The sequence below is a fragment of the Aulonocara sp. 'chitande type north' Nkhata Bay genome, linkage group LG6 (genome assembly GCF_057382095.1).
Source record: "Aulonocara sp. 'chitande type north' Nkhata Bay isolate Kocher_YH1m ecotype deep benthic linkage group LG6, A_spYH_male_GT1.1, whole genome shotgun sequence".
In the NCBI taxonomy this organism is placed as follows: domain Eukaryota; kingdom Metazoa; phylum Chordata; class Actinopteri; order Cichliformes; family Cichlidae; genus Aulonocara; species Aulonocara sp. 'chitande type north' Nkhata Bay.
Window position 1 is genome coordinate 6,075,172 of NC_141349.1, and position 272,010 is coordinate 6,347,181.

The window sequence follows — 272,010 nt, forward strand, 5'->3', positions numbered from 1 at the left end:
GGTTGTGAACATCAGTGGACAATGCAATATACATCACCTTCTACTAGCGGTGCCCCTCTGGAAGCTGACCATGGTGTTGGAAATAGTCTTATTTCAAATGGAAATAATTTGGTTACTGCAGATTGAGTCATTCTAATCTCACACAGGACTTGAGTAAGTAATTTGACCCAGGTCATTAAAGTTTTAGCACACTTTTGAATTACTTCTAATGTGAATGAAGATCCTCTATCACTGTTAATCTGGTGAGGTATTCCGAATCTGGGTATTATTTCATTGCTCAACTTTTGACAGACTACTTCTGCAGTTTCTTTTGATGTTGGATAAGCTTCTACTCATTTACTAAATTGATCCACTATTACCAGTAAGTACTTGATGCTTCCTTGCGCTGGCATATGTGTAAAATCAATTTGTAATGTATGAAATGGAAAATCTGGTTGTGGTAAATGCTGATGTTTTGCTTTTGATTTTCCTACATTAGTTCGTGCACATGTTAGACAGGTTGCTAATATGCTTTTACTGCATGTGATGTTTTCTCAATTACAAATCTTGATTTTATTGCCCCTATTACCCCTCTTTGTCCGACATGACTCACACAGTGAAAATGTCGGGCAAGGACTGGCATCAGGGAATATGGGAGGGCAATCAAACCCTTAAGATTTTGTATAGGCCATCTCTGTCATCTAAGGTACAGTCATTATTCTCCCAATAGGTGTAATCACATGCAGAGGCTTGCTCTTGTATGAATTTTAAATCAACATTTGTGTCTAAATAGTCTGGGAGTGTAACAAGTGGCAGCTGTAGGGGCACAGATAATACTTCCTGCGGAGGTGGGAGCTGTGATGCAGCTGCAGCTTTGGCTGTCACGTCTGCTAAGGCATTACCTGTTGCTTCGTCTGTGTCAGCTGTACTGTGTCCATTCGTTTTTACAACTGCAACGGCCGATGGCAGCTGTATAGCCTGAAAAAGTCTTTGAACAAAATCACAATTTAGCAATTTATTTTCCATCAGCAGATCTAAATCCTCTCTGTCTCCACAATGTGCCAAAGTCATGCACAACGCCAAATGTATAGCGGCTGTCTGCGCAAATTGTCACATGCTTATCCAAATGGAGCTCACAGGTGCGTATTAAAGCCATGAGCTCTGCTTTTTGTGCTGAGTGAAATGGTAATGAGTGAGCCTCTAGTATGATGTCAGGCACTGTTACCACTGAATAGCCACAAAGAAATGAGTTGTCACTCGGCCTTGAACAGGACCCGTCCACATAAACCGTGGCTGAGTCTGGGATAGGTGTTTGCTCCAAATCTGGACGTGGTGCTGTGGATTCCTGTATACGTGTCATGCAGTCATGAACGTCAAGCCTGTCCGAGCCATCCTGTCGGTCAGAAGAACACAGAATAGTATCAATAAATGTCATGGCGAATCAGGTGTGCTGCTCGCTTTTATAGTGAGATTTGCATATGTTGTTTAGTTATGTTTGCTACAATGGTCGTGACCTTGTGATAGGTGTGTAGAATAGTGTCATGTGAGAGTGTGAGCTTCTCGCAGTCCCTTATCATGATAGAGCAAGCTGCTACTGCCCACAGGCAGGCCGGCATTCCTGAACAACCACGGACAGCACCTTTGAGTGGCGGAGATCAGCACTCCCTTTAATGCATTGAAAGAGGCAGTCATTTCTGTGGACCACAGTATTCGAGGAGGCTTGTCTTTTTTACAACAGTCACGCAGAATGTGGTCATGAAAAGAACAGTCTGGTATCCACTGTCTGCAATAGTTCACCATGCCTAGGAAGGACAACATTTCCTTCTGTGTAGTGGGCCGAGGGACAGAGGTCACAGCTTTGACCCTGTCTGCAGTCATGGAACGTTTTCCGTGAGACAGTGTGAATCCCAAATATTGAACACAAGTCTGACAGTACTGCATTTTCTTTGCTGATGCTTTGTGGCCAGTCTTTTGGAGGTGCTGGAGAAGCATGTGTGTAGCAGTTTGACATAGTTTTTCACTTTCAGCACAGAGGAGGAGGTCATCCACATGTGGATCAGGGTGCAGCCCTGGAGGAGTGAAGCACCATTGAGAAAGCAGCAGAGCTGTCTATCATGCCTTGGGGCAAACGAGTCCAAGTGTACTGCTTATTTCTATGTGTGAATGCAAATAACGGCTGTGTGTCACAGGTACTGAGAAAAAGGAGCGGAGCATAAATCCACCACGGTAAAATGTGTATGCAATGCATGTCAATATGCTGTGAACATCTGAAACGAGAGGTGGCAGAGGAATGTTGACTGCATTAATTTGCCTTAAGTCTTGTATGAAACGCCATACGCCAGGTTTGTTAGGCTTTGGCACAGGATTGACAGGAGTGTGGGCTTTATTACTCCTGTAGTCAATAAATCTCCTATCATGACATCTAGGGCTGCGGCTTTTTCCGTGGAAATGGGATGCTGCTTGACATATACTGCTTGTTGTGTTTTAATAGGTGTACGTGATAAAGTGTACAGTCAATAAATCCTATATCATTCTCACTTTTAGACCACAATGTCATATTCTGGTATTCAGCTGGCAACGTAAGTGCAGAAATAGTACAGTCGATAGGGTAGGTTAGATCTATGTGACGACATGGTGTAGTTATGTCATAAACTATGTCTGAGTTATGTGACAAAATCACTGTTTGACCTTAGAGAAACAAAAGTGTGGCTCCCAGTCATGGGATTACCTGGTAGTGGCGTCTGTACACGTTTTTTTTTGGCACAGTGTGTGACATAGAGTACCGGACAAAAAGGATGTTGAGTTCATTCTCTGCTGAGGGTCCAGCTGACACAGAGGATGTTCCTTCTCCATCATGTCGGTACATAGGGCAGAGAAAACATAAGCTGTTATCAGTGTCAGCAAACATTTCACCCTTTATGTTAAATGAAATACACAAATTCATTTTTGCTCTGGGTGTCTGCGGCTGCTGGAAAACTGAGCTAAATTTGCACCTCTAGCTTGTCCAACAGTGCATAAAGCGTTTTATGAATACTAGGATAGATTCATCAGGCTTCTGTTTACACATAGTTACTGCATTTAAGTCAATTTTGTCTCTGGACATTGTTAGCAGGGATTTCTTTAGATTCTTAAAGAAATCGGTGATTTTGTCATTATTTACCCACAAAAACTCTGCAGTTGTGGATGCTTTATCATGCTTTGGGTCTAATTCACCTATCTCTCTTATGAGTTGTGACTCGGTTACTCCAGGAATGCATTGACACAATATGTACCTGTAATCCGGACCACCCAAATGGTGATATCTGGTACTTCTCTGTAGTGCAGAGACAAAGGCTATATGATTTTTAAGAGGATCGGGAAGCTCTTTAATAGTTGTCACTAATTCTGAGATTTTAGGGGGCTGAATACAACACTGATCTCCTATTATCATAAAGGGGTAAGTGTCATTGACGTCACTAGATTTTGGTTCTGTTTGTTTACTACCGCGAGTGTTGGCGTAAGGACCTTTGTCATTCCGGTGTTGTTTTTCCTTTTTTCCTTTTAGATAAGTCTTTATTAAAGTTCGGGTAACAGGTATTTCTTTAGCTACCTCTAAACCTCTAGCTACGATATCGTGGCGTTTCATGTGGGTGTCTATTGTGGACACTGCCTGATGCAAAAGTTTTTCTTCATAGTCGTCTAAATTGTTTTTCATAAGTTCCTCACATTCTTCTTTCAAAAGTTTTTCTCTTTTTCTATGTTCTGCTAATTCTTCCTTGCGGCGTATATATTGTTTTTCCTGATCCTGTTTAAAGAGATGGCTAAGATCCAGATTTTTCGTCGCTTTCTTTTGAGCTGGTTTATATCAGAATGCTGACATTGTTTGCGTGCAGCTGCTACAGCTACTATTAATTCGGTCTCATCTTCGTAAGGCGGCGGGGCTGTAGGCTGAATGGCTGAGCATGCAAGACTAGCTTTTCCTGCGGTAGGTTTATTTTCTATGCTGGAGCCTGCACTAGTTTTATTTGATGTAAAAGTATCTACGCCTGGTTCCGGTCCTTTTGTCCATAGCGGTAACATTTGATGCATCACGTCGCGGCATTCTATCATATTTTCTACAGGACTTTTTAAGCAGACTACTTTTCTTATCACAAATGATATTCAACATTTCTACTGACCTGGTTTCTGGCGATAATCGTTCGGGATAAGGCTCCGGAAATAAATTAGAATGCATTGTACTCACAGTCCGTAAGTTGTAAACAAAGTCAGTCACATAAGCACTTCCGCATGTTCTGGATACGTGATCATGGACGTCTTCACCGATTCGCGGACGTGGGTTACACGTAACCGGAAATGGGAGTTGTACTGAGCCGTTATTTGAGACTTTATTTTGTATTTTATTAATTTTTGGTTTTACAGGTACTTTAGATTTTTTATCGGACCTGTCTGTGGTCTTTGAATTATTCTGACCCATGTTCAGTGATTTCCAGAGGGGTTTACACGCTAGGAGGATTTAGGTTAGTATTTTCGCTGCGGCACAGCTGAGGTCACTTTAAATTTATTGCTAGCAATTTTTTGTTTGTGTGAGCAACTCTCACTTAGCGAGCAACTTCTCGCTTAACGAGCAACTTCTCGTAAAACAACAGGCAACTTCCTGTGTCTTTCTGCTTTTAATTTACTGCTTTTAACCCTTGTATGGTAATCGGGTCTGTGAGACCCGTTTTCAGTTTTCTTTCGTTTTTTTTTTTTTTTTTTTTTTTTTTTTTTAACAAAATTAAATTAAATTATTTACTAGCTTTCTCTGAGTGAGCAACTTCTCACTTTTTAACGTGCGTTTCAAGACAACAGGCAACTTCCTGTGTCACTTTTTGGTGAGCAACTTCTCACTTAACGAGAAATATTCAAGACAACAGGCAACTTCCTGTGTCACTTTTTCTGAGTGAGCAACTTCTCACTTTTTAACGTACGTTTCAAGACAACAGGCAACTTCCTGTGTCCACCAACACCACACAAGGGTTAATTTACTTTATTCGGGGACTGAGGAAGTCGTCAGTGTATCTCTCTGGATCACTAAGTGAAACTTCGTCAGCATATCCCGTTTTTTTTTTATGGATCGATCACTGAGAGAGGTATAATACGGTCTTTATATAAATATGAAAGACGTGTATTTACCTTCTGTCAGCTATCCCACTTCTGACACCAAAATTGAAGGAAATTGCCGTCCCGGGTTTCCTCCGTGGCGTGAGCGATAAGCAGAGTTTTGTCCTTTCCTTCTAAGATTCCTAATTATTTAAAGTAACACTCAGGTATGCCATTCAGCTGGGTTAGTTACGACGTCGGGAGCAGCTTGGGAGAACAAGGAAACACAGACTGCTTCAGGTTGTCTTCCCAAATCGACTCAAAGGTTTATTTGATACACAGCAGTTTATATAGAGAAAAAAAAGGTTCGTGTGTCAGCTTTCCCAGTTCAAACCGGTACAGACTAAATAAGGAAACGTCTTCCTGCCTTCTGAGCAAAGTATCCCTTGTGTAGTTTATCAGTTCAGCTATAATTTATGATCATCCCAGCAAAATACACTCCTAGACATAAAATACAGAGTTCTTTCATTAGTGAATTCTGAAACGAACCACCTAGCCTTTAACGAGCCTTTTCCAGGAGATAAAGAAAAAGGGAGGATGGGAGTAAGGAAGTGGTCTCATCTCTGTGGTGTTTTCGACCTTGGGGGACCAGCTTGTGAGTCTTACACCTTAATTCTTGGGTCACAGAGAAAGAGAAAAACAACTAGTAGATGGGCCTTATTGAGTATAAAACAATCTCCTGTAAATGCTAACCGTGGTATCAAAATATCACAACACCCTTACTTACTTCTTGTTACCCTTACTCATTTCTCTTTTTTAAATTGCATTTTTAGAAAAAAATTCTCATATAATTTTTTTAAGTAAGAATTTTTTTTTGCCTTTTATTTTTGTTAATCCCTTCACCATTTGAATTATTTATTGATTAATCAATCATTATTTATTATTCCTCTTTTACTGTTCATTAAATTTTCTAAATTCACAGCCTCCCACATAACTCTTAACCCTTTCCACTCTGATAGACAACTTTGTTTCTTTAGCTCTGTCTTTATTGTGGCATGATGTGTTGCATTTCGTGCTCTTCACTTAATCAGATAAGTTCTGTTTAAGTGATTTCTTCATTCAGTGGGTCCTGCAGCAATCAGGCCTATGTGTAGCAAACTAAATTTAACTAGCTTTCCAATAAATAGAAAAAAGCCAGTTATTTCAAAATTTAACGGGGTAATATTTCTCATAATATAAAAAATATCTGTCATATTGTAGCAAATATACAAAAAGAAAGAAAGCATATGCAAAGACATCAGGAAGGGGTAAATACTTTTTCAGTGCACTGTATGTGACCTCACATGTACATGCAAGAATCCTTGATCAAAGCTGTCAGATAAAATGCTTGTAGTGGTGGACGCTAAAGTAACATAGTATAAGTATATTTTCTAAAATTTGGTTTCAGTCCAAAACAGCCGTTTCTTCATCCCGCTCATTACACAAACACAGCTTTACAGTATCATATGATGTGCAGCGCTTCAGATGCTTGAGGTGTGAACACAAACATAACATAAATGGAGATTTATATTTTGTACCATATCAGCACAGAGAGAAGGAAGACTTCACTCGTTACTGCAGTTGCATTTATAGCTGCTCCTCTCATTTCTTTAAACACTTCTTGCTTAAACTGCATCAGGTCGATCACATATGAAAAATTGTGTATTTCATCAAAGATGTTTGAAGATGGTTTCTTCTGTGGTTGGAAAATTAAAGCGAGATCGATATCCGGCTGTCTTCCTTCCTCCGCACACGCCTAATGTGCATGAACAGATTAAATCTCCTCTGGTGCGATCACTGACGACAGCTTTAAGAAAACACATTTAAAATGGTTGTTTTAAAACACACAACAATTTATTAATGAGATCATTCCTTGTGATAGCTGAGCTATTTTCTTTCCCATACGGAAAAGAAATAGTAAAAACTTATATGTGATTACTCATGAAAGTGGCCACTTTCATGTGTAAATCATATAAGGCTTACATGATTTACTCATGAAAGTGGCCACTTTCGCATTACTTTCATACATTGTTTTAGTAAGTATCCAAAACATACAAGTTTCATTATATAATTTTTCAAGGGATCTTATATCTGTTTTCACTCTTATATGCTTTTCATACAAGTTTCACACAAGACAGATACAAACTTTATAAGATTTATATATATCTTTTCCATATGGGTTACCTTCAGCTTTAAATTAAGTTTATTGTGTGAACTTGCAGTAAAAGGGAAACTCAATGTCTCATATCACCCAACTTGAAGTAGATAACAGGAAGTTGGTGAAGTGCAGCTGAATTTAGCCGTTCTGCTAGCAGAAAGCAGCTCAGCTCAAACCCTCTATTTAAGATGTTTGGGACAAAAGCAACCTGCAATTATTTAAATATGTAAATGCTCAGCACTGTTACTAGCTTGCTCAAAAGCAGCAACATGAAGTGGAGAAAGACACCAGAATTTGTAGAAACAATGTTTTTTTATTATTTTGTTTTATTTTATTTAATCTCAGTGAAACATTTCTAATTTTACTCAAATTACAAGAACGACTTGAATGATGGACAAAATCATGCTCCCTCTGATTCACTATAAAGGAAATAAGTTTAAAGATAACAAGAAACTGCTAAACACAGCTGTAATCACAAAACACATGAGCGCAGTTCAGCAGGGCACTGAAAATAACAGTAAATGGTCAAAGCACCAGGACTTTAAGATTAATCAGACCTACCTCCTGCTGTTCTGCAAAGACTCCTATATCCCATATCCACACAAATAAAAAATAATTCTACTCACAATTATGTTAAGTACATTAAAATGGGTTTCAGCAGGACAAATAAAAGGCTTTACACTTGTTTTAGTGTACTACAAACTTAAAGTACCCTTAAAAAAACAAAGAAAAGTAAACGAACATACACAAAATACAGTACAATTCCCTGAAGAGTGCATAGTGCCCAGAGAGATAGCTGCCTTGGGCTTCCTGTTAGCTGTAGTAAGATTTTATTTCAGTAAAGTTAGACTGATTTTTTACTTACAGCTGTACTGTCTGGCAGCTGTTGCCATCAGAATTAAGATCAGTCTGCACTTGTTGTCTTCCTAAAAAACATTAAATATGTACACTGAGGACACACATTCATGTTCATACTCTACTTTTTCCTGACTGTGCTATACAGTGCTGATGAATACTCTGCAGCCTGTTGATCTCTTAATCTGTAAAGGTAAAAACACACTCTCAGAAATATAAAGATAATATGATTTTTTTTAAACAGCTCATAATGCCAGTACCATTCATTAAGAAAAGAAAAAAGCTTAGTGTAATGCCAAAAATAAACAAAAGACACAAATATAACAAAAAAAATGCTGGAAATATTTCCCCAGCGTTTCACAAACTAAGTGTCCTCACCTTTGGGTGCTGTTTAATCTGACCACAGTGTAGTCCACATCTGTTACTTCTTCGTCCTTTTCTTTTCTTCTTTTGGTCTTAATGGGAAGAATGTTGTAGTAGTCGTGCTCTTCTGGCTTCTTTATGAAAGTTACACTGGAATAGCAAAGATCATCCTGCTGCTCCTCTGCTGCTCTACTCTGTGCTGGAGCTGAAGGGCCGCCACGCTCTGGTCGTCCATTTGGTGCAGGGTCAAACATGTAATAATATGCATTTTCCTGAAAAAAAAATAACCATAAAACGTGAAAGGTTATGGTTGGACATCCCTCTCTCCCCTGCCATCTGAGCAAAAGCCTTAATCACTGTCTCCAGGAAAACAGCAGACTTTACTTTTTATGAACTGTTCATGTACATTTTCATATATAAGAGAACTTAAGGTACCCACACACTGTGCAGTGTGGATCTCATAAACCTTGGGTGGATCATGAAGTTTGAAGCATGTAAACTATACAAGGCCGCATCATCAAACGTCCGTACTATAGCAGCCAAATTTAAACTTCCCACTGTGCAGTGTATGACAGCAGTTGAGAACCAGTTCCCACTGTTTCAATTCTTTGGAATTTGCCATTTTTGCAAATGATTCCCTTATCGATTCCAGTTTCCCCGAATGACGTCACCACGTTGCGGAGCGTCATTTACCTGGCAGGAAACATGGCGGCTCAAACGCTCAAAAGTTTGGTCATACTTCACGAGAACGGATGACAATATATAAATATCTACTTTGCAAGTATTGCAAGTTGCCCGCAATACTTGCAAAGTAGATATTTCATTTAAGGGTGGAAACACTACAAATATGCAAAAGCATTTGCTCACAAAAAACGCGATGACCTTAAATCAATGTCGTGTTTTTAATTCTGCTCCGGACTCGTGAATCTCAACCCAGCAGCAGCGGTAACGTTTGCACGTCCTCTCCCGTTAATGCAGCAGGTAAATAATCAACTAACAGTGCATATTATGTTAGCACGATCTGCCTTATTACAAAACCTGCCATCACTGTGCATTTAGGTGACCACAATGAGAGAGACAGACAGAGTCTGGCTCAGATGCTGGCAGTTCTCGCAGCAGTCTACCGGTAGCGTCTCCTTTCGGGCCAGGATAGACGAATGTCACCGAGCAGTGACTGAGTTTGTGGTAAAAGGCTGCCGCAGCAGGTGCCCCCGATTTTCGGTAAGTGAATGTGTTTAATTGTAGGCAGGGACATTACTGGATATTCTTGTGTAATTGCTACAGAATAATTTATGTTATACTTTGTTATTGCTACAGAGGAATATTTATTTTATTATTTTACATTTACAATTTTTTTTTCCTGGGGACCCTGTGACACCCCATTGAAGAGCCATAGGCTGTGGATCTCTTAAGATCTCACTGTTGGGTTTGTAAGGCCATGTTACTCCTAAATTTCTATCTTGTTCAAAGAGAAGATATAAAATAAAGTTCTAAGCTAATCGACCTTAGTGTTCTCCTTTTTAAAAAGAATCGTTAAACAGAATCGAAAATGGAATCGGAATCGTGAAAATCTTATCAATACTCATCCCTAGACAGCAGTATGCGACATATACAAAGAGATTCAGTTACATTAAAATTCAGGTACCTGATACCTGACCTCTTCTTCCTTACCTCTGGTTCGTTGTCTGGCCTCTCTCTGGAAGAATTTGTTTTGAAGCACCCTTTTCTTCTGTACAGAAGAATGAATGAACATTTTAATTAATTATTAATTCAATTCAATTTTATTTATATAGCACCAAATCACAGCAAAAGTCACCTCAAGGAGCTTTATTATTATTATTATTATTATTATTATTATTATTATAACTTGAAATCAATAAAGACACATTGATTTTAACAATATAACTGAACTGCTCACCTAATGAATATGATTCCACAGATGATTATAACAGCCAGAAATAGAACAGTGATTGATGCAATTGCAGTTGATTTTTTCCATGAGTCTAGGAAACAGTGACCAAACTGAAAACTTGTTACTGGATTACAAGATTAATGGTCTCATAAGAATGGACATAGAAGATAAAACATATCAGACCAAAGTCTTAATTAATGACACACTTTGAGTATAGTTCTTGCCTAACGGCATACAGCAGTTACAAACTAAAAATACTATAAACTACACTTGGGCCAATTTTAACAACTCCATTGTGTCACTACCTTGATTGTTCCCAATGTCAGGAGAAAAACTGACTGTGCTACGGGTCAGAGTCACTGGACTGTCGTCACCAATCTCACCAGATGGAGTGACTGAATTACCCTCCATTATCTCAGCAGAGGGACTCACTGACATAGAGGGAAGCTTTGGAGCATCTGGAAGGGATGTGGAAATAATTATGACAAAAATTGCAGCAAATTTACATTTGAATTTGGTGTTCAAACAAGTCAATGTGAAGAAATTGTACAAAATCCTATTCTTTAACTTTAAATATCTATACCCATTATAGCAGATTGTAAAGACAGTTTTAATCTTACAAACCTTCTTTTCTCCCCCTGTGACAATGTCAGAGTTTAAACCCCTGTTTCCTGTGTGGTATTATAGGAAAACTGTCTTGACTCACATTTCACTCTGATAAAGATGACTTCAGATGACATTCGGCCCACCTCATGCTCAGCAGTACAGTAATACGCTCCAGAATCAGAGGACCGGATGGACCTGAAGATGATTTGCTTTTTTTGGCTGATTGGTTGTTGTTCCTTGTACCAGGTATATTTAGCTGCTGGGTTAGCATCACTGCTACAGGTCAGAGTCACTGAACTGCCCTCCACTATCTCAGCAGAAGGACTCACTGACACAGTGGGAACCTCTGGAATGTCTAGAACAGAAAATATTAACAGGACATTTAGAAATTAAGAAATTTCCATCACTTTAATTTTAGTCTCTCAAAACCTCAAGTATGGGGAAAGACAAGCCTGTAATTATTGGTCACATTTGTTATTTTCAATATATTAGATTCATGCTTTGCATGAACAGACCATGTTTGCTGGATTTGTCAGTTGTTCCATAAATTGGATGTACACATGACAGTCCATGGACAGACCTTTGTAGACAGTCAGAAGCAGATTCCTGTGCATCTCTGACTATTACACTGCTAATCAGTTCCTCAAAAGTAAAATAAGCAGGATTAACTTCCAAAATGAAAAGAACTTTGATGTTCTCTGATCAGGATCAAACCACTCTTCAGCACAATGACTGTTCTTTTCTGACTTTAACTGAGTGCTTACCTCTAATTCATGAAACTGACTCCACTCACCTTTAAACTGTATGTACAGTATTGTGAATTTTACTGAACATCTTAAACAAAATTTCAGGGAACAAAGAAAGCTGAGGAGCTGAAAATCGTGATCATCGCATAACACAGTGAAGTAAACTTACACACAGGATCTGAGCGATAATCTTCATGTCCTTTGAAAGCACAGGAGATGATGTCTCCAGGATTGAACAGATCTTGATAAGAACTTTGTTCAACCTTAAAATGATTGTTTTTGAACCAGACAAAAGAAAGACGACCAGCTGGACTGCAGCTGCTTTCACACTTCAGCTCTGCCTCAGTCTGAGACTCATGGACTGATATTATTCTGCTCACCTTCACCTGCAGAGCTGAATATGACAACACAGCAGACACAAGACATTAAATACTCAAAACAATAAATACAGCCATTAACACAACAGAGCAACTGAGCTGATTAAATATCCATCAGTGTGTGTTGATCAGTACCTGTGACAGTCAGAGTTGTTCCAGGTAAACTACTCTTCCATTCAAATCTTTGTGTTTTGAATTTGAAGTGATACTCGGCTGAATCACTCTCTGTCAGGTCTCTGATTCTCAGAGTGGAGAGTCCTCTCTGTCTTTCAGTCACCTGAACACGATCTGCATACTGGGAGTCTTCTGTGAGGTCCTCAGATCCACGACCAGAACGGAACCAGGACTTTGATTGGATTGGACTTTCATAACTGTTGTAAGTACAAGAAATGTCCACTGATGATCCTTTGAATGCACAGATTCTTCTGTTACTGTAATTCACTCGTTTGCACCGTTCACCATTGACACCTAAAGAAAAAGATGTATCATTGACAGGAAGAACATGATATTAATAATAACCCAGATTAAAAGTTTTTATTTCGATAAAATCTCAAAGTAAACTTACAAACTAATGGAGAGTGAAAATCCTCAAATCCTTTTAAAGCACATGAGTAGCTGTTTGAAGTGTCATATGGCACGTCATAAGAAGAAGAGCTGGCTCCATTCACTTGTTGTCCATTTTTGTACCAGACATAAGATGAAACATAAGGATTACAGCTGGTGACACAATCCAACTGCCGTCCAGTCGACATACTGACCTGAACATCTTGACCAGTGGACAAGAAACAATAAATAAGATGTCAGTCACTCTCACACTGAGGGAGACAGAATAGGGAATGCATTTCACAGATCTATCAATGTGTGGAAAAATAATAACTTCCTCAATGTCTAAACATGAAATAATTTAAAGTTTGTTTTTGTTGTAATTAATTTAAAACCCCCAATAATACTAAAAATTATAGCACTTATATTAAATATAAGTGTGTTGATCAGTACCTGTGACAGTCAGAGTTGTTCCAGGTAAACTACTCCTCCATTCAAAGCTTTGTGTTTTGAATTTGAAGTGATACTCGGCTGAATCACTCTCTGTCAGGTCTCTGATTCTCAGAGTGGAGCGTCCTCTCTCTCTTTCAGTCACCTCAGCACGACCTGCATACTGGGAGTCTTCTCTGAGGTCCTCAGATCCACGACCAGAACGGAACCAGGACTTTGATTGGATTGGACTTTGATAACTGTTGTAAGTAGAAGAAATGTCCACTGATGAGCCTTTGAATGCACAGATGCTTCTGTTACTGTAATTCACTCTGTTGCATGAATCACCTCGGACACCTGAAACATAAAATGATATTTAAGTCAGATTTAGAAAGTAGTTACTGTGAGTTTGACTGTTTTTATTCAGATGTATGTAATGACTCTATGAGATGGTTTTATGTAACTGAAATAAACTCACACACTGAAGGAGAGGAGAAATCTCTTACAGCACAGGAGTAGCTATCTGAAGGCTTTAGATAGTCTCTAAACCAGTACAGGCCTCTAGTAGAAATTTTCTGACCATTTTTGTACCAGATGTAGGATGGACTATCATGTATTTTACAACTGCTCTGACAAGTCAGCGTTGCCCAGTTGGAATTTGATGATCCGTTCACGTGTACCTGAAGAGCTGAATATGTGAAGACAGAGCAAAAATCAGAGTGGAGACTCTGCTCTGCTGTTCTGTTTATCCATTTGCAAACACATACAGTTATATTCATAACAAGTTTGGACAGATGTGTAAACGAAAATTTTACCTGTGGCAGTCAGAGAGACTCCAGGTGAAACAGTAAGATCACCTTTGTTTGTTATGTATCTGAACTTGTACACAGCTGAGTCGCTGTCTCTCAGGTCTCTGATTGTCAGAGTGCAGCTCTTCCATTGAGAACTGTACGACACTCGACCTGAGCCTTTTTTTAGATCATCAGGGTTATATTCAATACGTTCAGTGAGCCAAATTTTTTTTGACAATTTTAATGGCTGGTTGAAGGAGCAGCCTATGTCCACTGTTGATCCTTTAAAGGCACAGATCTGAGTAGAAGTGTAAGTCACTCCATTATTACTCTGAACCACTGTAACACAGAACACATCAGAATCAAAATCAAATCCTCTAAAGTAATTTACATTTGTTTGCACCTTCCAAAATAAAAATAAATCACTTTAATGCTGTGATAAGGTTCTGGTTAAAGGATTATTATGCACTGGGAAGAGGCAAAAGGAACAATTACTGATGAACTGATCTTCCTCTTCTTCTTCTAAATGGTAACTCTATGCTCTAAAAAGGTTGCAAAGCTGCAAAGCTGTGTAGGTCCATTAGTACAAATAACACAATTTGAAAAATTTGGATTTATTGCGAACCTTAACATTTTCAATTTGTGACAACCGGAAACAGCTCTGGTATCAGGGTGTAACCGTTGATATAAGTCAAAAATAGAGATACACAATACCTGATAAAGAGAGAAGAAAGAGAACACATCTGCTCGCTGCTGCACTTAAACTCATAGCTGCTCCTCTCATTTCTTAAATCACATCAACATGACAAATACTGTTCACTAGTTAGTCTTCATGAGACGCTGAGGTGAGATGAGATCTCTTCTGTGGTTGGAAAATATAAAAGTCATATTAAACTGTCTTCCTTCCTGGTGTACACGCTCAGTATGGGTAAATAGATGAAAACCTGTAAACTCCCACACTGAAATGAAGAAGTGGTTCTTATACAGTGCAGCACGCAGAATGAACTTCTTAAAAACAAACACAACATATTTGAATCACTTTTTAATTTTACGTTTCTGGTCCAGTTTATTAATGAGATCATATGATCACAAGACCATAAAAATTTTCTATACATCATTAGCTTTAATGTAGGTTTACTTTATGCAAAACTCATCTCGCAGAGAGCTGAGAGCAAATCTTTAACACAAAATGTCTCCTAGATAAAAACAACATAGGGTGAGTCAGCTACAACTACTTGAATGACAGTTAGCAGTCTTTCTGTTAACATGCTGGCTTTAGCTTATCAGGCTTCTGATGATAATACCAGCTTACCTGCATCATGTAATTATCTCTCTAAAAGTCCAAAAACAAAAGCCACCTGCAGTAGATTATATATTTAAATTCTTAGTGCGCTTCATGAATGTTCATTTCTTGCCTTATTGCCACAGTGTTACATTAAAATAAGTATCCATAATGTAACTGAAATTTTAACATGGATGTCAAAATAAATATATCCTGTGTGGGGCCTGAGTGATTCACATACTTGTTAAGAACCCCGCTGTATGTGATTCAGGAATTTATTTTTCAAGACAATAAGAAACCATTAGGTGTAGATTTCAGAGGGGGCAAATATGACATGCCACCACCTAACATTTTGAATACAGAATACGTCCAACATGAAATTCATGTACATGTTAAAATAACCACAGAACCAGCCTTTTCAATCTAAAACAGTGTCACAAACCACCACTATGCACACAATATCAGAATGCAGGGTGGTCTTGTACTTGCTCTTCTACTCTCAGTAGGCAGCCAAGCAATTGTGTATTATCACAAGTTTATGGACCACAAGCAATTACCACACTTTTATCAGATAAAAGAGCCTTAAATATTAGTCCCCGCAAATCTGCCCTTTATTTTGCACTTTCGGATTCTTCGCTGTTTCCACCAGGTCATCCCTGTTTCTGTTTCGCTAGAGTCTGAGGAAAACCATTTTTTAATTTGGATGGATTACATTTATTTTAATCACATGGCCAAAATAATGCATAATAATTCTAAACAATATGGCTGATCAAGTAATAATGTGAGCTTAGAATGTTTTATTATATTAATCAGGTTTTGTTGACTGAGGAGTACAGTGCAGATGATTTCTCTACTCTTCCTTTACTTCTGGTGTAGACAGAAAAAGAGAGAAGATGATATTATTGCCATTAATACAGATTCACATAGTAGAAAAGCTAAAAAGCATTACATAGAAAACACCAGCAGTTTGGATCAGGATATTTAACAGGGTTTCTTCACACTTAATGCTAAGCTCATTTGTCTAAACAGAAGAGAAAAAGGGGGTTTCAACACATGTTCATGTTTTACCACCAAGCAGTGTGGAAACTGAGTTTAAAACAACATGTCGAGTTCTTTTCCTTAACATTAAGTTTTAAGATTGCTTGTTTTTCTTTTCTAGTGAATTAAAAACTAATTTATTGTGAACATATTATAGCATAAGTTGTATCCGTAGGACCTGTTACTTTAACAATATTTATTATTATATAATATAGATTAATTTGTCCACTTTCAAAAACCTACAAGTCTTTTCCTTGTGGATTTAATCCAACAACAAGAAACTGGTTGTTTAATTAAAAAGAATTCATTTATTGGACTACCCAATCATGTCGCTGTGATGTCTGATGTTTTCTTTATTCATTTGTACAAAATAATAAATAAATTATTGTATCACTCATTGTTACTGTGGGACCCAACATACAGACACTGGGTCTCTCAATGATAGAACACACAGACTTTATTCTTGCAGTGATTAACACACACTGCACACCACAGTCATCACTCACACACCCCTGGTCCCAGCGACCTACTGAGGTAGCCTCAGTAGGTCTCAGTTTTCAAAAATACCCGTGTACGTGTGGACGTAGCGTAGCAACAGGTGGCGCTATATTCCTAACCATGTAGAAATGTTGGCTAGTCTAGAAGCCTCGGTGGGAAATAGTAAACAAGGATGGGGCATAGAAGCGGAACAGAGTCGTATGTGTGGCGGGACAGTAACTGTGTATGTAAGAATTTAAACACTGCAGAGAGTACAACTAACAGTAATAGTATTGTAGAAATTCATTTCACCGAAACAATACCGTGGCGCACAGTGTGACGTCAAAAAAGGCGCACACCTTTGATGCTGCGTTTTCTCCGTTTTTCTCGTCCACACGTAAATGCAAAAACGAGTTTTCAAAAATATCCACCCTGGCCGGAGTTTTTAAAAATCTCCGTTTTCAGTGACCGAAAACGCCGTTTACGTGTGGACGAAAGGTGCAAACGCATAGAAAAATCTGCGTTTTCAAAAATACCCGGGTACGTGTGGACGTAGCCTGAGACAAAATAGAGGAATCACAATTAGCTGATGACTGGCAGCTGTGTCTCCAAAACCTCTGCTTCACCCATTCACCACACCCACCCACTCTAATTATCAAGTTAAGTTTGCTGTTAGCCAAATTTAGGTTACAAATTTGGTGTGATAGTCATAATTTTAAAAGCATTAACTAACTTTTTGGTCAGTTGGAAGGTTGATCCTAGAACATTTATGACGAAACAGGAACCTTACATGACTGGAACAAAATTTGTTTTTGTTGAACCACACAAAAGAAAACCAGCTGGACTGCAGCTGCTTTCACACTTCAGCTAAAAATAGTTACCCCCAAATCCTTGGGTGGATCGTAAAACTAGTGAATAAATGTTTGGTTTTGATTTAAAGAAAATAATTCTTTGTAAAGAAAATCCTTAGTTAAAGTCTATTAAAATGTTTGTGAACTCTAAAATGTATACTTTAAAATACAATTGTTTATAAAAAAGTGTTAAATGCAAAGAAGACACATTTTGTATATTTAAGAACCACAGTTAAATTAACACAGTTAACCACATAGTAAATGGCTTTACTGAAGTGTATTTTGTTATTGTGTGGATGCATCCACACTATTGAGTTCCTGTTTCTCTTTATTCTTTATTATTATTATTTTTTGTTCCTGTTTCTCTTTATTCTTTATTGTGTGGATGCTTTAAGCATCCACACAAAAAATAATAATAATAAAGAATAAAGAGAAACAGGAACTCAATAGTGTGGATCCACACAATAAGCAAAATTTTTGTGCTATTTTCACCGTTCAAATTTTAAACTATTCTGCTATTTCTGCTAATGTGTGCTATGACTTTTGGTATTTTCTGCTATTATACTTTTTAAAATATTAAGCTTTTTTCCTTTAATTTGTCCCATTGAAATGAATGGGAAACTTCTGCAAACTTCTGCAATTCTGCTAAATTTTGCTTGTTTTTGAAACTTAACTACTTCCTGATACTTTCACCTAGAACAACCATTCAAACTTTAAAATGTTCACAAATTATTGGGCTATTCAGCTATGATTCAGCTTTTTCAAATCTTTTACCGTTTTACTTTTATGCCTCTTAAAGTTTTGAGTTGCAAAATTGTGATTTTTCACAAAATACATGCGTTGTTATGGTTGCTATGCTCTTGGCTTCCAGTGTGACACTGAAGCTTTTGCAGTCTTCTCTTCATGTCCGAAAAACTGTTTGCTACTTGCTCAATTTTCACTCAACTTCCACAAATTATACATCAAAACGTAGGTATTTTTGCTGGCTTTCAGAAAATGGCACTATCATTGTTGTGGGATTTATAGAAATTTCGCAAATCTCCTCAGACCAACACAAGGTCTCAAAACTCTCCATATAAAATCAATGGACAGCTTGTTCTGTAATGAGAGGCATATTCGAATCGTCATATCTCCTTAACGAAGCAAAGTTAAGACATGAGGCTTGTCCCGGTATATCTTCAGACACTCCTGACGCTCACAATTCAAGAATTTCTTTCTCACCTATTACCGTTTTGAAATGAGTTGGACTTGTTTGAGGGTAGGAAATTTGTCCTTCGCTCAGATTTCTTCAGATTTCAAACTGTGGAAATGAACCACTTTTTTCTCTCGTCATAAGTTTTTGTTGGATTTCCACAGAGACCTGAAAATTTCCATGACTGTTCACCAAAGCCTGCTGTCTCTTACGGTGAAAGAATTATATCGATACTCCAAACAGATTTAGAGTTACAAAGCGTTGTTTGAGGGCAAGTCAAGGCAGTTTTTGCTTCGCTCTACTCAGTTATGGTGCATTAGAAGTCAAATATCTTTAATAATTCATATTTTAATGATAAATTGTCAACACTGGAAGATTCCCCCATCTCTTCTGAACAAAACGGTGTAAGAATGACCACTCTAGCCCCTACGGTTAGGAAATTATGGTCATTTGTTTCAGGGAAGTCGTCACTATGAGAAATAGACTGCAATAATCCTGTGCCTCTCTGTGCCGCGTGTGTAAAAAGATGCACCTTTTTTGGCGGGAAAACGTAAACAGCCACTCTGATTGGTGGATTCAAATTTAGCAGCTCCAAGGCTGACCTAGAAACTTGCTTCTCTCTCCCTGTGTGTGTGTGTGTGTGTGTGTGTGTGTGTGTGTGTGTGTTTAGTGGGAGAGAGAGAACCCTACCCATATTTGGCAGCATGTCATTGTAGGATTTAAATTGAACATAGTTAGACTGGTTAACTGGATTAGAGCCTGTGTTTGTGTGTCCCTCTGTGCATTTGTGTTTCAATAAGTTATTACTATTCTGCTAAATCATAGTATTTCTGGTACTTTTCGGTACTTGTGCTAAATACAGTATTTCTGCTAAATCATACTATTTCTGCTTTTCATAAGATTTGTGCCTAACATAGTATTTCTGCTAAATTATACTATTTTTGCTTTTTATACTATTTGTGCCTAATATAGTATTTCTGCTTTTTATAGGATTTGTGCTTAATATAGTATTTCTGCTAAATTATAGTATTTCTGCTTTTTATAGTATTTGTGCTAAAACATAGTATTTCTACTAAATGTAGTATTTATGCTTAATCATAGTATTTCTATTTATTTCTGTCAGGTCCCCAGGCAGCCAATCCTCTGTGAGGACTGAGACATTCAAATTTTCAAATCAGGGCCTGCACGGCTTCCCAGCCAATCATATATGTGTCCTGAGGCATTCAAATTTGCATATTGGGGCCTTCATGGCTTCTAAGCCAGCCAATCATATCAGGGCTGAGGAATTCAAATCTACAAATCAGGGCCTGCACGGCTTCCCAGCCAGCCAATCATATATGTGGCCTCAGGCATTCAAATTTGCATATTGGGGAATTCGTGGCTTCTAAGTCAATAAGTCATCCATGTCATATATCTCTAAAAATTCATATTTTAATGATAAATTGTCAACACTTGAAGATTCCCCAATCACTTCTGAACAAAACGGTGTAAGAATGACCGCTCTAGCCCCTACAGTTAGGAAATTATGGTCATTTGTTTGAGGGGAGTTGTCACTATGAGAAATAGGGCCTGTTCTTCGTACCGCGCTAAGTGAGTTAGCTGGATTAGATTGTTGACGATTTCGCGTGATCCTGGATCGTTCGGTTCCCCGAAGCCCATCCGGGACTTGCTGTCATAGCAACAGAGCCGTAAGCGTAAACCTGCTGGGGAGCAGGTTTACTTTATGTAAACAGGATTAGATCGCGGCCACGAAGGTATGTCCGCGTCATTCATACGAAAGCAACAGCGATATTCCACCACTGTTTCACCATAAATAAATAACATCAATGTAACTAAAGATAATGCAGCACTTGATCCTTTTATTGATTTCACACAGATACATACAGGTCATTTCCTAAAAAAGGGAAATGTACTATTAACATTCTATTACATGTATGTGATTATTACAGATGTAATTCATATTTCAGAGTAGCAATTGTAAATTACTTCGTGTAATCAAGATGAGAGACCACGGCTATAAAAGCGAAGGTGGATTTGGGAAGCCTGTCGCAGTCATATCCTGTCCGTTTATGCGAGCAACCCATTGCGGAAGGTGCAAGATTGATAAGGAGAGTCCTCAGAATTCAGCGCATATTGCGGGACAGACAGGATCCTTTAGCTCAGCGCGACAGTGTGCTCATAGAGAGATATCGATTTTCCCGTGAGGGTATTATTCACTTAACCAACTTGTTGACGAGGGGGTGCAGGACCACCACCTGTCTTTTTTTGCTCTGCCCTTTTCTTGGTTGCTGTTATGAACAAACAAACAGAGTATTCCAGGGTCTCTTTCCAAGAGACGACAAGCAATATAAGTGATAAATATTACCATTCTGTAGAATATTCTTATATTTCACTTTTACTTGTTCCCATGTTCTAGTGGGTCCTGTTGTGGCTCTAATGTGAAAGGGGATATAATATAACATATTATTATATAATATAATGTAATATAATATTGGATAATATGGTGTGATATGATAAATCTACCCTACCGCCTACTGGTGTTGGCCAGAGGGGCCGATGGCGCAATATGGCAGCCTGGCTTCTGTCAGTCTGCCCCAGGGCAGCTGTGGCTACAACCGTAGCTGCCTCCACCAGTGTGTGAATGTGAGAGTGAATGAATAGTGGCATTGTAAAGCGCTTTGGGTGCCTTGAAAAGCGCTATATAAATCCAATCCATTATTATTATTATTATTGAATTACTTACGAGTTTGATTTGTCAGCAACTTTCTGCCAGCCCTCTCTCCTTGCTTTTGCAGCCTTTGCAGTGTTCCCTTGCGTTTTAATTAAACTCTGAAACTCCTGAAATCCCTCACTCAAGAGTTCTTTCTCTGCTGCCGAAAAATACCGAGCGCGCTCCTTCGACATTTTCGCCGACCAATCAAAGGGTTGCCGATCAATGTTTCTACTATCGATGCGTAGCCCCTGTTGGGCCATCCAGTGATCTCACATTACTTCATCCAGCTATACTAATCGTCAACAACAGGTGTGTTCGGGGAACCGGAATAGCGAGCTCAGAGTTAGCGCGATGATTTGGTCTTGGATGTTTCATTTGATCTTGGATGTAGTAAGCGACGTACGAAGCACAGGGCCATAGACTGCAATAATCCTGTGTCTCTCTGTGCTGCGTGTGTAAACAGAAGCACCTGTTTTGGCGGGAAAAAGTACACAGCCACTCTGATTGGTGGATTCAAATTCAGCAGCTCTCTCCCTCTGTGTGTGTGTGTGTGTGTGTGTGTGTGTGTGTGTGTGTGTGTGAGACAGAGAGAGAGAGAGAGAGAGAGAGAAAGCCTTTTAATGGGATGATCTCATTGTAAGATTCAAATTCAATATATTTAGACTGGGTGACTGAATTGGATCTTGTGTGTGTGTCTCTCTGTGCATGTGTGTTTCCTCATGTGTACATATTTGTAATTTTGTGGCTTTCATAAATTTTTTTGCAGATTTTTGTCGTTTAACAAGTATATTTGAGGGACCCTCAGCATGTTCAGCATTTTTTCAGCTGTCCATTTTGCTTTTCCAATTTTTCTGTTTAACTTATTACTATTGTGCTAAATCATACTATTTCTGCTATTTTATAAGATTTGTGCTTAATATACTATTTCTGCTTTTATAGGATTTGTGCTTAATATAGTATTTCTGCTTTTTATAAGATTTGTGCTTAATATAGTATTTCTGCTAAATGTAGTATTTATGCTTAATCATACTATTTCTGCTTTTCATAGGATTTGTGCTTAATATAGTATTTCTGCTAAATTTAGTATTTCTGATTAATTATAGTTTTTCTACTAAATCATAGTATAGTATTTCTGCTTTTTATGGGATTTGTGCTAAAACAAAGTATTTCTACTAAATGTAGTATTTATGCTTAATCATACCATTTCTGCTTTTTATAGGATTTGTGCTTAATATAGTATTTCTGCTAAATTTAGTATTTCTGATTAATTATAGTTTTTCTACTAAATCATAGTACAGTATTTCTGCTTTTTATAGGATTTGTGCTAAAACAAAGTATTTCTACTAAATGTAGTATTTATGCTTAATCATACCATTTCTGCTTTTTATAGGATTTGTGCTTAATATAGTATTTCTGCTAAATTATAGTATTTCTGCCAAATTATAATATTTGTGCTAAAACATAGTCTTAATTTAAAATTACAATATTCATAGTTCATCACAGTGTCTCTGGTAAATCACAATATTTCTGCTCTGTTGTACTATTTTTCTAAATCATAGTGTTTCTGTAATGTTTAAGTATTTTTGGCTAAATATATTCTTTCTGTTATCTTATACTATTTCTCCTAAATTCTTGTATTTTTGAGAAGTTATCATGTTTCTGGTAAGTTACAATATTTCTGCTAAATTCTGCTATGCTATTGTATTTCTGCCAAGTATTATGTTTCCTCTAAGATATTGCAGTTCTGCTAAGTTATTCCATTTTAGCAAACTTCTTTTGCTTCTGCAAAGTTTTTACAATTTCTGCAACTTTTCAGCTTTTTCAGCTACTTTTTGCATACAGCTTCAGCTTTAAGCATCCACACTGCATTTTCGCAGGAAATGCAAATTTTTCTAGTTATTCTTAGGACTTCCGTACACTTTTCGCCGTAGAACTACTTCCACAATTTTCAGCCGATTTTCACCGTTCAAATTTTAAACTATTCTGCTATTTTTGCTCTTTCCGGCTATGACTTTTGCTATTTTTTGCTATTATACTTTTTAAAATATTAAGCTTTTTTCCTTTAATTTGTCCCATTGAAATGAATGGGAAACTTCAGCAATTCTGCTAAAATTTGCTTGTTTTTGAAACTTAACTACTTCCTCATACTTTCACCTAGAACAACCATTCAAATTTTAAAATGTCCACAAATTATTGGGCTATTCAGGTATGATTCAGCTTTTTCAAATCTTTTACTGTTTTACTTTTATGCCTCTTAAAGTTTTGAGTTGCAAAATTGTGATTTTTCACAAAATACATGTGTTGTTATGGTTGCTATGCTCTTGGCTTCCAGTGTGCCACTGAAGGTTTTGCAATTTTCACTTCATGTCCGAACAACTTCCTGCTACTTGCTCAATTTTCACTCAACTTCCACAAATTATACATCAAAACGTAGGTATTTTTGCTGGCTTTCAGAAAATGTCACCATCATTGTTGTGGGATTTATAGAATTTTGGCAAATCTCCTCAGACTAACACAAGGTCAGAAAACTCTCCATATAAAGTCAATGGAGAGTTTGTTCAAAATCACCGCTGCATTTCTGTAATGAGAGGCATATTCGAATCGTCATATCTCCTTAACGAAGCAAAGTTAAGACATGAGGCTTGTCCCGGTATATCTTCAGACACTCGTGACGCTCACAATTCAAGAATTTCTTTCTCACCTATTACCGTTCTGAAATGAGTTGGACTTGTTTGAGGGTAGGAAATTTGTCCTTCGCTCAGATTTCTTCAGATTTCAAACTGTGGAAATGAACCACTTTTTTCTCTCATCATAACTTTTTGTTGGATTTCCACAGAGACCTGAAAATTTCCATGATCGTTCACCAAAGCCTGCTGTCTCTTACGGTGAAAGAATGATATCGATACTCCAAATAGATTTAGAGTTAGAAAGCGTTGTTTGAGGGCAAGTCAAGGCAGTTTTTGCTTCGCTCTACTCAGTTATGATGCATTACAAGTCAAATATCTTTAATAATTCATATTTTAATGATAAATTGTTAACACTGGAAGATTCCCCCATCTCTTCTGAACAAAACGGTGTAAGAATGACCGCTCTAGCCCCTACGGTTAGGAAATTATGGTCATTTGTTTGAGGGGAGTCCTCACTATGAGAAATAGGCTGCAATAATCCTGTGCCTCTCTGTGCTGCGTGTGTAAAAAGATGCACCTGTTTTGGCGGGAAAACGTAAACAGCCACTCTGATTGGTGGATTTAAATTCGGCAGATCTCTCCCTCTGTGTGTGTGTGTGTGTGTGTGTGTGTGTGTGTGTGTGTGTGTGTGTGTGTGTGTTTAGTGGGAGAGAGAGGACCCTGCCCTTATTTGGCAGCATGTCATTGTAGGATTTAAATTGAATATAGTTAGACTGGTTGACTGGATTAGAGCCTGTGTTTGTGTGTCCCTCTGTGCATTTGTGTTTCAATATGCCTCCATATTTGTCATTTTGTAAGTTATTACTATTCTGCTAAATCATAGTATTTCTGCTTTTCATAGGATTTGTGCCTAATATAGTATTTCTGCTAAATTATAGTATTTCTGCTTTTTATACTATTTGTGCTAAAACATAGTATTTCTACTAAATGTAGTATTTATGCTTAATCATACTATTTCTGCTTTTTATAGGATTTGTGCCTAATATAGTATTTCTGCTTTTTATAGGATTTGTGCTTAATATAGTATTTCTGCTAAATTATAGTATTTCTGCTTTTTATACTATTTGTGCTAAAACATAGTATTTCTACTAAATGTAGTACTTATGCTTAATCATACGATTTCTGCTTTTTATAGGATTTGTGCCTAATATAGTATTTCTGCTTTTTATAGGATTTGTGCTTAATATAGTATTTCTGCTAAATTATAGTATTTCTGCTTTTTATACTATTTGTGCTAAAACATAGTATTTCTACTAAATGTAGTACTTATGCTTAATCATACGATTTCTGCTTTTTATAGGATTTGTGCCTAATATAGTATTTCTGCTTTTTATAGGATTTGTGCTTAATATAGTATTTCTGCTAAATTATAGTATTTCTGCTTTTTATAGTATTTGTGCTAAAACATAGTATTTCTACTAAATGTAGTATTTATGCTTAATCATAGTATTTCTATATATTTCTGCCAGGTCCCCAGGCAGCCAATCCTCTGTGAGGACTGAGGCATTCAAATTTTCAAATCAGGGCCTGCACGGCTTCCCAGCCAATCATATATGTGTCCTGAGGCATTCAAATTTGCATATTGGGGCCTTCATGGCTTCTAAGCCAGCCAATCATATCAGGGCTGAGGAATTCAAATCCACAAATCAGGGCCTGCACGGCTTCCCAGCCAGCCAATCATATATGTGGCCTCAGGCATTCAAATTTGCATATTGGGGAATTCGTGGCTTCTAAGTCAATAAGTCATCCATGTCATATATCTCTAAAAATTCATATTTTAATGATAAATTGTCAACACTTGAAGATTCCCCAATCACTTCTGAACAAAACGGTGTAAGAATGACTGCTCTAGCCCCTACAGTTAGGAAATTATGGTCATTTGTTTGAGGGGAGTCCTCACTATGAGAAATAGACTGCAATAATCCTGTGTCGCTCTGTGCTGCGTGTGTAAACAGAAGCACCTGTTTTGGCGGGAAAAAGTACACAGCCACTCTGATTGGTGGATTCAAATTCAGCAGCTCCCAGGCTGACCTAGAAACTTACTTCTCTCTCCCTGTGTGTGTGTGTGTGTGTGTGTGTGTGTGTGTGTTTAGTGGGAGAGAGAGGACCCTGCCCTTATTTGGCAGCATGTCATTGTAGGATTTAAATTGAATATAGTTAGACTGGTTGACTGGATTAGAGCCTGTGTTTGTGTGTCCCTCTGTGCATTTGTGTTTCAATATGCATCCATATTTGTAATTTTGTAAGTTATTACTATTCTAATAAATCATAGTATTTCTGGTACTTTTCGGTACTTGTGCTAAATACAGTATTTCTGCTAAATCATACTATTTCTGCTTTTCATAAGATTTGTGCCTAATATAGTATTTCTGCTAAATTATAGTATTTATTCTTTTTATAGGATTTGTGCCTAACATAGTATTTCTGCTAAATTATAGTATTTCTGCTTTTTATACTATTTGTGCCTAATATAGTATTTCTGCTTTTTATAGGATTTGTGCCTAATATAGTATTTCTGCTTTTTATAGGATTTGTACCTAATATAGTATTTCTGCTTTTTATAGGATTTGTGCTTAATATAGTATTTCTGCTAAATTATTGTATTTCTGCTTTTTATAGGATTTGTGCTAAAACATAGTATTTCTACTAAATGTAGTATTTATGCTTAATCATAGTATTTCTATATATTTCTGCCAGGTCCCCAGGCAGCCAATCCTCTGTGAGGACTGAGACATTCAAATTTTCAAATCAGGGCCTGCACGGCTTCCCAGCCAATCATATATGTGTCCTGAGGCATTCAAATTTGCATATTGGGGCCTTCATGGCTTCTAAGCCAGCCAATCATATCAGGGCTGAGGAATTCAAATCCACAAATCAGGGCCTGCACGGCTTCCCAGCCAGCCAATCATATATGTGGCCTCAGCCATTCAAATTTGCATATTGGGGAATTCGTGGCTTCTAAGTCAATAAGTCATCCATGTCATATATCTCTAAAAATTCATATTTTAATGATAAATTGTCAACACTTGAAGATTCCCCAATCACTTCTGAACAAAACGGTGTAAGAATGACCGCTCTAGCCCCTACAGTTAGGAAATTATGGTCATTTGTTTGAGGGGAGTCCTCACTATGAGAAATAGGCTGCAATAATCCTGTGCCTCTCTGTGCTGCGTGTGTAAAAAGATGCACCTGTTTTGGCGGGAAAACGTAAACAGCCACTCTGATTGGTGGATTTAAATTCAGCAGCTCCCAGGCTGACCTAGAAACTTACTTCTCTCTCCCTGTGTGTGTGTGTGTGTGTGTGTGTGTGTGTGTGTGTGTGTGTGTGTGTGTGTGTGTGAGACAGAGAGAGAGAGAGAAAGCCTTTTAATGGGATGATCTCATTGTAAGATTCAAATTCAATATATTTAGACTGGTTGACTGAATTGGATCTTGTGTGTGTGTCTCTCTGTGCATGTGTTTCTCCTCATGTGTACATATTTGTAATTGTGTGGCTGTCATAAATTTTTTTGCAGATTTTTGTCATTTAACAAGTATATTTGAGGGACCCTCAGCATGTTCAGCATTTTTTCAGCTGTCCATTTTGCTTTTCCAATTTTTCTGTTTAACTTATTACTATTGTGCTCAATCATACTATTTCTGCTATTTTATAAGATTTGTGCTTAATATACTATTTCTGCTTTTATAGGATTTGTGCTTAATATAGTATTTCTGCTTTTTATAAGATTTGTGCTTAATATAGTATTTCTGCTAAATGTAGTATTTATGCTTAATCATACTATTTCTGCTTTTCATAGGATTTGTGCTTAATATAGTATTTCTGCTAAATTTAGTATTTCTGATTAATTATAGTTTTTCTACTAAATCATAGTATAGTATTTCTGCTTTTTATGGGATTTGTGCTAAAACAAAGTATTTCTACTAAATGTAGTATTTATGCTTAATCATACCATTTCTGCTTTTTATAGGATTTGTGCTTAATATAGTATTTCTGCTAAATTATAGTATTTTTGCCAAATTATAATATTTGTGCTAAAACATAGTCTTAATTTAAAATTACAATATTCATAGTTCATCACAGTGTCTCTGGTAAATCACAATATTTCTGCTCTGTTGTACTATTTTTCTAAATCATAGTGTTTCTGTAATGTTTAAGTATTTTTGGCTAAATATATTCTTTCTGTTATCTTATACTATTTCTCCTAAATTCTTGTATTTTTGAGAAGTTATCATGTTTCTGGTAAGTTACAATATTTCTGCTAAATTCTGCTATGCTATTGTATTTCTGCCAAGTATTATGTTTCCTCTAAGATATTGCAGTTCTGCTAAGTTATTCCATTTTAGCAAACTTCTTTTGCTTCTGCAAAGTTTTTACAATTTCTGCAACTTTTCAGCTTTTTCAGCTACTTTTTGCATACAGCTTCAGCTTTAAGCATCCACACTGCATTTTCGCAGGAAATGCAAATTTTTCTAGTTTCATCTGTCTTCTGTGTAATGCATGTAATTTATCTGAATGGTTACTGGTTAATGAAATGTTCTTTATTTTTGTGTTGAAAGGTTTTTTACCTGCTGCTACCTACCTATCTACCTACCAGTTATCTAACTAGCTGGTCTAAATAAAGTTGAGTGAAATTCAAAGTCTGGTCTTTTTCAAGTGTGGACACCTCACAGTCAGAGAACACTTGACACTGCCTCAGTCTGAGACTCATGGACTGATATTATTCTGCTCCGGGGGTTGTGCAGAGATCTTTAAAGGGGCGGGTACTCAAAGTTAAAAAGGGACACATAGAACCATGCTGAAGAACAACAACACACATTCATCAAGAACCTAATATGGAATCATATCATACTATACCACTGTCATCAGGTGGGGACAATGCAAAGCAAATGTAGCCTATTATTATTCACCTAATGGTTTCTTATTCACACTCCCGCACAGAGAGACAGAGCAGGAAATGCAATTCTCAGAAGTAAAAATGGATGGAGATGAAGATGTGATCTGAAGATGATTTCTTCTGTGGTTGGAAAATTTTAGAGAGATAGACATCTGGCTACCTGACTTCCTCTGTACACGCTTAATGTGCATGAACAGACAAAGGCCTGTAAATCCCCTTTAAAATGAGAAGAAAGAAATTACTGCATAAAAATTTAAAATTTCATGTCACATTTGACTTCTGACTTCATCTTTAAGGCCAATAGATTAGTCTACAGGTGAAATTAATAATAATGCTTTACAGAGCTTTTTAAAATGGCAATATGATTTCAGATTCATTTCAGTATGCCTTTGTTGTGTACATTAGATTAACATCTTATAACAGTTGATTCAGTTCATCTGGACGTAGCATTTTGAGACTGAAGAAGTCACTTGGCTCAGTGATGAAATGTTTCTTCCCACTGAAAACACCACGTCCAGATGAACTGAATCAACTTTTTGGGATTTACTTACCTGGATGACTGAGAATGCATCAAAACATTTTGAATGTACAATATAAACCGAATCAAATCTTTATTCACTTAATGCTTATTACCAAAGATTTAAACAAATTGTGTTAAACAATGAAGTGAATGTTTACACATTTACAATATCCACACGAATAAAAAATATATATATATATTATACTCAAATTACGTCAAGTATATTAAAATGCTTGCACATTGCACATTGCATTTTTTTTTACTGCATTACAAACTTCTTAAAGCAAGTTTAAAAATAATAAAGAATACAAAATACATATGCAAAATGTAATAATCTTCCCTTAAAAATAAAACTGCCCAGAGAGTGGTTTGTGCTTTCAGAGTGCTTCTTGTTTGCTGTATTAAGTTTGTATTCCAGTACAAGCTAGATTAACATCTAATAAACTAGTAATGATTGTTACATGTGTTACACATATACACAGCTCTAACGTTTATAATAGTCCACTGTCCAAGGACACATTTTGTTATATCTGTTGCATCATTCTTTATCAAAATGCAAACACAGCCATAAAAAGCAGTATCTTCCTAAAAACATTAAATATGTACACTGAGGACTAGGGATGGGTACCGGTGTCGGTTCTGACATAAACGGTAGTAACCAGACCGAAAAGCAGCGCACATTTCGGTGCTTTATTTCGGTGCTTTTTTTTCCTGAGCTGTGATACACTTCTAGCCAATCATTTTACGTTTCCAAGGATGGTAGGCGGGGCCTTATGCAGAGCTACAGATTAAAAATGCCCAAGGCGAAGCGGTCAAAGTCTGGCTGTACTTCACAGCAAAAGATGCAAACTCAGCAGCAACAAGTGCTTTAAGCTGATACTGTGATACTGTCAAAGGAGGTAACACCTCAAATCCGATGAAACACCTGGCAACGCATAGCGTTTTTTTTAAAAGCCCAGAAATGCGCCGTATTTGATAGCTTGCTGCGAGACCTCACACCGAGCACATCTACTGCGGGTGGGTTGCCTGTTATGCAACATCCCCCAAAAACACGAAGAGGAGCGTCCTGGCCCCTAGCCCTGCCAGTGTAGCAGAAATGATGAGGATGATGATGCAGCAGCAGCCGTTCTACTCTGCGTGAGTAGCTTAATGTTGTTCGTGTGTAATTTACGTTGAGTAGGCTAACCACGTTATTACATTAATGCATGTAAGGTGAACTAGCAAACATCATCATAGCTACATGCGGCTGTCTTCTTGTTTGATGGCAGATACTCCCTTCACCCTGGCCAAAAAGGCTAAAATGACCAAAGAAAAAGAGGGAAACAGCTAAACATGAGAGGTTTTTGGACAAAGTTTGTATTTTTTCCATTGTTTAAGCACTGCTTCCAGCCAAGAGTGATACCATATATGCCCCATAGCTGCAGAAAAGGCTAACATTGTTATCTTTTTACAAAAAACCAGCTGAATATGAGAGGTTTTTGGACCAATTTTGTGTTCTCCATTCTTTAAGCACCGGTTTGAGCACCGTTTGAGCACCGGCACCGTTTCAAAAGTACCGATTTGGCACCGGTATCAGATAAAACCTAAACGATACCCATCCCTACTGAGGACAAACATTCATGTTCATACTCTACTTTTTCCTGACTGTGCTGTACAGTGCTGATGAATACTCTGCAGCCTGTTGATCTCTTAATCTGTAAAGGTAAACATGATGTCAATAAAAATCACAATATCAGTAACATTAAGTGTTTTCTTTTCTTAAGTTAGACCAAAGTTACACCAAAACTAAATAAATAATGCATTTACAAAATCAAAACAAAGAAATTATGGAAACATTCCCACAGAAAATAAGTGTCCTCACCTTTGGGTGCTGTTAAATCTGACCACAGTGTAGTCCACATCTGTTACTTCTTCATCCTTTTCTTTTCTTCTTTTGGTCTTAATGGGGAGAATGTTGTAGTAGTCGTGCTCTTCTGGCTTCTTTATGAAAGTTACACTGGAATAGCAAAGATCATCCTGCTGCTCCTCTGCTGCTCTACTCTGTGCTGGAGCTGAAGGGCCGCCATGCTCTGGACGCCCACTTGGTGCAGGGTCAAACATGTAATAATATGAATTTTCCTGAAATTCAAGATAACTATTAAAGGTGAAAGGTTATGGTTGGACCCCCCCCGCCCTCCCCTGCCAACTGAGCCACAGCCTCCCAAACCTTGTATCTGTATTCCTGGAGAGGTTTATATCCCGAGCAAAGGAAGAGCAATGCCATCAACAACAGCATTAAACAAATAAGTGTCATTTTCTCAACACATGAAAACTGATTACAATTAGTCACTGTCTTAACTAAAGGTACCCACACACTGTGCAGTATTATAAATCAATCATTACAAGCCACACTGTGCAGTGTGGATCTCATAAACCTGGGTGGGACATGAAGTTTGAAGCATGTGAATCGTACAATGATAATGATCAGCTTTTATTCCTCTGCTGTTGGTGTCCATACCGAATCATCAGACTGGATTCAGACTTGATAACAGCTGGCAGCTGTCATATAACAACCTGCTGCAAGAGCTCTACTAGATCTTCCTCTTTATTGGAACTCCTAAAAGCCAGATACTTCCATCATTTCTCTTTGTTTTGTCGCTTTCATGAGTGTTGGTGCTCAGTTGATCAGCACAGCTGATCATCATGCTCCGTTTCTGATGGTTGGTTAATAGATGTTGATTGCAGCAGCAGGCACACTGTGAGAGGATCACCCTAAATTTCTGGCATTGTAATGATTTTATCTCAGACCGTCTTTGTTTACAAGATTACTACAGCCAACCTTTTAAGTTCTTCCACTGTTTAAGATAGGACAACCACATTAAACACAATCAAAGCTATCACCACCATTTTTTCTTTATCTTAAATGGCCCACAGTCAAAAAATGTATACGCAGCTTAATATCTGGTTGGGTTAATACCCACTTTTCTGTACTACAACAGCTAACTTTATCTTTCAACTGTGCAGTGTATGACAGCAGTATACAGACATGTACAAGGATATTAAGTTACATTAACATGGTCTTTTTCAGGTTCATATATGTATACCTGATACCTGACCTCTTCTTCCTTACCTCTGCTTTGTTGTCTGGCCTCTCTCTGGATGAATTTGTTTTGAAGCACCCTTTTCTTCTGTACAGAAGGACGAATGACCATATCAGTGAATTATTACATGAAAACACTAAAGACTTTTTTAATAACAACAATAAAACTGAACTGCTCACATAATGAATATGATCCCACAGATGATTATGACAGCCAGAATTAGAACAGCGATTAATGCAGCTGCAGCGATTTTTTTCCATGAGTCTAGGAAACAGTGACAAAACCGAACATTTGTCACTGGATTGCAAGATTTGGGATCACATAGAAATGGAGATAAAACATTTAACCGATCAGACTAAAATCTTCAAATTAACGACTCGATTCTGAATCTAATTCTAACTCTAAACTTTAACAATACTAAAACAAACATTAGGACATTGTAACAACTCCATTGTACTACTATTTTGATTGTACCTAATGCCAGGACAACAACTGTTTGTGTGTTAAAACATGCAGATCTTGATTTTTACTGAAGTCGACCTCAACCGACTCAACACTAAATACAGAGAAAACAGGACAGTAAGACTTGTGGTTAGCATTAGCTAACGGGACTAATGGGAGGCCACTTAATTTCATCTAAAAAGCTCCACAGCTGCAAGTAGCAATGAAACTCTATCTGACATATTTAGGACAACGACCGTGTCTGTAGACTGGCAAACAGTGAAACTGCTACACACTGATTGCCAAACCTGAGAGTTTGCTCATATCACGCTGGTCACCATCCTACAAGATTTCATTTACTCTCTTTCAGTTTGTATTTGGAAAATGTCAAACACATAGACACAAAGCACCACAAGATTTCTTTTTAAGAAAAACAGAGCTGGATATACAGCAGCATTGACTATGACAGCATGATGAAATAGATCATCAAAAATCAGCCTGGAGAACAGATGAAATATTACAACCCACACTTGGTATTTTTACTTGTAAAGAGCTCTTGTAATTATCATTATTCAAGTGTTTTGTATGGAATGTAAGAATGTCTCTCGGGTTGTTTTGTGGGTGTGATACAGTAATATATGGTCTAACAAAACAAAACCGATAAAAAGGCATTGTTCATGAAGCAGACTATGATGATGTCTTTGTATGGGGCGCCGTTTGTAAAGTGAAACATGCTGAAATTAACGGCAACATTTTTCCACATTTAGCTCAAAACCTTACAAAAACATATTTTTTCGAGTAATTTTTTACAACATTTAGTAAAATATTTGTAACTTTTCATCAAATGTTAAATATTAAATCTAAATGTTAAATGTTAAATCTAAATGTTAAATCTAAATGTTAAATGTTAAATCTAAATGTTAAAAGTTAAATCTAAATGTTAAATCTAAATGTTAAATGTTAAATCTAAATATTATATTTAAATCTAAATGTTAAATGTTAAATCTAAATGCTAAATGTTAAATGTTAAACCTAAATGTTTAGGCTAATATGCAAATTTATTGTACGGATCAACGGAAATACCAAAATAAAAGCTTCCTGAAAACCTCTGGTGCAAAATTGTGTCTGTTCTCTTCCTCGCTTCTGCCCGCCATGTGCTGCTTCACTTCTTGCCTACGAGCATGTCCAGCGATTTTGCTGGACATGTGCTGCAGCGATTGTGAAGTGGAGACTGCAGCTGCTAAGAGTGCACTACTGCTAAACCTTTGGATCGCCGACAAAACAGATCTTCCGATGTTTTCAGCTAAATCGCCGGACGTGCTTTCTCATGGTCGGGTTATGGCTGAATTCCAGTGGAATGACAGTCCCGCCATAATAGATGTTCCAGCCATGTGTTCCAGCCCTAAACCTAACCTTATCTAACTATAACCTTATTCCTGACCTTTACTAGCAGTTAAATGACGTAAAATAGTGTTTTCCAAAGCGATTTTTAGAAAATGAACGAACGTGTAGATTGAGTCCAAACGGTTCTCATGTGCTCTCCTTTTTTCCGATGCCGTAATTTAGGAACGTGTTGGGTACCCGAAAGCATAAAATGTTGACAATTTGTCACCTAGCGAAAATTATTACGCTTTGGGAGTGAGAACGTGTCTGACCACTACCGGCACACTTTTGCACCGGAGGTTTTCGGAAAGCTTTTATTTTGGTATTTCCGCTGATCCGTGCAATAAATTTGCATGTTAGCCTAAACATTTAGATTTAACATTTAACATTTAGCATTTAGATTTAACATTTAGATTCAGATTTAAATATAATATTTAGATTTAACATTTAACATTTAGATTTAAATATAATATTTAGATTTAACATTTAGATTTAAATATAATATTTAGATTTAACATTTAGATTTAGATTTAAATATAATATTTAGATTTAACATTTAACATTTAATTTAAATATAACATTTAGATTTAACATTTAACATTTAGCATTTAGATTTAACATTTAGATTCAGATTTAAATATAATATTTAGATTTAACATTTAACATTTAGATTTAGATTTAGATTTAAATATAATATTTAGATTTAACATTTAACATTTAGATTTAAATATAACATTTAGATTTAACAGTTATCATTTAGATTGAATATTTAACATTTAGATTTAACATTTAAAATTCTGTTTTAAATATGAAAAGTTACAAATATTTTACTAAATGTTGTAAAAAATGACTTGTTTTGAGCTAAATGTGGAAAAATGTGTTGCCGTTAATTTCAGCATGTTTCACTTTACAAATGGCGCCCCATATCTTTGGCAGCCAACTTGAGCCAACTGAAAATCTCGAGGACATGATGAAAGCTGAGACTGAAAGCACTGTCAACACCATTTGGTAACAGGTTATGGGTGTATTATCTGATTCATAAATGTATACATACTGTAATCTTATTTTATTTCCCTACATAACTGACACTGGTAAACCAATAATAAACTAAATAAATTGTTCTGTAACTGTAAGATTAACTGCTGTTTTCTACTGATCTGTTTTGTTCCTTGTACCAGGTGTAACTAGCTGCTAGGTTAGCATCACTGCTACAGGTCAGAGTCACTGAACTGCCCTCCACTATCTCAGCAGAGGGAAATTATGTTTTCAAAAAGTTTTTTCACTCACATTTCACATTGATAGAGATGACTTTAGATATTGTTTTGCCCAGCTCATTCTCAGCGGTACAGCAATACTTTCCAGAGTCAGAAAACCAGATGGACCTGAAGATGATCTGCTTTTCTTGGCTGATCGGTTGTTGTTCCTTGTACCAGGTGTAATTAGCTGCTGGGTTAGCATCACTGCTACAAGTCAGAGTCACTGAACTTCCCTCCACTATCTCAGCAGAGGGACTCACTGACACAGAGGGAAGCTTTGGAATGTCTAGAACAGAAAATATTAACATTAGAATTAACGTCATAATACATTGTGTATTTTTCTGTTAATAATTACAGCAAGCAAAACACAAGAATACAAACTTTAATCTTTATTCTTCTGGCATTAATGTTTATTCAAAATATCCGTATTTCTTCTTTAAAGTTATGGTCAAGACATTTCCCTCACTTTCATTTCAGTCTGTCACACCCTCAAGTATGGGGAAACAGTCAGCCTTTAAATATTTGAAGGATCTGTTATCCTCAATATATTAGGTTCATGCTTTGCATGAACATACCATGTTTGCTGGATTTGTCAGTTGTTCCATAAATTGGATGTACACATGACAGTCCATGGACAGACCTTTGTAGACAGTCAAAAACAGATCCCTGCACAACCCTGTCAGAAGCACATCCCTGTTTATTAAACTAGTAATCAAATCCTCTAAATAAGCTAAATAAGCAGGATTACATCTACATTTGTATTTCAAAATAAAATTAAACCACTTACAGTCAGGGGAAACATTATTTGAACCGCTGCTTATTTTGCAAGTTTGGCCGCTAACAAAGATGAGTCTTTAATTTCAATGGTGGGTTTATTTGAACAGTGTGAGATCAATAACGGAAATAAAATGCAGAAAAATGCATTTCAAAAAAGTTATAAATGAACTTGCACTTTCATGAAGGAAATAATTATTTGATCCCCCACCAGTCAGCAAGATTTCTGGCTCCCAAGTGTATTTTATACAGCTGATGTTGGGAGCCTTCTCAACTCATTACCTGTATAAAATACAGATGTCCATAGAAGCCATCAGTGCATCCAGATTCCAAACTCTGTACCATGGCCAAGATGAAAGAGCTTTCCAAGTATATCAGGCAAATCAAAATTCTGGCCCTACACAAGGCTGGAATCAGCTATAAGACCATCACCAAGCAGCTGGGTGAGAAGGTGACAACATTATTATTCACAAATGGAAGAACTATAAAATAACTGCCATTCTCCCTCGGTCTGGAGTTCTATGCAAGATCTCACCTCATGTAGTTTCAGTAATAATGAGAACAATGTGGAACCAGCCCAGAAATACTCGGAAGGAACATCAGTGATCTCAAGGCAGCTGGACCAAGAAAACACTACGCCATGAAGGACTGAAATCCTGCAATCCCCTGTTTGAAGTTTGCCACTGAACCTCTCAATAATTCAGAGGGGGACCGGGTGAAAGTGTTGTGGTTAGATGAGGCAAAAATTGAGATATTTGACATCAACTCAACTCGCTGTGTTTGGAGGAGGAAGAATGGTGCCTATGACTCCAGGAACACCGTCCCCACCATCAAACATGCAGGGTGTTTTTTCTGCCAAGGGGACAGGACAACTGGACCGGATTTTTAGAAATACATTTTTCTGGGTTTGGTGGTTATTGTTCTGTCACTCACTGTTCAAATAAACCTACCTTTGAAATTATAGACTGACCATTTCTTTGTAAGGGGCAAACTTACAAAATCAGCAGGGGTTCAAACAATTTTTCCCTGACTATAAATGGTGAGACAAGGCGGTGGTTAAGATTGCTTTGTTATGCATGGGGAAAAAGCAATGATTGCTCAACTCATCTTCTCCTACCTCTTCTCCACAGCAACTTTATAATGAAGTCACCTTATTTCCTTAAGTAGATGTTCCTCTTTAATCTTAATTATTTGTTGTTCAGAATACTACTGTCTTTCATGTAATTATTTGCTTTCTTCACAACAACAATACGAGTCCTTCCGGTATGATGGCGCCTGTGTTCGGCTCTGCCGCTGCCGGTTGTAGTTTGTCGCGCTCTACTACTGTTGTGTTGTTTTTTTCTGCTCTACTGTTCTCACTCAGTTTTAAGGATGTATTTGCGGCCCTGGCTTTGCTATCCATCCGATCCTCTATGATGCCACACGATGTCTCGTCGTCCTCTGGCATTTTCCACCCTCCTCCATTAGCTGGATCCTCATCAGGCGATTTCAGTGGTCCCTCTAGACCACGGAGAAGGAGAGGGAGAAGAGGAGGTATTCAGGTAAAGCTCAGGATGTACTGGCGGCGTGGTTTGTCTGGTAAGCGATGTCGAGCGTGCGTTGTCTCCTGTGTCCAGAAAAGCTCCATGGAGGGGGACTTGTTTTCCACGGCCTTGTTTGGATACGCTGGGCCCGGCTCTTTGAGACCGTGCCACCTCAGGAGGGTTTATCCAGACTCTTCTGCGGGCTGGCTTTTTCTTCCCTCGGTGAGTGGATTCTACGAGCGTGACGGCTCGAACCCTGTGTATTTACGTCCCTTAACTCGAGCCTCTGCAAATAATGAGGCTTCTAGCTCACTGAATATGGCACTTTTTAACGCTCGATCTCTCTCTAATAAATCATTCTTGTTGAATGATTTTATATTATCTAAAAAACTAGATTTTTTATTCCTGACTGAGACCTGGCAGCGGGATGTAGACTACTCGTCACTTATTGAACTCTGCCCGGATGGCTATACTTGTCTGGTCGGGGTGGTGGGCTTGCCGTGGCTTTCCAGGACCGTTTCTCCTGCCGCTCCGTGAAAACTGGACTTTTTCACTCGTTTGAGCTGCAGCTGCTTAAAATTGGTAACAAGGATCCTTTCTACTGTGCTGTGGTGTATCGTCCACCTGGATATAACAGGTTATTTTTATCGGAGCTCAGTGACTTCTTATCCGCTACTATGAGGCTGTCTAGGGTGCTTATAGTTGGGGACTTTAACATACACGTTGATAATGACTCCGACCCATTCGCCAGAGACTTTATGAACATTATGGATTCTTTTCATTTGACTCAGCATGTGTCCGGTCCTACACACAGCAAAGGTCACACACTGGACCTTGTTTTTACTTTGGGTTTAAATATTGATTTTATTTGCTCTGAGGACATTTTTATTTCTGATCACTATGTTATTGTTTTTAACTTGTCTTTTAATGAGCCTTTGTCCCCCGTCAGACGGATGGTTAGCTCTCGCATCTTAAACTCCTCCACAGCAGAGAAATTTCAAATTCAAATTCCAAATTCAAATTTTATTTGTCACACACACACAACCATACACAGTATGACATGGGGATGAAATGCTTGTAGCTGTACAATGCCCGACCATTAAATGACAGAAGAAAAGTTTTACAATATTTACAAATTTGTGGATGCTTTTAACTTACAGCTATCTTCTCAAAATGGTGTTGATTTCTCAACCAGTCTTTTTAATAATTATTGCCTTTCTATTTTAGATGAAATTTGTCCGGTTAAGATGAGGAGTGTTTCTGCCTCTAAATCTCCTCCTTGGCTAAATGACAGTATTCGTTGTCTAAAACGTGATTGTCGTAAACCGGAGCGTAGGTGGAGGAAAACTCATCTAAATGTTCACCTCCTCTATCTTAAGGACCTTTTAGCTTCTTTTAATAATGCGATCAGAGATGCGAGGGCTGCCCATTTCTCACACTTGGTTACAAAGAGCAGAGGCAATCCTAAGGTGCTTTTCAACACCATTAGTGACATTGTTACTCCTGCTCTGCCTGCGGCCCCTATATTTTCTAACGAGGACTGTGAAAATTTTCTGTCTTTTCTGCTTGCAAAAATTCATAACGTGAGAATGATTTTTACACACTCACCTGTTATCTCAATCTCTACCCCATCCCGGCCCATTATCTTGGATACTTTCTCTCCGGTTTCACTACTTGAGCTAGTGAAATTAGTGGCCTGGCCTGGTAAATGGCCTGTATTTATATAGCGCTTTTCTAGTCCCTAAGGACCCCAAAGCGCTATTTACATATCCAGTCATCCACCCATTCACGCACACATTCACACACTGTGAATTCAGTGAATCCTCCTGTTCACTTGACATTATACCTGCATCATTATTCAAAAATGTCTTCCAGTCTATTGGCCCATGTGTGCTCACTTTAATCAACTCTTCACTGGCATCTGGTATAGTTCCGGTTTATTTTAAAAACACTGCTATTCTCCCACTTTTAAAAAACTCTCAGCTTGACTCCTCTCTTTGGAACAGCTACAGACCTATCTCTAAGTTACCGTTAATCGCTAAACTTCTAGATAAGGTTGTGGCTAAGCAGCTTATGGCAGCTCTGGACAAACATGGCATTTACGATAAGTTTCAGTCCGGTTTTCGTCAATTTCACTCCACGGAGACAGCTCTTCTTAGGGTCTCAAGGGATATCTTGATGAATAATGATGCAGGAAAATGCTCTGTTCTACTCATGTTGGACCTCACATCAGCTTTCGACACAGTTGACCATCACATCCTCATTGAAAGGCTGAAGAAATGGGTTGGTGTATCTGGAACTGCATTAGAGTGGTTCTCCTCTTATCTCCATCACCGATCCTTTTCTGTGGCAGTCTCCGATTTTAGGTCATCCTCTACCTCCCTTACTTATGGTGTCCCTCAAGGGTCAGTTTTGGGGCCTTTATTGTTTTGAATTTATCTTCTCCCCCTCCAGCATATAATGGGCTCTTTTGAGGACATTTCTTATCACTATTTTGCTGATGATATTCAGTTGTACGTTTCTTTTATGCCCGAGGATTTATCTAAGCTTCAGCGTCTGAATGATTGCTTAGATTTGATCAAACGTTGGATGGCTGCAAATTTCCTCCAACTCAACGAGGGGAAAACCGAAGTCCTCGTATGCGCCCCTGATAGGTTTCTATCGCAGATAGTGAAAGCCCTTGGTCCTCTCTCACTTTATGTTAAATCCTCTATCAGGAATTTAGGTGTCACCTTTGACTCGAGTCTCACATTGGATGGGCATGTGAAATCTCTGGTTCAGTCTTGTTTTTATCATTTGAGAAATGTGGCTAGGCTAAGCCCGGTTTTATCTCGCTCTGAACTCGAGATTGCTATACATGCATTTATTTCGTCACGCTTGGATTATTGTAATTCGCTGTTTATGCGTCTAAGCAAAGGTTCTCTGGATCGTCTGCAGGTTGTGCAAAACACTGCAGCGAGGCTTTTGACAAAATCCTCTGTGACCAGGAGATATTTCTTATGATCACAGTTATAATCAGAAGTATCAATCATTAATCATTTACCATTGTTGAACCAGTTGACAGAATAATCTTTGAACCATATCTATGTTAACATTAATCTACACAGATTATCAGTACTTTAATCAGTCTATTGTTGTTCTGTACTATTCATGTTATTTGCTTAAAGCTGTTTCACAGTTCTGTAATCACTCAGAAGCCTGTGGGGCCTGCTGGACCCTGCCTTGGTTCTATGTTCAGTTCTGCACGTACACAGGCCTTTAGTAAGAATAGGAGGGTCGTCTGAGGACAGATATACTTTCACAAAAGGCACGAATGTAATACACACTTGTTTTCTCTAACAACTAACAGTTGATGTCCATATTAGGTAAACTCTCTGAACAGGCCCAAAACTGTTATCATTTCCAGTAAGGTCTGACTGTGTTACGTCATCATGGGATCATGGGTTATATAAGGATGGGGAGCTGTCCACTCTTTGGAGATCTGAGGCTGTACGCTTGTCTTCCCATGCTTCTGTCTTAGAAGTGTGCAATAAAATCACTATGTTTGTCACCTACACGGACTCGGCTGTTTTTCCTTCTTACCCAAACTGAACCAGACGTAACAACTTGGTGCCGAAACTCCGGTTGGAGAGGAGGGGAGCTTGCAGCTATCGTGTGGGTGACAAACAGGGGCGGAGGCCAGCAGCCTGTCTGAGTGACGCCAGGCGTCATAAGAAAAGGTGAGTGCCACCTGTTGATTTTATCCAAAGGCGCTATATTGGAAGTTAAAACTAAATTTAATTAAATAATATTCACTCAGTCTGGGCTTCTGGCGTTGGTCCATAGTGATCTTGACTAATTAGTTTTAAAATAGGGCATAGTAGTCTGACTAAATTCATTGTTGTTCATTTTGGGGGTAAATTTTGAGTTAAGAAGTTATGTGTTTAAGTTAATACGGTTTAAGGTGTGTGGAAACAAATAGATACGGTTTAAGAGGTTAAATGTGGGTTGACTGGGAATGCCAGCCAGTCAATCGGTAGTGTAGGGTTAATTTGGTTTTAATTGGGTAGCAGAGACGGTCTCGGGCTTCAGATAATTAAACGGGGGGGCTGAGAGCTCACCGTGAGGCTTTTTAAACAAGTAAATTCGTTTAGGACTGAGAAGCTAGGCTCTCTAGGAATGCAGTTGTTCAGCGTTTTGGCAGACGCCACATGCAACGGACGCGTTGTTATGTTTAAGCTCGGTTGGCCTACCGGGGGAATGTTGGGACGCCCTTAATGGCCAGGTAATCTATGAGTGATTGCCTTCTACTGCATTGATTGATTAAGAAGGTTAGACCTGGCTGCATCCTATCTAAACGTTGGGCACACTGAGCTTTAAGTAAAGCCAAAAGCGTGAACTGGGATGTGTCACGTGGCTGGTGGAGCTCCGTGTTTTCCTGGCGGGGAAGTAGTTTTAAAAGTAATTAGAATTTAGTAATTTGACCGTTTTTCAAGGCGGCGTACTTGAAACGGTAATTGATCAGCAAGAGCCGGGCTCTGGGCTGAAAGATGCTTTTAAATTAGTCAAAAATTTAGCAACACCAGCAGAGAAATAGAGAAGTGAGATAAAGTTGTTCTGGCATATGGTGTTTTCTTAGGAATTCGAGCGCTATCGGGAGGGCGTTCCCGAGGTGTGTATTGACCAGCAAGGCTAGGCCTGGGCTATAGGTGCTTTTAAATTAGTCAAAAAAGTTAGGAGTAACCTCTTCTGGGATATGACGTCTATGCGGGCCCGTGTATACTGTATATAAATTACCCGTGTGTCTGTGCATTTAAAAGTGTAAATTGTATAAACTGTCTTGTGTTGTTGAATTTTTTCTGTGTGGATTCAGAGTGTGAAAAAACGAAAACGCCTTTCTCTTCTGTGTAAATAGAACATAAATTACCGGTGTGTGTAAATAAAGGGTAAAATAGTGGTATAAACTGTCTGTTGAATTTCTCCTGAGTGTTGAAAAAAGGAAAAACTCTTTTCTGCTCTCTCTGAGAGAGGGGCTGTGTGTGTGTGAGACAGGAAGTGTGCATGCCCATAGAAGGAAAGAGATGAGGTAAACTCTGTGCAGATAGACCGAAGTAAAAAAAAAAGAAAAAGGAAAAGGGTCTCTCTCTGTCTCTGTGAGAGAAAAAAGGTGGGGGCCGAGTGAGCCCGCGGGGCCGAGTGGGTCCGCGGGAGCGAGCGTGTATGCTGTATGAGGAAGAAGGGAGTGGGAAGGAGCGAGTGAAAAGAGTAACCGAGTATTTGGTGATTTTTTATTATTTCAGAGGCTCTGGGTAAGAGTTTTGACTTTAGCTGTGAGAGTTGTGAAAAGAGCAGGTTTTTCTTTTGTTGTAGACTGTGAGTGATTGGTGTTTTTCTGCCTAGTGCTGCGTGGAAGACACCGAAGTGTAGAAATGTTTGTGGTTTATCTTTGTTTGACGTTTTATATAGAGTTGGTTGATTCAGGGTGATTTCTCCCGTTTAAGGGAGGAGTTGCAGTGTGGTTATGTTAAAGCTTTGCTGTAGGGGTATGTGTGTGATTTTGTGCTGGCTTCGCATGTTTAAATGGATGCACAGAAGTTTGTGAGTGAGAAATTGTTATGGTGGGGTTTAAAGTTAGTAAAGAGTCAAACAACGCCCACTGTTTTAAAAAGGCCCGAAACATCATAAAAGACACCTCACATCCTGGCCACTCCCTGTTCGAACTGTTGCCCTAAGGCAGACGGTACAGGGCAAGCAGAGTAAGGACTAATAGACTCATACACAGCTGTTATCCAACTGCAATAACACATCTGAATACTACAAAAATGTCCACCATGCCACTCTTGTGTTAATCTATGCACGGTCTGAAGCATGACTGTGGGAATACTTAGTATGTTAAGTATTCTATCTATTTTATTTATTGAATTTTAGTGTTTTTTTTTTATATTTGATATTGCTGGGGATGATGCAATGATCGGGGACCATTCATAATTTCGTTGGTCTCATGACAATGACTATAAAGATTCTGATTCTGATTCTGATTCTGAAATCCACCCTCCTCAAGAGTTCAATAATTTAGGCAGTTATGTTTATACAAATACTAAATGTATGTTTAGTGTCTTCATACAGGTGTTTTTTCTTAACCTGGAAACCTGAGTACGGCAGCAGAAGACAGGCCAAGCTTTGGCTAAAATTCACGGCTGGACACCAGAGTTGTCCTCACCCCTCCCGGAAAAACAAAAAAGAGAGAATGTAGTTTGAGGCAGGTTTTTCTCGCTGAACTGCTCTGGGTGCTGTGTCCCTGAATCTCACCAGTGTTAACCTCTGGCGGAAGACATGGGGAAAAGGAAGAGATGTTCCTGGTAAATCACTGAAACAAATAAAACCACACACAACCAGAGGAAGGTATGAGAAGTGTGAGGAACAGACACATGTGCGTGTTAGAGAAATGCCTCGTTTGAGAAAAAGTTAAATTAACCCATATACAGACGCACCCATACATGCAATGAAGAAACAGCTTACATACATGTGCACGTACATGCAAGGTTAAAGTAGCGACACTTAACATACACCTGTTTTTAAATGATATAGTTTATCCACTACTGACAAATAGACTCTCTGGGTTGCAGGACGACAACTTAACGTGAAAAGACAAAGACACTGGTCTGATGATTAAGTGAGGATACGACAAATTTAGTGGTTAAATTGGGACATGTTTTTGTTGATTGTTTAAGACAAATGACTACTGAATGATAGAAAATTCCTTTTTAGGTTTCTAAGCAGGATCTTAAGAATTTTAACACGTATCTGTGTTGTCCTGTCAACTTGGGGGGTTATGAGTTGATTATGTGGTGTTGTTTGTGGTGAGAAAAAACAAAAAAGGGGGGGAAAGGAGGCCCAGTTGTTGTTTCTCCCCTCTCAGGATAACACAGCCAACACAACACAGCCAACACAACACAACATCATTTTCCTGTTCGCCTGCTTTGTTTTGTTTTTGTTTTTTCTGAAAGCCGAAGCTGACCTGGACTCCTACCCTCCCCTCTACCATCGTTGCCCTCTCCGCGACCATCTTTGACCCTTTGACCCCTGAAGGCCACAGCAGCTGGACTCACAACAACAACTTGAGGATGTCAACAGCGCTGCAAAAAAGCGATCTCATGCAGTAGAGACGGAGAGCACTAAACCTAAAGCCCGTTTCACTACACGGGGGAAATTCCCAGACTGCGTCAGCTGACAGAGCTGTGACGAGACGCGCATGGAGCCCGGAGGAAAAGGGAGGGTGAGCAAAAGAATGCTGACCTCTGAGAAGAGCCGAACGGAAGAGCTGCAGAAGGCCGTGGAGCAAAGGAAAGACAACATAAATAGACTCTGATCTGACGTGGAAGGAAAAGACTCTGAGGTTTTTGCCCTCAGTAAGAGCTTAAGGCATCAGAGCAGAAACTGAGCATGGCTCCGGAGGAGCTGGCTGCTAATGGAACTCATCAGTCAGATGTGGAGTTTCACGTACAGGACTTGAAATCAGGCGGAAGCTTGCTGGAGCAGGAGGTCGTCAGACTTGACGCAAAGCTCCAACAGCAGGAGTAAACCCTGAAAGAGCTACAGAAGCAAAAGGGTCAAGTTACAAGGAGAAGATGTAGGCAGCTGCAACAACGGATGGAAACAGACCCAAAGAGGAGGGGAGGACCCTAGGGCATGCTTCAGGCCGCTGGTTTACCTAAACTACAGAACAGGAAGGTGATGAACACAAACATACACCAACACACGAACACACACTTCTGCATGCGCCGACTTAGAATGAAGAGAAACACACACATGAACACTTATGCACTCGTTGAGGGAGTGAAAACTGATACATACCCATGCACTAAAATCAAAATGTTGACTTAATTTACTAAGAAGTGACACACAATGCTCCAGCTGCTGCAATGAAGAATGCTTTACTGACAAAGGCTCAATGCTGCACACAACAAAGTCAAATATAGAATATGCTATAATAATAAGCCCAGAGGGCATTTGTGTGGTCTGGGGAGCAGAGTCCGGAGCGGTTTGGTTATGAAAACGATGCCTGTGCGAGATATCTGGGGCTTAAGGCCTCGACTCAATTGTTTACTGTACACTAAAAAGAAAAGAAAACACTCTGAGCAGTGGTGCAGAGTGAAAACGAGGAATTAACAGTGTGAGTTTTATTTCAGAGCGCCATGTCATTGTGATGGAGATTTAATAAAGGAGGAACACACGGACAAAGAAGAAGAGAAGGGGGGACAGCCCTTGAGCACGATTGCCTGAGGCATTAAAGTTCTGTACTAAATTCTGGTTTCCAGTGTGAGAAAAGTCGCGCAGTGCCAGTAGTAGAGCTAGGTTGAGTGATGATTCTAAATTACTGTAAGTAAATCATCGTACACCGTTCAAGTTTCATGATAACGGGGATCTAGACTTTGTTGAACCCTAGGCAATTTGAACAGGTAAAATTCGAGTCACCAAGTAGCAGTTGAATAAAAGTCATTGAATAAGTGTTGAAATAAACTGGCAGAATTAAGAGAATTAAAACATTTCAAGAGCTCAAATTACTTAATGGTTCAATTTTGTTTCACGAACGCAAAACATATAGGTTTAGGAATATGAAAAGGTTGAGGTGGTGTTGATTTGACTCTGTGTAGGTTTAGGTTGGTATTTTTATTGATGGGAAGAATATTCAGTGACAAGTCCTAAGACCCGGGCGTCTGCATTTTGTTTTTGTTATTTTTCATTTTATTTTGTTTTATATTTTGAACAGTGCAGTGTTTTGTTTCTGAATCTTTTCTTTACGCAGATCTGCACATCGGAAATTACAAGCATTACACGTCGGCGAGAAAATTGTTGTAAGTGAGTTTCTCCGCATTGAAATGGGTTCTGGAGGAAACACTTGTGGGGACAATTAGAAACGAGAGTCCCTGTCTAAAAAAGGATTCAGCGAGGTAATCCAAACTCAAGTTCTTGTTTTCTTTTTGAGATGACGTCATTTTGCTGAGTGTGGAAACTAAATGCGACGACAGGTTTCACTATCAGCAAAGAATGGATGAATGGATGAAAGACTGGGAATAAAAACAAACGGACTGACTGGTAAAAGATGACAAGACTTGACCATGACTCAAGGTTAACCACCTCCACCTAGATAGGATAAAAGGGTGGATGAATTTATGTGTGTTTCTTTTTACAGGAGTAGAAGGATGACAAAATATTCGAGGATGAGTGAACCTGTAAATGCCATTTTTGTGTCTTGTGTTGCTTACAGAGGTAACTGCGCAGCGTTACCATTTACATTTTCTTCCCTACAGGGTTACAGTTTTAATGTTTTTCTATTACAGGATTTCTGGGCGGATGTGTGAAGAAACGGTGTTTATGGGTTAGGAGTTGGGGATGCTATTACACTGTATTCTGGTGAGAGTGTTGGGGGAGACACACCCTGTCTTGAAAACTGTGATTCTTTTACAGGAAATGTTTTTATAGCACCTATGGGATGTGGATGCCTGACTACGGTCAATGTGCTGCTAATGTTTGCTTTGCTTTGGTGAGAAGGGTGCAGTAGAAAACAGACAAGTGACATGAAAACAAGTAATAATAACAAATAACTAATTTGGGGACAGTTTAACCTAGAGCCCACTAACTGGCCATTAGGGGCTCTCTCTCTCTCTCTCTCTCTCTCTCTCTCTCTCTCTCTCTCTCTCTTGGAATAACATTGCCCAAAGGGTGAATAAAGCAAATTGTGGCAATATTAGTGATTTAATGATTGGAGAAATCCTGAACATGATACTTGTCTGTTGTGCTGAATCTTTTATTACTCTTATGATTTGCAGGTGGTTGTAAATAAGCTGTTTACTGTAACAGGTTTGCTTTTTAGCTGAATTGCAAAATACAACTAGAACGATTAATTGAGACTAATCGCTACTAACCTGAAACTGAGGAGGTTCTATATAAGGAGGAATTAAAACAGGTATAAAATGCATCTGATCTTTAATTGCAGGTGGGACCATGAAGATTTTTTGGTACAGATTGCAGGTTGTTGCTCATTATTGAAGTGTGCTCATAAAGGTAAAAGCTATATAGGGGGTCTATCATTTGGTCTGTGTTTTAATAATTTAGGTATGGCAAAATTAAAGGTTTCTAGACAATTTAGGGAACGAGTGAGAAGCATAATTAGATGATCAGAAACTGAGTACTACACTCAAGTTAGAATTAAGAATGCCCAATTTGTTTGAGGTCTGTTGTTCATTTTTATACACACATTGCAAATGTGCTTATAAGGAGCTGGCACTTAGTCTGTGAAGGTCAAAAGCTTCATCCGACAACGGATCGGATTGATATATTGGAGCTATTGACTTCACGTGCAGAGGGTTAAATGCATGCACGCTTACACACATAAGCATGGCATAGGATTGGAATAAACAAAGTCAACAACATTAGGTTAGGAGAGCCAGCGCAGGAGAGGTGTTGGCTTTCTGTCTCTTGCAGAGAAGGGAACAGACACCAGACGGGGACACGGAGATATGGGGATCCTTCACAGCAACTGGGGTCAAGTGTCATGGCCTTGGGGCTCCTTGAGAAGATGGATCCCATAACCACAGCGATAACCAGGAAGGGGTTGGCGAAAACTAGGAACACCAGAGACCAACGAGATCTGTGTGACGACTGAAGGGTGGTATAACCCCGGAAGTCGAAGAAAGAAGAATCTGAGGGCGTTTCTTCACTCCAAGAGGAGGTGGTAAAGGGGCCTGAAGCGTGTCAGGCTGAAACTCGAGTCCGAAGCTAAAAGAACAGCTGGGTTGTGGGAAAATTGGAAAACAACGGAGGCGTTGGGATTGATAAGTGTCATAACGTGTTTGTTTGGTTTGGAAATAAATCCTGGTGTGAGTTGGGCTGGCAAGCCAGCCCAAAGAGGAGGAATGTGACCAGGAGATATTTCTTATGATCACAGTTATAATCAGAAGTATCAATCATTAATCATTTACCATTGTTGAACCAGTTGACAGAATAATCTTTGAACCATATCTATGTTAACATTAATCTACACAGATTATCAGTACTTTAATCAGTCTATTGTTGTTCTGTACTATTCATGTTATTTGCTTAAAGCTGTTTCACAGTTCTGTAATCACTCAGAAGCCTGTGGGGCCTGCTGGACCCTGCCTTGGTTCTATGTTCAGTTCTGCACGTACACAGGCCTTTAGTAAGAATAGGAGGGTCGTCTGAGGACAGATATACTTTCACAAAAGGCACGAATGTAATACACACTTGTTTTCTCTAACAACTAACAGTTGATGTCCATATTAGGTAAACTCTCTGAACAGGCCCAAAACTGTTATCATTTCCAGTAAGGTCTGACTGTGTTACGTCATCATGGGATCATGGGTTATATAAGGATGGGGAGCTGTCCACTCTTTGGAGATCTGAGGCTGTACGCTTGTCTTCCCATGCTTCTGTCTTAGAAGTGTGCAATAAAATCACTATGTTTGTCACCTACACGGACTCGGCTGTTTTTCCTTCTTACCCAAACTGAACCAGACGTAACAACTTGGTGCCGAAACTCCGGTTGGAGAGGAGGGGAGCTTGCAGCTATCGTGTGGGTGACAAACAGGGGCGGAGGCCAGCAGCCTGTCTGAGTGACGCCAGGCGTCATAAGAAAAGGTGAGTGCCACCTGTTGATTTTATCCAAAGGCGCTATATTGGAAGTTAAAACTAAATTTAATTAAATAATATTCACTCAGTCTGGGCTTCTGGCGTTGGTCCATAGTGATCTTGACTAATTAGTTTTAAAATAGGGCATAGTAGTCTGACTAAATTCATTGTTGTTCATTTTGGGGGTAAATTTTGAGTTAAGAAGTTATGTGTTTAAGTTAATACGGTTTAAGGTGTGTGGAAACAAATAGATACGGTTTAAGAGGTTAAATGTGGGTTGACTGGGAATGCCAGCCAGTCAATCGGTAGTGTAGACGTAACACCTCCAAGTACTCACATGTGACACCGTTATTATCTCAGTTACACTGGCTTCCTGTTAAATTTAGAGTTGATTTTAAGATCCTGGTCTTGACCTACAGAGCTGTGCACGGACTGGCACCTGCCTACATCTTTGATCTGCTACAGCCCGATGTCCCTAGCAGGTCTTTGAGGTCATCTGATCAGGGCTTACTTGCTATAAAAAATACTAAGAGGAGGACTAAGGGTGATAGAGCTTTTGCCACTGTGGCCCCTAGACTGTGGAACTCTCTCCCCCAAGCATTAAGAACTGTGGACTCAGTAGCTGTTTTTAAAAAACAACTCAAAACTTACCTTTTTAAAACTGCTTTTGGTTAATTTTTTGCCTGTTTTATTTTCTCTTTTTAAATCTTTTTATGTGTGCAGCACTTTGTGATTCTGTCTTGAAAGGTGCTATATAAATAAACATTTATTTATTTATTTATTTATTTACATGGTCAAACCATTGTTCATCACATTGACTGTTCTTTTTGAACTTACTCTAAGTCAATAAATGTTTCTGATTCATGAACCTGGCTGCACTCACCTTTAAACTCTTTGTACTGTAACACACTCACACAATTTAAATTATTGTATAGTATTGTAAGTTATGCTGAATATCTGAACCAACAGTTTGGTGAAAAAAAAGGGTGTAGATGTTATTTGGGACATCATCCCAACTTATTTGGGATGATGACCACATAACGCAATGAAGTAAACTTACACACAGGATCTGAGTGATAACCTTCGTGTCCTTTGAAAGCACAGGAGATGATGTCTCCAGGACTGAACAGATCTTGATAAGAACGTCGTTCAACCATAAACTGATTGTTTTTGAACCAGACAAAAGAAAGACGACCAGCTGGACTGCAGCTGCTTTCACACTTCAGCTCTGCCTCAGTCTGAGACTCATGGACTGATATTATTCTGCTCACCTTCACCTGCAGAGCTGTGTGAAATAACAAAAATAGTCACATTATTAATTAAATGACTTAACTGAATGAAATATCCATCAGTGTGTATTCATCAGTACCTGTGACAGTCAGAGTTGTTCCAGGTAAACTACTCTTCCATTCAAATCTTTGTGTTTTGAATTTGAAGTGATACTCGGCTGAATCACTCTCTGTCAGGTCTCTGATTCTCAGAGTGGAGCGTCCTCTCTCTGTTTCAATCACCTCAACACGACCTGCATACTGGGAGTCTTCTGTGAGGTCCTCAGATCCACGACCAGAACGGAACCAGGACTTTGATTGGATTGAACTTTCATAACTGTTGTAAGTACATGAAATGTCCACTGATGATCCTTTGAATGCACAGATTCTTCTGTTACTGTAATTCACTCTGTTGCACCGTTCAACATATATACCTGAAAAATTACAATTACAATTTTTTTTAAAACCAAATTTATTGACAGAACATGACATTAATTATCACCTAGATTAAGTTTTTATTCAGGTAAAACCTCAAAGTGAACTCACAAACTAATGGAGAGTGAAAATCCTCAAATCCTTTTAAAGCACATGAGTAGCTGTTTTTATTGCCATATGACCTTTGATATGGGTAGCTGTATGAAGTGTCATATTGAGCTTCATAAGAAGAAGAGCTGGCTCCAATCACTTGTTGTCCATTTTTGTACCAGACATAAGATGAAACATAAGGATCACATCTGGTGACACAATTCAACTGTCGTCCATTGAACCCTCTGACCTGAACATCTTGAACAGTGGACAAGAAACAATAAATAAGATGTCAGTCACTCTCACACTGAGGGAGACATTAGTAAAATTCACAGAAGTGATAAAATTAATTAGAAACAAAGTATTAATTCTCTCCATCTCTAGACCCGAAACCATTCAAACTATTATTAAAAGGTATGGGAGAACATGCAAATAAAAATTGATTAAATATCCATCAGTGTGTGTTGATCAGTACCTGTGACAGTCAGAGTTGTTCCAGGTAAACTACTCCCCCATTCAAAGCTTTGTGTTTTGAATTTGAAGTGATACTCGGCTGAATCACTCTCTGTCAGGTCTCTGATTCTCAGAGTGGAGCGTCCTCGCTCTGTTTCAGTCACCTCAACACGACCTGCATGCTGGGAGTCTTCTCTGAGGTCCTCAGATCCACGACCAGAACGGAACCAGGATGTTGACTGGATTGAACTTTCATAACTGTTGTAAGTAGAAGAAATGTCCACTGATGAGCCTTTGACTGCACAGATTCTTCTGTTGCTGTAATTCACTCTGTTGCATGAATCATCTTGGACACCTGAAACATAAAATGATTTTTAAGTCAGATTTAGAAAGTAGTTACTGTGAGTTTGACTGTTTTTATTCAGATGTATGTAGTGACTCTACAAGATGATTTTATGTTACTGAAATAAACTCACACACTGAAGGAGAGGAGAAATCTTCATGACCTGTTACAGCACAGGAGTAGCTATCTGAAGGATTCAGATTGTCTGTATACCAGTACTGGTCTGACTGATTAGAAATTTTCTGACCATTTTTGTACCAGGCATAGAAGAGATGATTATTTAGTCGACAACTGCCCCGACAAGTCAGTGTTGCTGAGTCAGGATATGATGATGTGTCCACGTGTACCTGAAGAACTGATTATGTGAAGAAATAAAATCAGAGCAGAAACGTAGACATCCATTATCAATAATGCAAATGCACACAGTCATGGTAATAATAGGTTTTGACTGATGTGTAAATAAAAATGTTACCTGTGACAGTCAGAGTGACTCCAGGTAAACCAATAAAACTTTTCTGGTTTGTTTCAAACCTGAACTTGTACACAGCTGAGTCGCTCTCTCTCAGGTCTCTGATTGTCAGAGTGCAGCTCTTCCAGTCAGAACTGTACGACACTCGACCTGCATATACTGGGTCGGTTTTCAGATCATCGGGGTTATTATCATTTCCTTTGGTGAACCAAACTGTGTTCCATAAATACGTATATCTTGAAGGGTGTTTGAAGGAGCAGCCTATGTCCACTGTTGATCCTTTAAAGGCACAGATCTGAGTAGAAGTGTAAGTCACTCCATAATTATCCTGGCTTTCAACCACTGTAACACAGAACACATCAAAATGGGTCAGATTTATAATAACAAACAACAGTAAAATTATGAAGTCGAGTAATTACAGCAGGTAAAATAAATATGGAAAACTAAACCACATTTCTAAGTAAATATATTTTTAAAGGCGCTATTGACATGAAATTCTCACCCAATGTAAGTAACAAACCATCCAATCCACACATGCAAAGAAATCAAACCATAGATGTCCATAAATCAAGTTATGTGTAATAATGGGAAATGACAAAAGGAAAAAGTATTGAACACAAAAAAGTGGAGTTGCAAAAAAGGCACGGAAAATAATGCCACCAGCTGAAATCTGTCAGAAATTAGAAACCAATCCTGTCACGAAGTGCAAATTAATATCATCTGGTTCAGACAGGCCATCCACACAAGAAACATCTCATGATGGGTGAAGCCACTATGCTCTCATAAGGCTGTCACGACCTTATTGTTGGAAAACATTGTGATGGCATTGGTCACAGGGGAATTTCTAAAGTACTGAAAATTGCAGTGAGCACTGCTGGGGCCATAATGTGGAAGTGGAAAGAACATCGTTTTACCACAAACCGGCCATGATCAGATCCTCCCTGCAAGATTTCAGACAGAGGAGTAAAAAGAATTCGGAAGAGTTTCTAAGAGCCAAGGAGCACTTGTGGAGACCTATAGAAAGATCTGGAATCAGCAGGTAAGATTTTTTTTAAAGAAAATAATAAGTAATGCTCAACCAACATCGCCTATTTGAACGCTCACCACGCAAAACTCAATTTCTGAAGAAAAAGCATGTTGATTTTAAAGTCTGCTGAACAACATTTAGACAAGCCTGTGAAATACTGGGAGAATATAGTCTGATCAGATGAGACCAAAATTGAACTCTTTTGATACCATAATACAAACAATGTTATGAGGTCAAAGGGCACTGCATATAAAGTAGGGGTGGGTTTTGATAATCGATTTATCGATTCATTAAAATCCTGAATTGATTTTTTTAATGAATCGATTTTTTTAATGTAAATTTATTTAGCCCGAAATGCCAGAATCTCAGGTTAAACCTCACAAAAGTTTGACAACCACCAAACAGCTAAAACAGTAAATGAGAGCAGGAACACGGATTCTGCACAAAGACGTAAAAACAAAGCGCGGACCCGCGGATCAGAATCAGTGAGATGTCGCCTTTCTCACCCGACGGCACGGACACGGTCGGGGCTGAAAGCCGACAGCTCACTGATTCTGATGTTTCGGCAGGTCCGCACTTTATGTTTACGCCCTTTTTGCGCTGATTCTAAAGCTGTTAGTTTGATCTCTCTCCAAACAATATTGACCGAACCAGCAGCAAAAGAAGATCCAAACTATGCTTCACATAAACATCGTCATGAATTCACTCTGACTTTTGCTGTTTTGCTTCCACCACGAGAAAATCACACGTCATGCACAGCTCTCTCTCTCTCTCACACACACACACACACACACAGTACACTTCAAGAACAGTTTCCCGTCTAAAAATCTGTTTTCTGCATTATTCGCTTGCTTGTTACGCACAAGTCCACTGTTGTTTACAGCGCCGTTGGCCGCTGTTTTTTTCCCTTTAATTACTTCCGAAAAGAAAACCTCATTTCTGCTGTTCAATAGGCTACTGAACAAATTTAAACTTTTTTAAATTATGCAAAATGCAAAACGCTTAGCCGTGTCTCTAATAAAACCGCTGTAACTTCAGAGGTAATGTTCATAAGTTGATTAATGGTTTTCTTTTGTTTTTGATGTACTGCAGAATATTTTTATAAAATCCCAGGCCAGGAAAATCACCTTCATATTTTTCTGTTTTATCTTCAGCTGCTTTGACAAAAAGGCATCTGCTGTGATGCTCACACCTTTGATAAAGTCTTGCGAGTGTCAGCTTCCTTTTTATAGATACAAAATATGTAAATGTGAATTATAATATTTCTGACTGTCTGAGGCTAAATTTCCCAGATTCACATTGAATTGAATTGAATCGGAATCGAATCGATTCTAGAAATCAGTGATGATACCCAGCCCTAGTTCTGATCATTTATCAGTGTGTGTGTATATATATATATATATACACATGTATTATTTAGTTGACATGTATAAAAACAAAGCTGACAATTGTGAGACTGCATCAGAGGTGGAAGCATCACAGCAGCGATGCAGTCAAAGTAACTGAGGGTAAAACAGAAAAATATGAAGGAGATTTTCCTCACCTGGCTTCTTCCTGGTTATGGCTTTATAGCACATAACCTTTAATACAGTGGATTAAAAAATGAAGAAAATCATGAACCAACATAGAGTGGCTTGCAAAAGTATTCGGCCCCCTTGAACTTTTCCACATTTTGTCACATTACAGCCACAAACATGAATCAATTTTATTGGAATTCCACGTGAAAGACCAACACAAAGTGGTGTATATGTGAGAAGTGGAACGAAAATCATACATGATTCCAAACATGTTTTACAAATAAATAACTGAAAAGTGTATGAACTGTATGAACATTACCTGATGCTGCTGAAGTGAAGCAGAGCAAAGTTACAGAGGTTTTATTAGAGACACAGCTAAGCATTTTGCAATTTGGCATCATTTATAAAAGCTTAAATTTCTTTGGTATTGAACAGCAGAAATCGGGCTTTCTTACCGACGGTCATTTTTGGAAAAAACAAATAAATAAAATTTAAAAACAGCGGCCGACAGCACTGTAAACAAGGGCAGACTGGCGTATAATAAGCAAGCGAATAATGCTGATACTTGAGATGGGAAACTGGTCTTTAAGTACACTGAGAGAGAGAGAGAGAGAGAGAGAGATGTGCAGGAAGTGTGATTTTTATCGTGCTGGGAGCAAAACAGCAAAGGTAAGAGGGAATTAATGACGATGTTTCTCTAATGTGATACGTAGTTTGGATCTTCTTTTGCTGCCAGTGAATTTTGGTGTGACGAAACCTGCAGCTTCACAGTCTGTGAGATATCGGCTTTCAGCACCCGATGACATGCACAGGTACATACTGTCGAGTGACCGATCTGCGCTCTGTGTTTACATCTTTCTGTGGAATCAGTTTACCTGCTTTTTAACAGTTTGGTGTTAACAGTTAACAGTTCTGGCATTTCTGGCAAAATACATTTATATTTAAAAATTTATTCAAGATTTAATAAATCGATATCGTGTTATTCAAAGTAAAATCATGAGAATTGTCTTCGAGGCATTAAATATGTCAGTAAGCATGTTTAATAATTTTTCCCAGTGTTATTTCTCCTTATTACACATAATTTCTGAACATCTGTGGTTTAATTTCTTTGCATGTTTTGATTGAATGGGTTGTTGCCGAATTTGATCTCAATAGCACCTTTAGAAATATATTTATTTAGAAAATTTGTGTCGTGTTCAATACTTATTTTACCCGCTGCATATAGGGAGAACTTCACACAATTGAAAAAACGTTGTGCTTCATTTCTATTATAAAAAATATTTAACAACTGTTTTTCTCAGCCAAATGTGTGAAACGATTATCTTAGAATATAAATAGATTTACACATTTTAAATTATCTGTTATCTAAATGATCCATTTATACTACTTGACAACAAAGTATAACAGAAAATTCTGTTAATCTTTAGAATTTTTCTCCCTGTAATTCAATGATATATAATGTAACACTAAAGTAACTACAGTATGTCAAAAAACATTACTATACTTAAATAAATATTATAAAAAGTAAATTATAACAATTAATGCATCAGTTGTTTCTTCTTTTTATCCTGTATAATAGAGACATACTGTAGCTTTATAATGTTAAGTGTCATGGTGAAGTTGCTGAGAATGTGAAAAGTGGAAACCACTCTGTCTTTTTCTAAATGCATGTATATATAATATCTGCGGTGTTTGTACACATCAGACAGCATCTGTATTTATTTACAAAAAATATTTAAATATATGAAAACTGTAAGTACAAATCAAATGCAAACATGTATACGTAATTCCTGCAGATGGTGGATGTGTGACAGCCAGAAACAGCTCTGGTGTCGAGGTGTAACTGCAGATATAAATCAAATATAAGGGTACACAATACCTGTTAGTGAGAGAAGGAAGAGAACAAATCCACTGGCTGCTGCACTTAAACTCATAGCTGCTCATCTCATTTCTTAATTCACACCAACATGACAAATACTGTGTGCCAGCTAGTCTTCATCAGACGCTGAGGATGTAGTCTTTGATGGCAGCGTCTTCTGTGGTTGGAAAATATAAAAGTGATATTAAACTGTCTTCCTTCCGCAGTACATGCTCAACATGCGTAAACAGATGAAATCTGGTAAACCTCCACTCGAACCCTAATGAAGTGAAGAAGTGCTCCTTATACAGTGGTTTACATGTAAGATTAACTTCTTAACAGACAAATTTGGCATATAGTGCCTTGAAAAAGTATTCATACCCCTTCAACTTTAACATTTTGCCACCTTGCAACCAAAAACTTCAATGTTTTTATTGAGAGTTTCTGTGACAAACTAACACAAAGTAGCACATAATTGTGAACTGGTATGAAAACGATACATAGTTTTCCAAATTTTAAGTAAATAGAAATCTGAAAAGTGTGGCGTGTATTTGTATTCATGCTCTTGAATTCTGATACACCTTAAGTAAAATCCAGTGGAATCAAGATCTGAACATCTGAAGGAGTACTGTTCCATCATCCAAAAATGGATAAAGTACGCTACAACTGCAAACCTACCAAGACATGGCCGTCCACCTAAACTGACAGACCGAGCAAGGACAGCACTGGTCAGAGAGGCTCATGGTCACTCTGAAGGAGAAATCCACAGCTCAGGTGGGAGAATGTGTCCACATGTCAACTGTAAGTCGTGTCCTCCACAAATCTGGACTATATGGAAGAGCGGCAGGAACAAAGCCATTGTTGACAGACAGGCATATAAAGTCCTGTTTGCAGTTTGCCAGCAGCCATGTAGGGGACACAGCAAACATGTGGAAGAAGGTGCTGTGTTAAGACGAGCCTAAGTTGAACTTTTGGCCCTAAATGCAAAACGCTATGTGTGGCAGAAAAGTAACACTGCTCATCACCCTGAACACACCATCCCACTGTGAAACATGGTGGTGGCAGCATCATGCTGTGGGGACGCTTTTCTTCAGCAGCGACAGGGAAGCTGGTCAGAGTTGATGGAATGATGGATGGGGCTAAATACTGGGCAATCCTGGAAGAAAACCCGCTGGAGGCTGTAAAGCACTTGAGACTGGGAGGAAGATTCACCCTCCAGCAAGACAATGTCATACCACTTCACATGTATGTGCTACTTTGTGTTGGTCTATCACACAAAGTCTAAATAAATAAAAAAACACAAGTTTTTGGTTATGAGGTGAAAAACTTTACTTTTCAGTGCCTTAAAAAAGGCACTGTATTTCAATCACTCTTTGCTCCTACAATTACCGCAAAATGTGTTAACAACACCATGAACAGATTTACTGTAAAGCTGCAGATTTAATGCGGGTTTAAAGAGAGCTGAGAGGAAATCTTTACCACAAAATATCTCTTAGATAAAAAGAACAGGTGAGGGAAATACAGCTGAAGAGGTCTGGTAGCCTTTCTGTTAAAATGATAGCTGTAGCTTAACAGTGCTGAGTGAGCTTTCCTGTAATCACCTCTAAGAGTCCGACGACAAAAGCAACCTGCAGTAGTTCACATACTGAAATACACAATGTATTTAATGAAAGCAATTTGAATTTCCAGCTCTTGTCTCATGTCCAGAGTGTTTACATTGAAACTAGTATCACATTTCTAATATTACAAAATACCATGGATGTCAAAATAAATATATATGGTGTGCGGCCTGAAAGATTCAAATACTTCGAGACTAAGAAGGGTTCTATTTCTTCACATCTTGACAAGATAACTGAAGATACTAATTTTGGAGCAGATGGGCTGATAAAAACATTGTATCTACAGTAGTTTTAAAATCATGATCTGATTCAAAAACTGGAAAAGAAATCCATATTTAATCCTGTTTTTTACACTATGCCATCTAAGACAGATATTTTTGCACTATCATACATGTGGCTACATTTCTGAGTGTACAACTGTATGCAACCCATTATGCATATAACTGCATGCCGGTTTTGCAAAGGTGGCCCAGGTTTTAAAGGATTGTCTTGTGATGTACTGTTTTTAAGTTACAAATTACTCTTATTTATTTTCCTTTTTTAATTTTTAACCCATATATTTTCCAGAAAAATGGCAAAGAAAGAATGTAAGTAAGGGTGTGATTTTTGGGCTGCAGCCCTGTTCTATTACAGATTTATTATGTGACAAGTGGGGCTGAACAAGACTTTAAATATAATTTTGTATTAGATAATTACTAAGTATTTATCTAAAAACATTTAGACTTATTAATGCATCTTTTGTAATTAATGGAAATATGTAGTCATATCTACCCGTGCTTTGTCGATCAGGCACTGATACCGATCAGTGTTAAACAGTTGAATTTTTTGTAACTTCCTGGTTTTAAATGTGGTACATTTCAAGTTTTTTCAGTCTTGGTATAATATGTCATATTTTATACTACACACCAACCTATTATGATCTTTGGTATGTAATTGCTACATATAGAGCACGAAATGCTGGTTTGGCTGCAGTGGTGTAAGCACAGATTTGGTGTCCCATGCAAAAATAAATATATATAAAACTTTAGGCCCCACCACATTAATACTGTAAACCATGCCAGCTCTGAAAATATAACACTGTGCAGACCTGGATCAATATTCTCATAAATAGATTAAATAGATAATATAAATAGATTTTATAATGTTGTGCAAGACTGATGAGATATGTAGAAACCACTTTTTACATTTTAATATTTTCTAAAATTCTAGTATTTTAAGTATTTTTTACTGCTTGAACATTTGTATTTATAATACTACATATTGGCAAATGTGAATAATCCTTTGAATATCAGCTTTCAAGCAAAGTATAGCAAACTAATATGTCTGTCCTGAGACCTATAAAGCAAAGGTTTTAATCTGATTTAGCTCACTGAAAACTCTGATCACCTGTAACAGTACTTCTCTCTTTATGTAGGCTATGATGATAAAAATTCCTAAGGTGCCCCCTTAGAGACACATTTTGGCATAAAAGAACTCACCTGCTTATGTACAAAGGTTCTGCCTCCAATTACAAGTTGGCTAAAACAACCAACACATTATTTTCTGTCAGAAATGAAGCAAGCTGACTAAAACTAGGAAAGTCCATCAAGTTAATTTCTGCCTGTCTCTTTTTTTCTTTTTCGAAACTCAGACTTTACTGATAACAGAGACATCCTACTGCAGCGCTATCTCTGTATCACTAAGAGCGCGTGCACATGGACCAAACCAAATCATGAAATAAGGAGGGGGAGGCGGGGTCAGAGGCTGACTGAATTATAGTCTTTGGTGTCAGAAACAAACAAAACTAATGCTAGAAAACGAACACGTTTATAAGTACCTTGTGAAGCAAACCGTATTTTATGGTGATAAAGTTAATGATTTCATAACAAAAACAAATAAATGAAATAATATGTATGGACTATTTGACTATTCCCTTCATAGAATCGTCATAACTTCTCTCCTCTAAGGAAATCCTCTCTTAATTGATTTCACTTGCAGACTTAAAAAAGACGTACAACCGACCTGGTGACATCATCACTGGGAACGTGCTCCTGGTTTTGATATGACTGTGACAATTTTTAATTTCTTGTTATTTTATTGTTGTAATTGTAACATGTTTGTCTGAAGCGGGTCTCCCTTGTAAATGAGTTATTGAGTCTCGATTGAGCTAGTAAGTAAAAATAAATAAATAAAAAAGTAATTGAGTTAACTAATGAGGTTGCTTTGTCTGCTTTGGCCAATAGTGGTCACTGCATGACATGTGCATTACATGTGCAATGCATCTTTTGTCAGTCATCTTTTGCTGACTTTTGAAGACAGGCATATCCTATTTAATACGTGCGTGGTTTTCTTGATTGATTGATTGATTGATTGATTGATTAGGAAAGCTTTTAGAAAACTTTGTTGGCTGCAGTTCTTCTTTGCTCTTTCAATGTTGGGATAAATTCTCTTTCCACATTCGAGTGAATCCAGGCTGCAAATATATAATCAAAAATGGACAGGTCAGCAGGGTGTTTTGCTTTTGTTCTGCAGATCTATATGACTGAGTTTTGTGCGATACCTGTGATTCACTGGGCAGGTTTAAATACTCACTGTAATGATTTCTTATCTGCAGTGCCACGCTGAGATACAACACAGGAGGTCTTGGTGCATTATCCTCCACACCTGCAGGTGGTGGTGGTCCAAGTTTATTCTCCTCAGCAAGAGAAGTGAGTAGATTTGTAAACAGTAGACTGTAGGATATGCACAGCATGACAGTACGGCAGATTCAAGTAATAATATGAGCCAGGTTTTGTTGACTTTGGAGTGCAGTGCAGATGAATTATGAACTTTTTATTTTTGTAGACAGAAAAAGAGAGGAGATGACATCATTGCCATTAATACACAGACACATGTTATAAGAAAATCAGAAAATGTCAAAAAGAATTTGTAATATTTCTATGTGAGATGCTCCTGAACTGAGGGCTGTGCTGCATCTGTTAAATTTAACAGCAGAGTACTCATTGACGGGTGGCTGGCCTCTCCTTTAGAGATACAGTGATGAATTTATTCCTCCGAGAGAGGCTCCGAGTAGAGCCGCTGCTCCTCCACCTTGAAAGGAGGCAGTTTAGGTACTTTAGGCATCTGACAAGGATGCCTCATGGGTCAGGTGTTTTGGCCATTTCCCACTGTAAGGACAGAACGACAGATGGATACACTGAAGGAGGTGGCTGGGAAGAGGAGAAGGGTTTGGTCAAGGTCACGTGTTTCCGCTTGCTGTGGAGCTCCACAGTGGCTGCAGCCAGGTGCTCTTGGGGAAGGAGGAGGTCTGTGTGTCCTTTAGCTGTTGTTCCTTTAGCTCTTCCTAAACAAGGCTCATGCAGGATGGAAACATTTGTCTTGACAAATAATAAAATGTATTTACATTAATACCAAAGACAGACCACAAACAATTTCTCAGTCAGCTCATCCCTTTACATAATTATTCTCAGGAATGAAAACACCAGCAGTATACGTCAGCAGTATTTATCTGAATGAAAAAATAAAGCAGGAATCAACACGTGTTCATATTTTACCACCAAGCAGTGTGGAAACTGCTGAGTTACAGTGCTTCACACCAAAACTAGTTCAGGATATTAAATAATTTCACTAAATCAAAAAATTTAAATTAAAAAGTTTTCAGGAAGTTTCAGAAATAAAGCTGATGTTTAAGTTTAGCCTCATCTATGAATACTGCATTTGATCCTCAGCCAAACAGCACAGTCCATGAAAACATCCTCCACAGAGGCAGAGACCGTGCTCCTTAACTTTTCTCTTTCTGTCATCATTCTAACGTCTGATTAAACACCATCTAAACAACATGAGTTTCAGTCTGTTTCTTTTATACGCAAGTCTCTAACATGACTGGACTTCACTGCAGCTCTTCCTGCTCTTCAGTGTCGTCTGCAGTGACGCCCTGTGAGGCTGAGACGTTCTCATAATCAGCACGAGTGTTTACCTGATGGAGAGAGAGCGAGAGAGCTTTCTGTATGTTTTTGATAACATTCAAAACTAAATACTTTAGTAATACTTAAAGAACTTCACATTATCCTACCTAATTTTATTTACATTTATTTTTGGATCACTTATTTTTCTATTCTAGTGCAATAGAAACTATCATACATCTATCATAACACATGTTGTATCAGTAGAACCTCTTACTTTGATGACATTTACAGATTCATTTGGTCCAGTTTCTAAGGCCACATGTGTCTTCTTTCTGGATTTAATCCAACAAAAAGAAAACGGTATTAAACTAAAAAGAATTCATGACTTTAAAACTGAAGGTTTTAAGATGGACATAAAAGAGCAATTATGACACTGTTGTTACTGTTTTTCTTTCTTTTTAAAAAGAAATGTGTTACCTCATCCACAGACCCAACACGAAGAGAGCAATCAGCATCAGGACCACCAGAGTCAATCTGATGATATTCAATATTATTACAGATTTTCCTATAAATTGAGAAAAGCACAAAGGAGATATGTCTTAGTCGATAGATTAGATTTATAGGGTCATGTTATTTGTCATTGGGTATCATCAGTAACTGCTGTCACTAAGTTTACTCTCTTAACACAACTGCAGAAAGTTAAACATTTTTATATTTTCTTTGCACTGGTTAGAATATACACTACCAGTCAAAAGTTTGGAGACACCTTCTCATTTAATGTTTTTTCTTTCTTTTCATGACTATTTAATTGTAGATTCTCACTGAAAGAATCAAAACTATGAACGAACACATATGGAATTATGTAGTAAACGAAAAGTGTGAAATAACTCAAAACATGTTCATGTTATAGATTCCTCAAAATTGCCACCCTTTGCTTTGATTACTGCTTTGCACACTCAGTTCACAGTAACAAAACTCCCACTGTGTTCAGGTCTGAAGTCAGTGATGGTGAAGTTGTGTCCTGATGCTTTTTCTGAGTCTTCATCCTCCTTGTACCAGGTGTAATTAGCTGTTGGGTTAGCAACACTGCTATAGGTGACTGAACCGCCCTCCACTATTTCACCAGAGGGACTCACTGACACAGAGGGAAGCATTGGAGCATCTAGAACAGAGAATATTAAGATTAGATGATTAATAAGAGATCACATTTGATCATAATATACTGTCTATTTTTCATAGGGGGCAGGGGTAGCTCAGTAGGTAGAGTGGTGGCCTCATGATCGGAAGGTCGGGGGTTCGACTCCACTGAACGGCTACCCTGAGGTACCCCTGAGCAAGGTACCGTCCCTACACACTGCTCCCCGGGCGCTGCACTGGTGGCTGCCCACTGCTTCACTGGGTGAATGGGTTAAATGCAGAGGAACTATTTCCCTATGGGGACTAACACGCACACTTTAGATAGCATCATGCTCCCTGTGTCCTCACTGGTCTGACCTGTGATGTCTACTTATCCCTCCACTCCTGGAGTTGATTCTTTGTGCAGTGTCAGACTTTAAGGAGAGTTCCTGCTTCTTGGCTTCACACACCTGCCTTTAATGATCTTGTCAAGAGCCAATATTTATAAGAGTGATGAGCTGTATCATTGAATGAAAAACGGAAACCATCTGAGTCCCGCGTTTCGCCTATGGTGGCCAACCTGACATAGACTTTTATCCTTACTGTTCAAATTATTTCTATTTCTTATCTAAAGCTGTTGTCAACACATTTCCCTCAGTATCTTTTCAGTCCGTCACACCCTCAGTTGTGGGGACTGACAAGCTTTTAATTACTGCTCAGATCTGTTATCCTCATTATATTAAGTTCATGCTTTTTTTCATGGACAGACCTTTGTAGACAGTCAGAAACAGCTGATGTACACCTGTTCTTCACAATTCACACATCTCTGCTTATTACATCTCTAAGGTAAGTCTTTAAGTAGATATTCTTGTTAAATCTTACACATGTTGTTCAGGGTACTGCTGTCTTTCATTAAATTATTTGCTTCCGTCGCCACACGGCAGTCTACAGGTGATGATAGGAACTGATCTTTCATGTTCTCTGATCAGGATCAAACCACTCTTCAGCACAAAGACTGTTATTTTGGACTTTACCTCAGTATCTGACTCAGATTCATGAACCTGGCTCCACTCACCTTTAAACTGGTTGTACAGTAAAACACTAAAAGAATTTAAAATACATTATAGTATTTTGAATTCCACTGCACATCTTAAACAACATTTTGGTGAAAAAAGAAAGCTGAAGATCTGAAAACACAAAATTGTTCATGATCATCGCATAACACAGTGAAGTAAACTTACACACAGGATCTGAGCGATAATCTTCATGTCCTTTGAAAGCACAGGAGATGATGTCTCCAGGATTGAACAGATCTTGATAAGAACTTTGTTCAACCTTAAAATGATTGTTTTTGAACCAGACAAAAGAAAGACGACCAGCTGGACTGCAGCTGCTTTCACACTTCAGCTCTGCCTCAGTCTGAGACTCATGGACTGATATTATTCTGCTCACCTTCACCTGCAGAGCTGAATATGACAACACAGCAGACACAAGACATTAAATACTCAAAACAATAAATACAGCCATTAACACAACAGAGCAACTGAGCTGATTAAATATCCATCAGTGTGTGTTGATCAGTACCTGTGACAGTCAGAGTTGTTCCAGGTAAACTACTCTTCCATTCAAAGCTTTGTGTTTTGAATTTGAAGTGATACTCGGCTGAATCACTCTCTGTCAGGTCTCTGATTCTCAGAGTGGAGCGTCCTCGCTCTGTTTCAGTCACCTCAACACGACCTGCATACTGGGAGTCTTCTGTGAGGTCCTCAGATCCACGACCAGAATGGAACCAGGACTTTGATTGGATTGGACTTTCATAACTGTTGTAAGTAGAAGAAATGTCCACTGATGATCCTTTGAATGCACAGATTCTTCTGTTGCTGTAATTCACTCTGTTGCATGAATCATCTCGGACACCTGAAACATAAAATGATATTGAAGTCAGATTTAGAAAGTAGTTACTGTGAGTTTGACTGTTTTTATTCAGATGTATGTAATGACTCTATGAGATGGTTTTATGTAACTGAAATAAACTCACACACTGAAGGAGAGGAGAAATCTTCATGACCTCTTACAGCACAGGAGTAGCTATCTGAAGGATTCAGATTGGCTGAATACCGATACTGGTTTCTACTAGAAATCTTGTGTCCATTTTTGTACCAGATGTAGGAGGGACGATAATTTAGTCGACAACTGCTCTGACAAGTCAGTGTTGCCCAGTTGGAATATGATGATGTGTCCACATGTACCTGAAGAGCTGAATATGTGAAGAAATAAAATCAGAGCAGAAACTTAGACATCTATTATCCATATCCAAACACACACAGTCATGTTCATAACAATTTCTGACTGATGTGTAATTAAAAATGTTACCTGTGACATTCAGAGTGACTCCAGGTAAAACAGTAAAATTTTTCCGGTCTGTTTCAAACCTGAACTTGTACACAGCTGAGTCGCTCTCTCTCAGGTCTCTGATTGTCAGAGTGCAGCTCTTCCAGTCAGAACTGTACGACACTCGACCTGCATACGCTGGGTCTGTTTTCAGATCTTCAGGATTATAATTGTTCCCTTTAGTGAACCAAACTCTTTTTAACACATTTACTCTTGAAGGGTGTTTGAAGGAGCAGCCTATGTCCACTGTTGATCCTTTTACAGCACAGATCTGAGTAGAAGTGTAAGTCACTGCATAATCATTCTGACTCTGTACCACTGTAACACAGAACACAGTCAGACTCATTATAGCAACAGTAAACAGTTTTACTTGTAGTTGAACTACATGCAGAGAGAAATTCGGATTCTGACATTCGGACCAAGCGCACTTCATCACAATAGAAAAAATGAAGTTGTGCTTCATTTCTGTTTTACAAAATATTTAACAACTGTTGTTCTCAGCCAAATGTCTGAAATGTCTGTCTTCAGAACATTAATAGTTAAAGATCAGCTTTCCACATATTAAATTATTATAGAAATTGTCCAGTTAGGTACAACCTATTTATATCTACCGATAGATGTAGATATATAGATGTATATAGAGATATAGAGAGAGATGTACACTCTTAGAAAGGATGTGTTAAAAAATGACACAAAAAATGTGTTGTTACACTATTAACACATTTTGTGTAAATTTTAACATAACATGTGTAAGAAAATGTGTAAACATTGAAAAAATGTGTAAAACGCTTAACACACTTGATGTGTTGCACAGTTTAACACATTTTGTGTGTTATTTTCAGAATCTAACAACAGGACCTAAAATTAGCAGCTCAGTAATTTGATGCTAGCCCTGTGTTTAGTGAAATAAATTGTAGATTAACAATGTATTATAACTATATTAACTGAATAAATAAAATGTTTAGTTATTGTTTGTTTTCCTTAATCCTTTCCTCATTACTTTCAACAAATAAAACATTTTATAATGTAATGTGGACCAAGGTGTATGGTGTACTAAAATTCTGAAAGAGGATTAATTTTTTATTTCTCAATATGTATAGCATACCAATTAATGGCCATGGCTATACTATAAGCATAAGTATCCACAAAGAACAGGCTTAATTTTGACCGTAACATGTGAATACAATTGAAGCAAAAGTAGAAAATGAAATGAGTAAGAACACACATGCTTAAAATTGAAACAAATTCTGCCCAGCAACATGACATACCGGCGGCGGGAAGGGGGCGCTATCTTTCGCGCCAATGAGACAAAGGAGACAAAGATGGAGGTTACGTCGCCTAGTATGTTGTCAGACCTTACAGTAAGTATCATTTACCAGTTTATCTTAATGTACTGAAAATATGCCGGGTTTCTGGAAGAATGTGAATTTATATAAAATATAGGAGTTTAGAGTTTAAGTTAATTACTGCTTAACTATACCTAGCTAACCTTAATGTAACAGTCTTGCTAACATATCCTACTCTTAATTTTATTATTAGTTCTTGGATTTCGTGCCATACTCCATTAGAGTTAATGTGTTTTGGTAGTATTTTTATGTATTACTTTATTCATGTATTTATCTATTTACTTTATTTATGTATTAGAGTATTCAGAAATTGCTCTTAGAACCAGTGTGGTAGTTGGCTAGCGGCTCCGACAGGCATTATGTTGTCTATGAGCAACGCCAGAGTCAGCACCTAACCGTAGCAGTGTTGAGTAAAATGACAATATTGTCGTTAGCTCTGAATATAGCAAATGTAGTTATCACCGCGACCATTCGTTTACTAGCAGAGAATAGGAATAAAGACTGAGTAACTTTAACATGAAATATACCTCATATTGAGGAGATAATTATTTTTTCAAGCAGTTAAAGCAGTTTTTGCATCTAGTATGATTAACTAAAGTATGTGCACATTCTTTTTTAAGGCTTATTGCTGGAAACATGCTCTGATATAGTTTCTTTTTTATGCAGAACTTCTGAGGAAGTAATAGTCAGTGTTATTTAAAAAACCAAACAACAGCAACTTGACCATGCAAATTATCTTACTTATTTAGCCATGTGTTTCATTTTTTCAGCACACATATGACAACTTAGAATCTGTCAAAATCCTTGTAACCACTTTTATAGATGAGAAAGAAATTTGTAAAAAAAAAAATTTCTTATTGTCAGCTGTGCCACAGACATCAGACATCACTATTAGTCAGGATCAGATTTATTCACCAAGTAGCAACTAGAAGATAAAATCAATTTGTTTATTATTCAGAATTTCTTTTAGTCATTGCGTTATAATCACGTAGTTAAGAAACCGCCTTCTTCTGCTGCAGCTTTTTGAGTAAACTCGTGCTTTTATGCTCTGTGGAAATTTGCTGTCATGACTTTGAAGATTATTGCAGAGAGGTAAAGTGTCTGGTGTTGCCTTTACACAGTCTACCATTACCACAGAAGAACAAAGTCAACCCCTGAAGTCACTCAGGAAAGCCCCACAGATTCTTAAGGAGTATGAAACCTGTCGGTGCCATTGAGGAGGCTCCTTGTGAAGACTTGCATTGGGGATTTGGTGGAGAGGTGTGGTTAGTAAGTATCGCACTTTACTGTACTTTGTTAAAATTTTGCAATGAATGTTTTCCTTTAAAAATGTTGAAGTGCACAGAAGTAAAAAAGTTTACCTTTGTTTTCCAGTTACCCTCTTAGTGCAGAGAAGCTAACTGTAGCAAAAAGCATCCTCACCACTTTTCCACCCTTAAGTGGCAGGACAGGGGGAAGGATTTGTAAGTAAATTTAGCATTTTAATAATGTAAATTCCACTACATACTGTAAATTGCACTTGTTCCCACTTACTGTGTATCGTTTAACCTTTATCTAATTATTTATTAGAGCTTTTTTTCTCAGTTAAAATTGCTCAGCTGTTACCCATATACCTCTGTCCTTTCTTCCTCAGGAGCATTATTATGATCCAGTCTCTCATTGTGGATTCCTAGAGACTAAACTGCGCAACCTTAGACGGAATCTCGACCAGGGGCAGAGACATTATAAGAAGCGAAAAGTGACAGATGACTGTGGTGAAGACAAGAAGCTCAGGCGAGAGGATGGGAATACCAGCAGCACAGATGAGTGGGTCACCCAAGTTATTGCGGCCCTCAGCTGAGAACCTTCCAATTATCATGTCAGGCATGGAGGAAACATACACCAGTCTCAGAGCCTGGAATATTCGGAGAGTACCCACGGTTCTTGGACATGCCAAGTCTGGTAAGTTGCTTGGTTCTCTGGTAATGGTTTATGTACTCCTTCTCCACTCAGTTGTGTTTTGCATACAAAGTATGTAACAGGAGTCGATACATTTGGAGGTATGTTTATGAGCTCCTAGTGAATATTTTGAAAGTTTTATAACTTCAGAGTTTGATCATTACTCCCTGCGCACTGATTACAATGAGCATCACTTTTCACATGGTCCAAAATCTTAGTCGTACCACCAAATGACTATCTAATAGTAGGGACATCAAATGACAATGCAGAAAGTGCTGCTCGTGGAAGTGAAAACCCTACAAAAAATCACCTAAATCTGTATGAAACTCTGCTTTCAGCAGCACTATTTTCAACAAAAAAGCTCTACAGGACAAACCGCAGATAGACAACATAAGAAATTGTCTGCTAGAAAGTTGAACATCAGCTCAAAAGTCCTAATTTTTTCTCAGGGTCTGATGGGACCCAAATCATAGCTAAAATTAAGGAATAATGGACTTGTATTCAAATACCACTCCAAGTAAATTGTTGTTTCACTGTGTAGGTAAGCTTGATGTGGAATGGGTAACAGAAATGTGATACTGTAAAGTTTGATTTTAGCCATACAGCTACCAAATGGACAGAATGTACTTTTGATTTAATGTATTTAATGCTTCATTTTAAACTTAAACACTTCTTTTATTTCCGTAGGCTGGACTTGGAGTTTTGCAATTTTACAGGAGGAAAGGTGGATCTCTTTTTGCGAAAATGGGAAGCCAGTATCATTCCGAAGCTCAAATCAGTAGCTGCCCTGGAAACAAGAACCCCCCCGCCATGTGTTAACACACCTACTCCCACCAGTTGGTGCCAGTCGTTGCAGCCTTTTTTGCACTGGTATGTATTCAGTAAAGTTCTCACGGTATTTACTAGGGGTGCAACGATACACAAAATTCACGGTTCGGTTCGGTTCGATACTTTGGTGTCACGGTTCGATATTTTTTCGATACAAAAAAATGTTCATGCATTTTTAATTTGTCATTTATTAAAATTATAAATATATATTTTAACTCAAAAGTACAGTTTTTAAATTTAACCCTCACCCTTGTGCGTGTTTTTTATTTTGACAGCGAATGCGCACCTGCGGACCACTTATGTGCAGCCCTGGTTATTTAGCTCATCATATTGCAGCCACAGAAATTCTTTTGTCCATGAAACCATAAAGCTGCACTTTCTTTTTGCCTTATAGCCTGATTTGTCATAACTTCTCCGTTTTGTGGTAAGCTTTTCTTTGGCTGTCACTTCTTCACCCTGACCTGTCTTATTTGGCTCAGCAGAACTGAAATGCTTTTACACGCGCACTCACATAAGCTCAGCGATTCTCTGCGCGATCAACCTCTCACATGTTTAAGCTTGCTGCGGGAGATTTCACTTGTCATGTTTGCATAGTAAGCTAACGATTAATAAGACGATGTCAGAGGAATTGGTGCACAAATTATCATCACTCACAGATCAGTACTGTCGCTCTCTATACACAGTTCGCACGATTGCAAAGTGAAAGCAAAAAAACAAGCGCAAATTCAAACGCGACTTCAATATGTCACATATTGACAGTGGCTCACCGATGCCAATGACATAATTACCCAGCTACATTTCCGAAAGAATGCAAAAGCATTGACATATATTTTTCCTACAATAGCCCGACGGGCAGGGCAGAGATAGATTTTGGTAGCCCGACTGAAAAAATCGCTAGCTCCGGGACGTTGGGCTAGCGATATTGCAAGCCCTGTATCTGATTGAGGAATCACTCATCTTTGGAAAAGAGAGTTTATTACAGAGAAATGGCTCTTTCCAAAATAAAAGCTATACTATCCGCTTCTTCTGGGCTATATTCTCAGCAGCATAAGGAGAATCATGTGCTAACAGCTGTCTAAATGACTCGGCTAAAGTTAGTAGCATGCTTGCTTTTTTTTGTCTGCTTCCACTTGTCTTTGCACTAGGATGATGTCGGCGTAAATGTGCAGTCATATTCGTTGTGTTCCCACTAGTGCTTTCAGGTTAATCTCGTTGAAATGACCTTAACGCCACAACACGGCAAATCTCCGTTAACGAGCTACCGCCTATCGCTCCGTGCATGGGGCTAGACGGCCAACACATTAACGAGCTAACTGCGCTAACACACTAGTTCACACCAATGTAATTGAGCATTGCATGGCACATCCAACATACTGTTTTACTTTAGTCCATGACTCGCTTACCTTCAGGGTCATACGTCACATGAAAACCAAAATAATTCCAAACGCCAGATCTGAATGAGAGTGGGGGAGGTCCATCTTGCAAGGAGAGCTTAACTTCTGTCTCACTAGCTTGCCCTGCTCTCTTCCTTCTGACTATGCTGTCTGTGTTGAGCGCTCAGTGGATCTGCGCTCGACAGTGCAGCCTAGGCGGAGTAGTCAAACACAGATTCACTGAGCGCTCAACACAGACAGCATCGTCAGAAGGAAAATTGATAAAATAAATTACAAATGTTGTATTGTTCGATACATATGCGTACCGAACCGAAAGCACTGTATCGAACGGTTCAATATCGATACGAATATCGTTGCACCCCTAGTATTTACCTGAGGAAAGCATTTGTCTACACCTCACTGAATACTATCTTTATCTTCCCCCATCTCCAAGCCTGGAACAAGTATTGCATCGCTTTGCAGTGATCCTGAAGCATCATCCACAACACACCAACCCCAGCTGATATGCATCGGTGATCTAAAGAGGGCAACCAGGCAGTACATCATTGTTGCTAAGAATGACAGAGTAACCATTTCTCTGAATGATGGCCTGACGTGTGCTGTGGATAAACTTTTCAAACTGTACTGGGTATGTAACTTGTCCTATCCAGCACCACTTGGCTCCGTCTTCACCTTCTTTGAGTTTGTCTATGACCTGCCGCTGTCCACCCAAAGGAAAACCAAAGTACTGGAGCTGATTGCACAGATTAAAGGATGCAAGTAAAATGTTCACCTGTCCAAAATGTAGAGAGTCTCTGTTCACAGAGGTGAGAAACCTCATTTGGCATCTTTGTCAAATACACTGCTTATCAGGACTGACCATTTTTATGCCTATGCAGTGGAAAGGTCAGACAATATGAACTGATTGGCTGAAATTTTTGATTTTTGTATTTAAACCCAAGGTACAAAATTGTATAACCTGGATGCTATATTCGCCAAAATGTATGTTTTTCTGTTTGCATGCAACTGCACATTTGTTAAATGTTGACAATTTGTTGAAGATGACAATTGTTACCTTTAAAAATTTTAATTCATGTATTGTCTGGATTATATCAGAACATTATATATATATATTGAAAAAATTGAAAAATTGAAAAAAGGGCAATCATATATATGATTGCCCTTTTTTCAATTTTTTTTGACATTTTAATGATCTAGAGAGATAGAAAGCTAGTCAGATATGAATTTTGTTTGATTTTGTAAAGTAAAAATTGTGATATAGCTTTGGCTAAAATTGAATTTAAAACATTTTAAATGAAAAGATTCTGACAGTTGTTGTTCATTCAGTTTGTAATGATTTATAATATGCCAAATAAAAAATGGAATTCAATAAGTGTATAATATATACCCATCTTTTTTCTCCTTTTTTAAAAAAAATTGAAATGTACACATTTTAACACATCTTTGTGTTTACATTTTTTAACACAGAAGATGTGTTAAAGGAGCAGACACATTAATTGTGTTAAAACTGACACATCATGTGTTGTCCCTAATCTGATGCAGCACATGTGTTAAAATTTAACACATGATGTGTCAATTTTAACACATCCCTTCTAAGAGTGTACTGGGTCTACAGAAATAAATCCCTTATGTATTGTAATTTTACATTAAAAAGTAACTCCTGCAGATACTGAATGTGTGAAAACCAGGTACACATAAACCTGTTAGAGAGAGAAGGAAGAGGACCAATCCACTCGCTGCTGCACTTAAACTCATCGCTTCTTCTCTCGCTTCTTAAATCACATCAACATGACACATACTGTTTTCCAGTTAGTCTCCATCAGTTGTTGAGGATGTAGTCTTTGATAACAGGGTCTTCTGTGGTTAGAAAATATAAAAGAAATATTAGACTGTCTTCCTTCAACTGGACATGGTCAACATGCATAAACAGATGAGAGCCTCTAAACTCCCACACTGAAATGAAGAAGTGGTTGTTATACAGTGGTTTACATGCAGAATAGCTTCTTAAAATACAAATATGGAATATTTTTAATCAGTTTTAAAATCGTACGGTTCCGGGCCAGTTTATTACCAGGATCATAAATAGATTTTCTCTCATGTACATTAAGTTTTAATGTAGGTTTTCTTTGCAAAGTGAGTGTGAAGCTCTCTTTTGAGAGGGCTGAGAGCAAATCTTTAACACACAATGTCTCCTGGATAAAAAGAACAGGTGACTCGGGTAGTGATGACAAAACCGTTTTTGACCAGGTTAAGTTTCAATGCACGTATTAAACCTATTGTATGACTGCTATCTTCTATTGCCCAATATTTCTAAAATTAGAAACATCCCGTCTCAGAGTGACACTGAAAAACTAGTAAATGCATTTATTACTTCTAGGCTGGACTACTGTAATTCATCCAAAAATGTCAAGAATCAAGCAAGTAAATAAGTGCATCAGCAGTCATGTGCTCAGCACTAAAGGAGCTGCTGCAGAGAACCACAGTTGTGCGTCAATGAACCTGTAAGCGTTATTTCTTTTGGCAGTTAACTGGCAGGATACTGCTTCTAATTGTTTGTGCATGTTAAAATTATGCCTCAGTACTTTTATACCATGTTGATAGAAATAATAATGGATAGGATTTATATAGCGCTTTTCAAGGCACCCAAAGCGCTTTACAATGCCACTATTCATTCATTCTCGCATTCACACACTGGTGGAGGCAGCTACGGTTGTAGCCACAGCTGCACTGGGGCAGATTGACAGAGGCGAGGCTGCCATATCGCGCCATCGGCCCCTCTGGCCAACACCAGTAGGCGGTAGGGTAAAGTGTCTTGCCCAAGGACACAACGACCAGGACAGAGAGCCCAGGGATCGAACCTGCGACCTTCCGGTTACAGATATGCTTCCCAACCCCCTGAGCCACAGTCGCCAAACATTTAGCACCAAGTTAATAGCAGTGGCCATAATCTCCCGCCATGATTACATCTAGCGTTATTAGGAATAAAGGACTTTTCTATTGTTTAGTTTAGTGGTTCCCAAACTTTTTTTGCTAAGCCCCCCTTTGTTTTACAAGAAAAATATTCGCCCCCCCCCCCCCCCCCCCCCTTCTTGCGCGTGCACGCACACACGCACAAACGCATCCTCCAACCACACACACCCATATTTTGCTCCATTGCGGTTTATTTCACACCTCAAACATTTAGTAAGCAATTAAGCAAATACAAGTAAACTGCAATAAATTACAGGTAGTAAGGAAATACACTACTAACTCTTTTACGCTACGTCCGCACCTACACGGGTATTTTTGAAAACGCAGCTGTTTCGTCCATAAACGGCGTTGCCAATCACCGAAAACGGAGATTTTATAAAACTCCTTTTTTGCGTTTACATGTGGACGAGGAATACAGAGTTTCACAGTGTATGTGCCTTTTTTCTCGTCACGCTGTGCGCCACGTTATTGTTTACATGAGATGAATTGCAGAATGGCAGATAGAGACAAAATACTGTTACTGTTAATCTGACTATCTTCAGGTTTTAAAGTGTGGGCGGGCCCCACACTTTGGGAAGGTCTAGTTTAGTTTAACTGTTGCTAGCTTGATTAGCAACTTGTAAGACATGTGCTATTTATCCAATCTGTGGTCTACAGTGACCCCTTGTGGACATGTGTTGAGTAGATGATGTGTTGTGATTGTTTTCCTAGTTATCTATGACTCTACTAACTATAGAATTGAATGTTTTCCAGAAAACCATGCTCATAGTCACACACACTGTATACTAACAGGAATAAGTTCAAGTATGGCTGCACTGAATTTGTATTAAGCCTAGCAAGCACTCTGATGGAAACAATTATTCTGTGGAACTTAATCAAAGACAGTCAACCCAACTCCTGGACTGCTGCAGACTTGTATACCCAGCTTTCCAATATATATATTTTATAGTACCACTATCACTCCACTAGAACACTTCACTCTCAGTTCTTTCCTATAATATTAAGTGCATTGAGACAACTGCTGGTAGCCAGATGCCCATCTCAGCCAAATTAATCGAGAAACCAGCGCCTCCTCCTAACCATTAAATCAACAAACAATGCAAGAGGTAGAAAGTGAGAGAGATAGAGAGAGAAACACTCTTCTACTGCCTCTTGTCCCACAAACAGTTGTACATTACTGCCAACTTCTGTACAAACAGTCAGTATTTTTCACATAAGAGGAACCTAAATATCAGTCACTGAGCATCTGTACACTATTTTACATATACCCAAAGAGGATACAGTGTGCCCAGACATGTGCACAGGGTGGTTTTGACATGTTTTTGAAAATGTATATCTGGCTCTGAAAAGAAATTTGACAATAGAATACTAGGTGAACAAATTCACCCCTAATTACCTTCATATTAGCACGTGTATCAGTATCAGAGTGCACACATCTGGCCTAAGCACATATAGCCATATAAATGTCACCATACTATGTACATTACATTATTTTCTGGGCTTCATGTATAATAACATATTATACCTAACGATTTAAACTATTTTATTGAATGATTATACAATAGTCTTTTATCATGCCACTTTTAGATCAACACCATTTTTTGATTTGCCTCTTTAATAAAGCTGATGTCAAGGTTATGGTGAATAAGGACCCAAATCCAGAATCACTCAGACTCACGCACATCTAGGAATCAAATAAGAATAAACTTTTATCAAAAGGCAGATGAAAACTAAATCCAAGACAACAGAAGACATCCCAGGGATAACAACAGGAAACATCTGTGGGCAACAATATGATGTGGCAATAAATAGAACTGAAGTTATAAATTCACACAACTCAGAGGAAGTGAACACAGCTAGGGGAAGTAAAACTGAATGTCAAATGCAAACACTTAATGAGAACACAACACAGATACAAAGGCTACACAAGACACATGCGAAAAACAGGACTTTTAACTTTAAAACCTAAAGACAAAACTGAGAGTATCATCAGTTACCACTAATCCATGAAAATAATGAAAAACTTGAAACACTGGGGTCAAAATATTCAAGACACACAAGATCAAAGAAAGACAATGATAAAACAATCAGCACCTACAACTAGGCAAATACAATGGAAACACACATGAAAATCTAAACAATAAGCAACGTCCAAAAACACTTTTGCCCACTTTTTCTTAAACTAAAGGCAAAGAAGTTAGAAATAGGAGATAAGATGGGAAGTACTTTTGGAAAGCAGCCCCAGTCTGTCTCCTTGTCCTCTGATCAGTGTCTCTGTTGGAAGTCAGTTGTTTCTGTCTGAGCTCTATACTGCAAAGGAGGTCCAGTGTACCCAGGATATGTTTCTGTCATCTAGATTCACTTACCCTAACATTGGCGAATGGGATAAACTGTCACATGAAGCTGGTTCTCAACTGGCTAAGTTATATGAGGGTTTCCCCTGTGTGTTCACATGACCAATGCCAAAGGGGCGTTTCACAGATCATATGACTCTTCTTCCACAGAAAATGATCCCTGTGAGTGCCACCTACTCCAGAGATGCTAGCAAATAAAAATCTCTAAAAATCATACAAAATATATCAGTAAAATCCAACACTATTGTGAAAAAAAACAAGATATATCTGGTGATTTAGTGCAAACAATAAGCATTTTCATTCCAGTTAATTATTTGCAACATTGAAGTTTACTCTCCTTACAGGAATCCTTGGTGTGTTTCGTGTTTCCAGCAGTGTAAAACAGATTAATTAACAGATTAGAGTGAAGTATGACAACATTTAGACATTTTCTAAATCACCAAATTAAAATGCGGATATTCTTGTAGAGATGTGACTCTCAGTTTACGGTGTGTTTAGTAAGGTAGTTAGTTTAAAAAGCTGCCCATATAAAATGTACTCCTCCAACAGAGATTTTATATCACACGTAAAACATGTTGAATTACAAAAAAATAAGTGGAAATGTTGCGTTTCCAGATGATTTTACACTGAAACTAAAAACATTACATGCTTCCAGGAATTTTTTCACAGTCCATTCTCTGCTCGCCGTACACGCTTCACATAACACTTTACATCAACCCTATTTTCCCATACTGTCAAACTGAATTCTGTCATTAAACCTTTTCCTACCCATCATCTGTCAGCCAGTCAGCCTTTGTTCCATATGCTTTAAATCAGCGGTCCCCAACCCCCGGGCCACAGACCAGTACCGGGCCGCGAGAGTTGAGGCTTGGGTGTGAAATTTATGGTTTTCAGGGTTATTTTTGTTTTTTATCATTTTTTTTTATTGTTTTTACCATTACCTCGGTTTCCCTGGGTCTTTTCCCGTGTGTTATGAATAAATCTTCTTTTTTTGGTACTGGTACCGGTTTTATTTTGTTGTATTTATCCGCGACACCTTAAAGGCTGGTCCGTGAAAATATTGTTGGACATAAACCGGTCCATGGTGCAAAAAAAGGTTGGGGAGCGTTGCTTTAATTCTTAGTGCTCTTCTATCTTTTTGCCTTTCATGTCACTTCCTGTCTCCTCCCCATCTCCACATCATGCTGAAGAGTAAGTGTCTGATTAGTCATTTAGACCTTTACAACTGCAACAAAAAGCACATCACAAACTGAAATCAGATTCAAACAGAATGGACACACTGTTAAATTCTGGAAAGTGGAAAGTTCTTGAATATTTTAAGTACCCAACTCTAATGCCTCCCCGCTTGATGTCAATAACGGTCTGGGAAGTCACAGTGGAGCAGGGCAAACAAAGGATTTCTGAACTTTTTTTAAATGTTTTTTTAATAAACAGGAAGTGAAACTGCTGAGATTAAAACATTCTTTTGCAAGAGTGTCCTGGGCTGACACAGGCACCATTAACCTTGCATGTTTTTTCATTGTGTAATGTTCAGAAGTCAACCATCAGAGCAGCATGGAACGGATATACTGCAGAAGTACTGATCACCAAAAAGAGCACTTCTCCCCATTTAAAATGAGATTTGATGTGTCTAATGAAGGCACAAATCCAACAACACGTGACACTAAATGTGTCATACACTGATAATGACTGAGGAGCCAACAGTGCCAAGACTTGGCACCAAATGACAACAAATTTGTGACACCTCGCTGAAATTTTCAGGCATTTTAAGGGTAAAACCTGAATATTAATGATTAGAAAGGTGTGGCTGTTTTCCTCACTGTGTTCACTGAAGTGTGAAACAACAGACGAAATGTTGAAGTGAAACTCTTCAGCGTCTTGATAATGTGCCATCATTTTATTTTATGCACACAAAGTAAACTACAGTCTGAACTAACAAGGTTCTCATACACATGTACAGGCTAAAAATTAAATGGCTCACAACTGGACAGAAGATTGGAGAAACATCGTCTGATCTGATGAGTCAAATTCTGGTGTAACATTCAGGTGGAAGGTTCAGAATTTGGTGTAAACAGCATGAAAGCATCATGGATCCATGCTGATGTGTATTGGCAGCTCAGGCTGGTGGTGTAGTAGTTTGGGGGATATTTTCCGATAACACTATGGGTAACTTAGTGCCATTTGAGCAGTGTTGCATGAAAATTGTTTTTTGTTTTTTTGTTGTTTTTTTTTTTTTTTTCTTTTTCTTTTTAAATGACATCAGAAACAGCAGTATGCGACATTACGTGATGGCAGAGCTTCAGTTCATCCTTTGTCATTTTTTTTTTTTTTTTTTTAATAAATAGGACAGGGGGAATGAATGAGAGAGAGAGGGGGAGAGAAAGAAAGAAAACCAAAGAGGAGAAGAGACGGTGAGAAGGGGGGGGAAGAGAGAGAAAAAAAAAAAGAACTCCTGGGTCACCTGTATGGAGAAAAAAAAAAAAAACAAAAAAAAAAAAAAACAAACAGAGGAGACAGCAAACAACAAAGAGCAACATAATAATAGAGAAAACAAAGCACCATCACAATAAACTAGCTAGTCATAGATATCAATATTTACTAAATAATAAACGATATTGTGCAGCACACAAGATAGACAGCGCACAGTGTGCTTTGAGGCAGCAGCCAAGAAAGCTTTAGTCCGTGTCTGTGAATACCCATGTGTGCATACCTGTGTGGATCAGCATGCTTGCATTCCAAAGGTTTCTCCATGTAATGATCTGCTAGGGAGTGTGGGGGGGCCACAGCCCCGTCCTCCAGGGTGTGAAGCGGGTATGGAGGAGATCAAAACTCCAGACATCCAGAGGCCCCCAGAACACAAGAGACCATGGAAGACCAACAGAGGGGCAGCCGCGCCACTGTCCCAGTAAGAGCTGAGGAGAGTCCCAGATGAGGGCTCGCCCAGCAGCCGCGGAGCAGAAGTCAGGGGGAGTTGCAGTGACGCGCCCGTGAGCTCCGCCGGCCCCCAGCTGCGCCTGAGTGACCGAGCCCTAGGCCGAGAGGCCGGGGGCACCCCACCTCCAAAGGGGCCCGAGCGAGTCCCAGGCCCCAGGCCCCGACAAGCGGCCGCCAAGGAGTGAGCCGGTGTGTACCCGGACGCCCACCCCCAGACACAAAGAACCACCAACACACCGACACCTGAGGGAGTCCGCCACCGGCAGGGGAAGTGGTGGTGGGTGGAGATAGGCCTCCAAACCTTGGAGGGCCTGAGGTGTCCCCAGAGAGGTGGCGTCTGATACCCAACCTGACATATAGACACAGACATACAGGCACACACAGACACAAACATCCATTCCCACCCTCATGCTCTCATATGCACTCACTCCACACTCAACCAACGTGGAGACAGACATAAAGAGACGCTGTACACACAATCACACTCCCCAAGCGTACTCTACAAACCGGGTCTAGGTACTAGTACCATCCATCCATCCATCCATCTTCATCCGCTTTATCCGAGGCCGGGTCGCGGGGGCAGCAGCCTAAGCAAAGAGGCCCAGACCTCCCTCTCCCCAGCCACCTCATCCAGCTTATCCGGGGGAACACCAAGGCGTTCCCAGGCCAGCCGAGAGATATAATCTCTCCAGTCTGTCCTGGGTCTGCCCCGGGGCCTCCTCCCGGTGGGACATGCCTGGAACACCTCACCCAGGAGGCGCCCAGGGGGCATCCTTGTCAGATGCCCGAACCACCTCAGCTGGCTCCTTTCGAACTAGTACCAGTACCGAAAAAAAGAAAATTTATTCATAACACACGTGAAAAGACCCAGGAAAACCAAGTTAATGATAAAAATGATAACAAAATAAGGCTGAAAACCAATAAAAACCCTGAAAACTATACATTTCACACCTGAGCCTCAACTCTCGCGGCCCTGTACCAAACGACTCACGGACCGGTACCGGTCCGAGGCCCGGGGGTTGGGGACCGCTGTTCTAGATCTATGACATAAACGACAAACTATGACTAGAACTAAGCACAAACATGTTAAACATGAGGAACGTTAATTCATTTAGTAGACTTAGGTTCAAGGCTAGTGGGAAGGGCATCGGGAAATGCAACTGGGAGTCTCCGAACACTGCAAAGAAAAGAGGAGATTTAATGACAAAGCCCTGAAGTCCAGAAGAGGAGAATCAAAGTTGAGTCATCTCAGTCTTACAGCTGACGAAAGGGGAGAGGTCAAAAGGTCCGAATGAGCAGCCAGATTCCAGAGCGGGTAATCCGTAGGGCGCTGTGACGACGACTGGAGAGCAGCCAGGTGAGTAGAATAAACTGCAGATGCGAGAAACTGAACAGCCACGATTAAACCAGCAACAGGATGAGGGTGAGTATTGTTCGGGATTGAGCGCAGCAGTCGGCTGGAAGTCTACAGAGATAAACATAGCATCAGTGGCTTTCTGTGAAAAACACCTCTTTAGACTAAGACTGTGGTGACCATCAGTAACTATGGTTAGCTGAACACTTGGCGGCGAGTAGGGGTGAGCGGTGGTCTTAAATGCTGGCAGCAAAATTGCTCACAGGTGAGGAGGCGTGCCAGAGCACGGCGACTCCACCCAGAGGTGGAGGCAGCAAAACAGATAATTACGCCAGCACTCACCCAGACCATGACACCAGCAGAATAACACACCATGTCAGAAAGCTCAAATCATCTTGAACGGGTTTCTTGAACATGACAGTGTGCACTGTATTCATATGGCCTCTACACAGAGCACCTTTGGGATGTGGTAGAACGGGAGATTTACGCGAGGGCTGTGCAGCCAACAAATCTTCACTAACTGTGTGATGCCGTCATGTTGATATGGAGCAAAATCTCTGAGGAATGTTTCCACATGTTGTTGAATGTGTGCCACAAAGAATTACGTTTCAAAGGGAACGACTTGCAGAAGGTATCGATAGTGGTGATCCAGTAAATGAGGGTCGTTACCTGACATAAATGTACAGTACCAGACACAGACAGGTACTGTTAGCCACTGTTAGACTAAAGGGTTCATCAGATCTGTGCATCAACAATCACTTATCTAAAGTAATAAATAGCACAGCTCACGCAATCTTAAACAAAACTTGTGACTTTTTTGAAAGTATGGAAACCACAAATCAGTTGTCTGTGCTGGTTTCCTTCCTCTTTATGGTATGAAATAAGCTTAATATTTGAATATCTGTATATTCCCAACATGAAATGGAAACTGTGCATGAAATCTTCAATACACTATAGGCTGGGTGGGGCAGTCTGAAACATGTACTCCCCCCATCCATGACACCATTTGTTAGAAGAGAATTAATTGCAATAAAATTATTATTTACAGTAGTGTTTGATGATCATTCAATCATTTAACAAATATATATATATATATATATATATATATATATATATATATATATATATATATATATATATATATGATAAACATCAGCAGATGTTTTGGAGGTCCAGCATCATGTTGCTCTTTATCGTCTGCTTTCACTTTATTGTGGTATATGTGGGGTCGGTTTAGTACAGGCATTAAAATTTGATTGGTCTCGGATTTTTATTTATTCTTTAAAGACATGCACTGTCACTTCTTGTTTGTCTTGCAGTCTGTTGTGTAAAGTTCTACTGCACTAACTGCACATAACACGGTCAAAATGCTGAGAAGGCAATAAAAATAAATGCATTTCACTGGTCTGGTGATCAGGCAGCTGCATTTTACCACTGCAACACTTATTTTCAGTTTCATTAATTATATAACTTCTTATTTCTTAATTTTCTTGTGCTGTTCAGCATATCAGAAACCAAGAATGGTCATGAAGCACAGAGAAAGCATAAAATCTGAAACATGGAACAGTTTAACCAACCAGGCTGGCGGCTAACACTGTGGTTTACTGAGGCTAGCTCTGTGGACACTTGCGGTTATTTTTACTCTTTCAATTTACAGACTTCCCCTAAACTGACTGACTGAGTTTTAGATTATAATTGGGCTTTGATGGGTTAAAGCAATGAAAGGGGCGTAACTAAAGATACTGAAACAAACCTGCCTGTGTATTATGTATACAGAAGATGGGCTGAAAAACAAGACACAGCTGGGAACGGGGCGCAAGTAAAAACAGTTACAGGCAAACAGTCACTTCTAATTCTAGAATAAGACACATTAGAAACCAAACCTTCAACCAAAAATAGAAACTACTGAAAGACAATTAACACAGACAATCTAACAGTAACCACAGTGACAGAGATAAAGAAGACAGAAGACATGGGACAAAGAGAAACCAGGAACCCATGACATGACACAACGACAGATCCACTCACCCAAACTACCTCAAACTGTGGATCTGGTCAGCAGTTGTCAAGATGCTGAAGGACAGATGGACACATGGATGGACAGGCTGTCTAAATCTTGTGGACAGAGCTAAGCAACCAAACAGCTGGAGCAACACTGATATGAGATATAAAGGATGCACAAATTATTATTTGCCATCTACTGAGAAACTTGACCCTGCTCCTTCACATCTGCCCAACTGTAAAATACCCACCTACAGTGCAGTCAGAGGTGTGTGGGTATGTGTGTTTATTAAATCTATTTAATGAATGAATACCACTGCATATTAAAATATGAAATATAAAAACATGTCCCCTCACTTACAAACAATTAAACCCATGAAAAAAATCCTTAAGCCCTTAAGAAATATTTATTAAAGTTTTTTTTTTCATTAAATAATATATATCAGTGCATTCCAGTCAGGTTATTATGAGAGTGAAAGCATTGGTAAATAAGTCACGTTCTTAAAAAATAAACGAAGCCACGGTAAATAAAAAATCTCTTTGAGTTGATAGATACATAAAACAGTCATCAGTGCATGGAGACGGAGCTATAATGCATTTGAATGATCGCATTAGAAAATGAAGGAAGCAAGAGTGTACATGTGGACATACACTGATCAGGAGAGTGAGTCATTCACAAACAGTGCATACAAACAAATCTGTGTTGAAACCACATTCATGCACAAATGTGAATACATTTAAAATGCTCTACACTATACATATCAAACAAATTAAAGCCTAGCTGTCATGGAAAATTTCTTCTTCATTCCCAGTTTTCCAAAAGACCATTAACCAAAAACGCTCAACACTCTTTAATAAATACAAACACATCCTTACAGACTCAATGGTAGATTTTCCTGACTGTGCTGTACAGTGCAGATGAATCTTCCACAGCCTGTTCACCTCTTAATCTGTAATGATAAAAATACTGAATTATGAAGATTTTATAATAAGAATCTCACAATATTATGAGCGTTAATTAAGGAAAAAAAGTCATAGGAACAACAATCAAAGCAATAAACATTTTTCAACATTGTGGACAAATAAAGAGGCTCACCCTTGGGCTCCATTAATAAACTTGACAAGAGAGTATTCCACATCTCCCCCTCCCTCTTCCTCATCTTCTTCATTTTGTCCTTTGGGTTTAGTGGGCATAATGTTGGAGTAGAGAGGATCTTCTTGGCTCTTTGAGAAACTGACACTGGCGTAGCAAAGGTCGTCCTGCTGCTCTGCTGGTGGAGCTGAAGGGCCATCATGTTCTGGAGATGCACTTTTCTGAAGAAAAAATTTTCAGCAATAAGAATACTTAATACTCAAATGAATCCCACAGAAACAGGGTTGGACATCATAGGGTCCACCATGAGTGGACTGTATCTGTTTTTGGAGAGGTAAGTATCCCCAGCAAAAGATGGTGACGGCAAAAACTAAGTGAGTGAGAATGACCACCTGAAGGAAAATAACAGAAGGACACAGTGTTTTGGAAATGACAGTCTTCACTAGTGGGGATAGTTACAAAGCTTTCTTCGTTATGAATTAGCATACATGTTTTTATTGAAACTCTTGTAGACAACACAAAGTCCGAGATAGAAACGACAAGGAGCAGGTGCATCTAGTACAGGTAGAGCTGCTGTAAAAACCCACAGAATTCAGCAGCCAGCGCAACAAATTCTGGATCCTTGGCTTTTAGTTAGCAGTTAGCATTAGCAGCACATCCTGCGTCTGATGTGAAAGGACCTTTATGCTGCGCACTGTGGCTCACAGCAATGGTCCCGGGTCAGCCCTGACTTTGTGTTAAACTAATCCTAAAGTAATAATGGTATTTCTAACCACTGATATACCACAACTTTATCCTTTCAACAGCTGCTGAAAGTTAGGGGACCTAGCTTCTATCAATATTTACATAGAGATCCTCCAGCTTCAAACTGTATTACCCTTCAAGGACCTGCTGAACTGCAGATAGGTTTGGCTGTCGGAGGGGGCTTTTTTGAACTAAAAAGCCCCCTCCAACAGCCAAACCTATCTGTTCTCTGATTTGATAGTTAAATTTGTGATTGACATGACATTGACCAATCAGATGAAAGGAATAAAAATAGGGTCAAAATTCGTACTTGTAACTTGCAGAGTTTCACATGTATTTTTTTGGCTAAGTCCACATAAAAATCTTTTTTACGCACACACAAATTTTTTTTACACATACAAATCCTGATTTACAAGTACAAAATATTTATGACCACACTTTGAGCCCATATCCATCCGTCCGCCCGTCCGTCCGTCCATCCATCCATCCATCCATCCATCTTCTTCTGCTTATCCAGGGTCAGATCGAGAAGCCCAGACCTCCCTCTCCCCAGTCACCTTCTCCAGCTTATCCTGAGAAACACCAAGGCATTCCCAGGCCAGCAGAAAGATATAATTTCTCCAGTACATCCTGGGTCTGCCCCAGGGCCTCTTCCCGGTGGGACATGCCTAAAACACCTCACCCAAGAGGCACCAAGATTCATCCTTGTCAGATGCTCGAACCAACTCAACCGGTTCCTTTCTATATCGAGGAGCAGCACAGCTCCACTCTGAGCCCCTCCTGGATGGCCAAAGTTCTCACCCTATCATTGAGGGAAAGGTCAGCCACCCTTCGGAGGAAGCTCATTTCCAATTGCTTGTATCCACAATTGTGATCACTTGTGATCATATGTCAGGGAAGGATGTAGATCAATAGTAAACTTAGAACCAATCCTCAGTTGGGACAACTGTGTGCAGCCATAACCAGAGATACTCCTACAGTACAGCTCTTTCACATTAGTTTTGTATTTATCTTATGTGTGATGACCATTTAATCACCCTTTCTTCCTTACCTGTGCGATGCTGTTTGTCCTGTCTTTGGAGAAAATGACTTTTAAGGGCCTCGTTTTTCTATACAGAACAGAGAACGAACATTGAACAATGAGCATTGGAATTTCAGGAATCTTTGGATGACAAGAGTGAAGAACTAATTGTAGTTCATTTTAAAAACTGATCTGCTCACCTTATGAATATGACTGCAGAGAGGATTACGATAGCCAAAAAGAAAATAGTCATCGATGCAATTGCAGCTGATTTCACTAAACCTGGGAAACAAACTCTGGATTAGTAACTGGATTACAGGATTTTGGGTCTATTAACCCTAGAACACTATCGCTGGGTGAAAATACATTTACATGATTTCTCACTCCTGCAGCTGTTTGCGTGTCGAGGAGCCTGTGCCATCACCAGGGAAGTCTCAAATGTCCCAGGAATGGGTGGACCAAAGACCAGCTTTCCAGAGTCATTATTTTGTTTTAGGAGTTTTATTTTTCATTTTGTTAGACATGGCACAGTTGAAAGTAAAAGAAGACCACTCTAATTTGTCATGTGTTGTCATATTTTGATATATTTGATTACTGTTCATTGGTTATATTATACCGGGTATAAATCACCCGGCATTAGTGATCGTGTTACTATTTATAGCGATAGTGTTCTAGGGTTAAGAATGAACATAAAGCATATCAGACCAAAACCTTCTAGTTTATGACTCATGGACTGTGGTTTTGCATCTAATTCCTGCTAAAGTGGCTTTTATTCTGACAGCTGGTACGTTGTCGAGTAGGAGGAAGGATAGCTCCACAGTGGGTGGCATCAACTGTCAACCATGGAGGAGGACGTGTGATGGTCTGGGGCTGTTTTGCTGGATCCAGGATCGGTGACTTGTACAGAGTCGCCCTGAACCAAAACGCCTACGACAGCATTCTGCTTATCCATGTAATACCCTCTAGTATGTGCCTAGTTGGTCAGGGGTTCATCCTACAGAAAGATAATGACCCAAAATGTAGTCCAAGCTATTCCAGAACTACCTCAAGAAAAAAGAACAAGGTCGTAAGCTTGAAACCATGAAGTGGCCAGCACAGTCCTCAGACCTAAACCCCATCGAGCTAGTTTGGGATGAACTGGACAGAAGAGTGAAAGCAAAGCAACCTACAGGTGCTGCATGTTTATGTGAATTTCTGCAACAGATATGGTAAGAACTCTCTGAACAATGTTTGATTTCTATTGTAGAAAGAATGCCACAGGCGTGTTCAGCTGTTATATTTGCTAAACATGGCTTAGGTTTAAAATACATTTTGGAAAGACTGGGATGATCTAAAAACTTTTGACTGGTAGTCTACATTTTTCTATTTTTTGCAAAGTATTATATTTGGGTAATGCTGTATCTATTTATTCCTGATCTGATCTTATTTTCTCAATGTCAAAGTACTATAGGCACTGTCATCTATTTTGCGTGATTACAACTTCAACAAAAAAGAGAGAAATGGGGAGTTAGCCATCTGTAACATCTTTGAACTGGTAAATGCTGTTTTACATTAATAAAGTAAGAACAATATAACTAGTATTTTTGGAACTGCCTAGCAAAGACAATGATGTTTAACTGTCTAGTTGATGAATCACGCACACACTTAGATCCTAGTGTAATATTTCTACATGTATCAATGTTCAGGTCAATTTTTATTTATTTATTTCTGAAATGATGAAATGATGCAGAGATAAATGGGCAAATTTATAAATTTAGTCACTTACTTGCTGTAACAATCAGCTGTAAGGTGGAGTTATGATGTCCTCTTGTGTTCTGTGCAACACAGTAATAACTCCCAATGTGTTCGGGTCTGAAGTCAGTGATGGTGAAGTTCTGGCCTGATGCTTTTGCTGAGTCTTCATTCTCCTTGTACCAGGTGTAACTAGCTGCTGGGTTAGCATCACTGCTACAGGTCAGAGTCACTGAACTGCCCTCCACTATCTCAGCAGAGGGACTCACTGACACAGAGGGAAGCCTCGGAGGATCTGCAGCATATTGGAGACCAGTCGTCAATATTTGAAAGCCTTGTTTTGTTTAGGTTAATCAGTATTTATTTATTTTTTGACATTTTTAGAAACCCAATAATGCAGAGTCAGAATATATAGATTACATAAAACACATGGTTGTAAACTCTTTGCATGTACAGTACATTCAGAAAAGTGTTCACCACGCTTAACTTCCAGTTCCACATTTTTGTAATGTTACAGCCTTAAAGTTCTACACACAATACACCATAATGACAAAGTGAAAACATTTGCTAACCATTTAGAATAAGGCTGTAATATGACAAAATATGGAACAAGTAAAGCACGGGAAATACTTTCTGGATGTACTGTAATGTCTTAATCCAGTTTATCCTGTTCACACAGGGGCACAGTGACAGACTATAAATGGTGAGCATTAAAGCACACTAACAGAGAAAGAGACAAACATTCATATTGACCGCTACTGCCAGATTAGAATTACTGATTAACCTCATATGCATGTCCTTGGACTGTGGGAGGAAGCCAGAGCACCAGGAGAGAACCCACACAGGGAGAACATGTAAACTCCACACAGCTGGCAAGAAGATTCAATCCCAGAACCTTATCATACCTATAATTATAGTTTAGCATGTTTGCATCATAGATAGTATAAAAGACGGGCATGACGTGAAAAAGGAGGGAGGAGAGTCCGACTATAAAACCATTTACTTACTGCAAAGACTCAATCACAAGTCATTTGTCAGTTAGCAAATAATTTTGAAAAAAGTATGACCAAAAATTCTGGTCTTTTTTTTAGCCTCATCTAGTGCTAGTGAGTACTTAATAGCGCAATTATTTGCAACCAGACATGTTTTCTGAGCTGTTCACTGAAATACTTACACTCAACATCTATGTATAGAGTTACGGACTGTGCTGGTCCATACAGATTCTCAGCTTTGCACGAGTAGTTCCCGCTGTGCTCAGAGCTGATGGAGGAGAAATGGTACCTTCCCACTGGTCCATGAAGCAATAATTTGTTCTCCTTGTACCAGGTGTAATTAGCTGCTGGGTTAGCATCACTGCTGCAGGTCAGAGTGACTGAACTGCCCTCCACTATCTCAGCAGAGGGACTCACTGACACAGAGGCAAGCTTTGGAGCATCTGGAGGAGAAATAGAAAATATACTAAAAAACATGCATTCCTGTTCCTGTTTGACCTAAAATTTGTGACATATTAAACCTTTTCTATAACTGAATACTGATAAAGGTTTTAGACCTGCAGCATTTACTCTGACTCTATGACTGTATCGGGGTTTGTAAAGTGTGGCCTTGTTTGGTTGTAAAAAAAAATTGCTGTTAAAACTATTAATTATGCAAAGATAACTGTCTTCACTCACATTTCACATTGATAGAGATGACTTCAGATGGTCTTTGACCCAGCTCATTCTTAGCGGTACAATTATACTCTCCAGAGTCAGAAGACTGGATGGATCTGAAGATGAGCTCTTGTTTTGTACTGATTGTTTTTTTGTCCTTGTACCAGGTGTAATTAGCTGCTGGGTTAGCATCACTGCTGCAGGTCAGATTCACAGAGCTACCCTCCACTATCTCATGAGAGTTATTCAGCACCAGTACTGAAGCAAATTTTGGAGCATCTAGGAGAGAGAATATAAAGATTGATTAGATTTGATTAGATTTTAACAAACACAATAAATAAAGCAATTTAATTATCAGTCATTTTCTGAATCTGTTATCTTCAGCATATAAACGTGTTTTGTATAGATCAATTGAGTTTCTCAGTCTTACCACTCTCACAATTCACAGGACAGACTTTACATCTGCAACTAACCCTCTGTGTAGTCAGAGCACTGCTGCTTATCTCTTGTTCAAAATTGCCACACAGGTACGAGTACCGCAATGCTCATTACATTGGTAACGGTATCTTCTGAATTAATTAAGCATGCCTTCCAAAAACAAATTTAATGATGATATGATAAGGCTATAATTCAGGTTGGCTGGATTAGGCACAAAAATGATTTTCTCAGCTTTTAGAATTGATTGTTTCTGTCATGGCTGTGTGCAGGCAGGCAGAGAGGAAGGACCCAAAATGCAGGACTCACTGACGCAAAGGTAAACTCAAACAGCTTTATTGCAGCTTGCAGACTGAACAGAAGACTAACTATACTGAGGAAAAAATAAACTAACAGGCAGGCAAAACAGGTAACGGAACACACAGCGTAAACTGAGGGTAAGCAGACATTAACAACGCAACAAAGAGTGTGTGTTCCGTTACCGGCAAACACAGGGCTTATATACACTGGGGAGTAATCAGGGAATGGGAAACAGGAGGGAGACACAGCTGGGAGAAATTAGACTAACGAGACAGGGGAGAAGTAAAACTGAACATTATGACATCAGACTGGGACTATCAATATATAACAGGAAACACAGAACAATTTACAAAGACACAGACCTGACACTGAGGCAGACTGAAAGAATATAACACAGGGAACCCAAAGACGACAGAGACTAAAAGAAGAATTAACATCAAACTAAACTTATAACCAGAACCAAACTGAAACCTAGAATAATAATAAGCAAAAAAGCATATCTTGAGAATCATAACATTACGGAGCCCCGCAAGGGACATGGGAGAAAAAAAAATTAAGACGGACTTTTGCGAGATCTCGCAAAACAAACTCGGGATCTCGCAAAAGTGAAAACATTTCGGAGACCGCCTGCTCGAAGCCGACCGGGAGTTCGAAGCACGATGTGCCGGGAGAGCGGTGTTCCCCCCGGCTGTAGTAGGTCTCAACCTCCCGTTAGCTTCGAGATGGTGGGTGTCAGACATCTCCAAAAACGTCAGAGCACTTTTGCAAATATGTGATGTCTTGTAAACCGAGCAGTTATTTGACGTTTAAACAGCTACATTCACACCTCAAAATATCTTAAAAGTTTATTTTGTGACCCAGAAAGAGTAATAGTACAACTAAGTAGCTGCCGCCATTGTTGGAATTCAACTTTTGCAAAACTTTTGCGAGATCCCGAGTTAGTTTTGCGAGATCTCGCAAAAGTTCATCGTAATTTTTTTTTCTCCCATGTCCCTTGCAGGGCTAGATTATGATTTAGAACATAAATATAATCTAGAACAGGGGTCTGCAACCCTAGGCACGCGTGCCACAGTTGGCACGCGAAGGGTTAACTGATGGCACGACCATAGCTGGACTGGCTATCGGGCATTTGCTGGGTGGCCAGATTATTTTTTTAAATTTTTTATTGTAACGGTATAAACAATGAAAGGTGGTGGATTGGCCAGATGCTGGCCGGTGTGTAAAAAATAACTCAGTTGTTTGGTGGTGGCTGTGGTGGAGCTTCCACAGATTCAGTAACATTAGCAAGTGGTGGAAGCCAACAGGTGGATGAGGGAAAGGGGAGGCAGGAGGAGGAGAGACCCAAGGTGGCCGCTGGTCCGAGTTTGAACTGAACTTCAGGTAAGAAGTTATGACCTGCAGTCTGTCTGGGTCAGATATAAACCAAGTTTAGGTGGAGTTTATTTTCGTTGTGCTGACTTTCTACAGTCAGTTACAATAACTCGTACTGCATACTAGCTAGCATGATGGATTTTCTATACAGCTGGGTGGGTGCTATGATGTTACTGATAGTGAACTTTATTTTATTTATAAGGTTAGTTAGTAGAGTTGCCAACTGTCCCGTAAAAAGACGGAATCCTCCCGCATTCAGAGACAATATTTGTGTTTCGTGTTGAGCTGAGAAGGGATGCAGTTTGTGTGGTTTTTTTTACATTCTAGCTGAAGTATGGGACAAAGCTGGAGTTATTCTGTGTCGTTACGCTGCACAGCTGCCTCATTCTTTCCCCCTCCCTCACCTGTTGCTACTTTAATCATGAAACTGATCAATGATCAGCTGATCGGCTTTTCTCTCTTGTTTGTTTATCGCCACTTTGCGCCAGAAAGAAGAAACCGCCGGATGTCGCACTAAACAACAGCAGCACATTTAAGCTTGATCAGCTGTTGTTAGAATTTATTTAATATTACTTTCTAGTGGGCAGCACGGTGGCAAGGTGGTTAGCACTGTTGCCGCACAGCAAGAAGGTCCTGAGTTCAATTCCACCATCAGGCCGGGGTCTTTCTGTGTGGAGTTTGCATGTTCTCCCCGTGTTTGCGTGGGTTCTCTCCGGTACTCCGGCTTCCTCCCACTGTCCAAAGACATGCAGCTTGTGGGGATAGGTTAACTGGATAATCCAAATTGCCACTAGGTGTGAATGTGCGAATGGTTGTCTGTCCCTTTGTGTTAGCCCTGCGACAGACTGGCGACCTGTCCAGGGTGTACCCCGCCTCTTGCCCTATGACAGCTGGGATAGGCTCCAGCGCCCCCCGCGACCCTGAAAAGGATAAGCGGAAGCGAATGGATGGATGGATGGATTACTTTCTAGTATCAGCTGATGTTTGCTGGAGCCACAGCTGTAAAAGCTGCTGGTCATGATATCGGTTTGGATATGTGGCGAGAGGGAAACATGAAATCAGGAGATGTCCTTACTGAATCATCAGAGATGAACAGGTGATGGAGAAACAGGTTTACCTTTTAGGTGACATGAATGAGTTGAAGGGAAGTTATGAACTGTTTCTGAGAAATAACACCAGGATCTGTTTCTAAGTAGCTGACAGCTGGTAACTGTGCAGGGGCGGGTCTAGCAAAGTTTTGCCAGGGGGGGCAGGTAGGGCATTAACAGGGAAAGGGGGGCACAAAGATGTACTTTCTTATTCTCATTTAAAATGTCTGGCTGTTATTAAATAATTATCTGAATCTTACAACCAAAGGTGTTATCTGATGTAAAATGTATAGAAATCATACATATACCAACAAGACAGTGTACATCACTGTCACAACAGCGTTTGTTTTCATTCAAAGGCTTTATGGCTTTAATACCTGGTGGGCAAGTCTTTAGTCAAAATGCCCGCGCTGATTTTTTGTCCCAGTCCAGCCCTGGGCACGACACCCAGGGAATTAATCTGAGAAGGTGCATCAAAAAATAAATGGCCGCACCTCGGTGCACACTGCAAATTGGGACTTTCAGGTGTATGGACCAATGTTTTATTTTCTGATCAAACCAGAGATCTTTAATGAGCAGCTGGATTTGTCTCGCATTAACTGGCTGAGTTAATACCAGTTAATGCGACATCGAAGCAGCTGGAATCCACAGCTGTGTGTGTTCATGGAGCTGCATTTTCACCTGCTGGACATCACTACCTGACAAGTTTAACTGTCTTCAGAACATTGCAGAGGCCTTATTGACAGTACTTGGCTCTAAATATCTGTGTGAGCAGATTTTCTCTCACATGAGGAGTGTCCTCAGGTAGCCATCTGAATGGGCACTCAGAGACCTGTGTCTCTGAGTGGGAGACCAGAGATCACATTAACATGTGTGTCTTTGTATTAACAGACATGCTATATTGGCTTAGTTTATTTTTCTTATCATCGTTGTGAGGAGACCATAAATAACATTTGTATTTTCTGTTGTACAGTTCATTTGCTGTTATGGAGTTCTTGTTATGGATAAAAAGTGTCTTTTTTTTGTTTCAAAATAGCTGATAACTATTCGCTGACAGCTGCCAACATCTGCAAACAAATATAATTCTAGAAAGTGGTTCTATATAGTGCGTAACTGTTCATATAGAGCGTTATTCAATTTATTGCTAATGCAATCATATGGCACACTGACTTCTGAGGAAATTTTAAATGGCACTCGTCATCAGAAAGGTTGCCGACCCCTGGTCTAGAAAAACATCAAAATATAAGAAACAGAAAATGCTGGGTCAAAATGACCCAGAACTGTGACAGTTTGGTTTGAAATGGGTAATTAGTTCAAGTTTAGTTAACTCTTATTTATCACACGTTTAACATTGATATCCATATTGTGACTGCAGAATCATCATGTTCCTGAATTATGAAGAAAAAAAAAGTCACATGAAATAGGCCTGGCAGTGAGAGAACAATGAACGATCTTTCCAAACTTCCAAAGGAAGAGCTCCTTGTTTCCTTACATGAAGCAGATTTCCTGCTCAAAAATCGTTCGGCGTACGGCCGTCTTTCATTAGAGTATATGATATCTTCACTATGCAGTAGCCTACAGCTGGGCAGTGAAAGGAGCTGATATATCCTGTCCTCTGATCACGAACACACACAAAACTGAATGAAGGTTTCAATTTTGTGAACCTGACTCGAACTATCGTCACTTTGAAGTTATTTATAATCTGTCAGAATGATAAAAGTCTGTGACTGAATCATGAAGTGAACTCACACACTGGTGGAGAGTGGTAATCCTCATATCCTGTGAAAGCACAGGAGATGTTGTCTCCAGGATAAAAGCAGTCTGTATAAGTAGAAGTTTGCTGTTTTGTGTTTTTCTGTCCGTTCTTGAACCAGATGAAAGAAAGACGACCAGCTGGACTGCAGCTGCTTTCACACTTCAGCTCTGCCTCAGTCTGACACTCATGGACTGGTATTATTCTGCTCACCTTCACCTGCAGAGCTGTGTGAAATTAAAGTATTCACATTGTTAAATAGTCAAACCACAAAGACACCAACAAGTAAATAATTAACAACACAAGATTCAGTTTGTAAAATTCAACTGAATGAAATTATGAGTCACTGTGTGTTGATCAGTACCTGTGACAGTCAGAGTTGTTCCAGGTAAACTACTCTTCCATTCAAAGTCTTGTGTTTTGAATTTGAAGTGATACTCGGCTGAATCACTCTCTGTCAGGTCTCTGATTCTCAGAGTGGAGCGTCCTCGCTCTGTTTCAGTCACCTCAACACGACCTGCATACTGGGAGTCTTCTGTGAGGTCCTCAGATCCACGACCAGAACGGAACCAGGACTTTGATTGGATTGAACTTTCATAACTGTTGTAAGTACATGAAATGTCCACTGATGAGCCTTTGAATGCACAGATTTTTCTTTTACTGTAATTCACTTTGTTGCACCGTTGACCCTGTGTACCTGAAAAATTACAATTAAAACATTTTAAAACAAATTTAATGACAGAACATGACATTAATTATTACCCAGATAAGAAGTTTTAATTCACGTAAAACCTCAAAGTGAACTCACAAACTAACGAAGAGTGAAAATCCTCAAATCCTTTTAAAGCACATGAGTAGCTGTTTTTATTGTCATATGACCTTTGATATGGGTAGCTGTTTGAAGTGTCACGTGACACGTCATAAGAAGAAGAGCTGGCTCCAATCACTTGTTGTCCATTTTTGTACCAGACATAAGAAACATAAGGATCACATCTGGTGACACAATCCAACTGTCGTCCATTGAACCCTCTGACCTGAACATCTTGACCAGTGGACAAGAAACAATAAATAAGATGTCAGTCACTCTCACACTGAAGGAGTCATAATAGGGAATTCAGTTCTGAGTAGATGAATTCATGAAAATGATCATTCTCTCAAAGTGTAAACATGAAATCCCTCAAAAGTTAAAAGTGAAAGTGCAGTATATGTATATACATATATGTGTGTATATATATATATATATATACATATATGTGTATATATATATATATATATATATATATATATATATATATATATATATATATATATATATATATGCAGATAAAGTATAAAGTTGTTCCTGATTAAATATCCATCAGTGTGTGTTGATCAGTACCTGTGACAGTCAGAGTTGTTCCAGGTAAACTACTCTTCCATTCAAATCTTTGTGTTTTGAATTTGAAGTGATACTCGGCTGAATCACTCTCTGTCAGGTCTCTGATTCTCAGAGTGGAGCGTCCTCTCTCTCTTTCAGTCACCTGAACACGATCTGCATACTGGGAGTCTTCTGTGAGGTCCTCAGATCCACGACCAGAACGGAACCAGGACTTTGATTGGATTGGACTTTCATAACTGTTGTAAGTACAAGAAATGTCCACTGATGATCCTTTGAATGCACAGATTCTTCTGTTGCTGTAATTCACTCTGTTGCATGAATCATCTCGGACACCTGAAACATTAAATGATTTTGAAGTCAGATTTAGAAAGTAGTTACTGTGAGTTTGACTATTTTTATTCAGATGTATGTAATGACTCTATGAGATGGTTTTATGTAACTGAAATAAACTCACACACTGAAGGAGAGGAGAAATCTCTTACAGCACAGGAGTAGCTATCTGAAGGATTCAGATTGGCTGAATACCGATACTGGTTTCTACTAGAAATCTTGTGTCCATTTTTGTACCAGATGTAGGAGGGATGATAATTTAGTCGACAACTACTCTGACAAGTCAGTGTTGCCCAGTTGGAATATGATGATGTTTCCACGTGTACCTGAAGAGCTGATTATGTCAAGAAATAATATCAGAGGAGAAATTTTAACATCCATTATCCATACGCAAACACACACAGTTATGTTCATAACAAGGTTTGACTGATGTGTAAATAAAAATGTTACCTGTGACAGTCAGAGTGACTCCAGGTAAACCAGTAAAATTTTTCTGGTTTGTTTCAAACCTGAACTTGTACACAGCTGAGTCGCTCTCTCTCAGGTCTCTGATTGTCAGAGTGTAGCCCTTCCAGTCAGAACTGTACGACACTCGACCTGCATACGCTGGGTCTGTTTTCAGATCTTCAGGATTATAATTGTTCCCTTTAGTGAACCAAACTCTTTTTAACACAATTACTCTTGAAGGGTGTTTGAAGGAGCAGCCTATGACCACTGTTGATCCTTTAAAGGCACAGATCTGAGTAGAAGTGTAAGTCACTGCATAATCATTCTGACTCGGTACCACTGTAACACAGAACACATCAGAAACTAGATTAATGGCAACAACAAACATATTGTTTCAGTAAAAGTTCTGAGAACCTTTTCTCAGAATAAGCAGCACAGATTTATTGTTCCTGAGATTTTTTATCATGCATATGGTATTAAGTATTTAGGAAGGTATTTTTGTTTTTGTTGTTCTTGTTGTTTACATATGCGAGACCATGTCCATTCAGAAGTCTTCATCCAGTCAATTTCTGAGTGAGTTAATGATGTGATTTTTCTTTGAAAACAAGTCTTTGCAGGCTGTGAGAATGAGTCAAAACAGTAAGTACATCCATCCATTCGCTGGCAGCGGGCTGCAGCCTATACCAGCTGTCTTAGGGCAAGAGGCAGGGTACACCCTGGACAGGTCGCAGGTCTGTTGCAGGACTAACACATAGACAGAGATAACCATTCACTCACATTCTCCCGCATTCACCCTATGGGCAATTTAGTGTTTCCAATTAACCTATCCCCACTAACTGCATGTCTTTGGACTGTGGGAGGAAGCCAGAGTACCCGGAGAGAACCCACGCAAACACGGGGAGAACATGCAAACTCCACACAGAAAGACCCCGGCCTGACGGTGGAATTAAACTCAAAACAGTAAATCAGTAAATCAAAAACAAGATAATAATAATGGTATCTGTGGGTTTGTTATTACAAATATAACAATTTGCATAATACATCCATTACAGAAATATGACAAAATGTTGTCAAATGTTGTCTATGTAAAATAAATTGCAGTGGCATGAAAGGGCCATTATATAGTGTAGTAAATTATTCAGGTGACATACAAATTTCGCTGTGTGCCTAGAATTTATCTCACAATATAATTTACAAAACATGTTTAGGAACCAGGAACTATGTGTTTGTGCAAAAAACAAAGAAAAGAAAAGAAAAGAAAAGAAAAGAAAAGAAAAGAAAAGAAAAGAAAATGGCTGGGAATTCACTTTCTGTTTATCTGTTAGTTTCTGTTAAGAAACTTCAACCCAAGTTAAAGCAGCCTGAAAATTGTATTTGTCCATTAAATGCAGTGGAGACAATAAATAAAAAAAACTTTTCTACAATCTGTATTCAGTTGCAGTATTGGAAATGCAAACCTTTAACAGCTATGTGCTGCAGATGGTGTGGTGTAAAAACCAATCAAAAACAGTTCAGTTGTGATCTACCTCAAGACTGACTTACTATTACAGAATTACCTGGCAGCGAGAGAAGGAAGAGAACCAATCCAGTTGCTGCTGCAGTTGAACTCATGGCTGCTCCTCTCGTCTCATGAATCCCATCAGCAGGTAGATCACACAACATGTAACATGTTGTAAACCAGCCACAATTTCTGCCAGTGTTGAAGATGCTGTCTCTGAAGACCGTGCTCTCTGTGGTTGGAAAATGTAACAGAGTTATCTGGCTGTCTTCCTTCCTCTGTACATGCTTAACATGCATGAACAGACTTTAAACCTGTAAACCCCCGCGCTTAAATAAAGAAGTGATTCTCTCACAACACTTTGCATGCAGCTTTATGTTCTTAAAATATCACCTTAAGAAAAAAAGGACTGCCTCTGATACAACTGCTGAGGACAATAGAAAACATTTTAACATGAGTCTTTTTTGAAAACTTCAGGCCTGACTTTATTAATGATCATTTTGAAAACTGGGCCATGAATAGATGTTTCATGTTTCATGGGTTCAAGTTCAGTTTAAATCTCTCTAGAGCTGTTTTTTGTCCAGAAGGAAGATAATAACTGCTGAGTGGAATCCTAACAGTTCAGTAGTAGGACGGCTAAAAAGTATGCTAGGTATAGCTAATATACTGATAGAGTTTTAAATGACTAAAAAATGTTCTTTGGCAAGCTAGGCTAACCCTTAAAACAAGTTTAAGTAGGGATGTTTTGTTACCCCCACTTCTGTGTGTAGTGTGGCTGGTAAAAGTGAGGGTAAACAATACCCTGATGCAAAAAGGAAACAAAACAGAAAGAATCACTAAGTGCCCAGCAAAGTTAAAATTGATGCAGCAAAGCTGATGGGAAATTGGGGATTGCATAAACTAGAGACTAGACTCAGACAATATTTAAGGATCTTCTGCCAGCTCTGTCACAGCCCCACAGCCATGTGCCTTGCTTTCTGCCTTGAATTCTTAGTTATTATAATCAAGAGTGAGTTATGTGTTGTTATCTTGTTATTTCTCTGTAGGAAGTTTAGATTAAGATGCCACGTCAATACTTGCCATCTCACATATTGATGTGCAGTTTAAATATTGATGTGGTGGGAAAGAAGGTTTGCTGTGTCTCACAAGCATGCACAAGGTTACAGGAGACAGGCAGCAGCACCCTGACTGCCAAGTTTCAGGATGAAATCCCTGGACCCAGTGTCATTACCCTACACTGCTGCAGTGTGTTACTTTAGTGCAAAGTCTTTATAAAATCAAGGAGACTGTGGTAGAAGATGATTGTTTTCTAAAGCTCTAGCAATGTTTTGAATCCAACAAGTCCAACAAATGCAGTGCCTCCAAAAAGCTGTTAAATGACTCTTCTAAAAGATTCAGTATCCAGCAAAGGAGTAAATAATGCAGTGGGGTTTTGAGTTCTTAATCACACAAAAGTTATGTTCAAAACCTTTGTTATGAATCCTGATTCTGTTTAAACTGCTACCTCGGTTAGAGGACTGCACGGTTAAGATGCAACCACAACATCTAAAATCGCTCAACAGTTCTCTTTTGCCACAAAGATTACATAAACCTTTTCACCAGGGGCAAACCAGAGCACAGGATCAGAAAATGAAACCAGCAGATACAGAACATTGCAGCTCAAACCAGCCCCTGAATACTGTGGTTAATAAAAAAGTGGTAACTGGTGTGGCAGCTGGAGCCTGTTAACACGAGGGCTTCACTTGCAGGTGGAGCAACCACAAAGCCAGCCAGACTCGCCACCTGAGAGAGAAAGAGGAAAACAAAATACATGCCTGACAGTCAACAGGACCAAAAGGATCAGTGGGTGTGTGTGGGTGTTCCTGTGCTCCGTGCAGGTCTGAGAGCCACATCAGTGTTCTTCTTCAAAACTGTGTTCGTACCTCTCATCAGTTAAGAACCTGCTCGATGACGGACTTATGATCTGCAAAGGGCACTGGGACCTCCTGATGAAATCCACAGCGTGTGTAGATTAGTTTATTAACAGGTGACACATAACAGAAAAGACTAAGTCAGGTATGTGCTGACTCAGCAAGGACTCTATAAAGAAAAGTGAAACACAATACCGGAGAGTTTTCCTTTAAATTTTCACCTGGTGCCTGTGAACTGTTCATTCTTTTAAATGCTTTGGATTCAGTTTAACTCAGTTCAAGTTTATTTAGAAAGCACCAAATCAAAGGTCCCCTCAATGACCTTTGTACTGTAAGGTAAAGACTCTTAAGTAATAAGGATCACAGTGGGCATTACAGCTGTCACTGCTTATTTTCTAACATTACACAGAGCAACATGTGTATCAAGACAGATACACATCAGTACAGCCTCTGCACTCATTAGATGTAACTAATACTTGCCTGAAATCTAAGATTAATCTTCACACCAAGGATTTCTTCTGATCTTGAAAATGTTATTTTTACAGTTCAGTTCAGTGACTGTGAGCTAAACACACACACACACACACAAATGCGCTCACTCTCCTTTGCTGAAGTGTGTGAGTGTCCTCTTGTGTTCATAACGATGTCCTGCAGTGTTGCAGATATATTTCAGCCAGAAATGATCACCTACACAGCTCTGGTTTCTTCCTCTGCCACCGATGAAAGACAGCATGGATGTGCTGTAGGTGTCATTATGTGTATTTAATATGAAGCCATCATTTAGCAGTCTCAAAGGATTAATTACTAATGAAGCTGCTCGTGACCATTATCATTTACACGTATCATTGTCCACCCGAGATTTACTTATTCTTTTAATGACTCTGATTCTGACTGAAATGAAAATGAATACATTATACAGATATGAATACAGCTGGTTTTATTTGGACCTTTCACAAAACACTGTTATGGTAAAAATGGCCTGTATTTGTATAGCGAAAAGCTGCTCAGATGACAGTGTCATCAAATGAAAGTAGCTCAGGATGCAGAGCGGGTCATCTACATCAGAAGGTTGGTGGTTTGGTGCCTGGCTGCTCTCAGTCTGCATGCCAAATATCCTTACACTTCCTTCAGAGTATAAATGTGTATGAATAGAAGGCACTTACGCTTTGAAAAAAAAGTGCTTGTCTGAACAAATGTGAACGAAGCAAATTGTATGAAGCATTTTGAGTGCTCTGATAGAGTAGAAAAGTGCGCTATAATAACCAGTCTATTTACTATTTAGCAAGGACAGCAACCACAAAAAACAGGAAGATGTAGCATGTTCATAAACAGGGATTATACTGGCAAAGGACGAGTTGATTCCTAAACTAAAAGCTGGAAGAGAAAGTGGAGACGTGTCTTTTTGAAACTGAAAAAGAAGCAGAGTTGATAAGAACATGCTTGTATAGCCGGCAGCCAAGAAAATACAATAAAATGAGGAAAAATGTCACCAAACTAAATCAAAAGTAAAAGACGGCTGTAGAGCCAAGCAGAACAAAGCCATAAAACAGAATGTCAACAACCTACATTAGTGGAAGGGAAGCTTTAACACAAAGTCCAATGAAATTGCAGGTTCGGTTTGCAGGGTGAGGTGCATTAATTAAGAAAGCAATAAAATAGCTTATACATTTTGTACACGGAAGTCAAAACAATTTAGTAACAAGTCTGACAGAATACCAAGAACCTGACAGAGAGGAGGAAAACTGAACGATCCACTCATGGTGCTGATAAACCCATAGCTGCTCCTTTCATCTCTATTCAAACCCATCTGCAGGCACACTCTGCCCCGGGCAAACTCAATTAGCTAACATATAGAGCACTTGTTCAGGAGGATGTGGTCTCGGACAACACAAACAAACGAAAACCCACTTCTGTTTAGATTGTGGTTGGTAGACTCCTCAACAATAAATCAAATAGCTCACAATGGGATTGCTTTCTTCTGCCTCACATTACTGAAAAATAAGAGTTTAATACGCATGAACACACATAATGAGAGCGTCTGTATCTCTGTCTTCTGTTTTAATAACACAGAGCGAAGATCAAACCATCACTCCCAAACCCGAGAATTTCTCTGAAGAACAAATGCAAGCAGCTGGAAACTAAAACAACAAACAGTAAGGGAAAATAAAAGGTCTCATATATCAGTTTTTATTGTTTTATGCAAATATTTATACATTTTATATGCAAAATCTAATTTTACTGATATGAAAATAACTTCTTTTTAAAATCTGTCCCAGTGTCGGACTAAAGTGTTTCCAACATGGTTCAACCAAACATTTGGACCATAAATCTCTGCGACATGCGTCTGTGCACAAACCAGGAGCTCCTGTTTCTGAAATCCAAGTGAAGCCTTGAAAAATACATTTCCACTGAGGACTGTCTCTGCTACAAGATTTTCTTTAAAATGGATTTATTCTTCCCCGGATCAGGGTCTGCATAACGTCCTTCATTATTTCAGAGTCACATCTTCTGACTTTGGTTATCACATGTGATCCATGTCTCAGGTTTCTTCACAAACATTCAGTTGTCAGTGTTCCCAAGTGGACTTTGATGTGCCTTGCGGGCAGGAGCTGAAAAGATAAGGGACATCATGGTTGCCAAGACTTCTTGTCTCGACCTTGCTGGTCTGGTATGTGTTTGAAGCGGCACTTGTCGCCATAGAAACAGCCTGTGGTCCGCCAGTAAAAGCACTCATCTCCATTTAAAGGTGCCCGCCATCGGGACCTGTGTGGACAGAAGCAGAGGAGATCCGATAAGAGATCAATAAGAAAAGTAACATCTCTCAGCTACTACTGAAAACTATTCTACGGTGATTTTGTTTGTGTCACACTGTAAGGGACCCTCCCTCTGGAAAGCCCACAGATACACATTAATGAGTCGCTCTGTACCCAGAGGCAGCTGAACTTGGCTGAGTTCCTGCAGTGTTGGAGGCCAAGCTGCTGCTGCTTCTTTGCATGGAGGACACAGTCCTGTGGATCCAGCGATCTGGGTACCTCATCACCAGCTTGTTGCCCCCGAGCTCCACCCCCTGGACAGAAGGACACAGTGCAGTTAAACTTCTTTAAGACAAATTTTCATGACAATATTCAGTTTTTTGACACTCAGAAGTATCAATCAGCGTAACGAGACACAGACAGTCCCAATGATGAAGACAGTTTCTAGGCCCGTCACACACCTGCAGCTTGTCCAGGGCTTTGGCAGCCATGTTGGCGTTCTTGAAGTTGACAAAGGCACAGAAGCGTTCATGAAGAACTCTGATGCTTTCAATCTCACCGAAGCTGAACACACACAGAAAAGGTTAATACTATTAATAAACTATCACTGCTGGAAACTCTTTAAAGCTTTAATGTCTTCATAGACACACACAGACACACACACACACACACAGTCTTTACATTTTGAAGAGATCACAGAGGTCCTTCTCTGTAACTTCCTGTGTAACGTTTCCAACCCACAGAGAGCGACAGTTTCTGAAAGACAGGAGGAAAAAACAGAGAAGCGAAGGAAACGAGTGTGGCGACCACACAGAAGGGAAAGTGTGGTTATTGTTCAGTGTTAACAGATGACAAAGATGCAGAACTATTTTCTCACTTGTATCTACATGTCTCTTTCTATGAAGGAAATAAAAGAAACTTGTTGTGTTTCATTCCATTCAAATCACAACAAAGATTTCCCTGAAAGGTGCTCTGGGTTTCTGAATGTGTGATAGATGGGTGAGGTAATAACCTACCCACTCTGGTCCTGCTGAGAAAAGAGCTTCAGAGCTACGAGAGAGAAAAACGAAATACTTTGTCACAAAACGATTTAAACAAACAAACTCCTTAAACTTGCTTAAATTTTGGTTTTATTACAAAATACTGTCATTATGCAACAGTGCTGCCTCATGGTGGACAAAGGTGACATTGCAGGCAGTTCTTACTTCTGGCTTCAAATTGGTTGACGACTGCCTGAACAGTGGTGAACTTTTGTAGAAGCTCTTTGCTCTGTCTGTATAACATAATAATGATAGCTTATTTCTATCAAACCATGTTTTCAGTTTAATCATTTCTTGTGTGACAATTTCCAAAAGCTGCTGTAAGTTCTCTCCAGTACAAAAAATATTTGTATCATCTGCAAATAGAATAAACTGTAGTATATCTGATGTTCTGCATATATCATTGATATAGAGGATAAACAGCTTTGGTCCCAATACTGACCCCTGCGGAACTCCACAAACAATGTCCATACACTCTGATTGATATTCCCCAATTTTCACAAATTGCTGCCTGTCTCTCAAATAACTCTTTACCCATTCTAACACCACTCCTCTAATGCCGTAGTACTCCAGTTTATCAAGTAATATGTCATGATTAATTGTGTCAAAAGCTTTTTTTAGGTCAATGAATACACTAACTATACATTGTCTTTTATCTATATTGTTGGTGATATTTTCGATCAGTTCCATTAATGCCAATGATGTTGATCTATTTGATCTGAAACCATACTGACTATCCATTATTATTTTGTGTTTATCTATAAATTTGTCAAGTCTATTACTAAAGACTTTTTCCAGTATTTTTGAAAACTGAGAAAGTAGAGAGACAGGCCTATAATTTGTGAATTGGTGTCTGTCACCATTTTTAAACAGTGGTGTTACTTTAGCTGTTTTCATTTGTTTTGGGAATGTACCAGTTTGTAAGGACAAATTGCAAATGTGTGTTAAGGGTTTGGAAATGCCCTCTATCACTCTCTTAACGATTTCCATATCAATGTCGTCAGAGTCTGTAGAGTTTTTTGTTTGTGATTTCCCAACAATATCAATGATTTCCATTTCTTCCACCACCGTTAAGAACATTGAATGAGGATTGTGGTCAATGAGTCTAGTTTCTTTCTCTACAGAATCTGTTATATCAGGAATTGTTTCAGCCAAGTCTGGCCCAACACTTACAAAGAATTTATTGAACTCATTTACCACATCTCTCATATTAGTAATATTTCTATCATTATTTGCGAAATACAAATACGAAGGATAGTCTGCCTGCCCCGAGCCCTTTTTGATGATGGTATTTAATGTTTTCCAGATCCCTGTAATATTATTTTTATTCATAATCAGTAATTTTTCATAGTATTCCTTTTTACATGACCTTAAAATACTCGTTAATTTATTTTTATATTTCTTGTATTTATTTTCAGCTTCTGTACTTCTGTTCAATATAAATTCTCCGTATAAGGTATTTTTCTTCTTACATGCATTTTGCAATCCTTTTGTAATCCATGGGCACTCTGCATATTTTTGTTTTTTACTATATTTCTTTACTGGGCAATGACTATTATATAACAGTTTAAATTTTCCTAAAAAAATCTCATAAGCTTTATCAATATTTTTTTCCTTATACAGCATCTCCCATTCTTGCTTGAGTAAATCACTTTTGAATGCGTTTATTGACTCTTCTGTTCTCACTCGTTTGTATTTTATTGTGTTTTGCTGTTTAACCTTCCTGTAATTGCTGTTATACACTATAAAAACAGGTAGATGATCACTGATGTCATTAATTAGGAGACCACTTATGGTTCTATTTTCTATTTCATTAGTAAATATATTGTCTATTAGGGTTGCCGACTGTGCTGTAATCCTGCTGGGCTTAGAGATCACTGGAAAAAGTCCCAAGCTATACATTGTATTAATAAATTCCTCTGTCGCTCTCTGCTTGTTTGGATTTAGTAGATCTATGTTAAAATCCCCACAAATGAACATGACTTTTTGATTTGTCCTAATGACAGTTTGATTTAATAAACACAGAATTGACTTTTTATTGCTCATTTTCAGCAAAAAAGAATTCTTACAGAATATTGGCTTATAACAATAATAAGCTTTTATCTATTTTCTAAGTCATCTAAGTTCAATGTCTAATCTCACATTCGATGAAATTCAAACGTAAACTACAACAGATACACATCTAAAACTGTGTGAATAAATGAAGGAATCTGGTGGAGTTTAAGGAAATGTACAGCTGAGTTGAGCTTTTTCTCTCAGTCGTGTCCCATCGTCCTGTTGGACACCAGCAGTAAACAGCTCACTTTGGTTTGTCTGCATTTCTAAGCACCAACAGTAACTGGTGTTCCCAAGAATTTAGGATGTTTTATACTTTTTTAAAGAATGTGAAATGTTTTTGTAAATTTAAGTTTTTAAAATATCTTCCAGGCAGCTGTTATACCCCAGAACCCTGAAGTCACTCGTGACGTTCCTCACCATGAGCTGAAGGACCCGACAGTTAAAGAGTTTTTTGGATGCTTCCTTACAATTCTGATCCAACTCCAGCACCTTCTCCAGGGCCTTCTCTGCTTCACTGTACCGCTGTCATTTACACAGACACGCAACAGCAGTTAGTGAAAGAAGGAGTGGAGGAAATAAAATGATAGAGTGTTGTAGCATCTTTTATGCAGAAACATATAAAAATAAAGACACAGTTGCTTGGCATTGAAATGTATTATTTGTTATATAGAACTCACTGACCTTTAACCCCACCAGAGCACAGCCCTTACGAAAGTATCCCTTCGGCCAGTCGGGAGCCAGCTGGATGGACCTTCGAGCATCACTCAGAGCTGAGGAGTACCGCTCCAGAAACCAGTGACAGTACGACCGATTTCCATATAACCTGAGGCACAAGAAGAGACACGAACACACAGGCAGCAGGAGACTTTACTCAACCAAAGTGGATGTGAAAAAGGCTGAAGTCTGAGCTGGAGTCTGGGTTCACAGGTCAGCTCACCTGTGATCTTTGGGGTCGCAGAAGATGGCTTCTGTGAACATGTCCACCGCCTCTGTGTACTGGGCTTGCTCGAACATCTTAATGCCCTGCACTGGAGAAGGTCACACACACTTTTATGCGTAGAGTAGGGGTGACACATTCATTTTTTTGTCTTAATTCTTACTTATTACGCACTATCTGGTCACTTTATTAGGTATGTTTTTGGCTAGGCCAAACCATCCAATGTAGCAATGTCTGTTTTCAGTTGTCTGTGCTGCTGCAACCGTCTGACTTTCATAAACAGCAACTCGCTTTCCTACAGGCAAACAATCCAGCAGCAACAATTTATGATTAGCATTTTCCTTTTTGTTTATCATTATTAATATTATTATCATTACAACTGTTGCCATTATTACAGACTCAGTAATAAACAAAGTAGACTGATCACTTTTGTTGACAATATTTTAAAAAACTGAAAACGTAGCTGCTTCCTAAACATAAAATTTACAAGACGTGCATAATTAAAAGGCCAATGAGTATATATAAGCACATATTATTCATGAGTTACATAATCGAATACCGATCAACGCTCCTGAAATAGACACCATCTTTTAGAGAGAAGAAATATTTCTTCCTTTTTTGGGGAATGACTAAATATTTTGCAAATTTGGTCCAAAATTTGGAATTTGACTGGGCTTAAATCTAAAAATGGACCGATGGCATCTTGTGCACTGAAATTATTGCAAGGCTGCAGCAATGTTCCCTCTAAGGGGCGCGCGTGCGCAATTGCGCACTGCTGGCACGGTCTCTGCGCACAAAAAATCTGTTTTGTGCACAAAAAAAATCTAACCTGAATTGAAATTAAAGTAAATACATTAACAATCTGTTTTGCAGTGTTAGTCAGTGACTGGCTGCTCCCGTATGGGATCAGAACGCTGCCACCTTATCCCATAGTCCAGCCAATCACGCGATTCACATTCGTATATACGCAGCTAATCAACGTCGTTGACAGGCTATGACAGCGTCCTTATGTGCCGACACCGGTGTTTTAGCGAGCAAAACGGCGTGGCTGATGTGGAGTGAAGCCACGTTAATGACAACGTGTACAACCATTGGAGATGTGAGCAGGACAGATGGAACCCAGCCTTTCCTATTGGTCAAAAAATGTACCATGTGTCGACCAATCAAAAATAATATGGCAACATGGCATTTAGTGGTTTAAGAAGGGGGAAGTTTTAGGAGTGACGGCGGTGTTTGAGATGTGAGAGATTTGCGACGTTTAGCCCATATCTTGTGTAGTTAGTGTGTAGTGTAGTCAGTAGTTTTATTGTGTGTGTCAGAACAATGAGGCCACTGCTGAATGTTACAGGTGTTACAGCAGTGATACATCTCCTGCTATCAGGCTGTTGTTCTCCTTCATCTCATAGTGGACAGAAATTACTTTTTGGAGTGGCACAAATAATTTGTGTGGCATCAAATTTGATGCAGAACAGCTGATTGTTCTGTAAATAATTTGAAATGTTTATTTAAAAAAACGCCTTGGCTGCATTTTTAGGTAAACAGCTGCAAAAAACTTTGTTTGCAAAACTCAGTAACTTTTTTGAAGAAGTAACTATATAATTAATTGCCCAACATTGGTCATTATATGCTGTATTTTGCAGACAGAGTTACAGGACTCTCTCCCAGACCACAGACTCATAATACAAGTCAGAGCTTTATAAAAAATTAAAAAAAAAGAAGAAGAAGAAGAAAAAAAAGAAAAAAGAAAGTTGTGTTTTCAAAATTGGAGTTCAAGTTATTTTTACTTCCAGTTGTGTTAACATGCTACACAGGTCATGAACAAGATTTTTTTTTTTAAATTTTCATTGTAAGTGGGCTAAAGCAGTTAAGTAAAAGTAGTGTAACATAAATGTAAATGCTGTAATGTGATTATTTTAATAAACCATGTAACTTGGATGGATTCGATGCTGGTGTGACCACAGTGCACACGTCTGCTGTGGCTCACAGTGGTCCAAGGGACCGCTCAGGGAGTTTGTGTGTTCGCTCAGACACATGAAAAATTAGAGGGAACATTGGCTGCAGGATAGAGCTGAAGAAGAACACATGAGCAGACTCACATGTCAGGGACTCCCCCATCCTCCTCATTTCTTCTGTGTTCTCCTCCTGAAATCACCACAGAAAGTTCTGTCACTGCAGTCACGTCACTGGTTTCTAACTCAAAATACATTTAGCCAGCCGTACATGAAAGAGGATGGATCATATAAGCTCATCTCTGGGCTAGATCACTGGACCTTGCGTGTGTGTGTGTGTGTGTGTGTGTGTCTGTGTGTCTGTGGTGTGTGTGTGTGTGTGTGTGTGTGTGTGTGTGTGTGTGTGTGTGTGTGTGTGTGTGTGTGTGTGTGTGTGTGTGTGTGTGAGTGAGAGAGAGAGAGACAGAGAGAGTACCTGGCTGCTCCTGGCCTCATTTTCCTTGTTCTCTCTGGAGATTTGCTTTGCTCTGTTCATCAGGCCTTTCAGTTTAATGTTGTTGGCAGCGTTGGCCACAAATGCACTGCTGATATCCCACTCAGGCTCCTGAACCACAGGAAGTAACACAAAACCTTCAGTATTATAGAGTGACAAAAACTGAAGATGTCAATCTGCTCTGACCTGCTCCGAGCTAAAAATACATAAATCAGACTGGCTGATCTTTATGATCCTTTATGATCCAGAACTGGAGGCGCTGAATCCAAAACACGGCGCAGTAGCTTTAGTATTTTTTAGAGGTTTTACTGTGTTTGTGCACAGATCTCTTAGTTCTCACATCAGTTGCCTAAGTCACAGTTTATCCATAAATCAGAGCTTACCTATTCATAGAAATGCAAATACTTTCTAAGACTCTGAGTCGTGTCTTTGTGTGTGTTCAAATAGTTCTGAAACACATAAAAGTCAGTGCAGGTTTAATTTTATGATAATAGGAATACAGGTGTTGTGTACAAGTGTTTCACAGTCTAAGACCCGTATTGCTTAAAATTATTAAGGGAAAGATTTTTAATCAGAGTACAACATCAAGTCAGCTGCTTTGATGTTCATGAAAATAACAACAGCTGCACTAAAGGGACAACAATGAGACAACCCGTGAAACAGGAATGGTGTGGGACACCATGGACACTGAGGTTTTCTCCCTCCTCATCTTTTCTGACCTTTTTCATTAATTGTGCATTTGGTTAGAGTCAGTGTCATGAGGTGATACTTGGATCCTACAGAGGTTGCACAGATAATGAAGGTCTGCTGTCTCCCAGCACAGTCTCAAGAACACGGAGGAGATTCCAGGAGACAAGCAGTTACTCTAGGAAAGCAGGACAGGACCATAGAAGGTCCTTAACCCATCAGCAGGACCGCTATCTGCTCCTTTGTGCGAGGAGGGACAGAATGATCACTGCCAGAGCTACAAAATGACCTCCAGCAGGTTACTGCGTGAATGTCTCTGACCAAATATTTAGAAACAAACTTCATTTAGCGCCCAACATCCCCCCGCCCTGGCCCTGTGCTCAGTCCCCTGCACCATGGGGCCAATTAGCATTTACCATAGAATACCACAATTGACATCTCCACCACTGGCGCCCTGTGCTTTTCACAGATAGGAACAGGTCGCTGCCTGTAGCATTGTTCAGCAGTGGTTGTCTAAAATGGCACATCTATGGACCGACACCCAGACCTCTACAGGCTAGGCAACAGCAACCTGACTTCCATTATGGATTGGGATAAAATTCTTGGATCCAGTGTCAACACCCTACACTGGTGCTGTAGGTCCTGGGTCCTCCTGGTATGGCAAGAGCATGCAGGCAGTTCCTGGAGGATGAAGGAAATGTGATACCACTGACTCACCCTCAAACTCGCCTGACTGAAATCTAATAGAATAGCTCTGAGAGATCATGTTTCGTTCCATCTGACGGCTCCAGGTTGCACCTCAGACTATCCACGAGGTCAGTGATACCCTGGACCTCATAGAGTTCCCCCAGGACACCATCCATTGATTCACTTGGAGCATATTGTTAGGCATGCATACAAGCATGCCCAATCAAACTATTAAATGAGTTGCAGCAATGCAATTTCAGCAAAATCTTTGACTTTTGGGTGTCTTTGAATTCAGCCCTCTGTAGGTTGATCATTTTTATTTCCATCAGGTTATGTGGCCTCCTTTGGGTCCTAACACAACACCCAGTCCATGTCAGGATAGATGTTTAAAATGCATTGAGATCTGCCACTGCCACTGCTTTAAGCTTTTTGAACAGTGTATGTGCATGACGGTGCACCGTCATACCAAGTGCAAGTCATACCAAGCATGTTTGGAGCAGGTTATTACAGAGTAGAAATCAGTGTTTTCTATGATAAGCCTCATGTGTCGTACTTCCAGAACACCTTGCAGGTCTGTTAAACCGTTGAGTTTCTCTTTTGCTTCGCTGGATGAAATATGTTCACAGACACTCTGTTTTATTATTTATTTCCCACCAAATGGACGGGATAAAACACTAAGTACGGCTACCTTGCTTCAACCCACCTCATCTGACATCCAGTGGGACAGCTGGCGGTTCGTCTTGCTCTCCGTTGTGACGGCAGCCACTGATTCAGGATTGCATCTGGCTCTGGAATGAACGGCAGTCCATCGCTCTTCTTCTTTCATCTCCTCATCACTGTCAGTATCTGACACTTCTCCAGCTGCTTCCTCTTCCTGTTACAAAATAAAAGCATCACTGTGGAATAACTATAAAATCATTATATAAAGTGACTGGATAAGCTAGGCCTTCTTCAGTGTGGGAGTAGAACAACTCGAAACCTTGAGCTTTTGATGAACTGGATTTGCAAGAAGAATTTGTCTTCACTCAGTATTAGGCAGTCTCTCTCTTTTGTGTTGTATTTCACAGAAAGTGAGCATTTTATGTGTTAGATTAAAGCAGCCAGTAAACCCAATAAAGAAGAAAACAAGTGGTGATGTGATTGTTTTCTCTTATGCATTTTATAAGAGCCTACATTATAACAGAAGAGCAAAATGTTGTTATAATAAAGCCTTTAAAAATAAATGTTGAGCAATTACAATCTAAATCACAGACTGTACATAAAAATACAGACTTATGACTTTTGTACTTATTATAAAAAATAAGTAAGATGCAGATACCTGTGAGAACTGATACCTGTCTTTAAATTTACAATAAAACACAGCCTAGCTGACCTCAGAGCAAAGGACACTGAATGGGGCTGTAGCAGAGTAAATGGTTTTGTGTGCAACCTACAGACAAAGGTAAGAGCTGTGATTTCTACACAACAGATTTCTATTGTCTGTAATTTTGTATATAGTTTAAGAACATATATAATACTGTATAATAGTAAGTGTTGTCATTAAACCACCATTGTAAAAAGATGACAGTTCCACCTGTGGTAACATATATTTGCTGCCTGCAGTAGAACAACACAAAGACACCAAGCAGAAAAAAGACTTATTACATGAATCAGATACTGCATAACGTGGAGTGAAGGTGGACTGCAAAGTGGCTTGCAGAAGCACAGCAAGTGTGGGCAGGATAAGGCAACTCAGATAGTTTCCCAGCTAAGTGTGTGAAAGGGTATGAGGCATCAGGTGATGTGGTCTGATGATTGCAGTGAAAAGAAAGAAAAGAGAAAGAAAGAAAGACAAATGTGAATATTAGCACCGCACCTGCTCTGAAGCATCCTCCATCCTCTCCTTTCGCTCTAGTTTCCTCCGTTCTTTCTGCCTCTGAAATTAAGAGCAAGGACATGATGGCTATTGGATGATAGATGATGACATGAAACATGAGTAAACAGAGGTGGAGAAGCACACGTGTATTAGAATGTATCATAAAATGAGGAAAGAGGTTGGTTAATGCATTTTAACAATGTGTGTGAACAGGTGGAGCAGCAGGGAATGTGAGTAGTGCTAAGCTGTATGATAATGTAGCAGATGCAGTCATTTCAGTTAGAAAACAGCTTTTAACACTGACAACATACTATATATGACATTGGTTTGCACTCAATGTCATTTACCCTTATATTGTATATTGTATAGCTTTCTTGTTATATGTAAAATTGTATTATATTATTTAATTTATTTTTTTTTACTTTAAAATATTTTACTTGCATTTTTAATCACTCTTATATTTAAATGTTCATTTTCTATTTTATCTAGGGATTGAGAGTAACGAAGTTTCTATTCTCTGTATGTCCTGTACATGTGGCAGAATTGACAATAAAGTTGACTTTGACTTTGACTTTGACTATAAGCTGTAGGTATCGTAATAGTACTGTGTAGACCTGAGCCACCACTCTGTTCTTTACACTTCGCTTCCAAGCAGCCAGACACTCGTGTCGTTTTTAAAGTGGGGTTTTTTTGGCACTAGTTCTCCAGGCTTTTTGAAGGTTGGCTGCTTTTCCACTTATCCACTCCTTGAATCTGATCATTTTAACTTAACTTTCACATCATCAATAAGCAGAGGCGGACAGGAAAGAAGTACAACAATGAGTGTCTACAGCCAACCTGTAACACAAAGCAGAGGCTCCGTCCTTGTTTGGAAGTCAAAATTACTGGAATTATGAATACAGAAAAGTACACGAAGATTTTGATCCACCGTGCAGTGCTATCTGGAAGGCATCTGATTACCAACAGCTTCACATTTCAGCATGAAAATTATCCTAAAAACAATCCCATTGCAGTAAAAGCATACACGAACACACAATGAAACACTATCAGCCATGGATTTCCCCAGATCCCAGACCTCAACTTTATTGAAGCAGTGTGGGATAATTTTAATGGAGAATGGCAGCTTTAAATGCCCTTCAAGAAGCCTATGCAGGAAGACTACTTTTACGAGAAAGTGTACAAACTCTGCTTTTGGCTTTGGCTTGTACATTAATACCATTCATGTTTACACGTTTAAATAAATTGCTAGACCTACTTCACATTTTCCTAGTGGTGGTTCAAGACTTTGTACAGTGCTGTTGTGACTTTTTCTTACTTACTTTCCTTTTGGCCCTCCTTCTTTCAGCTCTCCTTCTTGTTCTTTCCTCATCATCCAAATCTTCTTCATTGTGCATCATGGCCTGCTCCACAAACAGGAGCAAACACACACACATTCATTCCATGACTGGCTTTAAACACAAGCTGACCAAATGATGACGCATAGTTTATAATCGCTCAGTGTACCTGTGATGACTTCTGATCCTTCCTCCTGTGTGATGGGTCATGGGGTCCATTCTGAGCCTCCATCTCCTCCTGTCCAGAACCGTCTAGACACAAACAAACAGGAATATTCTCATTGCACTGAGCCGTTTTCCTGCAAAGTGACAGGACACAAAAGGCATGACGCGAAAACACAAACAGCCACTTTGCTATCAGTTTAACTGGGCCTCTAATGACGGGCATTTGACTATATTTTCTGTTTGTCTGTAGAGTACGAGAGCACGTGCTCAATTCAGATCTCTGACTGGCCAATTTCCCTTGCAAAACCATGCAGGTGATCGTGTGGCAGCTTCTTACAGAAGGAAAGGAAAGGAGGAAACACATAAATGTGTCACCTTATCTGATCTCATGTTTCCCCTTCTTTTTCAGCCTTCTGGGCAGCTACAATAAACACAACTGCTATTAACTTATTTAAATACAGGCCACTGTACATCTCTATTCTTAAAGCGTGAAAGAAAAAGCACAACACAGGATCACGGAAAGGTCAAAACTAAGATGTCAGTTTGCTGTTTGGGTCAAACAGACGCTATGTAAAACTCAAAGTACAACAAATATATCAGTGCCAAGTTAGATATTTGTTTAAACTGAAAAACATGCAAATAAATCTGCCTGTTTCTCCTGATAACGTCAGTGGGTGCATCTACATCATTCAAGACCACAAGACAATTTTCCTTCATGTAGTGCTTCCAGCTTACGTGCAACTGAAGCTACTTTGTTGTTTGTGTAAAAGGCACAGATGCAGGTGATTCTACACTCTATTTGTGGCATCAGTCTTTTCATTGATTCTTTTCTTTTCCCCCCTCGAGATGTTTGTCTCATGATTAAAGCCAAAATATAATCACAACTAACTCTGCGCTCTACACGATTCAATTGAAATTTTAATATGGTTAAAAAATATTGAAATCAGAAATGCAACTTGTTACAAAATGCAACATGCAAAATGTAAACAAAGCAGTTTTATGTAAGGAGTTGGGGAACTCCAGGCCTCAAGGGTCGTGCATGTTTTAGATATCACCCTGGGTCAACACACCTGAATCAAATGATTAGTTAATTACCAGGTCTTTGGAGAACTTCAAGACATGCCAAAGAGGAAATTTAGCCGTTTACATGAGCTGTGTTGGAACAAGGACACATCTAAAACCTGCAGGACACTGGCCCACCCCTGAGTTAGATGGTAATAAAGCCATCTCCATTGACAGGATCAGATAATTTAACAACTTAGGCTCTGGTTACGCAGGTCTAGAGACTGATTGGTGACCACCTTACAACCAACACTCACTACGGAGAAATGTGTATTTTCCAACCAACCATTGATTTGTTGGCAGTTTAAACCCTTTAGATGGTAAGTGACCACCTGGTGACCACTAGGGAAAACGTGTATTACCAACCACTAGTGAATGGTTGCTGTAAGATGAAGTGGTATACAGATCTGCAACAAAAATCTCCTTCAGATTGCTTTGTGACAGTTTGCCATAGTCTTCTGTAGTTTGCATTGAAGATGCCAACTTGTCAACCAGAAACTATTGCAAAGTACAGTGGAACTCCGACTTACGAATACCCCATTTAAAGAAAAATTCAAGTTACGAAGGCACTGAACGGCAATATTTCTGCCCATGTTACGGCAAAATGCCCGTGTAACGAAATCCGCTGGCTCTGATTGGCTGAGCCTACAATGCCCACAATGCCTTCCGAATCATGTGACAACCCCTTGAACAACGTATTGTTGTTCTAGTTAGCAATTAGCCTATAGCCTATCGTTCAGCATCGCCTCACTCAAAAGGTGCCATGGGTGATTCGACTTACGAGAATTTTTGACTTACGAAAGACACTCGGGAACGAATTAATTTCGTAAGTCGGGATTCCACTGCACTTTACAGCCTTACTTACTTACAATCCAAGTCTCCAAGAATAGAATTACAACTAACAGTGGTAAATAACTAACAGTGGTAAAAACAATGAGAAAACACAGAACTCATGGAAAACAGCCACCATGACAAGAATAACGACTAAATTCCAACAATGCTAAAAACAATGGTAAAAAAAAAAAAACAGCCAAACAGCAAGCTTGACCAGAACACGAGGGACCTCAGACTGGACCAGAAGCAGTTAATAATGTCTGATTTAAAACCGTCAGTTGTTGAACAGGTTCTTATGTTGGATGGGAAGATTATTCCAGAGCTTAAGGCCAATAATAGCAGAGGCCTGATGGCTTTGAGTCTTTAGGTGAGAAGAGGGAACTGCGAGAACTTGTTAGGATGATGAGTGCCTCAGTGACCTGGAGGCAAAATAGGGAGTTAAAAGATAATAATAATATTAATAATAATGGATTGGATTTATATAGCGCTTTTCAAGGCACCCAAAGCGCTTTACAATGCCACTATTCATTCACTCTCACATTCACAGATGTGTATTAAGGAGTTAATACAGGGCGGTGTTTAAAAGCACATAACAAAAATGTAAAATCTTTAGAACCCCACAGGTAGCCAGTTCAGCTGAGCTAAAACAGGAGTGAAATTACAATCAAGCAGCTGCAAACAACAGAGATTGGAATTAGTCGAACTAAAATACAAGGAGCTGCAGTAGTCCTGCCAAAAAAGTGTGGATAACTGTTTCAGATCCTTCAGTGCAGCAGCGCTTTATCCCATCATTGTGCTTCTGTTTTTCTTTTTAATGTTATTGTGTTAAAGTGCACAGAACAAAAGAACATTTTGAGTGTGACTACTTCTCTACCTTTCTGTGTTCCTTTTTGTTTTTTCATGACTGTGACAGACCTAGTAGGTCCTAGCATGGTTTTTCCTATGTTGGCATGTATTACTTTCCCTCCCCTGACTAATGTTTATTACATGGCACCACAGTTGTGTCTGTTTGCATAAACATTTGCCTACACAGAGGGGTTTTCAACCAACACACCTTCTCCCATGCAGTCCTCAGCACGTAGCTCAACTTTGTGTATGCTGAAGGCTGACTAGTTGACAATGCTGACAGATGTGAAAGAAACTCAATGATTAAAAATAAAATACACTATGAAAAGCACAGACAGTGGCTGCAGTGGGCATTTTTCACTGTTTTTAACACCTCGTTTCACTTCAACTCTTTATAGGTTACTAACGTTTCCACGCCTGGAAAGGACCAGCAGCTGCACATGTAAGAGTATCCCACAGGCTGGAGGGCTACTGTCTTTATTTGACAACAGCCACTTTTTGTAGGTAGACGGGCTGTCCATAACTCCTTATGGATTACCAATGGAGGAGCACATAGAGTCCATTGGGTATTGCCAGCTGCAGCTGACTCTACTTAGCAATTATACCAGGAGCACTTAAGTCCAGGAAGAGAGCTCCAATACCAGAGAGCTTTTCTCCAGTGTGTCCTGTGCATTTGTAGACTCTTAGTTTCTTAGAGCGTCCCTCCTTTTTTAACTTTCAACAGGTGAGTGGAGGCTGTGGTGAGGGAAACGCTTGTGGGCCACACGAGGAGATCATCATGCCTGAAAAATGCCTGACACATCTGAGACCCTCTGGACAGAAATAGTGCTCAAACAGCTAGAAGCATTCTAGAAATATTTCACTCTTGCTCTTGTTTAATTTTCAGCTGAACATTACCCAGTAAGTTAAACTTTTCAAATTCAAACAAGACACATTTACCAATCAATCAATTATTAAAAACTCAGACGGGATGCCAGAACTGGGATGGTCGAAAAAATGTCACACCCAACCGTTTCACAGATCAGTGACCTCGCGCTTAAACTAGAAGCAGGGAGGGCCAGAGCAGCCTGTGCATTTCAAGTGACTATATTTACTTTTTATAGAATATTTGACATGCCACTGAGATTTAAAGGTTTCAAGGGTTACAAGGGAACCTCCACCTTTATCACACTTGTTAATGACTATATTTGCAAGACAGTGAATCATGTAGTAGTTAGAGGTTAATAAAACTGCCTGCAATTTTTTTACTTCCTGAAAAATCAATATGTTGAGTAGTCATAGATAGTTAGTAACTTGTTGAATTTTTTCTCTCTAAAGTATTTCCTTAATAGGTTGCCAGTTTGAATAAACCATGTAATATGCAAACTTTGTCTGGTAAACATATTTAAACATTCATCAGACTTTTCTATTTAGACCAGAAGTTGGGTGAGATGCCAATTAAAGGAGCCACTGGTCATTTTAATTCTTGTGTGAGTTTATTTTTCAGCCATTCAAGATTTGGTCTGCTGTGTTATGAACAACAGAAGAGATCAAATGAAACAGATTTGAAACAGATTCTCCTCCTGCTGGCCACATACAGAATGTAAAAGGGAAATTTTTCCAGTGTGTTTTGTGTTGGTCATCATTTTGTAAGTGCAAACTGATAGACTTGCAGAGAAAGAGCAGGCATAAAATCATTAAAATGTTTAAATCACTTTTAAAAACACACTTTTTTTCAAAGGCCTTCTAGGAGTGTTATCAGAGCCAGTTTGTAGTCAGTTTTTGGTCATTCTTAATCTTTTTACTTTGTTAATCTTATTCATTGTATATCTTATTGTTTATTCTACTCATGTTGATTTATTTTTATCTTCTTTTTCAATTATATATTTGTTTTGTTTATTGATTTCATTGTATGCTTAAAGTATGGTTTTAACTGCTATCTCTGTTTTATTATTGGAAAGCACTTTGGTCAACTTTGTTGTTTTTAAAAGTGCTATATAAATAAAGTTGGATTGGATTGGATTGGATTAAGAATCCTTTTGTGAGTCAGTAATGAGAGCAGTTTTCTGTTGCTGAGCTTCCATGCAAGCTGCGCTCTGAACAATTTGTTCTGCTGCCCTCGGAGCAAAAAGAAGTCAGAAGTTCAGTCGGAGAGCACCCTGGAGAATAAGTCCATTTCATAAAATGTCTTGTGTTATCAGCCTGCTGCGCAAAAACAACATCAAGCTATCTGAGCTCTCAAGGTGGTAAATTTTTAAGTCTTGAGGCTAAGGCTGATGATACATTTGCACACTCCTGGCATGTAGCCACATCTTTACCTCAGCTATGTCTTCCTGATATGAAGCAAACCTTTTCAGTTATCGTTGTGAAAAACCAAGACCACGTAGCAGAAGGAAACCAGAATTATCTCATACTACCTGTCCATTTGCATTGCTTGATAAGAAATTGAGTCGGAAATGTGGGAATGAGTGGGAAATCTCTGGCGCTAAACGTACATTGGTACAGATTGCCACACACACACAACAAAGTCTCCTATACTCCCAAATATGAAGGCAAAGAGGGGGAAGGAAAGAATATACTTTATGGTGTCATGCGAACATTTTTACCCCTCAAAAACAACATTGCTGCAACTGGTGCTAAGCAGAGCAGACTTTTTCATCAGAAACAGTAAGACACTGAATCGTTTTACCTTTCCGAAATGGCACCACCTGACTCAGTGGCACCAAAGACATGCAAAGGTATGAAAAGAACAGGAAAGAGGGAAGATGTTTACACGGGTGCAACAGGCTTGTTTTGAATTATCATCCACATTTAGCCAATGTCAAATTACAGTTTGAAACAACATCACCACAACATAAATACCACTTACATGAAGACAGCCTATAGAGAGCTATTTTACAGTATGCATTGTGGGGTTTTTTGGGTAGGGCTGCCCTCCATGCTTTAAATTCATGTGTTAGTAGTGGAAGATCAGCTGGCATGAACAGATTTCAATACATATGCAAGGTTGCATTTTATATGTCATCAAATCAGGTGATATCTGTGGTGTTTCATTTCATACTGTCTTTATCAGATTTACTAAGAATACAGTAATCCAAAGATATGCGGACAACAACTGATTAATATGATCATGTTTCAGGGGAGCTTATTGTCTGATGATTTTAGTGTCAGAACCGTCTTTTTCTTTGATGACACACAGCCTTCTAATGCCACCGGTTTAATGTAGCCAGCATAGTTTCCATTTATATTCATTCTTAAAATATTTGACTACACAAATGAAATGTGAATGACCATTTTATGATGAAACTGAATGAAGCTGGATGTTTTGATGAGGCATTTATACGCAGTTGTCTGAAGTGCTTAAACTGTGTACATGCAAAAGCAGACACTTTTTTCAGATTCTTGCTTTGATTTTGCTCATGTATTCGATTCTTCTTCTAGAGAGTTGTACTCAAAGTAAATAACTTGCATGTAAAGCACAATTAATGCAAAACAGTGGCGTCTTCATCCCTTTTTTGTGCTGAACTTGAGTTAAAAATCACATGCAGACACTAGCATACTGCTCTGATAGAGATTCTCGTCTTGCAAGTGAATGAAATGCCCCAGTAATAAGACGTAATATGAATAATGCCGAGTGCTGCAGAACAAAGCGCAATATGCAAGTCCCGATTTTTATTTCTGTCAATATGATGAGAAAACAAGTTCTCCTGGAGGATTTGCTAGTTACGCTACTAAGTAAGCTAGATAGTTACATGTTACAACATGTGCATCCTAATCATTTACTAGCTTCTTTTTGCACTGACTGTGATTAAGAGACTTCATGAAGTCATTCATTTAACTGGCACATTTAACTCCATCCAACTTCATGACAAAAGAAACATGGGATTGAAATACAGCCAGGGCTATGACAATGTGGACTATTAGACTTTTTTTGTATGCATAATCAACATAGACTCAAAGGTTCAAAAGTAAAAGGACAATTCAATAAGAGGAGGTTTCGTGGCTAGGTGAGGTCTATTCTTTTATCATTTTATATCAAACTAAATTGACTTACTAAAAGATTTAGATTTTCTTTTCAAGGGTTCCAGAGATATAAAAAAAAAATTTTTTGAAATGGCCAAAGCACTGTGGATATATGGATGATGGCAGAATTATTTCCTTGGTTTAAAAAAGGTCCTTCAAAATATCTAGTCAAGTCAACACTCTCACACTCTTGATGAAGGAGGCATATTGTTGTCAGGGTCTACAATCAATAGATTCCTTTATGAATCCAAACAGAGTGGGTTACACTCAAAACCATAAAGACCAGATTAGACTGGAAGAGCCTGCAGAGTTCTGGAAGAAAAACTTCTTTGGACAGATGAAACAAACATGAACTTGAACCAGAATGATGAGAAGAGAAAAGTATGGCAAGAAACAGAATCACGATCACAATCGCATTACATTATCTGTCAAACATGGGCAAAATATTCATGAAATGGCTGCCAGTGGAACGACGCTAGTGTTTATTGATGATGTGGCTGCCAGCAGAAGTGGCAGTGCCTTTATTTTCATACGCACATGGCGGAAAACAAATGCTGCAACTTCAGTGGTGTGGAACTGGTTTAGCTTTTGTCCGTCAGATACACAACTAAGCACTATTTTTGGTAGAGCGTGCTAGCGGGCCGTCGTTATTACAGTTTTTTTGGAAAATACGGCACACTTAAAATCAATCCTTTGATTTTTCTGAAAGTCGACAGAGCCCCTTATCATCCCGTGTGCCTTATGTTTGAATTCTGGTTGTGTTTACTGACCTCAAATCGATTTTATGTACACGGTGACAGCACTCGAAAATCTGTCAAATGTTTTAGTACGACTGCTAAGCTATGAAGCCGCACCGCTTGATGGATTGTCGGAGCATTACTGCTATTGTAGGCAGGAGCCTTGCAAAGTGATACGTACTGCGCTTCAACATAGTATTACCGTATTGTGTGTATAACCTCTTTTTACGTTTTGTGGATATTATACATGCTTATGCTGAGGATATGTCGGCCAATTTCCACTGGAAATGCCTTTTGGTTAAACTGTCAGCAAGGATTTGCACTGTTACATTTTTATATAACTTTAATGCACATAAAATAGCTGCTTATTTAAGTGAAAATACATTGATGACTTTTTTTTTCTTTTTGCACCAATAAAGTTGTGGAGTTGTAAAGTGTCGATTATATTGTCAGTTATATCCTTATTGCAAATGTAATGTGTTTCAAATGTATAAATGTATAATGATAAACATTTTTGGTCATATTGCCCTGCTCTAACTCCAAACCAAATAATAATGACCCAAAGCATGCTCAGAGCAAAGAAATTGAATAGTCCTCAAGGGACAAGTCAATCACCTGATCTCATCCTGAAAGAGCAGGATTTTAAGTTACTGAAGACAAAGGTGAAGCCAAAGAGACTCACAAACTACTGAACGTGGCTGCAGTACCTTGGAGAGAATCTTAATGGATTAAACACCATGATGGTGATTTCTAAGGTTATTTTGCCATGAGTCTTTGTCTCAAGTTTGTTTTTAAATTTGCTCGAGAAAACACGTTCATTTGTTGAACGAGATTATACAGGTGTGTGATACATTCGGATTATTTGTCACAATCTGCACCAGATATTTGGAAATGCATCTAGAATTGTCTTTAAATTAATCTGGGAGCATGGGAAAAGACCACTGGAAGCATCAGGTCAGAAGATGCAAATTCAATTAACGCAACAGGAAACGAATATCCTAAAAATCCACCATTTTCTCCTGCTTATCCTTACCAGAGTTGCAAGGGGGCTGGCGCCCATCCCAGCTTACCATCAGGCGAGAGGCAGGGTACCCCTTGGACAGGTCACACATAGAGACAGACAACCATCCGCACTCACATTCCCACCTATGGGCATTTATATTAGTAAACCTAAGCCACCAACATAATTCAGAATACAAATCAGACATGTTAGTTTGCATTTAAATTAAATGTTAATATTACTGCTGCATGTGATGAAATTTCTTAAGGGTGACTACAAGATTCCACTGTGATGAACAAGCATGTCAATCAATCAAGGCTTTATTCGCCACATGCAGATTGCCCTGCAGTGAAATGGGACCCCCCCCGACCTTACACACACAACACAGACATCACATGGGGATACAGGTCGGAGATCGGTAGCGTTACGAAAGAAACACTGAAATGTACACTACAATGGGAAAGTCCAAGAGGAAAAAAAGAGACCTCTACTCATGCTGGGCTCCTATGGGAGGTGTCAGGTTTTAGTTAACGGACTCAGGCGCAGACCGGGACTCTTTACAGAGTTTACAAATTTATTTACACAACGACACCAGGTGATGCTATTTACAACGTGCTGGAGGGAGGGGAGGGGGGTCCAGGGTTCCGGGGTATGTGAGGGGAAAGACGGGAATCCGACGCCCTCCAAAGGCTCTCTCTCTTCACTCCCCACACTGGGGAAACACAAATCCACTCACTCGTCCACGGGATGATAGGCAGGCAGGGAAAGGTCCGGGAAAGGTCTGTACACAGAAACTTTAGTTAGAGGCGAACAGACGGAAAGAACTCACAGATTCTGATTCACAAACTACTGAGCGACTGACGCTGATAGCTCAACGATCCAGCGACGAGTGACACAGTGCTGCTGTCTTAAATCGGCCTTGTGATCATCCCGATAGGCAGCAGGTGCGTGGGCCAGGGGCGGGAGCCCATAATGAGCTGGATCAGCTGGTGAGGCACAGGGACCATGACAGGAGGACAGGATATCAGGATGATTCAGCGAGTTATGACTGCTCTCTATTCAGCCTAGGTTTGTAATATTTACTCAGCAGATTAAGCACCATGGGAGCTTTCAGATCAGGTATGAAAGGCAACATTAAGTTATGTGCTACATGCATGAGCTTGTGTGCAATCTCCAAAATGTTAACAAGAGTGTGTACTGCTTTAGTAAGTCCTCCAGAACTGAAACAGGGTAGCAGGTTGAGTCTACACTGCAGTTGTTATTTGCAGTAAAGAACGACAAGAATATGATTGGTGTAAAGATTCTTCTGCAGTTTATTAACAAGTGAAAAACGTAAACTTTTTACTGCAATTCAAAGAAATCTATGTAAATCCACTAATTCCTTCGAGTGATGTCATAAAATAATTGTTTTAATGATGTTTAAATTAGGACGTTGTGTTACATTCACATGAAAACAGAAAAATGTTATCTTTGTTCTTTCAAAGATAAATATATTCTCAAATCGGTTATTATTCAAATGGTGGCCCCAAAGTGACGTTACACAACAACACAGTCATGCACCACTAGCAATCTGAGGTTATCTTTCAAACATACATGCTGTTCTCCCAAACCTATTTACTATTTTATGCTGACTGCAACAGAAACCTCAATATCTTCTCTAACTGTTTCATGGTTAAAAAAAAAGTTTCCAGGAAAGTGAAGCAATTCTATCCCCTGGACTGCTGGAAGAGTTTAAGGGTGATAAATAAACCCTGACCTTGCTCTAAAGACAAGCAGTACAGCAGAACAGAGAGGCTTCTGACTCAGACATACAGATAAACGAAACAGAGAAAGTAGTCTTTGCGCACATTTCACTGAAGTGGTAAGCTACCAAGGTCCTCGCATTTAATCCAATTATATCTTTGTGCGTTTTTTTCCATAAATGACAGTGTTCAAATTCATCTGCAGGTCTTCCAAGGCTGTTTACCAGTAAAGTATGCTAACAAAGCATAAGAACTGAGCTCAATGTTTTTTAATAATCAACTGCAAACTATTTTGGTGAAAAATAAAAAATATTAGACACATTTCAAGAGAGAGAGGCATAACTAACCTAATTGCACCGGTGAAATAAGGTCATTTGCTCGGATTATGTTTTTACTCACAGACACGTGGTATGACATAAATATGATTCCAATGACACTTTAAATCTACGGAGGAACCCCACAATAGCAAAGATGATGGTAAAAGTCTAAAGAGTTGTCCACACAGCGAGTGATTCTCTTCTTGCTTTTTGCTTGGTAGTTACTGGACACTAGTAGACCAATCCCTCCAGTTGCCTAACCAACCTTATAATGCATTAAACCCAGAGCATTGAATAGGAGAGTCGTGCCATCACCACGTGTGATGCTGAACTATTGCGAGACTCCATCATCCTCGCAATAGTTCAGAATGTTAGTAACATATGCTAGCCGCGCCATAGCATTATACCAGTATAAAGGTTTGAGATGTATTTTAAAAGGCAAGAACTTAAAAAAACAACTAAAAAGCTACTCAAGGGCTCTGGTTTAAACCTATTCCCTCAAATCTCAAACAGTAGCATTCTTTGCTCTCATTGTTAGTTTCAATCACTCACCTCAAAGTTGGGAGAAGTTTAATTCCGGTTAACCCGCCCGCTTCACAATGCCCACAGTTATGTCACTTGCTGTGACTCAAAGTCACTGAATGTCACTGACTTTCTATGGCTTCTGATTGCCAACCTGCTGTGTGGACACTCCCTAGCTTCCAGAGGAATTTTTTTTTTTACTTTATTCTTTTCTTGTTTTAGGAAGAAAATCAGAAATCATCTTATGCAATTTCTAAAAGATAGTGATTTTATATCCCAGCAACCACTAAAATTAAACTTTACTTAGATTATGTTTGTGAATACCTGCCTACCTTCATCAATACATCATCTTGAATTTTGACACAAATTCTTTCATGCTTGGAAGCTCTGATACACATAGGTCCATAACCTTTGGACAATGGCACTTCTTTTTTTTAATTTTATTTTTGCCTCTATAAACTACTAAAGCTAATTTTACAGAAGCAGTAGTAAGACTGTAGACTTCCAGCTTCCAGTTACAGCCACTTTTATGAGCAGTCCTTCAATTTCAGAGGCTCAAAAGAAAGTCAACAATTAACTGATTGTTTCATAACCAAGTGAGGTCTGTGTGATAAAATATGTGGCGCTGATTCCTCACACCATTTACAGAGCAGAGGAACTTGCTTCCATTTTCCAAATTTGAACCGTAATCAACTTAAAAAGAAAATAATTTTACATGTTTACATTTAGGTAACAAGTTTCTTATCCAGCCTCTGTATTATAGCTGTGACATTAAATTCAAAACGGGTAGTTCCCCCTATTTTAGCAGCTAAATCTTTTGGCTAATTAGTGCCGAGGCTAATCACACACAGACGCACCCAGTTTTGTAAACAAATACAAGACTGAAAGACGCATGCAGGACATGCTATCGCTCTGACTCATGTGTGTCTTTATGTGTTGCTTCATTGCAGTAAGTAGATCACTATAATTCCTGATAGGACAAAAAATGAATTCATGGTCTTCTTAATCATATTTGTATTGGGGGGGGGGTGTATATATTCCTGTCTTATTTCTATGCCATGTTTAGTTTTCACCAAACATGGTGCTGTGCATTATGTCCACAGCCAAGTCTTAGTCTTCTAGAGGTTTTGTGTTTGTTCCCCTCCAAACAAGCCTTTCTTTATCCGTCGTGTTCGAATTGTACTTTCATGCTGACTGAGGTCTGTAGCGTCTGAGATGTAGCGCTAGGATTTCTCTGAGGATTGCATGGTCTGATCTTGGGGTGAATTTGCTGGGACGTCCACTCCAGTCACAACCAGTCACTGTCTGTGACTAGGGTTTTTATGTGTTACTTAATTCCAGTAAGTAGTTCATTATGATTACTGATAGGGCGGTAATCATAATGAACCCGTCACTGTCTGTGACTGGTTGTTTTTCAATTCCATTCCTGTCCTATTTAAAAATGTGTTTGTAAAATGATTATCATGATTGAAACCACAGGGCCAAATGTGCTTGACAAGGAATAAAGCTGCCCTTTATGATACAAAAGCTGCTGTAACTTTAACTTCTTCTGTTCTCTGTGTATTTTGGAACCGGGGGAGGTTGTGCTTGAAAGCTTTACTCTGATTTAATGCCAAAATCTGTGACTCTTAACTTGAAGTGTAACATCTTTTAGTTCCTGAAAATTTACCAAGCGATTAAAAGAAAACCCATTGGGACCTTTAAGAGATTTAAGAGAATGAGCTGCTCAGTCACCTCAATAACATTTCTTTTTTTTAAATGTTTAAATGCTTGTTTCTTATGCAGCTATTTAGGAAAAGCAGCTCTTTAACTGGAACTAGAAAGTGAAACGCAATTCATACTTGGAACTGTTTTTCGTAAGAGTAGTAAGAAGATGCTGATTTCAAATTGTGTTTAAAGTACCGAGACGTACAATTCTTCTTTAAGATGTGAAATAACATAAGCACTGAAAAGTCAGGGGAATGACGTTCCCAAGCAACACAGTCCAAGGACACGAGGAATGATGAACATGGTAGTACTGATACGAAATACGAAATAAACCTAATTTATGTCTAGAGGTTATAGATGGCAGGAAGAGGACCGTGTTAATGGTGTAGGCGTTTGTTTAACCAGAAAATTAAATATCTTCAGCTGCCAAAGTCATGATACAGACAGCAAAGGTCAGAACTTGAAAGAAGACACAGTGTGATGAAGGATGTTGGGTCTAGTAATGCTTCAGATTCCTGTCGACTTTTTATTACTTTGTTGAAGGAACATGATGAATTTAAAGTGTATCATCAGTTTTAAATGTACATGAGCTGAGTGCATATTATCCCATATGGAAAAGATCTAAATCTTATAAAGTTTGTATCTGTCTTGTGTGAAACTTGTATGAAAAGCATACAAGAATTAAAACAGATATAAGATCCCTTGAAAAATTATATAAATGAAACTTGTATGTTTTGGATACTTACTAAAACAATATATGAAAGTAATGAGAAAGTGGCCACTTTCATGAGTAAATCATGTAAGCCTTATATGATTCACTATATGAAGTAGGCCACATCTTATGCAAAGTTTTTTCTATTTCTTTTCTATATGGGATATTACACACAGATATTTAATCATGGATCTGGCAGGTTACCTGTAGATGATCCCACTCAAACTGATCACCATGACTACTGATGTTCTAAGAAGTGGGTCTCTCAAGTCTTTCTATCATTATCATTCGATACTGGTGTATCCACCATAAAGGGCATCCATGTGGGTGCTCGTCACACGTGGTGTGTCGCTAACATATACGCCACGCCATCGTATATCAACAGGATCCCAGGATACGCTCAGTGAAACTAAAAACAAGCTGAGTTCAATACCTGCCTATTTTTCTTTGCATTTTCATCACTTGAAAGTCATTAATGTTCCACAGGGTGTGGTTTCCACATCACAGCAGTCTGCATCCTATGTGGACGATTAGGAAGGGCTGCACGATTACAGCCAACACAGTTCAACATTGAGATCATAATAATTTGTCACAACTTTTCATTGACTGCAGTGACAACATGTTTTTATTTCAATATAAACACAACAGTGCTTTTACATCTGTACTTTATATAGAAACACTATATTTCCAAAATTATTCACCCACACATTATATTCCAAGTGCAAAACTAACCCGGAGACTATCCACCACATAGTAGCAAGAACTAAGATGGAGGCTGAAGCAGCATACACTCAGAAGCACATCCAAGCGACTGTCAAACTCCTGATTTATGGTAAGGTTGGGGTCATCACTGATGAAGTCGTCTCCTCATGGGATTAAAAGAGAAATTTGTTTTAAAAAAACAAAGGGCATCCATATGGATAGACACTTTCAGCGATTGCCCAACACTGAATAGCACGGAAACTGAGCAAAATTAGAAAACTGTGGCACTAAGTGGGCAGGCTCACAGCTAAATTTAGCAAGTAAACTATGCAAACAGAGCCTGGAATGTCAACTAGCAACCAACTACATTGACATAGTTAAAGGCCATGTCATACATAAGGAATTTCCGTTTGGATTTAGTTTCAGGTTTCATTTTCATTCATAAAATTCTGTCTCAACATGTACCTTTGGTGGTTAGGGAAAAATTTAACTGAAAAAATTGAAAAATAAAAGTACAAAGGAAGGAGGTATTTCTTGTAGTGCTCTTTGGTACATTGCAGTGGAATGAGTGGTTTGCTGAACCTGCTTCTGCGTGAGATGAGGCATGTGTGACGGAGATTCAAGCTCCAAACCAATACATAACCTCACTGACTTATAAATCACTTTCTTTAGTCTTTTAGTATTTGATGCCCCTGTGCACCCCACCATAGAGCACAGCACTGAACCCCAGGCACATAAAAGTCCTGTTTATTGTCATACATCTGTACGTCTGTATTGTATGAGTGATTTTGTTCTCCTGATGTTCACAAACAAGTTTTCCTGTTATTTCTAGTAATTAGATTTTTAAAAATGTATATGGTGCTGAATTAATTGAATCCCTAATTTTAAAAATTGTTTAAAAGTCTTCTCATTAAAAGTCCTTTCATGGTGATTTTCCCACTGAGGAAAGGCCAAAACTTCTTTGCGGAGGGCACCAAATTTGTTTGTATGCAAACAAAATTAAAGTACATTTTACTGCTTTCAGTAAAATTCAACTTTTATTTTCTGTCTCCTGCTGCTGGCTTGAATGCCCCATATTTGGAGTGTAGACACTTTTATTAAGTCTTCATTACATGGATGACGTTATTACCAGTCATGGCTGACCATAAACTTAAAGGTTACAGTGGTGGTCAGACCAGTTCCTGTACATTCTTGTGGGGCTGGCGTGCAGCTCATTTGTCAGTCAAATATTTTTGGTTGTGCTTATAATCCTTTTCCAGCTGAGTCTAAACATAGTAAACGCCCAAACAGGGCACCTAAGATCTAATTCATTTGCAAACAGAAATGGAAATCATCATAACAGAAGACCAAAAGTACAATTTTGAAGCCATAAAGGTCTTAAATATGAACTGTGTGGCACCCATCAGTATGAATGCAGACTTTATAAATGACTTTTAAAATAATGTTCAGCTTTAAAAACAGCAAGCTGCTGTAGTGAACTATTTACCTTGTAGTGTTCACTCTTTAACTTTAGTTAAACAGTTGATTAAAAGTGTGAATAGCCTTTGGAACTAAAGGGTCTTCGGTCAATGTCATTTGTATGCTCTGTTTACACACTACATAGCAGATCTATATGAGTGAGACAGACTACAAAAAACTCAGATTATTATTACTCAGTAGTAATAATAACTTGGATGCTCATATATGTGCTTTGTTCACAACAGACACTGTTATAAATTAGTGATGCACCAACCCTGTTAGTCATTTGATACCTCAACTCAGGATATGTGCCAATAAAACCATGTTCCAGAGCAATCTTTCTTTATCCTTTATTTATAGTGTTTTTAAAAAAGGCAAAATGCCACAAAACCAATCTCCAAAACCTCACAGCACTTTAGTAATCTGAATGATTCCTATAAAAGCCATGGATTACTGTTGGCTGCTACTGGCCTATTAGTCACACATAGCTAACAATAATCAACTGGCAATAACAATGATGTGTGTGTGTGTGTGTGTGTGTGTGTGTGTGTGTGTGTGTGTGTGTGTGTGTGTGTGTGTGTGTGTGTGTGTGTGTGTGTGTGTGGGTGGGTGTGTGTGAATGTGTAAAAATATTACTAGTATTATAAATCAGTAATGTCATACCTGATACTCAATGGGACATTAATAGGATTGTGTAAATACCAGAGCGTTCTCACTCCCGAGGCGTAACATGTCGACGTTTTGTCACGTCCCGCGGCGTTCCTGAGGAACGCGAAAGGAGACCTTCGGCGTTCTTATGGTACGCGGCGGGTTATTGCTGGAATCCAGTGCAATGACGCTCCCGCGGTAGTAGACGTTCCAGCCCTGTATTTCAGCCCTAAACCTAACCTTATCCCTAGCCCTGACCATAACCTTATTCCTGACCTTAACCAGGACTTTAATGATGTTAAATAGCGTGTTTCTAAGCGATTTGAAGAAAAAGAGCGAACATGTGTAGGTTCAGTCCAGACGGTTCTCATATTTCCTCTTTTTCCGAGGTCGTCATTTAGGAACGTGGTGGGTAGCCGAAAACGTAATATGGTGACGATTTGTCACCTAGCGTAAAATGTTACGCTTTGGGAGTGAGAACGGGTTGTAAATACATATAGTGCATGAAGCTGAACTCGGATTAAAGTAAAGTGAAACAGGTGGCAGCTCTGGCAATAACCTTCTTCAAATACAATAAAGGTATAGATGGCCAGTTACTATTACTGTGGTTGGTTTGTGATTGTCTCCAAGGTATGTGTATTATACATAAACACTGATAACAATTCCAAAGAGCCCTCATTTCTCCCCAGAAATGTTACTTTGGTGAGCTCTGGGCTCTCACTCAAGTCAGAACTCACTGTAAAATCAGGTCACTTACACAAACACGAAGAACAATTAAAATTACAGGCAGGAGTGACTAAAACGCCCACTCTCCACCTGAGTCCAACTTCTATTAACCTAAAAACACAGTTTGGTCTTATAACACTCAAAAAGGCCACACTTCATTCATATGTAAATGTAACAATGTAGCAACTATAGAAACTCGGAAAATGCCACCAACATCATTATATGTTGGCAGGTGACGGATAACAGTACAGCTACTGAATCTCTGAATAGTCTGTTTGACTCTTTATGTTTTATACATCTTTCTGGCATATTTTTCTAACACATATACAGACTATTTCCGAAAGTTATTAATTGTGAGTGCTACTGAAGCCTGGACAATAGGGGCTCTGAGATACAGTATTCAATAAAAACAGAAAGTCCACAGAGCAACCAACCAGTGTCACCACTTTATTTCACCGAAGAGCCGAAAGTTGGTAACGGCTGGCTGGCAGTATTACTCACCGCCTCTTAAGCCTAGCAGCCGGCAGATATCTCTGGTGAACTTCATCAGCTTTTACCGTCCACACATTAGCGGGCCTCACTCGGCATTAAATCCCAGCTGTCCCTCTGTACACAGTCACACACTTCCACCCTTCATTAAGCGCCGACAGCTCGCCGGTGCCAGTACCGGCTCATATGAAACATTCCCCGCTGATCCGCCTCCGATTGTACGGTCATCAAGTTAACTGGATTACAGCAAAACACTTTTCCGGTTATTGCTTTCAACAATAAAATAGGAAAAACGGCTTCCTTTCCACACCCATCAAAATAAAACCGCGGAAGCGTTAACGTCGGTCTTTTCATAATTTTCCTAAAGGCTTGACATCAAACTGCGAGATTTACACGTTGAAAAGAATAGAAAACAATATAATATTTAAAGATCAATAAATTGTACAACTACAATTATTTTTTTGTGGGTTTTATTTAATGTTTTGTCAATAATTTTGTTTTACTTGCATTTTAGATTCATTTATTTCATTCTGTTAACTGTTCCAGCATTTAACTATAATTCCCTATGAGGGTTTAATTCTGAATAAACTATCCTTTTTTTTTTACATGTATTCACTTCAACTGAAGATTAATTGAAGATTAAAAATATTAAATCCTGTAGCAAAGCCATCAACAGGGGATATGAAAGGAGCATATACAAATGACATAGTGATTCACATCAAATGCCTCTCAACACATTTTCTACTGTATCATAAGCACCAAATTTTGCTTATAAGACAGCAAATTTAAATATGTACTCATTTGGTTTTCTTTCTTCTTTTTAAATGAAGTTTAAGCTGTTTGAAACCCAGTAAAAACAATGTTTTTTTTCCAAACTTTATTTGAAATTATAAAGTGAACAGTCAGTCATTCCAGTTCAGTTTGTAAAAAAAACAATGTATTTGAGGGTTTACTTGAGCAGATGTGAAATGTAACAGTGAGGTCAGAGGTCAAATGTGACATGATATTTGGATGTTTAGAATACCAGTACCATTTACTAAAAGGAAGTATACAATAAGAAGCTGTAGCAGAAAAACAAATATGGAAACTTAACTTATTAGAAATTTTTATATTTGGTTATGGTTTAATTAATTAATTAAATATATAGATTTCTGCTGAAAGCATGGTGTGTGATGTGGTGATGGTGAGGGGGTCTGCACTTGCCTCTAATCTGCTGGCATATACATCCGTCCAATCCCCCCGTTCTGTAATGCTGAAAGACAGCAGGCTGAACCAATAAAACGTCGCTTTAGCAGAGCTTTCAACCAATCATCGACAGCAGCGACTGATTTGGGCGGGTCCCTAACAGAAGCGACAGACTGGCTCAGCGGCCATTGAAGCATCTTTATCTTCAAAAGGACAAGCAGAGATTTTTTTGTACATCTGCGGGGTCCTGCGGACTGAAGCCATGGTCTATCATTCTCTCGCCCTGCCGATGATCTGCTTCACCACGTTATGGGCGTTGGTGGGGGTCGTAGCTCCGTTTTTAGTGCCCAAAGGACCCAATCGGGGGTAGGTGGTGTAACTGCTTTTAATTGGATACAATTAACGACATCATTTTGCGTTCCCTTTCATTTGACAGTGTTATTATTATACTTTGTAACTATAATTGTATTTTCCTTGCTGTTAGTGTTTTCGCTGTGTCGGTCGGAAAGAATCTTTAGACATATGCGACGCGCGCGAGCGTGCTCCTGTTCCTCTTCTGGTGATGGAGGCCCAGCGTCATCCACGAAACAGTCATTCAGCTATCCCTCCATCCAAACACACACACACACACACACACACACACACTACCAGTAATTTCAAAGGTCGAGTCGGCTCGTTTGGACAAAAGTCATTCTGATGGTTTTATTTGTGAAAAGCAGAGTACGGGGAAGATTGTAAGTCGTGGAGTCAGGGCCAGTCTCCTTGAAAAACTGTGTGATTACAATATTTCTATCGTTTGTGCATTAATGTCCAGTATTGCTCAGTATGTGACTCGGGATCTAATTTTAATAATGTTTGCTTATGAATGTTATAATAGTAAAAGTGGGCACGTGTGACTCTGACTCCTCTGCTCTCTCTGACAGTGTGATTGTCACCAGTCTGATCCTTACAGCGATCTGTTGCTACTTGTTGTAAGTACTTACTTGCTTACTCTTCTTTGGTATGTAGCTGTTGTCATTTTGCATGTTGGCCACTTTGTTAAGTACACCTGCTCAAGGGCTCATTAATGCAGGGATCTAATTATCCAATCACATTCGAGCGACTTAAAGAATTTAGGTATGTAGACTCCTTGCTGAAGCTCAAACTGATCATTAGAATAGATAAGAAAGGTGATTGAAATATGACTTTGAATGGGGAATGGCTGTTGGTGCCAAGCAATGGTGATCCAGTGAGCTGCAGTAACCTGGGCTAAAATGCCTTGTTGATGCCAGAGATGAGAGGAGAATGGCCAGACTGCTTTGAGCTGATAGGAAGGCGACAGTAACTCAAATAACCACTTGTTACAACTGAGGTGTGCAGAAGCATCTCTTAGCATACAACACTTTGAAGCTTCAAGCCGATGGATTACAGCAGCAGAAGACCACACCGTTACCACTCCTGCTCTTTTATTTAGCACAAACTCACAAAACATTTTCAAAGGAAGACTGTAAAAACAATGTCTGGTCTAATGAGTCTTAGATTCTGTTGCAGCCTTTGGTTGGGCTGGTCAGAATTTGGCATAAAGAACATGAAAGCATGGATCCACCATGCCTTGTGTCCCCAGTTCAAGTTAGCTGTCGTGTAATGATTTAGGGAAATGGCTTCTGCTACACGCTGGAGCTCAAATCGTCTCAAACTCTTGAATATGGCAGTGAGTTGACTGAACTCCAAAGGCCTCCACAGTCACCAGATATTAATCCAATAGAGCACCTTTGAGATTTGGAGAGCGAAAGATAGAGATTGTTAGTGAGGTGTAACTAATAAAGGGTCTGATGTTCAACTGTTTGCATGAAGCTAAAATTTGGTTATCACATAATTTTCTTACATTGAACGAGAATAAGACCGAAATCATAGTCTTTGGTAGTCACACTCCGCTAGACCAGTTAGCTGATGCCCTAGGCCCTCTCGCTAGCCATCTCTCGCTCACTGTAAGGAACCTTGGAGTGTTCCTGGATGGCTCTTTTAAACTTGAGAAACAGGTGTCCACTGTGGTAAAAAACAGCTTTTGCCAGTTGCGTCACATATCTAAAGCAAAGCCATTCCTTCCTTTAAAGGATCTTGAAAAGCTTATCCACACATTTATCACATCCAGATTGGACTACTGTAACTCCCTCTACTCGGGCCTCCAACACTCTTCTCTTTACCGGCTTCAGTTAATTCAAAATGCAGCTGCGCGTCTTTTAACAGGTACGAGAATCTATGAATGCATAACTCCAATTTTAGCCAAATTACATTGGCTCCCTGTTAAATATCGCATAGATTTTAAAATTCTTTTGTTCACTTTTAAAATTCTGAATAATTTAGCGCCCACCTATCTCTCTGAACTACTCCTCTTATACAATCCCAACAGAGCACTTAGATCATCCAATCACAGGCTCCTAGCACAACCTAGGTTTCGAATGAAGTCGAGAGGTGACCGGGTCTTTGCAACCGTGGCACCCAGACTCTGGAATAACCTCCGTGTTCATATTCGTACTGCCGAGTCTATCCAGTCTTTTAAATCACGTCTTAAAACGTATCTTTTTACTTCGGCCTTTGATTCTAACTAGTTGGCTGTTTTAGCTTATTGTGTTGTTACCTATTGTTTGTTGTCCTGTTTTATTGTTTGTTTTAATTGTCTCATGTTTTTACTGACTGTGAAGCACTATGGTCAACACTGTTGTTTTAATATGTGCTATATAAATGTATTTTGATTTGATTTGTATTTGCCACAGGCTTACTAGCAAATTGAGAATTTTTAGAGGCACAGAGGGGACAGGGTCTTTTTACCTGGCTCTATCTCCAAGGGTAAATTTTTGCCAAATGCATGACATAAGTTACCATTGGTTTCATAAGAATATGAAACCATGTTATTTATTTTTTTATTTTTAAATTTTTTTTTACTGTAAATAAAATGTTTTTTGTGGCTGTAGCATTTTAGTGACCAACATATGAAGTATGAAAATAAACATCAGTGTTTCCTCACACACAGACCAGGTCAGTGACCTGCCCAGGAATGTTGACTGCTGTGGAAATATATTTGGTGACTCACGTTAGGATTTTTTTTTACAATTTATCTGACAGAACAACACTAGCAGGCAGTCCCCTTGCTCTTATTTTGAAAGTTCAGTCACTGCTTACCATTGAGGTCTGGCCCTTCCTGTGTGTTGTTTGTGTGCCCGTTGAACTCTTGCCAGGCTGATATTGAGCCAGTCCTCAGTGTCATTCAGCTGCTTGCCCACTGATGATCTCACTCCCACAGTCACCCACACTCCAACATCTGGGACTGCAGCTGCACACGTAACTCTTGCTCTACTCTTTAAAATCTGCTCTGTGCTGGAGAGTCACTGTAGTCAGAACCTGCAGCAGGTCATGTGGTGGAAACTCGTGCGTGCTGATACACATGAAGCGAGAAGATCTACAGCTACGTTTTAAAAAGCAACAGTGATGAATAGGTTGTTAATTAAGCAATAATGTTCGTCATAGTTTTCTTCTACAAAAACAAGATGATAATGCATGAGGACAAAAACTCTGATGAAATGTATTGACACTTTTTTTCAATAAACAAGGTGAAAATGGAGATGAGACCCAGATAGAACCAGTTAAGTTGTGTAGAAAGGCGAGCCAAGTTTGGAAGTGGTCGCCTTGTGCAGTAAGGATAGACGTGCTGTTTGATGTCAAGGAAAATAAGACGCTTTGTAAACCTTGTGGATCAACTCTCACCAATAAAAACACTTTTACTCAACTGAATCAACTAAAATCCAACTTTTAACTCGTTATTTCTATCAGCTAACAGCTCCATGCTGCTTTCATGTGAGGCGAGGGAAATCAAGGAAAATGGATGCTCTCTGCCTTTCTTTCTCTCAAAAGCATTAATTATGCCCAATGGGACATCTGTTTTACATTTTACAAGGAGGATACTTCTGCATTGGGTTAACAACATCCCGTGTGTGCTGGAGGCCCTAGAAGTCAAGTTACACACTGATAACAAACCCTGTAAAACATCTGCCACCTGACGAGCTGAGTCACAGCAACGCCATCAGCCAGCTGATTCCTGCTGACACGAGTTTTATTTTGTTTTTGTTTTTCCCAAGTGCAATAAGAGAGCGAGAGAGAGCACAAATTGGGGTTTGGTTGAGACAGAAATCCGAAAGATGAGAAAACTAACCAGGCTTGTTCTCGTCTGATAGCACAACGAAGGTCAAACTGAAAAAGATATGAACTCCCAGTGTTGTAGATGCATATATATGTGTATGCACCTAGTGGGGCTGACTCAAATCTTTCATTTGGCCTTATGTGTCTGTAATTTGTCCATATCTACATTTAAAATACCAGCATACTAATAAGACTACTGAAACACAGGAATGAACCCAGACAGGTAACAAAGACTGAAGGATCTCAGTGGCAGGAAGTATCAGTAATGGCTCAGTTGTTATCCTTGATAAATCTCATAAAGGGTTTGCTGTTTAAGCTCATGTAGCCTACAGTTGGTGCACAGCTGCAAACTGCTTTGCAACCCGCAGCCTCCCCAATGAATCAGTGTGGAAAAATCAGCAGATTATGTTGATGGCAGCTCGTAATCAAAACATCTTCATCCACCTCAGCATGAAATAAAAAGAATTCATAGTTTGTGTTTGTTTGCAGTCTGTGTGTTTTAATATTTGCATTCATATTTCATCAATGTGTTTGTTGTCTCTGATATCTGCTCTGTACTGCGGTTAAGTCCTGCTTCTTCTATCACTGCCTCCAGCTTTGTGTGTAATCACATGGAATGGTCAAAAGAGGTCCCAGAGGAGAGCTGCGCAGCTAAAGTAAATTACAGCAGATGAAAACGACCACGACAGTAACAATATTCTTCTCAGCATAGTGGTCCCGACTGAAATGCTTTATAAAACAAACAGCAGTTTGGCATATACACAAAGTGACATGGCAATCAGCATTCATTTTCAGGGAACACCAGTACCGTGCACTCGTTTGGCTATGGCTCTGTGGGGGACCTGCAAATGTGTAGGAGGGCTCTGGTCCTCTGGTCTATCATCAGAAATGTTCAGCTTTCAAAAGCAGTCGCCGTTTTAAGGGGGATTAAAAAATGGGGATGCAAGAAGAGGTGGGATGTGCATAAATAAGATTATCATTCTACCACTAGAGGGAGCTGGGCACCCTCAGGATAAACCTCCACCAACAACAGCATTCGTACTGTAAACATACACTGTTTGCACAGTTTTAGCCTGGAAATGATGTACCTGGATCAGCCGTACAGATCTGTTCCACAAATCTCGCTGTGTGTCGTGAGTGTCTGCTGTTCTTTTCCCAAAAATAATAACAAGCTTATTTACGAAGAGCGTTTAAAAACATGCACAGATTGGCTTACAGGAAGAAAAATAAAAGCAGAAAAGGTTTTAACCAGTTTATTAAAAGTGCTGTGAACAAACGAGGAGACCTTCTTTTCCATTTCATGTTTCTCTGCATTGGATAAACTCTTCCTTCGCTCAGGCTACAGACTGCTTTCTACAAGTGTCTACAGTTGGCTTCGGCTAATTTATGACCCAGTTTTCTGCCTCTGGCAGAACTTCAGCAGTAGATACTGGCTACAAATAGAACACTACAGCCAATCTGTTTTCTTTTTCTTATTTTTGGTATTTTTACTGAAGCCCTGAGATAATAACAGAAAGTGTTTGTGTAAGCTGACACTGATGCAAACTGTGTTGGAGGGTTTCTAACACATTGACATTTAGAGGAGCCAGATTGGAATTTCATCTTTCTTCTGTTTTTCATTATTACTATTATTATGTGGGGCAGTTCTACATCCTTCTTTTAACAGTCAGTCGTTGCCTCGATTCTTTGTCCACATCTTCTGAAGTGTCCTTTTGCTTTCATAAAGATAAAAAGTAATTTTGTCGTCTCAGTCAAGACCACTCAGAGAGACTGATTCTTAGACCCTCACCACTCCTTTTTCTTCACCTTTACAAATAAGCGTCCTGCTTAAGTTGCTGTGCCTGACTCTTAATCTGCTATTAATCACTTTTTCTAAATTGACTCTATAATAAGTTCCCAGAAGAGCGTCTGACTTAAAGTCCAGTAAAGAGGGATGAAGGTCGCACTCCTCTCTCTCATGTCAGTTTTGTATTTTAAAAAGATAGAAATTATGATGGTATTGAATTCCTTGTTTTTCTTGTTAGTAATGATTGGCATAAATAACTGATAACGTTTTATAACAGAATTAGGGCTGTGCGATATGACCAAAATCTCATATCCCAATATAAGAATTCTATCGTCCGATAAAGATATAAATCACAAAAATTTAACATTTTCTGTAAATTCTGTGAATCTCGGGCAGCTCGACTCGCGTGAAGTGTTTCCAGCTGGGCGTCGTGTACCTGGAAACGAGTGTTTTAACAGATGCGTGAAACGATGCATTTTTAGACATAAGTTGTAACGGCCGCCGTTTTCTTTGTGAGTATTTATTACACGGCGTGCTGCGAGGAAAAGCCTGTTCTAACGTTTGAGTCTAAGGTTTATTTTTTAGCACCTGATGACTCTGTCTTGCTTCTCATCCGTAAATACTCGGCATAATCTTTCACGTGATTCAGTTTATTTTGAAGTCTCAACAGGATCTTGAGCTTTATTGTGAAAGGTTTATGTGGAAAATAAACAAGCGGACATGCGAAGGTTTTACTGTCGTTGTTGCTAACGACAACGCATAAAAACAGGTGCTTGTCCGTCTGTAGTGTGGTTATATTAAATATAAGAGAAAGAGAGAACTTTAAGAAATTAATATAGCCACTACAGTGACCATCAAAACGATGAAAAAATATTGCCGTAAACAGTTTATTTTGCGACACCACGAAACAAACGATAGCGTTTTTATATCGTCATCCGATATATATCGTCATATCGAACAGCCCTAAACAGAATCATTTTTTTAAAAGTTGCTTCAATTGGAATCAGATTTTTTTTTCCAGCTCATACGATCGAATGGTACCGTGACCTGGTTACAACCATGATAAATGCACCCATGTTCTTTCACCACACTGATGGTGCTTTGTCATTTATCTGCTCTCTCTCACTTTCTCTTTCTAGTTGGTTGATAGCCATTCTGGCCCAGACCAACCCTCTGTTTGGTCCTCAGCTCAAGAATGAAACTATATGGTACCTGCGCTACTTCTGGGAGTAAACAGGGTAAGTTTGCCTGAGCAGGACCTCAGAGGCAATGCTGAGGTTTAAATTTATCATCTTAAATGTTTATATGCTGATTATATTGCTTTATAAGAAAGGCCCAACTCTGAGTACACTCTGTGCCAAAAGTGCTGACAGGAAATTACATGCTTTTGCAGAGCGTGCTTTTGCAGCTAGAAAGTGAAACCAACTAGGCTGTTGGATCGAAACTTAAAGTGTGGTGTGACGTGGAGAACAAGTATATAAATACTTAGGCTTCCGTTTGTGCTTCAGACCTTGGGTTGTGTGTTTTGTGTTCAGGTCTCCATATCCCGGATATGTAAAATAAAGATCATTTTTAAAGTAAAAGGACCACTTCTGAGCTGTGTCTTTTTGGCCGTAAAGAATACAAAAGAACCGGGATTTAATACTTGTTGCCACTGACCCGGATTCTTGTGCGGCTGAGGTGACTAATTTGGACCTTAAGGTACGATCTGATACGAGGTGGACAACAGACCGGTCTAAAAGAGTATAGGTAAGCGCAAGCCTGTTGAAAATTGTGCACATTGGATGAATTCTAAATTAGTTGTCCACCGAATTGATCATTGTTACCGTTAAATGGCTCAGTAGTGGAAATTAAACTTAATTATAAAATCTGTTAAGTAGATTTCAGGTGACATGTCCATGATATGATGACAGAATCTAAGCAAAGTGGGTAACTGGCTCACTGAATGTCAGTCCAACACAAGAAATTGGCATTAGCACCATTTTCCTGTCTCCACTATAAACAGCTACAAATAACTACTTAAAAAATACATTTATTTAGTTATCTATAATGAGATTACCTGTACATAAAACAGAGCATCTTATTAGAATATCTGACCATTTAACATAATAATAGTAATCTCTGCCAGACAGACGTTCAGTCTAAAGACTACTTAAGGTGGCTTTTTTAAGAGGCTGCCCCCACAGCCTAGTATAAGATATATAAGGATTATTTTGAGCATAATCATGCAAAGCTAGTCTAGATGATTCCATGCGTTATCCAAAGGCAGCACGGTGGTGCACAAACATGCATGCTGGGTGTAGTACAGTCCAGGAATAAGTGTGGAACTGGAAATGAGCTTATTAGGTCACTTTTATTTATGTAAAATCTCAAATTGTTTATATAACTGTTTCTTTTCCTCATAATTTTTTGGGGGGTGTCACCTGGTTGTATGTAATGTCCTGTTGTTACCAGAAGGTGGCAGTTGAGGACTGCTCGGATATGATAAGCGACTGTAATTATGCTTGAAATGCCCATCCCTGGTAAAAATTAAATACAGTCTGTACAGTCGCTGCAGAATCACAGATCTTTTTAAGTACACCCACACACTGAACATCACCCTTCAAAACAAAAGCTCACTGCTGATTTTTTTTTTTTTTTTGTCATAAAATGACCATTACTGAGTAAAAACAGTGGCTGTTCATAAATGTTTACTGTGGAAAAAAGACTTTAAGTGTAATCAAATCAATGAATTGGATGAATTACGGGGTAAGAAATACACAGGTTTTTATGTAGAGACCTTTTGCTACATATCACCATGTGCATGTGTCGTATATGTGGACCTTTAAGAGTTTAAATGAATGGTTATTTCATAGCTGTGTGGAATCATTTTATGTTTCAAAGAAAAAAACCAAGCCGTTGCCATAGGCAAACAAATTATTGAGAAGAAACCTGAGAGCTGTTTCGTTTTTCTGTATTTCCTTTTCTGCCACTCAGTACCATCAGTTCCTGCGCCTTCATTTGTTCTTCGCAAATTAAAAAAAGAAAAGAGGGAAAAAAGCTCAGTTTTTCAAATTTAGAGCACAGTGGGGGGAAGAAGAGGAAAAAAGCTCACTACTAAACAGCCCCTGGGGACAGAGGTGGCATTCAGGCGTGAATATTTATCAACTCCATGGAAATGTGAGCCGGGTGAAATAGAAAATAAGGGCACTTTTATGAATTTTCAGAGGACATGTTTGCCACACGAGTCCCCTGATGCTTTTGGTCACGCAGCGCTGACAATATTTGAAAGAGGCTGTTCGGGGTGGGGGTATTGTTGGCTACAACAAACACGCTGGTTCGATTCACGCCTTAAGATGACATATTTGTGATTGTGCTGAAATGTTTGCTTTCCTTTCTGTTGCAGGGCTGTTCGATGTGATGCCTCTCATCTTTCCTGTCCTCTGGTTTGCTCGCCTTTAGTTTCGGCATGTCCTCAAACACCCGAGCAGCCTGCAGAATGGGTGGATTCATTTTGTTTTGCCACCTTGTTTTTTGTAACCTTGAGGAATCTTAAGAATAATAAGAGTTAAAAAAAAAAAAAAAGCTGAATTCATCCTGTGACTACAGAACAAACCAAGATGAGGAAAGTGAAGCGTAACCACCCCCCCAACCCCCCCACTTGAAATGTGCAATCCTTTAGTTTAGTTCCGTGTACATATTTTCTTTTTGCGTTGCTGCCATCGTCAGCGAGGAACATGGATTTCTGTGTGTATTTATTTTGGCTTGCTGACACTGATGTAAGCCCGGTGTAATCACCTCAGTGTCCGCGAGGTCCTGTTATATAAGTGTTGTTACCCGTGATGTAATGGGGTGTGAGTGTGAGCGCGTGTGCGAGCGTGTGAAGAGTTCATTAATGTGGGCGCTTGGACCGCGGCCACGAGAATCTCCTGAAAGCACGTAAAAAAAAAATGAGAAAAAAAAATAAGCAGAGAGCGATTCCTTCCACTTTGGGGGCACTTCAGCGTGAAACTCCCTCCCACATTCCCTCGTGCTCCGCACCACGGAGGTCCTCGTTGCCATGGTGATCTCATCGCCCAATTCAGCCCCTCTTCACTTGACCCCTTTTGATGAAATCCTGCCCAATTCTCGCCTGCCTGTGTACAGATGCACTGTAGGTTGTACTGTAGGGACGTGTTTTTGGAGCAAAGCTGCAGATAGATTGGGTGTTAACATCTGCTATTTTTAAAATGTACCTTCAAACAACGCTTTCACTGCATTCCTCATTTTAACTTTAGCAAATAAACTCAGACTCTCGAGAGCTTTTAGAAAACAAAGCGATGAAAAAGTGCGTTATTAAAATAAGATGTGAAGAAACCTGCAGCATTGTAACCTCTGATAGGCTGAATATGAGTTTTTTTCTAATTCAAAGGCGAACAATCCCCGTGCATGCATCACTAATTCTTGTTTGGGGAAATAATGACAAGTGCTCTGAATTTATTTTAATATAAGAAGTCTTATCATTGCAGTTATTGGTTATTTATCTTATTTCATCTGCAGTCCCTGCCCTTATAATCGCACACAGAAAAAAAGCATGTACACAATAAAACACCCCCCAAAATTAGTTCATTGCACCTTACCAGCCACTGCCACAATTACACCTCCCCTCTCCAAACCTTGAGCGCCCGTCCTTCCCTCCTCCCTGGAACTCGCCCTCCCTGTCCTCTTCTCTGAAACCGCTTTGCTTCAGCCAAAAAGAATCCAAATCAAAATACAGCTACTTTTTAGAAAGACCAAATTGTGTTCTGTCTTTCCCCCCCCCCCCCTCCCTTGCCTTTTTCTGTAGTTGTGGTGGTGGTGGTGTGAGTCTAAAATCGGATGTGTAACAATGTGTGCATTACAGCAGTTTACACATGCAGAGCCCCGTGTCACTGGAGTGCAATTACACTTGATTACACTCTCAAAGTAGCCTTTGCTCACCAGTAAAGTTTGTTGTAGTTGGTATTTAGTTTCTCTGCAAGTAAACCAGAGTGTGTAAACAAACATCACATGGACTCCCAAGTAGCTCACTTATTCGACAAAGTTTTGGTGACTTTTAACTGCACGTAAAAGACGGGCGTGCCCACGGCGGCGGCGCGCATTGGTTCGTGAACACCTGCTTTTGAAGCAGGTCATCGTCTTTGTTTTTTGAAACTGGACGTGATGAGCACGGGCAGAAATGACTGAGAAACCGAGGAAAACTGCGGCCTCATATTTTTCTTTAGTGGCTTTTTTTCTTTACAAAGGACTGTATTTACAAAAAGTGAACACCATGTTGTATTAAATATAGCTTGCCATCGCCAGTGTGTGAATGTGTGTGTGAATGGGTGAATGACTGAATGTAGTGTGAAGCGCTTTGGGGTCCTTAGGGACTATAAAAGCGCTATACAAATGCAGGCCATTTACCATTTACCATTTTAAATAATACTTCAAATTTTCAAACTGAGACTAGAAACTCCTCAAGAAGGTGTTCGTTAGGGTCACAAGTTAAGGGTCAAAGTAGTCTGTTAGTGCTGGTAAACCATAGACTGGAATATATATATAAAACATAGATGAAACCACCATAACGTCACCCACATGGATGTGAAGACCAGTGTACAAGCCTCAAACGGAGCATTTCAACTGTCAGCAGCATGTGTGACATCACCCAGTGGTTTTTCAAGTCCCAATTTGATGCCTCCAGATGTCCTGGTTGCAAAACAAACGGATGGCATAAAATCGTTAGCCAGTGATCTTCTTTCCATTTTAAAACACGATTCGACACATTACTGAATAAACACATTTTTTATTCGTGTGACCCGAGATGAGTGACTGAGCCCATACACTTCTTTTTAAATAATCAAAAAAATAACACCTAGCCAGTGAAAAGGTGTCCATGCTGTGCAGCTTACTCAGCCTTTTCATCTATTTTACTCTAAATTGGACTATAATTTGCAAGGTGAACATGCTGTATTTTTTTTTTAAAAGCTTGAAACTACTAATTGACATCATAAACTTACAAGATGAAAGAATGCAGGTTCAAGGCATTTCTACACTGGCTTTACTTTCAGACCTAAACCGCCTCCATCTTTTATATGCAGTCTTTTGTCAAAACAACCATGTCTTGTAACTTTGGCACTGTTTTGTCTTTGTGGCAGTTGACTGCATGTGAAGAAAAGCTGAAAATGTCTCTGGTTTTGTCCTGACATCTGAATTCTGTTAGATGTTCTGACTGTACAGTTTTGTTTTGGGTTTGTTTCCTTTGGTTAGGATTACCATAGGAAACAAAGCCATTACATTACAGTATCAATCCCACTCATCATAAAACAAACCACAGTTTGCTTGCAGAGTCAGTCCGTCACTGGACACCAAATGTCATTATTCTCCCATATCCAAGCTAATCGACCTAAAGGAGGGAACCGCTGGGACGTCAGATAACCCGTGTAAAATGTGCAGAGTATGAATGCTCAAAAAAAACATTCAAATTTTCAATTTCATTTCTTTTTCTCGTGACTTTTTTTCCTTTTCATTTTTGATAACTGGCTACTGTTCATTTGTTAAATGTTCCTGGCAGCATAGACGAGGATAGATTTTTTTTTTAAGTGTGTTAAGAGTCACCATGGTAACAAACATTCAATAAATCACAAATCGGATTGTTTATGGATTTGGGACCCTGTATGTAACCTTGTATTACTGTGAAGTAAATGCTTGTATGTGAGTGGCACTGTATGTGAAATACTTAATAAAGAACTATGTCTCATAGGATACAATCGCACTCTTCAAGTTATTTATGTTCCATCTGAGCGTTGGCTTTCAGTTGTGGAAGAAACATTTGCAGACACACCGAGAATATACAGGCATGAACTGACTGGTCAAACATACAAACACTGACAGGCAAAGTTAAAGAAATCGTTAAACTGACTACACTTTGTTGCACACTAAGCCACACCCCCATGCAAAACTGTTCACGAATGATTCCTAAATACAAAGAGCCCAAAGTGATGCCCCAGCTTCTAAATTTGCCACGTCATAATCTAACCAAGCATTCAAAGGATACAAAAGTCCCATCCCAAACTAGCACTAACCAAAGAAATTCCATGTCCATGCCCATACAGTCAGGTTTTTTTTGGATTTGCACATTGTTAGGAATGTGATTTTAATCATATTTCAAGTGAGATCATATGCCAAGTAAGTACTGAATGTTTTACTCAATGTTTTGCAAATTAAACTTATCCTTTTCTCTTATAGAGTTTTAGTCTTATTGATGGTACATGATAAGAAACACAGACTGATTCATTTTTAAATGGTGACTTTTTAAAAAAAATGTCTGTGAATACCCAGAACACTGATGGGAAGTTGTAGCAGAATTGTAGATCTACTGTATCGCTGTGTATTTGCGCTAAGAATAAAAATATCATTGAACCTTCCTGGTGTTGACCTTTTTGCAGCATCTCTGTTGATATTTTCCACTATCTCTAAAAGAGACAGAGGTCTATGCTGTGGGGCTGAGCTAGTTTAGGTTACCTTGGTAATCAAGGACAAGGTTGACTCCCTCATGCAAGATTGTCACAACAGAGCAGTAAGATAAGCATGCATGATTTATAGACACTCACCCAAATCTATCAAAAGAAAGTGCATTGCTAAAAAACAAACAAAGAAAACTGAAGAGCTGTTGAACTAGAGAACTCATCAATTAATGTCTTTTTAGGAGAAATGTTAAAAGGAGCCTGAAGAGATGGAGGAGGGCCATATTGGCCTCAACTGGCAGAAGTCACTGACAGGGTAGATGAGAAGAGCTATGACAGGAAGCACCAGGTTCGGATGAGATTTGCCCTGAGATGCTAAAGCCTCTAGACATTATGGGAATGTTTCAGTTGACACACCTCTTTAATGTTAGGTTGTAATCTGGCATTGTGCCTGTGGAGTGGCAGACTGGAGTGGTGATTGCAATTTTCAAAAAGGAGATCCTGAGTGAGTGCTCCAGTTATCGTACTCAGGCTCCCGGCAAAATTTCTTTTAGGGTGCTGGAACGGAGGCCCCAGCTAATGGTGGGACCTCAGATTTAGGACAAGCAATGCAGATTCCAGCCTGGTTCTAAAACAGTTGCCCAGATCTTCACCCTTGCAGACCTTCTGAAGGGAATAGAAGAGAATCTGACCATCCAGTCTACTGGTGCTTTATAGGCACAGAGAAAGCTGACAAGAATGGAGTGAGGGTGAGAGCTGTGTCTGCATCCTTGGTATAAAGTACACCGTGTTTTTAATGGATGTTGAGTTACCGCTTGTCTCTGATCCTGTTTTTGACGTTTATGGACAGAATCTCAAAGTGTAGCCAGGCTGAGGAGGGCATCTGCTTTTTGAAGCTCAGTCAAGCATTTCTTCAGTTTGCAGAAGATGTGGTTCTATTGGCTTCATCAGAGAGTTCCCATCAGCATGCACTGCAGTGATCTGCAGCCAAGCATGAAACAACTGGGGTGAGAGGTCAGGGTTCTTCACTGAAAATCTCCTCCTTCTGCTCCTTCTGAGATACAGAACAGAGGAAAAAGAGTTAAAATATCTTGAACTCATTTAGAAGTGATGAGAAGGTGAAGTATGAGTTGGACCAGCAGATTGGTGTAGTGTCAACAGAAATGCACATACCAGTCTGTGGTAGTGAAGAGAGAGCTCGGCTAAAAGACAAAGTTTTGAATTTACCAGTCCATTAACCTCCCAACCCTCTCCTGTGGTTATGAAATCTGGGTGAATACAGCCACAGCTGCTGCATGTCAAAAGAAGCCAGTGGAGGTGGTTTGTGAATCTGGTTAAGAGGCCTCCTTCACTTTGAAGCCACCTTTATCAAATTTGGCTACCACCATCTCAGATTTTGGATTCACCAATGAAAACAACAGCTAATGCAAGCAACTTTGGTTTCGAGGCACAAACACAAATAGCTCCTAATTAGTAACACAAATTTCCAATGCTGTATAGAAAAATACAAAGGAAAGAAATTCACCAATTCAATAAAAACACTGCCAAACATTTTATTTAGCTAAGTTGAAGCACAGCAACCGGCTAGAAGGCTGGCTCCAAGAAACCACGCCTCTTAAGATAACTTTATTGTCGCCTAGACAGACGTCAAGAACGGGTAAATTAAGACTGCAGAGAACTAAAACCTTTTTGTGCTAGGTTGTAAACATATTTGATTTCTGCTGTAAAGTTTATGGAAGTCTATAGAGATTTACTTGTTTTGAAGCAAACAACCAGTGGCCAGTTAAGAAGCTGCAGGTTTTTTGGCACTAAAGCATTAGCCAGCTGGAGATTGCCATCTTTTCCGGAGGCATGGTTGAAAACCCTGCAGACATAAGTAAAATACATAAATTCATTTATTTAAGTATATAAATATTTAGTGTTAAGATTTGGTTACCAAAACACATTCCAGAAGTCAGGTGTCTCAAGCTTATGCTTTGTCTGAACCCTGTTTTTTGCTAGCTAAAACTCAAATCCAGCTTGGGGTGACACTGAATCATAGCTGTACGTTGCTAATGAAACAAGATAGCCAGTGCTGGCAACAGCAAATAACACACTCAGTTATGGGCTCTGTACTTTAAACATAGCAATCTTTGAGAAGAAATAGTAGTTCATTGTCAAAACAATAATGTGTGTTGAATGCAATCACCAAAAAATTTTTTTTATATTAATTATTAAACCAGTATTGGTGTTGTTGTTGAAATACAGAGCCATGGAGACAGCAGTGAGCTAAAGGCTGATGTCATACATTGTGAATTTTACACCTTATTGTGTTTGTATAATGATATACTTTTTACATTGTTATTATTTTACTGTGTCTATAAATCAAAATTTCTTTATCAGAGTAACAAAAAAGGTAGGTGATAGGTAGACATTTAATAAATGAACTTTGAACTCATAGATGACACATCGAGATGTATCAATTGAAACAGAACCATACTAAGTAGAATGCAGTCATGTATAAATACTAAGAAAAAACAGGATTACAACCTTAATATTTTGAAATGTAGCTTAGAATGTGTAACAGAGTGGCAGCAGAAAAGAAACATTCAGAGTTCAGAAAAAAGAAGAAAATCTCATTTCGCATGTGTATAAATATTAATACTTATTATTGAGGGACTACTAAGTAGCAATGTACCTGGAGGGGCAGTTCAGATTGCTGTGCTCGGCTGTGACTATTACTCATATTTCATTGCAATATAAAATTGAAAATATTAATTTATATTTCTCAGCTGAAATTAAATTAATGGTGGGGCAGAACTGCAATTTCACCATGGACATAAATTAATGAGTAAACAATCCTTTAAATCTACACAATCTTTTGAAAACACAGGCGTGTTTTTGGTAAATGATTGACTAATAAGGTGGGTTTTACTTCCCAGTGGTATTTTGGTTGAAAAGGTTAATATTGTTCTTTAAGTGTGTATGTATCTATCTATCTATCTATCTATCTATCTATCTATCTATCTATCTATCTATCTATCTATCTATCTATCTATCTATCTATCTATCTATCTATCTATAGTTGAGAGGGCAACACATATGGGCTTCAACTGGCAGACACAGATAATCACAAACACCACGCAGCTTATCCTCTGTAATATTCATAAAATGTGGTGTAATGCGCTCATGCACCATGACAACCTACTTTCCTCTGAGAGTACATTAAGAATTAACTATCTTTACACAAGCAGCTATATCTGACCTAAATATCGCTGCCTGAACTGTATGGCTGTCTCTGTAATATAAGGCAGCAGCCAGCTTTTGCTATGTCACTGCTATGTAACTGATATAATATAAACATAATTTATCAATATGACATAAAAAATAAACCATGACTGTAAGTATAATGTTGAATTAAATGCAGTTATTAAATGAATACAATGTGTAATCATGTGCAGACTACAAAAGTAAGAATTTCTACGGTAAACCTGGCTTATCAATAGCTGCTCTATACACCCCAGTTTCCTAGGAGGCTGGAATACCGTGTGTAAAATAAACAAACGCAGACTGCAACGACCTGCAGATGAGTTGAAAGATGTTATCTCAACAGCAGCATATTTTGTTCATGTATATGCATGTATAGATGCATCATACATGCCTATCATGAAGCATTAATGGTCACACGCATTCAAGTTCTCCATACCACATGTGCTGCTTGGAGCTATTATTTTAAACAACCTGCAAACCATTGCTCCATGAATCTGCATGTTACAAACCATTGTTTTTGTTTTTGGAAAGTGGTGGTTGTATATCCATAGTAATCAAACAATCTTTTAGTTTTCAAACATTTCAAAATTTATTAATGCTCTTCTTCTGCTGAATTGACTAAATGTTTGCTAAGTGTATCAAATTAGCACAGGAACACAGTTTCTAGCTTGCACATATTTACAGAGTTAAAAATATCTGTTGCCTCTGTTTGTAGTTCAAAGAAAATATTTTTGATAGAAATCTACTGCATACGTTTCTTACATGTTAAGAAATCGTTCTTTATTATTGTGCAAAATGTTTGATCTGATTACAAAATAAATGAATGTTGTTATGGACCATGATGAATATTAATGTTACAGCTTATCGTCTTATGTTTACTGAACACGTTCTGTCAAGTTCGATTATTCTACCTCAGTTGTATCTATATTCACAAACTGGCCTGTCTCTATTTAACTGGTTGTTAATGCGAATATAAAGAACTGGAATTATATGGTACTTTTATTGCTTTACATGGGTTAGAAAAAGACTTGCATCATGGCTGTTCAGTAACAGTAAAGACGTCTGCTCCTCTGTTTGACATGGGGGTATGTAGGTGAAGTGGTCCCAGCGGGGTTCTGCTCTGAAGTCGCCCCAGAGCCCCGCTGAGGTCAGTGGGTTCGTAGCGTGAATCCTCCCGGTGTCCTTAAAGACGGGTCGTATGACCACACCCCTATGACGACACCGTGTCGTAGATCAAACTGTATCCGTTTTCACTCATGGGTCAAGTTATAAAAAGTGAACGAGCGCAAAACCGGCTGATCTGTCTTTCATAATAAAAGTCTGATCTCACGGGACCCTGGACACAAAATCACTGCTATCATATGATACATTTTCAAACTCGTGATGAAATGTCTTGAGGTTAGAATGAACTCTTTTAGCTTTTACCTGGTATCTGGCTTGTTTGTCATGAGAAAACAACTTAACATATATAACTTATAATAATTCTATTTTCTATCCAAATCAGGAATCATGTTTTTGGCCTTACGGTTTGTATGGATATTCTTTAAAAAAGAATTGTACATTTCTTTTCATATCTTACATTTTGTTACAGTGAACATGTCCCCAGGGGAATCACGGTAGAATGCATGCTTTTAAAATTGTATTTTATGTGTGAAAGAACTTCACTTTGTGTTATTCCGAGGTATGTAATGGGAGAGGATAACAGCTATAGACCTAGCTATAGATAAGCTATAGACCTAACAAATACAATCCTTGAACACAACAGATATGAAGGGATATTAAGGGGAAAAATAGTTATAAAACGTGTATGTACCCCGTTTTTAATTGATTTAATACAAAAAGGTATTATTTAAAATGTTGCATTATAAAAAGTATGTCTTTAATATAACCCTAAATTAATAACGTACGTTTCATATCTTATTCTTCAGCGCGACCTTTATTTTGAAAGGCAATCCCAGAAGTGCAGCCCAATCTTTTAGCTCTGACACTCGCTCTTCGGGATTATTCGTAAACTCAAGTGCCCCCCAACCCGCCGATGAGAACTGCAACTGTTTTTTTTTTTTTTGTTTGTTTGTTTTTTTTACAGCTGACACACTTCCCATTTCGATCAGGTCAGTCTCTTTTTCACTACTTGTATGGCTCGCTGAACCCTGAACCTAGTAGCTAACCACAGCGTAGCCAACAGCAACAACAGCGCTGTTACTCAGTGACAGCAAACAGGACACACACTGCACGCGCGGATCCACGCCCTCTATCTCTCTGCTTGTGTTTATATTTCATTCTGAGCCCGTAAAAGTGGTTCTAACCCGCGGAGCCGGCTCCAAAAGTGTCCCCCAGTGTTATTTTGTGAGTCCCGCGGACGGCACCAAGTCAAACACAGAGGGGGGTCTGCTGTACGAGCTCGTAAAAGTTTATTAACGACGGAATTAGCTTCAGAGGAGAGATGAGTGCTTCTGTTTTCCCACCCTCTCATCTCCAAAACGTTAGGTTTCTGCACCAATGAAGGGGAGGGAGAGACAGGAGGAGGAGGAGGACGGGGTGGTGGTGGTGGAGAAGGGGGTGTTTAACAGTCCTACAACCATCTTCTGTCCCGTTTATCCGCCATATAGGCCAGCTCGATACTGCCGTGAACTAACTTCCTGCATGTGGCTGTAGCTTGAACGGGATTTCTGGGCTGAGCGGTCACTGCTGCTGTCCATGCGTGAGCCTCTTCTCCCCCCTCCGTGGATGGTGCGGAGTAATATCATCTGGAGAGGCCGAGGCCGACATTTTACCCCGGTCCGGAGGAGCATTAACTCGGAGGGGACATCCGAGGACACGCGTTAAGGTAAAGCCCGTCTCGCAGCTTTGTGCCTTTGGACAAATACATAAGCATTTACGTAAAGTTTTACGACCCATAATTAACTGACAAAATATTTAAAGCACATATAGAAAAAAATATGACGGCTTTTAACGGTCTTCTGTGATAAAAATGGCTACTTTCACACGGATTTACACACTGTAGCTGCACGATAAAGAACTATACTTTTGAATTTGGAATAATAAATGCACCGCGTTCACAAAAACATCTGGAAATATATGCTTTCCACGTGCGATATACGTAACAAGTTAGCGTATATATATATATATATATATATATATATATATATATATATATATATATATATATATATATATATATATATATATGTATATATATATATGTACCAAATTACACTTTTACTACCCCATTTCACGCTACATAACGCATTTATACCGTTTTGTTTATGTTTCCTATATGCGCGGCCAGGCAGCTTTTGCTCCCGGTGTTTATTCTTTGTAATGGCTCAAACTTTACAGTTGCTCGCCGACAAAGCCTACATTTAATGACGGGCATAACTTGCCTCGGCCTGTAACAGCCACCATCAATCGGCAGCAGCACCTGCAGGTGGACCTACAGAAGCCAAAGTTGTTCTGAGATTTATTCAACTTTAATGTAACGAAAGTCCGAGTCGGTGTGGACAGAGAGTGGCCACCTGACCGCAGCTGGGGCCGTTAAAGCGCCGGAGCCCGTCCACAGGCTCTCAAATCGGCCGTATTAACAATTAATATTGGACATCCGGTGGCACTGCCAGCTGCGCCCCATTTTTATTGTCTGTGCGCTGAAAGGATCCCTGTTGTCTCGGCTGGATACTCCGCGAAGCGTGGTGGCTGATTTAGGTAGGAATATTTATTTCTGCGTTATATTGCAGTTTTAAAAAAGTAAACTAAAAATGCATAAAATGTGAATGTGAGGTGTGAAAGAGAAAGGCTGGATGTGGGAGCGCGGCTCTCCAGCTCGCTGTGCCATGCGGGACACGCTGCTGGCTGCCACCATGGCACCTTCCCTTCGTGCTCTGGCTCTTTATGTGCTGCTGCTGTTGTTGTATCCAGCTGTGCGGGGACACAGCACCGTTGTGCCCCGTCAGTTCGATTCCACCGACCGGGTCAGTGATTAAAAGATTTATTCGGGAATATTGCGGACGCGCACTGGATGTACGGGGAAGACAGGCGAGGGGCGGCAGAAGGGGGCCACTTTTGCTCTCCATCGTTACGGGAAACGGAGCTCCAAGGACACGGAGAGGCGGGGGCGCATCCAGGTCGTTTTGGGTGTTTGTTCTTGTATTTTTTTTCTTTGCAGTTATTAACATGTTTTAATTTTATTGCTGGAGATGCGAAAGATTTTTCCCAGGCAGACCGACCTTTGTCCGCCGCCTAGATTTTTGGAGCTTTAATTTGGCAAATTGGCTTCCCAGACAGACTGACAGCCAGATCGTCTCTCCTCCCCGCTCTCCCGCCTCCTCCTCGCTGTTTTCGGCCACACTCTCTGCTATCACAGCCTCTCACTGGGCTCCTTCTGAATTTACTTTTTTCTCACTTTCAGTCTCTCTCCCTCGTGCGTAACCTCCATTCATTCGTGCAATTTGCCATCAGCCTGGAGTTTTTTTCCCCTGATTATTTCTGAAGAGGCCTCCAGCTGCAAAAGGTTCAGTGTCTGGTCAGACTGCTTTAATTCTGCCTCGTGGTCCAGTGTCAGAATGACTTGCTTCCACTCCCACATTTGTGCGTTATACCCAGCTAGCACTATACTACGTTAATTCTGAAAGTGCAAAACAAGTTTTTATGGAGAAAGTGTGGTAGTATATGGAAAAAAAAATACCATAAATTATCACATGACTGTTTGAAACTTCAAAAATAATAATAATCATAAGAGAAATAGCTGGCACTCCTTAGGCAGGTGCTATACTTATATCCTTGCTTGCAGACTGTCATGAGGACAGCTGCCACACCATGGACATGTAGTCCTTCCTGTTATACTTTCAGTTAGGTTAGGGGCCAGTTTAAGCAGTTATGTCTAGTTGTTCCATTGCAGTGTTTCATTAATGAACTTCTGAATACTCAAGAACTCTCACTCTCTGGACTTTGAGTTTCATGTGGTGAGATAGTTCACAACTACTGGAGCTCTACAGAAGGCAGAAGGCAAAAAACTGAAATTTTGACTTTTTTTAATTTTTTTTATTTTGGTAATCTTAGTTTAGTTTTTTCCTCTCTCTGTTTTCCAGGTTTCTCTTTTAAAACACCTTTCTGTAAGTATTTGGGACCTCAAAGCTCCAAGAGCCACTTTACAGTAACATCTGCTGTTTTGATTCCAGGCATGAAGCCATTCATTTCAGTTGCATTTTTATTTATATAGTATCAATTCACCACAACTGTCACCTTAAGTCTCTTGACATTGTAAGCTAAAGACCATATAATGCTAGAGAATAAGGACCAACAACCAGATGTGAACAGCGTTTGGTGACATTGGGAAGGAAGAGCTCCCTTTTAACAGGAAGAGACCTCCAGAAGAACAGGCTCAGAGGGGGTCAACCATCTGCAGGAGAGAAATTAGCAGTGGCCACCTGGTAGCATTCACTTTCAACCACCATAAGCTGCTGCTTCTTATAGGCATATGAAAGTATCAGTTGTGGTTGAGCTATGCTCCTGATCTGTTTTAGTTATCTTTTGGAAACAGGCATCGTCAGGGCAGACTCCTCTAACATGCATTTGCGAGATGCTAGCATGCTTTCTGAGAAAAACTAAGACATAAGTGTCATTTTATTTCAGTTTGGACATTATGAAATACATAAAACACTACTGTTCATTGAGCTCCCTCTGCTGCAGTCTCGCTTTCACAGCAGCCAGTTTCGTTCGACAATGGCATTGAAAGGACGATTTCTGAGAGAGTAAATTGGAAAGCCCTCAGATTTCTGTCCAGAGCCTCATTAACCCTCTGATAGTGAAGCTCACCCCCCACACTTACTTTCATTCTTGCAAACAGGGGAGCTGTAACTCTGGTGTCATGGCGATGCTCTTTACCCAAATAAAAACCCCACCACAGGCAAACCGTTTTTAAAACTGCCCGTGTTGGAATACAGTGGGGCTGAAACAATTCATGGATTGGTCACCTAGTTCATCAGCTGAAAATAACCAAGAACTCATTTTGAATTTTAATGTTGTTTTCTTTTTCTTTTTTAGTTTGAAGCAAGAAGTACGTCCTTTTTCCAGCACGTCATTTGAATGACAGTAAATAGACTGGATCTGCATTCTTTATTGTAGCTTGGGTGAAACAATGTGTCAGTTTGGAATGTAGGAAATTGTAAATAAGTTACGTGCCTTTTTTATGATTATTTTCACACACAACAATTGAGAAAACAAATGCCAGATGAATCAATAATAGTGCAACTGTTTGCAGCTTTTGAATGTACTGTAGATTTGTTTTGGAAGGGTACATTATGGCGTGACACAGATTCTTTTGAATACTCTGCCCTGTGTTACATAACAAGCTGTTGCAAGGATATGGGTTCAGTTTTATTTTGCATTTTTCTGTGCCCACACAGTGTTCACCGGATAATTGCTCCAGTGCATTTGTAATAGACTAATAGAAAAGTCAGCTCTAAGTGTACATGGGGTTAGAAATGGCTGCAATTACTGTAAGTTCTGAAGGCATCGAAAGGTCCTCTGTGGCGGGGATGGCTGGTGGGGGGCCTCCATAACAAGGAAAAGTAAATTTCGTCATGCACCACCTGCACTACATGAACCATTTTCTTACCGCATTGTGAGTGTTAGCATATATATTTACTTTGTCAGTGTGCGTCCAGTGTTGTTACATAAGCCACAGTTGTGCAGGCATCCACTTTGCTTGCGGAGTCTTGTTTACAAAGCGCCAAATGCATCGTTGGCTGAATGTAAAGCCTATGGTTATTGGTTACTGTTGACTTTTTTGTTTCCCCGCTGCCTTGCTGTGAACTCTGTGAGTGTGTTTATGAGCAAAGAGCCCTTTGGACTGTGCCCTATATTTAACCAATGTGCACAAAAGGATTTCTCAGCTGTTATTGCATGAAGCCACCTATATCAGCCATGGTATGAACAAATATAAATACAAGTCTGTTTGGTGTATCTGTTTCATTGTGCAAATTTCCCCTGTAGAGGCAGCAAATAGCTAGAGGAGCGCTGTGTTCATATAAACAAGATTAAAAGAAATGGTAAATAGTACACCATGGACACATTTGCATGTGCGCTTCGCTCCTGTTTGCAGGATATATCAGCACCAATGTCGCATCTGGCAACAGAGGGGAAAGTGGCGTGGTAGCCTACTAAATGCCATTTTGATTTATCGTATTCAAAAGCTTTTTTTTGCTCTGGTAAGTACAGAAATATTCAAAGCTGGCACTCAAACAACTTTATTGTTGGTACAAGTGAACTGCTTCCATAATAATCTACATAGCTTTAACCCTTAGTGCAAACTCCCAGAGCTTCGCGTTTCAAACGGTCCCGCTCTTTGTGCTGTAAACTTTATGATAAATAATGTGTATCTTTTCTTCATTTGTATGAAGCCTGGATTATTATATTTATTCCACCCGTTGGTTATCAGCTTCAGAGGCCTGTTTGTGTCTGATAAGTGTTTGTGTACACAGTATGTTGGTAGCTGGCTTGTCTCATGTGCCAAATACCAGTTTTCCATTTGGCGTGCCAAGGCAGTGTCATAACCGCCCAGCCAATCCTCATTTCCTCATTCTTGTGTGCCTGAGGTCAATCCACAGAGAACGTATTATGGCATTGTTCTCAAACACTGAACCAGGGTCTGTGTGAGCTGCTTTCTTCGACTTTTCCACAGGTACTGAACAGTAGGTCTGCATTGTTCCTGCGGCGTGTGTGTGTGTGTGTGTGTGTGGGTGTTATGTTGCTCGGTATTTCATCATGTTGCCATCTGAAAAGAGCCGGGTGTATTCGGCGCCTGCAGTGTGGCCTCCTCCCTTCTCCTTTAAGGGAGAATCAGAGTTTTGGTTACACAAACATTAATGAATGGAGCAGCTGAAAGCAACGTCAATGCTCAAGTTTACCCGTATGAGGCGGAGCTAAAGAAGCAGTTCTTCAGTGGACCAGTAAGATAGTCCGATGAAAAGCGATTTACTGTGTGTGTTCGTCTGCACCACTGTTGCTCATAAACAATTAAAACACATCAGTGAGTCACAGTGTTGCACTGTGACATGTAGCTTCAACATTATTAACACACTGCAGAGGGTTTTTTGTAGCTTTTTTTTAATCTGGCGTGCAATCTGTTCTGCATCTGTTCGTGGCTGAAAATGGTCACCGACAAATGCACCATTTCTTCCTGTTCAATGTGGAATTGGTTGAAATCTGTGAATTTTCCACCCGCCTGTCCTGCACCTCTTGCCTCTCTTCCCTTTCTATTCTAAGCCCCTTCAAACAGACAAGTACACGACACATGCTTCATGGGGCTACAAATAGGTCAATGTTGACTTTTGACTTTATAATTCCTGCGATACTGTATTCAGATATCGGTCCAGTCTTTACTCAAAAAGCTACGCCTTTTATCAGTGACAACGTGCAGATCTGTGAGGTCAGTTGTTTAATTCTGTGTTTAACACACCATCCGTCAGTGTCGGTGGGCCAGTTGTTAGCAGGAGATGTAACATAGTGTGAATGAAATTATCAGCAGAGGGTTAGAACTTTGTAGTATTTCGCATTAGCATCGGTAATAATTTTGCTTGTGCATTACTGTCTAAAAGTCTTGACTCACCCCTCATTTCTTTATATTTTTCTTGCAAGAAGCCACACTTTATTTTTTAAAGAGGTCTTGAGCTACAGGTTTGTTTGTTTTTTCTTATACTAATTTTCAGTTCTTGTACCTGTGTGAATCATTCAAACATAAAAAGGCATCTGACTCAAGGGATAAACCAATGTTCTGTTTACACATAACAGACAGTTTGGTGCCAGACAAAAGATCTGGCAGGTGTAAAAACTATCTGCAGCAGATAAACTGAAAGTCATGTCCTTAAGAAATACGAGAAAATCCAGCAAAGACCTGACACAGGAGAGATGCATCTGGTCTTTCTGATAAACCATCGATGTTTACCAAAACCTCATCAGAAGTCTCAGTGGAAGGGAGGTTGTCTTGACAGAGAGAAAACACTGAAGCATGCCAAATTACCCAAGAACTCGACTGAAAATCAGTGGCAACAGGTCTTATAAAGTGAATTTCAAACTTTAAATTTTTGGTTCAGATCACTATCAATATGTACAGAAGTGGTTAGGAGAGAGGTACAACAGTAAGTCTCTGCAGCCACCTGTAAAACACATTGGAGGCTCTGTCGTGTTTTGGGACTTGCATATCAACCAGTGGTGTTGGGGATCTTGTCATAATTGGTGGAATTATAAATACAAGAAAACACAAACAGATTTTGAGCCACCTTGAAATCTGGAAAGTATCTTATTGGCAATGGAAAATAGGCTGCCCATTCAGTGAAAGAATACCTGGATAGAAAAAAACACATTGGAATACAACAGTTTTGGATTGGCCTCCTCAGAGCCAGGCGTTATTGAAAGAATGTGGGATCATGGTGACAGAGACGTAACAATAGGCAGGAAGCAAAGCCTGCCTACTGGAAGCTGGGAAACTATTCTGCTCCGAGAAATTCTGAAGACTACTTAAAGGAATGACAAGAAACCTTGCCTAAGATTTCAGGCTGTGTTGAAAAATAAACATGGTCATACCAAGTATTAACTTTAAGCTAGTTAGAATTGTACAAACTCCAGTTTTTGCCTTATCTACTGCATTTCCATGTGTTTGCACTGCTAATTTCCCTTTTTTCTAGCTAAATGTAAAAAAATAAAGGGTGGCTCAAGACTTTTGCACAGTACTGTATGTTTGGAGCGGTTGTTCTCAAGTTAGTTGGCATGACTGAAAGTTCTGATTATGATGCTATCCCTGTCAGGCTCTGTGTCTCTTCCTCTTGGGAAGCTTTTATTGCACTCAAAGTTGCAGAGCGTTTTGTCATCAGTGCATTTATTATTGTTTCATGTCGACTTTCTTTTGTGATAGCCAGTCTACATGCAGTGTGTGCAGATAGCTGGCCACGGTATCTGTAAGGTACTGAAACTGGAAGAACTGGATGCATATCAACTTTGTACTTTTCACCTGATCTGACTTGAAAAAATGGCAGTTTGTCAAAGTATGTGACCACTTCAATAATATAATGCTGAAACATTATTTAGGGTTTTAAGTAAGGTTACTTGTGATGTTTTTAAAATGTAAAAATAAAATAAAAACTTATTTTTAAAGATTTATATTAATAAAAGAAGGAGTGAATCAGTTGGGCAGTGAAGAGAGCAGACAGAGATGGACTGACTTCTTTCTTTTTTTGTTTGTTTGCTCATGACCTTGGCAGTCATGATACAAGCTAACACAGCTCAATTCAACTTGTCAGCTAAGCTTAACTAGCTTGCTTTGCACATTTTTCACTTAGCTGGACAAGAGCTAATATTTAGCCTTGAGGATATTGACTTCCTCCTGCCCTGCATACTTTAGCCTTTTGATTCCATAGCATACAAAGCATGGAAGCTGTGTTTTATTGACAGTTCAAACTTAACTAGTGCTAATCTTTAGATGATCTATCCAAACTCTTCTCCTTTCCAGCTCATTGATCCTCATCCCACACTGGTCATGTAATGTTTAACAAATGAACATCAAAGTTCTCCTTTAATGCACATAACAGTATAAATAACAAATGCCAGTGAATCACATGAATGCTTTGTCACACAACAGAATTCAACCTTTATCTGGTGCATGAAAGCTTTTGCATTTGCTGTTTTAAACACTCGTTGTTAGCAGAGGTTTCTCAGGAAGTGATATGTCCTACATTTTTGCAGCACCAGCATGTTTTTTTTTCATGTTGAATGAATGGATGTATTAATAGAAAGCTAACCAACTAATGTAAGTAACAATAGCTGCCGCTGTAGAACAGACAAATAAAGAGCTCTGAACTCATTAATGTTTTGCTTTACAAATACAAAATATATTAAAAAAAACCCCACCACAATAAACAAACGAAAGTGAATTTCACAGATTGCCCTTGTGAAATGTTTTCTGTCAAAGAAGCCCATTCATCTAAGAGCAGCACTGTGGATCTGTTATTAAAAAGACACATTTAAAACCTGCATTGTATCATCTGTACCGCTGTCGTCTCCTCCTTTTGTGCCGATCAAACAAACTGAAATCAGTAGCAGCAAACAGACAACTTGTACTGCACGAAGCCAACAAAACAATATAAGGCTTATGTAACACTGTAACATTTTTGTGTTCATATTATGTATTGCATCCCAAGATTTCATTGTCACATTGATTTGCTCCCTTTTTTATTGTTTTCTCCTTCAGGCTGAGAAATCGAGAGCTGCAGAGCTGCGACATGTGAAAAGAGCTCACCCACTTGGCCTACTCACCTCTCAATCTTAGGTAAGTACTTTCTTCCATTTCTCTTTGTCTCCTTTTATCTACCTTCACTTCTATCTTTGTGATGAACTCTTCTTTCCCTCTTTTGTCTCTGCTGGTGACATCTCAATGCTCAGACCGGAACTCAGTTGAGTTTTTCGCTGCTAAACTCACTCACACTCACGTTGGGACTGCGACCTGACAACCTCCTGCCTTGGGCATGCCTCAGGTAAAGTAGGAAAGCTACAGTGGCTCTCACCCATCACCTCTGAATTATCCTACTCCTTGCTTCGGTGTTGGATTTACTCTGTGTCTGTGTGTTTTACCTCCTTTCCAGCCGGGTATGAATGGGATGGAGCCTGCATTTGGCGAGGCCTATGGGGGGCACAGGGGTCTGATGAGCCCCTACCCTCTGGCCATGTCGCCACAGGGAGGCAGGACAGAGTACGACCAGGTAAGACAGCACAACATGGACAGAGCCAAAGCTCACGCAGCTTATAGTGTGACCTCGGGTAGACACTGTATAGTACACACAGATATATTAATAGCTGCCTAATTTGAGTTGGTGAGTCATTGTAGCAATTTAAATGATGTCATTAGTGATTGATCTATTAGTGGACAATACCGTGCTCTTACTTTGAAAGTATATCTTATTGGCTAGCTTGCTGGCTGTCAGTACAGTCACAGTTCAGCTGCTTCCCCAGAGAGGATTTCACCCTGATGTCAGATCCAGATCCAGCATCTGCACCTGGTGATACTACAGGAGGAGGAAACCTGGTTCATGTGTAGCGATGCTCAGCTCACTGAGGCTGCAGAACAGAATAAGCACTGTGATCACCAGCCTATTTGTCTATAAAGTGAAAGACTTGCAGGAGCAGCAGCTGATTATAATGCTCAGTTATAAATTTGCCAACCTGCCAATAATCAATTCTTAATCTCTGGGAAAAAATGTGTTTGTCTTTAAGGACAACAAAATATGACCTGTTTTTTATTTGTAATGTAGATTTTTTTTTGCTTGCATCTCTACATTTATTGTTCAATCTGTACTATAGTTTTGTGTTTATTTTCTTCAGGAAAATAAACACGGGCCACAGGCTTGATGATGATTGGATCGTGAACCATTTCCAATCCACTTGATCTTTAACCATTACAGCTTTCACTACACCGCACATTAGAGCTATTTCTCAGCTGTATTTAAACACGTGCTTTTATAAGAGCACGGGAAGAAGTCTGGAAAGACTTATCATTAAACAGATGCCCAGGTAAACTGTGCTTTTATGATAAAGCCTATATTATTAGGTTACATACAGCGATGAAGTCATCCTTCCGCTTCAGTGCTGTCACATAATCCTCCTCTGTCTGTGTGTGCATTGATGCATTAAGCTGCTGCATGTCTCTTCTCTTTAATGTCCTATCATGCCTCTATTAGGAATATAATGAGAGCTCAGCAGCAGTAACCGCAGTGGCAGAAGGTCAGGTGGTCAGGCTATGGCAGAGTGGGAAATGTAATTGGGACACGAGACTGTTGTTTGTATTCTGTTTTTGGTTTCTGCTTGAAAAGCCATTAATCCTCTACCACTCTCAATCTTTTTGTATATATATACATCGCAAATACAGTTTATTTATTTATTCAGCAATGTTTAAACATCATGCCTCACATGAAAACAAGACCAAATTCTTCACGTGGCATCTCAGTTATCAACAGTCAGTGTATGTGGGCCAGGTGTGAAATAATCCTGACAGGATTACGGCACTGGGGGAGGGTGTGTAATTTTGATTAAGGTTTTTTTTCCCCCCACACAACTCAGTCTGACCTGTTTTAGTAGCAGAAGTAGATTCACAATTTAAAATGCTAGTAAATGCTGTCATTTTACACCAAAATAATCTTTAAAATACTGAATGATTTAAAAGTTTGTTTATTTTTTTGTCACAAATCATATGTTTAAGTGTCATTTATCTCTGTCCCCCTTTTAGAGTGTGCTCCTTATGCTGGGCTCCCCAGCATTGCCAAGGAAACGGCCCTTTGAGTTGCTAAGCGACCTGGTGGACGACGGAGGCTTTGGTGAAGACCTGCACCCAGAGCGCTGGGATGTGTCCGCGCTGGATGAGATGGCTCGTTACACCAAACTGGGCCTCGGGGTCGGAGGGGAGCTGCTGCCCTGCTCCGAGGAGGCTGTGCTGATGGGCTGCTGGGGGAGGAGTCGGGAAGAGCAGGAGGAAGAGGATGAGGAGGAGGAGAGGAGGAGGAACAGACACGCAGTCCCTCCTGGCACCCCGGAAGTCCAGAAAACTGCTTCAGGGAAGGAGGAAGAGGAGGAGGAAGGGTGTATCTCTGTTGCCCGGACAACAGAGCTGTGCGTTTCAGGAAGAGTGACTGAAGGTGGACAGGATGAGGGGGTGTCAAGGGAGCGGACGGTGGAGGTGTATCAGGTGGCCCAAGAGGAAGAGGAAGCAGCAGCAGCTGCAGTAGGACTGGCTCTGGAGCACTGCAGTGAGGAGCACAACTACTCCCTGAGCCAGGGAGGGGAGCTGGGGGCAGGACCTGCTCACAACTCCCAGACAGAGGAGGTGCAGGTGGTGGAGAATCAGCAGGAAGAGCAGGATAGGGAGGACAGCCAGGCCGAGACCGAACTGAAGTTGGAGGATGAGGATGAGGAGCAGGACGAAGACGAGGAAGAAGAGGAGGAAGAGGGAGAGGAAGGAATGGAGGAGACAGTGGTGGAAGCTGAAATTTCGAGCTCCTCGGAAACTGAATGTGGTGAGTTCTGGCTTCAGTGTGTGTGCGTGTGTGTGTGTGATGGCGAGGACATCTCGGCTCATCACAGCGCGGCCAGCAGCCTGTCTGCCCACACACAATCCATTTTGTTCTGCCTCCAGTCCAGACGAGACCTCAAACCGTCTCGTCTGACTTGGTTGGCTGAGCACAGGCACATGTGATACCAAATTTTGCGGGTGTAATTCCCAGACATCACACTGCTTCAGTGACTACAGTGTTACTGTTATAAAATGGCTTTGAGGGCTGAAGTGTCTTTGGGTATTGAAATACCATCTGTAACAGGCGCGCTGCTTTGTTTCTGGGATGGGGTGGGGGTTTAGCTGAGCACGTTAAATAGGGTATGAAAGTTGGTACAGATTGTTAAACAACCATTACAGAAGAACGGGATTTCTAAGCAGCTTCAAAAGCAACATAAACATGCCAGCTACAGACTGCAGCATTCAGCTGGTGGCTCATTAAAAACCATTTTTCTTGCCTCATTATTTCTTTACAGCCCACTTATCTCTCATTCACAAATATCAAAGGTACATAGTACGACTCAAAAGCAGACTTGATCAGTTAATTCTACAACTATTTTGGTAATTGCTTAACTGTAAAGATGCCAAACTAATACAGATTTTTTGCTTCTGTGTTTTATGTAATACAAATAGTAGAAATAGTCTTTGCTTTTCAGACTCTAAATGACAAAAGAAGAACTTTGAAGCTGTCACACGGGTTCTGTGAAATTTGACATTGTTTCATAGTAATGGATTTGTTGCTGTTGTCTTCAGGATGCACAGTTTGTGTGCTAAAAAGCATTCCTACAACGTGTTTCAATGACCAGGACTTTTTGTAATTACTGCTAAAGAAACATTTGTTTTCTATGGCGGATTGAAGTCTCCTGGTCATAGCACCTTTGGGTGCCAGTACTGAGTACCAGAGTTATCATAGATGTGAGCTTTCTAATTAAATATTTTCAGTATTTTTTTTTTTAATTTTCAATTCTAGTTTCAGTTAAACTCTGGCATGAGTTTACTGTTATTGTTGTTGTGTTTGGTTTAGCTTTCATTAGTTTCAGTGTCAGTTTTTGTCTTATTAATTATTACTATATGAAAGCTATTTGTTTGGGACAGAATGTTGAAGTGTTACATTACAGACAGATAATATTTTGAAACTGATTTGAATTAGTTTGTGAGGACACTGTAATGTTTCTGGGGATGTTCAAGCATATTATTAATTATTAATAATTGTAATTATTAATTATTATTAATTTAATTAATTATTAAAGCAAATTATTTGCTAGTTGTTCATTCTGACAACAACGTTTACACTGAGCTCGCTTTAAGAGGATGGAATTAAATATTGGCCTAACAAATATTTTGTTGTTATTATAGGAGCTGTATGAAATTTGTAATCACATTCCTCCTTAATCAAATGTTGTTGAAATGTGTGGCACTTTGAAATATGTGTTTGCGCTCTGTGTGGTGTTGCAAACACACACTACGTCAGATTAGTTTGGCTAATTTTAGCAGTGTTATCAGCAGTAGCCTGACTTTCTTCCATGCTACTGTCCACATCATGATACAAAATATGGTTATATGTAGCTTTGGTTGCTTGGATATATTCCACTTTATTCTGACAAAGCTGACATACAACTGCTCTGTTTTTTTAAACATCAAAGTAATGCAGAACAGAGCCGGCTAGCAAGCCTGTCATCTGTTTACTTTCACCCTCACTCATTTACAACTTCCTTTTTTTTAACATAGATTTCCTACCTGTGTATAGAAAGTGTGCCACATAAATGCATACAGCTAGATAAAGTAGATGTGTGTACAGTAAGGTAGTAAAATGGGTAGTAAAAAAATCTAATCTTAGCTCAGTGTGACTTTACTGTCTTTTCTGCACTTTCTCTTCTTCAGTGCACATGCACACCCTCTCTCTCACACACTCTCTCACAGACACAAACACACAATAGATAGGTGATGTGAACAAAATATTCAGTTTGAGCACAATCTGTTTAATTTTTGTAAATGCAATGAAAGTTTACCTGCAAGAGTTGAACCCAAAATAAGAGAGAGATAGAGTGAAGCCAGCAGGGAAAGTCATCAGCTTTTCACTCAGCTTTAAATAAGTTAAGAAAAGTTCCATCCATCCATCCATTCGCTTCCGCTTATCCTTTTCAGGGTCGAGGGGGGCGCTGGAGCCTATCCCAGCTGTCATAGGGCGAGAGGCGGGGTACACCCTGGACAGGTCGCCAGTCTGTCGCAGGACCAACACACAGGGACAGACAACCATTCGCACTCACATTCATTCGCACATTCACACCTAGTGACAATTTGGATTATCCAATTAAGTTAAGAAAAGTTATGAAATGAAATTTGCACTTAAACCACAAACTAACAAGCCTGACATTAAAAGCACCTGAACTGCTGCTGGTTGGTGTTAGCTTCTTCCATGCTGTGTTAATATGAAGAGTACACTGGTGCTGTAGAGCACAAAGGTGCCCACCCACTTTTGGAAGGTCTCCCATGAATTCATGAAGTGAATTGCCCTTTCATTTTTTCTATTGACATTTCAGACAATTCCTTTTTTAAAGGTAAAGGTACAAGATAGTGTACATAGATACTTTTAACAACAAAGGAGCTACTGATGCAACAATGCCATACAATTCCCAGAGTCTGCATTGAATGACTTCCAGCCTTCCCAGATTTACTCCTTTTCATTATTCCAGTATTGTACAATATCCATCCACCCCTCCATTTTCTTCAGCTTCATTGATTCAGGATCGTAGTTGGTCTGAACGCTATACCGGCTGTCGGTGAGTACACCCTGGACGGGTCACCAATGTAGCCGACATAGAGAGAGAGAGAGACTATTATTCACACTTACACTCACACCTACTGCCAATTTAGGCTCACCAGTTAACCCATGCATGTGGGAGGAGTCTTACATGCCCCCAGGGCCAATGCAGGAAAGGTCTGTATGGCCTAGTTATGTTACAGTGCTTGGTTCCTGACTGTCTTCACTTTTAAGATTTCTGAAGTTTCATCCTTAATCTTGACACATTTCTATGGCAACCGTAACCTCCACCAGTCAGAGACGTCACTGCTTCAAGGTAGGGTTGTGGGTAGAGTAGTTATTTTCTGCAACATCATGAATGAAATTCTTTTTTTCTTTTCATATTTTTATATTAATATTAATATTTTTATATTTTATTTTTATTCTTTTTATATTCTTTTTAGAAAAAAACTATCACTAGGTCAATATCACTAGGTAAGTCAGCGGTACAAGCTGTTAATCAGCATCCCTATGGAGAATATGAATATGGTTTTTCACTTCTGGAACTTAAGTATTGGGGTCTTTATATCAATACAAGCTATATGTTGTTAAAATACATACTGCCACCAGTTTGCTGCATGACTATGACTGAAATGGATGCAGTGTTGTTGAGTTTAATTTCTGCTGCATAAAACTGAGTAGAATCACTGTGAAAAATTTTAGAACAGCTTCAATATCATCACTGTTTATTGACTTGATGCTGTAAGGCTGTTATTTACTCTCCTGCTGACTGTTTTGATTAGATGAAAGTGAAAGAAAGTCAGCTTTTTAAATGTCACTCTGGTTTGCTCATAAAAAAAGGAGCTTTCATTGTATTTCAGAACTCAACTGAGTATCTCTTATGTAGATGTGGGGATGTTTATTCTGGAGGAAATTTGAAAAAAGCATGGAGGTCTTATTAGGTCAGCACAATATGAATCCTCCCTCCCATATTTGCAACATGTCAGTGTAAGTTTTAGGGCAGCAGTTACCACTGAGACCTCGGTGATATTTTCAATAGGAAATTGCTATATCGCAATTCTGATCACTTTCAGCGATAAACACAGCTGTGATTTTTTTTTTTCATTCTTGCTACTGCACAAAAAGATCTGGTGCCATGACTTTTAAAATCCTGCTTACAATCCAGACACTAAATACCATCAATTGGATTTTCAAAACTAAACAGATGAAAAATTGTTGGGCTCATTCATGGATTGTATGTGCAAAAACAGTGCAAAAAATGAATTCTTGGATTGGCCACAACAAGCAGTCAGTTGTTGCCTGAGTCATGGCTTGCTACATAAAGGCTGATAGAAAGTGTGCTCTGATTCGCATTTCTTTGTCTTTGGCTTCTGAACACTTGTCTATGACGTGTTGCTGCTCTGGAGAAATTTACAGATAGCTTGCTAAAGGTTTTTGTGTTAACAGGTAAAAGATCAGGTTACATTGACATTACAGGGAAGCAAAGGATGCAGAGGTTTAGAGTTGAAAGACTTTGTTTTGTGATAACTAACATTCAAACTAACAGGACTAAACTGGAGGTTTCTAGGCAGTAGTAAAATGTTGTAGTGTAACAATTAGGTACATTGTAGTGGCCTAATCCCTCAGTAATAAACAGATGAAGTCACTGTTTGCTGAGAGCACAGAACATCATCAGAACCCTTTAATGTGAGATGAGTTGTTCTTCCCAAACTACAAGCCATGAAACATAAGCATGTATGTTGATAACACCTATGTAAACTGACTTCCATTCAGATTAGCATCTTTTCCCAGGCCTTTTCTGCCTCTAATCGGCTTTGCGTTAGATAAACAAATCTTAGGCTTCTCGTTGCAAGGTAATAGAGAGGTCGGTGGCTCGCTCTCAAAGAGCGAGGTCCAGCTCGTGTTTCAGCTGTCGCAAGACACAATTGTTGGTCCTTTGTTCCTGTGGTGTGTGTTTGTGTGTGTTTGTCCTGTTGAGCTTTTATTACCATTAGCCCACAGCGATAGCAACGGTATAAATGACGGATTGTAAAAATGTGATGTGTACTCGCTAAAATTGATGATGGTTGAGTGAGTTTAGGAAACCAGACAAAAGGCTGAGAAACAGAAAACCATGGAGCAAAAGATCGAGTTGAAGGGGGAGCGCAGACAATGGCGTTATCTGCAGACAGGACCAGACACCATGATGTTACATAAGCTGTCTGTGTCTGTGTGTGTGTGTGTGTGTGTGTGTGTGTGTGTGTGTGTGTGTGTGTGTGTGTGGACTGTCCACTCATGAATAAAAGCAAGGGCAGGACTTCACAGTTATCAAGTTCAAATCTGATTTAATCACAGCAGAAACGACTGTGTTCACTGTGACAGCGCCATTATTCGTGGGTCTGCATGCCTGAGGCTAATCTTCTATGACGTCTTTGTGTGAAACGGCATACGTGCTGGTGGCTTTGTCATGAGGACATACAGCATGTGTTTTTTGGATTGGGGCTCACAGCATGATCTCATAGCGACCAAACATAAACACGAATAGCTGTCAGTTATGATTGGGTTGCATTCGTCATTTCACTTGCTGGGTATTTCTCTTCTAATAAATATTGCATATGTGGCTGTCAGCGTTGTCCACCTCCAAGATTCACTTTCCTCCGGAGCAGTGTGGCCTGGAGCATCAATGCTGGATTTGGATTATCTCGTCAAGCGATTCTGTTGCAACATTTTAACCAGATTACGTTCAATAAATGTTATTTGTATGCTTAAAAAATAATGAAGATTTAATTTTCTCATTGCTATTTTTATCAGATTCTTCCAGCCATTCTGAAGAGCCATGAAAATATTTTCTAATGTGAACTATGGCTTGTGGAGCCGGTGTTGTAGCTGTAGGTTTCTATGACGCTTTACATTTCTGGCATCCTGAACGATTGAATTGAGTAGAGGGTATTTTATCACTGCAGTTTCATATTCATAAGTTAAACACTGCAGCTGTTCTGTGATCACTCAGAGAGTCAGAAGCAACACAATTGCTCTCACACAAAGCGCACGCTCTGCCTGGGTTGTGCTGAATGGTGTTGAGTAAGTATGCCTCACTCTGAGCTCAAGCTCCAGCAGATTATTTTATCTAACTGCTAACCCCTAAATCTTATGACAAAGTAACAGTGTTTTCAACAGTGAGGTGAACTGAAGCATGATTATTACTGCTGCTGTGGGGAAAAAATACACGCAACCTGTAATTACCTTGAACAAAGAACCGCAATGAAAGGGTTGTCTAATGTCATTATTCGGACATCATCTGACACAACGCACAGGTTAAATGTTGATGCATCGCTGAGAGAGAACGGTAGAAGCAACAGTAGGTCTGGCACTTAGCGCTCGGTGCTCAGGCTCTGTGGGGATACAGCTGCTGCGCAGAGAGAGCTGCAGGAATGAGCGAGAACTGTGCTGTTCTTAAATATTTTCCCTAGTTGTAGCTCACCAGAGCGGTGTGAAAGTGTGCACCTTTTCCCAACAAAGAGCCTGATTATCACGTTTGAGATGAACTAAAGCTCATACACTCACTTGCCAATTTATTAGGTGCACGTAACCCTAACAGGTTTCCCTTTCCCTGCCTTCTGCCTGGCACAGATTCTACATTCCTCAGAGATTTTGCTCCCTATTGACATGACACACTGTCACACAGTTGCTTCAGATTTAAGGGCAGCACGTGATGTGAATCTCCCGTTTCACCATGTCCCAAAGGTGCTCTACTGGATTGACTGGCATCTGGAGGCCATTTGAGTACAGTGAACTCATTGTCACATTCAAGAAACCAGTTTGAGATGATTTGAGCGACATTGCACCTTATCCTACTGAAAGCAGCCATTAAAAGTTGTCAGGAGCAATACTCGGGTGGGCTGTGGTGTTTAAGGATGATCGGTTGGTGCTCAGAGGTCTGAAGTGTGCCAGGAAAATATCCCCCACAGCACCACTGACCTGAACCGCTGACACAAAGCAACATGGGTCCATGCTTTCATGCTGTTTATGCCAAGTTCTGACCCTACGAATCTGAATGGTACAACAGAAATCGGGACTCATCAGACCAGGCAACGATTTTTCAGTTTTCTGTTGTTGACACGTGTGATCTTCTGCTGCCGTAGTCTGTCCGCTTCCAGGTTTGGCCTGTTGTGTTTTCAGAGATGCTCTTCTGGATATCTTGGTTGTAACAAGTGATTATTTAACTTACTCTTGTCTTCCTATCAACTCAAAACAGTCGCATCATTCTCCTCTGACCTCTTGGATCAACAAAGCATTTTGGTCCAGTGAACTGTTGCTAACTGGATCATTTCTGTTTGTCTAACCATTCTCTGTAAACTTTAGAGATGATTGTGAAATACTCAGACCAGTCCACCTGGCACCCACAACCATTACACGCAAAGACACTTTTCTTCATCGGTTTGAACTTCAACATCTCGTCTTGACGATGTCTGGCTAATTAGATATTTACATTAATGAGCAGCTGAACAGTAATCAGTGCTTCCTCCCTTCTATCCTTGTACTGTTAAAATTCTAAGTGATAAAAATTACAAACATTTATGAAAATGCAGGAACCAAAACGATTACTCCGGAGTATTTCTGCTGTGCTTCAAAGTAATGATACCCACTATTCTAGAAAATATAAGCTGTATTATCATGACCCTGTCAGTGTTTAAATAAACTCTTTTTGATGGTTCAGCAGTTGTGCCACTTGTATTTGTACTTACATGTAATTTAGTGCAATGGTATCCAGCCAGAAGATAAGATGTCACAAGATAAAAAGAAACAGAGCAAAAGAGAAACTTGCATTTTATACAGAGCTGACAGGGAAGCCTTGTCAGGACAAAAAGGATTATAGGAAATAATTTCCACCCACTCACATGTCTGTTTGGATGCAGCACCAGGGGGAATTCAAGAAACCGACAAGATGGCTTCCGATCTTTCTGGAGATATAAGTTTTATGAAACACTTTCTTCTTGGCTGCTTTCCTTACTCACTGATTCTTTTCATCAAATATTTTGTTCTTGTGTCTATTCTCTGTCACTTAGTTTGTTTGTTGTTTTAACAGGCAAGCAAGTTGCTTGAAGAACTGCAAGGTTTTTCCCACATGAGTGCCTAAGTCTTTGCATATTTGTCCTTCTAGAGGTGGAAGCAGAGCCAGCCAGGCAGCTGGGCGAGCGACCGTCGAAGCGTCGCTGTTTCTGGGAGTACAGACGTGCTCGGGAGTCAGCCACAAAGAAGAAACTTGGCGGTGACGTCCACTGGTCTCTGTCCTGGAGCTCCAGCACTCTTCCCAGCACGCTGTACCGCCGAGAGGGTGAGAATACAGCATTACTGCGTGATGCTAGTGAATGCTATTTAATGCTGATTGTTTCATACAAAAAATAAATAAATAAAAAAGTCAGAAAAGTTACTAGATTATTAAGTGAAACTGGTTGTTTCTCTGGGGAAGACATTTTTGGAGTGCCGATGACCTAATTATTAAAAAAGATAATTGTCAGATTGATAAGTTAAACCCTAATCAAAGGGCTGGATTGAAGGTTTAGCAGCAGGAGTCATTAACCCAACGTGCACACTGCAGTTGGGATCGTCCCATTTCCCTTTTCTCCCGTGACACAGATCAGACCTGCACCCTCAGGCGTGTGCCCTACATACAACTTGCATGTCAAAATGTGGATTTTTCAACATTCCCATCGTACGCGAATCTCACGTCAGGCTCAACAATAGCTTTGCTGCAGTGCTGCAGCCCGTGTCGTGCTGTACAAACCAGAATGGCAGTCCTTTAAACTTAGTCCAGTCAAACCACTCAAACAAGAGTCAGCACTGATAACAGTTTACGTGTTGTGTAAATACTCCGTAAATCTATCAAACTATTGGGGTGGATGCTTATTTTAAATCATGTCATTCATTGTACAGTAATTTCTATGTGACATCTCTATGATAGTTCTGTATCATGTCATATACCTCTAATGTAGTCATTTCAGGGGGGAAACAATAGCTCTTGTAGCAAGCTCAGATGATCCACCCACACCATTTGCAAATCTTCTATTTTAAGGGGCTAGCAATTAGTAGAAAGTTGGTTTAAATAGCAATTTAGCAAAGTGCCTTGGGTGCCTAATGTTTATTTCAAACTTTAATCATGCAAAGCTGCTCTAGAAGAGTCCAGTACTAAAAATATAGAGCTGCAAACCATAATACCTCCAAATGAAAGCAGATATTAAAACAAATAGATGCCTTGCCTTGTACCACTGGGAGATTTGGCATCCTGACATTTTAAGGCCAGGTTTGGTAGAGCTGCACTGTTTTTACCTGACCGGACACGTATGGAGTTCATTTTGTTGTCGTTAATTCAGGCAAAAAGGGGCGACGCAAAGCCCGGAAAACAGATGCCAGCGACCTGACGCCGAACCCTCAGAAGCTCCACAACATCGGGGAGCAGCTGCAGAAGCTCAACGCAGCGATCGATGGCATGGGTCCGGTCAACGACCTGCCCGCTGTGGCCCGAGCCCGTTCACGCAAGGAGAAGAACAAGCTGGCCTCCAGGTACAGCATGCTCTTTACTGCCCTCCTACATCCTCTGCACTAAGTGAGAACACTGGAAATGCTCTGTATTGATTTATGAGGCCTGAGTGGGAATTTTTAGAGGGTTTCAGCTTTTGTAATTTGTTGGCAGAAAAGAGAAGCCTGCGGGGCTCTGTGGTCTAGTATCTGCAGTCTTTAGCCCTGTCAAGATTGGTTTTCAAATATGTGCAGCATTTAATAGTTGACCTTCTAAATTCGGGTGGTGGAGGACATGGACGGTGAAGAACACATGGAGACGTGATATCTGTGTGGATTTTAGACCATCAGTTGCATTCATGTGATGGAAAATAAAAGGATCTTGGGAAATGGGTCGTGTTTTTGCTGATTTGAATTTTTCCTTTGATGATGCCGTCATGTCGTTGCACTCTGCAGATCAGCAAGCCTTAAAAGAAACTACCATTTGTAAAATTTCAAACGGGCTTTAATTTACTTAAAATATGTCCCTCAGAATAACACACACACACAACACTGAAGGTCGAAAAGCTTGGTCTTCAGTGTATTTTTGCATTGCCTGTTTCTTTGTAACAAACTTACCTTGGATATTATCTTGACAGAATAAGTGAAGGAAGGACGGAGGGAAGCAGAGGAAAAAACAAGAGAGGCGGGGAGATGGAGGGGAGCAGGATGAAAAGCTGAATACAAGGAAATCAGGCAGGATTGAAGAGGCAGACGAGGAGTAGAGGGAAAGATGGGTCATATAAAGTTCATCTTTGCAGGGAGGGAGGGGGAGATTTCAGAATTCAGGACATTATTGCAGGAGCCTGGGAATATCTTGTAATTCAAAACATACATTAAACACGACGCAAACATGTCATCTAATAGAAAGTTTGGCAAGGACTTACAGAACTAAAGCTGAAAAAGAGACTGAAGGGGAGGGGAGTGAGGGAAATTTAACGTCAGAGGAAGTGTGACTGCGAAGTCACCGAGTACATGTTTTTGTTTAGTATGCAGGAATCTCATGTGAAGATTCACTTCTTTTACTCTGTCATAGCTGTGGCTGCGTGAGTCCAGGTTGGGGTTAGTAGTTGGATTAGCCTGACCGCCTTCAGACCTTCCTTCTCATTCTTTTCCCTGCTCATGTCTGAAATAACCTGCCTGGGGCATTCAGGCGGCACAAAGGAAAAACACTGGGCTGGTTCTTAGCCCTCGCCCAGTTTGGCACAACATTCCAGCCAACACGCTTAGCAATGATAACTGTCCCGGATGCTAACTTACTAACTAGACTCAGCAGGAATACACCATCATTTGGGAAAGTATTGTTTAGCTTCTTCAGTGGTTTCATGGTGTAGTGATTTTGACCAGTTAGAAACCAGAGGAGACACAAATCCATACATCCGCTGAAGTGAGCTCTTTCAAGTAATGAACCAACAAAAAGAAGCTTTATAGCTAACTTCTTCATAATAGACCTATATCACTGCTTTTTTTTTCTTTCTTTCTTTTTAAATAATTTTATTTGTATTTTATCAAAGTCCCTCCAGAAGCCTCTCCACTGTTCTGAATAGTAAATCTGGCTGCTTGTTTCAAGCTCTTATCTAAATACATGTAAAAAAAGAAAAAGGTGTAACGTCTATTTTAGTGGTGTTTTGGGCATATGAAGTGCATCTATAGGATCACCGGTTAAATTGGATTAAATAACAGCAAAATAAATGAAAACTTAAACATTGTTGCCATCTTTGCCAAAAAATAAGATATAAATATCATTTTTACAGACTAGAAAAATACACAAATATTCACACCAAAAAAAAGGTGAGTGGTAGGTGTTGTATGAACACGAGCAAAAGAAAAGCTCTGGCTCATTCCACCAGAGCACTGAGCAAACATTAAGCTAAGTCATGTTGTAGATAGAGAAAGCTAAAAATAAAATCATACTAGAACTTACCATCATCTTTTCTGCTACTATCTTATTATTATACTGTAACTGTATTTGCTTGCCACTACACAATTGAATGTGAGTGAATTTAATTGAGTTGAATGCAGTTTTATTTGTATAACACCGAATCACGACAGCCAACTCAAAGACACCCCCCCCCCCCCCCCCCCCATGAGCATGCACGGACTTGGGGAAGGTGGGAAGGAAATACTCCTTTTTAAACTTCAGTATGTAATTGGATCGTTGGAAGCAGGGACAGGACAACCTCCATCATACACTGTTAAGAGGTTTTGGGGGGGTTTTGCTATGCATTTCCTGTTATAATAATTTGTTTCACCTAGCTTGCAAGCTAATGTGAAGTTTGAACCTTTGGCCATCAAGTTTATATGAATTAGCTTAAGTTCGGCTGTGTTCAGGAATATAGGACTTGGTGACACCAGAAATAATAGCAAGGCAAGGCAAGGCAAGTTTATTTGTATAGCACAATTCAACAACAAGGTGATTCAAAGTGCTTTACAGAGACATTAGAAACAAGAACAAATAAAAAGCATGATTTAAAATTGAATAAAACAAGCAAATAAACTAACTAACTAATTAACAAACAAACAAACAAACAAACAACAGTATATAAAATCAAAACAGATAAAATCAGAACAGTAGATAAAATCAGTAGTTAAATGTAAGTTTTGAAATTTAAGCTTAAAGTGTGGATTTGGTGCTTTATTCAAATGCAGCTGAGAATAGGTGAGTCTTCAACCTGGATTTGAATAAACTGAGTGTTTCAGCTGATCTGAGGCTTTCTGGGAGTTTGTTCCAGATATAAGGAGCATAAAAGCTGAATGCAGCTTCTCCGTGTCTGGTTCTGACTCTGGGAACTGATAAAAGACCGGATCCAGATGACCTGAGGGATCTGGATGGTTCATACTGGGTCAGGAGGTCATTGATGTATTTTGGTCCTAAACCATTCAGAGCTTTATAGGCCAGCATCAGAACTTTAAAGGCTATCCTCTGACGGACAGGCAGCCAGTGTAAGGACCTCAGAGCTGGACTGATGTGGTCCACTTTTTTAGCAGCAGAATTTCAGGCTGAAGTCCAAGAACTACTTTGGATTTGACACAGTCTGTAGATTTACCCACAGAAGCAAAGTAAATCTTGCAATCTTTGCAACTTTGGCAATCTTTGACATTACAAATGCTGCTCAGTACTCATGTTAAGAAGGTTAATAATCATGTTTCACAGGATGCATAAATTCAGTGCAGAGAATTGCCAACCGTCATCAGATATCATCAGATTGTAGATTTCCTGCCTGATGCATTGTCCACAACACCCTATTGTGGCTGGCCACAGGTTGGCATACACTTCCAGGTTTCTTAAACACAACCATTTGCAGCCCTTTTCCAAACACATGCATGAACCAGAAGCTTTCAACTTGGTGAACACTTTTCCTACCTTCAGGCAGCGACTGATTTTCATTCAGTACATTACTTAAATCAATTTGCAGCTGTAGGTAATCCATCACAATAAACAGCAAGATCTCTCAAGGACTATTTTTGGATTTGCATTAAGAACAGAAACTCTATATCTCTATAATCACATTTCCAAATGTAAAAACCTGTGGTGCATATTGGAACCTGCTCAGTACTTGGTTAAGTCCCATCCCCGCAGTGATTAGGAACATTTAAATTGTTGTACTGTCGTCCACATCCTCCTCAAACCATCAGGGACTGTGGTACAAAAAAGAAAAACCTGGCAAGGCTCAAGTCAACATGTGGAGAAACACTGAGGAAATATTCTATCCAGCGCTACTGACCTGCAAGTATTTTCTTTCCCTAAGTTTCATTTAGCTCACTCATAGCTGTATGAAAAGAGAAATTCTCTCCACATTGCAGAAAATAGTCCCCATGAGAGGCATTAATATTTGACACGCATTGATTGTTTTATTCTCAGATCCCTTTTTTCCAACACTCTCAAACCAGAACTGGATTTGCCCTTTTGTGGTGTCAAATGGTCCTTCAGAGGGGTTAAAGAGGTTTTCAATCTTCCTCATGGTTTGGAAATACGGTCAGCGTGAGCCAGCTGACTCAGTAACGGGGTCATGTGGAGAATGGGAATGCTCGCACAAAGTCTAAAGAATGACAGTGTTTTATTTTCCTCTGTTTTCAGGGCCTGCCGGCTGAAAAAGAAGGCCCAGCACGAAGCCAACAAGATCAAGCTGTGGGGGCTCAATCAGGAATATGGTCAGTACTCAGGAAATCACTGGGTATTCTTTAGCAGGGGGTTTCAGATGCCTGACACTTCTGACTTTTCCCTGAACATATAGTCAAAATAGTCATTAAACTCTATACATGCTCTTCTTATAAATGATTGCATCTAGATTTTTATTTTATGTTTATTTTTATATTTCTCTCTTTTTCAAATGGGTGACCCTTCTTGCTGTGGGTGGCTAACAATAATGATATCTGCTTTTTCTTGTGATACAGTCACCTATACAGCAGCACCAAATATCAGCATTATAGTCTAAACATTTAGTCAGTTCCCATCAACCTTTTGGCTTCTCCCAGTAGTGACGGTGTTCAAATAAATTAGAGTAAAGTGAAGTTAAATGGAGGAGAGCAAGAAAATGCAAATCAGCTGCTAATTAATTAAACTGCTGCATTCATTAAAAACCAAAACTCTATCCTGGAGGTTTCCACAAAACCAGTGAGTGGTGTCACATGGGTGTGTCCATCTTTTATATACAGTGTGTGGTCCCACACCTAGTCCTAACTGCTTCAACGTGTGTGTTCAGAAATCTTCTTCTACTGTTCAAGTCAAGTCAAGTCAAGTATTTATTTATTTGTTTGAGTTAGTGTTGCTTCCTCATCAGCTTGCACTAGTCTTGCTTCTCTTCCTTAACCTTTTCTATCAAATAGAAGATAATCTTGGCCTCCTCTATCAGTTGTGTGTGAAAATCTAAGTAGATGAGCAGTTTCTGAGACAAGTTTGTCTCGCACCACAGCTATGTTTAGTTCAAAGACACATAAATCAATTTTCCGTCCCTTGCTCGGTTTGCAGTTTAGGAGTTCGTCTTGATCATGTCGACATGCTTAAATGCTCTGAATTCCTGCCAGGTGATTGGTTGATTAGATCTTTGAATTGTTGAGCCGTTAAACGGGTGAAGCAGTTTTGTATGTACAAAACTTCTAAACATTGTGAGTCTTTTTTCACTTCACGTGAGTTGACTTTAGTAGAGGAAAGAAGTGGGAGAACTGGCTCTGTGGGACAGACTGTTGTAACACTATATATGAGATGGAAGAGCCTTACAATTTAAATTGATAGATGATTGAATGAGTTAATTTATTATACCCAGCGTCAGTTAATGAGAGTAAAACCACATCAGAGGCTGCAGCGTGGCAAGGTGGACATTTTCCTTACTAATGAAATTTAAATCAAGCTAAATTAGTGAGAAACCATCTTTTCAAATAACACTGAAGATGCTCTGTTTAAGAAAACAGGTTAATGCAGAGAACTGATAGTAACAAGACCACGAGGAGCAGGGAAACCCTTGGAAGTGCGACTTCACCTCGCTCCTGATAATCAACACCTCGACTCTGCCAAATCTATCAGCCCAGTTCTGCCCACCTACTCCTCCTCCTCCTCGTCCTACTCTTCGTGCTCCTCGTCTGGTTTTCTATCGATCTCTGTGAATTCCAACCTCACTAGTAGAGATGGACCGATCCGATATTACGTATCGGTATCGGTCCGATACTGACCTAAATTACTGGATCGGATATCGGAGAAAAATAAAAAATGTAATCCGATCCATTAAATATCACGAAAGCACCTCACAAAACTTGCAACACGCCGTAACTCACCTCAGAACGTATGCATCACGTGATAGAGCGGCTGTGGCATGCGGGACCTGTCAGTGGTCTGGATAGCATGTGGAGCTTCGCTAGCAACCTGGCATTTCATCTCCGACAAAGTTATCCCCGAGAGAAGTAAAGCAAGTGTGTAAGTCCATCTCTGAATGTTTGTAAAGCATTCCCACGTTAAGCTTAACAAGCGACTGCCTCTCGCTCTCCGGCTGCTACTTCAATCGTGAAACTGCTTAAATCAGCTGATCGGCTTTTCTGTCGCGAGTCTGTCTCTCTTGTTTGTTTTTGGTCCACTTTGCGCCAGAAAGAGCAAACCAGCGGCTGAACAACAGCAGCACGTTTAAGCTTGATAAGCTGTTGTTAGAATTTATTTAATATTAATTTCTACACCAGGATCTTTTTCTACGTAGCTGACGGCTGGTAACTGTGCAGGGGCGGATCTAGCAAAGTTTAGCCAGGGGGGCCGATAGGGCATTAACTGGGAAAAGGGGGCACAAAGACATACTTTTCTTTCTTATTCTCATTTAAAATGTCGAGCTTTTAATAAATAATTATCTGACACCCAAAGTTTTAATTTGATGTAAAATGAATAGAAGTCAATTACTGTATATAGTGACTATTAAGTCTAATATATATACCCTAGTAAGCTATAGTACTTTTTACTTTGGGAAGGTACCATCTGTGCAGTCTGCAATTTTGTTGAAGAAAGATGTTGAATCTATTTAATATTTCTTGAAAAATAATTGATTTCTGTGCATTTTTTTTCACACTGCATCAAATTAAGGTTGATTACGTCGATTAAGCATCATGAGGTGGCGCGTGAGGGGTGGTTCCCTATTTTTTATTTATTTAATTTTGTTGTTGCTGGGAGTTGGAACCCTATTAGTTAGGTTGCTTAATATTTACGCTAAGTACTCTTTAAAATACCAGAATAGGGAGGATGGTGTAGGTTTAAGTTTATTAGATTGATCAGTATTGCTGAACTATGAAATATTTTTTTTGTATACAGGTATAACAGAATAGCTTTAGTGTAGTTGTTGTTTTAAACTTGAGTATGAACTTGCAGACTTGCAAAATGCAGCAAGATATTTTAAAAAACAGTTTTGTTGATTAAAAAACACTATATCGGATTCATATCGGTATCGGCAGATATCCAAATTTATGATATCGGTATCGGTATCGGACATAAAAAAGTGGTATCGTGCCATCTCTACTCACTAGCATCAACTTTCTTTGTCCATTTCTCCTTGATTTTCTCTGAACGTTTCAGTCTTTCCTGATTTTGGCCCAGCATTTGCTCGCAAAGATTTTAGTTGTGGCTTCTGCTTTTGTGATTTTTTGCCTTCTGACTGGCCCAAATACAGAACTTAACCTCACAGATTTCCTTCCTTCCGTTTTTCCTCCTCTGCTCCTGTGTCATTTGTTTTTCTCTTCCATTCACTCGCTTTATATCGCTGCTGTTTGCATCTATACAAAACACACTTTTGCATACTTAGCCGCAGATTCAACAGGAAACTTCAAACAAAGAGCACTTTGGTACCATGCCAGTGCTGTGTGAAGCCTCCGGACTTGCTTTGTGTGAATGTGTGCGTGTGTGTGTGTGTGTGTGTGTGTGTGTGTGTGTGTGTGTGTTACAGAGACTTGGGGAGCAGCTGGTCAGACCCACTGTGGTCCTTCGCCCACACACGCACTCCCTGCTGATATGAGCCCTGGACAAATCACATCAAGGCGAGAATAATGTACACAGACAGAAGGGGTGTCATGGCACCACTGGGTCACATGACCTGACAGGGGAGGAGCCACTAGCATAGGAGGTGCCGATGATTCACAGCACTACTATCTGAGCTAAACTAAACCGTTTCTGTTTTATAAGCAAACAAAAACACAGATGTTTGGGGAAAATTTTCAAACACTGGAAAGAAGCGGGGCTTACATAAATATACCATTATAATGTTAATATAATAATTCACTCTTAAACCACTTTTGCTAATTATAGATGTAAAACAATCCATTTATTTTTAAATTAAAAACTAAGATTACCTCTTCTATTAATCACATGCCCACCCACTGGCTGGGCTTGCTGCTTACCATCCGCAAACCTCTCCAAGTATAATATTAATAATAAGAAAATACTTTTTATTAAACGTACATTTTCCAAGCCAATTTCAACCCTACATTTTCTGCTTTCCCGTGGGCCCAACCAGCTGCTTCTCTGTGCCACATGTTGTAGCAACCCATCTGCTATTATCTCACAGACCCAAGAAGGATTCCTTTAACAAAAAGCGTGTTTCTTGACTCCAGATGCTTCATATTACTAGTCAGTATCTGTTAGCCACTGAGCAGCTCCACTTGGACAGTTAGGAGTTGAAGATCGAGGGTTGAGTCACAAACTCACTCATCTGACCTTTTGGGCACCACTTTCACTCCTTTAGTTTCAGCTTGATGTTTACTTTCCCTTTCTTTTTCTCTCTGCTTTCTCTTCTGCTTTCTGAAAATAAACATCTGCTTCGTACCGCTGAGGGGAGTTCTGCGAGAGCAGCTTTGCATGATTGGCAGTTCAAAATAGTTCTTATTTATCTCACAGCCTTTCTGTAGCCCCTTCAATTCACCCTATCTCTAAAACAAGCTGTTTCAGCTGCTCTCTCTTTGAGCCAATTTAGTCCCGATTAGCCATCCCTTGCAAACAGAAGGTCAGTATGTTTGACAGCCCTGCACTAAACACTGTAATTTGTCTCATGTAGGCGACTAAAAATGCACGCCTTTGGATTCTGTGGAACTCCACAGCCCTGAATGATATCAGTTATTCTCCCTCGACTTTCAGAAACAGAATTCGGCCCCTGGAAACGCTTTCCTGACTCACACTGCTGTTTTTTCCTCTTTTTGCTGCATAGAAAACCTGTTGGGAGCTCTGCTACGGATTAAGGAAGTGATCAGGCGGCGAGTGGAGAGCAGCGAGGAGGAGGACACGGACGAACGAGGGATGACCCAACGGCTCGAAGACATCCTCAGAGAGTCGAGTGGTGAGAAACAGACTAACATTACAGATATGTAATAAGCAGTTTGGATATTTCGTGCTATAAAAACAGGTTTGATTTTGCTTGCGACTTGTCCTTTTCTTTCCATCGCACCTCCTAATTTATCTCCATGGCTACCTCAGGTCCCTTAGTTGCTGGGCGGACCAAAGACTTTGTGCAGAGGATTTTGGCAGCCAGCGCAGGCGGTCAGAACCAACGCAAAGAGCCCCCACAGGACGGGGATGAGGCATCGGGGTAAAACCCCAAAACAGCAGTCCCTTTTCTCTCCGTACCCTCTTCTTCCAACCCCGCCCTCCCAGCACCACCAACTTGTCGAGACCAAGCTCCTCTACACCTCTTCTGCTCTCACGTCGTACACATTTAAGCAAAGAGACGGCAAAGTGGAGAGGCTGGGAACCAAGAGGAGGTGAGGAAGAAGAGGAAGGAGTAGCCTAAACAAAGCGATAGTAAATTGCTACCTTGCTCCTGGTCCTCTCCTGTTGGTCCTCCAAACAGCAGCCGTCTTCACCGCTCTGTCTCTGCAGGCTGCACCACAACCACCAACAGGCCAGAGCTGCTGCTGCTGCTGCTGCTGCTGCTGATGTCTCTGTATTCTGTGTTCTCTGTGTGCGTGCATAAGTGTGTGCGTGTAACATACTGTATGAGCGTGTATAGTGTTCCTCTCTCCCTCTCTGTGCTGTATTTGTACCCCATTGTGCCTATGAATAGACATTGCACTGTTTTGTAGATGGTCGTAGTTGTTGTCAGGGGGCCGTTAGTGAGCTGAGGGCGAGGGGGCATTTGAGGATAAGAGGAAGTTCTAAAAATAAGGAAGTGGGAGGAGCCCAGGCACGGGAAACAAAGAAGAGGGTGTGTTTGTTTTGGTTTGGGGGTTTTTTTTGTTGTTGTTTTTTGTTTGGCTGGGCTCCTATAGAAGCTCTACATACCATTTGAATTGCACCAGCATCTGAAATGAGACCCAATGCCAGACCAGTCAATGGTAACTGATTGAAAAGTCCTCGGAGCTTTAATAGTCACCCATCCCTCTCTGACACCCCCGTCACCCCATCAAAATGTAAGCAGAGATCAAAAGAAAAAAAAAGAAAACAAACTGCACCTTAATTTAAACTGACCAAAGATAAGTGATACTGCTGAACTACTCTGACACCTCTCACCACTTCAGATGCTGCCAGCCATTAACACACCATCCTGTCCTGCTGAGAGAGGGGTGAAGTGACTGATACACTTTTAATTCTTGTCCTATTTACCTGCATGCATCATTCAAAGATGGGCATCACCTGATAGACTTAGATCCTTTTCACGTAAATGCACTACCGTCACGGACCCGAGAGGCCGTGGTGTGGCAGACGGGACATGACCAAACGCCTTGTCGATTGGTTGGCCGTCTAGCTCTGCAGCCTGGTGCTCCTTTAGCTGATCTGTGGTGGATTTATTTTTTACCCCAAAAAAGGGAAGTGTCCTCGATGCCTGCCCCAAGCCCTCTCCTCAACCCCCTGACCTGATTATGTAGCGCAATTTCCTGACTTGCAATGACAAATAGAGAAAAAAAAACACACACACACACTTGTAGAGCTAGAAAGCAAATAATTTGTTTTTGTTGATTTGATTTTGTTGTTATTTGATGATGCCACAGCCCACAAAGTGGGCGTCAGTCTTGAGAGTTTTGAGAGAGAAAAATCTGCCTTTTTATTTTCTGTTTTTCTTTATTTTTCTGTGGTCTCTGCTAAAGCTGGAGACCAACCTGTCCACACTCTGTAAATGTTGTTGGACGCTAAAAAAATTAATTAAGACCTTTGAATTGCACTGTGGTAAGAGCAACAAAGCACCTTTGAAGAGGGCTTCAAATCCTCCAAAAGAGAGAGGAAAAAAAAGACTCTTGGCACCTTTTTCTAAAGACAGATATTGATTGAGAGACTTGAGGGCACCAAGCGCTTTGCGACCAACTGCTGGTTTGGGCTTGTTTCAGTATGGTGCTACTATATGATGACAGAAAAGTCATGCAAACACATTTGGAGGCATGAGGCAGTAACTGCTGACTGGGTTTTGGCCTGCAAGGACGTACTGTTGTAATAGGCGGTTTGTTTGCATAATGACGCCTTTCTCAAGTGCCTGGAGCTTAAAGCCACAGGGACCTGTGTTATTAAAACCTATTACAAGGTAAAACTTAACTCGTGACTGCTGCGCCAAGCTTGGCATCACTTGACTTTACTTAGAAGAAGAAGAAGGAAAAAAATGCAGGCTCATCTGGGGTCACCAAAAAAAAAAGGTGAAGCAGAATGTTTTCCTTTTAAATTAAGTCTATACATGGAAACCTACATTGTTTTCACGTATATGTTGAAATCTATTTGTGGAAACAATAGTGGGCACTGGTTTCTGTGAACATCATATCTGGGAAATATACATAGGGGAGCGGCTGTTCTCGGAGCAATTCCCTTTTGTTTTTTAACCTTGACAAGCTCCCATCTGGGCTGCATTCCAAAGCTGCTGTTCTACACACTGCCCCCTTTCTATGGAAAAAAAATTGGAAAAACAAGACATTTCCTGTCTCATTCAGGAACGGAGCGGTTCAACTTAAACTCTTCACGTCGTGGATGTCTTGCTTGTTGTCATTTTTTTTAGAAGAGTGAGGGGCAGCTTAGCGTCGCTCCTGCTTTTAGTTTTCTGCTCTGTTCTGGGAAATGTTGCTCATGGTTGTATAAAGCTGTACTGTAAACAGAGGATTCCTGTCGCTCAGCTGGAATGGCCTTCCTTGCTGGGGAACAGAGCGTCGAGGCTCTGGTGCCAAAGACGGTCTGAGAATGAAAAGATACCCGATTCAGCTCTAATGTCAATGAGGCGTCCTCAACGTTACCACAGAAACCCGCTCAGGCTTTCATGTGATCATCCGTGAAGAGACGCGTGATCTCGGGGAAGGTCACTGAGTGTAGCTAATGGTGTGCACTTCTACACCCATAACCCCCCCCCCCCCCCCCCCCCCCCCCCCAAAACTCACACTTTCTCCCGGGGGGCTGGGAAGCTGCTGATGCTGCCAGCAGAGTCACGGGATCGTGCGCTGGCAGCAGCTTGTGCAACAACAACAGAAAACATGAGGAAAGAGCAGAGAAACAACTGTGCAGATCGCCGAGCTTTAAAACGCTCTCACACCCATCTGTCACGTCAGAGGAGGAGGATGAGGTCTTTGTGTTTAAAGACTACACAAGTTTGTACAGATATTTTCCTTCGTTCAGATCGCTGTTACGTAACACAGCGCACCATCTGCTGTGTACATTCATCTATATGCCAAAAACTGCAAACAGTTGTAACACGGTGAATTCCTGCCTCTGATCCAAACAGAAAAACAGCCGGTTTTACACAAGCGGTGCGCTCATCTAAGGGCCTTAACTGATGCTGTAGCTTGTTGTATTGTGGAATATCCCTTTAACTGTAAAGCTTTAATAGGGAGTGGCCGGTCTTGGCAAGGCCACTTGTTTCTGTTTCTCACATTCCTGATTCAGTTCCTCTGTAGTGTTTCTGTTTGTGTGCACCTGGAAGGAGGAGAGAGAGAAAAGTGAACTGACCCAAAGATGTCAGTCGTGTGGTCACTGTTCACTTTTTCACGGTCAGAACAGGGCGAGCCCGGCCCAGGCTCAGCCGCGGATCTGCTGGGGTTTAACAAACAGCCCAGAACAAACAGTCTCGGCTTACAATTTTGTCCACATCCGACCTAATATAGACAATGACTCTGCAGAAACTGGACGATTCTTATCTGACTGGCTTCCTCGTCGGGTGTCACCATCTGCCAGACGCAGAGAGAAGTAAACAATTGTGAAACTTGCCTGTTGCTCATGTGCACGTGGGCTTTTTCTGAGAAAGTTCTGGAGAAAGGGGGAAGACGTTGAGTGCTCAGCAGTTTAGGGAATGGTGACAGTTGAAAGTAAGGAGCTTCTGCATATGTGGTATACAGAGAGGACACACATCTGAGGCTGTTAATGATTGCTACCAGTGTGGAAATTCCCACTGAAAACGTTACAGGGAGGTTTTAATCTTTTCATCCATTTATCTCAGCAGACTAAGTTTCACGTTTCAAAGCAGTATCGTTGACTGTTGACATTTTAAACGTTAGAGGTGCATTAAATGCTGGCACGGAAGTATGGATACGAAAAGATGCAATATAACTGAGGCAGGTACTTATTAGAACAACAACAAAAACCCCTCTGTGGGCTAATAAAACAGTAAAAGCTCTGTATCTCATACACAGCTGTGCTGTGTGGAGATGCTCTGCTTTTGAAAGACTTCCAGTGGAATTTTGAACTGCAACCAAAACATGAGAAAATGAATTAACAGTAATTCTGGTCATAAAGTGATTTCACAACCGAGATGACCAGACCGTCCCTTTTTCTGGCTGCTGTGAACAGGATTTTATTTCATTGTAAGTTTGTCTGTTATCTTCAGTAACTGTTTAAAATCACGAGATTAACCGATTGTTTTCTTTTTTTACACTCTGACGTTTTTATAGCTGCCTGAGGAAGAAGTTTTAACCTCTGTGTGTGCCATGCTTGTAAAGTGTAGCTTAAATCCTTGAAGCAGCAGTGTTAGGGTGAGAACAATTAGAAGTGGTTGACCTTCCTAAGCTTACACATGGCTGCAGTGGCTTTTTGGACCAGGCATTCAGGCCCTGTGGACCCGCTGGGCTGAATAGACTCATCAGTAAGACTACACCGGTGGGACGCTGCTGACCTCCAAGTGCCCGTCCCCGCTCTGCTCCACTGCTCTCATTGTTGGAAACACTCTGGCTTCTCCAGTTTCAAAGGCAGAGGAGGCCAGGGAAGCGGCACTTAGTCAGGGACCCTGAGTAGTTTATCCGAACCCTTCTAATCCACACCGTCACCTCCACCCTCTGCCACACTCTGATATCTTTCAATCGCCCTGGTGGCCTGCGTCTCGATGCCCCGCTTCCTTTATTGCTGACCTGGAAACTTCCATCTGGAAGGAGCCAGATGGGGTCCAAGTGTCAGTTTCAACCTGCAGGTCCATATTACTTTTCTCCATCAATTAAATTGAAGTGGAAGGAGCTAGATGAGGCTTTGCCAGTCGGTGCCTCATGTGTTATCATTGCATTTAAATCAGAGAGCGGAACATCTGTTTTTAGAACATCTGGCAGTGGTTGTTTAAGGACTCTGACTTTGTATGATTAACAAGGTCCTACTTGTGCACACCATGTTCTGCCAAACCTAGATTGCTTGCAAACTTAATGATAAATTATTGAACATTTTATTCAGACAGCAAGATACCACAACTTCAAGGCTTTAGAGGAACTGCTTGGTGCTTTGGGAAATACTGTTGCTAAAGGTTAAATCGTACCTTATGAGGTTATGTGTGAGGCTTTGGTCTTGTGTTAAAGCAGCGGTTGCAATGTCATCTTAACTAATTTGCTAATCTTTTATATGTCTTTATCAGAGTGGAATTTGAACTCTCGCCATTAACATTTTGGCAGCAGCTCTGTTGTTCTTTTTGGAGCTGTATTTAGGCTAGAGGGTGAAAGCACTGTACTGTCAGCTGAGGCCAGCAGACTATATCAAGAAACCGTTTGGTTACAGTACCCACAAAGAGAATACTGTTAATTAGGTATAAGTGATAAAATATTCAGATTGCAGTCATCAAAACTCAAACACAGACTTGTTGAAAGTCCACACAAGTTAGAAAGTCACATTGTTTGTCAGATAATTCCGTTAAAAAATCCTCAAAGGCACCACCTTTAAAGCCGGGACATGCAGTTCAAGCTGAGGCTTAGCAGGATTCATATGTCCAGCAGAAGCAGTGCGATCGCTGTCCGCTGGCAGTCTGAGAAAGAATCATCTCCCTACACTGAGCTCCATTTCCAGGTGGAGGACGTGTACAGTCTGGTACAACTGGGAGCTTCTCTTGCTTGTGCTGGTGTTGGTTCGTCAGCCAGCTGTGGAAAACAAAAGTTAGGCTTCCAATGAGCTGAAGGGAAACCAAATGTTAAAAGCAAGAGAAAGTGTCACTGTGCTTTTCATGCTGTAGTTTTTGGATCTTAGACACGTACATCATCCACTTCTGCCGATGTGCTGTCAGGATCTTGGAGGACACCAAAGGAGTGTGTTTGGAGTTGGTGAACCCCGTTTATGCAGACAGACACAGTTAAACAGCTTCTGCTTTAGGAAACAGTCATTGCCTAGAGCTGCCTGTGTCTGCACCTGTCAGTCAAACTGGCCATGGCCAGAAATCCAAATGGGTGAATTGTAGTTGCCGTAAAGTGGGAAATTAGCTGTAAAGACCAAAACTATATATTGTACCAGGCTGTAATCATGTTCATGACAGAAGTTGGGCATTTTAACATGGGAGTCTATGGGAAGTGGCAGTTAGACACGTCTGTGGTGCCTTTGTTCTTCAGCCACAGAAGCTGGTGTTTAATAGAAAAGTCCAAAGGACACTTTCATTTCTGTTAAAAAAGTTATTCTTTTGTACTTTTCAGGGGAAATACAGCTGATGTTTTGGCAGGACAGTAACGTATGCAGTGACCAAAAATGCAGACATTCATATTCATTCTCACAGAGCATTTCGTACTACTAGTGGGTTTTGAAAACCTGCATGGTTGTAGCATCCGATACGTTAACAACGTGCTGCACATGTGTTGATGGCACAGCCGGTGGCAGCTGAGACACACCTCATGGCTTTAACCAAAACCGAGTCAGTCGTTTCTGTCCAGATTGATGATGAGTCGAAACCAAAGGCCAGTTGTGGATGTGAGCAGTTTAAAAAAACAAAAACAGAAAAACATGTCTCATTAGAAATGAAATAGTACTTTAGTATTCTAGAGAAAAATCCTGTGGAGAGAATAAAGAGTGAACAATCACATCCCTGCTGGTTCTTTAATCTGTCTGAAAACACACTGAAAGATGGGAGGAAAGGAAAACTAAGAGACTAGCAAACATTCCACAATGCCATGTCATATACTGTACAGCAACCCTGTCTCCTCCTCTTCCCTTTCTCTCCCCCTCCCACACCCCCCTGTCTGTCTCTCAGTAATCCAGTAATCACAATACTACAGTAATACTTTGGACCTGTTAACACATTAACTCATCTTTATGTAAGTCAGTACGTAATCCTTAATAATAATCAAAAAAAGAAAAAAAATACAAGAAGTGCCGTACAAATAGAAGCCTAATATTTTTTGTTTTTGTTTTGTGTGAGTGTACTGTACACCTGTATAATGTATATTTTAATATTTATATGCAGCTGTTGTATTAAAGTATATTTTTAAAATAAAACACGAGTTTGTTCTTTTTATGTTTTGCAATATATCAGGTTAGAAATGAAGCATGTGGTGATATTTCCTGTATTTAATGTAAAACTGTATCTGTGCTAACTTTTGTAAACACTTCAGTTGCTGTTTTTACCCCTTCTTAGTGTGACAGAGACAGTGTTTTCGATTAATGTGCTCTTTATTGTTTCTCTTCATTTCTCTGAGTGGCAGGAGTCAGGATTTGCGTTTCCCTTTAGGGATCCTGAAAGGTTCACAAATACTCAACAGCTCCCCCAGCAGGCCTCACAGGGTTAGAGTGGCAGTTATTAATGTGGGTTTTTACATGATATCATACTGAAAACAAATGTTTAGGAAACATGATATCGTGAAGCAGACAGTTAGAAACAGAAAGACTAACAGTAGTCTGGCTCACATTTCTGTTAGATAAAACCAACGCCTCAGAGATGAGCAGAAATACTGAGGTATATGCCTGCAATCAAAACGTTAGAGATAGAATCAGCAAGGGAGAGCGATACACTGGGAACAGTTTTTATACGTTTTTTTAAAAAGCCATTCAATTTGCAGAAGAAGATGCCCAGAACCAACAGCTTTTGGATGAGTCCAAATCAGCCTACATAGAAAGATTGTGTGGAGGAAAAAAGCAACTGGAATACTTCCAGACAGAAAATTTGGATGCAAACCTAAACAAAATTCACCAAAAAAATTTACTTAAGTAACAGAAAATGATACTGATCCAAAGCATATCAGCTGACAGTGTCTTAAAATGTCCCTTTTATAATCCTAAATCCCCCACCCCCAAATTTAAAGTTACCAGTTTTTACCAGACCCTCTGTTGGCCATAGCATAGAGGCAACTTTCACCACAACTATTTCAGAGATGTCTCGATGCATGCTCAATGATCCAGGTAAGGAAATCCCAAAAATGGGATCTGGATGTAGCAGTTTCAGTAGGAGAAACGTTCGGTCAATCATTGAGTGACTTTGCTCTCTCTTCGAAGAGAAAGGGAATGTCTCAGACGAACAATGGGCTGTGAGGGCAGTTTCTTGATCATTAATATCTGTTTTATATTATTGTGAAGCACTTTGTGGTTTTTATCCTGTGAAGAGTCTTATATAGGTCAATAAAGTAAAAATAAGTTAAGTAGTATGCAAATTGTCATTATCATTGATCAACAACCACGGATCAAAGATCAGTGGTACACTGTTAGACATTTTATTGTATTTTTACAGCAACTTACTGGCAACACTATTGCCAGTAAGTTGCTGTAATTACTGATCTACAGTATCTTTACTGTTGTGATGTTTTACAGTTCAACCACTTTACTGTAAACATATATTACAGTATAACAGCTTTACTGTAAACGTGGTTTACAGTTAGAAAGACTTACCGTGATTAAGTTTTATAGTATCACTGTACTGCAAATGTGGTTTATGGTATAACACTGTAATTGTGTACAGTATAATTTGTTTAATAATAATAATAATGGATTGGATTTATATAGCGCTTTTCAAGGCACCCAAAGCGCTTTACAATGCCACTATTCATTCACTCTCACATTCACACACTGGTGGAGGCAAGCTACGGTTGTAGCCACAGCTGCCCTGGGGCAGACTGACAGAAGCGAGGCTGCCATATCGCGCCATCGGCCCCTCTGGCCAACAACAGTAGGCAAGTAGGGTAAAGTGTCCTGCCCAGGGACACAACGACCAGGACAGAGAGCCCAGGGATTGAACCGGCGACCTTCCGGTTACAGATGCGATTCCCAACCCCCTGAGCCACGGTCGCCCGTTTAGACTGTAATTGTGTTTTACAGCATATAAAATAATATTAACATTCATATTCAATATAAGAACATTTACAAAAAACAATATAATTCAATAAAGTAGTCTCAGAATAGTGAATTAAACCAACATTTATTGTTGATATTTTTTTAACAAGAAAAACATTTTTCAACTGAATAAAAACAATGTCAATAACCAAAATAAATAGAAGCGTACATGAAAACTACACAGTCCTTCACCTTTCTGTGTCTGATTTTTTTAAGGAAAACAGTTTTTCATTCCACTAAAAACAGGACAAACCCACCAGCATGAACATTAAATAAACTATTACAATTGTAAAACAAAAATCATTTAAAAAATGTAATAATTATCAGTGGGTCCCAGGAAATAGAATGTGACATGGGATTTAGATTTCCGTTACCAGGATGGTCGGGTTCAGCGTAGTCTTTATCACCACCTGTCAAAGACACATCATCAATATTCATGTTTGCTCAGGTTATTCACTTGTTCACATCTGTCTGAGATCATTCATACTGTTGTATGGATGTGTGTACAGTATGTATATAATTATCAGCTATGTAAAAGATATTATCATCTCTGTATTCTTACCTAGTTGGAAGTTCTCCATTCAAACTCAGAGAGCCGCTGGAGGAAGGTGGTGATCCGAGGGCTGATGCTTGTAACCTTCCTCTTTACGACACGACCTGTCTTGCGGCTTGTACCAAGTTTTGCAGGGCATTTTGTTCCCATGTCTCGATTGATCCTCACAAAGAACCTTTTAACGGAAAAAGGGCTGCTTTAATTTCAAAATTAAAACATACATTACAGCAATCACCTATATGTTTCTGCAACTGTAGTCAAGCTATCACATATATTTCATTCTTAAATGGTGTAAGCTTTAATGGTGTAAAGTATTTACCTCTGTATCATCTCCACCAGTGTGATGGACGCTGACTCCTGATACTCAAGGTTGAAAACGTAGTATGACGCAAAGAAGACAGCAAGGGTGCTGGCAAAGTCATGCATCTGCTCAGGCTCATAAAATACCTTGCCCTCCAAACTGATCATCCAGCGGCTTGCAGACATGAAATTATTCCCTAAAAACAGACAAGAGTCCAATAAGACAATGTGCTCACCCTTACAAATAAGGTTTCCACAAGAATGCTGGATAGCAGGCCTCACACTGTAAAAAAATAGAATCCACACGGTTTGCTGCTATTTCTCTTATTATTTATTATGTAATGAAAATTATGATCAATTACAGGAAAAAACTGCCTAATGTTTTGGCATTTTGGCCTGTGCTGAAATGTTAGGCTGTTTTTTCCTGTTGGTCATTGTGTATAATAAGAGAAACAGCAGCAAACTGTGTGTATTCTATTTTTATACAATATAAAACAGACAAACCCCTGTTAAGTAAGTTGTTGTGGGTACAAATACCACAATAATTACATAGATTTTTTACAAAAATATTACAAGAGGATTGAAAGTATTTACTTACCAAGCGCTATTACCCTTGGTGTGATGGGTAAGGTCATCTCTCTCTCAACAGACATCTTGGTGGAAAAAGCCTTTAAAACACAAACACTGAGGCTACATCACACTGTCAGCGCAGCCAGCAAGGGCAGGAGGACAGCAATGCACCACACTGGGCGGGAAAAGACAGAGAGACAATTGTTAATTTAATTTTGCATTTATTTAACCCTTGAAAAATATATTTACATAAGTAAATAAAAGAAAAAAAAACACACAACCCATCTTTTCAAGAATAATTCAACTAATTGCTCTTTTGACCAACCTAACACAGACGTTACATGGTTTTCCTATGAAAAAGACCCTGGAAGACGTTGTATTAAAGGAAAAAAAACATGCTCCCCTTCCCACTTAAAAAAATAATAAATATTAAACTTAGGTTGGAGTTCCTCGCGCCACCAACCTAATGTTATATTAACTTTTTAATGTTGTGTACTGCAGCTCACACAAAATTAAATAAAGCAGGCTAACCTACATGAGCAAGCTCAAAACTGGATAAGATTGTTTTAGCAGTCTCTAAATTTCCAAAAAAAAGTTGTCTTTCTTTATTCTCATTAAATGTGTATTTCTACCTGCTGCTTTAGCTGAAGCTAAATGTCCCACTGTTAGCGTGGCTAGCTTCTCAATAGTCATAGAACAGAAGCGCAGGAGGACAATGCACCACACTCGGCGGGAAAAAGACAAAGACTGTCGTTGCGCCTGTGTTCTTCGCCCCTCCCCGTGGAAAATATATATCTAAATATATATTTAAATAAGAAAAGAAAAAAACACACACAACCTATTTTTTCCAGAATAATTCAGCTAATGTGCTATTTCGACCAAGCTAACACCGATTTTAAGCCCCCCCCCCCTCCCCCACACACACAAAAAATATACATGCTCTTAAAAATTAATAAACGAGTATGTTAGGTAGGAGAGTCCTTTGCATTACCTTATGACGTCCCGTTTGCAGTTTCCACACAGAGGTCCAACAATAACAGGTGCAAAATCTTTTGTCCTCTCGAGAATATCATAACGAAGAGTTAACAAAGTTGGCCTGTCTTTCCTCTCCTGTCAATCACTGGATCACAGGTCATGTCAGTCAGGATATGGAGTGGTGGTTGGTAGAGGTGGGCGGGGCCAGCATGCATTCAGTGTGTGTTTCACTAAGTTGGGTTGACTAGTTCCCAGAAGAGTTCTGTACATGTTGCACGTTCAGTAAATGAGCAATTCAGTTACTGCTCGACTGAGAAGCCTCCGCCAAATTATTACAATATTCTCCACTGACTGAAGTTCGCCTTTGGCAACGCAGTGGCAAGCACACATTTGCAGCAGCTGTGCATGTGCATACAACTGCATGCAGCAGATTAGATGATCAGAATTCTTGAACCTTACACACAGGCAAGTCCCCTAAAAAGTCAAAACCATAATACTTTCACTGGTATCATACTGACAAATGGCATAGGTTGGAGGAAAATCTGGAAATGGTTGGCAGTGAAAGAGTTAAAATGTAATGCACTATTGCAACCAACCACTGAAAGAGTAAAAATACACAAACAGTATGATGAACCATTCAAATCACATAATAATGAAAAATACAGCAAAGGTTAACAGTCTATCATTCACCACATAAACAGGGTGTAACTTTAACACCAATTGTCTGTATGATCAACTCGGTCACCTATAACATCTCAAAGTCTCTGGCTTCGATCTTCAACCCGTTGGTAGGCAGCTCTGAACACCACATCCAGAACACTTTGGATTTTGTTGAGAAGGTGAGAGATGTCCTATGGAGGCAGATGAAACCATGGTCTCATACGATGTTACATCTCTCTTCATTTATGTTCCAGTCACTGAAGCAGTGGAGGTTGTTCATAAGAGATTACAGGATGACCCCAACCTCAGCAACAGGACCACTCTCACCACAGACCAAGTGTGTTTGCTCTTGGAACTGTGTCTTAATTCCACCTATTTCACATACAAAGGTCATGTAATACTGACCCATGGCACACGCGGGTTAGTGCACCATGACAACCCATGGTGCACTAACCCGCATGTGCCATGGGTTCACCATTGTGACCAATGTGGACATGAAAGAAGTGGAAAAGAGAACTCTGTTATCATACCCTGGAACAGCACTAAGTCATTGGTTCAGACACCTTTGTGTCAGGATGTACCACAATTCATGGATCGCATTAATTCGGTGGACCAACACATCAAATTCACCAGGGAGGATATGAAAAATGGCAGGTTAGCCTTCTTAGACTGTAACATTTCCATCAGTAATGGGGGATATTTAAAGTAGATGTTTAAACCTATGCATATGGATCAGTATTTAAGGTTTCACTCTCATCGTCCACCGGAGCATAAACTGGTTGTCATCAGGACGCTACAACACAGAGTGAACACCAACCCCACAGACACAGCGGCCAGGAAGAACATCACATCAAGAAGGCCCTGAGTAAATGTGGTTATCCCAGCTGGACATTTGTCAAAGCTGGGAAGGCTCCTAAGGAAAGCTCCAGCCGATCCAGGAGAGAAGGACAACTGCTGCCTAAGCGAAAACCCTCAGTGATCCCGTATGCATCTAATAATAATAATAATGTATACTTTATTGATCCGCGTGGGGAAATTACTCTCTTTGTATTTGACTTATTCACTCAGTGAAGCAGTGGGCAGCCACTGAGCAGGGACGGTACCTTGCTCAAGGGTACCTCAGGGTAGCCGTTCAGTGGATTCGAACCCCCGCCTTTCCGATCATGGGAAGGTAAGCAACCACTCTACCTACTGAGTTATCCCTGCCCTGCGCTTTCTCTAAACGCCACCGCGTCTCTGTGGCTTTCAAACCCTAAAACACGCTGCGTCAAAAATCGGTCCTCCCCAAGGATTGGGTCCCTGTTTTGTCTGTATTATCAAATTGAACATATTAGACCTTGATGTTCTTTCCCCATCTGATGATGCAAAGAAATCCTTTATCCTTTATTACGTTAGCTAACGTAATAAAGGAGTTTTTAAGCACAAACTTTTCAGATGGCCTGTCACAAAGGCCAGTTTGAAGACCTGCAGAATTTGTCACTACTTTGTTGGTTTCATTTTTTCAGATTTTTTAAATGAACTATCTTTCTGATTATAAATGCCATTTGGTATCACATTTGGTCATTTTATACAATAAAAATTATGTACTTGTGGTGATTGTAGTATCCAAATACCACTGTCCAGAACAGGCAAAGTGAAGAGCAGTCTTTCTCAAATCCATTCACACTCCCATCACTCTGTATGAAAACTTATGTAAGTTAATGCATTAAAGATGAAAAAATGCCCTAAAGAAATCTTCAAACCCTGCTAACCTTCTGATCTCCTCACACATGCACAGTCACTGAAGCTTGTCAGATTTTTTAGTTGCACTTTAGCTGAAGCTTATTGGCATGTCCATAGATGAAAATATAGTGATATAAAAGAGTTTCTGAATAAATGTTACTAGAAGTGAGGTAGGAAAGTTTAATTAACTGTATCAAACCTTCTCTGAAAAGATCCATTAAATGGCACCATTTATTTGCTTACATTTATATCATCTACATATGATCTGTTGGTTTATTACCTCAGACTAACAAAAATGAAAAATCCACAGCAACTTATTATGAATTGTGATAGTTTCAGTTCCAATATTTCTTTTCCTAAAAAACTTACATTTAATACCAGAAATGACCTGATATGATTTGATGGGAAAATGTCATAATTTGACCACAATGAACTATATAACTGTGTGTTTTTGTTTATAGATTTTGAAGCCTTGACTCCAGCTTTAAGCTTAGCTGGATAGTGCACAGACATCCTGCTAAATATAATTTCATATACTGAAAAGTTAGTCCTCTTAAATAGTCTGCTAGTATATTTAATCACACAGCAAACTTTATTATTTGTCAAACAATAACAAAACAGCCACTAAAAGTTCCTGCATTAGAAAGCACAAAAGTCTGTTTCAGTGACTCAAACCAGCTAATGTAAAAAAAACCAAACAAACCCCAAAACAATTTAAAGGGGGTGGGTGATCATAGGAAAAGTTGCTAATCGGTGTCACTGTGGAGATGAGTGTCTAATTGTGTCACTACTTTTCTACAGTTCCAGCATGATTACACTGAACCCTCATATGCAGAGTCCAGAAACAGTGAGTGAATGAACGTGGCTATTGCCATTATTTGTATACAGTCTTTGATTTTAACATGGGTCTCTAGGGGAAGTGATTGGATGGACTCACTTTTTCAGTCAGCCATTGGCTGCCCAAAATGATCCCGTGGCTATTTTGGCACTTGGATGTTGGATTTTCATATCCAGCAGTTGCTGCTTTGCTTGAACACAGCTAACATCATTTCATGTCTGCAGTTAGTTCTGTGCATTGCGTGAGGTGTGCTATCAAGAGTCAAATCACTTGAATTACAAAGAACCATTTATTGGGATTGATTCGGTTCACATTTACATTAAAAGTACCACAATTAAAAACATTGAAATCAAATCTCCTCTTCAGTGAATTACTGTTCAAGATTGCACAATGCCCAGCTCTGGAAAGACAGTCAATGACTGGTCCTCCGTCAGGAGTCAAAATATCACAGAAGCAGCAGAAATCTTAAAAATTCTCATCAGGATGGATCAGAAAGAGGTTTGCAGTTTTTTAACATAAGAACTGGAATGAAACAAAATGGACCTGTTGGCACTCAAGTCTCATTGATTAAGAATATAAGAGTGAAAGTATTTGTTGCATACACATGGGAGAAACGTTACAAATGAACACTGACGATTTGATGAAGACAAGTCAGAACTCATCTATACGAGGAGCAGCAGAACGGAGAAAACAAGAGAACATATTTAACGTTCTGAAATGACGCAAAGCTCTCAAACGGCTCCGCTTGTCTAAACAACAAAACATTCACATTAGCACCACTTACAGCTTACAAAAGGACAGTTTTCTTTGAAAACAATGGAGTCATCATCGTTCAGCTGGATGAATCATGCCCCGTCCCACTGACAGAAATCGCTGTGAGAAACTCTGAGCCATACATTTGAACATTTAAAAACAATCCACTGTAGGATCTATGATTTATATGACTTCTCAGGAAATGTCACCAGGTGTGGCTCAAACACATATTTCTATCTTCATGGTTTGCTGCACAGCTCCATCAGTTTGTCAGCACATGTCACTCAAAAAGAAAAACAAAACAAAACAGTGATTTCAATTTACAGCTATACAATACAGTAGACACAGAATGGAATACACCTCTTTGTCTGCATTAGGCTCTACTCCTAAAAATGGCTTTAAAGTAGTTCATCTTGATATTCGAAACACAGACTGAGAGCTGTTCTGTACTTTCGTTCATGTCCCAGTATCCATCTAAGCCTGAGGCACAGGAAGTGTCCCTCCCCCTTTCTCTGAGTTATTGCATTCAAAAATCAGACAGCATCTGCTTAAATCAGGCCTGCAGGTTCTTCTTCTGCTTTCAGTGCCTCTGTCCAGACTCTGATTAAGCCTCCTTGCTTATTTCAGCTAAAAAGCTTCTTGGCCCTGCCTACCCTCTGATTAAAATTTGGTTGGACGGGGGTATTGGCAGGACAGCAGTGGAATTCAAGTATCAAACCATGGTCTGAGGCCAAAGTGATGCAGCTGACATCATCAGTCTGCAGGATTGCTTTGAAGGAAATCTTCCCATCGAGACGAACGGAGCTGTGGGTGAAAGCCGATCCTTGATCATGGAGGAATGGTGACAACAAGCTTTAAATCAACTTGCACTAACTTATAATGAAATGCCAGTTTTGGAGAAGTGAGCAATTGAGCTGGGCACGAGGGCTGAAACAAAAAATAAGTTCTCAGGTATGAAGCAGCTTAGGGTTTGTTACAGATGTCATTTCACAGATAAAGGGCAGGTAACACTGGGCTACAGAAATGATGGCGGGGGAAAGCACAGGTCATGTAGGATACAAAAACCTGTATGCAAAAGTGGCAGATTTTTCCTGGTATTTCTCATCTGCAGCAGCCACTGACACAGGTGAGTAATGTTTGGCATGTTGTGGCATAATGTTGTGTTTGTGTGATATTTGGAGATGTAAACAGCATGTAAATAGGATTCGCGTTAAAACGGAAGTCGCTCTATAAGCACATGCATCATATACCATCCAGTCATATATGTACACAACCTGTCTCGTGATGGGTGGTCCATATAAACATCTGGCACTCATTCAGCCTCTGCCTACTCTCAGCTCTGCTCGCATTAAAGAGCTCAGGCTGCCTGGGTTTGTTTCATATGGACCCAATATGCTCATTTTTATCCTTTGACTGTACCAGAGTAGCTCTGTATCATTCACACCTAAATATAATCCTTATCTAACTTATACTGGGCCTCAGTGGAGCCCCCCAGTTCATCTTCTATCTAAAGTGAACTGCTTTCGCTCTTGCAACCTTCCCTTTAAGCCAGCGGGGGCTTCTGTGCTCACAGTGAGTGTAATGTGCCTGAGATGCCCATATTTGGGCTATCCCCTGTCACTGACATCATCCAGAGCCAAGGGTAGAAAAAACAATGTCAAACTGAGTGTTTAAATCAGTCTGAAGCCTGAGCTTTTACCCACAGAGATTATTGCCCAGTGACTGACCTCATTACTTGACACTTTTATTTCATACGACCACCAACCACTGTAACAATACATAGGTGGGAAAAATGTTAAGGTCCCCTTTAAGAACTGAATTTTTGCACAACTGCTTTGACTTTCAATATGATAAAACAAAAGACAAAACAATTAGATGATAACAAATGACCACTCCCTCTGCTGTCCTTTTAGGTGACTTTTCCCCTCCAGTGAGCCCATATTGCAAAATAATCTCTATCCTCTCGTGTTTTCTCCTCAGTCAGCAGTGGAAACATTAACAATGACACCACATCCATGTTAACCATCCACACTGCCTGTAACCTAGAAATAAGATATTCGAAGGAATGGGTAGCCCCCCCGAAAAAAGGAGTGGTTTGATCCTGTAAACCTGGGGTGATTCTTTTCATCCAAAGTGGTCGTGAAGAGAAGAAAGTGAGCCCAGAGTCTGTCTCTCCAGTCTGAGGTGAGCTCTGTACGATCAAAGGATATACAGAGGTGTTTGATTTCGGGGCTCATTAAACTGTCTCCATGTTGCGATGTTTTTGTCTGGTCTCCTCTTACATCATAATCTACCAAATCACACGCTTTTCCACTGAGTAATTTCTCCCTTCCTCAACTGTCCTCCATACTCACATTTTTCACACACAGTGAGGCACATATAAGACTGTATGCGATTAGTGTGGAGCCTCCCGTCCCAGACATATTTCTCAGGGGAGGAGAGCCTCTCCCTCTTCCACCCAGAGGAGGTTCAGGACCTCGGCCTGCCGCTGCTCCCGCTGGTGAATCCTCCGCAGGCGCAGGATGTAGAGCAGGATGGCCAGCACCACCACCAGGATGCAGAGTGAGAACAGGTGGTGGTTGTAGACGAATGAAGAGCGCAGCCAGCTGGGGTGGTTCTGCCGCAGTGCTTCCTGCTGCAGGTCCCTGGAGAAACAAGCGGGGCAGAGGAAGCACATGTTTAATCCAAAACAAATCCTTGCTAATGAGCAGAGCAGCAGGAGCAGCATTCTGTTTAGCTGGTGTATTATTTTTGGGGGGCAGGTTTAGTCAAGTTATAACTTTCTGTAACTGTTTCATTTCACGGATGTAAAGAGGATGTTTTAAAAATCTTTTCAGGTAAACAAACTCTGTTTATATGATGCACTGTGCTTGTTATTATTAATTTGTGGCTCTCTTGCACAGCGTGTCTTTTGTCCCCCACCAGTCAAAGCAGTTAGCTGCTCCTGTCTCAGCCTGGACCTACTGGAGGTTTCTTCCTGTTAAAAGGGAGTTTTTCCTTCCCACTGTCACCAAGTGGTTGCTCCAAGTGATTGCTGGGTTTTTTCTCTATTACTTTAGCGTCTTTACTTTAGAGTCTAAAACCCCTCGAGGTGTCAGGTGACAGTTGTTCTGGTTTAGTGCTTCATGAATAAAAATGAACTGAATCGCTCTATAGCTGATTTCAGACTGTGACAAGATAAAGACGTAAGCCGTGTTTTTCATAGCGAGCACATTCCTGTGACACATCTTGTGTTTTTTCCCCAAACAAACCTACAAGTTAAAAGGTAACTCAGTGCAGGGATAACAGGAGCAAATCAATGAAAGTACATACCAGCGTAAGTTAGTGTAGAGTTAAAGTGTGACATATCTGACAGTTACCTGAGAGGCAGGAAGCGGGTTTTGTACAGGATGGCCCCCAAAGTCCACTGGACCTCTTTGTCATAAACCAGCTGGGCTGTTTTCAGGTTCAGGTAGTTGGTGGGGAAACGGAAACCAGAGTGTAACACTTCATACACCCAGGCTGACTTGAAGCACTGATACCTGGGGTAAAAACAGCACAATAATGGGTCAGAGGAGGATGAAAGTGACATCTGAGGGCAGGGAAAACAAAGCAGCCATTTAGATTTACAGCTGCAGATAGAGTCATGCAAATGTGCACCACCTGCAGGCAAGAAAGGGAATAACTTTCACAACTTTGCCACCAGCAGTATATCATTCTTTCAAGAATCAAAACACAGTCTGAAGAGTGATGTAGCTGACATCATTAGCCTTCATTTGCCATTTCCCACTGAGACAAACAAAGCTGTGGGTGAAACTCTACGACTGAAAGTGGCAAAACGATGGCAGCAGGCTGTTACATCAACCTGCACTTAACTGCAAAGCTATATCAGTTTCTGGGGTGAACATTTCAGCTGGTACATGACGGTAAGAGTTGCTTTTTCTCCTTTTTTCATGTTAGCGATGTCACATCATAAAGACTCGCGTGTAAAATTTGAGTTTGTTTGTGTATTTATACAGAATTTATGCATAATTTATAGTTAATGACGTAAAGAACTGAGAAGTGAGCAATTAGGAAATATTTGTTCTGTTTTTTTTGTTTACTGTCCTCGAAATGCTTGGATGTGCCTGTGGCTCCTGGTGTTACTGAAATAATCCACTGTTGTGCATTGGTAGAAGAATTGGGTCAGCCTTACTTACCAAGAGTTTATGGGCTGAAAATCAAGTTCAGAGAGATTTGTTTATATGTGGAAAGCAGGAGAAAAGAAGTATCCTCATTTACAACACACAATATGATCTGCAATTAACTGCAGTTTGCTAGACTGAATAAATATGTGTGTATCTTAAACATGTGAAGATTTTAGCCACAAACATGTCCAGTTCTAGAAATTTGGTTTGATGACAAAAATAAACCACAAACCAACGGCTGACGTAACTTTGTCCATTTTCTACATATGGTCAGTGAAGTAGTTGGGGAGTAACTGAAGAGTTCCTCCTCATGTGGCCTAATAAAAGTGAATTGGCGATTGTGATAATTACACACTTCACATCTCAGGTTCTGCTCTTTGCTATGAAAAAACTCTCACACAGAACTGGAAAATTCTCAAAAGATGCCACATTTATTTGTGTGTGTCGTTTGTGTGCAGGTGTTTCCACGGACAATTTAGAATAGCGTGAATACAGCCAGAAAACTGAACTTACTTCAGTCTGCTGTCGTCTGCCTGTTTGGAGTAAAGGTGGTTTTCCAGACGCTGTTTCAGTGTCGACCACTGGGTAGAGCAGTAGTCCTGTTAAATAAACCGAAACATGAAACTGAACTTTCACTGAACAAACACAGAATGTTAAAATCTTTTATCTAATATATTTGTCTAATGGAAGGACTGGTTTTGTTTGTCTGTTACCATAGAAGCTTTGGAGTATTTCTCACTGTTGTACTGTCCTCCTATCCTGAGCACGTCCTCCATACAGTAGTAAAACTCAGAGAAACCATAGAACTCACTGTTGCTGAAGTTGATGGGAGCCTGCAAAAATATTAGATGCCAATTTTTCTTTGCATCTCTACTTTATAAAGAATCAAGGAAAGACTGAGCAGCGATCAATACCATAAACAAAACCTTGCTATCATAAAGGTCCATACCTGATAGACACCTCTTGGTGACATAGTGCCATTATGGAGACCCAGGAAGGGTCGCACTGCCTCCTGACACTTGGTCCAGTCACCCTGACCCCTCAGGTGCAGCGTGCGATTGTCCCGGACTATTGTTTCAGTCAGTCCGACGGGCAGGCAGGAGTCCAGGTACGGTTTGTCCTTACTCAGACCCGTCTGTGTGGTTAGATATCTGGACAATAACATGGAAAAAAAAAATTAAATCTACTTCCTTCACTTAGCTACACTGAAAGAATGTGAGGTTTAGAAAGATAAGTGTCTGCAATTAGATAAATCAGTGAATCAGAATTAAATACTTGATCAGTTATAGGATGTTTAAAAGTCTGAATCAACATTGTCAAATCAAGATCATTAATTATTCATATCATTTTATACACAAAAGATTCACAGTCCTGAATGTATGTGCACTATGTTTCACATCACATGCTCCAGATTGGATTTTAGAGAGGATGTGTGATTGTGTGCAGGGAGATGGTGCTGTTTTTCTAGTTTCTGAGATTAAACCAAGTTAAAGGCAGACAGTATTTTTACAAGGTTCAGCAAAACCTGGAAAGAAGCAAATAGAGAAAACAGCTGTGATAAGTGCCAGCTTGACTTTGGGTAAGAGTAATACGAAAGGCATGAGAGGAAAAGACACCGTCTAGAAGCTGATCTCTTATGGTAACACACCTGGGAGACAGGTGTTGATTTTTGTTTGCTTCAGCTTACTTTTAGAGTAAATATGGGAGCTGTTTAACATTGTTCTCTATGGAAGAGTTGGATGGAGGAGGCATTTATAGGAGAACCTTAATGATAATAACACTGATGAAGGAGGACAATAATGGCTATGGGTAAAACAATGGCTGTAGAGGGAAAACTGTCAACACAGCAGCAGTTGAAAGACAAAAAAATGTGATTCATTTTTGGACTTGTCCCACTCTACCCCACTCTAACCGATCCCACAGACACTCATCATAAACTCTGAAACGGGTGAAAAAAAGCATGAAAAGTGGAACTGAAGAAAAACTATAAAAAATATTGAAAAGATAAATACAAGCTCAATAGTTTCATGTCTTGGCTTCGTTTTAAAGTCTGAAAGGTGTCTGTAGGTGAACGTATATGGAAGCAGTTAGAGTTAAAAGAGGGGCAACTTAAAAGAGGGTTTAAACACTTCTCTCCATTGAAATACATTATAGATTTTGTTGAATAAAGTTGAATATTTCAAAAAATATAAAAGTTAGAAATGAGAAAAATACAAGCAGACATGTAGAAAAGAAGAGCAATATAACGGTGGTTGAATGGTTTTTCTAAGTTGAAGGTGATAGCTGGTGAAAAACCTACACAATACAGGATAATAATAATGAAAAATAATAACAAAGATTTGGATTATAATGCTGTGAATGTTTAATCTACATTCACACTAATTAGAAGTAAAGTGAATGTTATAATATATTGGCTATAGAATAATAACAACTGCCTGTAAATATCAGTTTTACAGTGTAGCTCTGTCTAAAGGAAAAATGAGACACATATCAGTTATGCAGCTGTAATGCAAAATGTAGATATTTGCAGGTATCTCACAGTGTGCTTCAAGCATAAAAAACACATGTGACTAACCTGTTCTTGGTGAAGGTGCTGTTAAAGAGCTGGTCCTCGTAGCGCTGTCTGGCCATGTTTCCTCCAAAGCCCAGGAACGTGGTGACATACACTCGGTACACGTGTTGCGTGTGCTCGACATCACAGCCCAGATTAAACTCTGCGAGGAAGCTCTTCCCTGCCTCCTCCTGAAAACCACAGGCGTGTTACGCTAATGCAGACAGGAGCAGCCTTCCAGGCTACATCACAGGCAGGACAGGTCAGTACTCAGTGTATTTCCTTACTTCTTGAGGTGAGTTGAAGGTGATGGCGCTGGGCACCTCATAGGCGATCTGAAGCGAAGCTCCACCCATATCCATGATGCCCACTGTGCGCCGTCTGCTGATTGGCTGCTGGTTCTGAGAACTTGTCGTCACTTCGACTGTGGCGTCCTCTAAAAAATTTTTTTTTTTTAAATATTAAAAAAATTCCACCCCCCCAAAAAATAACAATTTTGCATAAAACACACGTGAAACAAACATTAGTGTGAGTTTGGTAAACATCATGCCTCCGTCACACTCACCCTCATCAGGATGGTCGAAGCGGCCCAAGACAAAGTTAATGCCAATCCATGCATACACTCCTACGAGGTCACAGGAACATGTCGTTTCACAGTGAGGAGACACAGAAACAAGCAGGCAGCAGTTAGAAGTGTCAGATTTAAAGAGTGCCACTATCAGCAGGGTAAACAAGACTGTCAGCTCACCTTCCTGTTTCCCAGAGATGACCTCAACATGTGAACGGGAAAAGAGGAAATCAAACTCCAGGGGGACATCGGTGACAAGATCCTCTATAATGTCTGCTTGCTGCCTACATGCAGAGAAGTACAGCATAAAACGGGAGGTTTTGTTCACAATATAGAAATACAGAACAAGTGAGGAAAGCTGCAAACCCTTCATTTACCAGGGACAGCCAATCAGAAGAAAGGTGAGGGAGACCATATCAGCTTTACTAGAGTAGAGTCAAATGGTTCACAGTGGGAGCTGGAAACAACCATACCAGGTCTCCCTTAAAATACCATTAGATTAAAAACTGATGCTGTTGCGTGGTGTTCTGTTTACCTCTCATGCAGCAGCCGCATGCCAGCAGTACAGAGGATGTAGAGTGGAGTCTCTTTATGTTTGTTCTTTGGGACATGAGCAGCAGCAAAGCTGAGGAGAGGGTGGAGGTAGTCACTGGCCTGCGTTGGTGTGGTTGCCAGAGTAGAGATTCCTGAGAGAATACACACACACACACAGTACAATCAGGTATAAAATACAAAATTCAGAATTTTTAGCTAGTTATAAAATTAGAGCTAGCTAATGCAGAAAGCTAATACATCGCCCATAATGGAACAGAAAGAAAATCTAATGCTGTCAAGATAAGATGAAGTTGAACAGGGTGAATTTGGGTCATAAAATGACTAATAAATGACTAATATATAGGTATAGTTGAGGTTTCACACAAACACTTTACATGACATGATCTAAAATATATGAGTGTGTTTTGGTAGGAATAAATGCTGAATGATATGAAAAATCTGGAAGTATTTGATGCAGATCACTGAACTAGACAAAGCTAAGACATCAGCATTATAACCTTACACACCACACATCAATCATAAAAGCCTTAAAAGGAAAATGATTAGAATGGTTGTCACACAACGATGTCCCGGCATTCAAAGGGTCAGGTTTCCTTTAACTGCAGCATTCGATCTAATCTGCCTGCTGTGGCAGAGATAAAACAAAGTCGCAGGGACTGAAAGCTCCTCACCACTGATGTGACTAATTATTAAAAGGTACAGTGTGTAAAATCTAGTAGATTGTTTTACCCCTCCCAATTTAGTGCATAATCCTATTGTTACTCAACATGCCAGGTGTCTATTTGTTCTGGAGGAGGCTGTGAACATTTGTGGAAGGAGTCGGATATAAGTCGGGAGGGTCACATATCTAATCTGCTGACATTAAGTAATTGTGATAATATCAGCCATGGATAAGCATGTATAAGCATTAATGCACAGATCTGTGTGTTAGAGCTTTGATTTTAGTTCAGGAGATGAGGCCTGAGGTGAGGAGGAAGAGGATGAGGTGGAAATGAGGGAAGACAGAAAAGTGATGGATGAGACAGATGAAGAGGAGGAGAACGACATAATGAAAAAGAGATAAAGAAAATATACATGTACGAATATTAAATGGTCCTATCATTTTAATTTTGGGATCTTTCAATTAGAAGTGACTTATACGGCAGTTTCTAGTCACATACATAAAATAGAATTAAGTGTAACACCACCAAGTTCACTTTGCATGGGAAAACAACTGAAGCCAAATCTGTTTATCTTTTTCCTACTTTCTGTTTTCCATCATGTTCTTTCCAGATTCACATGCTCTGACTTTCACTTTTCTGGCCGTGAGCCAAAGGGCAAACAGTGAATAAGAAATGATCTCGCTGTCGCCATCATCTTCTGTCTCACTGGCACCGTCTGGCACCAAAAACAAAACAAAACAAATAAACAATCAGTCTTTGCCACTTTGTTTCTGGTCTGTACATAAGGCTTAAACAGTTACAGTTAAGCAAACCTAGAAACAATGTTTCTTCTAATTGCTCATTCATTTACGTGAACACTGTGATTCATCTTATGCCATCCGACTTTGATTTACCTCGACTGCTGAGCATAGCCTTTCCTAAATCTTTCTGGGGTGGCTGTAGCTCAGGTGGCAGAGCAGGTCAGCCACTAATCAGGTCAGTGGTTCGATTCCAGGCTGCCTCCTGCATGCCAAATATCATGCAGATACTCAGAGGGCCCGGTGGCGCCAGTGTCCGGCAGCCTCGCCTCTGTTAGTGCGCCCCAAGGCAGCTGTGGCTACAATGTAGCTTGCCATTGCCGTGTGTGTGTGTGAATGACTGAATGTAGTGTAAAGCGCTTTGGGGTCCTTAGGGACTGAGTAAAGCGCTATACAAATGCAGGCCATTTACCATTTCTGACTGAGTATAAAGAGAAATTTAGTACTCTGATCTGCTCCTGTTCTGTTAAGGGTACACCATTTATACAAATGTAACATTTCCTGTATATGTTTCAAATTAAAAGCCATTTAGCATTTTAATACACAGAAACTGTTCAGTTCTTATAAAAAGCCTTTTGCAGTCAAACTTTTGCAAACTAATTTCCATCTGAAAAAAAAAACATTCATAAAATTATCAGTGGCTCACAAAACTGGTCAATAACTCACATGTTATTCTACCACAGCAGATAATAAGAAAGGACGTCTATACTACAAGAAAAAAGGGAGAGAGAGAGGAGGATACACAAGAGTGCAGACAGTAGGATGTGAGGAATATGTAGGAGGATGAAGGACGATAAAAATGGACAGACATGACTTTTCAAATCCAGACAAAGGACTTTAACCACACATTCATACAGTGTTTAATTCTATATGCTCTAAGCACTTCATCTACCCCGCATCCAAGGCCAGCTAGGAACTTCCACTTGACCTAAAATCCATGTCTTAAAACTTTGATACGTAAAGAAAGGCCCCAGCCAATCAGTAGACCTGAACTAGAAACATTGTGGCTTTGAAGTTCTAACCACTGTACACCATACTGCCTGGGGAGTCGCAAAGGATCTATTCATAAAACCAGTCTAACATTTGCTCATGTAGAGCTATGCGTTCTCAGCAAGCTTTCACACTCTGTACAAACTCCGAGTGAGCTTTGCTTACTCACCAGGCTTGATCTTCTTGACGACAGTGTTGCGGCTGCGGTCCCTCATTTGTCTGATGTCCAGTAGGGTGTGGGGGTTCCCGTTATGGGGTGGCCAGTAATACACAAAGATCCTGGAGCCACTGCTGCCACAGTCCACCACGATGCCATAATTCAGTGAAGGGTTGAGGATGTCAGTAGCCTCCATAGACTCAGTGAGGGAGAGGTATCTGAAGGAGAGCAAACAGAAACATTAGGAGATGAAGAATATACTCAGAAAACTGCACTTATGTACCAAAGAAAGCACAAAGGTGTCAAGAGCTTAAATAATATCCACAGACATGCTTCTTCCTTTAAATCCGCTTGAAACAAATGTTCTACACATTCATACAAAGAAACCGCAGAGTGCATTTACATTTTTCCAAATGATCTCCTTATTTAGTATCTTTCCCTTGTTTACTGAGGAGAACACCTGCAGTCAGTCCCACACACTGAGTCCTTTCAACAGTGCTCTCAAAGCTGGTTATCTGTTTACCATGAGCTTTCCACTCGAGCACACTTGAAAGAGAGGAGGGCCTGCATTATTTGAGCTCAAAGAGAATATGATCGACATGGTGGCACTTAAGAAATTCTCTAGACTTCATTGCTCAGATTAATGGTGGCTGATTATGAAATGCACCTAAATTTATGGCATGTTTTGGCATGCTGTTTCACCCTCCTATTTCCTTAGAGCCATGCTTCGTTTAGCTTAGCTTCTACAACACTGACTGGAAAAGGTTTTGGGACTAGATTTTTGAAATTGCATTTTCTAACAAGACAAACTAACACAGGAAGACAAAAATCTATTAAAGTGAGCCCAAAGTAGCATATAAGAGGAAAACACGTTACCAAAAGGCTTCCAGATTTGCAAGAGGCCACTCTGTCAGCCTCTGTGTACGGCTCAAATGAAATGAGTTTATTTGTTTCATTTCCGTCCACTCACTTGTTAATTTGGGTCCCAGACCGTCGCTGGGTGCCCCATAGCTGCCTTTGGTAGGTTTCCAGAAGGAAGAAGGCAGAGGTGATGAGCAGCAGCAGCAGGAGCAGAAGCCTCTGTCTTGGGGCACAGCCCAGAGACAGCAGGGACACGCTGCAGTACCAGGAGGCTGGCAGGCAGGACAAAGTAATCCTGTGGAAGACGAAGACACAGCAGATACTGTTATATACAACAGCAGCCATTCTGACATGAAACAGTAGGTAAATACAAGTTTAAGTTAATTAATTAATTATAGGCTCTGTTGTGTTAAGTGCTGAGCCCACAGTAACATAAGTAGTAACACCTGTGTTTCCCACAGCCATGGAAAAACATTTGTTAGCGTGCCAAGCATAACGGCTTCTCAGGAATACTCTGACAGCAGAAACTGTTATCGGTTTATTACCTTGCCATGTGTCCACATCAGCAAAAGTACAAAATGTCACAGTCGTCACCTCATGGCGGCTGCAGGCTGATTATGATGTTGTCAACTGAATTTTTTTTTCTGCTGGAAGGGAGTAAGAAGGGGGAGGGGGGGAGAGAGGCTCAGCGGACTTAATGTTAATGCCCTGTTGTCTAAATGCACGTAAAAATAAAAATAAAATAAAAACTTTACAACACAATAAATACTTTACTCTAGTCAGCTGGCAGCCTGTACACTGGCAGACCTAACTAACACTGTTTGTCTTCGTAAGGCCTTAATTTTACTTGCTACAACCTCAAAAAATCGAATTTATTTGTAACACTTGCAAACAAACAAATTACTCTAGCCTGCCTGCCAGAACAATAAGCATATTGTGCTTCAAATCTGTGATATGTTTTTAAATCCCGTGCTGCACTTGTTAGACGCTGTCGTTAAATAGAAGAGGACCATTTTAGTATAATCTCTCTTTTTTTCCACGGGTCAGTGTAACTAGCCTACCTCTCAGTTATATAAGCTAAAACCGTTACATAAAACACAATAACTGTAACCCAAACCAAATAACAGAGGGAAAAATACATTATATGCTGTATTTATTTATTGGCTACAAATGTAGCTATCATTGTTAATAACTGTTCAATTACAAACCGGATACGTTTACGAACAACTGATAACCATCACAGCACCCGTATGCTATCACTCGCTCTTATAAACGTACCTACAGAAGCCTCTTCTCCACCATGGCAGTAACAGACATTAATAATACTTGTTTGTAGTTCGACAGATAAGACAATACGACCCCTTATTCTCTCGCCGCATCACCGTAAATTATTAGTTTAGAGAACACGACGAGGAGACGGAGAGGAAATGACCGAAATTTCCGGTTAGCCGGTTGGCTACGTCATCAAACACGAAAGGCGAAGGCTTGCTGCATTCAAGCCTGTAGGAATAATCAGAACTATGCAATGCGGTGGAATGGGAAATATTTTATTTTTCCGACATATGGGAATTATTTTTATTACAACAACTAAAATCATAATATTAAAAATACATCAGACTATCGTAGAGTGTGTATGTACGATCATACACTAGCAATATTAATAACAATAATAATATGTCTATAACATTTTATAGACTTTTTTTTAATCAAAGACTGTTTATTTTATCTTGAAAAATCAGTAAGTTGTGTTTTCTCCAGATCAAAAAGTCCATATGACATATGATTTTGTCATGTAAAAAAACAATATACCCTTTTGCTGAAGTAAACATATCAGTATTAAAGAAAAATAAAAGAAATCCCACAAATGCCCTAACTTTAAGTGTAGATGTGTTTCGTTCAAGTCTACGTTGATGCGTAATCTGGGACGTCCCGTTCCAGCAGGCCCATACGCGTGATAAAAAGAAGTTACAAAAGACGAGATTTAAACTCCACCCACTTTACCTACCCGCCCTGCCCAAACTGGCTAATTGGAGCGAACTGTCTATGATTGACAGCTAGTCTAGCGAATCAAATTCATTTGTTGGCGTGCAACACTCACAACCAACCCATCCTTCCTCCTGGTTCCCGGTCTCTCTGCAGCTGGCTGCCGCGCACTTTCTATCCCCGGCCTGCATTCATAAGCTGCCGGGAAGAACGCGCCAACAGGCAACCGCCGGATTTGTCCATATCAGTAGGACTAAAGTCACTTACCTGAATGGAAGCGGATGGTTTCATGTCCCGGCGAACGTCGGTGGAAGCAGCGGGCGTCGATAGCCGGGTCACTGGCCCTGCAGCCAGGGCAGAGACTCGATGGTTGGACGGCAGACTGCTGGGAACATCGGGAGGATTTCATGTCTCATCCAGAATGGCGGGGGAACAGGACTTTGTCTCGGTGTCACATCGGTCTACTCTGGAGACCTTGACTTCTGTCGAGACAGAAATAGACTATGAAGGACTGCCTCAAGGAGTATCCACCAGCACACACATGTTGGCAGGTGCCGTTGCTGGAATCATGGAGCACTGCGTTATGTATCCCGTCGACTGTGTCAAGGTATAAGAGCGATGGAATATAATAGGCTACGAGTTTTAAAGTTTGTCGTGCTCTGTTTTTGCAGCATTGAGGGTAGCAACTGGTTGTATAAAGCCGAATCTGACGCAGGCCTCTTTACAAGCCTGAGCTCGATTAACGCTAGCTTACAAGCTAACAGGGGGTAACCTTGCTAACAGAGGTCAGTTAAATCAGCTACGTTACCTAAACCTAAAATTATAAAACTCAGGATTCTCAGGCGGACGCATATGGGGCGCCGTTTGTAAAGTGAAACATGCTGAAATTAACGGCAACATTTTTCCACATTTAGCTCAAAACAAGTCATTTTTTACAACATTTAGTAAAATATTTGTAACTTTTCATATTTAAAACAGAATTTTAAATGTTAAATCTAAATGTTAAATATTCAATCTAAATGTTAAATCTAAATATTATATTTAAATCTAAATGTTAAATCTAAATATTATATTTAAATCTAAATCTAAATGTTAAATCTAAATATTATATTTAAATCTAAATCTAAATGTTAAATCTAAATATTATATTTAAATCTAAATGTTAAATGTTAAATCTAAATATTATATTTAAATCTAAATGTTAAATCTAAATATTATATTTAAATCTAAATCTAAATGTTAAATCTAAATGCTAAATGTTAAATCTAAATGTTTAGGCTAACATGCAAATTTATTGCACGGATCAGCGGAAATACCAAAATAAAAGCTTTCCGAAAACCTCCGGTGCAAAAGTGTGCCGGTAGTGGTCAGACACGTTCGTTCTCACTCCCAAAGCGTAATAATTTTCGCTAGGTGACAAATTGTCAACATTTTATGCTTTCGGGTACCCAACATGTTCCTAAATTACGGCATCGGAAAAAGGAGAGCACACGAGAACCGTTTGGACTCAATCTACACATGTTCGTTCATTTTCTAAAGATCGATTTGGAAAACACTATTTTACGTCATTTAACTGCTAGTAAAGGTTAGGAATAAGGTTATAGTTAGGGATAAGGTTAGGTTTAGGGCTGGAACACATGGCTGAAACGTCTATTATGGCGGGACCGTCATTCCACTGGAATTCAGCCATAACCCGACCATGAGAAAGCACGTCCGGCGATTTAGCTGAAAACATCGGAAGATCCGTTTTGTCGGCCATCCAAAGGTTCAGCAGTAGTGCACTCTTAGTAGCTTCAGTCTTCACTTCACAATCGCTGCAGCACATGTCCAGCAAAATCGCTGGACATGCTCGTAGGCAAGAAGTGAAGCAGCACATGGCGGGGAGAAGTGAGGAGGAGAACAGACACAATTTTGCACCGGAGGTTTTCAGGAAGCTTTTATTTTGGTATTTCCGTTGATCCGTACAATAAATTTGCATATTAGCCTAAATATTTAGGTTTAACATTTAACATTTAGCATTTAGATTTAACATTTAGATTTAGATTTAACATTTAACATTTAGATTTAACATTTAACATTTAGATTTAACATTTAACATTTAGATTTAACATTTAACATTTAGATTTAACTTTTAACATTTAACATTTAGATTTAAATATAATATTTAGATTTAATATTTAACATTTGATGAAAAGTTACAAATATTTTACTAAATGTTGTAAAAAATTACTCGAAAAAATATGTTTTTGTAAGGTTTTGAGCTAAATGTGGAAAAATGTTGCTGTTAATTTCAGCATGTTTCACTTTACAAACGGCGCCCCATACACGCAGTGGGAAGCTTAATGTTAGTGTGTATGTTTACCTTTACCTAGCTTTGATTTGGAGAGATAACTGATGTGTTAGGCTTGATAGTAGCTCACTGAGGTGCCGTTAGTGTGGTAACCGGCACCTCAGTTTGTCCCAGATTGTTAAAGTTTGTCCCTAACATGCATCCTTTATCGCACAGGGTTTGAAATGTGCATTTTTGGTGTGTTTTCTTTTTTCAATTTCAAGTGGACTCGTAAATTTACACCTTGCTACACAGCACTACTTTCCCACGGGTCCCGATACACTTAAAGAAAGTTATCACTTAACCCATTAACTCCATGGACATTTTGTGTTGCTTTGTCCAAAGCCTTCAATTGTGCTACGTTTTAAGTAAATGGTTAGTATCGTAAAAGTAATCCCGAAGAAAATCCAACAGGCGAGATTTTAGAATTAACTTTGGAGTTCACATATGGTCAAAGTCTGATATCAAAGACGTAACCGTAGAGGACTAAACGGAAGCGATACTGGGGACAGTTGTTGCTTTCATTCATTTGCATTGTTGGAGCTACCTTTATGGTTGTAGACAACATCACTCTTTGCTTTACTTTGGGAAAACACTTTGCAGAAACTGTCAAAAAACCACGGTGAAGAGTTGGCTGTAGTAACTGAGTAACTCATTTGGGTCATTAGTCACTGGAGCAAAAGTCAATGACACACTAGTTAAATGAAGCACTCCTTGGCAGAAGAGGGTGTGGCCCTGTGCACAGGCTTCTTTCTCAGAATAACTGGATGGTTTAGGATTTTCTAACCATGTCTTCCTATGATATAAATGTCTGTGCCAACTGTGAACAGCTGCTTGTCCCATGCTTTAGCTAGAAAAGTTGAGTAGATTTAAGGATTAGAGGAGGAACTGACTAGTCAAATCTTAGCAGTCAAAAAGCATTTCAGCAATCAAGACAGTGTCTTCCTTTGTAAGCTTAGTGCTCAGTATGCGGCCTGTTATTTCCTTTTTGTATCAGGAGATAAAGAAGCAGTAATTCTGTGGTTTCTTATAGCGGTGGTAAATCAAACAAAAGGCTTATTCACTATAAATTCCAAGTTGAAGATTTGGTGAAAACAAGCTCAAGCTTTCCCTTGCAGGACCTTTCATCAGAATCACACCATGATCAGCAGATGTTTGTTGAAAATGTTTTGACTTGCAGATTTGTGGTTATTCCAAATTCTTATTAACAAGGATGTAAATGTGCAATCTGCTGCAGTGACAAGTCCTGTGCAGGTCATTTTAACTGAGCAACATTTGGTAAAAAATTATGTTGATCACTTCCTCATTTTTAGAAAGCCTTTAACAAAAACATAGAGCAATTAACATTCAGACCTAATGTCATTCCTGGTAGGATGTCAGCTACATGTGCTTCGGGTGTTTTAATTTATAAAGAAGACTTTAAGTTGAGAATTTCGTAAGCCTTTCCTGGCCTTATGTGTCTCAAGACTGTGTCGCTCTTCCAGCAACAAAGCTGAAGTAGAAGGAAGTGGATTACAAAACTTTGTGGTTGAATATCTTTTGTCTGAAGGAACTTTGGATTTTCTTTACAGTAAACTTTTAAAGACAACTTCCTTTTACTGCTAAGGTTTGTTTTTTCACAACCTGTTTCCTGCTGCCATCATACGTAGCTGGCCAGCATCTTTATGTAGTACTGATCGTTATGCTTCAGTCTATTCTTCTCACTAAATTCAGTGTCTGTTTCTTCATTGCTTGAAGGCAGGCAGAAAGCATTATCTTACTAATCTGTTTTGGTGAAAGAAGTTTCTTTCACCAAAATAATATCAGGAATTATTTTTTTATTTTTTTTTGTAAGCGAGTTTTATTTACTCAATCGACACATAGTTTGAGCTTTTTCATACATAAACGTCTATTTTAAGCTAGGGAAAAAACAAATGCAGACTTTTTCCTGGGTGAACCATTAAAAAAACCTTTTGAAAAAATGGTGAAATATGTTGCAAAATGTTACAAACCTCTGATCCATTTAATCAGACTTTAAAAGGAAGCACTGCTGTAGTTTCTTCAGTATCTACAATTGACCTTGCCCTTTGACTGTTTGCACAAAGCTACCCTGTCTATCTAGTTGGTAGATTTTAATGTTTTTTAGGGTAATGTAGCAACCTAGCAACAGCTGCCAGGTTGCTACATCAGGCCGTCAGAGATGATTGCTTTGATAGCAGAGGTGGCATTTGCTCTTTTGCAGGGCAAATATGACACTAGTGAGTTAGTGGTATACAGTGAAGTAAGGCTGAATACATAAACCGGTGAACTGTTGTCATTTTTTTCACTACCAGCTGCTGCTGTTGTTTGCTGCTCAGTGCTGAGGACGTGGACGTTCTACAACAGTCTTGAATGCACCGCTCACATTGTGGATGGATGAGCACATTCTGTGTGCGTTATCGTTTCCCAGAAGCACAAACCGGGAAAGTCCATGTGAACATTTTGCCAAGAGGAAGATGTGCTCTCTGCTCTTCTGTAAAGCAGCTGGAAAAACTTAGGATTGTGACATGTTAGGGGGCTGAAAATATTGCTCATTGCTTTGGCAATCTGTTACTAGGCATGGGCAGCAAGTCTCAGGTCTACCCTGGGGCCTAGTCCCAGTAAGAAAGGCCCAGTCGGAACACCTTACCCCACCTCAGTTGCCTCCTTTTGGTGTGGCAGTGCAGCGGCTGCACTCTGAGCCCCTCCCAAATGACTGAACTCCTCACACTATCGCTAAGAGAAAGCCTAGTTCGCCTTACAGCGAAAGCACATATCCACAGTCTTATTCTTTCGCCTTTTAATTAAACTTTCAATGATAGCATTAACAAAAGATCAGGCTGAGATTGAGGGATTTATAGTGTTTCTCAACAACAACACTCCCTCTGGTGGCAGATGGCTGCATAACAGTAGGACACAACTATTACACAACTATTTACCAGCATTGGGTGTGAAGTAAAAACAACTAGTATATGTGATGCTGACTAGTGACAATAGCGATGATTGGTCGACTTGTCACGCACATCCCTGTCTGTTACTTAGGTGGTCAGATTCATTTATTGTCCACCAGTGAACAGTAGTACTCATTCATGGGCAAAAACACTGATTGAACTCAGATCTAGTTACATTTTCTACAGTGATATGTACTTCCATAAACATTGGATGATTTCCAGTGAAAAGGCTGTTAAAATGACACATACTGCATGATATTTGGACACAGAAGTGAAACCGCGCCATCTTTGTCATCCAACATCATTTGTCTCAATCCTTTACTATATTAGGAGTTGTGGGTTTTGTTGTTTATGACAGGCTTCCTATACTGTCGTCATTTTAAAAAGCTGCAGTTTTCAAAACGCAAGAGCCTCTTCTAAAGATTAAAGTAACTTTGTGTTGCATCAGGAACTGCAGCATCAAATACCCAACATAGTAAGAACCACAAACAGAATAGACGAACCTAAAATTTATCATTTACATGAGTGCTTGCCTACTGCGCCAAATGTCCTGTTAGCTGTTCAGGTTTCCCTGACAGAGGGATAAGTGTTTATAATGGTTATGCTGACAGAAAGGGGCCCTGTAACACTTCCTCCATTTTTATTTTTTTCCTTGTTTGTTGTTTGTTCTCTTTGTTCTTCTGCATCTTTTCTGCAAGAATGCAAAAGTACGCCTGTTAACTTTGAACAAGAAATATCACAATATCCAATTCCAAGTGTTTATAAAATTGAGTGGGCTTAAATAAAAGTTTGTATTTATTTTAAAAATACTTATTATTCCCACCCAGAACGTTAAAAGGTGGGATACAGATTGCAACATTATTTATTTATTTATTCTTTTCAAATTTTTTTTCCTCCCCATTACCTTAGACTCGCATGCAGAGCTTGCACCCAGAGCCGGGCGCACGCTACAGGAACGTGATGGATGCCCTGCGGCAGATTGTACAGACTGAGGGCGTGTGGAGGCCGATCAGAGGCGTGAATGTACTGGCAGTGGGGGCGGGGCCTGCCCATGCTCTCTACTTCGCGTGCTATGAGAAGATAAAGTTCTCGCTCAGTGACGCTATATATCCTGGCACCAACAGCCACTTTGCCAATGGTAAGATGTTTCCCAGTCAGCAAACTTTGACTTATAATCAATGGTGCAGAAGTTTGATTGTGTTTTCTTTTTTCTTTCTTTATTTTAAAGAACAGAAGAATAAAGAAACAGGAAATGAATTCAGTAGAATTTGGTAGAAGGAAGTTACACTTGACTCTGTGACTGTTTATTATTGTCAGTTTGATTGTTTGATTGATTAAATTAATTTTTTTAAAATTAAACTAGAGCCAGTTATGCTAACGTTTTTAACACACTCCTTGTAATGTGTTCAAAATATTTGGAGAGTCAGTGACATCTTGTGGTTAAAACTTTTTTTTTTTGTCTGTTGTGCAGGAGTGGCGGGCTGCATGGCCACAGTGCTGCACGATGCCACCATGAACCCAGCTGAAGGTAAACTCTCCTCCTCCATCTCTTTGCTTATGTCAGCTCAGCTGATGTGCACGCAGTCACATGTGATGTATTCTGCACAGTAAAGACTTGGTGTTGACCTACTTAAAGAACCTCCGCCTACTTCAGGTCATTATAGACCACGTGGTGTTTCTGTGATTAGGACACTTGGTGGAGCTACAGGCTCAAGCTGCAGACAATAAAAGAGCTTTTTACAACAGACCAGTCTGATGATGACAGTCACACGGAGTTATGCGTTTACTTGAGAAGGCTAACATTTTGTTCTGTGTGAACAATTAATTCTGTGTGAATATGATTGGAGGGATTGATAAGAAATGGTCATTAGATCATAGAAAACACGTGCTTGATCAGGTGTTATTGAATGTGATTGAGGAAGCTGTGTCCTGTCTTTTTCTTTTAGTTGTGAAGCAGCGAATGCAGATGTTTAACTCACCTTATCGTGGCGTGGTGGACTGTGTGAGTTCTCTGCTGAGACACGAGGGCCCAGCTGCTTTCTACCGCAGCTACACCACCCAGCTCACGATGAACGTGCCCTTCCAGGTGCTCCACTTCATGACCTATGAGTACCTGCAGGAGCTTCTCAACCCCCACAGACAGTACAACCCTTCCTCCCACGTTGTTTCCGGTGCTCTTGCTGGAGCCCTGGCTGCTGCTGCCACTACCCCCCTCGATGTCTGCAAGACCCTTCTCAACACGCAGGAGACTCGGGCCATTCACGTGATCCAGGCAGAGGCAGCGACGGGAGCTGGAGCGGTTGCGTCGGCCTCTGGCAGCCACCAAATCTCTGGCCTGGGCGAGGCTTTTCGGACGGTGTACAGGATGGGAGGCTTTCCAGCCTTTTTTAAAGGCGTCCAAGCCCGGGTCATCTACCAGATGCCCTCTACTGCCATCAGCTGGTCTGTCTACGAGTTCTTCAAATACATCCTCACTAAACGGCAGCATGAGAGAAGGTTGCATGGAGATCGGGATGGAGACAAATAAACGCCTGGAAACACGACTGGGTATTAGCATTTCAGAGGTTTTTTGCACCGTAGCAATCACTGTTATGGGTGGTGATTTCTGAACATCTGAAGGTTAAAAAATTCTTTCTGATTCTTTGAGCAGAAAGTCAGTTATCATCTTGTTTACTGATATCAATTATGATATCTGTTCTAATTCAAAGCGGGTGACTACATTTACAACCAACAAAAGTAGCCTCTCATTATAGAGGGTTGGCAGATGTCCATCTGCAAGAAGATTGCCCTGAAATAACAGGTTCTGGTTCCAATTTTCTTTGAGTTTTTTTTTGTTGTTGTTTTTTTTACTTTTATTAGTGTTTGACCCAACAAACTCTCAACATGGGCATCCAGAAAGGAAATCATTTGTTGTGGCTGAGCAGTGTTTCCCACAGATGTTGTTTCTAGTTGTGGCAGAGAGCGTCTACTGCTAGAGAGTTCCATGTACCCTTTGTTTAACAAATTATTAACACCTCTACAGATATTTTTTTGCCCACTAACTCATGACACCATAAACTTTGGTGCAATCAGCTGCATCGCCAATGAGACTCCGCCTCAATCCCGATGGGTCTCTGGAGCCGACAGCTGCAAAACTCCAGAAACTGTAAATTTGTGTTCATCCTTTAAGAAGTAGCTTAATGATATTGATAACCAGCACAATGGCATAGTTATCAGAAAATCAACTTTCTAAATAAGTGAGAGGGACCACTGGTAAATTGGCTAAGGTGCTGTTCTCTCAAATGACCAGAGAATAAATGAATAAATAAACCCTTGAACGAGTCACCATCAGTGTGTGGGAAGCACTGCTAACACACTGAAGTTAAGTCTGGATTGGTCCCACCCGTTAAGGACCCCCCAACCCCCCTGACTCTTATGTATGTTTGGGGGAAAAAAAAGACTCAGGTTGAAGTGATGGCTTTGAGCTTTAGTTTGAGGGTGTTTATACTCCTAATGAACTTGGTTTTGATTGTAACATTTTATAAATACCCCAGAAAGGGTAAAAAGTCCCACACTGATGGGAAGATGCTAGAATGGCCTTAAATCTCAGCAAGTTAAGTTACTTAAGAGCTGCACTGTGGCTTAGTTAAGACACATCTCCTGACTGCACATGTTGGGGGGGGGGGATGGTTAAAAGCGTTACTGCCATTGCACCCTCTGACCACAGGGGGGTGCAGTGTTTAATTGCCATCCTAAAAACTTGAGGACAATTGGAGATTAGATGAAACTTTTAAAACAAGAACTTGAGCTTCGTAGCTCACAGCCTTGAATAACTTTGAGGGACATCCGGCAGAGCAGTGTTTTGAGGCCAGGTCAGGCCGCCTCTTCATCAGATGCAGACATTTGATTCCTCCGGATCAAAACTTTGTTCTGGTTCATGTCCACAGAGTTCCTTTGAAGGAAGTGTTGTGCAATGTTGTGATGTCCTCTTTTTGCACAGTGTTGGGTTACTGAATCAGTACTGTCAAATGTACAGTAATGCTTGGCTCAAAATAAGTGACTTTAGTGTGGGATCACCTTTATTTTACCTAACCCTCTCTGTCACGTGTGTGACACACAGATTGTTGTTTCTGTTTTGGAAAACAGAATTGGGTTTGGATCGAAGATTTAGCGCTTGAGTGGAACGTGTGTGTGCGCGCGTGTAAACTACATTGTTTTGGAGGTCAGTTGTGACTGAGTTTATTTGATCTTAGCACAGCTGTTGTCCTTTAATTGGAAAAACAGTTTGAGGAGGAAAAAAGTATGAATTTATTGGACTTTTTATTTCCTTTGCCAGGGTCATCGTGTCACTTCATGTCTTTGCTCTAGAAAAGTGCTTTTTCTGTTGCAGCCATGAGACCGGGCTTCTGGATTTTTAAACCTTTTTTTGCCCTCATTATCACACGTGGATGTGCGGAAAACCATATCTTTAGTAGAAGCTGTACAAATAAGGTAACAGTTTCTATATCACTGCAGTCATGATTTATTTTTCTTCTGTTTTTCCAGCACTTGAAAAACTTAAAAGTTGTTGTCATATTTAGTGCAGAAAAGCAACTTTGGAAAATAAAGAGAAACCGAGGCAACTATTTAAATACACGCCTACAGTTAGCCGCTATACAGCCACGCACAACTACTACAGAGATCACTGTATAACAGATATAGATTTAATGTTTTTGAAGCCATAAATCTAAAAAAAAATTTTTTACTAACATGCATAAATAGATTGTTAAAGCTCCAAATATGAGGCTGACTTCTATGCTGAATGATATAAATTTGAACTGTGAGTTTTGTCAACTGTGCTGTAAAAATGCAAGTTTTTGTAGTGCACAAAATCCTCACCTGGATGATAGGGGAAAAACCAAACTGTATTATTTTAAGAGCAGCGACACCTTATGTATCTGTGGAACAAAATAAATAGGTAAAGAGTATTTTGAGTGTGATTGTGGGACTGATCCTCACGTTTCAAAGTTGGGAAACCAAAGACTGAGCAGTAGAGGGGATGAACTGATGGTTTGTCAAATAGCAACACTAATGTGGAACGCTTGTGCGCACTTTGAAAGAGTCGCCTGTATTTTGTGACTTGTAAATAAACTCGCTAAGGCAGCTCCTCGCAGAAGCAGGGACTTCTCTTGGTGCTGGCTCGCCAAGCGCTGAGGCTATCAATGTGTCTGCTGGTCTTATTTTTCCTCACCCTCACATTACAACATCGACACTCCGCTTCAGTATGTGCACAGTCTGGAGACTATTCATCGATAGAGATACCCTCTTTTGGTATTGACTGATACACGCGCACACACTCTCTACTGGTCCAAACTTTTATAACACCCCAATTTTTCCAGTTTTTCTATTGAAAATTATACAGTTTAATGTCTCATTGCACAAATAAGCAATTGCAGTTGAAAAGAAATGATGGAATCAATTTCTTAGACCAAGATGTATTCTAAACCTTTGACTCATCAAAGTAGCCACCTTTGGCAAATATAACGGCTGAACACACCCGTGGCATTCTTTCGACAATAGAAATGAAATGTTCATAAAGTTCTTCCCATATCTGTTGCAGAAGTTCCCATAAGCATGCGGCACCTGTAGGTTGCTTTGCTTTCACTCTTTTGTCCAGTTAATCCTAAACTAGCTCGATGGGGTTTAGGTATGAGGACTGTGGCACATACTAGAGGGTATACCATGGTGCTGCAGAATGCTCTGGTAGCTGTTTTGGTTCAGGGGGCCCTCTAACTCTGTACAAGTCACCAACCCTGGATCCAGCAAAACAGCCACAGACCATCACACTTCCTCCTCCATGGTTGACAGTTGATGCCACCCACTGTGGAACCATTCTTTCGCCTACTCAACACACATTCATCAGTCCATATGACCTTTTTCTAGTCTTCAGTAGTCCAGTGTCGGTGTTTCATGGCCCAGGCAAGCCTCTTTGTCTTATTCTGACATCTTAGCAATGGCTTTCTTGCTGCCAAACATGCAGCTCGAAGTCTTCTCTTCACAGCTGAAACAGACTTGTTTACTACGACCACTATTAAGCTGTGCTTGATAGTGGTTTGTGCCTGCCAGACCTCTTCCTGTCAGTTTGCCCAGTTTCTGAGTCTTTTGATGGTAAAGGAAACAGACTTATTTCTCTGTAGGAAACACCTACCACCTATTTTTAAGTGTTGTGATGGTCTGTCTCTCTTCCATTGTTAATTGCCTTTTTCTCACCAGTTTTGTAGCAACACACTACTTTCTGCAGTACAATACTGTTCAACTCATGCTCACGAGAGGGAATGGTACCAGAAGTTCAGTAATTCGAGGTGTGATCCTACTGGCTCTTCCACCTCCGCACACTGTTATCTCTCTCAGTAATCATAAGTCTGTATTATAACATGAGGTATGTTTTTTTTCTCTCCTTTTGCTTACAGTGTAAAAACATTCATGTTGATAATACGGAAAAACAAAAACCACAAAACTCCCTGAAATGTGCTTTACAATGTGAAATTCATTTGGCTGGTTTCTGAGTTCTTTGAGAAAAAGCTGGAGATTCAAAAGCAAACTGTTTTCCAAGTCTTGCTCGATGCAGGATTTTTAGCTGCTTGACATTTTGGTGCGCCAAGTTAAGGCCCTGCAACCATGTGAAGAAAAACCATATATGGACAAGATCCAGAGGCTGCTTTGGCTCGTCAGAGCCCGTCTATGATGGACTGTGGTAAAGTGGAAATCTTTTCTGTGGTCTCACAAATCAAAATCAGAATTCTTATTCATTTTTCTTCTGGAAATCTTCATTGTCAAGTCTCCATGGGTTAAAGAGAAGTGGGACCATCTGGCTTGACATCAGGACACAAAGCTAAGCGAAATCCATGGAAAGTAAATCTTGCATTTCAGCTGCTTAGGTGTTTTATAGATGGAGGCACGAGGTGCACATATTTGGACTGGTTTAACAGAAATGTTATTTGTGGGAATTCTTGAACATACAAGCTTAAAATGTAAAAGTTGTTTTGAGTTGTGGGTTAATAAGCATGGCATAGGTAATGTGTGATGGTGTCATCACCTCAAATACACAAGCTGGCAGCCAGAGGACATCTTCACCACAGAAGCTCTTGTTTATTACAGGAAAATAACGGCAAATGCATTCTGCACATAATCCAACAGTGTGGCTCTGTAGTAAAGACCTGCGAACTGATAAAAGAATCTCCGTGTTTTTGATCAACTGATAGCATCAAGGAAGACACAGCACTTTCAAAGCAATGGTCTCCTCTGTGTTTATCATATGATCTGTTGTCTCTGTGCTATTTTTAGTTATACACAGGATTTAAATGTCTGTCAAATCACTGCACTATATGCTTTTAACAGTGTCCCAGCCTCTTTGAAATCAAAGTTGTATCATTTATTATTTATTATTTATTTATATAACACATTTAATTATAACAGCAAAGTTGCCCAAATTGCTGTACAAAAATACAAAATAACTAGTAAAGTAACTTATAATATTAGTAACAAACATCAAATACCAAATAACTCTCCTACTGTATTAAAAGCCAGTGAGAAAAAAAAGGTGTTTTAAGATAAGATTTAAAAAGATTGACAGTAGGAGCCTGTCTGATGTGAGGGTAGATTATCCCACAGTTTAGGCACTACGACCCCAAACGCTCGATTGCCTCTGTGAACCAGCCTCGACCTTGGTATGGCTAAAAGCAAAAGATAATTTGATCTAAGGGATCTAGAGGGCGCATAAGGCTAAATACCCAGGAGCCTGTCCATTCAGGGCTTTGTAAGTCAACAATAACCTTTTTAAATCAATTTTGAAGTGAACAGGGAGCCAGTGAAGACGGGCAAGCATGGGGGAAATATGTTCACATCTTTTCAGAAGCTGCAGCATTTTCGACCAACTGCAGTCTTGCAAGGCAGGTCTGGTTAACTCCAACATATAAGGAGTTGCAATAGTCCAGCTGGGATGTAATAAAAGCATAAAAGCATGGATTACCCATTCAAAGTTTTAAAAAGATAAAAAAAAATATTTGTATGACGCTAAACCACTGGAGAGGTTTGGTGAATGAAAAAAAAACATGTTCCAAGTTTGAGAAGTAATGCAATAGTGGAACAGATTGTGGGAACATCATCCATCCATTCATCCGTCCATTTGTTTAGTGTGGTTTATCTGGGTTCAGGGCATGGGGGCAGGAGTTTAAGCAGAGAAGCCAGCAGTCCTTCAGCCCATGGAAAATGAAACCTTACGTAACAAACTACTATATGTAGCTTGCCATCACCAGTGTGTGAATGTGTGTGTGAATATGTGTGTGAATGTGTGTGTGAATGGGTGGATGACTGAATGTGTAAAGCGCTTTGGGGTCCTTAGGGACTAGTAAAGCGCTATACAAATACAGGCCATTTACCATTTATATGAAGTTGTTAAGATGGGTTCATTAGGTCACATGACATTGCTCATCTGTAATTGTATCATTAAATCTGAACAGAATCTACATATTTTGGAGCACAGAGGTCTGTGTGTCCAACTGGGCTGTTCATGTTTTCCATCAGATGGCTCTATGGTAGGAGTCTGGATGCTAATTTGGACCTGTTAGCTTCTCAATTATAAGATTAAAAATGTTTAAGTAAGAGTGAGAGAACATTTGATGTTTTCAGAATCACTTTTATTTGACTGAACATCATTTGAAATGGGATTGTGAGAGATATCAGAGCTGTGAGAATCTGGATATTAAACTACACTAAGTGATATTTGGGAGAGGGGAGTGTGGGGAGTAGCATGATAGTGGAAGTGATTCATGAAAACAAAACTTCACGTTGAGCAAATAAGGGATACATAAAGGGTTTCTCATCTCAACTCATCATTTCTATAGCACAACTTCTACAAAGGAGGTGTGGCAATATATTGTTAGTATGCTGGATGTACATTTGCAATAAAACAGAAAAACCCCCAACTTAATTTGTTATTGTGCACATAAATTAGAACAAAATCGATGGAAAATGTGGTCTGCATCTTTTATTTACCTGTTTTCTGCTAATGTTTGTTGTGAATGCTTAAAAATAAGTAAAATGAACATTCTGAAACCATCTTCATGATCTTTGGCTTGCAGGAAATTTTGTTAATAAGAAATAATGAAGGGCCAACAAAGAAATGGCATAAATCATCATTCTGGAATACATGAAACACACATAGGACGTCCTCTTCACTTTGAGTAATGAACCTTTTTACTGCAGGAGGTGGTCCAGATTAAGCTGACTGACAGAAAGCAGCTCCTCCACCTTCCCTGCGCAGATCCCGTTTCACTCCAGCCCCCATGTTTGTTGTCATTCCCTGTGGCCTACAAGCTAAAATGTTGTCTCTTCATGTCTCTCATCTCGCTTTACCCCCTACCATCCCTTTTCTCCCTCCATTGTTCTTTTTCGGCATCATTGCCGTGAGATGTAAGGGGATCTGTTAAGTTGGACAGGAAGGTCTTGGCAAGTGAGGTCACTCCGGGCACACGGCAGCAGGTCTGGTCAGAGCCAAGGTCAACATCAGGCGTGTGCGTAGATGAAAAGACAAACGAGGTGGCTTAAACCCAGCTCACATTCTGCAAATCCCTCAACCAGTCACCCATGTGTGAGTGTATTTGGGTGAAAAAGGACAGACGGAGGAGAGATTTGGTCTAACAACACACTCTTTCTCTCGCTTGATAAACGATGTGACAGTGATGTGTAAATGTGGGATGAGCTTCTAATCTCTCCATCGGTGACGCTCCGCCTGCAGGTCATACAAACAGAGACAATGGCACACTTCACACAACTGTAGCAATTGATATAAACAGTATTAATCATAATTCTTTTGGCAGTGTGGGGGCTGCTCTGCACCTGTTTTACACCTGGAAGTGTGCAGAAGAACACTCCCTAAAACCCACTGAGGATGATAAATATAAGTTCACAGATATGTTTGCCTTCATATGCAACATCCACTCTGAAAACTGGCAATTTAGCATATTTGGTCCATTTTTAAAAGATAAGTGAACATTTTTTTTCTTTTCTTTCTCATTAGCCTTGGTTTCTAATATAGTGCTGTTCCTGTGAAGCACTTTGTAACACAGATTTGGAGAAAGCGCTGTATAAGTGCCCACTTCTTTTTCATCATTATTGCAACTTCCCCCTCCTGCCTGGATCATGCTACACGCAAATATTAAAACAAAGAAGATCTGTTATACAAGATTGATTTCACAGTCTGGGTTGTGTGTTTGCATGACTTCTGTTAGTTCAAGAAAACACACAATCCAATCGCCAACCACTTTATTAGGTACACCTTGCTAGCACTGAGTTGGACCTCCTTTTTGGTTTCACAACTTGATACTTTGTGGCACAGATTCAACAAAGCTTCGGAAACACTCGTCAGGAATTTTGGTGCAGATTTATTAGTTGCACATCCATGATTGAGATCTGGTGACTGTGGAGGCCTTATGAGTACAGTGAACTCATTGTTGCGTTCAATGAACCAGTTTGAGATAATGGTGCATTATCCTGCTGGAAGCAGCCATCAGAAGATGGGTACACACCAGATAGGGGCGACTTGATCTATACTTAGGTAGGCTGTTGTGTTTAAACAATGCTCAATTGGCTGAAAGTGTGCAAAAATAAAACCCCACATCATTACATTACCCACACCAGCCTGAACTGCTGGATCCAGAATGGATCAATGCTTTCATGTTAATTATGCCATATGACTGTCGCAGCAGAAATTGAGGCTCATCAGACCAGGCCAATATTCTGCTGTCCAGTTTTAGTAAACCTGTGTGAACTGTAGGTTCAGTTTCCTGCTGTTGGCTGACAGGTATGGCATATGCAGAGTGTGGTCTTCTGCTGCTTTAAGGCTGGATGTGTTGTGCATTCAAAGATGCTCTTCTGCATAGCTTGGTTGCAACAAGCTGTTATTTGAGTTACTGTTGCCGTCCTGTTGACTTAACACTGGAATGTCAGCAGGGTGTCTTGACCATATCCACATGACCATATCCGCATTGGATTAGCGCACGTTACTGACATTTGCATTAACGTGCAGTTGAACAGGTGTACTTAATGAAGTGGCTCGTTAATACAATTATGCTGTGTGTTCCAGACTTACAATTATGATTGCATGTTGTGTTGTCAACCTGTCGTCAAGCAAAATGAAAGTCAAGCCAAACTGAATGATTTTTCACAGCTTTAAAGAAACCCTGAAGTGTGACCTGTGTGTATGCGATAAAATACCTTCTCCATTTCTTTCTTTCTTTACTTCTTTTATGTACTGTTTTGTGTGGATCTCAGCAGCAAATATTACAACCTCAGTGATGATGATAGAAATTACAGCGATGAGGAGTGTAAGACTGGTAGACTATACCGATAGTTTACCAGTATAAACAATATGAATGAACAAAGTAACTGCAGCTTCCCAGACATAATAAAACTAAACGGATTCAACACAAACAACAGATGTTCAGAAGCCTTTGGTGTTTACAGTGTAGATTCAAATGAAAACAGAAATCTTTTAAGTAAATTGAAATAATATTTTTACGTTTTGCAAACATGAACATGACAGTTTTGTTTAGTTTTAACAGCTGAGGCTTTTTTGTTCTCCTCTGACCAGCTGTAATAGCACCCTCAGCTTATTGCTCTACCTCTTGATTTACCAATCAAGGACTGGATTTGATTTTCCTTTTCTTTTTAATAAAACACACTTCAGCTGTGTGAACCTGCACCGTGTCTCCTTCCATGGAGCAGCAAGAGGTGGAGGGACAACGTAAGAGACCCGCTTAGTATGAGATCTGCAGATTTTGATGGCTTAACCATGATGAGAATGGCACCTGTCATCATTGAACAGTGTGATGATGTAGGCTCATTGTAATTATTCCCACTGGGATTTTAGGTTGAAAATGCAATTATGCAGAGTGGCTGTAACTCAGGAGGTAGCGCAAAAAAATGTAAGTGCAAAGAATGCATTTATTTGCCAAGACTTTAAACCTGCATTTAAATTCAAATTATTAAAAAACAAACAAACACACAAAACAACCAAAAACCAACAGCATGCTGAAAGGTTTTGTATGTTAAAAGTGCCTTGACTGGGATTACTTAATTTTAACACTTAATCTCCCCACTGGCTTATCTTTTTTGATTTTGCACGCACTTTGTACAAAGGTAAACTACTGTGCAGCATTTAAGCATCATCATGTACTTGTAATTAAAATTTTTAAAGACATCAGGTTGAGTTTTATCAGCAACACCTGGACATCAGCTGATGTTGACGTATTACTTCATTCTCTTTTCCTGTCCTGATTTTCCCAGCTGGTGCAGAACTGGAATTAATGATTCTAATGATTTTTAGTGACACACACACACACACACACACACACACACACACACACACACACACACACACACACACACACACACACACCACAATTTATGTGTGTTATTGTAAACCCTGACAGTTTAGGATAAATCTCAGTGGGTTGCATTGGATAAACACCGTATACTCGTGTATCTTCCCAGAAACATAACGTTTTAGACCCAGAAAGCTGCACCAGTGAATGGATAAATGTGGATCACAGCATAAATATTTAGATATCTCGGGCTGATGGACGAGCCAAAGCCGTTCTCTTGGCTGGCCTTCATCCCGTCTCCCACCCCAGGACACGGGAAACCAGTTAAAAAGACATTTGCAAACATCCACATTGCAAAATCTATTACACTGACGTCAGTAAGCATTACATGAACTGACAGACTGAGAAGACACTGTGCAGTCTCCCAAGAGCACTTATTCACTAGAGCTTGTAGGTGTCATCTTTTCAATTGGTGGATAGCTCATTTTAAAGATGAACTCCCACAGGCTGCAAGATGAGCACACAGGAGTCTCTTGTGCTATTCAGCAGTTGTTTTAATAAAAGCATAGTTTTGCTGCAACATCATACGTTTTCAGTACATTCTCTATGTAATCTATGTAATTTTTTTCTTGCTTGTTTTTCTCTTGAACGTTGGTTAACTTTAGCCCTACAGTGTGGACCTTTAATGAAAAAGAACTCCAAAATGGAAAAAGCTCTTGTAGATTGTTATCTTTTGTACGGGACTTCTGTCTCAGCGCTTTCTGTAAACTGTTTTTCACATATAGAAAATAAAAGTAAATACTGCAAAAAAGCTAATAACCTCTTTCCCCATTCTGAACTCTCCAGCTTTACCTCATAGGTCAGTGCTGTCAAGATAACTTACTGTTGTTCTACAGTTTAAATTCATGTGTTTAAGTTTGCCCAATTTGAACTTGACATGAAAGATTAGTGCAGAATTACTTCACCCCTACGAGTGAACTGATCATTTTCATCACACTAACATGAACTAATTTTGCTGTGAAATGTCACAGCCTAGTGTGAAAAAGTGCAGCCCTCTGAGCTTTAATAGAGCCAATCCAGTGATGCAGCCGTAGTGCCAAAAAATATGAGCCAAAAAAAGCAGAGCCAAAACTTGAACCAGGAAAGTTATCCTGCAAAACCAGGACTTTCCTTGTGCGACGGATTGGCAAAATTCCAGGAGGTAGGTGCTGAGACAGGTTTCAGTCTCCTGCGACCCTGGATGGATGCTACTTACCTCACAACTCTTCCATCAAACAATAAATTATCTGCAGTCTTATGATTAGACTTCAGTGTAACGTGTCAGAATCAGGCTGTATTCACAGTGCTTCACTGGTTCCATTTTGTCATGATACACGCTTATGCTGAAATGGATTCAATTCATTTTTCACCTCAAAGGGCTACACAGAGTATTCCATAATGACAAAGGGAAAAACATTTGCTGGAATTTCTTGTAAATTTATTAAAAATAAAAAACAAAAATATCTCATGTAGGTTTTCACATCCTTTGCTCGTACTTTGTTGAAGCTCCTTTGAAGACCTATTTTTGGGCAGATTCTCTCATTCCTCTTTGCAGAACCTCTCAGGCTCCCTCAGATTGGATGAGGAGTATTTTCACATGCCTCCAGAGATATTCAATCAGCTTCAAGTCTGGGTTCTGGCTGGGCCTGGCACTCTGGGGCAAGTTATCACTGAGGATGTCTGTCCAGTCCTCTTTACCCGAGCCCTGAGTGGTTTCCCAGTTCCTGCTGCTGAAAAACATTCCCACAGCATGATGCTGCCACCACCATGCTTCACTGTAGGGATGGTATTGGCCAGTTGATAAGCAGTGGTTTTCCTCCAAACATGGTGCTTGGCATTCAGGCAAAAGAGTTCAATCTTTATTTCATCAGACCAGAGAATTTTTTTTCATAATCCTTCAGATGCCTTTTGGAAATTATATGCAGGATGTAATGTGCCTTTTACTGAGGAGTGGCTTCTGTCTGGCCTGGATGGATCCCACTTTGCTCGTTGGGACTTTCAGTGAAATAGTTCTATACCCTTCCCCGGATCTGTGCCTTGATAGAATCCTGTCTTGGAGGTCTATAGACAATCAATCCAACTTCATGAACTTTATGATTTAATTAAGTTTTGGACTGCCTGTCGTCAGCACAGAGACAGATTAAACAGGCTAGCAGACTTTAATCCACACATCAGTAAAGATAAGTCATAGACAGGTACAGGTTTGAGAAAATGACTGAATGCAAGAGAGACAAGCAACTACTTCAGATGCAAGTTTATTTTTTATGAGTAGCCACTTTCATGGCAGAGGACTGGACTGGTGTAAAGTGGGTGTAGCAAAAGAATTATTTAGAAATAAGTCACATAATAATTTGATTTGTAAGATTGTGATCAGCTGACCTGTCCTGGTACTGCAATATTAACAGCTCTTTGTTGGTTGAGCCAACTGAATTAAACAAAATATGAGCCGATGTTTCACTTGCTGCAACTTCTTGACAGTATAAAGCAAAGTATAAAGTATAAAAAAGTAAAATACTGAGTGAATCTAATGAGTGTCATCATCTTAAATGGAAATTTATATCATCTATTTAGAATAGAATAGAATAGAATAGAATAGAATAGAATAGCCTTTATTGTCATTGTACAGAGTACAACGAAACTGGAGTGCCACTCCCTTGGTGCAAGTTTCAATAATAAATATAAATGTAAAATATAAAAAGTACAAAAAAACAATTGTAAGTACTCAAACAATATTATGTACAATATATACAGGATAGCAGCATTAATATAATGACAGTATGAATAGAAGCATAATATAATGACAGTGACGGTATGGAATAGGTTCAATTGTTTTTGTGCTTATTTACTACGGTGATAGCTCTGGGAAAGAAGCTATCCCTGAATCTGTTTGTCCTGGTTTTATGTGACCATACCATCGACCTGACCATAATAGTTCAAACAGTTGGTTGCTGGGGTGAGAGTGGTCCTTGATGATATTGCCAGCTCTGCTGAGGTACCGAGAGTTTGCAGTGACCTCCAGGCTGGGCAGAGAGCAGCCAGTGATCTTCTGGGCTGTGTTGATGACCCTCTGCAGTACTTTCCTGTCTGCAGCTGAGCACCCTGCATACCATGTTGTTATGCCGTACGTTAGGATGCTCTCTATGGTGGCTCTGTAAAATGTCACCAGCAGCCTCTCCTCCAGGTTGTTCCTCCTGAGCACTCTCAGAAAGTGGAGACGCTGCTGGGCCTTTTTAACCACCACCGTGGTATTTGCAGTCCAGGAGAGGTCATCAGAGATCTGCACGCCCAGAAACCTCATGGAGTGTACCCTCTCCACACAGCTCCCGTGAATGTAAAGTGGGGCCGGGTCTGCTCTGCCCTTCCTGAAGTCCAAGATAAGTTCTTTAGTTTTCGTGGTGTTCAGTTGGAGGTTGTTAACTGAACACCACTCAGTCAGTCTGTTGACCTCATCTCTGTAGTCCGACTCATCCCCCCTTGAGTCGGACTACAGAGATGAGGCCAACAGACTGCCTGAGCAACAGACTGACTTTACAAGCAAAGTTTGAATAAGAATATGTTTTTGGGTTTTACTTTTTTTTTTGCAGGATATTTTACAAAAACATTGTTCAGGAACACGTCATGTATAGGTAAAAAAAAGATTTAAAAACTTTAAAATGATTTATATGACAGTAGGATTTAAAATGCCACTTGCTAAGCCGTCCTTAACTTTAAAATAATTACTCATCATCTTCTCCTGTCCTCCTTTTTCTGTCTTCATTCATACATCTATGTGGCACATTAATGTTTTTATTTTATTTACCTTTTTATTTATAGAACAATTGCACATTAACCCCGAACCATGAAATAATTGCCAAAAATGCAATTTTTTTTCAAACTGGAGATTTTCTTTAAAAAATTAAATCAATTTGCATATATGAGTTTTAATTGGTGTCATTTTTGCTACAGCCTTTTTGAAATAGAGATCTCAAAAGTCAAGCATCAAAAAACATGATAGACTTGGCGTTACAGCTAACTGACCCATTTAGTGACAAATTGTAAAGAAGCTGTGCATTTGAAAAGATCTCACCAACAAAAAGGGAAATAAAGAAGAAAATTATGTTTATATTTGCTCTTCTTCTACAGCTAGCCGCTGACGTACTGCAACTTTACATCTGCACCATGAAGAGTCCACAGGTGAAGGAACCACTACAACATGAATTAGAAGGATGTTTCTGGGCTGTCAGCGTGTTGTGATATGTCATTATATTCTTATTAGTGAGCAAGTATTTTCATGCTCTCACTGAAAGTAACGCCATGATTCTCACAAAAAATAAACTCATCTGAAAGTAATATGCACTCATTTGAAGATGCTGCACATTAAAAAGTAAATACATTAAAAAGATCTGTTAAAAAAACAACAACTTACATTGTGCTTTTAAAAAATGATTTTCCATTTAAATTTTAAAGGATTTCACACATTAAATGTGACCATCTACAGAAACCTACTTAAGAAATGGATGATGTACTGGCTGAATTTTTTTGTTCCAATTTTGTACAAGTAAACTACACAATCAGAGGTCATTAAGCTCATTGCATTTTTTTAAACATTTATTTATTGGTTTTAACCGGTTTTACATGATGCACCGTGAGCAAAAAATAAATAAAAAATAAAAATGTATATATATATATATATATATATATATATATATATATATATATATAAATTAAATAAATAAAATAATAAATGAAAAATAATAAAGTAAAAGTAAAATAAAATAAATAAATACAAACAAAACCACAACAACAACAGAAACAACATAATAATAGAAACAAAAACAAAGCAAACCATAACAAAAGGGAAGGACAGATATACAAATCAACTTAGAGTTTCAGGCTGTTAAGTCCACAGTGTATACGTTGCAGCTCTCCAGAAAGTTGTAGTATTTAGACCATAGCGCCCAAAACTTGTCCAGTTTATTCCTTAATGTATAAGTTATTTTCTCCATAGATAGTATAGATGTCAGTCCATTAAGCCATTGAGATAATCCACATATTTTTTGATTTTTCCAACACATAGCAATACAGCGCTTGGCTTCCAAAAGTCCAATCGCTAACAGAGCTCTATTGTTTGCAGCAGGTACAAAATTATTCGGGTATATATTTAAAATACATATTTTAGGATGAAGTGGAATCACATCACCAATGATTTGACTCAACAGATTTATTACCTTTTCCCAAAAGATTTTCACATGTGGACACTCCCATATACAGTGAAATAAAGTGCCCCTGTCCACTCCACACTTAATACAGGTGTCTGGGATGTTTGAGTTAAAATGATGCATTTTTGACGGAGTAATATGTTGTCTTGTTAACCATTTATATTGAAGTAGCACATTAATTGTTTGACTCTGGGCCAAGGAGCATGATTTATACCACTCATCATCAGATATGTTCATTTGCAAATCATTCCTCCAAGCCTCTAAAATAGACTGTGTTGATTCTTTGGAATTTTCCATAAATAATTTGTACAATGCAGAAGCTTGGCCTCTCCCATTTAGATGCTTTATAACTGTGTTCTCTAGAGAGGAGTAGGTGGGGATTTCTAAGCTGTTACCTTGTGTGGTTAAGATAAAATTTCTTAATTGAAGAAATTAAAAAAAATGTTTGACAGGAATAGAAAAAGTACTTCTAAGTTGTTCGAAAGACATAAGAGTATTATTCCTAAATATATCAGACACTTTTCTTATACCTTGATCGAACCAAAATTTAAAACCTGCATCCGCCCTACCAGGAAGAAAGTTGTTATTTCCAAATATCGGAGTAAACCTATCATTACATTTCTGGATCTGTAAGACTTGTAGAAATATGAGCAAGAACAAAATTGCGACTTTGCTTAGACATCACTGTGTATCACACCCTCCCTGTAGCTGCAGGTAAGTCTACTCATAGAACTATAATAAAAATATGTGATTTTACTGAATACTATAAAAGCTAAATGACTGGTAGAAGGCGTCATGTGGATCAAACTATATGAAACATCCAATTTTGACTAAATGAAAACATGTCAGTAAACCATTTGATATGATTCTTATTTCTCAGTGTGACCCTTTGGAAAATGAATTCGGCACCCCTGCACTCAGGAAAGCTGACAACTTGTGCATCTCTTTTGCACCATTTTGATGTGTAAACATGGGCAATTTGAACAAAATAAAGTTTATTTAAACTTCATTTACCTTACCTTTACCTTTAAACTAACTTAGCACATCGTGTAATCTGTTCTAGACAAGACTGACACAACTCTCTAACCCATACGTCTCAGATTTGAATAATAAAGCCATCAACTGGAATATGAAAGAATAGTTTCAAATGCAAGTGAGTCATTTTTCCTCTGTAGGCTCTGTGTTTAAAAAAATGCATACAGCTGTGATAAATTTCCTGACTCATGAAATCTGATTTTCTGATAAACTTTGAGGTTTACGCCCCCCCCCCCCCCCCCCCCCCCCGCCCCCCACCCCAGTCAATCCTGCTTTGTAACACAAGACTCAATTTGGGCAGAGATCCCTTAATGAAGGATGGGTGCTTGAGTCACTTCTACTGTTGCAGACACAAAGTCTGAGTCATTATTTGAGAGAGCCAGAGAAATCGGGGGGGGGGGCTCATCTTTGCCCCAGGACCCTGGGGCAGCTGTTATACAAGCTTGAGCAGTAGCGACAATGCAGCAATAGCAGCAGTGGTAATTTTATTCACTGCATCACTACTACACTGTAGTAGGAGTAGCAGGCACAGTAACTGTAATAATATTACTGTACACAGCGAGCTTATAGCTGCACTCCTGAGTACCTGAGTAGACCTATAAGCTTAAATGTTCATGTGGCCTGTCTGGGCCTGTCAGTGCTCGGCGCTGCAGCCTGAGCGGTCTGCTAATGGGAGGAGTGTTGCTCTTTGATGACCAATAGTAAGAGCTGTATGAGTGGAAGCAGCAGCCCAGCATGGACAGCAGCCTCTACAACAACATGTGGGTGTTGTGACAGAAACAGAGAGCACGCCAAGAAGTACTCCCCAAACTGATAATGGCACAGCCATGAATGATCTCATAGAAAATGTTTTCATATATTGTGTGTCGCCTTTAGCAACATGTATTTTTTCTAGAAGGGAGAGCATAAATTTCTCCTTCTCTCTCTCTCTAAACTTTATACAGCAATTAAACAAAAGGGTGAAAGCATTTCCACAATAGGGCACATCTACATCTACTGCACAGCAGTTTATCTACTGGGGTTATAAAAATGTTGGGGGTGGGGGCTCTAATTATCCCATGCTCTTTCATAGATTTCTTTATATCAGCGTGACAGATGAACTCATGTTTTGTTTTATTCCCACAGAGACTAGCTTAGACACGTTTAAGACCAGCTCCCAAAATCTGAAACTTGTATAAAATGAGCAGCTTTAGAGGAAGCCGCAGCTTTGTGTCACACTGTCAGCTTACTTGTAGTGCAAAACCCTGTTAATGTGACACAAACATCACTTTGCACACTCCTGCGATGCACTGCATGCCCACAGGATGGAGAGATATGAAGTAAAGGGACAGGTGAAATAAATGCCTCATATTTGAGCTGCTTTTCTAGAACTCAGTAAAAGACAACAAAACAAAGAGGACAAATGAAGGTATAGTTTTCTTGAGGTTCTAGTGATACTTTAAAAACCCTTTTGTTCATGATGAAGCAGACTTGTTTCTCTTCAGAGTGCAGATTCCAAATGTTGATACTCATAAAGTTGTTGGTAATGATTCACCACTGTCTCGAGTGTGGATTTACTCCCACAGAGTGTCAGCATGTCTGAGTATATCTTTAGGGCACGCAAAAGATGTTTAATCTTCAGTTCGTGTTTGGCCAGTGTCCTTAGTAGAGCTGTAAAACCAATTATACCTTATTGTAACTGCTGTGAGAGGTTAGATTAAAGCATTAAATCAAGTCATGCAGACGTATCGTTGTTATTTAGGTTTGAAAGTTCTCCAAACTCAGACCTTGGCAGAAAAAAAATAACTCAGAGAGACTCTACAAATCAGAGTTGAAAAATCAAACATATTAACACATGCAGGGTGTGTTGCAAACACACTGATGACTGGTGTGTTTGCTCAGCCAGAGTCAGAGCAGCTGCAGCTAACTGTGTGCTGTAAACAAATCAGTAAGCAAATATATGGGCCAAATTAAAAAGAAAACTGTGACACAAGTGTGTGTGTGTGTGTGTGTGTGTGTGTGTGTGTGTGTGTGTGTGTGTGTGTGTGTGTGTGTGTGTGTGTGTGTGTGTGTGTGTGTGTTGAAATGGCTCATTTTACTGTCAGTTACCACCACTGATGCATTAGAAGCTGAAAAAATCGGTTCACATTGGTACAGCTAAAAATAGCTCCTGGATACTGCAGCGTATTATCATTATTAGCGGTAAAATTTGATTAAATTTACAAGCCACTAAAATGTTTTAGTGATAAGTAGTTTTTTATCTGGGAGATTACAATTTTATAAACCATATTTTTATTATGTAAAGCATTTTATATTTTTATACATTAAACTGTCCAGCAGTGTACAGCAGTTCAGCTTAGCTACAACAACACAGCTCCTAAAGTTAATTAGTAATCCAACACTGTGTGTAATAACGATGCTAAAACTATTACTTTTATACTTTTATATATTTTTTAAATTTGTAATACAGCCAAAACTTTTCTAAAGAAAAAAATTAATGTGGAAGTTTTATGTTAGTTTATGTTACAGAAAGGTTTTATTTATGTATTTTTTACCGTAATATTACTATATTAATTTGAGGTAAGGCGCCAATATTTAATGGGCACTATGTAGCCAGATTTGTTTTTTGTTTTTTTTATTTAGCAATTACAAATATGTCTACAGATATGTAGACACGGATATGTCTAAGTCATTATTGAAAGCGTAGCGCTTTACTGAAAAAATGTGACAAATAGCTGCTATTGGCAGATACATAACTGTGTTCAATTAAATTCTGCTGAAGTGGAACCAAAACAACAAGAATAAAACAAACCGTTTCGGTACCAATACTTTCAATAATAAAAACATCGAGTCTTAAAATTTGATTTTGTAGTTTGTAACATTAGATCGACTCTTAAGTGAGAAACCAGAATGCGCATTGGTTTGTCAGGCCCAGGGTAAGACCTGGAACACTTAGTTAACGCAGTAGTATGAAATAACCTTAGTTAACCAGTTGTACTACCAGACATACTACTTTCTATTTTCATATAAAAATATTTCTATAATAGACAAATAACGGAAATGTTTTCGTTTTATTTTATTCTATTAATAGTTAAAGCTGAATAAATGAATGTTTTTAAGATTTTTATCATTTGAGTGCTCTTATTTATTCTGTTGTGTTTTTCCCCAAGTTATTATTATTATTATTATTATTATTATTATTATTATTATTATTATTATTATTATTATTATTATTATTATTATTACTGTTGTTGTTGTTGTTGTTGTTTATTCACTTCCTCGTGACCTTGCAGATAGTTGTGTTTACCTGCTAGACGCCTCTCTGTCTCCCTTTTATTTGCCTCCATCAGTCTCTGTCCTGCGGGCCGGCAGCACTTCAGGGCGCAGAGCTTATCAGCTTTCTGTGTTTACCTCTCAATTAATCCCCATTAGTACGGGAGAAGGCATTAAGGCCGCTCTGGTGGCCTCTAATGTTGTTTTGTCCCAAACAGGAGATGGGCTGGTTAACAGCTTAGACGGACAGATCTCAATCTGAGCACAAAGCCGGACAGTCTAGCAGGGAAGAAGCGTGAGAGACGCACCGATCACCAACAACGATAATTATACTGATATTGGCTGTGTCTGTTCTTATTAACGCAGCAGTTACTTTAGGACAGTTATACAGATTTTAATTAAATTCAGTGACGCAGTGTGTGTGTGTGTGTGTGTGTGTGTGTGTGTGTGTGTGTGTGTGTGTGCGCGCGCGCGCGCGCGCGCGGACATAAAGTACGCTCAACTTATTTCGAAATTTAGATATTACTGACTCACTGAACCCGTGCCCCAGGGCAGCTGTGGCTACAACTGTAGCTTGCCTCCACCAGTGTATGAATGTGAGAGTGAATGAATAGTGGTATTGTAAAGCGCTTTGGGTGCCTTGAAAAGCGCTATATAAATCCAATCCATTATTATTATTATTATTATTTCACACAGTAACGCACAAGTGAGGTTTCGGTGTGAGACGCTCTAGTAAACGTAGCTCCCGGTGTTTGCTCTCAATGTTGGCTACGGTCTCCCATTAGGACACGAGTGTGTGGGTGTAATTACACAAGAATGGGTTTGGGAAACAATTGTTCTCAGGCCGGAGGAACAATTACTCGCAGGGGAAAAACAGCAATTGATGCTTTCCCTCCCTAATTTTCTCATAACTTCCCTCATCATTTATCTTCTTAAGAATTATTTTAGCAAATAGCTGGACAGATTTTTCGTCCCATAAACGACAAAACACAGGTTTGAGACGAGCTTGGTCCTCAAATTATGCCCAGTGCCTGTTTTTGGTCCTCACTTGTGCGTAACGCTCGATTAAGAGCCAGCGAAAAGGAATTCTTCTCACCAAATCACCAACCAGCCAAACTGTCAATGTTGTTATTTTGGTACACCTCTGAATATCAGCTTATAGTTGTTCTTATAAAATATCAGAAATTGGTGAACTGAAATGAATCTACAAAACTTTTCGGAATCTTAGGGGGCATCTTCGCTATTTGAGTATTTTCCGCTTTATTTGTATTGTGTTTTAGAATTTTTACATTTACTACGTAGGAAGAAACAACTGATTATCAAATATGAGAAATTTGGGTTGGAAAATATTCCCAAACTGCTGTCCATTCATTTTAAGTCAGTAACCTTTTTTGACACTGGACTAAACTCTGACCAATCGAAAATAAAACAATAAAACAATAAAATAAAATAAAAAATACTTTTGTAGCTTTATTTCATAGTTGAATCAACAACGGACCATTCCAGGGAAATATTCTGATTTTGTACCCTTCGAAATAAGAACCTTGGATCCTTGGCCTGCGCGAAAAATATTAAAATATCCATGTGTCAACTTTTCTTTCACTAATGCGCAAAGGTCTTCTGAAATCTATTGAATGTGATTTCTTTCTGTGATATTGTATAATTACTTGTGTTAATAGATCCATAAATATATGTATTCAGAAGATTTTTCTTTCTGAGTTTGGACTGTTACCTGTGAGAATGAGCTGAAATAACACCCTCATACTGAAATAATAGGCTGCACTGCAGCCTCACCGGGCTCACCCCCTTAAAATTCTCCAGTCCATTTTCCTCCTCGGGATAAATGGTGAAACTTGTAGCAATAATACCCTCTTCTTTCACACAAACGCCTCCCCGCTGCCATCACCTCGAGCCCGGCTGCCCCCGAAGCCTCACGGCTGGGGATCTCGGAGAGCCTTTCTCCGCGAACAAAAAAAGCCTCCTGAAGGGGAACAAAAGTGACCACATTTTTCCTCCATGTCCCCTTCTCCGCGCAGAATAACCCGCTGCCTGTCGCTCAAATGGGAATATTAGGACGTCAATCTCACGGCCCCTGTGCGCTTTTGTCTTTGCTGAGTGCCAAGCTCTGCCTACCACACACCTTTTGTCCGACAATCCAATAAGAGCCATTATTCTCGCTCCCTAGCCCGGCTGCAGCTCGCTCTTCGGGTATTTTAGGTGCTTAATCGCGTCCTTTTAAGGACCTCAAATGGAGAATAACTTCCTCCTTTCACGTCGCCTTGCACCGGGACAAAGAGTTCCTGTGTCCTAGCTTCTACCAGGACCTGTGTTTATGAGCAAAATCTGCCACCACGAATCAGATTCACTAATATTCACCATCTGATTCACTGTTACACCGTATGGAGGCAAATATATACAATCAACAATATTTCTTTGCAAATTTAGGGGAAGATAGGATTTCATTTTCTTCTCTGTGATGTATTTTGGTATTATAATAATCGTTCTTTCTCAAATTTAGCACATACAATAAGATTATTATGCTTCTGTGCGGATACAGAATCAAAACGCACTTTCTTTAATCTCTTGGGTTTATTTGTATAAATGTGAAATAGACTAAAACAATTCTCTGTTGAACAAAAAAAACATTTTAAAGCAGTTCAGTCTCTCCATAACCTAAAAATATAAACGACAAAAACAATCGTTAAAAAACAGTCTTTTTCAGTTCAATTAAGGAGAAATGCGCAAACTTGTGCGTAACTTCCCCTCTGTGCTTCAGTGCCGAACTAGAGCACCAACAAATATTGGACCACAGAAAAAAAATTCACCCAAGCCAGTTCTGTTCAGAAATTCGACAACCAGCAAATTACGGAAACTAATTTTCTCTATAATTCTCCAAATATCCGGAAAAGTGAATCCAAACGCGCATCCGTTATAAGCAATACTGTATTCTGGCTGTATTTTGACCAGGTTAATACACACTTCTAAAGGAAAGAATGTGGGTTGAAAAACTCCGTTTTAAAAAAAGATACTGGTTCTGTTATGGTGAGGCTACCAGGCCCTGATCCCCTGCAGCGAGCCCTGACAAGATGTGACCGCTGTCCCTTGGTGTGTTTGAGCCTGTGGGGAGCTGCCGAGGCCGCTCACGTTTCCCAAGTTCATGTTCATGAAGGCGTTGGGGGTGCCGGAGGGAGGAAGGGCGGGGATACTGGTGTAGGTGCAGCTGTAGTTGGTGTTATACGCCGGGCTGTTGTACGTGTAGGCCGGGTATCCGTTATAGCCGTACGGATTGGATCCGTACGGAGCAGTAGCCGCGGCGGCATAGCCCTGCGCTCCTCCCAGACATGGCTTCCCATCCCGAACCAGCACCGGCACGGCCACGCGCCTCGGCGGCGGAGGATGATGCTGCCCCGTCGCTTCCAGAGACTTGTCTTGCCGCTGCCGTTTGCACTTGTAGCGGCGGTTCTGAAACCAGATCTTCACCTGGTTAGAAGTGAGTTTGAGGGTGGTCGCCAGGTGCTCTCGCTCCGGGGCGGACAGGTAGCGCTGCTGCTTGAAGCGCCTCTCCAGCTCGAAGACCTGCGCCTGGGAGAAAAGCACTCTGGGTCTCCGCCGGCTCCTCTGCTTCTGCACCGGCCTCTCCGTGTCGCCCTGCCCGCCCTCGGCTGCTTCCTCCCGGGACACCAGCCCGCAGTTTTCTGGGCAGGTTGGGAAATTCACAGAAGTATGAAGTTAATATCTCTTTAAGAAAACACGGTAATCATGTCTCCCAATTGTGGCATTTGTTTTAATCCTCACTCAATAAAGTATTGAACTGAAGCCACAGGCCCGTCAGTACCTGTCAGCTTCACGAGAACCTGTCACCGCAGAGACAAAACTCCACTGCAGCTCAAGCTTTTAGCCAGGGCGCACAATTCAAAGATAAAACACGCAACGCCGGAATGGACTAATTATAGTTGGTTTATTTATTCATTTATTTTTAACACTTCTGAACTTAGAAGGATGCAAGTCACCTACCTGCTAATTCTGTCAACAGTTTATGTCTGATGAATAATTGTGTGAACTCTGTAGAGAGGAGCCGAAGTCGCCGTGTCCGCCTGTGTTTATTAGCGCTACTTGTCGGTGTCACTTCTTTTACAAGCCTCTTTAAACTAATTGTCGGTTTATGGTCCAGACAGCATAACAGACTCCAAATAACAGGCAAGCGACTGAACCACTAGAAAGTGTTTGACATCTCCAGACTTTACTGGATTCGTCTCAGGGCTTCTGACTTCCACCATTTGGAAGCTCTTTATTGGAATAATGCCCGGCGTGTGTGCAGACGGAAGAGCCGGGCAGAGACAAGAGGCCCCAGAAAGCCGCGTAACCCAAATTATGTTCCACGTATTTTATTAAGTATTTTTTGCACGTATTATCTTTTGATTTTTCCGCCGGGTGTCATCTTTAAGGTCACGCGTATATTATTTAGAACATTTCACAAACTATGTTATGTTTTCTCACGTGGCTCACATTAAATTTAAAGTCTCTTGGTATTAAATTTGATAATGAGCCATACAACTGTGACCAGATCAGTTACAAAGAAAGTGCTGTGTGAAAGTTGATGTTAACATTAGAGGCATTTTTACTATTTGCTGTTTGGTTGGGTTACAGGTCACTGAGTTTGTGGTAAACATGTACGGCACTGAAAATTTGACATATTAAAAGGTTTAATCCGCTTTGCTTTGCTCTTTCGTCCTTTATACTGTGAATATTTCTGGTTTTTTTTTTAAAGGCCTGTTGAAATTTTTTAAAATACTTTTACGCGCGTCTTTTGCCTTTTCGTGCAGTTTTTACAACAGCAGCTCGAGTTTGTACTCACTGCTTTCCTGCTCCTCCAGCTCGGCGGCCTCCAACTTGGCTCCCTGCAAGCCGGGATGCACGTACATGTCCGGAGATAGGCTGGTGTCCCCCCGTTCTTCCTCCCGCACTGCAAGCGCGCTGAGGTAAGCCAGGTTGTCTTCTCCGTCCGAGAAGGAAGGGCTGTCCCGGGCTCCGGCGAGCATGCAGGACGGCGCGGTTTGGAAATGCTGCTGCTGCTGGGGAGGAGAGCGGGACAAGTGCTGCTGGGTATGGATTCGGTGCGTGAGCTCCAGGGTTCCGGACTGCTGCTGTTGCTGTTGTTGTTGCTGCTGCTCCAGCTTCAGGATATCCTTGACAGAAAACGGCGTGGAGGTGAGCGGGCTCTGCAGCATCATGTCATCCAGCTCCTGCTCTGCAGCATCGAGGAAATGAAGCCCTCCGAGTAACATGCACTCCCCTTCGCCTTTTCCCACTTTTTTCTCTAGCAAATAATTGAGCGTAAAAGCCCCTTGTTTGGCAATCGGAGGTGCGTTAAGCCTCTGAAATCCCTCATCGCCATAAATCGCACGAAAACACGGGTATTAGTCCGGGGTTTGTCCATGCAAATGTCTTGCCTGACAGATATAATATCGGGCTTTGTGAGTGAAGTTTGGACCGGGGAGGGGAAGGAGCACCTCTGCCTCTTCTGGTATCAGGGGGAGGGGTGTGTGTGAAATGGAAAGTCCGTGAAGGCTGGAAGAGAAACGTTTGGGAATTAGAGAGAGAGGAGGGAGGGGCATAGGTGACGCGTTTGCACGGACTGGTTATGTATTTTGAACGCGGTGAACTAAGAATTGTACTGACAATACTCGTCCACTGCCCGGTTCCTTCATGTTTCTGTACATCTTGGGGACAGTCCCAACAGGACTTAAAATCTGGTACTTTCCACCAATTGCTCTATAGAGCTGAAGAGGCTTCTCGGATGAGAGATGAAACGTAGTCAAGAAACTTAAAGAAGTCCAGACGCTTTGTTTTTCCAAGCTCCTTAGATTGTACTTAAATTAGTTTCCCCACTTTTTACGCACTCATTTAGCTCCAAGAAGCACAGAAACAGCCCTGCAAATAGCTGGCCCTATACGTTTATTATTATATTTGAATCTAATGTACAGAGTTATTTTTAAATTATTATTGTTATTTTACACTGGTTATACCCCCGGGGTCCTTGTAGTTTTGTGTGGCCCTTGGTTTTTGTGCCAATCCGTGTGCTCTTTTCAGAGGCTAACAGTTCGTGTCGGCGGTGATACGTCAAGGTCAGGTTAAGAGTTCCTGCCTTGTAGATGAAGTGTAACTGAGTTGACTAATAGTAGAAGTTTCTCTGAAAATCATTACCCAAAATAATAAACGACAATTTTTAGCGCCAGGAGACATTTTCACAGCCAAAATGTGGAACAAAGGTGGCTTTAAAATTGGCTTTTTTTTTGGCTTAAAAGTGGTCAAAAACAGCAGCCAGAAATAAAATATATATATGATGGAACACATAATGGTCAATATGTACAAACGTGTACTGTTTTTATTCTTTGAGACATTGACTGCGTTCAGTAAAGGCCGCTCGCTTCCGTCTCACAAAGCTCCAGATTTTCAAACCTTTACTCTGTTTTTTTTAGAGAAGCTGGACTGCACATCAGGGACGTGCGTAAAATACTCCAGAAAACTTCCCCGTTTCATGTAACAGCAGAGCAATAAAAGTGTCTGATGGCGCTTTAAACCTGCCACTCACTGCAGCTCCACTGAGGCGCAGATCCCCGCTGTTTACTGCACAACACGGAGCTGCTATAATTTCTGTTCACTCTCAGAACTCTCAGCAGACTGTTGTGATGCCCGGTCTCTCTGCGCCTCTGCAGCCTCGTCTTCCAGCAGCTCTGCTCGGTGTCCCTCTGTCCTCTTTATCGCTGCTGTTGTATTAATAACCGCTCTGGGCCGATAAGCAGCCTCCCCGGGGCAATTAAAATTCCTCCAAGAAAACTGACTGACGTTTTTAGCCCGGCCTAATCTGCTCCTATCAGCTCCCCTTTCCGTTTTGCAGTGGGACCCCTCGCCTCATTCACCCCTCTCCCTCTGGTCCTCCTGCGAGTTTTTCCTCTCTGGACACATGGCAGGTGGACGGCGCCTGGTAGCTGGACTCTTCACAAACAGCTGCGATATTAGAATTACTAAATCAGTGGCAATGCTTCTTTATTGAACCTGCCAACGTGCAGCATCAAAAATTATAGTTTCAAAGGATTCAAAATATCTACGTGACTCATTTTATTCAAGTAACTTTTTAAGACAGTTTTCAGCTGCATGTGTTGTTTCATGCACACACACAGTGGTATTCACTGTGGTATTCACAGTGAATACCACAGAAAAAGGTTGTTTGTAGTTCATTCTAATGGGAAAGCTTATTCTTCTTTGGAATCAGTAACGTGGAAGTTTGGAGTACGCCTGGGACAATCTGTCGGTCCAAAATGTAATCACACAGTTGAACACTGTGTCCTGGTGAAGTGGAGCTTTCACTGTTGGTTCTTACAGTCTGGGAAATAAAATTAATTTGGTGAAGACAATAATATATGTCCTTTTACTGGACTATTACGATACATCATAAGGACAAAGTCTAAACTCAGACATCACAAATTGATGACTAAACACAAAAATAAAAAAAATAAAAAAAAATAATTTCGGGCTCACATGTCTGTGTGTTTGTGTTGTGTGGACACTTCTGATCATCCATGTACACAAAAAGTGGGCAATTAATTTTCCCAAAGGGCCACATGAGTGACTGGGACTGCTGCAGAGGGTTGAACTCACTTTTATTTTTGACCTTACCTCTAGTGTGGCCCTCTTGGGGAAAATGAATGGTTCACTCCTGTAGACATACAGTAATTTTTGTCTATGTATTAACTTGCTTTATATGTGAAATGGGATTTAAATTTGGTAAACTATATGAAAAGAAGTTGCACATGCCAACACAACCACTCCGATATTTCCGATAAGTGTTGCAATCAAGAGCAAATTTATTAGAAAAGCTTTTTTCTAAACTCTAACATTTATCTCTCAGTTTTTTATTATCCCGTGTGGGCAAAACACACTGAGAGAAAGGGACATAAACAAATGTCCCAGGAGCAAAGTTTCCCTTCAGTTTCTGTTGTCTTCCTTCTGCAAAGACACTGAATAACACAATCCTGTTTTTCATATGTACTTTACAACAATTCAGAATGCATTTGTAGACTTTTATTAAGCTTTCTATGAGTCTTTACAGAACAAAGTGTAACATATCAAAAACTGCACAATCAAGATCTGAGAGGACTCCATCGATGAGCCTTATGGTCCCCGCGGGGGCCCCAAACATATGTTTTCACTATTTCTCTCTTACAGCAATGTAAGTATTTATTTATTTAAGTATTAGGATCAAAATTTGCAAATTTGTCTGAGATGTAAAAAAAAGAAAAACGTTGCTGTATTGCAGTTTATTTTATTATGTGAAATATACCTGCTGCTGTGCACATTGTCATAATTTCATAAGGTGAATAAGGTAAATGTAACACCAAACTAAACTAAACTAACAATGATCTTGTTTATGGCCACACACAGACCTGTGCTGCCTGTGTGTAACCCAGCAGATAGTAAATATCCTGCGGTGCAGCTCTATCTATGGAGCTAGAAACAGACAGATGTATGTGTGAATGTCCGTGTAGACACATCGGCAACTTTCTCTATTTCACTCTATGTCATCATCGAGCGCGTCCTCATAAAAAAGGGCCAAACAAAGCAGGATGGTGTTTAGACTGGCACGCGGCCGCCTCCATTTACTTTAAATAAGCATTAAATCCAAAGACGCCAGGCTGAGCACTCGGTTTCAGTGTAGCCAGAGCTCTAAAGTAGCTATTGGAAAGAAAATAAAACTTGTTCAAGTTAAGCGACTCGGGACATTTGGTTTTGGTTGGGAGGGCAAGCATTTTGAGAATGTGGTGCTCTTGGTGTTCTCAAAGGGTCTTCAGAGTGAGGAATTCTTTAACCGTGAACTATGCATGATCTCATTTTAGATTTAAAACTTGAAGCTGACTCTGTGGAACCACACTAAAGAAAGAAGAATCTAATGAAGCAAACAGGCTACATATTCAATCACTCATAATCCAAATATCCATCACATTCAGTGTATAGTGCCACAGTTTCATGGCTGTTACCAGTTCCCACCCAACATAAAATGAATATCCTTTACTTTTTAAAAACAATTTCATGCCCCTGAGCATAAAAACAGTCTGATTGAAATGTTGCTCTTATTCAAATGAATCTACATCTGCACCGTGGAGATCACAGAGAGGCATGAGCTTTTTCGACTCTTTGAGCTTGTTGTTTTGCCAAGTAGCTGTTTTTAGGATACTAGCTGCTGCACACCATCTGCCCACTTAAACACGTTAAACGTTCTTGTCAGAAGCTGTGCAAGTGTTGGGAATTCTTCACTGTGCGTGTGGGTGTGTGTGAATTTTAGGGATCCTACATGTCCTCTGAGGTTTTGCAGTAAAGCTGGAGGAACGCCGCGAGTTCAGCTCTACAAACAGCAGCAACTCATTTTACTGTATCATGTCCATCTGGAGGGAGGAGGCTGTTGTGTTTGTGGTGCTGACAGACGTGGAAGGGAGACTGTGACCTTTCCGGGAGCTTCTGATTGGACTTTTATCTTTCACACAAACAGAGATAAGTCAGTTAGAATGTGGGTGAGTGAAGCTTATCAGAAGTTTGATGGGTTAAATTACTCGAATGTATCACTTTGCCTCCGTTTACTGAAAAAAACAAAATCATGTTTTCTTTGAAGATACTGATGGACTACTTGGTCATTTTGTTACTAGATCCTTCTCGATCTCTGCTCCAAGAGCTCATGCACTTGGTCACAGTCTTTTACGCTACTTGTACAAATTATACTTATAAGGCAATTTGTGTCTCCTTTCTTTTAAAATACCCTGTCAGCTACCACCACTTACAAAGCTACTAACAACATATTTTGCTTTGCGTTTCCTTGAAAATTGTAACTTGTTACGTCCCTGTTCTCCTGCAATTATGTTCTAAGTATGATTAGATACTAGAAACTAAATACTTAAATTTGAACATTTTCAGGGTGACATTTTGGAAAACAAACAGCAGAATATCCACAAAATCTGATGATGATCATGATTTTTTTAAATTGTTTTTATCATTCTAGCACCAAGGTCAAAGTTTAACTTATATTTTTCAGTTATAAGCCTATTTTATTTAATATTGTTACAGAACTCATAGTCACTTCAGGGAATTTGGGTTTGTTTTTTTTTTTTTCCTTTTTTGTTTGAAGCCATAACTTTACAACTGGGACGTTAGTGAATTTAGTGAAATTTCTTCCCCCACCCCCCCCACCCCCACCCCTCTGTATTATGAATGTAACAATAGGAAATGCTACACCTCTTGTCTTCTGTCTGTTTGCGGCCCTGCAGAGGCGCCAGGCGGCTCTGGATGGTTGGATGGAGAGAGAGAGAAGTGAGGGAGATAATCACCGCTTCAGAGCCATGCATTTGTGTGCTGTGTGTATGTGCGTGATAGAGAGCGAGCGCGTGTGTGCGTGCAATGTGTGTGTTTGGATGTAAAGGACAGCTCAGATAGTTGTCAGAAGGTTAAATGTGATGATGAAGGAGGGTCAGTCAGCTCCAGAAACAAACTTTATTAGGCAGTTAAAGGGCAATAACTGACACACACACACACACACACGGACAGCTGTATACTATAAACACGACTCTGAAGTCGTATCATTTCTTCGATTCAGTGTTATGCGGACTAGATCGTGGCTCAAAGAGTTGGCAGCTCGTCTTGTAACCGGAAGGTTGCCGGTTCGGACAGTCTCGGTCGTTGAGTCCTTGGGAAAGACACTTCACCTGCCGCCTACTGGTGTTGGCCAGAGGGGCCGATGGCGCGATATGGCAGCCTCGTTACCTTTGTTTTGGAGGTAACGTGCGCCTCAGACTGAGAGTGCGTAGAAATTTACAGAGATGAAATAGAACTGAATAGAACAGAGTACAAATTTCTACAGTTTTCAAGTGCAAAAAGATTTAAACCGAAAATCACAATTGCACAATCAGTTCAAATAAATAATAACTTGACAAACGAACCGAGTAATAATAAACATGTTCTTAAAAATTTTATTGTTATTTTTTTGTTTACAAGATATTTACCAGCGAATCTTTTGGCTTTGCTGTGTTTTATTCGTTTCCAGTTTCGGAAATGGGTCTTGGTTTGAAACCGTTTTTTCTTTGTTTTCTTTCTTTTCGTGAAATGACGCAGTAAGAATACATTCAGCCAAAAAAATGCATTTCTCGTCCGCATCACATGTTTTGTTCAGTTTGGCAGCGTGAAGAAAAGTCGTCCTTTATTTGGGTGGATCAACAAAATCAGCGAAAATGACGAAACTTAATGAAATATGTGTAAAAACAGAAAAATCATAATTGTGATACTTTTTAATGCTTTATGGTCTTACAGAAATTTGAATATTAGATCTTAATAAATCTCGATTGTCCTCACCTGTTAAAATGTCACCTTTACATTGTTTCTTACATTATAAGATCACTCTGTAAACGTCATTAAACTTTTGGGGATGTCCTATCCAGACAGCTCGATTAGGGGCTAAAACAACAGGAACAGGATCTTCATTTTGTTATAAGCTCGTACAAAAGTAATCAAAAGTAAACAGACAGAAACAAGTGTAAATCTTTGCAGACTGGACGTCGTGCGTAAAAGTTCGCGCGTCTTGGAGCCTGTAGCTTAAAAGCTGAGAGTGCATGCGCGTGCTCGCGTGTGCGTGCGTGTGTTTAGATAACAGAGGCCTGCAGCCAGTAATAGCTCCATTAGGCAGAGTTGGAAGACGCTATCTCAGTGATCCGTAACGTCTACCTCCGCCCTGCAGGACAGGACCAGTGGCCACACACACACACACACACACACACACACACACACACACACACACACACACACACACACACACACACACACAATTTGATTTCCAAAACAACGCCGGGATTTAGCAGAAAGACGTAGAAACATGGCGGCTTAAAAGTTCGGGCTTTTCAGGACTTTTTCTCCTGAGGGCTGTCCGACGTTTGCGGGTAACCCATAAAACAAAAACAAATAATAATAATAAACAGAAGTAATGATAAAGAAAAGCGCACACTTTTTTCCTCACATGATTGTATCTTCAGATGTCAGGCCTCCTCTCTGCTGATGTGTTTGGCCCTGATTCGGAGTCGTTAAAAGTGCGGGACAGACCTCTATATCTCTCATACACAACCGCAAACACGCAGCATGACGCAACCGGCTGTGTTTATGAACCCGCCCGGCCTGCTGTATAAATTGCGGCGTTGAATGGTTTACCTAATGGGACTTCTGTTTCTCGTTTTCTGTCACCCAGCACGCCAGACCCGGCTGACAAACGACCGACTTTTACCGGCAGAGGAATTCCTGATTTATGTGGGAAATGAAACAACAGCGAAGCGTTTTTTCTCTCGTCTTTAACCATGCAAATAAAGTAAATTATCTCCACCCTGCAAACATTAATAGCGGGGGATTTGTATATAAACGCGACAGCAGAGAGGAGGCGATGTCTTCCATAGTGATAGATGTATGTTTTGTTATTTTGTTTCTCATATTGTGGCGCGATGGAGGAGGAATAAACTTGAGCTGGATGCAGGGAGGGAGACCCGCCGCCCAGTATATCGACTCCTAAGCCTCCACTTCCATTGTTATTACTGCAGAGGAAACAAGTCGTTACAGCCACGGTGCTCTGATTTATTGCCGTGTTGTTTCGTTGCTTAAGTAGAAATTTCCAGCGGGGCTTGTTGGTCTAATTTAATGAGAAAACCACGCAGAGGTACGCCTGCCGAAGAACGAACGAGCGTTTAGAGCCTCTTTAGTGTTATCACACAGCGGGGATTCATTTTGTCTGAGCTTTCGAGGAGAGAAGCATTTTTATGATGAATAATTTGTCCAGATAAACGCGGGCAATGTGATGAGTCTTCCCGTCTCCCGTGAGAAGTCTGTGTGTCTGTGTATAAACTGGAGGGCATTAGTGCCTCCAGGAGAGAGACAGACCACTCCATCACGGCGCAGACAGTCCGGATTCCCCCATTAGAGCCCTTCACCCTTTGTCTCTCGCTGAGCGTCTTCTTTATCTGCTCTCTATCTCCTAAACAGCATCCAACCTGGCTGCTTTACAACCTGCCGAGGGTCTCGGCCATCAATCACCGCCCGGCTGAGCTCTGTCAGGCCGATCCGAGCCCCTGTATCCAAGTGTCAGAGTGATGCTTCTATGGACACCAGAAACCGAAACATTGAGACTTATATGGCTTTTTTCTGGATGTAAAAATCGGTATTTGCATTCTTTTTAGCGAAATAAAACAGAAGTAAATTTCAAATAGGCAAAACATAAAGAAGGAGGCAAAGGATACTTTTAAAATGTCACTTTTTAAGCACAAACAAATTAAGTGTTTCAAGTATTTCCCGATTCACCAAATTGGCCGCATTCAGTGAATTGAAGCTCCTTTGAAACATGATTTTTTTTCTTGTTTTGACCGAGACTTACTATGTTTTCTGAAAATGTTTGAATCAGCATAATTTTATCTGGGAGCATTTTTATGAAACATGAGCTCGTCTCAAGAGAAGAGATTTTGTTTTTAAAAGTCCAACGGGGATGTTAGACACTAAAAGGTTCTTTCTTTGTTTCTCCTGTAAAAAAAAAAATCTAAACACGTGCTGCTGAAGCTTAACTGTGACGCACTGGAACGAAACCCTTTAAACTTATCAAAGTGGCATCAGCTGTTCTGCTTTCCCCTTTTCCAGCTTCAAAGACATGGACAGGAGTCTTCTCCCTGCTCAAGCTTTTAATATTATGCCGACGATTTGCCATCCAAAAGAAGTAGAAGGAGTGTTTTCTGTGGTATTGAGAGGGGGCCTGCACCGGTTTCAGGGCCCCTCCAAAACTGCTCGGCTGCCCTGCAGGGACTCACTTCTTCCGACCACGCAGAGAAAGTTCCCACTCACACGACCTCTGTCATCCCTGATGAATTAACTCTGAACGAAGACAGAAAGATTCCCTGCAACTTCTCAACTAGGCTGAAGTGAAGCGTCTGTGGAGGACGTTTGATTTGTACATTTAAGATAAACACGAGACCCGGTTCTCAAATGTTGTCTTTGTGACATGAAGTCTAAAGTAAAAGTGTTAAAAAAATCATTGTTCTTTGACCCTTTTTGTTAAATATCTAGAATACAAATAACATCTGTCATGAGTCTGATTTAAAAAAATTATTTCGTTTTTACGCACGGGTTTGGATTACGCGCGCTCAGGGCAGAGCAGAGCGTGCGCATGTCTCGCGCGTCCTCGTTGACCTGCCAGTTACCCCACCTCCGCTGGAAGACGGGGAGCCTCGTTCCCCACAGCGTCCCGTTGATGGTCCCCAAGCGTCCCTCCCTGTTTAGGCGGAGGAAGGGCCTGTTTCCTGGACCAGGCTAAACACGGGCCTCCGGAGCGTTGCACTCCGACAGGACTACCCGCTTCTGGCCGGACGGACACCGGCAATAGATCACTTCGATCACCGTGGGCTCCGGGGCCAGGCGAACAGCTGGGAAGGGTCCGAACCAAATAGGGGGGGTCAAGGGCCTCCTGTACCGCTACTGCTAGGAAGTTTGTCATCCTTACTCCCCCAGCATGACAGCAGGGTGGAGGGGAGGAGGATGTTTACCGCTGTTTCCCAGCGAAGCTTCCTGCCTGACTTTCACTTTCACTTCCACAGGACTGCAGAAACATCAGCAGCAGCATTTACATTCATCTACACACATATACAGCAACTCTTCTAGCAAACAAAACTCCTGTAAGTCACAAAAAATAGAAAATAAAGGCCCGCTAAAAATGATAAAACATACCGTCTTAAAAAGGAATTGATTGATCAAGAGTGATGTTTCATATATAAAGCTGAATTTTTAAAATATATTTGAAAATGTGCTGCTGATTAAGCTCAGCGCAAGGTTTAAGGATACTTGTTTAACCTTACTAAACAATGAATTAAGAACAAAGAATTATTAAAAAATAATTCACCAGAAAGTGAGTTAATATTTTGAAGGAGTGCAATATTTGATCCCGATATTCTCATTGGGTTTCTCTGCTGTGGTCAATTTTCCCAGTTTCACTTTTTTTGTTTTTTGATCTGTGGCTTCCTTCATCCTCAGGTTTGCCGCTGCAAATTTTCCCATATTGTCTAAAACAGAAACAGCTGTCGTTCAGCGCAGTTATACTGAGATTATGAGTGCATGTCAGAACCTTTGGAAAATATCCAAACATGTCTAAATAATCAAACAAGAACGAAAATGAGCTCTTTTCCCCTTAAAACACCTGTAACCATGGTGATAGGAAGTGAATGAACAGGTTCAGCCAGAACTCTTCACTCTGCATCTTTCCTGCATCTCTCACGATGAAAGTTATGCGTGTGCGTGTATGTGTGTGTGTGTGTGTATTATATCTGCATTCAAACTGCATGTGTGTCACTTGTGTGTGTATCAGATGTTGTGGGTTTGTGTTTCGCCTGAAGTGAACTTGATGCTGTAACCCAGTCCAGTGAATCAGCTAATGAGTTTGCTGGACATGTCATTAGCTGTATAGATGTGTAATGATGTCATTCATGTGACACTTCATCAGTGTGTGTGTGTGTGTGTGTGTGTGTGTGTGTGTGTGTGTTTCAGGTTGACTGTGAGCGATTAACACTATAGTTTCTTTTAAACAACTGGGTCCAATTATCGGTTACGTGTCACCTAAGTATTCTTAAGCGAGTTAAAGGTTACAGTTCAGCCTCCACTTAAAGACTTTCCATGTAGCTCATTCATGCAATAACTCTTAACAATAACATAATATAAGATAATGGAATAGCATTAACTCCACATACAATCATTAGAATTAAAATTATGATAATATTCCACTTTTGAGCCTCTGAAAATGAGATACTGAGGATACAAATGACTGTAATTCCTAAATGCTTATTGTAATACTTGTTAAACCCCCTGAATCAAAGCTGAAAACTTCAGTCACACCATGATCACATTTAAAATCCAGTGTTGGTGTACAAATTTAAAATGGCAAAAAAGTGTAATTGTCCACATAGTCATGGGCGTATATCATTTACAAAGGAAGTCAGAATAAAGTAATAAATTATAACATTAATAACAATGACATCTTGACCTATTATGGAATTGCTTGTTAATGATAAGATAACTATGAATTTACAGTTTATTAATATTAATTATTATAAAGGGTTACTCACATATCTTCTTTTATTTATGTGTTAAAGACAGAGGACTCCATTGCACTGCATACAAATACACACATACAGATCACCAAATTGGCACGCATGACATTCTGTGCACATAAAGAGCCGTAATAAATATTTTGAACATTGGTTCAGTATGTAATATAGAAGCTTCGTTACACACTGATTCGTAGCATGGTACTGATAGTGGTATTATTTTTAATATAATAACACTTAGCACAACATAGATCAAGTTTAAATTTGCATATTTATTGACTGTTATTGTTAAGTGATTATATTACACCTGAAAGTACAGTTTGCATATAGATTTAGAGATAATTTTATTAAATAAAATTTCAAATGGTGATGTTTAGCTGTTCAAATATAACTATAATATCTGATCTACCCACATGAATTCCAGTTATGCTACAAACAACTCAAATGTATTTCATGTTTATTTACATTCACAGCCACCAGATCTGAACCAAGTTGAGCTCTTACAGGTGATTTTAGCCCAACAGCAGTCCTCCATCACCACGATCAGACCACCAAATGAGGAAAAAGTGGTGTTCAATCCTGTGTTAGTGCTCAGAGAGTTTTTGCCAAGGAGCACTGGAGCATCCTGGTTGCACATGGCTTCCCCAGCATCTTAATACAACACCTCATCATGTTTTTTACTTCGTCTCACATCTCTATGCTGTGCTTCGTGTGTGCAAGTATTTACACACTGTGTTGTATATGTGTGCACACGCCTTCATCTAGCACCGGGTTGTGTCTGACCTCGTTGACCTGCGCTGGATTAAGCGGCTAATATATCTGTGGAATGATTGTGCAGGTCTAATCATAGCAGAGATAAAGTGTCTGCTACTGTACACACACTTCCCGTGTTTCTGCCTTTGTGAGGCCCTTCAGGTTGTGTTGTGTTGAAGTTGTGTTTTTATCACTTCTGAGGTTATCACACTGATTTACATTAATTTCCTGAAATTAGCTTCTACTGTGAGACCTTGAGATAACCTCAAGTCAGGTCTTTGTCATATATCTGTACTGAGTGATCTACATGAGGAAAACCTGCTTTTTGCCGCCCAAAAGGAAGGCGGTCCCCATAATGTCACTGTGTGAACACCTACATCGCACAATGTGTGAAATACAAGAACCCATTTTCCAATTCAAGTTCTTTGTCCACACCCTGAAATAGTCCTTGGCCAGACAGAGAAAGAATGACACACTCACACACACCTCAGCAATGCAGCGGTGCTTGCATCATGTACAGACCTGTCCTCTCTGCTCGTGTGTGTTGGACAACAGACGCTAGAAACATGACAGGGTTCTTTCTCGCTGCATCTGAGCTGCGGCAGGAATGTCAGGAAGTGTCGGCCATGTTCAGATGCTCTGATCTGACGGTATGTAGTGCCCGTAGTTACATTTCTTTCTCTCTGCCACTTCACCATGCACAACAGCAGCAGTCCTGGTCTGTGTCATAGACCTGCAGTGTGAAAGCAGTCAAATATGTAACAGACTGATATCCCTGCTTGAGATCGGCTGAAGCACTTTCTGATGTCTTTTTAAACTACACTGCTGGCACAGAGAGGATTCCCTGCTGACCTTGCAGCAATAACAACAAAACTAGTTTAATTACTTAAAATTGCACAAATGTCAAACATTTGTTTATGTGCAGAAAAGCCTTCGGTCAGCATAGCAACTGAATTAGTGAGTACTGAGTCTGTGCACCAAGTCTACTCAAGTAACATTTTGACTGCTCAAAAGAATCAGTCACTTACCCATTAATTATATTTTATTGGAATTTCCAAAAGTAATTATGGACTTGCATGGTCGCCATGACATCAACCATTTGTCATGATTTACTCTTTTTAAGCCTTGTGTTATTTGCTTGTTTTATTTGTATGGGTGTATTACACAGACACACACACCTGGCTGTACTGTAGTTTCCTGAATGGACCGTATTGCATAGAGACAGTGCAGCTTCCTTTTCTTTTGTAATTCGGGAAATTAAACAATCGGGGTTTGATCATCCTTATCACCTTTAAAAAAGAACCCAACACCAATCATTAGGGTGTAAGAGCATTTGTGTGCCTATCCATCCACCCCGACCTCCTCCACAGGATTTACTGCCTTTTAACTTGTTCTGTTGCCTCAGCTGGTCCAAACTGTTTGCAGGTAAACAGCAAATTTAAACGTTTCTGTGAAGACATATAAAACATCAATGTTTTTTTTTAAGGTATATTGTAAGAAATTTTAGAAAAAAACACCTTAAATTCAAATAATTTTAAAGCAAGCCAAGAAATATTTAGTCATTCCTGCAGAAACTTTTAAGAAACAATGGACCCATTGTATCGGGATAATATCTTGCTTCCAGTGAATGAGGATGTTTTTGGTTCTGTGCATCTTTTCAGTGAGGCTGTGTATATTTCCCCCCATGCATTGTTTGTCTGCTTAGACTGCCTGCAATCATGCATTCACGGCAGATGCAGTGCAAAGCACAGCAATTACAGCAAAATTGCTGAAACAACTTTTTTTGTGTGTATTTAATTAATTAATTAAAGGAAAACCATCCACCTATAAGTCAGAATCCCCAGCTTCCTGTCTGACACTGCGCAGCCGGAGACTGTCCTTCAGCTGCTTGAGGCCTCCACCCTGCTGTAGTGTCCTTGACCAAAATACCGAACCCCTCACAGTTCCTACACCCTGCTGCTGCCGACTCTCTGAGCGAGTAAATACCAAACAACATTATATATGAACTCACCTCTATCAGGGAATCCTACAGCGCAAAATGAAATGAGTCAGACACTCTCGGGGATTCCTTCTGATCATTTCTTTACTGAGTCTGCAGAAAAAAAAAAAGAAATCACTGAGAAAAACACAGCGACACTTAAGTGCTCTCCTGGACAGAGCTTAAGTACCTGAGAGCTCAGCTGTCGCAGGATGTGGGAAACCGCAAGTCTCCCACAGGACCAACCAGACACCCACAGCCAGCAGGTGTTTTGAAGCAGGAAGGCTGTAGTGTTGATGGTAGTCGCTATGTTTGCTCTGCTGCTCTTGAGATCAAGAACGGAATTTTATTTCTTCCTCCACGTTGAGTTTCACACACTTTATGAGGTGCAAGGTCACGACCATCAAAACTGCAAGCAGCACATGTTTTCTTCATTTTTTTCAATTTGCTTTTGTTCAATTTTTATTGAGAAATTTTACAAAGGCATCAAAGTATTAATAGCTTTAATAAATGTTTTATTTTTATTCAACGTTCATGCTGCAGTGTGAGTTTCGTTATTATTAAGACGTGTATAAATAATATGATCATTCATAATTCTGATATGTTTAAGCTGCATTTGGAATTTTTGCCAGTTTGTTGTATCTTAATGTGGCCTTGCACCAGTTTCTGTACCTTTGTTGTGGGTAACAGTGATGGAAATAGGTAACTTTTCTTTTTTTCCCCAGAAATTTTAATTAAAAAAGGTTATTGTCTTTGTACAGAATTATACATAAAGCATATTGCATTTTGGTTAAAAAAAAAATCGGTCTGTCATGTGAAGCTGTTTTAACTCCTTTGACAAGACTGTAGCCTTGGAGCCAGCATTTAAAAGAATCATGTTTGCTATGTTTTAGGGTTTTGACTACCATTTAGTATATGAATGGTAATGATTAATATCATAAAGAACAGGGGCTTACCTCTTAAAATAATTTTACAAAAGTGCTCATTTTTCCTCTTCCTCTGATCCTTTTCCAAAGCTTCTGAAAAATTAAGACCTGTCATTGGCTCTCTTCCTTACGATTACACTCACTGTGAATGAAATCTGACTAACAATGATTTAATTAAACAACAATAATGCCTTCTAATATGAGGCATCACAGCTAAAGAGTACACTAGGCAAATATGCAATAAATGCATGAATTATTCAGACTTCACGTTGGCTCTCCGACAAATACAACCTAATTAAGGGATTGATGTTATTTGAATACTCCCCATGAGCATCATTATTTGTTGAGTAAACATGCGGCTAATTAACCTGTTTGAAAAGGCTCAAAATATAACAGCATATATGATTATAGCCTTTTGCTACGAGATGCACAAATGGTTTAATTTCATAGTGATAGTGGCAAATTAGGGTTAATTACAGTATGTGTCATAGAAAGGTGACTCAGAGTGTATTTTGTGCACATTATGAATTTGAAATGATGAATTTGTTTATGCACACACAAGTCATGCGAGCCGTACTGAAGCAGGGGAAGAAGAGGAGAATCCTGGATGAAGGAGATTCACTGATATAATTAAAGTGCAGACGGGGTGATTTCCACTTGTGGTTTCAGATTAGGCTGTTTGTGGTGAATCCAGCTTCCCTTCCCAAGTTGTACCAAGCTTTGGATATACTAATTATTCCACACAGGCATTTATCTGTGTTACTTTAGTCTTTAATCCCGGATTCACCCTCTTCTGTCAGAGGAGATTTGAATGGAGAATCCACATTAGATATACAGAAACAAACCGAGCTCCACATTCTACTTACCGACTTATTCTCATAAGCAGCAAAGCAGCTACAAAATCTGGGCCTTCTCTCGGCTGTTTTGGGACATGAAACCATAAACACCAGTGATTTGTGGCATGCTCCAGAATGTCTGTTATTATTTGGTGTCCTGGAGCCATTTAGCTTGACACTCATGTATGATTTCATAATTGAGCTATGTGCGTGCTTCCTTTTCTCATCGTGATGAATGTAAGCCTACAATGTGCTGACAGTATGAAAGTATTTAGACATTCATTTGATTATGAGGTAACACTATCTAAAGCTAACACAGCCTAACACAGCATTCATGCAACGATCCCAGCCATCACAAAGGTCAAACTGTCTGATTTTTGGAGGATGTAGTTTGCGGTAACTTGGACTTTATTGCATTCACCCATTAATATGAATTGGGCGCATGAAATAATATGCCTCTGAGCATATATGGAGCGTGTTTATTTAACACAAGAAATGGCTTTGAGCTAAATTTGGTACAACTTATCAGTGGCAACAACCTTTTAATACTTTTAACAATAAAAACACACAAATCAGAAAGCAAGGAATGGCTTATGGTGGCACCAAATGATTTGCATAGTACTCTTTTTTAAGCTGTGCTGCCAGTGTTACTGGTGTGGAGCCAGTTCTGCTTTAGTGTCTTCATTAGAGAGACTAGAGTTTTCAGGCCCCTCTTCGGTGGAACCAGTTTCCAGTTTGGATTTGGGAGACAGACATTATCTCTACTTTTAAGATTAGTCTTAAAACTTTCCTTTTTGCTAAAGCATATAGTTAGGGCTGGACCAGGTGACCCTGAATCCTCCCTTAGTTATGCTTCAATAGGCATAGGCTGCTGGGGGATTCCCAGGAAAGGGAAAAGACTCCCAGTTTTTCCTTTTCAGTCACCTTTCTCACTCACTGTGTATTAACAGACCTCTCTGCATTGAATCATACCTGTTATTAATCTCTGTCTCTCTTCCACAGCATGTCTTTATCCTGTCTTCCTTCTCTCACTCCAACTGGTCACAGCAGATGGCCCCGCCCCTCCCTGAGCCTGGTTGTTCCTGTTAAGAGGGAGTTTTTCCTTCCCACTGTCACCAAGTGCTTGCTCATAGGGGGTCATCTGATTGTTGGGCTTTTCTCTGTATGTATTGTTGTAGGGTCTACCTTACAATAGAGAGCGCCTTGAGGCGACTGTTGTTGTGATTTGGCGCTGTATAAATAAAACTGAATTGAATTGAATCACATCGCTGCAAACGAGGCATGAGTGGACCATTTTAGAACAAAAGAATTCTTCTGGTGTTGATTTACAGAGCCGTAAGCTCCTTCTGTGACCAGTATCTTCAGAGTATAAAACCAGTTATTGGTGTTAATAATAATGTGTTAAACACGTGTTTCCCTCCCGTGTCGGACTCTGTCTACGTGGAAACTTTTTTGCGCACATTGAAAAAACAAAAAAGAGAAAAGAATTATATCATGTCAGTATAAGGCCGTACTTGTATATCCATTGCACCAGCATCTTTCCAGTGTTAACATGTTTCTCCGGATTGGTCAGACATAAATCACTCTCTCTCCTCAGCTTCTCAAACAGGTGGCGCCCTGCAACATCAGCCCTGGACAAACACCGTCTGCTCCGGTTTTAAACCTTCTTAGAGCTGTCTATTCACTGCCTCAATGGTATGAATGAAACCAGAAGTTTGTGGTGCATCCCCCCGCCGCCGCCCCCAACCAGAACTGAAAGGTCAGTGAGGGGTCACCGTTGTCACCAGTGCAGAGATGGGAAACTATTATTGGAGCTATTGTGGAGTGACTATAATTCATGTGAGAGGAAGTTGTCTTGTTGTGTATAAGTGTACATCTGCATGTTCTAATGACTGCACGTTTACACAAATCTATCTTTAGACCCCACGAGGTTTATGATTCATCATCCTGCAGTGGCACTTTAAAAAGTTCCATGTATCCTCACTGCTGAACGCTGAAATACACAGAATAATGAGCTGAGACACCCAGTGATGATAGATAACTGACATTTCCTTTTCAGGCTATTTTACAAACCTGCTTAATAACATTAGGAGCTTTGGCTCTTTATTATTTAAAGAGATAAATGAGCATTTGACTCAAACACTGTGATGAATATTCATATAGAAAATGTAAAGATTTCCCATGACCGTCTTCATAAGTGTGCACATGTCCTAGCGCTCTGATGTGGCCTTGTGACCTTCCAGGAAGTAAACAGTATTTCAGTGGGATGAATTCAGGCTGTTGCGTTCTGTCCGTGTGGCGTCGCCATCAAAATGACAATCTGTTATTGGGATAGACGGCGTGGCTCCTCCATCACACGCCAACGCTGTAAATAAAATGTTTCCAGAGTCAAGCTTTTGGACCTGAGCGCCGGGGTTTTGGTAAAGAAATACTTTTCCCAATATTGTTTAGGAACACTGAGCTACGCATTAAAATGCGTAAAGGAATTCTGGGCCATAAACACAAAAACACAAACATAGCGGACATATCAGCGAGCGCTGCACAGAGGATATTCACGATTCCTGTGGTAAGCTGACACCAGCAGGGCATTTTCAAGAAAATACTAGATATCAGATAAAGTCTTCCTCTTTCATCCTCACAACTTGTTTTTCAAGTTTGAAGATTTCCGTTGATCTCACCAAGTCTAACAGCATCACAGATCATACACGGTTCTTCAGTTTCTTACAGCACGTCATTCATATTCACATTCACGGTGTTCATACACTTTTATATTCTCAAATATTCAATCACATTTGATCCTTTTAAAATGAAAAAAAAAAGCAAAAAGAACTGGACAAGTTATGTTAAAGTAGACTAAAAATACAACCAATCCAAAAACTTGCCACTAAATTTTAAAACCAGAAAAACACAGAAACAAAAAAGCTTGCACTGTGACAAATTCACATTCAAAATGACCAAAATGTGATATGTCATCCAAAGAATCAGCTCATGCAAAAAAGGAGACTGAAGATCTTGAAACAAGACCTGAAAGAAAAGACACAAAACTCGATTTGACACATTTGCATTTTGTTTTTTAATCTTGGTGCTTTTTGTAATTTATTTAGTGGCTAAATTTCATCACATTTTATTTTTGTTGTTTCTTTCTTTTCCCATTAGAAAGTATAATAATATATTTTTATTTCTAAAGACTTGTTGAATTGTATTTTTGAAGTGTTGGAGTGGAGGAGAAGAGGACCTATAACACTAACATGAGAAGTAAGATGGTTTTCCTAAGCTGTGCTAATAAAGATAACGACTAGTGGAAATAATGTAATAGTTCATGTCTATAAACATCCTCATTTTCATACTTTTTTTGCTGCAGAATCCTGCTGCACTACAAAGAGGTGGAGATGACTGGTGCTTTTACTGAAGTTTAAAAGCACACACACACACACACACACACACACACACACACACACACTTTATCCATTTCCCATCAGCTGCTATGCAAGGCCTTGCCTCTAAGAAAGTGGCCCTGAAGACCCCAAAATAGGAGCTGACTGTTCCCAGACTTCAGCCATCTTGCAGCTCAGTAACCTTGACAGCAGCCGGCCGGCAAAGCAACAATGAGGCCGTCAGTCAGCCGAGGCCCGACACCGACCGCCGGACAGTTCAGGGATACGCGCCTGCATCTGCATACCAGGACTTTATGTTCAGCGAACAACTGGCATTTTGTTTGGTCGCACACACACAGATAAGATGACTGAACCGTCAGCACTTTGCTGTTGATGTAAAGCTAAAACCACTGAAACCTGCTGCCAGAAAAAGTCTGAGTAAGAGGAGTCTTAACCATGAAGCCAAATGAGGAACTGATGTGGTGAAGCTGTTAAACTCGCAATGTCTTTTTCCTCATTTGTTCCATTCGGTGATGTTTGAGTCTGTAAACATGATAGCTGGATTTTTTTTTTCCTGATAAAACTTTGTAGGGGTGTAGAGTGCAGTCATTGGAGTAATTATCCATTAAAATCTGGCTGACATCCAAGGTCAGCTTCATGATTTATTGGTCAGAAACGGACAAAAAGTTTTATAACTTAAAAACTGCGGTACTTACAAGTGTGGTGTGTATATTATCAACATATAAAAGTACTGTATAAAAATGCAGAATATAAATGTTAAATTATGTCAGAGGTCACATCTGACCTCTGACCTCTCCTTCAACATCAACAGACTGATCTAAAGGTCAAAGTGATAATAATGGTATACAGAGATATTGAAACTGTGTTTCTTATTGCTATTCTTTGTACTGACATTATATAGGGATAAAGGCAATGATTCTAAATATCACATAATTGTAGTATGACTTTGTTACATGCATTACAGAAACAGGTTCTAAATGTTTAAATACAAAACAATTTGAACAAATGATCCAAAAACCTTCATATTTCTTACAAAACATTTAAACAGATTGTTTTTTTAATGGATACTACACATGTGGCCTTTGCACTTAGTTTAACTGCACTACAAATTGATTAAAGTATGTTTAAAAATAAGAAAACAAAATGACTACAGAGGAAAAAATACAACGCTATTGCGTTAAAATTAATAAAGTGGGAGTGCACTGCCTTGACAGAGGTTTGGAGCACTTCTTGTTAAATTACTGTATTTTTCCATTTGTTTGTAACTTTAAAGTTGCAGTGCTAGAAAAATGGAGACGTAGAGAGAGACTCAGGGAAAAAGCAGCAGGTCATCATTTTAGGAAATGAGAATAGGAGAAGGTTCCTCTCTGATAAAAACTAAAAAGAAAGGAAAAACCTACAAAGAAGACATTTCTCTGACCAAAGTGTCCTTGCCTGACTGAAGTTTCAAGCTGTCAGCCAATCACTGAACAAGACCCCCCACCCCCTTTAAAAAAAAAACTTAAGCAGGATCACCCCCTCCTCCATCCACCCAAAAACCCATCTCTGTCTTGTCTCCTCTTCACTATCAGCCTGAAGCCTGATGACAGGACCGGCCTCTAGTCAAACAAACAGCAGACATGCTCCAAGTAAAGGCCGTCAGTCAACAGTCTCCTCCCACTTTGACCCCTGACTTTGTCCACCACCTCCAACACCACCTTCTCCTCCTTCTTCTCCTTGCAGACCCAGGTCCTGTTTGTTGATGTGTACACAGACACGGATCACTTCCTGTCAGAGATCAGCCAGACTCAACACAGACACGAAAGCAGGGAGTGAGTACTGGCCTTGGTGTTCTTGTACTCAGACATACAGTACACACACACACACACACACACACACACACAGTGTAAATTACTGTGTTGACAAGTTGTTGTGCGCACAAGTTTGACAGAGGAGGAAATGAGACCTATAGTTCACCGACAAACCACACTCCATTAACAGTCAATGGCAAACCACAGACACACAGAAACAGTACAGGAGGTGACGACCAAAGACGCTTCCAGCAACACACGAGGCCCCCGGAGAGGCTGACAGGGTATCCTCAGAAACAGGAGCGGCAATGTTTCCTACACGTGTCAGAAAGGTGCTGTTTGTTGTGCACCTTCAGCAGGACTTGTTGTAGAATTTTCGACACGTTGCTGATGCTTCTGGTTTGTGCTCTTAGTGCAGTGAAGAAATGAAAAAGCTTGCATGAAATTAAGACTGAGAGAAAAGGGATGTGTAATAAAGAGTCTCAGCTGGACAAAGTGAAACTTCTGATTATAACTTGAGTTAAACTGAGGTAAAAGTGAGCTCACATGGGTTTATTTCTGTTTACTGAACTGAACTAAAGTAAACTTAACTGCAAATATGAAGTCGAGTGAATCATTACCTTTTAATTTAATGCAGTGCACTCGATTGCAAACATTTGTTTTTGTCTCATAAAGAAATATTATAACAACATTAAATTAGCTTTATATATTATTTTTATATATTTTACATATTATTAGGTTTATTATGGCAACTTTTTTGAAACTCTGTTAACATAAGTCACAGAAAAGTGCTGCGCAGTACTCATGAGCTTGAACTTTGATTGATGTTTTTTCTGCAAAGCAGACAAAGTGGACCGAGGGTTCTTATAGCTCTTGCACTAAAGCAATAAACAAAAACAAAAAAATGCCAGTTGCAGATTCACTTGTTACAGTTTTTTACAGACGCTAGGACACATTTCTCAATACTTAGGTCACGTTTGCAAAACTCCTCACACAGTGAGCACAACAGAAGTCTATGTGGGCTAAACTGAGGACCAGTTATCATTGTTTTGGCACAAAATGCATTCAATGACTACATCTCTCAAATTTCATGAATTATCTTCTCACTCAGACACAACAACTGCCAAAAATCTTTGTACGGACAGGACATTTTGCATGTGCTTACATACTGTTTTCAAAACTGTTAAACTTATGGCCAAAACAATAACACAATGCAAAACTTGAAAAGACAGCAAAATCCAACAGCAATATTTTATTGACACATATTTTAAATCTAAAAATGCAGTTTAACCAGCCACAGCTTATTCTCATTGTAGATGAACATCTACACAGGTGTTACTCCTCCAATTTTTCAACTCCTTCAATTCTGGCAGCCAGAAGATTCTTTCCTAGGTGTGTTGCCCTAGATGACATAAGATGTGATGTGGATGAGAACCTGTGGCCAAATGGAGAAGACCGAGTAGATTAGCATTACTATTGTATGTGTATCAGTGGATGGTGTGTATACAAATTCTTGTATTTTGGGATTACTTAGTGCAAAAAAATAAAAATACATAAACAAATATTAACGAATTCTGCATGATGTCTGATTCATTCCAGTAACATATATTGAAATTATAAACAGAGATGTGTCCTTGTTTTACACAAGAAAACACTGTGTAATGCTACATGTTGTTAGTGTTTTTTAGGTCATTGTTTTGTGGGTGACAAAGTGTGTTTGTCGGCTGTCAACCTTTGCTAGTGTTCTGGAAGAATGAGTTTATTTGAGACCTGAATGAAGTGTTTTGGTAGTTGTAGTGCATTTTGAATGTGAAATGAACTGCTTTGCCAAGCTGACGGTCAGTTAGGAGGATTGTGTGAAGAGTTTTGCAAAAGTGACCTAAGTATTGAGAAATGTGTCCTAGCGTCTGTAAAAAACTGTAAATATCAGTAGGCTCATCTTCAGAGTGATTTCTTTAACAATGCATGGAAAGTCCTGGAAACTCCAGGCAAGGGCTATAGCAAAGGGTGGATTTTGTCTTTAAAACCAGGCCAGCTATTTGCTTTGCTCCCTGTTGCTTCTGATGGCCTTCAAGTACCCGCGGCACAATCTGGCAAACGACATGAGGGAAAGACGACAGAGTGCTAGCAAACACAGTGTGCTCTGAATCCTTTGTGCATCGTTACCTATGGATTCTGCTCACGTAAAGTTCATTAGTTAATCATATACCCACATGTGTAAATGCTTTCCTGTGCATTGTGTGTGTGTGTGTGTGTGTGTGTGTGTGTGTGTGTGTGTGATGCGTGTGTGTGCGTCTTTGTGTCAGAGTTGGGTTGAGTGTGTGTTTCCGAACATGAGCAGGCAGAACTTAACACTAAGCAGCTGTCAGAGAAGCGCTGGCTATCGTCTTCCCCGGGGGGTCGACCTATCAGCTTCTCCCACTGATGGCTCTCCTCTCTCAGCCTCGCCTGGGCTGGCCCGGGGGTGGTGTAGGTGTGTGTGTGTGCAAGTCCTGCTTCTGCTGGGGCCTCAGCAAATCTGATAATTACTAACCTGACAATGATCTACCTCCCACCCACTGTCTCCCTTCTCCCAGACCTCCCTGATGAACAACTCTAAAAAAGTTGTACAGTGGTTGAACACATGAAAGGTTACATTAGAAATCTCTTTAACATTATCACGCACACACACACACACACACACACACACACACACACACAGAGAGAGAGAGAGAGAGAGAGAGAGAGAAAGAGAGTGGAGGGATTTTCCCCATTCCCCACATGAAACACACATGAATGAGAACATCTGAGGCTGATGGTGTGTGTTGGAGAGCTACAGCCTGACAGTGACTGTACAGGTGCTTTGCCCAGGCTGTTAAATACACACACAGCACAGTCCAGTGCTGTTATGTTGGCCTTGATACGATTTACAGTTTTTTACAGCCGCTAGGACACATTTCCCAATACTTAGGTCACTTTTGCAAAACTCTTCACACAATCCTCCTAACTGACCGTCAGCTTGGCAAAGCAGTTCATTTCACATTCAAAATGCACTACAACTACCAAAACACTTCATTCAGGTCTCAAATAAACTCATTCTTCCAGAACACTAGCAAAGGTTGACAGCCGACAAACACACTTTGTCACCCACAAAACAATGACCTAAAAAACACTAACAACATGTAGCATTACACAGTGTTTTCTTGTGTAAAACAAGGACACATCTCTGTTTATAATTTCAATATATGTTACTGGAATGAATCAGACATCATGCAGAATTCGTTAATATTTGTTTATGTATTTTTATTTTTTTGCACTAAGTAATCCCAAAATACAAGAATTTGTATACACACCATCCACTGATACACATACAATAGTAATGCTAATCTACTCGGTCTTCTCCATTTGGCCACAGGTTCTCATCCACATCACATCTTATGTCATCTAGGGCAACACACCTAGGAAAGAATCTTCTGGCTGCCAGAATTGAAGGAGTTGAAAAATTGAAGGAGTAACACCTGTGTAGATGTTCATCTACAATGAGAATAAGCTGTGGCTGGTTAAACTGCATTTTTAGATTTACAGTTTTTTCTGATTGCTTAAGCACATTTATTGTAACTATTGGCTAATTTTGCAAAACTCTTCACACAAATAAGAAAACCTGTCACCCAATGATCAAAACATTGTAGTTCTCTTGCAAAAGCAAACACAGCTAGATTAACTCTTCACACCTTCGTAAAAATGGTGTTTCCGTATCAAACAGTACACACAAGCCATCATCTACTAAGCACACAATGCGCCAACTGCACACTGATGGTATGAATACAAAACACATCTGGCTTTTGCTTTCCCTGTGCACAAGGTAGGCTATGTCAGTTTGAGCTCATACTTCTGTCATAGATCCATAAGCATAGAGGGATCCAAACTTCAAGTACTGGTGTTTATTCAAACACATCAAAACAAACACAAGTGTTTATTTCCAAGTATAGGATTATTTGCAATCGCCATAATGACTATATGGGTTACTTGGTCTGCAGTGAACATGCTTCCTCTGCCCCAGCATCTGGTCATCTAGCAATTCTGTAAAGTAACAATTTCAGTATTTTTACATCAATGGTATTGGTGTGTTTCTCATTGGCATATGGCAGTGCTACAAGTCTTTGTGCGAAGTGACTATACTCACCGATTCTCATTTCAAGATGTCCTTATGGTGCTTGCTACAGTGTAGCGGCTCGAGTTAGGCTGGACCCGTTGGCCAGCTACCCTCAGGGTCATTCCACGGTTGATTACATGGTCCACTATTGTAGCTCTGATGTCATCAGCAATTCTATTTCTTACTCTTCCTACCCTTCCTCTCCCCCCTCCTCATCTTCCTCTCCCCCCTCCTCGTCTTCCTCTTGCTCCTCCTTGTCCTTGTCGTCCTCTTCATCCTACTTCTTCACCTCCACGTCCTCTTCCTCGGCCTCCTCTACTTCTCACTCTTTCTGCTCCCTCCATTGTACTCCGCACACACAGCTTACCTGTATTATAGTGCTTAGGCTGATTGCAAAGTGAACTAATTATCTAAAAAAGTTTTCACATGTGAAAGTGTGCCAGACAGTTGGCAAATTAGTGTTAATGATAGCCATACATGTGTATACTTTTGCTAGGAGTGTGTTGGAAATTTGGTAATTGAGTGTTGTGCAGTGAATTGTGCCTACAGTTTTGCAAAGTGTGTGTTACAAAATTGCAAACTGAGTGCAAAGCAGTTTTTGTGCTTTTAGTTTTGCAAACTCAGTGAGTGGTTTTGCTATAAGTCTGAATAGTTTTAAAGATTGTGCTACAGGAATCACAGTTAGGGTTTAAGCATTCAGAAAAAACTGTAAAATATGTTTCAATAAAATATTGCTGTTGGATTTTGCTGTCTTTTCAAGTTTTGCATTGTGTTATTGTTTTGGCCATAAGTTTAACAGTTTTGAAAACAGTATGTAAGCACATGCAAAATGTCCTGTACGTACAAAGATTTTTGGCAGTTGTTGTGTCTGAGTGAGAAGATAATTCATGAAATTTGAGAGATGTAGTCATTGAATGCATTTTGTGCCAAAACAATGATAACTGGTCCTCAGTTTAGCCCACATAGACTTCTGTTGTGCTCACTGTGTGAGGAGTTTTGCAAACGTGACCTAAGTATTGAGAAATGTGTCCTAGCGTCTGTAAAAAACTGTAACAGGTACTGAGTGAGAAAATCCAAATGTAGCAGCTTTTCTGGCTGGGAAAATCACATAATCTAACAGGTCTCGTTTGGCTGAATTTTATTATTACCTTTTCCTGGTTAGTATGGATCTAGGTTTTAAGCTGTTTGCAGTTTTAGAATGTAGTTTTAAAACATGATTTATCATCATCACATATCCACTGTAACAAATATCCGAGCTCCCACCAAAGTAGCTATAAAAACTGCTATTCACACATACACAGTATTTCCAAAAGTATTCAGTCAGCATCCCAAATCATTCAGGTGTTCCAATCACTTCCATGGCGACAGGTGTATAAAATAAAGCGCCAAGGTCAGCAAGCATTTATGAAAGAATTAGTTGAACTCAGGAGATCAGAAAATTCCGGCGTCTTACTGTGATGCCAGCTGTGCAACCATTCCAAACATGAAATTTCCCCGCTACTAAATATTCCACAGTCAGCTGTTAGTGGTATTATAATAAAGTGGAAGCAATTGGGAATGACAGAAACTCAACCGTGAAGTGGTAGGCCACAGAAAATCACAGTGTAGGGTCAGCGGATGCAGAGCAGTGTGCAGAGCCAATAGCTACAGAGCTCCAAACTTCATGTAGCCTTCAGATAATCTTACATGTGTACAATGAGAATTCACAGGATGAGTTTCGATGGCCAAGCAGTATCCACGCCTTATATCACCAAGCACGATACTGTCGGATGCAGTGATGTAAAGCATGCTGTAACTGGACTCCAGAACACACTGGACACAGGAAGCCTGCTCTCTGACAAATATCTGGCAATCTGATGGATGAGTCTGGGTTTGGTGGTTGCCAGGAGAATGGTACTGGTCTGACTGCACTGTGCCAAGTGTAAAGTTTGGTGCAGCAGGAATTATGTGAGGTTGTTACTCAGGAGTTGGGCTCCAGATCCACTGGAAGGAACGTTTAAGGCTTCAACATACCAAAACCATTTTGGATGATTTCAGGCTCTCAGCTTTTTGGGAACAGTTTGGAGATGGCCCCTTTTTGTTCCAACATGGTGGGGAACCGGTGCACCAAGCAAGGTCCATAAAGACATGGATGAACGAGTTTGGTGTGGAAGAATTTGATTAGCCTACACAGAGTCCAGACCTCAACCTGACAGAATTCAGACTGTGAGCCAGGTCTTCCTGTCCATCAGCGTCTGACCTCACATATGTGATCCAAAATTCCCATGAACGCACCAACACTAACCCTAAACCTCGTGCAAAGCTTTCCCAGAAAAGCTGAAGCTGTGGGCTCATCATATTAATGTGTGTGTGTGTGTGTGTGTGTGTGTGTGTGTGTGTGTGTGTGTGTGTGTGTGTGTGTCCAAGCTACCTTGATAAGTGAGTTCTTGTGAGTTTTTCTTTTGACTTTCCCAGGATGTCCTTGTAAATATAATGATAATGTTCAGTGCAGCTGCCATGTTGTTCTCCTAATGCATGTTTATGGATGCGAGTGCTCTGCCCACGATTAAAATCAGTTCAATGTTAAATCAATGATTTAAAATGATTTAAAAGTGATTTTTCTTGTCATTTCTGAGACACCAGGCCTCCACCCTCTAACTGTTTCTTTCCTCTCATGTAAAAGTAGTACTTGATAGTTAGAGAAATTTGTATTCATTGTTTAATTGATGATAGATAGAAGGATCGCGCAGTTTGACTTAGTTCCAGTAAAGACGATCAAGCTGATCTTACAGAGGGGTTTTTTGCCATTTCAACCCTTATTCAGAGTTGATTGTTTATTTTCATGACATATCTGAAATATATAGTTTTCATTTTCATGACCACAATTCACTAAGCATAAAAAAACTACTCTAGTACTGCTTGGCATTCCCCTTCCCATCAGATTCAATAGTAATTACTTGACGCTCAACTTTCCACACAGGGTCCTCATCGGGTGAAAATGACTAATAAATAAAAATTGCAAGCAAACAACAAAGACCAAATGCTGAGTTGTGAGGGTGTTAGCATGCTGCTAATGTTTCTGTAGCCTGTTTGATTTCAGTGGAATTTAAAATGCCAAACTTTTGCACTTTTTCTTTTACTGAAATAGCATTTTTTTATTTTATTTTGCTGACCAGTTGTTGAAGATTGAAAGGGAAAGATACATCAAAGTTGTAAATTATAAATAGCTATGGGTTGTTAATCAATGTGCAAAATGGTTTTAGATTGACTCTAACAACCAAGTGTGTGTGTACATTTAGCTATTGTGAACCTGCTTCACATTCTGACTTGTCAAATTAAGGTTTCATCCAGTGGGTTGTCCCCTCTGCCTCTCAGTAAGACATCTTACTCTTTCTTTTTTTCCTTCCTTTTTAAACCTACCTAAAAAGCCTCTGTGGGCCCTGCAGCCAAGCAGGAAAGCAGGAGCTGAGGCCACAAAACGTCCATCATGTCGACAAATTGACTCAGTCAGCTTCATCCAGGAGCATTAGCCCCTCGGCCCTTTGAAATTTTACCCCGTTGATGGTTCAGTGGAGTGCTTTATGGAGAAGCAGAGAGAAAAAGAAAAAAATGGAGGAGAGGAGGAGGCCTCATCATGTCTGGTAATGACAGGACGAGAGAGGAGCAGCAGTGTCTGTGTGTGTGTGCATGTGTGTGCAAACATGTGATGTGACCCGATGTCCATCTAAAAGAAAAAGAAAAAAAAAAAGAAAAATCGATTTTAAGTTTTTGACCTGAAAAAGAGAGTTTGTTTCTTAGTTTAGATTTTGCTAAAACTTTAAATTAGAGTTCAATTCTTATCATTATTTGTGTGTGTGTGTGTGTGTGTGTGTGTGTGTGTGTGTGTGTAAATTCATCAGCAAGTCACACACTTGACTGACACAAAAACATGCTACTTTAGCTGCAGGAGGCCTGCAAGTGGAGGCTATACAGGAGTGAAACCGAGGCTATTCATCAGACACTTCAGACCTAACAGGAGAGACTGAGAGAAGAAACACGAGAGAGTGAAGGGAAGAGGTAGGAAGAAGAGAAAAGAAAAACACACCTGGATGTTTACAAAAAGTTTATGAGGAGAGGCCGTGTCTCTGTGTGTAATGATCTATGCTTTAAGTGTGTTGTGATGGACACTTACTACGCAAGTCGGAAGTAAAAATTTTGAAGTGAGACTTGAACATTTTCAATGCATGATTTTTTTTTAACATAATACTTTTTATTATAATTTACAAGCAGATGTTACACTTTTTAATGACAGCTAAAGTAACTTGAGACTTCCTATACCTGAAGACACATCAGTGTATGATATTTGAAACAGTGATATAGATTAAACTACACAACAGTATATAAAGGTGGTAAAAGTTGCTCCCACTAGACCATCTCTATCACTCTATAAGAGACTAACAATTATGTTATCAGTTAATTAAAAAGGATATGAATTCATCATTCTAATTATTTATCTAAACAAATTTAAAGAGTGAAAAATAAATTCAAACACTTATCAGTTAAGTTATTCTATATTGATAAGAGTGTAACAAAAACTTAAAAATATTCTGTATAACCATTCCAGTGTTGTGTGTTGGTATAGTTTTTACTGCTGTGAAATCACAGGTCCAAACTGATGTTTTAGCCCAAGTTTAACTTAAACTACAACAACAATGAGACGCCACTAACTCTGCATATTTCTCTGCAGAGCAACACTGACCCCTTGTGGTAGATTGCAG

At 39.8% G+C, this 272,010-nt stretch overlaps 11 protein-coding genes and 1 long non-coding RNA gene across 21 annotated transcripts; 4 read left to right on the forward strand and 8 right to left on the reverse strand.

The window, feature by feature from the left end:
- Positions 1-7,563: 7,563 nt before the first annotated feature.
- On the reverse strand, positions 7,564-14,625 carry LOC147327133 (uncharacterized). The gene is made up of 12 exons (XM_086294755.1): positions 14,571-14,625; positions 13,881-14,195; positions 13,544-13,753; positions 13,090-13,422; positions 12,659-12,859; positions 12,229-12,561; positions 11,886-12,110; positions 11,071-11,325; positions 10,371-10,455; positions 10,124-10,181; positions 8,468-8,724; positions 7,564-8,274 (listed from the first exon to the last, which is right to left on the reverse strand). Exons 1-12 carry the CDS (start codon positions 14,623-14,625, stop codon positions 8,211-8,213), a joined length of 2,391 nt encoding a protein of 796 aa, XP_086150881.1. The 3' UTR covers positions 7,564-8,210.
- A 15,654-nt stretch (positions 14,626-30,279) lies between these two features.
- Positions 30,280-57,144, reverse strand: LOC147327134 (uncharacterized). Its single transcript, XM_086294757.1, has 12 exons — positions 57,078-57,144; positions 52,658-52,996; positions 52,319-52,540; positions 51,865-52,197; positions 51,411-51,647; positions 50,966-51,298; positions 50,657-50,881; positions 35,703-35,957; positions 32,771-32,855; positions 32,621-32,678; positions 31,373-31,629; positions 30,280-31,205 (listed from the first exon to the last, which is right to left on the reverse strand). The coding sequence occupies exons 1-12, from the start codon at positions 57,130-57,132 to the stop codon at positions 31,142-31,144; spliced, it is 2,463 nt and encodes an 820-aa protein (XP_086150883.1). The 5' UTR covers positions 57,133-57,144; the 3' UTR covers positions 30,280-31,141.
- A 4,304-nt stretch (positions 57,145-61,448) lies between these two features.
- Positions 61,449-79,125, reverse strand: LOC147327135 (uncharacterized). 3 transcript variants are annotated; one of them, XM_086294759.1, is made up of 10 exons: positions 76,909-79,125; positions 73,273-73,429; positions 66,049-66,384; positions 65,714-65,932; positions 65,260-65,592; positions 64,917-65,141; positions 63,542-63,721; positions 63,037-63,124; positions 62,834-62,891; positions 61,449-62,630 (listed from the first exon to the last, which is right to left on the reverse strand). In XM_086294759.1, the coding sequence occupies exons 2-10, from the start codon at positions 73,325-73,327 to the stop codon at positions 62,544-62,546; spliced, it is 1,581 nt and encodes a 526-aa protein (XP_086150885.1). In that variant the 5' UTR covers positions 73,328-73,429; positions 76,909-79,125; the 3' UTR covers positions 61,449-62,543. The 3 variants fall into 3 exon arrangements, with proteins under 3 accessions (XP_086150885.1, XP_086150886.1, XP_086150884.1); XM_086294760.1 differs by having other exon boundaries at positions 73,372-73,429; positions 76,769-79,125; XM_086294758.1 differs by having other exon boundaries at positions 76,769-79,125.
- On the forward strand, positions 67,173-69,338 carry LOC147327136 (uncharacterized). The gene is made up of 4 exons (XR_015129798.1): positions 67,173-67,427; positions 68,534-68,681; positions 68,787-68,875; positions 69,046-69,338. It is a non-coding gene; the product is annotated as an uncharacterized LOC147327136 (long non-coding RNA).
- Positions 79,126-80,354: 1,229 nt separating the features above from the next.
- On the reverse strand, positions 80,355-98,339 carry LOC147327137 (uncharacterized). Its single transcript, XM_086294762.1, has 15 exons — positions 98,082-98,339; positions 96,529-96,864; positions 96,203-96,412; positions 95,749-96,081; positions 95,179-95,412; positions 94,735-95,067; positions 94,367-94,597; positions 89,445-89,702; positions 88,949-89,209; positions 87,809-88,069; positions 86,244-86,325; positions 86,074-86,131; positions 84,282-84,499; positions 84,062-84,135; positions 80,355-81,295 (listed from the first exon to the last, which is right to left on the reverse strand). Exons 1-14 carry the CDS (start codon positions 98,320-98,322, stop codon positions 84,066-84,068), a joined length of 3,126 nt encoding a protein of 1,041 aa, XP_086150888.1. The 5' UTR covers positions 98,323-98,339; the 3' UTR covers positions 80,355-81,295; positions 84,062-84,065.
- Positions 98,340-101,309: 2,970 nt separating this feature from the next.
- Positions 101,310-131,615, reverse strand: LOC147327138 (uncharacterized). Its single transcript, XM_086294763.1, has 17 exons — positions 131,408-131,615; positions 113,896-113,978; positions 113,712-113,792; positions 112,393-112,452; positions 111,241-111,411; positions 109,146-109,274; positions 108,818-108,863; positions 106,722-106,812; positions 106,466-106,607; positions 106,186-106,306; positions 105,399-105,402; positions 103,892-103,959; positions 103,703-103,736; positions 103,368-103,442; positions 103,148-103,250; positions 102,861-103,000; positions 101,310-102,696 (listed from the first exon to the last, which is right to left on the reverse strand). Exons 1-17 carry the CDS (start codon positions 131,451-131,453, stop codon positions 102,561-102,563), a joined length of 1,530 nt encoding a protein of 509 aa, XP_086150889.1. The 5' UTR covers positions 131,454-131,615; the 3' UTR covers positions 101,310-102,560.
- Positions 131,616-132,735: 1,120 nt separating this feature from the next.
- Positions 132,736-145,285, forward strand: atp6v0e2 (ATPase H+ transporting V0 subunit e2). Its single transcript, XM_086294766.1, has 4 exons — positions 132,736-132,946; positions 133,504-133,551; positions 139,679-139,777; positions 141,925-145,285. The coding sequence occupies exons 1-3, from the start codon at positions 132,843-132,845 to the stop codon at positions 139,770-139,772; spliced, it is 246 nt and encodes an 81-aa protein (XP_086150892.1). The 5' UTR covers positions 132,736-132,842; the 3' UTR covers positions 139,773-139,777; positions 141,925-145,285.
- A 5,911-nt stretch (positions 145,286-151,196) lies between these two features.
- LOC147327140 (uncharacterized) lies at positions 151,197-184,393 on the forward strand. Of its 4 annotated transcripts, XM_086294767.1 has the most exons (11): positions 151,197-151,341; positions 151,840-152,057; positions 160,467-160,544; positions 160,658-160,749; positions 160,858-160,974; positions 162,495-163,278; positions 171,215-171,388; positions 172,425-172,614; positions 176,687-176,760; positions 181,272-181,400; positions 181,538-184,393. In XM_086294767.1, exons 4-11 carry the CDS (start codon positions 160,741-160,743, stop codon positions 181,651-181,653), a joined length of 1,593 nt encoding a protein of 530 aa, XP_086150893.1. In that variant the 5' UTR covers positions 151,197-151,341; positions 151,840-152,057; positions 160,467-160,544; positions 160,658-160,740; the 3' UTR covers positions 181,654-184,393. The 4 variants fall into 4 exon arrangements, with proteins under 4 accessions (XP_086150893.1, XP_086150894.1, XP_086150895.1 ...); XM_086294768.1 differs by lacking the exon at positions 151,840-152,057; XM_086294769.1 differs by lacking the exons at positions 151,197-151,341; positions 151,840-152,057 and adding an exon at positions 152,792-152,929.
- Positions 184,394-190,576: 6,183 nt separating this feature from the next.
- LOC147327141 (uncharacterized) lies at positions 190,577-193,070 on the reverse strand. 3 transcript variants are annotated; one of them, XM_086297477.1, is made up of 5 exons: positions 192,925-193,070; positions 191,962-192,108; positions 191,383-191,560; positions 191,073-191,238; positions 190,577-190,920 (listed from the first exon to the last, which is right to left on the reverse strand). In XM_086297477.1, exons 2-4 carry the CDS (start codon positions 192,014-192,016, stop codon positions 191,073-191,075), a joined length of 399 nt encoding a protein of 132 aa, XP_086153603.1. In that variant the 5' UTR covers positions 192,017-192,108; positions 192,925-193,070; the 3' UTR covers positions 190,577-190,920. The 3 variants fall into 3 exon arrangements, with proteins under 3 accessions (XP_086153603.1, XP_086153604.1, XP_086153602.1); XM_086297478.1 differs by lacking the exon at positions 192,925-193,070 and adding an exon at positions 192,566-192,827; XM_086297476.1 differs by lacking the exon at positions 192,925-193,070 and having other exon boundaries at positions 191,962-192,248.
- Positions 193,071-196,300: 3,230 nt separating this feature from the next.
- On the reverse strand, positions 196,301-209,660 carry LOC147327142 (ectonucleoside triphosphate diphosphohydrolase 7-like). 3 transcript variants are annotated; one of them, XR_015129799.1, is made up of 15 exons: positions 209,467-209,660; positions 208,734-208,835; positions 208,298-208,483; positions 207,340-207,545; positions 204,702-204,852; positions 204,347-204,450; positions 204,164-204,223; positions 203,886-204,034; positions 203,623-203,789; positions 201,997-202,198; positions 201,761-201,880; positions 201,561-201,646; positions 200,241-200,402; positions 199,236-199,526; positions 196,301-199,072 (listed from the first exon to the last, which is right to left on the reverse strand). XR_015129799.1 is itself a non-coding variant. In XM_086294773.1 (14 exons), exons 2-14 carry the CDS (start codon positions 208,739-208,741, stop codon positions 199,310-199,312), a joined length of 1,818 nt encoding a protein of 605 aa, XP_086150899.1. In that variant the 5' UTR covers positions 208,742-208,832; positions 209,467-209,660; the 3' UTR covers positions 196,302-199,309. The 3 variants fall into 3 exon arrangements, 2 of the variants coding, with proteins under 2 accessions (XP_086150899.1, XP_086150897.1); XM_086294773.1 differs by having other exon boundaries at positions 196,302-199,526; positions 208,734-208,832; XM_086294771.1 differs by having other exon boundaries at positions 196,302-199,526.
- A 617-nt stretch (positions 209,661-210,277) lies between these two features.
- LOC147327143 (mitoferrin-2-like) lies at positions 210,278-220,625 on the forward strand. Its single transcript, XM_086294774.1, has 4 exons — positions 210,278-210,778; positions 216,358-216,586; positions 216,920-216,976; positions 217,395-220,625. The coding sequence occupies exons 1-4, from the start codon at positions 210,443-210,445 to the stop codon at positions 217,973-217,975; spliced, it is 1,203 nt and encodes a 400-aa protein (XP_086150900.1). The 5' UTR covers positions 210,278-210,442; the 3' UTR covers positions 217,976-220,625.
- Positions 220,626-239,883: 19,258 nt separating this feature from the next.
- On the reverse strand, positions 239,884-242,983 carry LOC147327144 (homeobox protein Nkx-2.5-like). Its single transcript, XM_086294775.1, has 2 exons — positions 242,169-242,983; positions 239,884-241,008 (listed from the first exon to the last, which is right to left on the reverse strand). The coding sequence occupies exons 1-2, from the start codon at positions 242,596-242,598 to the stop codon at positions 240,362-240,364; spliced, it is 1,077 nt and encodes a 358-aa protein (XP_086150901.1). The 5' UTR covers positions 242,599-242,983; the 3' UTR covers positions 239,884-240,361.
- Positions 242,984-272,010: the final 29,027 nt, after the last annotated feature.

Excerpts from the sequence above, each read along its gene's own strand:
- LOC147327133 (XM_086294755.1), bottom strand. The coding sequence starts at position 14,625 with ATGAGTTTAAGTGCAGCAGCGAGCAGATGTGTTCTCTTTCTTCTCTCT. Across the intron at positions 13,754-13,880 it reads AGTCTCTCTGACTGCCACAG|CTCTTCAGGTACACGTGAAC; the intron begins GTAAAATTTTCG and ends TCACATATTCAG. Across the intron at positions 12,562-12,658 it reads TTTTCACTCTCCATTAGTTT|GTGTCAATGGTGAACGGTGC; the intron begins GTAAGTTTACTT and ends CTTTTTCTTTAG.
- LOC147327134 (XM_086294757.1), bottom strand. The coding sequence starts at position 57,132 with ATGAGTTTAAGTGCAGCAGCCAGTGGATTTGTTCTCTTCCTTCTCTCA. Across the intron at positions 52,997-57,077 it reads CTTCCTTCTCTCACTAACAG|TGGTTGAAAGCCAGGATAAT; the intron begins GTATTGTGTACC and ends TCTGTGTTACAG. Across the intron at positions 52,541-52,657 it reads AGTCACTCTGACTGTCACAG|TTCTTCAGGTACACGTGGAC; the intron begins GTAACATTTTTA and ends TCACATAATCAG.
- LOC147327135 (XM_086294759.1), bottom strand. The coding sequence starts at position 73,327 with ATGAGTTTAAGTGCAGCAGCGAGTGGATTGGTCCTCTTCCTTCTCTCT. Across the intron at positions 62,892-63,036 it reads GTGTTGGGTCTGTGGATGAG|AAAGAAGACACATGTGGCCT; the intron begins GTAACACATTTC and ends GATTAAATCCAG. Across the intron at positions 62,631-62,833 it reads AATCTGTAAATGTCATCAAA|GTAAACACTCGTGCTGATTA; the intron begins GTAAGAGGTTCT and ends TCTCTCCATCAG.
- LOC147327137 (XM_086294762.1), bottom strand. The coding sequence starts at position 98,322 with ATGCATGTTAAGCATGTACAGAGGAAGGAAGACAGCCAGATAACTCTG. Across the intron at positions 96,413-96,528 it reads AGTCACTCTGACTGTCACAG|CTCTTCAGGTACACGTGGAA; the intron begins GTAACATTTTTA and ends TGACATAATCAG. Across the intron at positions 89,210-89,444 it reads CATCTCTATCAATGTGAAAT|ATGCTCCAAAGCTTGCCTCT; the intron begins GTGAGTGAAGAC and ends TTTCTCCTCCAG.
- LOC147327138 (XM_086294763.1), bottom strand. The coding sequence starts at position 131,453 with ATGAAGTTCACCAGAGATATCTGCCGGCTGCTAGGCTTAAGAGGCG. Across the intron at positions 113,979-131,407 it reads GCTGCTAGGCTTAAGAGGCG|ACGGTTCTGGACAGGAGGAG; the intron begins GTGAGTAATACT and ends GTTTGTGTCTAG. Across the intron at positions 103,001-103,147 it reads AAGCCCTGGACAAGCTGCAG|GGGGTGGAGCTCGGGGGCAA; the intron begins GTGTGTGACGGG and ends CCTTCTGTCCAG.
- atp6v0e2 (XM_086294766.1), top strand. The coding sequence starts at position 132,843 with ATGGTCTATCATTCTCTCGCCCTGCCGATGATCTGCTTCACCACGTTA. Across the intron at positions 132,947-133,503 it reads CCCAAAGGACCCAATCGGGG|TGTGATTGTCACCAGTCTGA; the intron begins GTAGGTGGTGTA and ends TCTCTCTGACAG. Across the intron at positions 133,552-139,678 it reads GCGATCTGTTGCTACTTGTT|TTGGTTGATAGCCATTCTGG; the intron begins GTAAGTACTTAC and ends TTCTCTTTCTAG.
- LOC147327140 (XM_086294767.1), top strand. Across the intron at positions 171,389-172,424 it reads CACGCTGTACCGCCGAGAGG|GCAAAAAGGGGCGACGCAAA; the intron begins GTGAGAATACAG and ends TCGTTAATTCAG. Across the intron at positions 176,761-181,271 it reads GGGGCTCAATCAGGAATATG|AAAACCTGTTGGGAGCTCTG; the intron begins GTCAGTACTCAG and ends TTTGCTGCATAG.
- LOC147327141 (XM_086297477.1), bottom strand. The coding sequence starts at position 192,016 with ATGTCTGTTGAGAGAGAGATGACCTTACCCATCACACCAAGGGTAATA. Across the intron at positions 191,561-191,961 it reads ACCAAGGGTAATAGCGCTTG|GGAATAATTTCATGTCTGCA; the intron begins GTAAGTAAATAC and ends GTCTGTTTTTAG. Across the intron at positions 191,239-191,382 it reads CTGGTGGAGATGATACAGAG|GTTCTTTGTGAGGATCAATC; the intron begins GTAAATACTTTA and ends TTCCGTTAAAAG.
- LOC147327142 (XM_086294773.1), bottom strand. Across the intron at positions 203,790-203,885 it reads CCTTCAACTCACCTCAAGAA|GAGGAGGCAGGGAAGAGCTT; the intron begins GTAAGGAAATAC and ends TGTGGTTTTCAG. Across the intron at positions 201,881-201,996 it reads CACCAAGAGGTGTCTATCAG|GCTCCCATCAACTTCAGCAA; the intron begins GTATGGACCTTT and ends ATATTTTTGCAG.
- LOC147327143 (XM_086294774.1), top strand. The coding sequence starts at position 210,443 with ATGGAAGCGGATGGTTTCATGTCCCGGCGAACGTCGGTGGAAGCAGCG. Across the intron at positions 216,587-216,919 it reads CAACAGCCACTTTGCCAATG|GAGTGGCGGGCTGCATGGCC; the intron begins GTAAGATGTTTC and ends TCTGTTGTGCAG. Across the intron at positions 216,977-217,394 it reads CACCATGAACCCAGCTGAAG|TTGTGAAGCAGCGAATGCAG; the intron begins GTAAACTCTCCT and ends TTTTTCTTTTAG.
- LOC147327144 (XM_086294775.1), bottom strand. The coding sequence starts at position 242,598 with ATGTTACTCGGAGGGCTTCATTTCCTCGATGCTGCAGAGCAGGAGCTG. Across the intron at positions 241,009-242,168 it reads GCTGGAGGAGCAGGAAAGCA|AAAACTGCGGGCTGGTGTCC; the intron begins GTGAGTACAAAC and ends CAACCTGCCCAG.